The sequence below is a fragment of the Lepisosteus oculatus genome, chromosome 4 (assembly GCF_040954835.1).
Source record: "Lepisosteus oculatus isolate fLepOcu1 chromosome 4, fLepOcu1.hap2, whole genome shotgun sequence".
NCBI classification, from domain to species: Eukaryota; Metazoa; Chordata; class Actinopteri; order Semionotiformes; family Lepisosteidae; genus Lepisosteus; species Lepisosteus oculatus.
Genome location: NC_090699.1, coordinates 20,535,600 through 20,823,957, shown reverse-complemented (window position 1 = coordinate 20,823,957; position 288,358 = coordinate 20,535,600). Strand labels below are relative to the sequence as shown.

The window sequence follows — 288,358 nt, the reverse complement described above, 5'->3', positions numbered from 1 at the left end:
TTAATGCCTCGCTAGGGTTAGGGTTACAAGAACCATAGAATTTTGCCCTTAGTTACACTTTTAGCTGCACTTTAAATGACAAAATGAAAAGAGTTTACCTATTAGATCAGGTATTCTTCACACTTTTCAACTGGCTCAGTTTTGGATAAAATCAATGGATAGGGCAATATACAAAAAGGTGACCAAAACTGTGCGAAAACTAAAAGTGCAGATAGAAGGAAATTATCACTCATCCTAAAGATAACTGGGGGCCCGGAATGCAGCACTGACAGTAAAAAACTTCTACCTGGTGTGGGAATGCTAACCCTAACCCTAGCTAGGGTTTCAAATGTACACTCCAGAAGGGTGTCTCAGAAGCCCTCTAAACAACAAACTTGAATTTTTTCCTCAAAACAAAAAGAATCAGTCTCAATCTATCAAAACGGTTTTTAAAACTTCTAGGAAATGTACCTTCTTTAATAATCTGTCTTGTTTAGGCAAATTTTCATGAAGCTGAAAAATGCTGTTAAATGGTACAGTAGTTAAATCAGCATGCTTTTAATGCCTGGCTAGGGTTAGGGTTACAAGAACCATAGAATTTTGCCCGCAGTTACACTTTTAGCTGCACTTTAAATGACAAAATGAAGAGAGTTTACCCATTAGAACAGGTATTCTTCACACTTTTCATATTGCTCAGTTTTGGATAAAATCAATGGATAGGGCAATATACAAAAAGGTGACCAAAACTGTCAGAAAACTTAAAGTGCAGATAGAAGCAAATTATCACTCATCCTAAAGATAACTGGGGGCCCGGAATGCAGCACTGATAGTAAAAACTTCTACCTGGTGTAGGAATGCTAACCCTAACCCTAGCTAGGGTTTCAAATGTACACTCCAGCAGGGTGTCTCAGAAGCCCTCCAAACAACAAACTTGAATTTCTTCCTCAAAACAATAAGAATCAGTCTCAAACTATCAAAACGGTTTTTAAAACCTCTAGGAAATGTACCTTCTTTAATAATCTTTCTTGTTTAGGCAAATTTTCATACAGCTGAAAAATGCTGTTAAATGGTACAGTATAGTAGTTAAATCAGCATGCTTTTAATGCCTGGCTAGGGTTAGGGTTACAAGAACCATAGAATTTTGACCGGAGTTACACTTTTAGCTGCACTTTAAATGACAAAATGAAGAGAGTTTACCTATTAGAACAGGTATTCTTCACACTTTTCAACTGGCTCAGTTTTGGATAAAATCAATGGATAGGGCAATATACAAAAAGGTGACCAAAACTGTCAGAAAACTTAAAGTGCAGATAGAAGCAAATTATCACTCATCCTAAAGATAACTGGGGGCCCGGAATGCAGCACTGACAGTACAAAACTTCTACCTGGTGTGGGAATGCTAACCCTAACCCTAGCTAGGGTTTCAAATGTACATTCCGGCAGGGCGTCTCAGAAGCCCTCCAAACAACAAAATTGAATTTTTTCCTCAAAACAAAAAGAATCAGAATCAAACTATCAAAACAGTTTTTAAAACCTCTAGGAAATGTACCTTCTTTAATAATCTGTCTTGTTTAGGCATATTTTCATAAAGCTGAAAAATGCTGTTAAATGGTACAGTATAGTAGTTAAATCAGCATGCTTTTAATGCCTGGCTAGGGTTAGGGTTACAAGAACCATAGAATTCTGCCCTCAGTTACACTTTTAGCTGCACTTTAAATGACAAAATGAAGAGAGTTTACCTATTAGAACAGGTATTCTTCACACTTTTCAACTGGCTCAGTTTTGGATAAAATCAATGGATAGGGCAATATACAAAAAGGTGACCAAAACTGTGCGAAAACTAAAAGTGCAGATAGGAGCAAATTATCACTCATCCTAAAGATAACTGGGGGCCCGGAATGCAGCACTGACAGTAAAAAACTTCTACCTGGTGTGGGAATGCTAACCCTAACCCTAGCTAGGGTTTCAAATGTACACTCCAGCAGGGTGTCTCAGAAGCCCTCCAAACAACAAACTTGAATTTTTTCCTCAAAACAAAAAGAATCAGTCTCAAACTATCAAAACGGTTTTTAAAACCTCTAGGAAATGTACCTTCTTTAATAATCTGTCTTGTTTAGGCAAATTTTCATAAAGCTGAAAAATGCTGTTAAATGGTACAGTATAGTAGTTAAATCCGCATGCTTTTAATGCCTCGCTAGGGTTAGGGTTACAAGAACCATAGAATTTTGCCCTCAGTTACACTTTTAGCTGCACTTTAAATGACAAAATGAAGAGAGTTTACCTATTAGAACAGGTATTCTTCACACTTTTCAACTGGCTCAGTATTGGATAAAATCAATGGATAGGGCAATATACAAAAAGGTGACCAAAACTGTGCGAAAACTAAAAGTGCAGATAGAAGGAAATTATCACTCATCCTAAAGATAACTGGGGGCCCGGAATGCAGCACTGACAGTAAAAAACTTCTACCTGGTGTGGGAATGCTAACCCTAACCCTAGCTAGGGTTTCAAATGTACACTCCAGAAGAGTGTCTCAGAAGCCCTCTAAACAACAAACTTGAATTTTTTCCTCAAAACAAAAAGAATCAGTCTCAATCTATCAAAACGGTTTTTAAAACTTCTAGGAAATGTACCTTCTTTAATAATCTGTCTTGTTTAGGCAAATTTTCATGAAGCTGAAAAATGCTGTTAAATGGTAGTTAAATCAGCATGCTTTTAAAGCCTGGCTAGGGTTAGGGTTACAAGAACCATAGAATTTCGCCCACAGTTACACTTTTAGCTGCACTTTAAATGACAAAATGAAGAGAGTTTACCCATTAGAACAGGTATTCTTTACACTTTTCAACTGGCTCAGTTTTGGATAAAATCAATGGATAGGGCAATATACAAAAAGGTGACCAAAACTGTCAGAAAACTAAAAGTGCAGATAGGAGCAAATTATCACCCATCCTAAAGATAACTGGGGGCCAGGAATGCAGCACTGACAGTAAAAAACTTCTACCTGGTGTGGGAATGCTAACCCTAACCCTAGCTAGGGTTTCAAATTTACATTCCGTCAGGGTGTCTCAGAAGCCCTCCAAACAACAAAATTGAATTTTTTCCTCAAAACAAAAAGAATCAGTCTCAAACTATCAAAACGGTTTTTAAAACCTCTAGGAAATGTACCTTCTTTAATAATCTGTCTTGTTAAGGCAAATTTTCATGAAGCTGAAAAATGCTGTTAAATGGTACAGTATAGTAGTTAAATCAGCATGCTTTTAATGCCTGGCTAGGGTTAGGGTTACAAGAACCATAGAATTTTGCCCTCAGTTACACTTTTAGCTGCACTTTAAATGACAAAATTAAGAGAGTGTACCCATTAGAACAGGTATTCTTTACACTTTTCAACTGGCTCAGTTTTGGATAAAATCAATGGATAGGGCAATATACAAAAAGGTGACCAAAACTGTGTGAAAACTAAAAGTGCAGATAGGAGCAAATTATCACTCATCCTAAAGATAACTGGGGGCCCGGAATGCAGCACTGACAGTAAAAAACTTTTCCTGGTGTGGGAATGCTAACCCTAACCCTTGCTAGGGTTTCAAATGTACACTCCGGCAGGGTGTCTCAGAAGCCCTCCAAACATCAAAGTTGAATTTTTTCCTCAAAACAAAAAGAATCAGTCTCAAACTATCAAAACGGTTTTTAAAACCTCTAGGAAATGTACCTTCTTTAATAATCTGTCTTGTTAAGGCAAATTTTCATGAAGCTGAAAAATGCTGTTAAATGGTACAGTATAGTAGTTAAATCAGCATGCTTTTAATGCCTGGCTAGGGTTAGGGTTACAAGAACCATAGAATTTTGCCCGGAGTTACACTTTTAGCTGCACTTTAAATGACAAAATGAAGAGAGTTTACCCATTAGAACAGGTATTCTTTACACTTTTTAACTGGCTCAGTTTTGGATAAAATCAATGGATAGGGCAATATACAAAAAGGTGACCAAAACTGTGTGAAAACTAAAAGTGCAGATAGGAGCAAATTATCACTCATCCTAAAGATAACTGGGGGCCTGGAATGCAGCACTGACAGTAAAAAACTTCTACCTGGTGTGGGAATGCTAACCCTAACCCTAGTTAGGGTTTCAAATGTACACTCCAGCGGGGTGTCTCAGAAGCCCTCCAAACAACAAACTTGAATTTTTTCCTCAAAACAATAAGAATCAGTCTCAAACTATCAAAACGGTTTTTAAAACCTCTAGGAAATTTATCTTCTGTAATAATCTGTCTTGTTTAGGCAAATTTTCATGAAGCTGAAAAATGCTGTTAAATGGTAGTTAAAAACGGCATGCTTTTAATGCCTGGCTAGGGTTAGGGTTACAAGAACCATAGAATTTTGCCCGCAGTTACACTTTTAGCTGCACTTTAAATGACAAAATGAAGAGAGTTTACCCATTAGAACAGGTATTCTTCACACTTTTCATCTGGCTCAGTTTTGGATAAAATCACTGCATAGGGCAATATACAAAAAGGTGACCAGAACTGTCCGAAAACTAAAAGTGCAGATAGGAGCAAATTATCACCCATCCTAAAGATAACTGGGGGCCCAGAATGCAGCACTGACAGTAAAAAACTTCTACCTGGTGTGGGAATGCTAACCCTAACCCTAGCTAGGGTTTCAAATGTACATTCTGGCAGGGTGTCTCAGAAGACCTCCAACATAGTTGAATTTTTTCCTCAAACCAAAAAAAATCAGTCTCAAACTATCAACACGGTTTTTAAAACCTCTAGGAAATGTATCTTCTTTAATAATCTGTCTTGTTTAGGCAAATTTTCATGAAGGTAGCTTTCATGTAGCTTGTACAGTATTTGACCTACGGTAAGTGTTGATTCAATTAGAACATATTTTAAATGTCATATCAAAACATTTGATCACACCTCAATGATTGCAAACTTTTTGCTTTTAAGAAAGACAGTCGAAATTTTACAGTATACAGTAATTGAAACCAAGGCATTTCAATGGACCACTCAATCACAGTCTTAAAAATGGCATCTTGTTACTGTTGTTTCATTTTAGACCAATATCCAGAGGAAGCATACAGTGCACATCTGTGGAATCATACTCAACTTGGCTATCAGATGATCAGAGCTAAAACTTCAGAGAAATGCTGGTGAAGTTTCAAACACATGATTTGTTTTTAAAAAGCTCTCCGTTGTAAAAGTCTTCTTTCAAGGTCTTTCACCAGGCAACAATAAATGACCTATTCAGAATGTAATACCTAACAGTGCAAGGAATGCAGGGACTAACACATTTAATAAAGTAAAGGTCAGACCAGAATTAAAGAAAATATTTTACAAATTTGCAAAGGTTTAGTGACGTTTAGTTAGTTCTAATATGAATGCGGCACGATTTAATAATATTTTCAGCATGCCGAAAGCAACCCTCTGTTTTTTTGAGTTACCATAAGGAAAGCATTCTTAATAATTAAGTTTCTGCCTCTAGCTGCTAATACTACATACTTTACTTCTAGCAATGCCATTCTTCTCAGGCCTGCTTGCATCTGAATTGGAAAAAACATTGCTTTTTATTTTCCCAATAGTTGTATTTAACTATATTTAACTACACACTCTTTGGAACTTCTCAGAAAATGTCACGCAGGGTTACATTGGCTGTTTCAAAGCACACAGAGGTGTGGGAGTCCCAGGAATACTCCTTCTAGTCCCAGATGGCAATGGGAGTGCACTTTGCAGTCTGATTTGAGAGCAGAGAATGTGATTAAATCAAAATTATATTGCCATGTAGATAATGGTGTGTTATGGCTTTTGATTATGTGCCTATCATTACGTACTTCAGATCAATATTTGTAAATGAGAAGAGGCAATTTGGCCAAACTATCTCATTTGGTTGTTAGTGGCTAATTGATTCAAGGATCTTATCCAGCCATTTCTTGAAAAGCATAGCTGGTTAGACTCCCACAATCCTTTTGTTAAAAAATGTCTCCTGTTGTCAGTTTGAAAGGCAGCACTGTGGCAAGCATTGCTGCTTCTGCTGACAGCATTAAGTCCCTGGGTTCAATTCTACACCTGTGGTGCTGTCTACATGGAGATTCTCATATTTATGTGGGTTTCCAGGTGGTGTGGTTTCTTTCCACAGTTCAAAAATGTACTGGTAGGTTAATGTGCTTCTGGACAAATTGGCCCTGGCCTGGCATGTGTATGTTCATGTCTGCGTGTGTGTGCCCTGTGATAGACTGGCAACAAATCCAGGGTGAGCCCTGCCTTGAGCCCATTGTTTGCTGGGATAGACTCTGGATGCCCTGCAACCCTGTAATGGGTATAGAGGTTTGAAAATGGTGGGATGGATGCTGTCAGTTTCAAATGCACTTCCTCATTTCTGTCCTCTGGTTTATGTTTCATTGTTGGTTCTGAAATACATGTTTTTGGCATCCATGATGCCATGTTTTTGAAGATTTTGAATACTTAAATCAGGTCGCCTTATATCCAATTCTCATTATTGATTGTGTAATAAGATGTTACTAACATTACAAGTTATAATTGTGGTTTAATTTACATTTGTCACTTTTTATTTTTTTTTAATTTGTGTGATTATTTCAGTCACGTAATACCTGAGTATACATTTAATAAAATGTAAAAATAAACCACTTCTGTAATAAATGTACAACCACATACAGTATATAGTGCGTCTATTCTTTTATATACCTGTTCATCCATTCTTTTTCCATAAACACTAAGTCCAAATCAGAGTCACAAGGAGCCAGGGCCTAACCCATTAACTGAAGAAAATATTCCTGCTTTATTCATTTCTTGGTGAGATCTATTTATAGCAAGCAAATTCAAATTAATGTGTCCCCCACAGGTGAGAAGCTCCACTCAATGGTAATGGCTTTTCTGATGTTTCTGAATGTTAGGTACTGTACTTCAATTTAAACACTTCAGAATGATCATTTATAAGAACTATCCTATTGTTTGTCTTTTCCTAATGACTTTTTTCAAAATTTTACATTACTTTTTGACAAAGTTATGCTATAATCTGAGGCAGTGAATTCTCATTTAGATTTTTAGGACTGATTAAGTGATGACATTGAATCCCACGGCACTCCTTTTATTTAATTGGACTTTTAATTTTTTTCGTTGAGGTTGCAAGGTTGAGTATTGACAATGCAAACCTCACCAAACTGGTAGTTTTTCTTCTTATGCCAAGAGATAACTGCTTTTGTGAAAAACATTTTAGACATTTCCTAATTGCACATGTCGTAAAAAACAAAAAGGCACAAAATGATGACGGTAGACTTAGCAGTAATTGTGCTCTGTAACAATGGAATGAAATCTGTACTGAAAACAAAATAATTTCTTTCTTATATCTCATAATAGCACGTACAGTGGAGCCCAGATTCCTGCGATTACATAATATTAAATATAATATTGGAAATAAAAAATTGCATAGAAACGTGAAAATCCATACTTCCAAAGCCCACCAATAAACACCAGCTGTCTTTAAGTGTTGTTTTAGACTGAATCTCATTCAGTACCCTGGAGAATGCCCTCACTACTTTGGTTCTTAAATATGTTCTTGTACACCTTAGCAAAAATCATGAAAGTGGGTCAGTTCTTTCAACCTACGGAAAGATATGTCTTAGGTGTAGAATGAAAGACGTAGAATTATACAGTATATTTGTTTGGATTTTGCAGTCAAGTTTGAAAAAACATGAAAAATTACAAACTTTTTTTAGTTTTACCTGAAAATACCTAAGGTTTGATTAAACAAAGTAGCTGAAATTATGTGCCTGTGCTTACTGTGTGTTTTAAAAAAATTAGCTTCTAAAAGAATGTGGTCATGTCTCATACCCCCAGAAAGGGCATCTTGCACCCCCAGGGGATGCATGCACCCCAGGTTAAGAACCACGGCTGTCGAAAGTCAGGGATTTTAAGCCAATTTCCTGCTTGGGAAAATAGCAAAATACCTTTCAGGGCAGATTGCTTAAAATCTTTGTATATTGTAGTCTGAACAAATAGGAAATACCTTCAATCACAAAAAAACAAAAGTTAATTGTAAAAGGTCTGTATTACGTGATTGCTACCAAATAGTTCAGTGACTCTGGGTGTGTTTTGTGGATGTGCAGAAAATCTTCCAGCTCCCTGTTTCCAGTGACATCTGTACAAAGGGGGTGAGTGTTAGGGAGCTTGATCACTACAGTAAGTTATTAAAAACGTTAGGTAATAATTTCTAAGATCCTTGTGAGATTTTATTTTTATTTTTAAATTGGCTCCCTCGTGTTTTTTTTTATTATTCATTAGTTTGAACCTCTTTTATGTACTGTAGCTTCTAGCCTTACAAACAAAATTGCTATTATTTTGGTTATTATCGGATTTGAACTGACCTGAGTTACATTTACAGATTTAGTTTGTAGAGGCTGCCCAATAGCCCCTGGCCATGACATGATGGTCTAGATCGAAAGATATTAAAGTCATCACAGCTAGAGCATCAGCCAAACCCGTTGCCCTGCAATCAGGCGATTTTGCAGTTGCGTAACGTCATATCACTTACAGGCACAGAAAAAATATACACATTGAGTATTACATCCCTGTGTGACTGAGCAGGATGCTGAGTCTGTGCCTTCCTAGACACATTCTTATTTTTACCTGTCTCTAATATTTATTACCCACTGACACTAACACTGTTTCTTTTCAAGGAATAATGGCTAGAGCTCGACATAACTGTGGTGAAAAATGTCTTTAAAAATCCAAAAGGAGAAGGTATCTACTTATTTACTACTTTATTTAATTACCCCTATTAATCCGTTTTCAGAATACAATATATCAAGAGTCCATAGGAGAAACAGACATACACAATATATTTTAATAATAGTAATTCTAAATAAGATCAATATGTAATTACACGTAATTGCATGTTTTTCTGTAATGTAATGTTGCTTATATTACCCAGAAGACCAATGTTGTATTTTTAGCAGTGTCGTGACCTTAGAGAGGCCTTTAACTGCAAGTTCACATTGCTAAAAGATTTAATGCTGCACCAAGGGGAGTCATGCAGAATTTCTGCATGGTGAGTGAGACTCTGAGGATTGCAGCCTGCTCCAGTACTAACATACAGTATGAACCTTACAGAAGCTGCAGAGTCACTCGGGTAAAAAGGGCAGCTCAGGCCCACAGGGCTTCAAATGTAGTACGTGTTTTTAAAAAACGAATTACACATTTCTTGTAAACCCCCAGGACTGCTTCCTTCAAACAGTTTACCTGGTGTGTATGTTGGGTGATCAAGGGGTCTAAGGATAAATTATATTCCAAAACCTTTTTTTATTGTTTACAGTGTCATTAACAGGTATAAATAAGCACTATGTAACACCAAAATGACAAAACTTACACTTTCTCTCTCCCTTGTGTCGCCTCAAAACTGTCCAGATTAACATGAAATGTTAAGCTTCATATCTGGGACAATATAAAATATAGGACTGTATATATAAAATATATACAGATAAAAAATAAGGTTACCTTTTTGCAACACAGTTGTTTAACTTAAGCCTACCTCTAGTCCTGGAGAGCCACAGTATCTGCAGGTTTTTGATCCACTCCTGCTCTTCATGAATTAATTGATCTGATCATTAGCTTAGTGGACTACACAACATCCCGAAATCAGTTAGGACTTAGGACAGTCGTGTTCAGAAACACAGCTGTTCATAGCTGTCTGTGTGCACATGTGTGCGGTACTGTATCTGTGTTGTGTTCTCAGGTTTGTGGCATCATAAGCTTGACAGGACTGTCAATTGGGCAGACATCAGCAATTTGACAACACACCATCCCCCTTGTGTGTCTCTGCCCTGCCACCGCTCAGCAGCTGCTACACAAACCCATCAGGGGTATTTCTATCCAGCTCTGAAAATAACAGAAATGGAGTTTTAAACAAATCCTCAGGAGGAGGTCAAACCCTAGTCTCGCCTAATTCCACCTGCTTACTTACTGTATAAACACCATGCTAACTCATTTGCACATTTCATTTTTGAAACCTCTCACCAGCCCGTTTTTGCCCATGCAGTTGTAAGCTTAGGTTCTGTTGGTGTTTTGTTCAGTTGTGCAGTTTGAAATATTTTTGAGTCTTGTGGAGTTCTCTGTTTCAATTGGTGGCTAGGTTTACAGTAACGTGACTCTATGTTTTCTGATAGGTTATGGGGGAGAACATGACTAGGAAAGGGGAGAGAATGAGCAGTCGGAAATGCGGCCGTTCAGTAACAAACTGCAAAAGAGAAAAAGAAGAATCTCTGCCTCCATCCAGTTACCATCTGTACCAGGAGCTCCTCCTCGCCCTCCCTCGCCCACCCTGCCGCCAAGCCGCCGCACCACCAGCCCAACTTCGTCACTCCCATGCAGGCCACGCTCACCAAGTCACCATCACCATCACCATCACACGAACCCTACTGTTACACAGTCGTTCCCTGGGCCATCTTTCATTAGAAACAAAGGTGTGTTACAACCACCCCATCCTTATAGAAAAGTTGTCATTTTCCTCAGCCAGGTGAGTTTGTCTAAAAAAGCTCACTATTCAAATCATTCCTCTTCTCCACCTTTATTAGTGTCACGGACGTCCAAAGGGACTAACCGTGGGGAGCAGGAGAGCGGAAAAATGACCCATATGCGTGGCGGCGAGACGGGAAAAAGGCCCGGGCTCATTAGTGCAAAGAGTTCAGGAATGCCGTATAGAAACCTATGCCCTCAGGGAGCGGACGTGGGGCGCCCTGGTGCTAGGCGGGTCTCACGACATCCGAACCTCAATGCTGAGCGAGGACAGAGGGCAAGACCCGGAAATATATAGCCCAAGGGAAAGAGAGGGACAGGAAGGACAGCAGACCGGAAACTAGGGACAGGACAGAGAAGGAGCGCCCCCTGGCTGCAGAGGGCGTGACAATTAGGGTTTGACCAAACTATTGAATAAAGCATTACAACAGCCATATATCATCTATATTTCAGAAATGTAAAGAACGAAGGTTCCTACCATTTTACAGGCAATTGCACTAGTTTAAGATTCATCTTTCAACAAACTCATGTTTCATGGGTAGGGTTCACACTGATGGACGACGACTGCTGGGTATTAAACCCATGACCATGTGTTAGCCCTCAAGTGAAATATCATGTTACGGTGGAGGGTTCTAACCTGGAGAAGGAATGAATGACCACCATGAGGTCATTAGAGCAGTTCAGGAAATCACATCTTGTGTATTTCAGGCTCATTCAATAATTAGCTGATCAGTGATCCTCTCAAATTATGATCAGAATTAACAGAAGAAAATAACATGTAATTTAAAATAAAAAGCAACTGGGAGACTGCTTTTGTACTTTCTGAAAATGGATTTAAAATCCAGAGTCTGCAAATGTATAGATACTGTATTTTGTTCAATTGTGATTTCTTCTTATTCAAGAATGTTTGATTTTTAGAAGCCTCCAAACAATTGAAATGTCAATTTAGCATTTTGTTCCTCCAAAAATATGGAAAATGGTTTCAGTATCTATCTCATATCACCAGACTGGTCATACTTTGTCACTTTTCAGGCTTAACCAGTAGTCAAGAATATATTTGAGTGTGAAACAGATTGTGAAAATAAATGTGATTTTCTGGTGCTGCGTCATGCAACACTCCCACATGTTGCAATACAGACAGGCAGGCCTCTCTTCCAGATTAACAGTCTTCTGCTAAATGCATCAAGGGCATTTCTAAATGAGAGCTTGCTCTCTCTCTTGCCAAGCAATATCTGTCATTCCACATTCATCAACAGCTCCAAGGTCATTCCAGTCTTAACAACTGTCTGAGCAGCACAGTCACATTGAATATATTTACAATGCTCACTGTGGCAGCAGCTGCAATGTTTGCCTACAAAAAGGGAGCTTATTTTGAATCGGTCAGTGAAAACGAAGGTATCATAAAAAATATTGTTTCCACCACAGCAATATAGCACAGATAGGAGAGTGAATCTGAAATCCTTTCTTGTCTGCTTGCTGAAAACTGTGCACCTGCACAGCAGTCAAAAAGATAGTGTGTGTGCATAGAAAGGCAATCTCAACTTCCCAAGACTCGATGAATGTAGAGATTTGCTGTGAACCAAGGAGGGAAGGTCAATGTTTAAATGCTAGTGTTCTGTTTACCCATCCAAAGTCCTTTACAAACCAGTATAATTGTTCTGCTACTGCCTTAAATAATGAAGGGGTGGCAATCCAGACTGGTGCTAACTTGTACTTCACCATATTCACTTCAGAAAAATATTGAGTGGGACCAAATTTGTGTCTGGTACTGTAATTGTATCTTGTTGAGATGTCAAGAGCATTGATACATGGGACTAATTTCTGTCAAAGGTCAGTAATTAAGGTTATATCATTACTTCTGTTATTCTGGTAAGACATTCTTTAGGCAATAGAAATTAGAAATCAAAGCGAAATAAGATATACATTATCTTTTTTTTTAAAAACACATCACCGTCATTTTGAAGTGCTCCTTATAGTGATCATATTTCTTTCTTAAAAAGAGATCCTGTAGACAAAAGCTGAACAGCTTGAGAACATGAATTCAAAGTTAGATGTTTTTACTGTCTCTAAAGTGAAATGGTGTCTAGTATTTTAAAAAGTGGTTTGTTTGGCCTTTCAGGATAAAGTGACCTGGTAATGATTTTTATTTATATGACAAATGAAAACAGAAAATTAAGGGTGATAAAACTAATCTGAAGCCCCCAAAATATCACTTAGGACACAACAGTTTTCATGAACATCTGTTACACAAAATCACCTTGAGCAATAATCTATTTAACTAGCGGGCAACCTATAAAAGGCCATTGTTCATTAGTACAATTACTGCTCTCACTACAGCTGAAAGGGAACTGTATAAAACGCCCCTGATTGCTGCCCTTAAAACATTTTGCCATTGAGTGCTGGTAAGATTCTGGGCACCTGCCAAATCTGCCCTTTGAAAAGTGTAATTGTCCTGGCCTGACATAACGGCCAAAGAGGGAAAAGTCTTACATTAAATTTTCATTTGTTTCATTGGATTGACGAAAATAGGTTTGTGCTGCTGCATAGAATTCAGGAGTATGGAAGCAGAGAGGCTATTTCACAGGCTATTAATGCCCTGCTGAGTTTGAAATTGTACTTTAGAATACAACATATATCAGCCTGGCCATTGTCAAGATGCACAAAGCTCAATCCTCCACGAAAAGGCCTCCATTTTTAACTTGTAACTCTAGAAAATTAGTATTTATATCTTAAATGAGCCTGTCTTTATTTCTCATACGATCAAAATAATTTTAACACAGGAACCAGTTTTCAGAAGAAACTTTAAGCAAGTATAATTTTCTGAACACTATTCAATTTTTATTCTTATTTCTTGCTGACTTCAGGAAGAAAAGTAAACATTCACCATTATAAAAGAGCTTGTTTGAAGCAATACAGCAACAGTGCCTGTTGGGTACGCATACAAGGCTTCTACTATTATATCCCTATCTTATTTTAATCCTACTGAGGCAAACGTTACAAATCACCAGATGTGACATTCAGGGAATTCATGGTTTTGTTGCAGTTTCACATGTTAAAGGAAGGAGATGAAGGGAAGCATAAAACAGATGTGCTCAGGAAAGGAATCAGCATGTTTCACCTAAGCTCCTAGCATTTACAAAGACGTTTGTGATCATCAGTGCATTTCTTTTGATAAAAAAATAATCTGGGCCTTGGGTAAATGTCTGTTGTGTATTATCTGATGATTTTATCATATGAAATGATTTGACCACATGTATATTGCAATAATATAAAAGATGTTTTGAAAGGGCACCTGTAGTCTTTGTGCCTCAAGCAACATTCAGAGCACTGTCAGGGTTAGTGAGGCAACGATATGAGGAAAATAATAAGGTGATGAGCTTTGAAGGACTGAATTCATTTTGAATTTACTATTAATTCTAGTAAAGCCCAATAGTTTAATTTCATTCAGTGACATTGAAACCACTCTTTTGTCCAGTGCTCCTATTGATCAGAAGGAATAAGACTTCATTTATTGTTCATTTGTAAGTTAATATATAGAAGCATGAACAAATCCTGTCAGTTTTTGATGCATGACTGGCCACCTGAGTTTAAACTGGAACTGCCAGTTACAAAATCATTTGTGTCCACACATCCACCCCTCCCAGCAAGTTGGTATGACATGTGGCTATGCTTACCTATAGCACAGTTCCTCATTCTTGTCAAGAAAATTCCACATACTCTGTGTGGAAAGATGCAGCTAAAAATTCAGATTCATAGAAAATATCAAAGTCACTCCAATCAGGTGAAAATCATAACAAGTAGCACATACAGTAAATGTAAGGGAATCACATTACTTGAAATATAATTTTGTAAGGGAAGACGTTTGCTTGTTTCTGACTTCTTGACTTCAAAGAAGCCAGAAGCTCTTGTTAATGTAAAAACTATCTGAATAATGAGAGAAGCTACTCAAATTATTTCTCCCTTTTCAGTCCTCTTAGTGTTACAAGGGCATCTGTGGAGTGTACTGGCAGCACTGCTTGAATCATCTCTGAATATACAGTATCACAGTCATGGTCCTGGAACAGTGGCTCTGTAATTCTGGGGGTTTACTGGGCTTGAACTGACTTTCTGCTGACATCCACTGGACCAAATCTGCCTGAAACCTGGAAGGAAATGTTGTTGTTCTGTGGTTGTGCAGAAAAAGTGGTCACCCCTCCATCAGTCCCTGCTCATAGTACAGCTATCAAACAGTCTTATTGGCTTTTTAAAATAGGATTAGAATTAAAATGGGAAAATAAAAATAAAAAAGATAATAATCTGTAATTAATAAATTCACAAAATTAATTAAATTACTGCTATAGTTCACTGCATAATATAATCGTTTTATTATTCTGAATTGAATGTTGAATTAAAAGGAACTTTGTAAGAAAGAGCTTGTTTTGAGAAAAAAAATGACAGATTTAGATTTTACAGGTTATGCACTGTACTGTATGTACTGTATTGAAGTTTGTTTGGCTTCTCTGTATTTAACACTCTTTCAAGGTTTTTTTCAGTGAAAAACACAACATCTGTACTTGATCCCAAACTGGGGGAAGTACGTCAGACCTCCATTATCTGTTGTGTTCCAGAGACCCTATCATTGGTAACAGCTAACGAGGTCACAGAATTAACGAGGCCCCACAGTGAGGTGACTATCCAACTAGCCTGCAACTGAATGAGGAAGACCTCTCACCATCTGCAAAGGTCAGAACACTGCTGCTCTTTAAAGCAATGAAAACACAAACATCAATGCTCAAACAGACACTGAGGAGGCTGCCTTGTCCACTGACCTGTACAGCATATGAATGTTTTCACTATTATTAGTTTTCAACAGAAATATATTTTTATTTTTTCCAGCACATTTTGTGTTTCTGCTGATTTCTTTGCTGTTATATGTGGTTCTTAATTTCAAGAATTCTTAAACAATTTTTTTTAAGTTTACTGTATTCAGTACAGTAACACTCACTACAGAAAGGATATCCTCTTTGAAGAGCTACGGGAAAACCTGGCATTTTGCAAGTCCATGTGGCAACATTGTAGCAGATAATCTGACCACACATCCATACGCAGAACAGTGAAAAAAGTGCTTTCTTCATTCCTGATGATGAGATTTTGGACGATTAAGTGTTTTGAATTTTGTTGCAACATTGCTTCTCAGATGACCAAAAATTACTTAAAAACAGAGACCGATAACAGAGGTCATCATAAATTTCCACTGTCTCTTATAAAGCCTCATATTTTACTCTTACATTTTTCATTACTTTCATGACATACTGAGTTTTTAAAGGCGGCAATAAAAACTATTAATTACTGAGCACAGACAGCGTCTGCCTCCATGTATTTGCGTTAACAAGCTCTTTGTTCATGTGTTTTCGGCAAAACCCGGATGAGTGCTTCTCATTGTTGCAGTAGAATACTTGCAAGACAATGACACAGAATTACCATGTACTGTATTTGGCAGATTGGGAGCTCGGGCTCTTCACCCAGTGATGCACCTTCCTGCTATGAGGACCATGTCTATAGCAGGTGCTGGTGTGCTGCACGGGTCTGTGTCTGTATGGAGCTTTCCTGTGTAAACATGATCATTGCTCCCACAAGTGGGGAACTGCATTAAAGAACTTTATTGTTAAATAAAGTGAAATGCAGCGAAAGTCAGTTTTGAAAGTGTTTTTTTTTCATGTTGCATGACATTGTTCTTTAAAATAAAAGGGGGCGGGGCAGTGGCACTGTTGCGAAGGATCTGCGCCTGTGGCTGGAAGGTTGCTGGTTCAAATCCTGCAGCCAGCAGAGGAATCCTACTCTGTTGGGCCCCTAAGCAAGGCCCTTAACCCCAGCTGCTCCAGGGGCGCTGTACAATGGCTGACCCTACACTCTGACCCCAAGCTTCTCTCCCTATCTGTGTGTCTCATGGAGAGTAAGTTGGGGTATGCAAAAAGACAAATTCCTAATACAAGAAATTGCATGTGGCTAATAAAGTGCTTATCTTATAAAGGCAATTGTTCCTTTAATTCACAGCTTCATCCCGTCCCAAAGCACCAAGCTTTCCAAAGCCTGAATTAAAAGAGTTTGCCACAAGTGCTGTGCAATTACATGTTTCGTATTCTTCTTGGAGCAGTTCAAGCTGAGCTGTGGCGTTTCAGTGCATTCCTTGCCTATTATAGTATTTCTTGTGGATTGCTGAAATAATGCTGTTGCTGGAAATGTAAGGTCAGCTCCTCGATTTAGCTGTAGGAGCTGCAGTGATGAATTTTAGTTCAGCTGCCGTGTCACTATGAACAGGGGAGGCTGAAGTTCATTTCTCTGTCAAGTTGTGGTTTGTGTATGTTATTCAAATGTGCCAGCACCAGGAGGAAAATCCCATACAAAACATGTACAGTATGTAGAAACGTTAGCGCATTATCCATGGTGCAGTTTAGAATTAAAAATGAGTTGATCACGTTTTGAAATTTACTTTAGACTATTATAGCATTACTCTGCACATTCCACGATTCTTCAGAAAACCCAAACATTGCACAGGGAACATAGACCTGGACTGTATTGCTCTTTAATTTTCTCAGAGTTTTGTAAGTTCCTCTGACACCACCAATACATCAAAACCCAAGCACTGAATCCACTGAACAGACTCTGTGAATCTGAGTTGCAGTTCTTTAGAGTTTCATAACCCTGTGGCAGGAGGAAGCTGGCCTAAGTGTTTTGCAGTTATTTTTTGCAAACAAAGGGCTCTGTTAGGCCTCCTGGCACTGATGTGTAAATGCCTGCAAACCACCCATCCAAACTAGTATTTCTCGTGTTGTCTTTTGTCTCCATTTTTGGCAGCAGCGCCTTTTTCCCACAAGGGCATGGTGCTTCAAGGGCTATCACGCTTCTATTCCCGTCTCTCCAGAGGTCCCGCCTTTCCATTAGGCAGCAGGATACTGGGGATCCGGCTCCCCATTGATCTCCTTTGTGCCTTTTTTAAAAATCCAAATTCTGCCAGATACAGTGAGGAGGATTTTACCCACAATGTATCCCGAGGAGCATCTTCAAATGTGAAACTCCTGACAGTACAGAATATATACAGAGGCTTCATAACATATCTCACAAACCAGTAGAACTGAAATTTGACAGTAAAATCACACGCATTCTGAGAGAATTCATTTAGATAATCTGGTACTGGAGCACCAGACTCTTCAGGTTACTTGGTTTAGGAGCTGTGGAAAACAGCCTGATTTTGTACATTTTGACACTTTAATTTTGCATGGGACATGGTTCAGAAAGGAGATGAGAGATGCCATGGACTGGTGCTATTGACAGAATCTGTTGTCTGTCCTGTAAAGTGTTCATTGACTGTAGCCGAACTATAATAGGGATGATTGGTTCTTTTCACAGTCTGATAGTGCAGGAGGCATGCAATAGAGTCTCAGGGAATATGCAATTTGTGTTTTAATTTGCTCAGTTGTGGTGGGTAAACTATACTGTATTTCATCTGATTCCAGTATATTAACCTTATTCCGACCCAGACCCCAATGCTAACCCTAAAATAACCATGGAGTTATTTGCAAGAGAATTGAGACTCATAGTAATAGTACAGTATATAATGACAGTATAGGAAATAATCTAAAAATAGCTTATATATTGTCCATAAATATATTTTCTGAAAGGTATGTGGTGTATTTATGCAATGTAATCCAGGCTATATCTGACTGCTTTCAAATAAAGCATGACCTCAATTTCATGTGACGCTTTGTGTGATGAGAGTTTTTGAATATATAACATTGCTTAGGATACATTAATTCTGGTGTTGTCTTAAGGAGAATAGTTAGGACTGTTTCTGAACAAACTCTGAATTGTACTTGTGTATCACTTATTTAGTTCACTTTTTACAAATGTGCTGGAATATAATACTGCAGTCAGTTTTCAATGAAAGCATAGTAATGACAGTTTGATGAAGTTTGATTTTGAAGTACTGTGAGGATGAGTTGACTAGAAAACTTAAAATAAATGTCTGGTTATTTAGGTATTTAAAACGATTGTTGACCACTCTAAAAGCAACCCACTCAAGTTCAAGTTCAAGTTCAAGTGAGTGCCTAAAATTGTATTGATGTGTAAAATTGATATAAACATGTTATAGTAAAAGTATTTCAGAATATAATGACATCTCACTTGATGAAACAGCTTTGTGCCATATGAGGGTGTTCTTGTTGGTAGCTGCTAGATCTATTCTGATAAAGGAATATTTGCCTTCCACCTGATTAAAGCTTTAATGTGTGTACATATTGACTTAAGGTATGTGTACTGTACAACCAAGCACAGTAATTTAAAGTGAAATTACAAATTTGAGATTTGTGTAGTGGAAAGACACCGAAAAAGCTTCATAAGCTACAGGAATTCCTCTTGGTCAGATGTTTTAATGGAAGACAACAAAGACCTGGATTGTAATAAAATAATCCCACTAGAATCAAACAGCATTGCTCCTTCTCCAGGTGGTAGTGTGAGTTAAACAGTATTAGGTTGTAAATGCCTTATTTCTAAAATAACTACTGTACATCTGACAAAGCCTGGCTGAGATGGACTGCTGCAATATACAGTACAATACTTTATATACGGTTTACACATACTCTGAAGGACATCATTGAAATATACTAGACAAACACATGAATCTGTAACTATTCCTCTGACCCTGAACAAATTGGTGAAAACATTGTTTTTCTTAGGTGTGTTAATGAATTGAGCTAAGTTGGCACTTGGAATTTTAATGTTGATTCGCAAAACAAGATAAATTAATTTCAGATAGCACACCAGATTGACCTTTCTCTGTAATTGACTATCACATTTCTTTTGGTATAATTACCCTCAGCCACCCATTCTCACCTCCACACTCTTCTGTTTGCCAAACCAAACTTGTTTCTCTTACTGTGTATTTCTCTCCCCCTCCTCCTGTCTCTTGTACACACCTGACACCACATTGTGGTGTTGTCTTCTTTGTGTACTGTGTTTCTTTTTTCAGCACGCAAATAACCTCTGCTTGTTCTTTTACAGCTGGAACGGGGATGTCGCTGGCTGCCTCCTCTAACATGTACACAGCATATATCTTGAGAGGGATTAAAAACCACAAGTTTAAAAATGCACAATAATGGAACCAATGGCATTCGTTTTCTGATGCTTCTCAGTATATATTCAAAAGGCAGTGCCTGTTTTAGGTACTTGAAAACAAATTCTGTTGATAAAGTGACGCAGATATCATTTGATTGTCAGGACATTTTGCCAGGCAGGAGGGGGTGGATGTGATGACATAGCATAGTACAGGTGGCTGTATTTTTCCTGCTGTGAAGCATGGCATGTCAGTGACTTGTCAAATGATTAATGAGCTTGGAAGCATTTTTCTCACGACAAGCAGAAAGTCTTACTCTTATATCACAGAAGCCGTGCAGCACCCCAAGAGACTGTGTGACTCAAGTCTTCTGCTATTATCAACTCCTCTGCAAGAAATTGCAGGGTTGGCCACCCCACAGGTTGATAATCCTGGAGTTAAAATCTATTAGATAAAAGGCGTGCCATTCTAGCTGAATAAAATTACTAATCACACAAAAAATAACTTGTATACATTGTAAGAATTCCATGTGTGAAAACCCGTGTCTATTCTATATTTCAGTAATTTGGTCAAACCCTTATTAAAAGAGAGTAGAGGTGTGACTTGAATAAGTTCCTGTTCTCAAAAACCTGTCTGTGAGCATGATGCTATTGAAACGCCCCCCCCCCTACACCCTGTTATAATGGATGAGCCAGGGAGCTCTTGCAGGAGTGAAGAGAGGGTTGTGAAACAAAATATGATCCTGATATTTATATACAGTACAGTATGGGTAGGCAATGGAAGGCAAGGTTAGGATCTGACCTTTTCACAGACATTCATTTAGAACTTTGTGAAACAAAATGCCATGAGTAAGTTTTTAATTTCTTGAGTTTTGCTCCAGCCAGCGTTGTAGTACTGGATAGAATTATATTAATGTGAACATACTGTATTCCAAATTCTTCAAGTGAAACAGACAAGTGTAATACTAACTATTTAATTTATTATTAATTTAATTTGTGGATACAGTACTGTATCTGTTTCTAAATAGCAAGGCATTCATCGAAATACAGAAAACAATGTGTGTCCAGTCCAGCGTTTGCAAAATAAGGTTCTTGCTTCACAAATGAAGAGAACTTCAGAGTTGTAGACTCTGCTAAAACATATATCTAATTCTTCAGTACTGCACTTTGCATAGATCCGTGATCTAAAAGGAAAGACATTGGGTATCAACCATAAAGTTAATATCTGTTTACGCCAGAATACTCGGGCATTTTAAAAAAATAATAATTCCAGTTTGTGCCAAGTACTTGAATGGAAACAAAACACATGATTGTTGGAATTTTAATTGTAGGATTGTTGGCCAATATGTCATGTTTCATTAGAAGAGTACATTTTTATTCCTTTCACAGACTATTGACAAATTAATATTAATAATAGAAAATAAATATGAATAAATGATCTGTGTATTAATTATAAATGTCTGAATATTTCACTAGGGATTTTTTGGGGGGTGATAAGAAAAAGTGTGGGAAATAGTTACCTATTTTATTTTATAGATCTTGATCTCTATTATTTGTCTCTCTAGGTAAATTGTTGACTATAATATTACTTAACGCATAACAATTAAAGATGAAAGGGATAGGACAGGAACCATGAATTTAACTTGCAATATTAACCATCAGAAAAATACTTTTCTGTATCTGTGTTGGTGTAGGTACAGCACTGTAACCCTTGTCCCTGTGTGTGTACCTTTCCCCGGTTCTGGTTAATAAATGTGTTGTTCAACCCCTTTTGCTGAGTCCTATGCCTGCTCCGTTCCATAACGAACCCCGCGGTGATTACATTACTCAGTAATGGTTTGGAAGGTATGGAATGGGAGATTAAGCAGAGAAACTCAACCAAACTGCCCGCAGAAGGGTTCCTGTGGGCAGAGATCACAAAAGTCCTGACAAAAAAATGGGCTCCATGGACAGAACATAAATTTAGTGCCTCACTGGGTCTTTCAATAAAGCTGTAATTCAGGGTTCTTTAACAGAACACAGTCTCAATGAGCAAGCTGAGAAAAGTGAAAAGAAAAGGCTGTAAATCATTAATTTTATTATTACAAAATGTTTTGCCTGCGTTTCCCTGCAGTTTACGACTTTATTTGTTTTTGACAGAGGTGTTAGTTTCCAGACTAACAAAAGAATCTTTCCCAGCTTTTGAAACCCAAACAAACCTGGTTATTTAATCACACGCAAACCATGGGCTTTTCTACGTACAGTAGTGATTGTTCAGATGAGATTAACGTCTCTGAAAAGGTGAATGTCAGGTTAAAAAGAATGAGGGTCGAGATTAATATGGAAAAATGTGCTTCCAATAATAAAGTGTATAAAATATTGCGATACATCTTCACCACATCAAATTTATTCTGGATGCTGCCTTTTAGAAAATTTGAAAATAATTGCAACGCAAGGCTTGAAAGAGACTGTCTACAGTATGTGGCTCTGTGCCTGTCTTGCTTTTCTCTCCCTTTGCATTAAAAGAGGAACGGATGATACAATAAGCTCCTGTGATATTAGTACAGTAGTTCAGTTTAACACAATAGATTTAAAGGTTCATGAACACCGATCTCTTATCAGTTCTTGTTTTCCACCACATTCACCTTCACTCAGTCCTTTGGAAATCAATTCAATAGCCTCTATGAAGCACTTTCTTCATAAGTTTCTAAGGCTTTATAAAAGATATAGAAGGGTAAATGAAGATTTGCTACACAGTATTAAAAGAGAATACTTCTCATTTCCACAGCCCACTTGAGAGGCTGGTTGACTGCTGAGTGAAACTACAGTGTTCCGAAAGAGCTGTGGTACATGACCAGGTGAAATTCCCCATTTCTTATTGTATCATGAGGCTCTTGAACAAGTTCATACCAAATTAAACTTACTAACATGAGATGTTCTGTGATTCTGCAGTACGTCTTACCCAAATACACTTTAAACCATATTGCTCGGGCAACAGTGAACACCTCTAACAGAAGCTAATAAAGAATATTTTCTGAAGGTGAAAGAACTGACTGAGCAGGTTTCAGTGCCACGTTGTGCAGAAGGTGCTCTTTATGACATTTAATGGTCCCTGTTGAAGGTCTGTGGAGAACTGGGTGCAATTCAGAAGTATACACAATGCTCTTCTTTAAAAAATTATTTATATGGATGGCACAGCACCATACTTCTGGTGGAAATTCAAAAAAAGTCTAAAAAACATGTTGTAAAAGTTAAAGGTTACATTATTTTATCATATATTAGTGCCTGGGAAGTTTAACTAGTAGCAGCTGTGCCTGAGGAAATTTTCACTTTAAAATAGTGCAGGTTGTTTAAATGGAAAAGGCAAGATAAAAGAGTTTAGAATCATACAGAACACTGTTAATAGCTGCTATATCAGCTGCTTGATCATGTGAGTGTATTAAAAAGACTTGAAATTCCCCTGGTCCTCCCTCCTTTGTATCCAGTCATAAATTAACAACATGTAGGTGTTTCCCTTTCCACAGAGACAAAAAAGCTCAGAGATGTAAAGAACTAGGCAAAACAACAACAAATATTCTATCAGGATTTTTCCTTTCCTAATACAGGAAAGAGCTACCGTACCTTGAGGACACAACTTTACTGTGCAACTTAATCTGCAAAAAGCATCACATCTATTTAAACTCCTACTCATCACAACCTGTGGGAATTAGCATCTACAGTACGTTTTCTGTGACAGTGTCTCAGAATGACATATTTTCACATTAACTGTCCTCCACTCACATTACATACAACTACTCCATTCCGAATGGAAATGTGTGAAGCCTTTATACCAGCAAAGCAAACATTCTGTGTTTCAAGAACAAGAAGCCCATGGTGCAACCATACCTGTCAGCTCATCTTTTCTCAGTCACAATCTCCCAGCACTGCTGCAGACCATCAATCTTTCACTGCCAATCCAGAGACAGCCCAATCAGTCACATTCAAGCACCATAAACAGAAAATGGAACTGTAATTCTTCCAAATTATTTTGCAGCGGAGACTAAATAAAATGTTAGTCAGTAGGTTGGGCAATAGATTCTCCAGAATTCCACTGGCTTTTTTATTTACAGGCACTTGGCATTGACTAACTGGCCACTGTTTGCAATAAACCTTAATTTTAAATTATTTTCTCTAAAATGTGGAGTATTACCTGCAAGTAGGACCTTTACCTGAGAATAGTACCTTTAAAATTACACACTGTTTTCTATTGTTACCTTTGTATCCTTCCGAGACAAAATCTTTGCAGTCTAGCTGGTTTGTTAGTGAAGGCTGTTAGCACAGGCATTCCTTGTGCACTGTTGTTAGTAGTCAATAAATGTTTGATAGATTCATTCTGGACACGTGCTACTCCTGTCACGTTTCGTTATATAAAATGGGTCCAGTTATTTGAGCCTACATCAACAAGTTCAAACCTAAAACAAGACTATTTTTGCAATGACTCTATATGTTATCTGAATTGTATTCCTAAAACATAAGCTAAACTGCTCTGCCGATATGCAGTGCTCCCTAGAACCCTTTGCAAAGCACATGAAAACATTTGTGAAGGAAGATACCCAGAGAACGAGACGTTCTTCAACAGTCACAAGACTAGTCCAGAGAAACAAGAAACTGACTTTAAGAGAGAGCCTTCATAAGTCACTTTAAATCTCCAGTTTCTAAAGTGCGGAAAAAGGCTTCAAGTTGTCCACTTAATAATTTATAGACTACAGTGGCTACAGCAAGAAAACAAGGAAGAATTGGTGAATCAGCGTCAGCAGTGTCAGCAGAATGACTGCAGATCGCTACGTTAAAATGTTTGGAGGTTATGCTGATGTCTGAGAAAAGAAATAGCAGCCTTCTGTGGACCAGAGAGTGTGCAAAAGAGGAATTATTATTATTGGGGAGGGATCTCTTCTTTAACACAAGAACTCCCTTGGTGCAGGCTAAGTGTGACTTTATTGCTCAGTGACATACTGACAAAGCCCATGAGGCAATGGATTTACAATTCCTGCAGACCAACACGAAAAGACAATGTTGGATCACACAGTGCTCAGAATTGAGACCGGATTATCACATATTCAAGAAACCAACGTTGAGGTCTTTCCCTATCCACTGTTTTCTTACTAATCTGAGTCCAACTGAACAGTGTTTCTCAATGTTTCTTTTGTACCAAGGACCAATTTCCTGAGGCCCTCCTCCTATGAGAATTTAGGCTAAAATGCAGTCCATAGCAAAAATACTGTTGAATCCGTAATGTTACTTAAGGTTATAGTACACAACACTGAGAAATATTGCAATAGAGCATCTGTGGGACCAGTTCTACAAAGACATCAACAGGACATAATTCCAACTAACCAACCTTCCCACAGCACTGTCCAGAGGCTGATGTGGTCTGTGCATCAGCTCTGCCAGGATTGTATTAATGCTCAGGGAGGTCGTACCCCATAATAACTTAAAAGTGTTTATTTTGACATTGTAACACATTTCATTCGGAAAACGCATGATGGTTCTCTGAACTATTTTTGTTCATGGCGTGTTATTTTATTAATAATGTTTAAAAAGTTTGACTGCATCCATATATTTTGCATGTTGCATTCCATCGTTGGTATATTATAATACTGGGGGTAAGCAATAGTTTTCAAAGTGATGTTGTATTAATGTTTTAAGAACTGTTATTGTGCATTACGTGATTTGTAGTTTAATATCTATTGCAATCCTAACAACACAGTTACTGAAAATGTGTGATACCAATAATGTACCTTATATCTCCGTATAATTTCGAGGTGAAAAGGGCAGATACTGTAAGCATCTAATACTCTATAATTCCATTGTTGCTTACCAGCAAAAGCCAATTAATGATTTCAGTTTACACACCACATACCTGGCATCTCATGTCCGAATCCTATTTAAAGGACTTAGAAGGCAAGCCATTCTCTCTCTCACATTACGTAAATGCAACGCAGTCAAAATCTCTAAAAAAAAAACCAATGATACACTTCAAATAACCATGCACATTTAGTCTGTAAACAGCGACTGACTTGTTCAAAACACTGCCAATAAAAGCATTCTAGCAACGTCCTCGGCTTGTGTCTATTTCTAACTCTAATGTAAGTTAGAATGGATATCAATGGGCAGTGAGCAGTAACTCAGTATTACAGTGCACTTCTCAATACTACAGTACCATATTTCTCCAGTGCAACTTTAGTTAGTAAGACCACTGGTAAGTGTAATATCCTTTACTCTTTTACGATTTATTTTAAGATGATGTAGTGACTGCATGGGAGACAAGCACAACCTCCTGGAAATAACACTATTTCTTTATTTTTCATGGCTGCCTATTTGGGTTAAATAGGTGATTAATTAGGCAGGGTTCCTCTTGACTGCACAAAGCTTATAGCCTTGATTTAACATCATGGGTCTCTTGCGAATATCTAATTCACATGTTCCCCAAGTACAAGGCATTTAATAAGAAGATGCAGAGATGAATGCCACCCTCTAGACCCCCTGTCCTGTTATTCCTCTGAAATTTCTAAAGGGATAAGGAGCTGGTTGGATTATTTCACTCAGCTTTCTTATTTTATCTTTCTGTGAAAGTTATAGCTTTCACATCATACAGTAGCGTCATTATAGCTTTCACAGTTTCCAAAAAGAACCAGGCTTTTATCTTTTAATAGCTTGCTTTTTGATCTACAGCAGTGTGCTGCAGTGCTTCTATAAACTGGAAAGACTGATGTGCAAGTTTTGTTTCAATTGTTATGCTTTTAACTATTTCAATGTAGGGATAAAAACCTGACTGTCACTCTAAGAATAGTCAGAAATCATAGATCGTGTCCCGGGTGTAATCCTTCCAAGGGGATAGATTTTCAGCGATAGATGATTGAATTACCACCTGGACTTTTTTTAGGTCAAACTAATTTTCTCAAATATAATACACCAAAATATCCTAAATAATGCATTTATTTTTTCAACAAGCTTTCTAATTACAGTACAGCCTTTTCCTTTTTTGTTAAAACAATTGCTTTAGACATTTACCTTTCCAGATATCCAAGAACTGTTTTGGAAAGAAAACTCCCTTTTTTACATGATGGAAAATGTAGGGTTCACTTTTCTCATGATTCTGCTCATTCTAACAGTTAATGACAGTTTAAATGGAAACACAACAGCATATCCAAGATCCTTACATAATATAAAAATTTATTTCTAAAAGGAACATAGGAGATAGAACAGCTCTGTCACATCAATATTTTACAGTAGAAAAATATTTGGGTGTCAGACACATACAATCGATGCTTCACCCCTCAACACTCACCTCGACATTGCACTTCTGGAAAACAAAAACAGTAGCTCAGACAGCACAAACGTTCTGAAAACAAATCAGGCACCTACACCTCTGTCAACAACAATGACCTGTATTTCTTAAAACGGAAGAAATAAAACAAAAACACAAATAAAGGCAACACAGGTCCATTATCACACACTTCCCTTCAGGCCTTTTCATCCACAAACTCTTTCCCAAATTCTTTACTTACTCAGACACCTCATAAATAACATCCCACCTCAGTTCTAATATCACCCCTCCATGTCACACAGGAGAATATGCTATAAATCATACAGCACGGACTTCATGAAGGCAGCACAGAGAAAAGCAGCACATATAACGAACATAGCAGCAAAAATATTATATAGACAAGAAACTCACTAGGTGTATTACTTGCTTATGCAGTATAATCTTTCAAAAAAGTTATACAAAATACAGGCGACATGTACAATATGTGCAAGAAAGGAAGACATGTTACTCATATCTAGCCTAATTGTTTACTGGGTAGTCACCATCTCTTTTCTGAAAGTAGTTAGTTGGAAGGTACCGTGACATTAAACACCTTCAATATGAAGGACTTCATCTTTGTACCAGTTAAAACACTCTCACATTAACAGATTTCAAAGGCTTCTTCTTTCAGTCAGTGCAAACTGTTCAACACTGAATTTAGAACAGCATGACATTCAGGTGGTGAATAAAACATAAAACAAGTGGTGGCAATTACTATAATAATTATTAATAAAACTAATTAAGAAGTGCATTTTTAGGCTTAGTTCAAATGGATGCATTGATCGTAGATCTGTCAAGACACAGCATTTTGGAATCCAACAGCAGCAAAAGGCACTTCCCTACACAAAAATCTGAAGTGTAAAAAAAAATCACACCTTTTTCATTTTCTCAAAGACTGTTTCTTCTGTCTTTGCTAGTGATATCTGAAGTATCAACATAGTCTATACAATTCAAGTCTTAATAGACTAGTGTTGTGATCTAGTAATATTACTTTATGATTTCTGGAGTTGCAAAAGTGCATTTCAATTTGAATATCAGGGATCAAACATCTTAAATTTGAATCTGAAAATAAATTTCAGGACATCTGAAAAAAAACTTAAGCAAGTATTTAAGTACACTAAAATATTCACAATGGACAAATAAACTGCATCCTTCAATGTAAAAGTCACTATTTTGGTAGGGCTAGTAACATTTCAGTACTTCATTTTATCTCCTCCATGCCTCTATGAGGCAATAAACAGTAAATTTAAATCTCAAAGCTCATATTCCAACCAATGAAAAGTGACCAGAAGGAAGAGACTTAAACATTAAATGTCAAAAAGTGTTACTTACTTTAATCATATCTTTTCTACACTGTCCAAGCAGTGTTTCTGAGCCCTACACAAATCATCAGTACCACAGCCAGATGCTTTTTAGTGTTCAACGTGTAGTTCTGATTACTGATTTCTGATTCTGATTTCATAAATGTCATCTACAAAACATGAAGGCTTGTCCACACTTCTTAATTGTAATGATTATGTCTGTTGCCCAAAGTGATTTGGGATGTAACCACATTAGAAAAGCATGACTACAGAAATTCTAAGAGCGCAATGCTGAGGCACTGTATTTAATAATAAGTTGAGTCAGTAGCATTACCCTCATCCCAAAATGCACACAGATAATATACACATGTACACTCCCATTTGGACCTCTCCATTTTTGGATTAGCAAAAGTGTTTAACCAGGATTTACATCCTAAAGCTCACAATGCTGAAGACAGTCTTTGCCAAATCTAAGGAAGAAGCAAAAGACTAGGATGGTCCCTCTGTTCTACTGTAGCAGATCCTTTTAAAAAAGCAGTGCTTCCAACTTTTGACTCTGGGCCCATGTAGAGTATAAATGATTAGTCTCCAAGCTTTCTAAAGACATTTCTTCCCCCACAGCTCTAGCACTGCTTAAGGAAATCAGAGCTCCTGTGCATTTTTCTAAGTGAGTCTGGAAGTCACCAATAGGGGGCGGTGTTCTCGATTTGGCCCCAGCTCTGCCACTCAGGGAAGAGTCCACTCGATGTTCGAGGACTGCCGAACTGATCAAACTCCATCTCCTGCAGACTGCCATGGCTTTTATAATCCGAAGTTTTATTCCGGTTAGAAGGAGGGGCCTGAACACCATCACATTTCCACTCGGTGAAGACCAGCCTATAGTTCTTTCCATCATTATTGTCCCAGTAAGTCTGGTCTCGGCTTGTGAAAGAGACGCAGAATTCAACTCGCTCATGAGGGGGCACGTAGTCGGGCAGATCAATGACAAAGGAAAAGGTATCGGTGTCCGAGCAGCCGTAAACATTGTTCAGAAAGGTACACTCGACGTCCGTGTAGCCTTTCCACGTGTCAAAGGTAATGCGTATGTGGACAGATTTCTCGTAACTTACGTTTCTCACCTTCACGGTGCCCGCCAGCGACCTCTCCTGGAGAGTGCAATTTTCGAGACACACAAAATTCTTCTTCAGCCGGTTCCGGAAATCCAGGTAGTCAGCGGAGGGCTGCAGGAAATCCAGAGCCAAGCTGCTCTCCTTGCCCAGCTTCAGACCCGCCGCGGCATCTTCCAGGTCGGCCAGATCGAACTGCAGCTCCTGCATGGCGTCCTCTTCGAACTCCGAGAACACGTGCACCGCGGTGAGCGCCAGGCCTTTCGAGTCCGCGAACACCACGCGCTTTTTGGCCTTGGCCTTGGGACTCTTCCACTCCAGGCTGGCTGCCTGTGGCTCTTGCTTCGAGCTGATACAGGGTCTCAGCGGTTTGTATCTGCTCCCCAAGCTTCTCCCTCTGCAGTCGTCGTAAGAGCCCAGGAAGCCCCTCAGCGGAGGGGAATGTGCCAGGCAGATCCTCATGGCTACGTCTACTGGCATGATCGGGCCCGGGAGCGGTCTGGGGTTCAGGATGTGAAGGACCCTAAACAGACAAGAAATGGAAAAAAAAGTATCAGATGAAGCACAGTCTGCAACAGAAATACAAAACAAGTTCCAGCTTGGTGCAGCCATTTCAAAATTATCTGGGACCTAGAATTGGCAGCTTTAAATGCATTCAACATGAGATCTACAGTATAATAAAGTATAACTAAAATATTTTTTTTTTTTAATTTAGAGCACAGGGACATAGCTGAGGGCATGCAGGAAAGTAAAAAAAAAGTAAAAGGTAAAAAAATGTCGGGTTCTAAAATGTAGGAAATATTACAGAGCAAATAAAAAAATACATTTCAGATTGTTTTTTTTATTGTTGGCAGGAGAGACTCCTCTGGTAGAATTCTTGAGGAAAGTTCTTCATTTTATCAGATTACTTAATTTTCATCATTACATTCTGTATTCCCTGATTACACATACGGAAGACCTCACTCGTCTTTTTAGGCATAAAATGTACTTACCTAGATATTAAAAGACGTTTTTTAAGCATAAATGTAAACCCTTTCACAAACAGGATACAAAGAAATAACTGGAACTGTTAGAAGCATTGTAAATAGCTTAGAAAATAACTTTCAATGCGATGTTAAAATATCAGCGACAAGGTCAGGAAGAAAAATCGTTTACTGCCGAGATCTGAATATTACAAGAGAAAGATAAAGGCAATCGTAAATGACACCGCCTGTGCTATTTTAATAGTAAGCACTGTAAACTTCTACTCACTAAGCACCCGAGAGCGAGTGCAGCTACGTTACCGTTGATTTCGTCGTCTCACCTGCATAAATAATATTTTGCACGGTTTAAACTAATCTTTTTTAGACGCAAACTGCATTGCTTAACACAAACTAGACCATTTAAGGAGACTTCTGAGGTTTACTGGTACATCCCTGCACACCAGAAGTTACCGGAAAAGAAAGTGTTAAGTGCATTGCCACGTAATATTCTATAAAGCTACAGTTGAAAGGACGTTCGAGAAGTGTAAACATTAAGCAATTTCGTCTTTTTTCTCTGTGTATCATAGAAACATACAACATCTGCACCTACCGTTAGTCGGCTATCTCCATGTCAAAAACGTAAGGCGGTGTCGCAGTTAACTTTCCTACCTGGTGCAATTCATCGGAAGGTGTTACAACAGCCTAAACTCCAATGCATGAAGTGGTTGCAGCTACGAAATCGGATGCCTTTATTTAACAGTTATATTTTCTTCTTTAAAAAAAAAAAGAAAAAGACCAGCGTGGAAAGTAACATGGATCAACACGCCCCCCTCTCCGTCGCACAGCTCAACCCCACTGGCACTCAGCTCGGCGAGACCCAACAGCATATCAGAGCCTCGCTGCTCCTCTCTTCACGTGCAGCCCGCAAATAGCCAATGGGAGCGCAGCGCTGCGACAGCTCCTCCAATCGGGGCGCAGCTCGGCTGCGCTGACGTGACGCACGAAAACAAGAGAGGGGCTTCACGGTCTCCACTCTCCCTGCCAGAGAAAGGGAGGCTGATAGCGGTTCTGTCTTGATGACTTCTTCTGGAAGGGCTCCTGCCGGTCGTGACCGCGTCTTTCCCTTAAAATAGACCTGTCATTCCCTAGATAAACCATTGCGCACGTAGATCTCAATATTCTCCACGTATTTCCGTTGTTTTATGGAATTTATGTAAGGTCCTGCGGTGGCGAGGCTGAACAACAGTAGGGAAATGTTTTTCACTTTTAGTTATTTAATTTAATTACTCTTCGCGTTTTGTGGTTGGAGCGAAATTCCAAATCTGAATGTGAATCTAGTTTTGTAATAAAGCTTAGATTTGTTTTGATTAAAGGGAAATCCGTTTACATATAAATAAAATAATGGTTACGTTATATTTGCTCTTTATTAAAGACTTGCACCTTATTATTTTTTTGTGATGCATAATAGCTGGCATTCGGTTGAGGAACATTTCAGTTTATAAAACAATTTATAACTAATGTTATAGTACTGAAAACCAAAATGATAGTGATTGGTTACAGTATCTCAAAAGGAAGCGCTTCGATGTGAATTCTCAAGTTTTTTTATCAAGTTTTGCTATACAGTATTTCCTGCAAATATTATGAATTTATGAGGTAATATTAAGAGATCATATTTCTGTCCGTGGTTTATATTTTATACCTAGGATTTACAGTAAAAAACATTGGCCTTGAATAACACATTTTGGGGTTATTTTAAAAGGGATTTCAGACATCTGTTTAAAAGTAGGTAAACATACAGTACTGTATATAACTGTCTATGAATAAATGAAGTTTTGTGTTGCTGGAATTTCTATTTGTTTATATAGACAAAGCTTCTGTATCAAACACGCTAACTGTACAATGCCTGGAGCAAGGTCAGGTTAAACACTTTCACTGTCCTGTGCAGCCGAACAGATATGAACTCATGAAACATCGTAGCTATGTTACTGTAGCTTAACTACTATTTCATTAAATTTGATTTGGTTTATTTTTGTCTGAGAACAGAACTCTCTCTCTCTCCATGTAGTTCAGAGGTTACCCATATGTAAATATACCAGTGATTTTTTTAAAATAAAAGGACCGCTCCGTTCTGAATCTGCTGCATTCTTCCCTGAATACTGTCATTGCACATGTCAAAACAAAGGAAAAATGTAATATTTTAAAAGTTACATCGTCAAGCATCTCAATTGCATGATGTGTATGTGTGGAAGTAGTGTACAGTATCTGGTGAGCAGACTCTGCGAACTGTAACAGAGTCGTTCTGGCTAAATACCCTGTCTGGGTAGTAACTGCTAATCTGTTGCGATCTTTAAGACACATTCCAAATAAGAAGGTTTTATCCACGGTGATGTACAATAAATAATGTGTGCTGTATAAAGTGTTTACTTTTTAGTTGCTAAGTGATCCAAGGAGCTCATGCAGCTATTGCTTGAAAGAAACAATGACAGCTGCTTCAACAAACCTTTGTGTAGAGAAGTGCCACCTGTAATCAGTCGAAAACGCTCTCCCTCTCAGTTTCTACTGGTGCCCTCTGGCTTGTGGTTCACTGATAAACCCTGATTTAGAACTTTGTGAAGATGTCCGGTTTAGACAAGCTACAGCACAATGTCATGTCTTTTTCTGCCCCCAAAATCTTAAATGTTAAAACTAAATAAAATACTAAATGACTAAAAACGTCATACAGACCATTGCATAGATACATACACAGTTATTTTCTTTATATACAGTATATAATAATTGGTCGTGTTGTGAAGGAGAAACACATACAGTATTTTGGATCAAATAAAGTTGTGTGGTTCATGATTGTTCTTCTCTCACTGCAATGATACTTGACTCTTTTCTGTATATTTCTATTTACAAAAAATAAAGGGGAAAAAAAGACCATCAGCATTTTGAAGGTTGTTTAGTTCCCTGACACTGACAGGAGAATATTACCTACCTAAGTCTCTTCAGAGGTTTTGATTTTATAGTACAAAAACAGATTTAAAATACAAGCTACATTAACACCGCTAGAAATGTCTGTACCATGAATGGTTCATGTCTGTCTTTGAACTCAGTGCTTATTGTGACAGTCTGGGATTTACGCAAATGCGGTATTCACACCTGTCAGAGGATGTGAGTCATATTTAGGTTGGGAATTGACTAATATATTTATTGCATATTATTGCAATCTGTCTGAATGATTGAAACTCTTTCTGTGACAGGTCAGCAAAGTTCACTCATATACAGTAGCATATATAGGTTAAATGAATGTTGTATGGATAGTGTCTGCAGACTGTAAAGATAGTCTGAATGTGTAAAGATAGAGACAGATAGATAGATAAAACTGAGCTTACTATAAATGAGCAAAAAAATACAGCATTAAATATGAGTCACATCAAATTCCTTCTGATCATCAATGACAAAACAACAGGGCGTAACCCCACTGAAAGGTTAGAAGCAGAATTCAGCAAAGTGAGAATGATGCCTTTTCAAACTTCACGTTTTATATTTTTCTTCTTATATTTTTTTTGTATTGTTCTTTTCAGGCATATTGTGAGCTTGAGAACCTAACTGTGACTCAGAAGATGACTGGGTCTTTTTAGCATGAGACTAATTTATAAGATGCATTGATTGAGGATTGTATGTATGTAATAGGAGGTCATTAGCTATATTCCTCTTAATTTTAGTTTTAATTATTGCTTCTAACTCTAAAGGTTTAAGAAGTTCTTGAATTTCTGCACATAGCTTTACCCCTCCCTGCCAATATTAACTACCTACAGTATCTGCAAAGCTATACATTTTGTGCATATACTGTACTAAAGTCATTAGTATATGCACAAAATGTTAATAGGAATTTCCGTATTTATCATGGAAGGTTCTGGTAGGTAGGCATGTTTAGGGTGTTGCTGAATCATGCATGAAACTGGCAGGGATGGTGAAAGGTGAAATCTTTGCGTGCTCTTGCGGTAACAGATTAATCAAGCCCTCTGAAGAAGATTTTGCCCTGAGATTGTCCGGTTTAAACCTGTTCTTCAATAACCACTGTGAAGGAGAAGATGACACAGCGACTGGTGTCCTGTCCAGGATATTGTTCCACTGTGTTCCCTATCTTTCCAGGCTAGGCTCTGGGCTGCCCCAGCCCCTGCCAGGGATAAGCAGCTATCTGATAATGGATGGATAGATGTTACAGATTTCAGCATTCTTATTAATTTTAACAAAAGGGGTGGAAAATAATTTATCAAACACAAATCAAGATGTATATCGGCATGCCTCAGTCTGTATGTGAAAATCACGACTGTCCATAATGTTTATTATCATGTCTTCTTTTTATTGTCAGTATTTCTGTATAATGTGTAAGGCCATTTGATAGTGTAGTATGCTGCTCCGGTAGCGGTACTGTATCTCAAGGAGCCTCTTAACCTTGACCTCTTTCCCCCTTTGGCAAGCTCCCTTCCCCTCTCCCTCCCTCTATAAAAGGGGGACTCTTTCCCCTTTACCACTCTCTTTTCATGCCACCCCAATCTGTGATGCAGTACCCATTACTTCTCTCTACGCCCTCCTTCCTCAGCCTCCTCTCAGTGACTAGAACACCCATGCCGCAGTTGCAGTCTCCTGCCTCTCTTCCTACATCACAATCACTGTGTTAGGAAGAAGGGCTAAATACCCTCCATTCAGCGGTTTGCTATATTATATCCTAAAGCAGAAAATGCCCATCTACCTTAAAAGGAAAGTGAGCTGAATGAATTTTCTTGCCAACGTAAAACCTGGACTCTGAATACAAAAAATATACAGAAATAATTGTAATTGCAGAAAATACCAAGGAGCGTAGAATTATAGGTGATCGGAAAAAATAAGAAATAAGGCAGAAATGAAAGGGAAACCTTTATCAGAGGGAAGAGGCTGACACACAGCAAAAAGAATCAGTTATAACTGGTCTGAAGAAATAATGTCATAGGCCCCAAGAGACTAAAAGAAGCAGACTTTGTATAAGAAGCTAAAATAAATGTCGGAGCAAGTGGTGTGAGAATAGCCGAAGATCCAGCTATGGATCAATAAAGTCTGAAGAATTCATGCATAATATGCATGCAGATTACAATAATTCTCTCATAATACACCTCTGTGTTTACTTGATTCCCAGCCAGGGAACAAACAATAAGGGTCTGCCATTTAAATGCACAATGGACTGGAACCTATAAATAATAGTAGTAATTTAGCTTTATTGCTCTGAGGACAATAAAGAGGAAATCAACACATATTTCCTCTCTTCCCACTGGCAAATGTGTCTGCTGCAGATCACAGATTCCTCACAAAGCCAGAGCACTACTACCCTCAGCCACTGTGACTAGAGTTCAATGTGGCTCCACTGGGTGAAAGTGTAACTTCTTGCCTTAAGAGGAACAGACTGTAAATTGCAGTAACAAGGAAATGAAATTCAGTAATACCAGGTCTGAGAAATGTCATTAAATTTAGGGAGAGTTACAAATAAACTTTTAGTTTTATGCAAGAAAAAATAATCTTTACCATCAAATGATCTTTAAAGCTATTTTCCTTAAACCTTTGGCTGCAAAGAACAGTAGTGACTTACAAATGAAGATCGGAAACAATGTAATCAGTAGTGTATACCTTATCATTCCAAGGCTGAGCAGTTCGCTATTCAAATAAAGGCTTTAATTTTGATAACTACAGCCTTCAGATGACCATAAAAATCTGTTGTGGGTTATTAGAACATAACCATATTTGGTATATAATAACTGTTTTGTTAGACAGTGTTTTGTTTTTCACAGAGCTTCCAATATAGTTACACACATTATATGGCCACACCTTGCACACTGTATGTACAATCTTCAAACATAATCAAAAAATAAAAAAAAGACACGAGAGCTCTGAATACAGAATACAGCCTGTTTCATGAAACAAACCCATTTTAAAACACTGGTGGTATCAAATGTGTCATAAAGAATGCAAACAGAAAGGAGGTACATTATCTCTTAAAAGCATTCAAGAGTAAATAGTAAGCACAAATCTGGACAGCATTAGGATTCCTGGAAGATAAGAGGCTGTGTGTCACAAGTCTAGATGAGAGGAGTCTGGGGACCGGCCCCTGCTGAACATGTGAGATGTTTGAAACAGCCCTTTCTTCATACTTAGAAGGACACCAGCAGAGCGGAATGCAGTTGTTGCCATCTCGCTCAGTTCACGTCAGATATTCTTATTCTTGATGGCCTATCAGATGCTTGAACTAGTGATGAAACTTTGAACCTGACCTGAAACCTGAAGGTCTTTTATGTGTTAAATAAACAGATGTGTACAGTATCTTTTGCACAGTATATGAAAGACAACACAAACGTCTCCTACAGGTGTTTTCAGGCTGGATATTTATTGCTCGTGCTGGCCATGATGTTCACAAACCTGCATTTTCTGTCCTTATTGTAACATAATTTAACATCTGGTTTTCCACCACTTTTTAATTTCAGTTATGCAAATCTCGTACAACCAACCTCTTTAACATTAATTTTGGTCCATTTTTATGGAAAGTCCTTTTTAAAATGAGGAGGGGTCAATTTCACATTCACAAAGAGCAAGGGGTATTTTGTTTCCCTCTCAGTGGAGAGTGAGAGCCCTAAAAACTGGGACGAACCGACACCTGTATAGCTTCTTTCCCCAGGCTATAACTCTCATAAACAAGGACACTTCTTAATTTCCTTCTCTGTGAAAAGTTGTACATTTTTATTTAATGGCACATGCCACTGATATTTTTTGTAAATATATGCGATACGCATTGTACATTTTATTATTGAACTGTATATATATAAAAAATTTTAAATGGCACATATCACTGAGATTTGTTTTGATCTGTAGGTTTTTTCTTTTATTTTATTGGAATTTATGTTGACACCTTCACCAGAAAAATTCCTTGTATATTTTGTACTTGGTGAATAAAGGTTTCTGGTTCTGATTCTGTATTGAAAACTTTTTAATGGTCTTTCAATCTCCTACCATTTGTAAAGCAGCAAAGAATGGGTAGTCCACAAACAGACTTACAGAAATCTTTAGTTGCACTCTGAACACACCAGGTGTGCGTGTTATCATTTAGAAAGTAATGTGTTAATAATGTGTTGGCAAGATTTTGAATGCAACATGACTGGTGTTGACAGGAGCTGGCAAGATTCGTAACAAGCAGGATCATAGAGAGAAAAATTCCAGTATTAGTTTAATTAATTTAGTATTAGCTCCAAGTGAGTAAAAAATGCTCCTGGAAAAAAACTGTGATTTAATTGGTTGTTGTTATATTATTAAAATAGGATTATCAGGGTAGAGTGCAGTAAGTAAATATCAATCAGTGTTTAGTAACAAAATCAAGACTCAGAAATCCCCCCTGTACCACAACTTCAGACATAGTTCACTTGTCTGAACATAGCTGTTTGCCATTTTACATTTCAGTGTTGATTCCAGGATAATAATACAATTTAGTTACGGATTTGTCTTGTATTCAGAAGCTGCACTTTAATTACAATACCTTATAATAATAGTAATATTATTATAAGATATTGACACCTGAAGAAGGCTCCACTGCCGAAACGTTGTGTTCTCTTTCTTCTTTTTTTCAGCATGGAATAAACCTATTACTTGTTCCTTTGCAGCCTACGCATGCTGACTCAGCTACCCACCTGTAATAATAATATGCTGTGCTTCTCCATCCGCCAAACTTACCAGTATTCTTAATGTGTATTATATTTATATTTAAATTCATATCTGACACACAAGACAGCTGGTTTGAGAGTTTGATAATATTGTATCTTATCCTTTGTTAACCATTCTTCTGCTATTTTGTGACTACTAGAACTAATCCGGAACAGCACCCTACAAGCTTGTAAAATACAACTGGAACACATTGGAGAAACCACAGATTTACATTTGCTACACAGGTTATTATTAAGCCTTCTCATTTGATCAGATTCTGACGATCTTCTGCAACAACTGTTTGCACCTTCCTCTGCACCAAGAAAAATAATCTTTATATGATTAAGGCAGCAAGCAAATCCAAAACGTACTATATTTAGAGTAGCTCATTAATATCAAGGTTAGTTATATCTAGACTTAGTTTTCCTATCACAAGCTGACACATAAATTATGCCCAGTACATCCTGCATATTGCTTTTTGTGCTGTTAACCAAACAATAAAGAGTGGTGTGTCTTTAAATTTCTTCATTCCCAAATGATTTACAGTCTCCATTCTTTTAACAGCCATTTGACTTTCTTCCAGGCACGTACACACATAGTTGTCTAATGCACTAAAGGCTAGAGGATCTTCAGAATTCAGGAGGAAAGAACCCAGGCGCTGATTGGGCCAGCTTTCACACACTTGCAAAACAGGAAGTGTTTTGAGAAATCTCCTTTCTGCTGATAGAAACAATTTGCCGAAGTACTGCAAAAAAACATTCCTCCATGCAGCATTAAAGCACACACTCAGAATACTATGGACGTCTTCAGAATTAACTGTGAAATCCAAACGAGAGAACAGAATAAAGATTCAAAAGAGAACAGAAGGCATTTATTTATGCTTCTATAGGGTTGTGGGTTGTCTGGAACATGCACTCAGACATGTTTCTGAAGCTGAATGCCCTAGTTTCTTTCAATTAAACACCTGAATAAGATCTTTGGATCAATAAAAACCAAGCAGGTTAGATGGGCCGAATGGCTTCCTCTCATTTATGGTTTTTTAATGGCCTTTATGAGGACTTGAAGAGCTACTGGAATTAAATTTAAAAACTATTTGTTATTTCAGTGTCCAGTTTCAGTGATTATAATGTCAACTAAAATTGATCTTAGAAGTTGTTATGTTATCCTAAGAGAACAATTTTTCAGTAAAATGTGTAGATACATGTAGGGTGCCCCGGATTCCCTAAACTACATGACCAGGTCGACCTGGTTCAGCTCCCTCAACCTCCACTGTGGCCATTGGCCAAGGCCTCTGGCAGTTCACTGTCATGCCGTTGGTTCTGTGCAACGCCCCGGCTACTGCGTCAGTGCGTTGTCTACCTGGACGACCTGCTGGTCCACGCCCCTGCCTTCGATCAGGCACAGGCGAACCAGGTGCTGGCGTGCATCGCCATGCTGGCCTGAGGCAGAGCCCCCGGAAATGCGAGCTCCTGCGACGGGAGGTGACCTTCCTGGGACATGTCGTCAGGCTGCGAGGGGTGGCTACAGACCCAGGTAAGGTTGCCGCCGTGAGGGACTGGCTGAGGCCTCGCACCGTCGCGGAGCTGCGCAGCTTCCTGGGGCTGGCCTTGTATTACTGGAGGTTCGTCCGGGACTTTGCCAGCATCGCCTCACCAAGAAGGGCCGTCAGTTCAAATAGGACTCGGGCTGTGATGCGGCCTTCCGTCGGCTGCGCGAAGCTCTGGTGCTGGCCTAGCCCGATCCGCAGGTGCCGTATGTGTTAGACACTGCTGCGAGCGGCTCAGGTGTGGGTGCGGTGCTAGCTTCCCCTAGAGCTCTGGACATACCAGACCGGGGTCCAAGATGCTGGGGAGGGAAATACACACCCCAGTGGACCTGGCCTTCGGCTCTCTGCCCAGGGATGAGTGGGACCTGCGGCAGCGGATGCGTCGGGTACACAGCTATGCCCAGACCCACCTGACCCAGGCAGGAGTCCAGCAGAAGCAGTACTATGACCTGTGCTGCAGGGGGTCTGCCTATTGGCCTGGGGACCTGGTCTGTGTCTACAGCCCATGCCACCGCAAGGGCCTCAGGGCTAAGCTGGTGCCGTCATGGGAGGGGCCCAGCGAGGTCCAGGGAGCGGTGAGCAAATCCTGCTACCAGGCTCAAGGAGAGGCACCCAGCTGGGAGGTGCAGTGGGCAGTCACGCAGGGTTCCCCAACAGCTCGGGTAGTATGAGTACAGCTTAAGGGGTTTGTTTGGCGTCGGCGGGACACCGGAAGCCTTAGGTGGGGACAGTAGTGCATGTGCCACAAGGCAGGCTGGGAGTTATTGCCAGGGGATGGGGTGTGAGAGTGCAGAGTGACCGCTAGGTCACTGAATTTTTGTAATATAAAATAATTGTCTGAATTGTTGTAATAATATTACATGTTCACAGAAAATGTTAACATATGAACTGTTAATTTTGCCACTTTCAATAGATAATTTTGTTTAGTTACAATGTTACAGTATACTCAAAGGTGTGCACCAAATACAGCTACTGTATATGCTTAATGGTCATCTTGGTGAAAAAAATTGTAGCAAAATTGTTCAGTTTATTACATTGAAAATGAAGGGGATTCTTTCAAACATTATTAGTATATCTGATAAAATTGCATTTGCATGCAGTATCACCTATGTCAGTGCATATGTGCACTTCCAGTTTAATTGAATTGCAAATGTGGTGTCCTTAAAGACACCAAAAATTAACTTTGTAACTGTGTGTTAAGCTCAGATATATTTACTGTAGTTATAAGGTTAATTATGCAAAAACATTATTTAATCTGACAGAAAATATATTCCTTTGGTACAGTTCAAATAAACACGGTTCCACTTCGTAACAGAAAGGCAGTGTTTATGAACTGCAAATAACTTGCTTTTTCAAGGTCATGAATTAATTTGCTTCTCCCAGATGTTTTCTTCTGACCTTCAGTGGGACTTGCCAGCTTCGATCAGCAGTGCTCTGTTATTTGAAAATAGGAAAATGGCAATCATGATTTCCTGAGAATTTACTGGACACGCCAGAGTGGGGAGAAGTTACATGGCCTTTTCTGGCTCCTGTTCAGACCTACTGAAACTACTACTGTATTTGGAAGTGCTCAGATGGCGTTTTGTAACGAATAAGGTCAAATAGAGCCTTTTTTTGGTCATATGTTGTTGTTTCTTAAATTATTAAACTACTTGTATATGATGTGTAATTAGAAGAAATTGTGAATGTGGAGGTAGCAATATGAAATCACTAGCTGTGTCTTAAAACTGAATAAGTAAAGCACATTTCACAAGTTTATAAAATAATATAATATGATATATTATAAGAGTTCTTGTTGAGCAGAAAAGAAAAGGCAGAGGTACAGCACACTTTTCTTATAAAATCCTTTCTTTTTTCAAGCTGGAGGGTAGAGATGAGGTTTTACAGTCACTTTATTTGTATTGCATATTGAACATTTTGTATTATTTCAAAGATTCGGAAATGGGGCGACAAAGCCTTTAGACAACAAGATTTAATTTGCAGATGCACTGTTCGTGAAACATTCCTTTGAGGAATGTATCCATTGTGAAGTGTATGAGCAGCTTGTTTGTATTTACAGGTCTTTTTTCATGAGCAGACAAAAATATGTGTTTTGAAATATGCAGCATAACACAGAATGGGACCATGTATGCAGTGCAGATTCCAAAGTCTTGGGACTCTAGGGTAATTGAGTTCTACTATGTTCAAGTACAAAAAAGAGATTCAGTAGTGGCACTAGTTTACTAGTTCAGAAATGTGTTTATATTGCAGACTCTGGTGAGCTCTGATGCACTGGCTTACTGAGTAACAAATATAGATTAGAAAAGGAGGTCAAACCCCTAGGTTCGTGGCCAATTCCTCATGTCTTTTCACAGCTACTAGTATTCTATGTTATGCAGACCTAAAATAGTTCAGCACGATTATCCACAGGATGGGATTTGTACTCCAGTTTGTAACTTGCTCCTCCTTCTATGCAAGTTGGTTTTGATGTTTAAACTGGTAAATCTCAATAGAAACCAGGCAGGCACAGAATAAGTAGAAAAACATGTTTTATTGACACATACCATTTCAAATTCACCTGAAGTTTATATGCAGTTTAAAAAAATGAGAGCAGATATTACTCTGGAATAAAAATGAGGGACACTTAGTTTGGAAACAGAAGATAGAAGCATTGAAGTTTGCTCTAATCAATTCTATTTCCAGGACCTGGTTGTTAGATACATGCTCATTTCAGCACAGTACCAGGTATTTATGTTAGATTTATCACTTTATATTCAGGATTTTTTTTTTAAAAACATATCATAGTGACTCCTAACAGTGTATGACAATAGCACTGCAGCTTTAACAAATTCAGATTAACGCTATGACATTCAGTCTTTCTGTTATCACTGTCAGGAAAGGAATGTGGCCTAAGTGACCCTGCAACTTTATCTAGATATTTCCACAATATTCTGTTTTATTTTTACTTAAACCTATGGTTTAATTCTTCTTCCAATCTTAGGTGCAGTATTCATTAGTTGTAATAAAGGACAAAATTTTGTTTACAAACAAGCACAGAACCAAGGGAAAATTCTTACTTACTGAGTTTAACTGGATAAACATTCTGAGAGGATTATTGCAGCAGCTTTTCAACGTTTATTATTGTGGACCTATAAAATTTAGTAAAATAAAATGAATACTAATGTAACGCAGTTTTATATTTAGTTGTCTACATAACAGTTTACATCAGGTTTAAAAACCACTTTTGATTTTGAACTCTACTCCATTTTGACAGTCTTACATAATACAATAACTGAAATTTAGTGATCAATAATTTGTCATCTTCTGAAAGTTAATGAATAATGTCGTGGTCTTGCATCCAAATGGATTGTGGTTTAGCTTACATGCCTAATAATAATAATAATAATAATAATAATAATAATAATAAAACAAATAATACATAATATTATCTGTTCTTATTTGATTTTCATACGAATAATGTAAGCATGGATTAGTTTTATTTTTAGTGGTAGGTTAACTAGGCTTTGTACAGTTGTTTATTTTAATGTTAAGCTTTCTGAACATAAACAGACTTAAAAATTTCAGAAAATGAGATTGTAAGTAAATACTATCTGACTGCATTTTTTGTTTGTAGATTTGATGTTGGAATACTCATCTTTGTAAGAGAACATCAACTGAATTTTTAATGACATTTCCATAAATGTGGCTCTCTGTACTCTCTGTACTATGAGACCCCAGAGGCCAATAGATGACTACAGCCATTAGTTCTAGAAATATCTCTCCATGGCTGACCATGGCTGTTTGTTGAAATCATAAGCTTTGTTTGCAATCTTTCATCAGTTTAGACAAACACACACTGCACTGGACAGCTGTGTGCCACTTATGCTCTTCTAAGAAACAAAAAGATGTAACGAAGATGAAGAGTTATTTTATAGTTATTATTAAAGGTGCTTTTCAATATTTTTCTTATTTGTTATCAAAACCAACCACACCAGCTAAACACACAACACAGATAGTTGAAGTGATTTTTTGTCAAATTCAAATTGGTTATTACTGTAATAAAAACAAATTTGCCAAAAAACACACATAAATTAAAAAAGATATTATATCAGGTACGATATCATGATATCGAGGTATGATATCAAGATATGAAATCAGGATATTATATCAGGTAATCGGGTACACGTCATTACCTGATTTCTTTTGGGTTTATTTGTTTAAAGTGCTTTGGGACCTTTTAAATGAAAGGTGCTATACAAAACCCAAGGCCTTTTACATCAACACCTATATGTTACAGTAGTGCGAAAATATTATAAGCTTTAGTAAATGATTTAGATCAGCAATCATCTGCAGGCACATTAAAACATAGGCAAAACAAATATAGGATCAACAGTATTATTTTAATTTTATTTATTTTGATCTTCTTATTTTACAGTTTTAAATGAGAGGTATGGACTTGCAATTATCAAACAAAAAACAACTAAAATATCCCCTACAAGTACAGTCAAGTTTACAAGTTGAAGATATAACATAGAGTTTGTTTCCAAAATGTATTCTAATGAATGACACTAAATACTGTACACAACAGTCAATTTTTCTGCTGTAGTTTTAGCACTTATGTACCCATCACTTTCCATGAAGCACAGCTTTGAGATGTTAAACTAACTGGAAGTTTTACTTTTTAGGAAGATATCGTAGTACAGTGACTTTCAGCTCTTTCACAAGGTGGCTCTCTCACATTTTATATATTGTAATGGAAAATCAGCCTCCATAGCTGGTGGTATAGATACTCAAACTATTTTTATTTATGGCCTGGGAACTATGCAACAGTAATACAGCACTCAGAGTGCCAACAACTAGTCCAATGGAACTCAGCCTGTTGTATCTGACATTCCGGATACATCTACCTCATGCCCCACTTATGCATATAGATACTGGAAGTAGCAGAATTAAGTTACACTAAACAGCTACCACCACATTCAAGGACTAACTCAGGCCAGTTTAGCTTCCATAACACGTGCACACCTGGAAAAGGCCAAAGGCCAACGGCTGATCATTTCCCATCTATGTGGAGATCTGCCATGATTTCACAATTTGACAAAATCATTGTGGCATGATGGGCAGCCATCTGAAAATTAACCTGATATCTCCCCAAACTAGACACCCAGCCAATGTAGGGTGACCTGCCAGCATCTGCACTGTTTCCTTGATCTGTAAAAATAGCCATAGTTGTGCAATTCAGTGGGAGTGTGCAGAGAACCAGTAACAACAAGTTTTATTTGCAAAGCAGTAGTTACAAGTATATCACTCTATAACCATGTACTGTGTTTTAACACTTTCTTTGCTTTCTTTGCTGGTTGCATATTGCTGTTGTGCGTCTGTCTTTGTCAGTAGATTTTCATTTGCACACATGACTTGCCTGATCAAGCACTTTTTTACAACAGAATTAAGAGGTACAAAAACACAAAGATGTTTGCGCAGGAAAAATAGGCAGAATGCCAAATAACAAGAAAAAACGCAACATAATCTGGCAGGTGTTAAATATGATTTTTGTTACTAACATTGCATCTCATGTTTGCTGTACAGAAATAAGAAATCAATATGTTAACTCCTTCCGCTTGTTAATATTTGATCTCATTCGCTTGTTTACAAACATTGTTTAGTTCAATGTGGATGTTCTGGTCATTAAGATGATACTGCAAATCATGTAACATAAGAGGCACATTAAATGTCACCCGAGATTGGATTGTATAAATTCATGCTGTGGAATTATTTCAAAATTTAAGATGTGGATTTTGAAAACCACAGTAGTTAATTTTAGTTTGTAATTTTACATGTTTTTCACCTTAAAACATTTCAGAACTAACCCATTATTATTGTCATCAACACACAATCTATTGGTGGGTGCGGTGGAGTGTCTAGCGAAACACTGACAGAATCACAAGAGTCTGTGGGAAATTTCTGCAATTTCCCTCACGGATCAATAAAGTATCAATCTATCTGAAAACTTGCTACCTTTTCCCTGGGCTTTACATCCATATGGCATAATAAATACTCAGAGGGAACAGAAATAGTGAGTCAGGGTGAAGTGTGACACGCCAACACACACCAAAAAGTGAAATAGCGTTTTTTTTTAAATCAGAAGATGAACTGTAGCTCCTGGCTAATGCTCTAAAAAATCCCCTTGTTTTACTAATCAAACTTGTATAGTAAGAATTGCATAAGCCTTCAAGACCAGATGATGACAATACCTTTGAAAATAACATTTTTTTTTTATTTCTCTGTGGTTTGAACAGGAAATTAAACAGCTGGAGCTGTAGAATCCTGTTTTATTCTTCCTCCCTCAATAACTTCACTGTTTTCCACATGATCTGCATGGAAGAAACCGGAATCTATCCCTGCAACCATTAAAACAGGGTACTCTTAAAACACACTTTCGCCTGTTTGCAAATTGTGATTTGTTGTGTGAGTTGTTCACAATACCTCATCCAATACTGAGGGAAACACAAAAAGGTGAATACTTCCACGTGTATTCCAGAACATGCATTTGCTTTCATTCAAGTACTTAATACAGCAATCATTTGTGAGCCATCGAGATATTAAGAAGTACGGGTGTAACAGAAAGGACATCGAAGTACATCTATCAACAGACTAGTGCTTGGAATGGAACACTGGAAGACCTTGTACTACAGCAACATACAGTCTAACATCTGGAGCAAAACAGGGTTAAAGCATGTAAATACCACTACATTAAAAACTTTACCTTAGGACTCTGAGACTGGCTTACTTACGGCAGTCGAATATGAAAAGTAACAACAAAAGGTTAAAAAGTAGAAATAAAACAACGTTCCAGTTGTTGACCCGCTTTCGGGTCTTTTGCAGCCAAAGCTCCCTGTCAAAGTTTAAACATGTAAATTGCACATGAAACTATGTGTATAAAGTAAGCAAATACGTTTTAGCTTTTATTTACTAATTTTACTTCTTAATTTCAGAGTTTCTTTATTTGAAGACGACTAATCTTTACACGTAAGAATTGTCTTATGTTTTAGCTTTATTTTACAATTATTTTACTCATAAGTTTTTGTTTCAATTTTAAGAAACAAAAACAGGAAAGTGAAGGTTAAACAGAAAGATTTTAATCACTTCATGAGAGCTTCAGAAAAAACTATACGGAAGGATTGGTACTGGGAAACGTTTAACTGCAGTCGGATTAAATGACTGAAATTTTCGTATCTGTTGTTCCATACAGGGTAAAACCATACAACAAAATTAACAGCATTAATTTAAACTGACTTTATAATGCTAGATTTCCATAATCGTTCACCATTTCTTCAACCTGCGTTTCCTATCTTAATGTTTGTACGTATTATTGTATTTAATACTAGTTATTCCTGGCATTCAAAAAGCTTTTTTTCCCACCAGGCTCATCTAGTGTTGACATTTAAAAGCACTTCTGAAATACTTTCCCTCAATTATGACATAGTAACTACAACAACATCGAATTGCTAGGCTTGAATCGAAACATACTGTAAATCACGGAAACAATCGCTTCGTTTTCACTCTTGTGCAATACTTCACTGCCCTCTGGTGTTTAAAATGTTTCAAACCCATTTGAAATGTTTTATCTAACCCCCAATTTTAATTTCGAAATTTATATTTTTAAAAGCAAATAGGACACATTAAAGCAATATTTTGTCACACACCATTATTTGTATTTCAACTGATGCCAGAATCCTCACGACTTTTTGGTTGTTCCCGGTGTATTGGGAAACAGTGAGTATTTCCCTTTTATTCTTTTCTTGCTGTTCCAGGCAGTCATCTTTCTGCGTATATTTGTGTCCTGTGTAGGTTCCGTGTTATTCCATTTAGTGTCCAGGTATACAGGATAAAGGATAGAGACAGAAAGGACACACGTTCCTTCAAACGCAAAGGCCCGTTCTCCTTTCGAAATACTATGTAATCTGCCAAAACCACTCGGTCCATTTAGATTTCTCGTTTTTATTTCCGAGTTTTTATTTTCCGACACAGCATTAATTGGACAAATATATTTCAACTCTTCAACCTTTAATGTTATTTATCTTAAATTCCTTTAAGGCGCCCAAAATAGATTTCGTGAATTCGGAGTTAAACGTGTTCTTAAAAAAACTGCAAAATGGCAGTTCAGAGTCACTGGAAACTGGAGTTAGTTGACCTCCCCCACTACAGGGCGCTAGCTCTGTGACATGAACGTGGAGGTTAGCTCACAGCTCAGGGGTCCCGGGTTCGATTCTGGCCTGGTGCGCCTTCAGTGTGGAGCCTGCCTGTCACCCAAACAGCCCTGCTCCCTGTGACCAAAGAGTATTGTTTGCATTGTAGCCTGCCTGTAGTTACCCTTATGAATACATCGCAGCAATTTAGGGGATAGGTAATTAATGAAGCGTTCTTTGCTTACTTTCGTGCGTTGAATTATTGCTATAGGTACACCATTATTCACAATTTCTTTTATTTTCTTTGAACAAACGGCTTTTCATATTTCGTTCCTTGTCACCTTCAGCCGCGAGTGCAGCAAGGCATTGCAAACAAAACTCCTCATAACATACACGGTACGTCTAAATCCACTGCGTCTGCACTCTGATACGCCGTATGTGTACGCGTTGTTGCGGTGCACATGTACAGTATAGGTATGTTTTCGACGCCAGGGAGAAAAGTGAAGACATCGGAATTCGGGGACTCCTGTAAGAGCAGCCACGGCCGCCGGCTGGCCAATCCGCGCCGCCAGCTGCGCGTACAGCGGTGCGGCAGCGAATCACGTGCCGCGCCCGGGCCTTCACGGAGCGCACAGGTAGGGACCGGCCCGGCTGTGTACGTATCCCAGGCGCAGCTGTCAGGTCACAGTACGGATAAAATGAGCAGCCGAGGGGGGAAGACATGTCCTGAAATAACATCAAAGTGCGGGTAGAAAAACGACTCGCTCAGACTTGGGGAGTGCACAGAGTGATGGGGGATCATTGTATGTTTTTCTGGTTTATCAGAAAGTGATATCAGTATTGTTTCGATTCGGGGAGCGAATTTCCTGGCTGTCGCCGGTCGGAGGCACCCCGCTTTTACAGATGATTTGGTTGCCCAGACGTCTCTCCTCGCCATGATTTCTCGAGGTGGGTGATTAGTCGGGACCTGTTTACTCTTGAGCGGCCTCGGTGCTTCGGCTCTGGCACCCCCAGCAGTCCTTTTCGGTGCTATCGGCACGGGCAGCCCGCCGATGTCGGCCCGGCGGTGCTCGGGGACCTCCGGGCTGGGCGGCGGCTCGGCTCCGGCGGGGACCGAGGTGCCTGGGGGCGGGGAGCCGACCAGGGAGCTCTTCGAGGCCTGCAGGAATGGGGACGTGGAGCGGGTGAGGAAGCTGGTGACCCCGGAGAACGTGAATAGCAGGGACACGGCTGGCAGGAAATCGACACCGCTGCATTTCGCCGCAGGTAAGAGCATCCAGGCCTGTAGCCCAGCTAATTACTAACCGCAAATGCTCGGATAGCTGGACAAGGTGTGTCCGTTGATTTACTTGGTGAAATGTGTCAAAAGTGTGCTTTGAAAATAGTCGCGTTAGTGTGGTGGAAATAGAAGGGTGCTCAACGAATTTCATACATGGCTCAGATGGGTGGGCTTATCCTTGTAAACAAACACGAGAATAGACTGGCTTAGTTCTGGACGAAGAGCTCCCAAAAACGCCTTTTCTTGGATTCAGATGGGAAAGATGAATACAGGAGCTTTTCCATTTACGGAGCGGTAGGGAGCACGTAACTGGTTGCTAACCGTGTTTTATCATTTGTCAAGGAACGTTTTACTTTAGCGTTCCGCGAAAAATACGCTGAAATGATCGGAAATCTTTGATTTAACGGGATTTGAATGACTCCTGGCTTTATTGTTCTTTGCTGTCAATCTGATCCTTTGATCTCTCCAATGTTCTCATTTTTTGAAAATAAGACTGACTTATTTTCCAAAGTGAAAAAATTAAATGATTGATTTGGGGAACATTTCCTTATTGCTCTTAGTAGCCAATTTCATTAAAATGCTGGACGGGTGCCACAAACGAGGATTAGCAATATAGCTTGTCTCGTTTACCTCAAATAACGTTAGGCGCTGCAATATATGCTCTAATGATCGTTTGGCTGCACATTCTACTAATTATTAAATACAAAAATTATACAGTTGTTAAAATACACTTTTCATGCTGATGGATACAGTATTATTCTTTTCATTATTACTGCTACTAATACATTTTATTTATAATGTACATTTAGTTAATCAGTCTAAAAGTACAGTACAAATTAATTACTTATATGCAATCCAAATTAATAGAATATAATACAGAAAAAAAAATCAAACAACATCATGTCCAAAACAATACAACAGATAAAATCAGAAGCTTTCTTGTAAAGGTATGTTTTCACTTTTAATATTAAAAGTTGCCAAGGCCCGGGCTGCCCTGATATCATATAGTTAGTTATCCAATAAATTGTATTGCAGGGGACTTGCATCCTCCGCCCCTGAAGTCTGGTGCCCATTGTGTGCCAACAGCCTCAGTGCACAGCAGAGCGGGTGGAGAACAGAAGTAGCTTCGCTGATGGAATTACGGAGAAACTATAGGCTGGGTTGTGTCGGTTTAGAGTAGAGGTCCTAATGGCTTAGAGTGGAAAAATAAAAAATCTTGTTCTGCTTGTGAACAAAGACCCCATCCTCTTTTGCACTGATAGGCCTCCCGAATCTAAGCAGTGTCTTCTTGGCTGCATATTTAGGAAAACGTTGGCAAACAACAGGATTGTCCAGAAAGGGTAATGGACTGAGCAAAAGCACAATTCCCTTTTTGGGATTTTGTGCAGTTCTTGGCAGTGAGTCACTAGAACGTAAGAGGAAGTCATTTAGTCCTAAAGTGTCCCCTGTTCTCGGTTTTAAGTGCTCTGCCACCTAGTTTCCACCAGTGCCCTCTGGTTTATGTTACGTGCTCTGGGTTGGCTTTCTCAGTTCCTTTGAAGATTTTAAATACTCAAGCTGGAGCTCGAGTGAGCTCATGGAACCCACGGCGTACTCCAAGAGTGTGGCCCCCTTGGATAACCTCCCTGCTGTACCATCCCAGGGTTTGGCCGGAGGGATGTTGTGGACTTCCTCCTGCTGAGCGGGGCCAACGTGCACGCCCGCGACGACGGGGGCTTGATCTCCCTTCACAACGCCTGCTCCTTCGGCCACGCTGAGGTTGTCAGCCTGCTGTTGCGGCACGGGGCCGACGCGAACTCGAGAGACAACTGGAACTACACTCCGCTCCACGAGGCGGCCATCAAGGGCAAGATTGACGTCTGTATAGGTGAAGTGCAATGTTTCAGTAAAGGCACCAGCTTAGACATCTGCGTCTGAAGTCGGAAACATAAACCACAGCTGCTCTGTCTCTTTCTCTTGATTTAACAGCTTTGCATTTTAGAATTTCTCCAGGTAAAGGAGATCTTCAATTCGGCTAAAGGGGAACTGCAGGCACAGTTTTGTCAGATCAGTAACTAAATAAATTAATTGACAGTGTTGCAACATTTTGCAAATTCCGGTTTAAACACAAAATTGTGAACTTTCAGAAAGTGCTGCATAGTTGCGACATTGTTGCAAGCCCCTGGTCTCATCACATTCGGGGGCATTGGATGTGAAGCTGCCCTTCCTGCTCACTAGTCACTGTAATGGCTAATGTAATGTGATGTACAAGCGAATAAGACTGGGATGTGCAGCAGGCATTTCACTGCAGAAATGTTCCAATATGATCTGCAGGCACAGTTAACTACTAAGTTGTTTTTGTTGGCAAAACCATCTCTAAGTCAAGGACAATATTTCTATTGGAATTAAAGAGATGTTTTCACAAGCCTGCTTGTTTACAATGTAATGGGGCCTTTTTATGTCACTGGAAGGTTTGTTGCCTCATTCTGAATCGCAGAATATGGCGCTGCACATACCCGGAAATTTTATCTGTTTCGTGGTGTAAATTGGAGGTTTTACACATTATTGTTTACTTTTTACTTGCATCGTGGTTTGAAATGCACTCATTAATGCTGATTCTTTCTAACCCTGAAATGTAAAAATAGCGTTGCAGTTCCCCTGAAATTGGGAGAAAAAAGGGTTAGTGTAACGGCAAGCTGGCCTTCACCTGAGTTGTTCGATTGTCCGCTGTACACATTTCCTTACATTTGGCATTGCTGAGGCCAGTACTCGGAGGCTGGATTGACCTGGGGTGTTCCAATTTCCTCTCCAGTCTTGCTGCAGCACGGCGCAGATCCGTTGATTCGCAACACGGATGGAAGGACAGCGTTGGATCTAGCCGAGCCATCCACTAAGGCCGTGCTAACAGGTGAGATCAATGCAGAGTCGTAAAAAAAAAAAAATAAGGAACAACATTCCCAGAGTCGGCACTTCTCTGGGAGGTGTTCCTTAGAAGTGGTTTGTTTTGTGTTTCTGGCTTGTCAGAAATAATGCGCTGCTCAAGTGCCCTGTTGCTTCCCATCAGAAATGCACAGATTGTCTCCTTTTGTCCATCCTGTGTCTTCCAACCCATTGTGATCCATTTCTTTTTAGACCTGATGGACACTTTCTTTTAAAAGGAAGCTTTTCCCATCCCTGTTTTCCTAATGTAATATAGATTTTATAATATGTAGTCAATTTTCCTAGGCATTAACCTGCTATGGATATATAAAGGCTTGTAAATTACAAAGACCAGTGTTGCTTAATGTTTCTAATTTTAAACATTTGTCCACACTTGAAGCTATCCAAATCTTTTTAGCTTTTTAGGTTATTTACATAACCCCCTTGTTAACATGTACACCCTATTATGTACCAGTATGCATGTGACGCGACCTATGACAATATTAAGGCTCATAAAATGTTTCTACACTAACTTATACATTTGACTATGTAAAACATTTTGTTGTTGATATTTACCTTTGGTGTTTATGCAGCAAATTTGAAAGTGCCGTGAAATTATATTGTTTGTATCAAATGCGTGACTCTAATTTCATTCTATAGTGACTGTTGTAAGTCTGTACTTTGAGGTTTATTTCTCAAACACTATAATGCTATCTTAATTAATTGTATGTATTAATTCTAATTTCTTAACTAGGTGAATACAAGAAAGATGAGTTACTTGAGAGTGCAAGGTACAGTAGGTTTTCTTTTCTCCAAATATTATGTTTATGAGGTTTTTAAGACACCCCTTGAAGAGGCATTTGAAAGTAAAGACCACATTAAATTCAAATTTAATACATTAAGATATAAAGACGTTAAAACTGAAATAAAGTAAAATCTTTAAGGGTGGCCTTAATGGAAGCCTCAATATCTGTTTGTTCAAAAACAAAGATAAGACTGTTATATGTATAATCCCTTCAGTAGGTTAAAAGCTATGTTTTTGGTTTTTGTATTCAATTAAAACATAAGAGAACATTGTAGCCTACTTAACTGCAAGTATAACATTGCATTTATGCAGTGTGCAAAGTTCAGCATAATCCTCTATAAGTTCGGAGTGGTTTCACAGTAAACTGGTATTTTTTATTTGCACTTATGTTTCAGAAGTGGAAATGAAGAGAAAATGATGGCACTTCTTACACCACTAAATGTAAACTGTCATGCCAGTGATGGCAGGAAGGTAACTTTTGCCTTTTATTAGGTACTCTAATCACTGTAATGATTAATGGATTGATTTCTGTGTATATTCACAGATGTCTTTTGTGGGTGATTGACTTGGCTAAATTCAGTCATGATTCCACCAGAAGGCAGCTTTTTGCCCAGTGTCTGAACCTGCCATTAGTCTTGTACTGAGCAGGATGAGGCTGTTATTGCACATCCAGTGGGGTTCTGTTTCATTGCAATAGGTAGGCCCACGTCGAAAGACCAGACAGCAACATCTCTATGAACTCTTGGTCAACATAAGCTTGATATTCCTGTTAACTTTTCTGACGCCTCCTGCTTAAAACTTCTGAATTTCTGAAATGATAAGCCCGGGCTGTTGTTTAAAGGAAGAGTAAACTCTTGGCTAGATCCTCAGGTCTTGCACATGAGAGTCTAGAGGCACTCCACCTCCAGTGAATTCTGTAATTCCTTTATTGAGGTTTTAAAAATTCTAAAAGAGTATAAATAAATTATTTCATTGGTATTATTCTGAGATCCTCGTTAAAATGTATAGCTTTGGACAAATTACGTACTGGTACCTGCCTTTGTACGTTCAGTGAAACGTGTTTTTTTTACATTTCAGTCAACCCCTCTCCATCTGGCCGCAGGATACAACAGAGTTAAGGTTGTCCAGCTGTTACTGCAGCATGGAGCAGATGTGCATGCCAAAGATAAGGGGTAGGTTAACTGTCTTTTTAAACGTGAGTATATATACATTTAAATACAAAGTTCTCTTTTTTTTTTTTTTAAACTACTCCTACAATTTATTTTTCAGTGATCTGGTGCCACTTCACAATGCCTGTTCCTATGGCCATTATGAAGTTACTGAATTACTCGTGAAGGTCAGTGGTTTTACTTTTTATGGTATTTTTTACTTTTTGTAATACAAAAACTTTTTGTATTGGAGCTCTTAAATTCCAAATACATTATAAACATGACAGCATGTCCAGTTAAAGAGTCTTCATTTTTTACTTTTGACATTCTTCTATTGCGATGGAAAATAAATTAGATGGGCAAACTGGCAACACTTTATCCACAGGAAAAAGTGAGCCTTGGGGATTTAAATTTTGGAACAAAAATTTAAGGACCATGGAAAAGCTTTAGAAATACAGTACATAAAGTCTGATTTATGTTTTTCTTACTTTTCCAGCACGGTGCCTGTGTAAATGCAATGGATCTGTGGCAGTTCACACCCTTACATGAGGCTGCCTCGAAGAACCGCGTGGAGGTCTGCTCCCTGTTGCTAAGCTATGGTGCTGATCCCACTCTGCTAAACTGCCACAATAAGAGTGCCATTGACTTGGCACCCACGGCCCAGTTAAAGGAACGGTTGGCTTGTGAGTCGTTTTGGAAAATTTCCCAATGACATGAGATTAATAGTGGTGTCTGAAGTAAGGAAGTAAAATTCCAGGGCCACGCTGAACGTCTTTCTGCTTCCTTTCAGATGAGTTCAAAGGTCACACGATACTGCAGGCTGCAAGGGAAGCAGATGTCGCCCGTATCAAGAAACACCTTTCATTAGAGACCATAACCTTCAAGCATCCTCAGACACATGAGACGGCATTGGTGAGACCTCACTGTGGGGCGGGACCTTTCTTGATTGGAATTTTGTTTTTTTTAAGAAATCATTTGAAGCCTGCCCTTAAAGTTAGGTATATGGCCCAGTAAAGCATAAAATTGTATAGCACACGGTGCTCAGTGATCATATTCTTTTCAGATGGTTGGTTCCTGTAGGAAATGATGAGAAGTGTAACGAATTTTTGTGTTCTTGTCAGCACTGTGCAGCTGCTTCTCCCTATCCCAAGAGAAAACAAGTGTGTGAATTACTTCTCAGGAAAGGAGCCAACGTGAATGAAAAGACTAAAGAGTAAGTACTACAGAATGGAGTAATTACAGGATTAGGAGGGAAAATTACATAAGCTCATACGGTGTCAGTTATAAACAGATACACGTTAAGTTAGGATTTCAATTTCTTTGCTTGCCTGTTATCTTAGTTATGACTGGCTGTTCCCATTATGTCAGATCTTAGTCATTTCTATTTTTCCGATTGTTTTATCGTGCCAGTTCTGCAGTGACAAGCAGAGTGAACTGTAGTATAGTTCAAAACATTGTCATGTTTCTGCAGCAGTGAGATGGCGGCATGAGTATATTGTAATTTTTCACTTTTCATATTTGACTATTTTTATTGCCTTTATTACAGCTTTCTAACTCCTCTCCATTTGGCTTCTGAAAAATCGCACAACGATGTTATAGAAGTACTTGTGAGGCATGAAGCAAAGGTAAGCTATCACTTTTTTCAGTTTTAGATTCACACAACATTAGTTTCTGATCGTCTCCTCTGGTTTGGTTCATTGTTGATTTTGAAGAAGTCTGTGGGGTTTAATTTTGTCGATGCCTTTGAGCATTTTCATTATGAGGGGACGTAGTTTAAAAAGTCATATGTTCAAGAGTATAAGATGTTTTTAGTTCATCAGAGTGGAACATTCCTTTACACCTGGAAATGTGCGTGGTGGCTCTTCTGCGGCCAGATTCCAGAGCAGCAATATTATAGTGGCCATATTTAATCTCTAGTTTATATCTAGTTTAACCATAATTAGTTTGATTAGTTCATTTGTGTACTTGACTAATTTTCTGAATGTATCTGGATCTAATTTACTTTGGTAGAATTTAGGAAGAGCGGCATTCTTATTACAAATCACTGGGTATGCCACTTATTACTTTACTCAAAACCACCTAGAATTGGAACCCACAACCTTTTAGTTGTTAAGGTCTTGGCCTGCAACTACTCCACACTGCTACCCATGATGTTATGAAAAACCCCATACTAAAATGAAAGAAATCCTTTAATCTTCCTGTGGTGCTGATGGATAAGTTCATTTACAGTTGAAGTCAAGTGAAGGCACGCATTTGCTTACAGTTTGTGCACCCGACTTTGTGCAGGTCAATGCCTTGGATAACCTTGGACAGACTCCGCTTCACAGGGCTGCTCACTGTGGCCATCTCCAGACCTGCCGTTTACTGCTGAGTTCTGGCTGTGACCCGTTAATAATGTCATTGCAAGGCTTTTCGCCATCCCAGATGGGCAACGAAAGTGTGCAGCAAATCCTCCAGGGTAGGAAGATGGAATTCAGAGGATGAAATATGATGGGGATTGTACTTGGCTTGAGGCACAGAGTGGGGTGGCTGTCTTTGAAATATAGGTTTTGTTTCAAGCATTACTTAAACTGTTTAGATGCAAATGAAGGCTAATTGGTAGACTTCTTACTATTAGATTGAAGGATAGGTAAAGATTAAAATCAAATGTTGGATCAGTTGCAACAGATGTTTTCATAGTAATTGAAAAGTACAAGATCAGTTCAGATCTGCTCTGTTTTGAGATTTATCTATGCGACTGGAGATTTTTGTTTGTGCTTTTACTGACCTGCCTATTCTGATGGCAAGCATTTTCACTTCTGTGCCCACCAGAGGGAGTTCTCATTGGAAATTCAGATGCTGATCGGCAGCTGCTGGAAGCAGCAAAGTCTGGAGACTTAGAGATTGTGAAGGTAAGCTGTTAAAAAAAACTCCTTCAGTTTATGTGCCTTTTTAAATCGGCTTTTTTGGTGCTAAATGGGACAGTGGGCTAGTCTTTTTTTTGTAGATATTGACTTGCTATAACAAGATCTGTAATCTCTTGCATTAGTATAGCTTTGTATACCAAAGAACCCCAAATCGTTTTATACATAGGCGAGGACCCGCTTCATGCACTACTGAGATGAGTAGCTACCATTATGTGTCAGCAGCCTCACTACACTGTATTTTTTCCTGTGATGTAAATGAAGATGCATTACAGTCCAGGGGAGCTGACCACAGACCTGTGTGCCCTAGAGGAATGAGCCTGCTCTGTTCTTATTCCAGAAGCTCTGTACTCTCCAGAATGTGAACTGCAGGGATGTGGAGGGACGCCAGTCCACGCCTCTCCACTTTGCTGCGGGATACAACCGTGTGGCTGTGGTAGAGTTTTTACTGCAGCACGGCGCTGATGTTCATGCAAAAGATAAGGGGTGAGGATATATGCTGGGCTTTCCTTTCTTTCCATTTAGTGAGGCACTGAGGTTTTAAATGAAAGAGCACCTCATTGATTCATTCTTTAAGCTTGTGATTCACGCTCTTTTAAGTTTTCAAACCTTATTTATGTAAATGGGGGTCTGAGAGCCAAGACTCACCCTTGACCGTGACATTCTATCAAATGCCTCTTTCCATCATTTTGTTTCCCTCTCTTCTTCCCAGCAGCTACTTTGTTTATTTCAGCTGGTGTTGACTATTCGGGCTTGCACATACAGACAAGTCAGGTTACTCGCACAATAAAGAGCTAAGTGCTGTAGGATTAGTCCAAAACTATTGTATGACAAACACAATTGTATGGAAAGCCCTTCCCTTACCCAGCAATTTGTCTCCATGCATAATTCCAGTTTCTGAAACTGCCTTAGTTGTGATGGTGATGTAAGTAACTCACTGTCTGCTCTCTGCAGTGGTTTGGTTCCTTTGCATAATGCCTGCTCTTATGGACACTATGAGGTGGCAGAGCTGCTGGTCACACATGGTGCTGTAGTCAACGTTGCTGACTTGTGGAAGTTCACCCCTTTGCACGAGGCTGCAGCCAAAGGAAAATATGAGATCTGCAAACTTCTGCTGCAGGTAAGACAGTATTTCCCATTGCTGCAGGGGAGGGTGCTTTAGCAGATAAACTATAGCGATCTGACATTTCCTTGTAAACACCATTTCATTATTCAGCACTGCTCTAGTCTGTGTCTTAATTTGAGTTCACTACTTATTAATGCTAAAATATTTATAAATATTTGCAAAACAGAATATCTGATAATAAATGAGAAATATTAATAGACAGAGAAATGAATTTTAATATTCAGTTTTTATTGGGTTGAGGGGGAAAGGGTCTCTTTCAATATTTGATATCTATTTGGTGGCGTTAAGACACTTAATGTCAATTATGTTGAAAACGGATTAAGCCCTTAAGTGACATCCAACAGCTAGTTCCTGTAAAGGTAGGTTTTTAGATTTCGATGGGCATGGTTTATGTTTACAGCATGGTGCTGACCCCACCAAGAAGAACCGTGACGGAAACACGCCTCTGGATCTGGTAAAGGACGGGGACACGGATATCCAGGATCTCCTCCGAGGAGATGCAGCTCTTCTAGATGCAGCCAAGAAAGGCTGTTTGGCCAGGGTGAAGAAGCTCTGCAGTCCTGAAAATGTCAACTGCAGAGATACGCAGGGCAGGCACTCGACGCCTCTGCATTTAGCGGGTCAGTGTCCAGAGACATCAAAGGAGTAATTCAGTAAATTGAGTTCTTCAAACAGCCGTCTCCGACATAACAGTTGTGACAACTTAATCACTGCTTTGTTTAGTCCTGAAAGGCCACAGATCCTTTTCGCTCAGCAGATTCACTGAATAGCAAAGTGGCGGTGTTTAAGGACTTTCTTATTCAGTTAACGAAACTAACAGCAAAAACTGGTCATAATGCCAACTTCAGCAGTAATGCTGTACAGCTTTACATGTAAAGGTAGCAGTCCATTCTAATGTACTCCTGTTGTAAACAGTAGATGAACAGTGAGAGAGTCATTCTCAGATTGTACACTCCCCATACCGTCCTTCAGAATATTTAATGTCTGTGCCTTTTCTGTGCTAGCTGGATATAATAATCTGGAGGTTGCAGAATACCTGCTGCAGCACGGTGCTGAGGTCAACTCGCAAGACAAAGGAGGCCTCATCCCGCTGCACAACGCAGCTTCATACGGGGTGAGTCTCAGGCCAGGCCCTTTCGGTTCTGTACACCTCTGTCGGCCAGCTGTTTAAAGCAGGCAGTTGTCTTTTGCTGTAAATATTTTCTTTGATATATCAACTTGGCTAAAATATTTTTCTTTTAATTAGAAAAATAACCTCTAAATCACCTTTTGAGCTATGTTCTCTGTTCAGTGACTGTCATATTACTTGAAATACATTGCAGATAATCATGCCATCACATAATGTGCAATATTCAAGGACCTTTCTTCTCTTTTCCATGTGCCCATAATTCTGCTGGTTCTAGTTTGCCATGTTGTTTTTCTTACTGAAAGGTCCTTGAATACTAATTGGTTCTTTTAATCCAGAGCAGTTTAACCCTTTCCCTCTTCAGAGATCTTCACTGATACTGCACATCATGAGGACACAGCAGTGTCAAAGTGTAGTTTTTGGTTGGTGTTCTTTTGAAGTACACTATGTGGAAAATTCTGCCTCATTCAACAGCATCCAAGGAAATGGTTCTCGGTGAATGCGTTACATGCAGTGCCCACCATGTCGGGTTTAATCGACAGCGTTCATGTCACAGGACAGTGACGGAAGGGAAAGGGTTAATTGGCTGGAAGAAAGCATTCAGATTTTCACCGGTTGAAAATGCGAGAGCGATTGCATTCATGTGTTTCATTTGCAGCATGTGGATGTGGCAGCTTTGCTCATCAAGTACCACGCATGTGTGAATGCCACAGATAAGTGGGCCTTCACCCCCTTGCACGAGGCAGCGCAGAAAGGGAGGACGCAGCTCTGTGCTTTGCTGCTAGCGCACGGGGCCGACCCGACTCTGAAAAACCAGGAAGGGCAATCTCCGCTGGACCTTGTGACGGTATTAGTGACCTCTTAGTGTTGTCATCCCATTTCGGGACAGTGCAGGGCGAGGCTGGGTTTCTCTCGCCACCAGCATTCACTCTCCGCTTTCAATCTATTGGAAAACGAGCCATTCAGCAGTTGCTGCTGCTTCTCTGTTGTAATTTCCAAGATAGTTGTACAAATCCTGTTGGACGTAAAAGACCCATGGTAAATACATGGCCACCAAACCTACGTGCCTAGGATGCATAATCCGAGTAGAATTCCAGCTATTTATACCAGAATGATAGATTTCAGCCGACATTGAAACCATTCTTTATACTGAAATGACTGCCTATTGAAAAGCGCCTCTTCAGAGCCTTTTTGTTTGTCATCTTTACAGTGGAATATTTTGTTTCCAAAGCCAATTGATAAATCTGTGAACATCTTCAGAGCAAGCTTAGACCTCCTCACCTTTATCCCAGTGGCGAAAAGGTCTCCAAAGCTTGCTTATAGATCTTTGAGCACAAACCTACCTCATTAGATTTAGGTTAAGTATCCTATGTTGCGGGTTTAGATGATACGGCTATGTTTAACACTCATTTCATGCTTGTTCTTTGTGCTTTATTTTGAAGAGTCGTTAGTTTTTCAGTTATTGATGATTTTAATGGTGTCATGATCCAGGTAATGGTGTCCATCATGTATGACTTCTGATGACTGTAGTAAGTAAAGGTATTTCAGTGTATATCCCTTTTCATCATAGTGGGTTCACTAGAACTGACTGTTTGGCAGGTGTATTTGCTGTGCTGTTGGAATTGACACTATGTTGCTGTTCTGGTGCTTACTGTTGGAGATGAAGACTCAGGCTTTCTCTGGGTTTGCTCAAGTCGCCCTGTGACGGCCCCTTGGTTGCTCTTCCCGCTTGTTGCTGCAGGCCGATGATGTGCGAGCCTTGCTCACAGCAGCCATGCCTCCCTCGGCCCTGCCTTCCTGCTACAAGCCCCAGGTCATCAGCGTGTCTGCCGCCGCCGCCGGGGGCCCTGCCCCGGCCAGCCTGTCCTCAGCCAGCAGCCTGGAGAACCTGTCCGTGGCTTTCCCAGAGATGCCAGGGCTTCTGGGAACCAGTGGAGCGGAGGGCCCCGTGGACAGGAAGGAAGAGGGTAAATGCAGTTTGAAGGGTTCATTGTTTCACGTGTGCGGTTTATGACTGTGCTTCACATGCTTGAGTGTTAATCCTGCTCCTTATCAGTTTTAGGGGTCGACGTCAGCATCAATCAATTTTTAAAGAACCTTGGCCTTGAGCACCTATTAGACATCTTTGAGAGAGAGCAGGTAGGTTTACCTTTTCATAGTCGGTAGACAAATCTTATTTTAACCACTCTTCAGTACTTATCCTTGAGAGCCTTATCGTGCCATTTCTGGTTCTGTACATTTTCAGGAACTATAATACATGTGTGTGTGTTCCCTTCTGAAAACTTAGAGAAGTAATTTTTGGTATCTTGTGATGAAGTATTGACTGATTGTGATTTATGTGACTGAAGTCTTCTTTTCTTTACATGGGTTTCTTATTAAGATCACTTTGGACGTGTTGGTGGAGATGGGCCATAAAGAACTGAAAGAAATTGGAATCAATGCTTATGGGCACCGACATAAAGTTATCAAAGGAGTAGAAAGACTGATTGCTGGTCAGCAAAGTATGTCGCATTCTCTTTTTGCATTAATCTTGTGTTTTAATAGTGCATCATACTTTAGACGCAGTCTGCTTTGAAATTATTTGCCTAACTCTTGGTAATGATTTTAATGTGGAAACTGAACATGTCTCCCTGTACACACCAGTGTATTACTATGCAGTACATTTATCGTTCTTTAAAAATGTCTTTCTTTTAGGTTTGAATCCCTATCTTTCTTTGAACGCTACTAACAGTGGAACAATCCTTGTTGACTTGGCAATTGAAGATAAGGAGTTCCAGTCCGTAGAAGAAGAGGTACTGATTTTATTTGTTTACGGATATAACCAGATTTTTTAACTTTTCATTATGATTGACTGAAATTATTTTTCAGGAAGTATGTAATGCAGATTTTTGGAACTGGATATTGACATTGAAATCCTAAAGTTTCTGTGATGTTCTTTCAAACAGATGCAGAGCACAATCAGGGAGCACCGAGATGGGGGTCACGCAGGGGGAGTTTTCAATAGATACAACATTGTAAAGGTGTGTACGGTGATGGCACCCATTGTCGTTGTCGCTGGAAGGGTGATGAAGTGAGATGAACTTGACTGCTGTAGAACATTTTACATGTATAAAGGGCATACATTTTACGTGTATGTGAAAGAACAGCTCAGAAGAGTAAACATTTTTAGAAGTATTACATTTAAAGTTGCCCGGAACTTTCTTCTTGTCCATAAAGACAATTACTGGCATTGTATTTGCTTCAAAATCACAAAGAAGAGGGTTTCTCCCTGTAATTTCAGATACAAAAAGTCTGTAACAAAAGGCTGTGGGAGAGGTATACTCATCGCAGAAAGGAAGTGTCAGAAGAAAATCACAATCACTCTAATGAAAGGATGCTGTTCCATGGTAAGTGTAAGTGAAGTGTAAAGCCTAATACTGTCAATTTTTATTGCCTGTAGATACCAGAAGAGCAACCGTTCTCTCAAAATGGTCCTTATGGGCAAAAATTTTACAAGTCCATAGTTCTTTCAAAATAGTCTTTCAAACTTTAAATATGCTTTGAAAGAGACTTTCCATCCATCGAGTGGTCCAGTAATATTAAATAACTTTGCGAAACTTGTTCAGAACTTGCTTACTAATTTTAAAAGATCGTTACTCCTTTCATAGTACAGTACCATGTTTGTACAAAGTGTACATATGTGCATAAAAGGTGCAGTGGCATGGAGGTTGCTTTGCAGGTAGATGTTTTACACTTTGTACTTGGTTTGAAACCATCCATTAATTTTCTTATTTAATATGTTTGTCCCTGCAGGTTCTCCATTTGTTAATGCAATTATTCACAAAGGTTTTGATGAAAGGCATGCCTACATTGGAGGCATGTTTGGAGCTGGAATTTATTTTGCTGAGAACTCATCCAAGAGCAATCAGTACGTCTATGGAATTGGAGGTGGGACAGGGTGTCCTGTCCACAAAGACAGGTCTTGCTACATATGCCAAAGGTAACTTTTACATTCATCTGAATATTAACAACTGGTATGGATGAGGAGTTTTAAGGGTGTTTGAATGGTGAGATGGTGTTCTGATGATTGCATGGGTTCAAGAGTAAATGTACAGTACTGCCTTACTAAAGCAGTTAATGTTACCATGGAAGGAATATGTGAAATATATCACCAAGCATAAAGCAAGGCCATATATAAACACAGCAGTGTGGTACCATGGTCTTGTATTTCTTGCAGGGGCTAAAGCAAAAGGTAGCTGACGGTCAGCATGACGTTTGGACCTAATGTGACGTTTGTAAATCTCAGACTTTATGAATGAATTGCATTTCTATACTTGATGCATTTTTTTTTGTTTAGGCACTTGTTGTTCTGTCGTGTAACCCTGGGAAAGTCCTTCCTGCAGTTCAGTGCCATGAAGATGGCTCACTCTCCGCCTGGTCACCACTCGGTTACAGGCAGGCCAAGTGTGAATGGCCTAGCACTGGCAGAATATGTTATCTACCGTGGAGAGCAGGTACATGTTTTTAACAATTTTGTAAAACCAGTTTTCTGAAACTTGTTTAAATCTACAAGATATTGCCTATAGGGTGGAATTGATTTTTTTTTCTAAATCCGATGCATTTTTTCTTGAATTTCTAGGCTTATCCAGAATATTTAATAACATATAAGATTGTGAAACCTGAGATGACTGCTGAAGGATAAGAGTGGAAAAACATGCACATGTTCAGTACAGTGGCTACAAAGTCCAAGGAACTGTACAACAGACATCTGCATTCCTTGAAGGATGGTTGTGGAGGAGGGTGGCTCTATATCTTGCATGAAACAACTTTATACGGTGTATAAAATAACGTTTCTTACTTTTCAATTGCTTGTTTTTCATTTTCAGCACTTTAACTTATCATTCCATGAGCAGAGAGGAATTGGCCTATTTTCTGTAATGCATATATAAAAGGGGCTTTGTACAGGGTCAACACTTCTGTTGTGTGAGAACCATCTACAGTTTAACACTACATAACAAAAAGCAGCTCTTCAAATTCAAGCGTTGCACAAAGCACAGCATCAAAGTGAACTATTTATTTTATGACGCTTTTGTAAATAAGATTTTTGTACTAGCATGTTAATTTATTTACATTTGTAATATAAAAATGTTCTGTCATGAATTAAAACTGAATATGGGGGGGAAAGTTCTTCTGAACCAGCATTACATAACCAAAATAGCCTTTTTCAGCCTGTTGTTGACCACACATGTTGGTTCTGTTTTGATAAATGTGAGTGGTTAGTTCAGAACTAGCATGAAGCTCCTTGTGAGCTTTGTGTGGCACGTTTGTTTAGTCTTTGTAGCTGCAACTATGGAAACAATTAACATTTTGATAAGTTATGGGGACTTCAAGTGGTGTTATGTTTGATATGTTCTCTTAGTTTGGCAAACTATAGATACTTAGGCTGCTTTCTCAACTGCATTTCTTTGAAATCCAGCATCATGAACAAGATCCGTTCGAGCTAGTGAGAAGACCTCAGAACAGGTGTGATTCAAAACTCCACATGTTAAAGGTGTTCATTTCTTCCAGGATTTACTGCACCGAGCACCCTTACTTCTTTTCCCATCAGGCCCTGACAAGTGTATATTTTTTTAAGTTGAAAGAAGAGTCCTGTAGAAGAGTAATGTAAAAAAACAAGTTTGTTTTTACCAGTATACCCCTAAAAAAATAACTGAATTATTTATTATTTCTTTAAAAGGAACTTTAATCTTTTATTTTATTGGGAGAAAAGGAAACTAACTGAACTGTATAAAATGTGTATTGTTGGACTACGTTTCCTGGCAGATACTCTGTTGGATGCATTGCACTTTTACTTGTCATTAAAGAAATGCAAGCTTGACATTCTGTTAAATAATGCTATCATTGTGTAACTTTTCTACAGCACTCATTCATTGTGCATGGTATTTCCATCAGGATTCTTTTCTACATGGTTGTCAGATTTGTGATGTATTGTATTGACCATATTTGTATTAGGCTGCTGCATTTGTTTCCTTGGGTAAAAAGAGGAAGAGTTCCCATAAACCAGCAGTAGACAAATAAAATAATTGTATTGTTTGTGACTTTGTTTTGTTCATTTGTGGTTATATTTGAGAAAATGTTTTTTCTTATTTAACATCTGTCCTTTTTAAAATGTGAGATATCTATAGGAAGGCAGATTAATGTGCTTCAAACCAAACATGTTGAGGAGTATGGTAGTAGCATGTTTTTGAGTTAAAAGAGAAAATGGGTAGGAATGTTTACAGTAGCGGAAGGTGAACTTGAATCCTGGGTTAAAAGAAACGTGGGTTGGGTCTCATTGGGAAACGTTTCCTGCTACGGGATCTTTGTAATGAAAAATATTTTTTGTGTTCAATGAGGATATCGGGGTGCAAAGGTGTCAACTAGGATCGCTAGCTTTGTGTGTCTAATGTTGAGTTGGATGTGTTAATACTTTCTCTTGTACTTATTTCTGAAGTGAAGAAGATTGTTTAGTTAAATACATTTAGACAAGCCTTTAAGAACCATGTTTTCTACTACAATAGACAATGTCTAATCATTCAGTTATAATTCTCCATTTAAAAAAGCAATTGGCTGGAAATTTGTTTCGTATATTCTTGTGTTACAGCAGGTGGAGCTGTTGTAACAATTTGTACTATGTTGGTGAATGTGGATGGAAACCATAACACGCAGTTTTGCTGTATCAAGTGTCGATTAGTGTGATTAAATACCTTAATGGCTGCTCTTTATGGAATGAAAGTAGTTTGGGTTTTTGGAAATGCAGGAATTTGCAAACTGTTCAATTAGCGTGCCTAATCAGGTTCTGTGTTGGGGGGGTTTCAGTTGTTTAACCATTAAAAAATTCCAGTGACACAGCTACCATCTTAATCTTATCACCAGGTTCTTATTGCAAAAAAAAAAGATTTAAAAGGTTATAATGTGAGGCATGTTAGCCACCAAAAGCACACTGAAGATAGTTAAAATGGTTACATTTCTAAAAGATGGGCGGAGTGGTGGCACTGTGGCTAAGGATCTGTGCCTGTAGCTGGAAGGTTGCAGGTTCAAATCCCGTGGCTGGTAGAGGAGTCCTACTCCGTTGGGCCCCTGAGCAAGGCCCTTAACCCCAACTGCTCCAGGGGTGCTGTACAATGGCAGACCCTGCGCTCTGACCCCAAGCTTCTCTCCCTGTCTGTGTGTCTGTGTCTCAGAGAGAGCAAGCTGGGGTATGCAAAAAGACAAATTCTTAATGCAAGACATTGTATAGGGCTAATAAAGTGATCTTCTCTTATCCTTTAAATGTTTTCTTAAAGTAAAACCCTTCTTCCTGAAAGAGCCAGAAACAGAATTTACAGCTTAAAGGATTAGATATCTTGTGTGGTTCATATTGTTTTTACTGGATACCTCAACAGTTTCATTGTGTTAGGTTGCCATTAAAGTGACAGACTAAAAGCACTGATTTTTTTTTTTAGTCTTGAACAGAGAGAAATGTGGCGTTTTTACTCATGTCGTCATATCCCTCAGAAGCACGGACAAAAGTAATGTGGTGTGGCTCTTGTATATCGGGCATGAAACCTGAACAACAGGTCACAAGAGAAGACTAAGGAGAAGCGCATAAAGACTGAGAACGGGAGGTATTTCTTTACACAAAAAGTTGTGGGAGTGAGGAACAAGCTGCCCACACATGCTGCTGATACCCTGGCTTCTTTCAAGAAGCTACTAGATGAGCTACTCGCATCAAATAGAGTCTAGCTATCCAACAGGTTAGAGAGGATAACTGGACTCTTGTTTGTAGTCTTCCTTACCTTACATTGACTTCTCTTTATATTACAATTTGCATTTCTCATCAATTGCTACATTCCACCAGACTTTCAATGGCAACTGCAAAGGACAGGAGAGTAAACTGATCCTCTTCAATACTTAATCTCTGAAACTAGGCTGTCCACCTATGCATATACCTAGGAATGATTTCCGGTCTTTTCACTTCAAAGGTTTTCTTATTTTATTAACATGTTAATATTTGAATATAAACCAAATCAAGGAAACCGGAAGAGGATTAAGCTAAACGGACAATGATAAAAAAACAAGGGATTAGAAATACCATTTTAAGGTTTGGCAGAGCTAAACTCGCTGCATGTTTTTCATTTCAAACAGGAGAATTTAATTTGCCGTTACTTCCCTTTGTATAAGTATTTAGATTTCCAATGTGCACACTAATTCCCTGCAGGTGGTGAAATCGCAGAACAACAAAACATACAAGTGAGGGGATGAATACTTATGCAATCTACTGTACATATTTTAGCCTTGGCATTTTCCTTGCAGTTTTAACTTCTTTAACCCATTAAAGCCTTCAGTTTGAACATTCAAGTTTTTATTTCAAATAATTTATATTTTAATTTGCATTTCAGCAAAATGGGAAATCACTGGAAGTAGGAAAATACTTTTGCAAAACACTGTATAGTAATATACAGTAGTTCAAGTACACTAAGTACTGTAGCTGTGTCGGCATGCGTAGGCTGCAGAGGAACAGGTAAAGGTTTACTCCATGCTGAAAAGAGACACAAAGTGGAGCCTACGTCTTCTTTGGGTGTATACAGAATAATACAGTATTATATATTAGAATTATTACAATATAATACACAATATATAATCAGAAGAACCGTCAGTTCGTGTCTGTATGATTTGAGGAAAAAAACATCTGGATATTGGGTTTGGTTTTAATGTTATTTCGATTAATTGATCATTAATTATTGACCATTAAACCTTGGAATGCCAGGAGTAAAGCCCAGCCTTTTTCACCCATCATTCAAGGTTTTATGTAGACTGGCTAAAATAGGGCCAGTAGGTTTGGCACAGATGTGAAGAAAGACGAATGTGAGTACAACAGAGAGCCCCACTGCAGCACTGTGCTGCACTCAACAAACCCTTGGACTTCAACTGCTGGGCTCATCCTGAAATGCTGTCATTACTCCAACCGCTGTTCACGTAACAACGGTTTTCTTACGAGTTGCGAATGAGACTGTTCTACCGCAGATGCCCCACCTTCACCAGAGTTGAGTGTCATTAAGCATTGCTGGGCTATCTGGGGCTCAGAGGACAGTAAACAGGTTTTGGGAGCCCAGGTAATGTGGGAAAAAGTTGAGTTAAATGCCCATGTTTGGTTTTTATTTGTTTTTGTTAAGAGGTTTTCAGAATGATTTTAAACAAGTTGAATTTGGATATAGTGCAGCTGAGTATATCAGACAAAAACACAATATAACAGTCTAGTAGGGATCTAACAAATGTGTGTATCATTTTCTGTCTACTGTGTTGGAAAGAAAATCACTTTATCCTGCTACTCTAGGTGTTTTTACATGAGAATCAAACAGGACCTCTAGATCAAACCATACATCCAAATTACATATTGAAGCTTCGGGCTGAGCCATTAGCCATCTTTATTTTAAATCAGACAGTCCAAAATACTTCATTCCTTATAGTAAAAGCTCTGTTTTAGCATTAAAAAGCTACTCATCATACAGTTTTTGATGTCAGCAAGGAAGGAAGATTATTTGTGCGTGAGGAGTCATGGGGTTTCATAAACACAGTGGTGTGTCATCAGTATAACAGTGAAAACTGAAATTGTTTTCACCGCTAGCGGGAGCATAGACTGTATACAGTAGCACAGTCAGTGCAGGACCAAGCCCAGAGCATTGCGGGACTCCGCATGTAACTTCTGCTTAATACGAACATGCATCATACCTTTGAACGTACTGGAATACGTGGCTTGAACCAACTGAGGATACAGCTAAAGAAGCACGCGTGGGTTTCTGAATGATTAATTAGTATTTGATGGTCGACGATGTCAAAAGCTGTGTCGAGGAAGTGTCCGAAGACAGGAGAACATCATTCACTATTCTAACCAAAGCTGTTTGGTGCTATGAGCAGGGTGAAAAGCAGACCTGAATTTCTTTAATTTTTCAGTTGACGTAAAGAAATATTGTTTATTTGCAACCATTTTCTCTGAGATTTTAGAGCAGCACAGGAGATAAGAAATAGATCTATATTATCTTAGAGAATTAGGGACCCAATCTAGTTTCCTGAGGAGTGCCTGTCACCCAACAAACATTACTTCAACTGAAAAAGTGCCTGAGAGCAGAAAAATGTTGATCATATTTAATACAAGATGATGTGAGACTTTTGCTGCACTAGTTGTTTTGGGACCTAAGACATGTTGTCACTTTGGCCTTGGGAAATAGTCCGGTTATTTCCCAGTTACTGTCTGTGTGGTACTGTAGGATTCAAGGATAGGCTGATTGCTGACTGGCAGTAGGAACAAGGTAACATTTCTCAAGCTGCACACAGCACTTTCTGTTGCTTCCTAAAACTGGTGGGTTTTCATTGGAGTAGTCCTTAACTGCAATACAAATAAAACTTAAAGGGACAGGTAACAGTGAACCCTGCAGTTTGTTAGATCAGCTATATTATTGAATAGCAACAAAATATTGTTTTATTTAAAGTCTATTAAGTTTGCTTGTAGGTTGAGTGAGCTGGAAATAAGTCCCATTTGTACTTGATGATGCTGTCACTCCCAACACATTTTAAAACCATCTAAGTCGTTTTGTCTCCATTTCCTTTTCAATCTACAACACTTTCATTTGAGAGAGAGTCTCATGTTGTTAAACCATGGAGAGAATTTTTTGGATTTTCATGTTTTTCATGATGCTACTGAACTCAAATGTTACTCAGTGTAAGAAAGGTGTATGTGTCCAGGAGCTGATTTCTTGAAACTGATTTGATACATTCAAATTGTGCAATTGTATGTGGTTATCTCATTCATGGTTAAAAAAAGAAACATTTATTATCTTCATATTTTTATTTTAGTTATGAGTACTCCTGTGGGGCTTTGTTTTGCTTTAGTGGATAAACCCTTTTAAGACTATCATTTAATACACAATGATATTGTCCGTTTGAATAAAACATCTCATTATCCATTTGTAGTTATGAAATTAAATTCCTAGGTTGTTTGGGGTTTGTTTTGCCACATTTTTGTTATTTTGTCCCTTTTCTGAAGCATGCTTTTTTATATATACGATTGCCCGGAGCCAAGACACATCTTGTCATTGTTTTAGAGAGCACTAATCCTTCTGGACTGAATGAGGTATTAATCCTTCAAAATCAAAGCATTATCTTCCTTTTGCTAATTAGAATGAAGTTGGAGTGTTTGCACTGTGTGTGCCAGTGGGAGAGCAGGGAGGGACCACAGGTTCGAAGGAAGCCCAAGACATTCCTCTGCAGCTCCCTTCTTGTCTTTTGTAACAAAATGTGGGAAGCTGCTCCACAGCTCTTAAAAACAAAGCCTTTTATTGGATTTTTTTTCTCTGACTGAGGCAGGATCCAGAAGGCCTTGCTGCAGATTGGAGTCTGAAAGAGGATGCCTGAAGGCATCTGGCTGCTGTGCTATAAAGAACGTTAGATTTATGAGCGTGGAGCGATGGCCAAATTAACATCCTAGAAATTCTTTATGGGATTAAAGCTGAGGAGACGTGCCGTGATTTGCATATGGTTACTCACTCTTCCCATGCAGGACGGACTTTGTTTTCTATTCTGTCATATTTTTGCTAGGTGGAATATTTAGAGTGTACTCTTCAAGGGCTTCCCCTCTGACTTCAAATGATGAAGTCCTGGTCTTCAGCATTGCTGGCCTGTTCCTTGCTTTCCCTTCCATGTACTTTCATATATACATTGTTAGTGGACATAGTAAAGTACTTTAGCTTCAACATCAAAATAGACTTGTCAATCCTTCAGCCAGACATGAAAGAGTTTACAAGGGATTGATTATACTATTATATATTGTTGATATTTCTGTTGCCACGCTATTTATATAGTACACCATGCAAAAAGTTACGAGACGACTTCTGTTTCAAGGTTAGGAAAGTGTTTCTTTTAGTTGTTTAATTTATTTTTGTGTGTGGTTATGGGAATTATTTTGCACTGAATCATCTGAACCCTTGAAGTATTTGACCAACACAATGTATGATGCTGAATACATGAAGGTTTTCTTTATTAGTAAGCTACATCTAGTTGGCAAAAAATGCAGAAAGCAGTCCATTGTAGATAATGGTGCCCTGATTCAACACAACCGAGGTAGCTTAGGAATGTCTGCCTTGTTCTGTAGTCAAGAGGTTGCTACAGTACATGGAGTGATAATTACACTGTAGCTGACAAAATGGATGTGATTCAATGGTGTCTCGGTAACAGTAAACATACCCAGCTCCTTTAAATTACAGTGCTGCAGTACAAGTTGTATGTGTTACTCTGAAACAGGTTTTACATTTTTGCTTTGGCATTTTTAAACTGGATAGACTAAGCAGTTCTCAGGCAATGATTGTTATAGTTAAGAATTCGTACCTTGTACAATAATTCTGATAAATCTCCTTAGCAACATACGTTACCATTATTCTCCATTTTGTAACTTTCTCTCTATTTCAAATGACATTAATTCAATAATGATAGCCTCTGGGAGAGAACAGAATGGAGATCAGCTGATCTTCAATAACTGTTAGCACTGCAGGTATTTTTTTTATATAATTCAACTTCCATTCAGAGAAGCAAAAAGATTAGAGAAAATAAAAGCCGAACTGAGGTCATGAAAATGTGCAATTAGGCTTTTCTCAGATGTGTAAAAACCAATGATAGAGAGAATGATTTGTTGTACAGTGATTCTTTGATTGTGCCGGGAATCTGCCGTGATGTCAGTGAGGACCACATCAGTCGTCCAGTGGAGAAGAACATAAGTGAGGTTACAATTTAGAGGATGTCATTAGGCCCATCCTGTCCATTTCCTAGTTAGTAGTTTATTGATGCTATGATCTCATTAAACTCTGCTATATAATAATAATTGGTTACACTTATACTGTATAGCGCTTTTCTGGATACTCCACTCAAAGAGCTTTACAAGTAATGGGGACTCCCCTCCACCACCACCAATGTGCATCTTCCACCTACTGATATAAACTACTAGCTTCAATCACATGGCTGGTTAACTTGTTCACTACTCTCACAAGCGTTTTGAAACATGAACCAGAGGACAGAAATAGAAACGACAGTTCTTGGAAGTGGTAGATACTGTGGAGTTTACTGCAGATACTGTATATTTCTACATCTACATCTCTGCATGTGAGGTCCTTAGAGGACACTCAACACCTCCAGTCTCATCAAGAAGGCACAACAGCGGCTCAGTACTTCCTGAGAAGGCTGAAGAAAATACACCTGCATCCACAGATCCTCACCAACTTCTTCAGATGTACGGAGGAGAGCATACTGACCAGCTGCATCACAGTCTGGTATGGCAACTGCACCACATCCGACTGTAAGGCACTGCAGCAGGTGATCAAAACTGCCCAACACATCATCGGCAGTGCCTTACCATCCATCCAGGAAATCTACAACACCAGAAGTCACCCCACTCACCCCAGTCATAACTTGTTTGTCCTTCTACCATCTGGCAGAAGGTTCCGGACACTCAAGTCGCACACAACTAGACTCCAAATGAGGTTCTTCCCCAGAGCCATCAAGCTGGTGATGCGCCCACTCCCTCCCATCATACTATGATCTCTCCTAACTTCTTCCTGTACCCACAATGACTGTACTCCAACACCACTACATACTGTACACAACAACTGAATGTAATCTGACATTGTACTTAAAACTGTATTAGTTGTAATATTTATTAATCACATACTATTTTTGCACTGTTCCCCAAATTACTTTTGCACTGTTTTTGTCCTGCTTTATTCTTTTCTCTGTTTGCGTATTTGCACAGTTTTGATTACGATGTTATTGGTTATTGTGTTACTGTCTATTGTCTTATCTTCTGTTCTATTTATATACTGCACATGAGTGACTAATGAGAAACACTTTTCACTATACTATGCACCTGTGTAAGTATAATGACAAATAAACTTGAATTGAATTGAATAATTCACCATGTGAAGATTGGTATGGTACACCTCAAAAGAAAGTGCAATTGCAAAGCAATTAGGTTCAAGGGACCAGAGATTATTTGTGTAGATTAACAACCATTCATTCCTTTTTAGGGGGTGTAAAAGACAAAAATGATCTGCACTTCTACCTTTTTGGAAATACAAAACATTACATTTTACAGACGCAAATGTCACTCACAGCAGTAAATGTTTAACATCAAATGTCATAAAAGTGGGCATTTTGTGTCACATTTACAGAAGGAGTAAAGCAAATTTGAGATTTTGAGATGAGAATTAGTACCTGTTGGCAGGGTTTTCTCTTATTACCTTAAGGTAAGCTGTGCAGTAATTCTCGTTGTTTTCTCAAGATTATGAGGAAAGCATGTTGGGCAGTACTTTTTTCCATTTGAAGGAGGGAAAAGCTAGGAAACTTGTACTTTTACTGTCCGTCACACATTTCACCGTAAAATATATTATAAATATTTCTCGATGATGTAGAAATGTAAAATACAGCTTTCTGTCAAGTTACAAGTGAAATTTCTTTCTAAACTTTACCCTTGCAGCATAGTTCCTAACCTTGAATGCATACATCAGCGTTCAGTGCCTAGTTGTAGTTTAATGGGGCATTCCTGATTCAATTTTTTTTTTATTAGTTAATCATTTTTAATAAGCATTCAAAGCAAAATAATTTAAAAGGACTTATCACTGATGTAACAAAACTGGAACACATTTTGTTTCAGAGATACTATATGAGTGCTAAATGAGATACAAGTGGCCATTATGTACCAGAGCATTCGTAATCGTCACTCCTGTTTCAAGCAAGTTATGATATCTGTGGTCACAATGTTAATGATTAGGACTGAACATTTCAATTAAAGGCATTGAAAGTGCTGAGCCACACATAAACAGGACAGGTGCCATTTGTCTTTACATCCTACATCAGGGTGTATAACTTCGTGGATCAGCAACAATCATCTGCAGGTTGCAAATGAAACTTGTACTTTTGCTAGCAGATGCACATCCTCTTGTTCCTTCCCTGTGCTGGTGCCCCTCTATGGGTGGCATCACATCATGGCCCAGATTCAATGTGCTCCCCAACGAGTCTGAATGTCTGCTGATTATGTTGAAGAATAGCACCAAAGAGCTTGCTCACACCATGTGGCCTGAGGCACAACAGCTACAGAGCTGCCTTGACGAGACAGAGAAAGGGTTTTTCTTCTTACGATGTGGAGAGGTGATGAATTGTTAAGAAACCATTTCATGCCAAGGTGCTAGGCTGGTGGAGCCAGGACTAGTGGAATCCCTGGTGCTGTTAACCCTCAATGACTGAGCGGAGGGGGCGTCTTCGCTGTCAGGACTGAAGCATGCATATAAATCTGTCACTGTTTGTCAGGAGCCAAAAACAAAGGAGAAGCCCTGAATCCTCTCATCTTGTTAACGCTGGCGAGCAGTGATCTTCCACTGTGTGGCCCTCATTGATATTCCCCCCAAGCCTCCGACAATGATAATGATAAATTTGTTGCTGATTTAAATGAAAGGCTGGCTGTGAATGGCAGGAGGTCAGTTAAGCGTGGTCTACAAATTCAGCAGCTCATTTGCAAAAGTTTGAGCTGAGAGCAGATTACTGCACTCTGCTTATACTCTGTAATTTATATTGGTATTATCATGCTCTTTGCTTTGCAATTGAGACCTGCTTGTCTGCCTTTTGAGAGGCTTGCAAAAAGGCTTTCCAATCTGCAGAAATCTTGGTTCCTGATTGAAAGCCTCACATAACATCACCTCATAATATTTATTTTCTTTCAGTCTAAGGCCAAACAAAACTGGCTTGTGATTGTTTCATCTTTACTGAAAAATTGGAGTCTTAATGAAGAAAAGACTGCATGATTGGGGCTCTGTTTGTGGGAACTCTCTGAGTTCACTGCTGTGAGAGAGTCTGTAACTGTGAAGGCTGGGGAGATTTATTCTGGGGCTTCCTCTTTATTTTTCTGCAAGAACTTCAGAAAGGTGACAAACAAGAGGAGGCCAAGCTTGAGGTTGTTTGGTTGTTAGTCGCTAGCTAACTGAGGTTCTCATTCAGCCGTTTCTTGAAAGAAGCCATGATATTAGCTACAGCAACATCATGGCTCAGGGCTTGTTTCAGACTCCAACAATACTTTGTGTAAAGACATTCCTCCAGTTCTTATTTTTTAATGCCCTTCTATGATGTTTCCACTTGTGTCTTAGCATCTGACTGATCTTGGTTTAAAATGCACTTCCCAAAACCTATTAGCACAACAGTATAACTACTGTAGGTCCCTTTCTATTTACTGTACATGTCATTTAGGGCAAAAAGTGTAAACTAGTGTGGAATTTATATACAACAACAGGACACTTGGGAAAGTTTACATCTGTTTACATCAGTTTGAAGAGTTAACCTGAGATTCAGAAGCCAAAGGTGATTTTAGAGATTCATGAAGAACCCCATAACTATACATGAAGAGCATACAGAACAACATATTTATACTACCTCAGTTTGATTCTTTACACAGAAATGCCGACAAGAATCAAAGAAACAAAAATGCATTTAATAAACTTTCTTTTCAATGGTTTCATCCAAACAGGATGTTCTGTTTCCTTTTCTGACATAAAACATGTGCAGTTCACTAGTTCTGGAATATAATAAAAAATTGAGACTTTATCATGTGTACATGTAGTAACATTGTGTTAAAAAAAGCATTTTTTGACAACGTACATAAAATGAAATGGTGATCCTATCACTTTATTTTTTTACTCTTTAAATGTCTAAAATACATTACCAGGAGTAGGTCTGGAGCTCTCTCAGTGGTCTCATTAACATAAAGCAATGTCCAGTTTGTGGCAGGAGGGGGGGAGGAGGGGCCGAGGAGGGGCGGAGCCTGGCGTGTAAAATCACACCATGGGGATCAGGCGATTCTCGCTATTCACCCGCTCTCAAGTGGGCAGAGTTGGGATTCCTTTCTGGCCCCCCACACTCAAACAAACATATGCATCATTAAACATTCAAATCTGCCAAGGAAGAAGTGGGGGGAGATGTGTCAACAGGACAAAGCAAAAGGAAAAGCTTTAAATTAAACATTGCATTGTGTTCAGTCATACTTATTACCTTTGAAAACAACCAAAGAACTTTTAAAAACTTTTGGTTGAAAATCTAAGGCATCTAACATTTAGTATTTAAGATTGTTTATAACATTTAGTATTTAAGATTATTTATAACATGGCATAGAGGGCTTTTGTGGTGGTCGAGCTCAGTAATGTCCAAACGATTTGCTTTTTGCTCTAATTTTGGCACGAGTAATTAAAAAAAAAACATCAATAAAAACACTGGATGGACTCCAAGCTTTGTGTAAATTCTACCCAGCTGGCTAAGAAAACTTTTTTTTTAACCAATCTCTGCACTGGTGCTGTTATGGCAGATACTTAATAATGTAGTCATGGTTTTGCTTGACTGGGTTAGTTTTTCTCAATAAATTAAAAATCAGTCTTTTGAAGTGCACAGATTTATCTGCTGCAAGGCTGATGGACTATCTGGTCTATGGCACAGATAAAGCACTGCCATCTGCAAACTGTTTGGGAACTAAACACAATGAAGCTTTTGTTATATAAGCCCTGCATTCTGTAGGCAGACATCTAAAGCGCCACAGCTCACATTAATTGGACCTTCATTTCAGACCTAATTTACAGGAATTATGGTGTAACCTGCAACACTGAGAAATGGTCAGACTGCCCTTACATACAATCAGATCTGATTGGCTACCAGTGAAAATAATAACATCCTAATTAATTTTTATCAATGGTATGTCCCAAAAGACTTAATTAATTCTAGATTTATTACTAGTTTAAAATAAAGGGTTATTCACAATTTCCAAAACGATCAGATAGTAACCTTTGTTTGTTTGAGAGACTTTTTCCTTGTTTGTGGGATTTAATTACATTCTGATTGGTTTTTTAATTAGAAATCTTAGCATCTCTATCTTATGCTAAAACAAGACAACAGTTTTGAATTAAGAACATTACCCAGTTGATCTAAGTAGTTGCTTAGCAGCAAATGTGTTTCTGATTTTGAAATAATCAGTGACCAATAATTGCAGTGGAATGCTTTATGTCAGGATGTAACTATATTGTCCGGAGTGTTCTACCAGTGGTTGATGGGTACTTACAGTATGTAACCTCAAGGAAGAGAAAGATGACATTATTTGTTTTCCTGGTGGTGTGGTGAACTCTAAGATAACGTGGTGAAATGAGTAATCCACTGCCTCAAGTCTGAGAGCTGCTGTGTTATTATGACTTACAGTACAAAGTCAGTGGGCATTTTACTATATACTGTATCTACTTCATACTGTATTTAAATTAAGCTACTGATATATGAACTGTTTTTTTTGACAGCTTTGAAGATAAGCAGACTCAAACTTAAATATTTAAATAACATCAAGATGTAAGATTACATAACATTCCTACTACATGTTACATTACATTACATTACATCTCTTTATCTCATCTATTCAAATGCTGAATTTTCTCCACTTTTGTTGCCAGTGGAGGTTATGCAATTTGTACAGACAGGACCTCTTTTTGCACCAGTGTGAAGATGGGGCATTGTTTATTTCATTTTCCGTCTTTACAGAATGGAAAAGGGTACAGAGCTGCAAATTTCCAGAGTTCTCATTAAACATGAAGATATGGAAGTGTAGTAGATAGCTTCCAGGGCTAGATCTGCAATGGGGAAAATGGCAGGCCCTGCTTTGAACTTGGTTTGGTCAACAGAAGATGAAGAAATGAGCCAGAAAGTCCAAAAATCAATAATCAGTAGATCACAGTAGGCTGCATTAGAGCCCTTGTTGAGAGATCACTGAGTACACTTGGAGGACGCCAGGAAGTAAATGTAGGAGGTGAATGAATAGAAGCATGACAAAGAACTAAAGATGAACATATGGGAGTCTGGTAGTTGTTCCAGTATTGACCTAGTTTGCCACTAAGGTTCCTTTGAATGTGAAGTGTTTATGTATGCCTCATTAAATCATTGCAGTTAAACTGGCCCCAGGCAATTTTTTTAAACCATTTAGTTTTTTTACACACTGCAGTGGCAGTGCAGATGTGTGTGTGTGGGGGGGTGTCTAATGTAAAAAGGTATATTTTAGATGGCATGAATACAAAATTAATAAACTATTAACTATAATATTTTTTACATGACAAATCATCTCAAGACATTTGAATGAATATGTGACATTTCCTGCTGCAAACTAAACTTGACTTTGAAGAAAAATAAAGGTTATCCTTGAGTGACAACAAACCGCAGCTTCTAATCACACTTGGTACTTTTCTCTTATCTCTTTTGTGGAGTTTAAGAGATATTTAACAGGAGGCTGATTCGCTCTTCATAATGTCATGTGCTGAGAATGTAGATTCTGTCACTCTCTTATAGAGACAGAGGACAAATCACTGTCCTTCACTCTGCACAAATAAAATTTCTCTTTTGTACAACCTGAGGGGGAACAATTCAGTTCCAGCTGAAACCAGTTCAGTCTCTGGCAGTGCTTTCAAGATTGTGAATGGAGCAGAGGCAAACATTTTTTTAAAGATGTGAACATATGAGGACAAAATACAAATAATCACTAAGATCTTCATATTGTGGTCCTGCTTTGCACTGTATTCTCCAATGCCCTTTTGTAATGAGTAATGTCAGAAGGAAAAAGTGTGAGTCTTTAAAAAAAAAAACTGAACAAAGAATAATTTGTCATTTTTGTTAGAAGGAAAGTTTTACTCCCTGAACTAATCTCACTGTGATCACAATCACAAAAGTGTGACAAATTAGTGTCTTAAAACCCAGACAGAAAGTTTGATATAGACAGTCTATATCCTTTAATTTGTCACTGACAGGTAAGCAGGGATCAGATGTCTGCAGGAGTCTCAGCAATGTGTTTCTGTAATTTACTGCACTTTAATCAAATTATGAGCACAGACATAACACTAAAGTATGTAGGCGCATGTCTAAATTCAGCAAATTTGTTCTTAGAATGGGGGGAGCTACCAAAGTTTATAGACCTCTGTTTTCTTCTTGACATTTACACCTCATTTCCCAGTGGGAAAACTTCATTTTTTTATTCCAGTCTTATGCTTTTAATTCTTGCATTTGTTATGATTATGGTTACACAATTCATTTTTACTGATCTAAATGATATTTGCTACAGGGGAAATATTTAACATCACAATTGTCACAGTAACTTCCATTGATCATAAACTGGCACAAGTGACATGAACATTTTTTTAATACCAGGAATGAGTAGGAGCTTGCAGCATTGTGTCCAAAGGCTCATGACTGGTGATTTTGCAATGTGGGAAAAACATTCTGGCTGAGATATCTTTTTTTTTCCTTGAACCATTTTAGGTTATGTAGCTTTCTGGGGGAAGAGTAATATCACATTATTACATCAAATAGAGTACATGTAGTAAAAGTACTCTTTTGCCATTAATGTGCTAAATTCTATTTGAATCAAATATTTTATGTTTGTGTTTATAACATTTAGAGAGCTCATTGGATTTTTAGTGATCCATTACTGATTTTTAAACAAATGCATTTTAGTCTAACTAAATGTTTATGCTAATAATGTACAACCGTACCTTATAGTTAATTGTAGACAAAATAAAATCACTGTTTTGGTCCCATTTGCTTTTAAAAAATATCAAGTTTTTAATATAGTACCTACTGTAATTAACATCATTGTATGGGATTTTACTGCTGTACTTGTGTGCGAAGGGTCTAATGTGTTTCTGAGTTTCATTAAGTAGTTTAATTTGATGCATGCTTGAGTATGCAGGGAAAAAATTAAAACCTCATTTCTATAACCCTCATGCACACGTGTATCTCTCTTGTGTATGTTATTGTATTGCAAATGCAGGCTCACTAATGGGTATCTGAGTTGACGTCTCACTGGTTTGTCTCTTTTTAACTTCATCATCCATTTAGCAAAATCCCTTGATATGATGCAGGACTTACAAACGAGAGGAGATGTTCTGTTCAACAACATTAAGCTGTAATTTAAGAGATCCAACTTGCCATTCCACAGCTTCCTAGCTTTTCCTGTGAGTAACAAGTCTTAGAGTAAAACAATGATATGCTGGCAAACCTGCCTGTAATTTCAGCACCACTGTTCTTTAGCTTTTGTAAGCATTTTATAACTTAAAATACTAATGCTATCAGTCAAGGAAGGAGATATTTATGTTCCTCATAATTGTCATGCTATTTATGGGAAGGAGGGGGTCTACAAACTTTGTAGCCACAGAACGACAGAGATATCAAATTTGCTTGCTTTTCAAAAATATTTGACCAGCAAATTCTGTGGATTCAAGGGCATTTCCTAGAAATAAACGCGTGTTAATAAAAGGGGCAGCAACAGCACTCCTTCAAACAGACAAGGAGTCCATTTAAAAATTATCAGTATCAGTGTTAGCAGATACAGTATGTCATCTCTTGAAACTGTTTCCATTTACTTCACATGCTTTTGTTTATGTGGTATTCTTGAAATATGAATCTAGGCAATGATACCTGACACATTAAAAAGTACCCCACATATTGGAACTAATGACTCTACAGTACAGCCTTGCATTACAGCATTACTCTCCCCTCAAACCTCTCACTACTAAACACTGCACTGTATCAGGAACATCACTGGTATATTACCACTGTGGTCCTGCTATGCAGGGGCCCCACAATCAACAAGATCTAGATGGCTTGTGTTGAAAACCCATCCCATCTGACTGAACAGGAGACTCTGAGATTTGCATGTACTGCAGAATCAGGCAGCAGGGTGCTTCATTGTGTGGTTTTGATGCTGTTGAGGGCTGCATTGGCCTTGTTTAGAGGTCATTTACCTATTTGGAGCATTCTGAAAAAACATGCTACATTTTAAAAGTCAGTCTTAATAATGTAATAGTTTTTCTATCACAATTTTCCTCCTCTGCTAGTGACTTGCCTCCAGATATCATTAGTATTTCCAAACTGCTTCTGCAGTGAAGAATACAGTTCAAAGAGAACCGAAGATTGAAATGTTTTTTTAACTTTCTCTACTCCAGGGTTTGAGTTTCTTTTAATACTAAGATAGCACACTACTTGCTTATTAATAATATTACCTACTCCATTGAAAGCCAAAATAATATTTTTTGCTCACTTTTTGTCCAGATAGTCCATAGGAAACCTGTCCTCCAAACTCTGTTCAAGTCACCTGACATTTAATTCAAATTCAGATCATATGTGAGTAATGATATTGTTTTCAACAATCTTAATAAGAAACTCCACAAATACTAGAAGGTGTGGCATTTCATGATATGCTACACCTCTCCAGAAGAATAATTTTAAGATTGTAACTTATTTCCAAAACTTTAAAGATGTTTAGTTTAAGTTCTTGCATATGAAAGGTATTTTTTTCACTTTGTTTTTGTATTGAATTTGATCCACCATTTTATTATGATTTAAAACATACTTTGTTAATAATCACTATAAGATATTAGAAGGGATGGTGCAATCTTGTGGTATTATAGTGTTATTGTTTACCTTTATTAATGAGTCCAAACACTTTCTGTACAACAGTAAATGTGTTTATTGATACATATAACAAACCTGATTAACAGTCATTTACAAACAAGTACGGTTAGGTTCTTTCCTAAAAACTATTTAAAAACTCAAGTAAATATTTAGAATAAAAAATACCAGCTTAATAAGAAAGAAAAGTCCACAAAAATTAGAGTGCTCTATTTCTGTCCCGGATTCTTCTGTAATATTAGGCTGCATGCTTTTGTTGTTGTCCTTGTTGGTGGCTTGATTTCAGGAGGCGTTAAAGAAACACGTACAGGCAGGGCAGAAGAGTGGACACCTCCACAATAACATGTTCATCATAGTTGCTTTAACCATCAAATAACTTAACGAAGAAATTGCAAAGTGAATGCCAGCCGTCGGCGCAGTAGTTTTCAACAGGTTCCATTTCGGACTCTGCGTTTTCGTCGTTCACCTCACCAAAATCCTCCTTCTCTGCCACCGGGGGCTTCTTCTCCTTCTTCCTGTCAGCCACCTCTGGGGCTGCCTCTTTCTTCCTGCCTCCTCCCTTGCCCTTTGCGCTGTCCTCCGCCCTCGCGTCAGCGCTGCTCTTCTCCGACAGCTTCATGTGGGACTCGACAGGAGACTTTTTACAGAGGCGGGTTTTCAGGATCTTGTCCCCCTCGCAGGGGTTCTTCTTCTTCTTCAGCTTGCTCACGACCTGTTTCCAGTACTGGCTGGACTTGGAGTTGTACGCGGGGCAGAGGGTGGGTTTCCCTAAGTACTGACACCAGTACGTCTGGTCTTGGTGGTTACAGTTGATGAGGAGGGTGACCTCCCCCTCACCAGAAGCCTCCCAGGTGCACCTGTGGCTATCCTTGGTGATGAGCTCCCCTGAGCTGGGAACAGACTTACTTCTTCCCTTCTTGGCCAGCTGCGTGCTGTTCCTACTGTCCCTTTTGCCCTCCGTCCCTGGAAGGCCATAAAGGCAAAGAACAAAAGCCAACACACAAAGTAGCCTCATCTCATAGAGCTGCGTATTCTTACGGACGTGATATTCAAGTGCTGCCAAGCATCAGTAACTGGTCCACGCAGGAGTGATAAAAAGACAGACACTCCGGATTGAAAAGACCTAGAGAAGAGGGAGAAGACACCCACCCCCCCTAGAAATTAATGTCATTGTTCAAACCTGACATCTTGACGTGAACAGTATATCAGTTTTTTTCCCATTTAATGGGTAGTCAAACTTCATTGTAAATATTGTCTGGTAAATGGATGTATATAGTGGTGCATTACATTTGGAAAGTTATGTTTAATTTGGAATCCAAAAGTCCCAATTGGAAAGTATAGAAAACACACTTCTCATGTAAACTGTAAACAATAACTTGGATCAGTGAAAAGGTTAAGGAGAACTTTGATTCTTTAAAAACAAGCCTCGCTGCCAGATAATTCACTTTAACTTGTGCACTTTCCGCTTCTCAACATAATTGGCTATGGATTTAAATACTAATCTGTTTACAAATTAATTCATGTTTTGACACCTTTGATTATTATGCACCCTTATGGTTTAGAACAATTCCATGTGCTCTTGATATTTTTATGGGGTTTCTATAAATCAAGAAAAATGTCAATATTTAAATCATTTAAATATCCATGTGTCAATGATCAGAATTGAAGACTATAAAAGTAACTTTCCTTAAAGAAAGAAGCATGCTGTGAGAACAAATACTTTTTAATAAGAATTTCTTTAAAATTTCAATTTTCCTTTCAATCCTTATCACTTTTCACAGCCTTCAGAAATTGTCACTTACCACGAGGAGTGCCGTACCTCAGGAATGTCGTGCGAGAGCCCTGGCTGGAGACAGCTGTCTGAAGACGGGAGCAGTGAAGGAGAAGAACAGATTCAATGGGGATGCCGAGACCTCCCCAGACCTCCCCAAACCCACGCCCCTCCCCAATTCATGGCAGGCTGGAACAGCATAATCTCAAAGACCAAGCAGACTCGCCTACTTTTCCCTGAGACTCTCCCAGGACACTTCAAACGGTAAATCAGTTCCTAACTACTGCAGAATTTAAATTCCACTAATACACACATACTGTATAAGTTTAAGACTGCAGTCAGAATAGTGTTATAACAATATTGTGAATTGCCTTAATTAATTAATGTTATATTTATTAAGCTTTAATCACAATATAATGAAGACATAATTTGAAGATCCAGGGGTTGTTTCAAAGACCCTCATCAGTTGCTCTCCTCCCCACTGAGAGCTGATGTGTGGTGAGTGTTCTGGCACACTATGGCTGCCGTCACCTCATCCAGGTGGAAGCTCGATGTATAATTATGATCATACTTACAAATTTGAATATATAAATTGCCATGAGACAGCCCAGAATTGGCCACAATCAGTCTGTGAAAACACTAGCTGATGTTTAGAAACACACTATACAGTTTCCCAGGTCATGCTAAACTGAAAAAGAGGTTTGCACCTGTCTTTTTACTAATAAAACAATTGAGTTTTTTATTTATGTGTGAAGGAATTCATCTGCTATATTTCACTGTTCTGTACATTGGAGTGAATAAGGAGTTTTGTAAAATGAGCCACCATTTCATTCCAGAATCTTTATCTTGAGCTACGGGCTATCACTTAACAATGTGAAAATGCATCAGTAATAATTCACAGAAACAGTAGCTTCATCCTCTGAGGGTGATCTGCACTTACTAGTCCATCACGCAAAAAGGCCAGATACACCGCTTTTCTCAACAGAATACAGTGTCTGATGCCATCATTGGTGATCTTCAGTTAACATGATATTTTTTCAGATAAACTATTAGTGAAACAGTTCCATCAAAAAATGCATTTGTGGGAAGTAACAAGTCTCAGTCTTCACAGGACTCCATTCATGAATAAATAAGAGCCCCATTTCAGCTTCACTAGGAGTAACAACACCCAAGAATAAAGTGTCCTGAAAGAATTATGGGGAGTTTAGTGAAAATTTGGCTTAACCCACTTGGCTGAGGGGTAACCTCCTGGCCACAGGACAGGGAGGCTGGGACCCCCAAGCAGAGTGAGGGGTGACCAAGGGGCAGCTGCAGAGGTAGGGTGGAGGTGGGATGGAAAAGATGCATGTGAGGGAAAGAAGGGGATCACGTACAGTATTTATAGTGTTTTAGGAGAGGAAATGATGTGAGGAATGATTGCAAATTACTGACAGCTGAGTCGGATTGAATTTGGTTGTTGTCATCCCTCCTGAACTTCCATTATAAAACTCCATTTAGTACTATAGTGAGAAATCCATATCAGTGACCCTGACCGCAGGCGTATTTCCTGACAGTTAGCTGACAAGACTTTGGAGCTCTTTTCCAGCTGATCTGCCATCCTCTTTGTCACAGGACTGCAGCAAGTACAAGCAAGTTCCACTCGATTGCTTCCTTGAGGGTCTGTGCCAGCTGTGCTCTTTTTGGAAAACAGGAAAATTGTCCTTATTGGCACAGTCAGAACAAAGGTATTGTTTAGCTAACCTTTTCTGCACTGCAGAGAAATAGTTTTTTGCTGTTCTAAGCCTGCTGTGCTTAATTCATTTTTACATTCTCCACCTGTCTCTTTGGATGTATATTCGAAATGTTTATTATTTTATTATTTTATCATCTTTACAGAATGATTAATGACCATGTATGCTTTTGTTGGGAGGCAGCACCAGTCCTCTTAACAATGTGATTTTACCTTTGATTACTTAATTGGTCAAACATTTTGATAAAAGGCCTCCTGTTTTCTTTTTACCCTTAATCAGTTGCTAATTGCCTATAAAATCACGTTTGCATTCTCCACATCCCTAGTTCCTTTCTTATCAGGCAACAGTCTTGAATGAGGGGAGGACTGAAACTCCCTGCAGGGTTCATACCAATTACAAATTCCATTTCATTTTTCAAAACCTGAAAATACGTTTAGAAAAATTTCCCCGAACAGAAAATTAAAATTAATTAGCCTGTGATGAGGACCTTCGCTGGAACAAAAAACAGAAGACACAGCAGTCCCCTAGAAACAGGGTTGAGAACGGTTGCTATAAAGCACCAGAAGAGTTGGGATAAGGTATTTAACTGGCTCAATTAAGACAATAATAGGATACCCTTGGCATGTGTGCTCCAATCGTTCGTATCTGTCTGTCCACAAACGTCATTGTGTTAATGGATGCTGAAATAAATGATTAAGGTTAAATACTTGCTTGTGCTTGTGTGGTGTACTGTATAATGTGTTTATGTGAAACAGAATACTTCATGTAAGAATGTATTTCCGTGTGTAAGTGTACCAGAATCTTGGGTGAACAAAGCATTTCCTGTATTCATGTAATTTGCAAAATGCCGCAGTCAGTCAAAGAAGTTCATTTATTTTGTTAATGGTAGATTTTTTATATTTATTCTTGGAGGCAACATTTCATGACATTTGGCAGCCACAAATGAAGCACATCATCACCATCTACTGGTTGAACTCTGCAAAACTGGCAGCAGCTTGGAAAAGGGTTATAAAGTCTAAGACCTTTAATCTTAAATTTTTTAAATAGATATCTGTACTGTATAAAACAAAAAGCAGGTTCCCACCCAAAAAAAAATCCTACTAAATACTGCAGAATTACTCACATAATGCACAGGAATTTTGGGGGTCACCAATAACATTTTCATAGTCAGCAAAGTAGGAACTTCATAGAGTCATATCTTCATAGACCATGAAAGGGATTTCTACAACACTGTTCTATTTTAAATTTGATACACAGAGTATAGCAAAGAGGATCACCAATCAGCATAATTGAAAATTAATTGTAACTAAAATACCAAATGAACACATGGGCTATTGCTAATTAGTAATTTATTTGTTTGATGCTTGTAGCGAAAGCAACTTGAATTTGTACTCATACAGACTGTATATCTAGATTCTTTGGTAATTATTTTGGGTGAAATACCTTGCTCAAGGTATGATGGGCTGTTCTACTTAAGATTTGAACCCACAGTCTTCTAACAGGAACCAATACAAAGTGCTCCACCCTGTGAAGCAATGTTAGAGTCCATCTAGTTATAATGATTTTAATGATTGCTCAGCCCAATACAGAGTCACAGACAGCCAGGTACTAACCTGGCACATTGGGCACAATGCAGGATACACCCCAGGCAGAATGCCAGTCCATTGCAGGGCACACACACTGGGACAATATAGAGCATGAGTTTGGACTGTGGGAGGAAAACATGAAAACATGCAAACTCCACACAGACGATTCCCAAGGCTGAATTTAACACCCACCATGTCACCAGTGGTACTCCATAACTTTCTAAATGTTACCATTCTTCTGAAACACAGACATTGTTCGGCTCATCTTCTGTGTTTTTGGATGTATACTGTGATGAGAAATATGACATGATGTCTATAATATCTGCAGTTTCATTAGGAAAATGTTTTTTCCTTAAGCCATTTACTTCCTTATTTGTTAGTATTCCTTATTGTCAGAGGAAAACTCATACTATGCAGAACAGACCTCCCAAAATCAGTTTCTGGATCACAAATAATACAACCACTGAAACACCAGGAGAAAAACTTCAGCGTTCAGCTGAATTGCCTATTTTAAAACACGCGTCACCCCTTGCTGTGTTTGTTTGGAAATTCATTAATTTCCAACAGATACCCGCCTGCCATTAATTTAATTTACTGTACTGGTATGTATGTCCCTGTGGGGCTCCCAGGCATTATTTCGTATCTAAAGACATAACAGCACATCAAAAACAACACAGTGTTTCTTTAAGTCAAAGAATATTTTCTTGCAGTCTGCCAGCTCTCGCACACTGTGGTTGCTCTTATTGAACAATCAGCTATTAGCATCATGCTTTTAGTACAGGACTGTGTACTGTAACTGCTTCAGTCATGTCCAAGATATCTGTTCTGTCATATTGTGCAACCTAGTTTTGTCCGTGAAGAGAAAACAAACTGAAACTGATTTGAAGATCATGTGGTTTATATTTTTGTACTGTATATCAAAGCGTTTTTCCCATAGCATTTTAATAGTTTTCCTTTTGTATTTTTAAAACATCTATGCTTTGTTTAATTTTTCTGTAATACTTAACTTTTTACAAATGCCATTTGATTGTGATTGCATGAAGTTATCTGAAATATTTATGAAATAGGGCTATTTAAAATTCTTACATTTTAAAACTATTTCATTTAATTATATACAATATGAATTCCCTGCCAATGAGTGTGTGCTCAAAATCCTCAGCACACTAATCTTGTGATTTTAAGTTACCAGCACATTTTAAGATTATTCCTTATTCAATTAAATTGTTGTGTAGAGGAACTGGTCAGTAACTGGATGGGAGACCTCCTGGGAAAAACTAAGGTTGCTGCTGGAAGAGGTGTTAGTGGGGCCCCCAGTATAGTAATGAGGACACTATACTGTAAACAGGCACCGTCCTTCGGATGAGACGTAAAACCGAGGTCCTGACTCTCTGTGGTCATTAAAAATCCCAGGGCGTTTCTCGAAAAGAGTAGGGGTTTAACCATGGTGTCCTGGCCAAATTTCCCATTAGCCCTTACCAATCATGGCCTCCTAATAATCCCCATCTATAAATTGGCTACATTACTCTGCTCTCCTCCCCACTGATAGCTGATGTGTGGTGAGCGTTCTGGCGCACTATGGCTGCCGTCGCATCATCCAGGTGGATGCTGCACACTGGTTGTGGTGGAGGGGAGTCCCTATTACCTGTAAAGCGCTTTGAGTGGAGGATCCAGAAAAGCGCTATATAAGTGTAAGCAATTATTATTATTATTATTATTATTATTATTATTATTATTATTATTAACATATGACAAGGTGGCCTTAACCCCATAGATTCCTCAGTGGGATCTTTCACATATCCACCTACTCAGCTCTAATCCAGAATATACCCTGGGTACATTATAAATGTTTTTAAACTTCAAGCTCACTTTTTAAATATTTGTGCAGTATTGGTAAGAAAACAATTGCAGTGATCCAGTATGTGCTGTGCAAAATAATCCGATCACAAAAAAAGCTTAAAAAGGCACTTCAGCTGCAACACTAATAGCACCACTTTCTGCAGTAATAGAGAAAATCATGGTTTTCAAAACTCTTAGTTTGAACATGCAGTTCTGGTGTCTGTCACTTAAAGTCCTTGGTTACATTTCTTTTTTTATCATCAGGCCTTTCAATTTCATTGAAAGGAAACAGTTAACATCAGTTAAAACTGATATACTGTACAGTATACAGTATGTACTGTATGTAGCTTAGACCATCATATTTGTAACTATTGTCTGTATGTTTGATCAGAAGACTCTACCTGAAGAGCCATTTGTTCTGGCCATGCTAAAAGTACAGTCATACTACCAACAACACCCCAGAAAATCCTTCCAGCTCATAAATCATGTTCTTTGATTAAATGTACTTGCAGGTACCAAATGTAAAAGCAGTAAATGAGAGTAATGTACTGTAGCTAATTTTTATCCAGATAGAAATGGTGAAGATGTGTGGATTCATCCTCTGTGCATACCTAACTTATTACTTGGAGCAGAACTGTCACATGCTTTGTTAATCAAATGCCCTGAGTCATTAATCTTCAGGAAATGCATCTCATGAATAATTTAGTTAAGGGTCTTTCTGACACCCAGGGGAGTTTTTTTTAAAAATAAGCAGCCCCCTTTTCAATTTTAATTGCTGCTGGCAAAAAGTATAATGTGCAAAGGGTTATGGATGAACCTGTAAAAGACAGAGATGGATGTTGCAACAGGCTTCTTTGCATACATTATCTCCACAGTTATTGATACAAGTGAGAACCCTTTCAGCTCTCTCGTTAATACTGTTTGTGTTTTCATATTTTTGTCAAAAGAAGTCCACATTAGATCCTGCGTCTCCAAAGACAGGAGTGCTACTCAGAGATAGTGATATTTATCTGACTGCAGATGATCCGCTCGAAATATCCCTGTTCAGTTTGTTCTCTGGATCAGGGAACTACTCAATCCCTATTTACCTAATCCGTAACTGAACAAAACATGACATTTAACGATTTGAAAATTGTCCTTCAGAAAAGTTATTTTTAGGCTAATTCCTTTACTTTTAAGATATGAAATGGCTGTGCCAATGGCTAAATATAGCATTTGCACTGGGATACAATTTTTCAAAGACGTGTTTATTAAAAACTGATTATTTTTCTCCACTGGATTGACACATACTTTGCCTTTAATTTTAAAAAAATGCAGGTATTTTCCGTTTTAACAAAATGTAATATATATAATAAGTTATGTTCTTAGATTATATTGTATTAGAACTCATTCTATGGATATAAGAATTGTTAGATCATCTGTCCTAGGCTGAAAGTATTTTGAAAGAGTTTTACAGGTCCCTGCTACGCGCAGTGAGGACGATGACGTCACCGTATCCGAACTAGCTCCGCTACAATGGCTTGCTGGGGTCGGAGTTGAACGAAGCAGTTAGAAAATGGATGGATGGACATGTACAGTACATGACCATGTGTTCTCATCATGGTTAAGGTCAGAGAACTCTTCAGAGTCTACAGGCATCTACATAAATCTACATAAAGATGAATTACCACATTCCACTTTGGTGCTCATTATTAAGAAAGTTAAGGCTACTGATACAGCGGTAACTGTGCCATAAATGTATCAAGACGCAGAGGTTTGTGAAATAAACAGTTCAACTATAAGGCACTAGGCAACATTTGAAGATCTCCAATACACACACTGGCATCTTCAGAATACGAAGTGTCTCAAAACATACAAAATTACATTTCTGTATTGTCTGAATATTGCATTAATGCCAGGTTGTGAGGAAGAAGCCTCTTCTGAAGGCAAACCACAAAAAGAGGTGACTTGAATTTGCCAGACTACAAGTACATGAATGCCAGCTGAGATATCTGAACTTGAGAAAACATTTATGCCTGCTGTGAAATATGGTTGTGGGTCAGTTATGCTCCAGAGGTGTTTTACTTTATCATAGATTTATGAATAAATACATACCTTACTTTGAGTACCTATCACCTGTAATTTTAGAATTATTTTTTTGTTGGGAACTATGAGAAATTTCATCTGAAAACCTACATATACAGTACATGCTACATACTCTGCTTGTGTTCTTTACGGCTGTTATTTGTCCAAAGAATGTAAGCAACTTATCTTTATCTTTTCTAAATCCATGCTGATTATCCTCTAGAAATTGCCATACAGATGACCCTGTAATTTAGTTGTAATTATCTGGAAGAACAGATGAGTAGTTCAGACATTTATAGATCCAGAAACAAACATCCTCTCTTGGAATATTTGTCCACTTTCGAAATCATTGTAATGGAAAACAAAAAATTAGAAAAATGCATATTGAATTTATAACATTCAGTATTTCATCTTAGCAGGTTTTTCAATAAAGAAAGAATAAATATCAGTACATACTGTGAAATATTTTAAACATACCTTTAACCTATGAATGTTGTTGTAGGAATTGTGTTTTAAGACATAGTGGTTGAATTTCTGGCTTATTATTGCACTCATTAAACAATAGTTCAAATACAAATTAATTTGTTCAGTTTTAACACTTAATTCACAAGATTTACAAGCACAGTAGTGGTTTACAAAAACCACGAAATCTTTCTTAGTTGGATTCATAGTAACTAAAGGGAGCTGTATTGCAGCAGTGAGGTCTTTTGCAAATAGAAGGGTTTGAAAGATAGATCGCAGTTAAATTGCTGTCAAGATTTCTCAATCAGGGCCTGTTGTTCCTCACTTCCATCAGACACTGTTGACTGTGATTAGGCTGTGATTGAGCTCTGAAAGCCCAGACTCCCATCTCTCACTAGAGCATAATAACAGTGTAAATTTGATGGAAAAGCAAGGGGGGAAATGTGCTCAGAAAAGTATCAACATAAATACAATGAATATCTGCTTCAAAATTGGTTTCCATAGCTACTCCCTGTAATCTTTCCAAACCTAATGAAGTCAATGATTCAGTCGATTTTATGAGGCAGACACATTGTGACTGATGTATACATTTACTTGCCTGTTATCAAAATGAAAGTGAAATAAATATGTTGTAAACAGCCTTTTCTACTTTTCCCTAATGCTTAAAAGGCCTGCTTTTATGTAGCTGTGTTGTGTTTTACTTTCTCAAGGTCAGTTCAATCATATCCAGTATTTACAGCCAGACAGATCATCTTCTTGTGTTTTTAGTTGCTAAAGAAGTTTAGGAGAGAAATGTTGCCTAATAAGCTTGCTAAATTTGCTCAAATTTAAAACCATGTTTCTGAAGAATTGTTATAATATACAGTATTTTTGTGTAAAAGGTTTCTTTCAAATAAGTTTTTCAGTACTACAGCCTCTCTTTGGTACATTAAGGGGCTCCTGTGTCAAGAGAGTTGTCCCAATGTCTTTGGAAGATAAGCAATCTGCTGTTGGTGTACTGCAGGACATGACACCTTGGTGACAACCTATCGAGTTTTGAAATCCCATGTAGCTGTTTATATTTCCAAAAACACATAATCTATAGTTACAAACCTGGAGAACAATTTGCCAAATGTTCTTGATTGGCTATGGAAAACACAAATGATATGCCAGGAGACATTATTTTAAAACCTTATCAGAAGATTCTGAGCCTAGTGTTTGTGAGAATGTATGATCCTGTTTTCCCAGTGGAATATTGTAGAGGCATGATCATGTGACAACAGTTCTATCCATGCTGTTCAAGACTGTTGTTTCTGTTTTCTTCTTTGATATATAATTTTGTTCAAAGCTCTATTCCCTGTAGTCGGTATCTAGTTTTCCCATGTTGCTGTGAGTGTATGAACAAACATATTATTTCCACCTCAATTATATATTCAAATCAGTTACCAAAAGGCTTTTATCTGGTTTAAAAGCACTCACAGAAATATTTGGATAGTATATTTTTTCCCCCATAGATAATTTCATCATGGAAGTACAAACTACGTCCCTCTGTTCTTCTGCCTGCTGTTGCTAGTTTCTGCAATATTAGAACAGCAGGCTTGTCTCTGTGGCAGTTACAGTCTGTTGGCTCAGTTTCATGTCTATCTGTAAGACCAGCTCAAAGTGCTGATTATTAAAGTGATGTTATGGACTGCCTGCTGTTTGGCAAGCTTTTTGTTGCCTATTTCAATTGTACATTTTGCAATTACCAGATTATACTGTCCTGAGGAACTGGGTGGCTGACAGCTGCAGTGTCATCTAATTCTAAACTTCAAATCATTCTTATTTTATTAATTTGTACAATTAAATGTAAAAAGAAATGGTCTTTTCACATCCATTCTAAAGCATGGATTCTAAAACCATCAATTTACAGTATCTACATGGGAACTCTTTTGATTACTGCTTCATTATGATATGTACTCCACCAGCGGGTGACTTACAGTACTTGTTTATACTGTAACACGACACAAAAGGAACAATTAATGCTCCATGGAGAGTTCAGAAATACACATTTCTGAACTTTTCCCAGTTTTCCACTTTGCCCAATAGACATCGATGGAAAAGCTTTTCAAAATCACTGCCTTGATACTGATGGTTGATCTTGCAGTGATAACCTCGGAGTGCAGGATTCTGTTCTTATTTCCGATCTTATCCTTCCATTGTTCAGCTGTTAACTATAAAACTATAAAAATACAGCATTAAACATTCTTCTTTCCTCAGTCATTCCAGTGGTTCTTGTCATTATCTAGCACTTAAGGAATTGTTTTTACAATGAAACGTCATTGCCCTATGGGCCCTATGGCTTTTATCTGAGAAGTAAATGGCTTTGGACTGCAGACTGGTGACCCTTGTACATTCTGAGCTGAAGAATATTGGACTTAGAGAATATTATATAGAAAACACGTATTTGACATAAATATAAAAGGCAAGAAAGAGAAAAGAGAAATACGACTTAATCCAATCATAAACATAATTTTGAAATGTTTACATTTAATATACTTTTTCTAAATCTTCCTCCAGGTCTACATATTTCAAATGATGAGAAAGAATTGTGATAAAATAGCTTTTCTTACACTAAAAAATATTTAATAAAATCATTTGAGTGTTTTACATGCCCATTTTTTTAACTCTAGGATTTAGAGTTACAATATTTAGATGAAAACCATTTTCTTTTGTTCGACCTTTCATTTGAATTCTCAAATACAATAGTTTCCATAGTAACCAAGGGCTACCTGGGTCTGCCCAAAGAGTTTTCATTTTGATAGTTATTCAATTGAATTGGTAACCGTATCCTGAAATATTATCAGCTGCCTACAGTCTTCTCCTACTTGACATTTTGCTGTTTTAATAAGAAGGAATCATTTGTATCTTGTGTCAGTGTCTTTCACAGGGAATTAGCAGCTGTCACAAAGCTTAACATACAAATGCTTATTCTGCCCTATATCTTTTAAAAGTATTCCTTTAAGAGTAGATTCTCCACCAAATCCTCAGAGTAAGACCTGTGTTTTGTGTCTGTATACAGTAGTTGGTTATATTATTTATACGTTTTGCCCGAAGAAAACATCCATTGCAAACAGATATTAGACATTTTAGTCTCTTATAACTGACTCATAATTGGTAAATATTTCCCAACATTTTAATGTATTTTGATTCGTTAAACTAAAAATGAACCACAGCTTTTACAAATTATTTCCCGCTTTCTGCTCAATGATTAATTTAATTTTATGTTTATTAACATTTCAAGGGCCTTCAGCTTTTTGTGATTTTTTTTTTTGCAGAATTGCAGATATCTGCTGGATAATATTCCAGGTAACATCTAATCCAAAACGCACTTCGACATCAACGTTACCGAAAATAGTGAACTGACTGCATTTATTAATGTTCCAATCTTAGGTCAACGAGAGCATTGCATCCGCTTGTACCTGCCAGTTTTATTGCAATCTAAGATCCATAACGATTGTGACCTTGTCAGACTGACAAGGCAGTGCAGTAGTTGTACTCTCCGAACCCAAGCCTACTGTAGCTCTTAGCGGATAAATTGAAGAGATCTTCCGATGCTGAGGGCGCTATGATCAGAGACAGCCTCAATCGGTGATCGAAGAGCTGATAAATGAAATCTCTGTTATCATTTACTGCTTCCTCTCTGACCCTCCACGTACTCAAGTGGGCAGAAGACACAAAGGAAGGGAAAGCTGAGCCTAGATCACAACAAGAACTTAAGATGCTACGTTTATGTTAATACATTTGCCGTGCCTTTTTGACTGTTGCCTTAAGGACGTTTTCTGTTTAATTTTAATTTCCCCCATTCAATTTACAAGGGAAACTTTTCATAGGGTAAAGACAGTTCATTCCTAAAACTCAAGTACAATAATTAAAAATGCTTAAAATCAAAATACATATGTATTCGTAAGGATTCATTTTAAACAGCGCAGCGTCTCTGCTCAGTATTTCAAAAGTGTCCCTATGATACTGTAACGCTTACGGCCGACAGGCACTGTGTAAGAGCCGGCGTACCAGAGCAGGTGACGTCACCGCCCTTCCCTGTGATAGCAGGACTACAGCTACTGGGCTGTAGAGAGATCTCTCTTTAGCTCACGGGGCTGGGTCACTGCAGAGAGACGCGGAAGTCCCGGGTTCGAGCCTCCAGTCGGGATGGGGCCGACCAGATGCGGCAAGGGCGCCCGCCTGAACCCCCGTTGCGTTACATTACACTATACAGCACATTACAAATAATGCACTTGTCCAAACTTTAATGAGTTGCTGTATCAATAGCATACAGTCTCTGAAGAGATCGAAGATTATCTTGGATCTAGCACAAAGGAGGATACAGAGACCGACTAAAAACACCAGAGCAGAATTTTAAAAATCCATTCAGCAGTGCAATGGAGAAGCATCTAAAGCAAACACGGAGTTAAAGCACTGACTCGAGGACAAGCTGTATTTTCTATGTGAACCACCAGAGGGAGCTCTTTTTGTGCGCTTCATTTTGTTCTAGTAGCAAATTGAACACAAAATTCCCTTTTATATGTGAGCTTTCAACATCTCTAAATGTATTCGATTTTAAAGCGAACTTAAGCAGCACTGCTAATGTGTGCTACAGTTACATTGATATTCATTGGAAATGCAGTTGCGACCTTCGTTATAATTAGAATTACTGTACAATATACTCTAACTTTAAAAAGTATTCTCACACCAAAGCCTTAACCTTTATAATTTCTGCCCAAACCATAACAAAGCATAAACTTGTTTTAAAATAAAGTGTTTCAACTCGTTATCTTTAATACAAACTCCGTCCCTGTCCTAAACTAGCATCCTTAACTACTCCTTAACTCCATCATTAACTACATCCCACCTTGATTCAAACTCCATTAAAATCCAATGATAAGTTCTTGTTCTATTTGTTATTATAATTTCAACAGCAATTCTAATTCTAATACTATGCCTACTCTTGACCCAACCACACCAGATATTGCCTTAACACTAACACTGCAGATCCTTAATTAATAAATGAAAAGAATACACAAACATATGAAACCATTACAACAATAAATCCTTATTTCAGGCACTCAGAACATTGTTAAAGTTTTCTTCTGGATTGATTGGCGAAGCTGAAATCAGATAAATAGCTTAGTTTTCCAAGAAGTTCAAATAGGTAGCTGCATCAGCATGCGTAGGCTACAAAGGAACAAATAAAAGGTTTATTCCATGCTCATTCTTTGGAACAATTAAGGTTTATTCTCAGCTGAAAAAAATGTGTCTCTTTTCTTTTCAGCATGGAATAAATCTTTACTGGTTCCTTAGCTTTTCGAGACTCCTCTCACTGAAACCCGAATACCAACTCTATTTCTAAGCCCAGCCTGAACTCCAGAACTCCAAATTTAGACTAGATTTAAACTGAGCCCTAGGCATTATCTGTAAGTAAAAAACTAACCCTGAGCCTGTCTTTAATTTTTGTTTTTAATTCCAAACCTAACTATCTCTAAGCGTGATTGATAGGCTCCAGGAAATTGTGATTACAGTCTCTTCCTGAACCGGCAATTCATCCATGTCAAACAATAAACCTAAAACAAATCATTCCAGATTTATTTATGGAAATATAGTGGAAGGCGGACCTGGAGCTCTGGCTAGCTTGATGGATAGAGAAGTAAATTAAAATGGGAATGAATGTGAGAGGCAGAGAATAATGTGGTTTGTCCAATTAGTAATAAGTAGAGTCTGTCTTAGTGAAGCACGGTGAAAAATCCAATACACCTTGATTAGTCGAATGAAGCCTCCCTTTAAGTACTGACTTGGCTTTCACATATCTTTTTCATTTGGAAGCAATATTGGTGTAAAGAAGGTGGAAGGGCATAACTATTTTTAAGATAGTGGCCTCCAGGGGTTGACATACTGTACAGGAAGCACAATACGTTATTAGCTCCCCTGTCTGTCTGTGCCATTATTAACTCACCAGATTTACAAGCACAATCTTTCAGAAAAACAGGCCTCTTGGAGTGAAATTGAGGGGTGTTTTTTTAAAAAAAAAACTTTTCTAACTGTTTTTCTATTACAGTATTGTAAAAGTTGTAATGTCCTCCTTTCTTCAATGGGATTTCTTTTGGAAATCATTTAAATATGTTTATTGAAATTGTCTTGAAAGAACAATTATAAAAACACCTGTATGCATTGAATGAAAGCCACTTTGCTCATCCTCGTGCACCTACAGCAAATTGGTCTGGTATTTTACAGAATGGCAAACAAGACTCATCTACTCTATAATCTTTCACAGACGTGCATGGAGTGCACTAAGAGGATCACACTGTCATCTCACCATCTCAAAACCCCATTTCACCCCGCAGTGCCAACACTGGGGGTTGGCGAATGACGTCTTCAGATGTGGCTCACCCTGTCTGACTTGTCCCACTTTCAAGCTGGAGATCCTGAGTCATTATCAGTGGACTCCTAGCCTCCTCACTGGCGTTGTTGGTTGATAGTCAGGAAATTCAGAACCATTCAGGTTTCCACCCTACTGTATGCCTGCAATAAAGCCCTGATGCTGAGCTCATTTTTGAATGTGATGTGAGGGGCTGGGTTGATTAACTTCTCCTCCTAATGAAACACGTCATGACCTCAGGCAGAAACATTCAAGAATTACACTGCTGTTTCTTCTCATAAAGCCCTACACTCCATGGTCTTATTTCTTCCTGTCACTTTTCATTATACTGTATGCGTCTCACTCTTAAACCGAGGAGAATCGAATCTGAAAGGAATCCTACAACTCTTATCTGGAGGTAGAAAATCAATGTTACAAATTAGGAATTAGCAAGTCCATACACTCGTAAAATGGATGTTAATTAGACAGAACAGATGTTCCTCCCCCAAGACCTTAGACAAAGGACCTGATGAAATGTAATACTGTCACACTTGGATTTCAAGACACAGCAGGGCTTGCACAAAATGTTGGCCAGAAAGCCTTTCATAGTATCTTTTGCTTAAGAAAGAAGGGCTAAATGCTAGAATTGTGCAAAAATGATTATGTAACTGTCACAAGAGAGTTGGTCTTACCATTATCTGCAACTGAACTGACAGACTCAATGGGTGACAGGAAAAATGTAAGTAATGAGAAAGAGTTTGATGTGGAGGCCAGCTCACAGCAGCACGTTTTGTGAATATGTTACATGTGTCAGTAGAATGTACATGGAAAATGATTCAAGGGCATCACTTTTCCTGATTACAGCACTTTATAGTAAAAATCTCAGAACGACGTCTATCAGAGTGACCTCTTTTGTCTGCAAGAAAAGAATAATCAGCAACAGAATTATTATTTCAAGAGGCATTATCTCCCATTTAATGTCAAGTCTGTGACACAGAGTAATGTAAGGCTGTGCTCAATTGGCGTAACTCATCCAAGGCTCTGCGTTTCACAGATATCACACATTTATAAATGTCCTTTTTATTTCTGCACGTCATTATCGTTGAGACTGACCATATACAGTCATGTGCAGTGTTCTGCAGGACAAAAAAAAAACAATCACATACAGTAGGAGGTAAAAAAATAAAATGGAAAGGGTACATCTTTCTTAAACAGGAACTGTGACTCAAGATTTAAGAATCCAGAGGCATACTGATGTACAGTTACATGCAAAGTTTTTAGACAGTTATACTGATGTGGTTTCTCAAGAGTAAATTTAGTTTTTCAACTTGTGTCTGTTTCTGACACGTATACGGGCTTATCTTTAGCCTGGATTCTGTTATAATCATTCGTCTTTTTCGATATCAACGTACCTTTTAAATTCATCTACGAGAGGACCTGATACCAGTATTCAGAATTCTCAATCCTCAAGTACACTGACAAAGTCAATCTACTGTAGACAGCTTCTTTAGAATTAGCAACGAAACACAATCCAGAGTACACAGGTGGAAAATACAAGAAAGCGCAATTAAAACTGAGAACACGAGGCACTTTTCAATGTAGCGCATTGGCAGAATAAGCAGCCCAGCTATGTAGTTGAAAGCAACACCCTGGCTTCCTTCAGAGAAACAATCTGAGAATTAAAGCAATAGCGGCCATACTGTAGCTGTGTTGAATTAATTGTAAATTTCCTTGATATACTGTAGAAAATATCCAATAAAATAGAAGGCAGTCAAAAGGCACTTACAGAGACACTGATTACGCTATGTTTTTCACTTTCCACATGTCTTTTACATCTTTTATTAATTTATAATCATCCTCAGTGATCAGCTGTTTGAGGGTCCTGATGCTTGTCAGACTAAGAAGAACTTAGTGCAAAGCAGGGCTCTTGACTCCTACTTAGCAGACAATAAAAGGCAACTGTAAAGAAAGGTCAAACAATTCAAAGATTTCTTTTCATTTCTGAATTTTCTAAGTCTAATATCACAATGACCCATAACTGACAAAACGGGTATTAAGCAAAAATCTAACATGCAGTTCATTCTAATACCAGAGACGTATTTATTTTTTTCTAATACCTCCTGAATTTATGGGAATATTATGAAATAAAGAGTTGTTCTGTGATCATGAGCGTGTTACATGTGCAATATGCAACAGGATGAAGTGCTAATTTTTCAATATGATTAATTATTCAAATATTTGTAATGTTTTATTCACTAGCCACTGAGATTTTATAGGTGATTATTTTACTGGATAGTTTACAAATGCATACTGATTGCAGTCATGTCACATACTAAGAATCATTAGCAGCAATAATAACATCCTTTTCCTTGAGGAATCAACTTTGAAGTACTGATTTTATCTTAAAGAAGACCATACACTCATATAAGGTCTTTTGAGGAAGGATATAAATGTAAAATGTAAGGATGTAAGATGTAAAAGTTTGTACCTTGGGCTGTGTGCACACTATGATTGACAGACTGCTCTCTGGCATACATAGGAGAGAAATAATATCCAGGGAATTTAAAAGCAGGCATAACTAGTTTTTACTTGTAAATTCACATTCGTTTCTTCTCCTATCAAAGACCAAATAGACCAAATAGACAGTAGCTGTATAGATACAATGGTTCAGTTAAAGTCATCTGATGAGTCTTCTGAAGACAGGTGGCATTTTGTTATTGTACTTATTTTCCATTAAAGAGGAATGTCTACCAATAGAAATTGGGCTCATTCAGACAGATGGCCTTATAAAGCAGTGACCCCCACTGCCACACAGGTCTGCCTAATGAGGAAAATAAAAATATTGCACATCAAATGTGATTTCCGAGCTGCAAAACTTTTCAATTAACAGGAACCAAAATGGAGGAGTCAGTTCTTTTTTACTATCACCATCAAGAGAGCATGGAATAGTCTGTTCTCTGTTTCATCTTGTGCTTCAAAGTCAAAACGTAGATATTTTATTGATTGTTTTGCAAAGGCATCTTCAGAAAGCACTTGAATCAGTGAAGTTTTATCCTAGGGAACAAGGCCACGTTTAATCAATGTAAAGAAAAAGTGAATCAAACAACATATTATAAATTTGGACCATTTTCTATTGCACATACTGTACTTAATACATTAATGCTTCAAAGCATAAATACACGATTCTAAGAATTTCATCCATTTTTGCAATAATAAAAAAAAAGAGTTGGGTTATCGATTTCTTTTTCTTGTTTGTTTTCAGAGATTCGCGCACTATGATTGCAATATCTCCTCTTTCCAATTACCACCCCAAGCCTCACACGCTCCATTACTGCTCTTTCTAAATGTTAATAAGGCATTTAGATCCTGTGGTACTGTAGCTGTATGGAATGTGAAAACTGTGCAGGTGATACTGAGACTTTAATGTCGCAGTATACAGATTAATACAACAATTGAATTGTTTTCTGGGCCTCCTAATGGTATGGTAATTAATTCAAGAATGAATTTCAGGGTGAATAATATTAATACAAAGAGGGATTTTAAAAATATTAGTAGGTTTCTAAAACTCCAACCAAACGCACTGACTCTGTTTCTCTGTAATGACTAATGTCCTTAAAAACAATGTCTCCGAAAGGACAATGAAATACTTTGATCTTTTAAAAAAAGTGTTTTGAGAAATTCTCTATTGGGAAGACTTCAGCAGGCAATTGTATTTTATCTCAAAGGGAATGTAAGAGCTTCTCCAAAATTCTACAAACTGCTTGGTGGTGGAGCACCAAATTATTATGCTAATGAAACTCACACTTTGCATTTCAGTGCTACAATCCAGAACAGAACAAGTGACCTGTTCCATCGCTTTGGTGAGGGTAATTGATAATCCTATAAATTCCTTTTTAAGGGAAATACCCTTTTATGCATTTTGATGTCTAAAATGAGGAAGAATTTTAGCATTTACCTTTTTTAAAGTGTACTGTATAAGATAAGTGACTAGTTGGCTTTGAAAAATGCTTTTTACCCAGCAACAATATGAAAGAACAATTGTAAGCATATTATTTGACTTTTTGATATTAATGGTACAATTGCAGAATGTCTAGCTCATTTCACACCTTTTATTTATATACTTCCTTTTGTCTATATGCAAGGTAGAACTGCTTCTTAAGAAGAACGTGGTCAATTACAAAGAAATGTTTGAAGAGAGAAAAACAACTCCTAATATGGAAACTTAGAATGAGCTTTCCTGTGTGAATGTGCTGTATAAAACTCATTGCATTTATCATCTTGGTGGAGAGGTTACTCACAGATCTGTATGAGAGGTTGCTCTCAGGTCTGCATGATTATATCCTCCCCATGCGCATGTATAAAGGGACTCTGCTTGACCACACCTAACCTGAGTGAAGACTTTTCTTTGACAAAAAACACCTAATTTCTAAAGAAAAGGGTTTCTTATGTCTAGAACCTTCTAAACCCTTCCTCTGATAAGATAATCCTCCCAACATATTTTTGAAACTTCTACACAGGAATACAGTTTGTTTGCTATGTTTAGGTAAAGTGAAAAAATACCAATGCTAGTCAACAAAAATTAAGTTTATTCTGACCTGGAGAACAAACACACACTCCAGCCATCCAGGAGAAGGACTGGGGGGCCCTGGTTAAGTTGGAGTTTAATCAGGCTGGTGCATTCTCAGGGTGCTGGCCACATTATCTGTTAAACAGGTTTTCCAGAACCACAGAATACTCTTAAGGAACACACTTCCTTATTTGAATTCATTATACCATTGTGCAGACTACACAACATGAAAAACTGCTACGCTGATTCCAGCACCCATGCCAAACCTGTAACCATGCCAAAAAGAAAGAAGAAGATACCAAAATCAGGCCTTGGTCACATTTTCAGATGGAGGTATCCAGATATGCCAAAGCAAAGTAGCAAGGCAGTGATGGATCATGTATCAATCAGCTGAGGTTAAAGGTTTCTGTAGTGTATTCCTGCTATGCGTTTTAGGTCAGTATGATGAATATGAAGCTAGGGCTATCCATATATATTTCATTGATCATTTTGCTGAGGCTGATCTTATCTGTGTAGCAATCAATAGGAATCATTACAGATGTGAAAGGGTCAACTCAAAACTTCAAAATGTTTTTTTTCTAATGTTTGCTGGAGCTTTATTCCAGGACACAAGTTTTAAATAGTTATTGGGATGAATATACAGGGAATGACGAGTGAAACGCCAAAAAAGGAATGCAAATGGAAACTACAGGGAAGTGTGTTTAAAACGAAGAACAGGAGGCACATTATTACACAAAACGATGTGTGAGTGTGGAACAATCCATTCAGCCATTAAGTTGGGTTATGTCAAGAAATTGGGTCTTTGGATCAATTAGCTACTATAAACCAAGTGGGCTGGATGGGCCTTATGACCTTCTCTGATTTATAAACTTTGTTACCCTTAATGAATTCAAAGTAATAATGCTGTCTAAATAAAATACATTTTTTGGTTTCCAATCTATTGAATCTTTTGAATTCCTAATAAATGCGATCTGGCCCCAAGTAACTCAGGCAACCTGCATTGTGCAGATTAGGCATTTAAACTGATGGGTTTTTTTTTAATCTGCTTGCCTCATTTTTCATTTTTCCAGTATTTAAACGGATCCTGTTTCAAAGCCACTAAAGGACAGATTAATAAAATTGCTTAGCTTTCCACCTGGAAAAATAGGAGCATTTCTCAAATGCCTTTGACTGAACCTGTCAACAGTGAAATGCAATTTGTGGATGACAGAGAACACTTCAACGTCTCCTGCATCTGAACATAAAAACACTTTCATGTACGGTAACTGCCACACGCAGAAAAGCAAAGGTAAAATATAAAAGATTCAGAACATCCAAGGGGAAAAACAGTTATGCCCTATATTTATGGCTTTTCTGCATTGTTTAATTGACTATAAAGGCTGGAATTTGCTTCATTAGTATGTTTTATACACAATAATTTACAGATAAATTTAAACTTAAGTGCATATATATTGTTCAGTAAGGTAGGTGCACAAATGCAGTTGAAATATAATTCTAAGTCGCTGACCTTAAAATCCTTGAATGGGTTATTTTTTTAAAAAGGGCTTCTGAGCTAGTGGTAAATTCCAGTGGATATTTACAGTCATACCATGTGCTTTGGCTGAAGCCAATTGTCTAGAGAGTCATTGTCCTACCTATCAAGTAGCCGAAAAATGGGTTTATGAAAAACGCTGTTTTATTCCCCTTACTAAGTGTAAGATTGTCTGTATTGTCATGTGTGTTACTCAACACATTAAACCATTCACCTGCTTGACAAAAAACATTTCTATTATCACCTAGAAAGGCACTTATTCTTCTATTATCACCTAGCAAGACACTTCTTGAAAAAGATTATGATGAAATTGCCTTTGGACTAAAACCAATACATATAAGCATAGCAAAGAAAATAAATTCATTATTGATAATCTAGTTTATGTGTGTTATAGAATTTGTAAATGATTTGTGATGTGATCAGCAACATTTGGAATGACAAAGGGTTTTATTTATAAAATAAATATAAATAAAAATATATATAAAAGATCATATTTAAAAATATTCTGTATGTAACTTTACAAGGTCAGAAAATGAGGCGAGAGGGGTCTTGAGATTTTTAAAAGTAAACAAATTGACCAGTCTGTCTTAGTTCTACACAGGTAGTGCTCCAGGCAGGGAATGTAGCTGCTTTTGGTCTATTTTCTTTACATAGTGCCTCTGTGCTCTACTGTATTCTACCATTCTACTCATAATTTTATTCTAAACCCTAAAATAGAATAAGTACTATACAGTACTTATTCTATTATACATACTTTGTGGATCCCATTGTCTGTTTTTTTCTATCACTACTTCTGATTAGCATTGCCATTTCAGTGAAATTTAATCACCTCCAATCCATCCACTTGGATCCCAAGTAATACTACAGTATAGCACCAGTCTAAAATGTTTAACGATCAATACTTTCACATTTGATAAGTATCGTGCTCTATCTGCCTCCTGAATGACAGCATCTCAAGTTGTTTTTTAGGATAGGGAGCAAGAAGGATCTCTGTTTTCTATCCACTTTATCCAGTACAGGGATCTGGAACCTATCTCAGCAAGCAAAGGGCATAAGGCGGGATACACCTTGAACGAGACACCAGTCCACCACAGGGCGCGCACACACGCACCAGGGCCAATTTTCCCCAAAGTCAATTAACCTACCAGTACATCTATGGACAGTGGAAGGAAACCAGAGCACCTGGAGGACACCCATGAGAACATGGGAAGAACATGCAAACTCCACACAATTGGCACCTCAGAAATTGAACCCAAGGCTGCAGAGCTACAAGGCAGCAGTGCTGCATTACTGTTCCACCATCTTTTACTTCACAGCTTGAATGTACTTCAGTAATCTACTTCATTAGCCACAGTTTCAAATTCAGATATTAAATCTACAGAATCAGTAAGCAAACTATAGCCAAACTATAGACTGTTAATAATAATAAACTTTATTTTATATAGCGCCTTTAAAGGTGGCTTCCCAAAGCACTTTACAGAACAACAACAACAATAAAAAATACACAAGATATGCACAATGAAAATACACAATGAGAAGAGACAGTAGATGGGGGTACTGAATACAGTTGGAGCACAGGTAAATAACAAAATCAGTTAAGTAAAGACTCTCTGATATCCTTAGAGAGAGAGTTCCAGAGCTTTGGGGCATAACAGGAGAAGGCCCTGTCACCTATACAATGTAGACGGGCTTGGGGGACAGATAGGAGACCAGAATTGAAGAGTGAAGGTTGTGAGGTGGGGAGTAGGATGACAGTAACTCAAACGGGTACTCAGGTGCCAGGCCATACAGAACCTTAAAGGTGAGAATAAGGATTTTGAGCATAAGTCGACACAAAACCTGACAGGAAGCCAGTGCAAGGACTCCAGGACAGGAGTAATGTGATCACCTGCACTAGATCTGGTCAGGATTCTGGCTGCTGAATTTTGGACATACTGGAGTTTGTTCATTAAGATGTGGATTTAGAAACCCCAGTGAGCAGAGTGTCACAATAGTCAATTCAGGAGAAGACAAATGTATTGATCAGCTTTACAGCAACAGTTAGTGATAACATAATTATTAACATTGTCTGGCGATATTTCTGAGGTGAAAGAATAATGTTTTGCAATATGTTACACATGTTGTTCAAATGTCAAGCCTGAATCAAATATCACCCTGAAGTTTTTCAATATAGACAGAAACTCAAGTACAGTACCATTCACAGATAGGGTTACAGCATTTGCTTTACAAACTTGTACCGATAAGCATGACTTCAGTCTTGTCACAGTTTAGATGAAGGAAATTTTGAGTCATCCATATTTTTATGTCGGAGATGCAATTAGGGAGAATATCATCAGCATAGAAGTGATAGTTGAGGCAATGTGGAAGCATGTACTGAACATGCTGGAAAGTAAGGGGCCCAGTATTGAGCCCTGTGGGACACCAGGTTTAACAAGTCCAATTTCAAACCTAAATCCACAAAGTCACAGCACTCAGTGAGGTAAGACTTGAACCATGTTGGAGCAGTGTCAGAAACTCCAAACACAGTAAGATATCATGGTTAACAGTGCTTAATGTGATACACATACAGTACATTTGTATAAACCATAAATAAATAAATCCAGCTCCTGAATATTGTTATAAATATATGGAAATACAGACTAACTGTAAAGCATTAATAAATTGAAGTGACATTTTTATTTATATAAATAAATATTTATTAATCTGTATTGATAAATTATATATGTTTTTAAAGTCAATTAAACACTGATTGGTCCTTACAAGTATTAAAGTATGAAAGTTAATTCTTTGAGTTTCTATATTCTTTTTTTACTGTGTAAAATTAATTTATGTGTGTAAGAATGCCTGTTAAAGAAAAATATAGTTCCCAAAAGAATTATTAGTATAAACACTGAAGAGCATTTTATTTTTTAATATCCTCTTTTTTCCAGTAATGAATGCCTTATTTGTTTAATTAATTGGATTATTTTATCCATAGACTGATAGAAGACTGTAGAACACAGCACGAATAGGGAATAGGAGATGATAATAATAACATGTCATTATGAGTGTCTTTCCCCTCCTTATTTTGGCTGGGTTGCTATTGTAGGTAAAGCACTAAAAATAAATGATTTCAATCACACGTACGTCTCTCGCCCATGGCTTCTCAGAGGGTACGAAAGAGCGAACGTATTCTTTTCATTTTCCCCAAAACAAAGCAGTGTGCTGTGTGTCTGGGTTCAGCACTGGTCATCTGTGTCCTCTGCACACCTGTGGCAGTGGTGCTTGCAATTCACATCAACCACACTCTGCTTTCGTATCAGATCTTACAGAACTCAAGAAAAGCTTTTTGAAAGGCACATCACACTTTCAAGTGGTCCACTGGATCGTGTATTTTAAATCACCATTCTTTGAAGATGAAAAGACAGGAGTTGCAATTTTAGGGTCAAAACTTTAAAGCTTAGAATGTGTTTGTACTAAGACACAGAAGTGGGTTTATTTTCAACCCTGTGTGATAATTAATATTTTACTCCAACTATAAACATACAGCTGTCCATCTTAAGAGGTTTATAACATGATGAAAGCACTACCGAACAGTCTAGTACTAGCACCAGACCAAACTTTAACAAGAACACTGTTTTTAAGCTACATACTCACTAGACTTGATATTTGTTTTTTTCGTTGTTTTCAAGGGAAAGTATGAAGACATTGTGGATGTTATTTATTGTATTGTTAGATAAAAATCAACGTCTGTTTGATAGAACATTCTAAATGATTTAATGGAAAAACCTTCTTCTTTAAATGCTAACAATTCAGTTTTATAAAAACCTCAAAAACTGTGGGCCCAGTGTGCATCACCTCACAGCTGGTCTTTGCAGTACTCTTCCAAAGTCTGTTGCGAGGAACAGAAAAAACGGAGGAGATTATATGCTTAAGTGATGAGGCATAAAGAAGTGAGCCTGATGAACTACAGGGCTTTTAACACAGCATTAAACTTTCAATAAATATGAAAAGGGGCTGAAATGATTATGTATAAGTGACTTAACCAGTGGAGTAACTCTAGAGATCATGTAATAATCACATTTCTGTAAGTATAAAAAGTTCACAGTCACAGAACACAATCCTAAATTGAGAGTTTAAAGGAATATTCATAAAGGATCCTTTTTAGAACATAAGAAAGTTGCAAATGAGTCCATAATTCTTGTTCATTTGGTTGCTTATAACTAATTGTCTATGGATACCATTCATCTTTAGTTTGAATGTAGCCCGAGTATTAATACTGTAGCTAGGTCACTTGTTCCAAACTCCCACAGCCCTTTATGTAAAGAAAAGCTCTTACGTATGAGGTGCCTACAGGTATCTCCTATTCTCCTATTCTTCTATACTCCTATTCTCTTTCAATGCACGTCCCCCTTAGTTTCTACTCATGTCCACTGGTTTGTGTTTCACTGTTGATTCTGAAATCCCTCTGGCCTGACTTTGTCGATGCCTTTGAGGATTTAGAATACTCAGGTCCCTGATTCCTCATTCTTTTAGTTATTCGTCTTCTTTTTATTTCTAGTGCTGCAATGTTTCCCTTGTGTTGGTGTTTCGTACCTGCATTTCACACATTCTCTGGAGGATAGCTTTCAAAGCTCTCTCATAAAATTGAAGTGATTATTTTAAATGGAGATCACACCACACTTGAAAACAACTGCAGGAACTTAGTCCCCAGTCCACACATTCTGCTGGTGTGGCTGGTGTGCCGGTGCCAAGTCTAAATTTATTTCATGAATAACAGTGCGACCATTTAGTATTTCTACAGCATTCTATATTCCACGCCAAGGATGTTGCTTTGTTTCCTTTCCAGACTGACAGTCACACTGTCTACAGAGCACGCAAGACGTGAAACTGCACGGATGTGATTTCTTGCAGCTTCTTCAACTGAAGAGCGTCTGAAGAGAAGAAATAAAATCAGAATCACTCAGCTATAACTGCAGGGTAGGGTTTATAAATTTAAAACAGTTCTTTTGTTCCCAGTTCTGCTGTATCATAAAAAGTCATGAATTTATTATCCCATGTTTCTAAATCCATTTTTTTCATGCTGAAGCTCCAGCACAAAAGGCTATGTGCTCATTGGCCATGCTGAAATCAAAAGTAGTGTGTATCTTTGTACTTTCTGAATAGGTTCACTGGAGTCTGTCTAATATTTTATGTCAACATCCAGGCAGGTTGTTTTCTTTATTTCCATTAAACTTTTAGAGTTGTGATAAGCAGACACCTGCAATTAAATGCAGTGACTGGCGTGCCCTACATACAGTATGGTAATTATCAGTATGGTATACTATCAGTAGCATAGATTAAACAAACATCAGAACCATAACCCATGTCCTTACCCACATTTCGTTCCTATTACTTTATGCAGTTGACACTTTTATCCTGAATTACTCGGATTTGTCCCTGTTTATACAGCAGGACATTTTACTAAAGTAGTAGGACCGAATTATCTTGCTGACAAGCAGAGCAGGTCCCACTCAGGATCTGAATACTCAACCTGCCAATTAACCGAGCAGACCCTAACCAGTACTCCTCACTGCTGTTGTGTTAACTGGGACAAACGGGCCATACCGAGCCCAACAGAACACAACAGAAGTTGCACGTAAGCCGTCATACAGTAGACTCAATCTGTGGACACATGCCACGGCCCATGTGTGTCTGCACCCATTTCGTTTCTCTGAAATGCACCGTTTTCACCATACAGCTGTATACCGTAAATAGACTGCTTAACCACAAAATGTAACATAATATGTAAATGGACTTTCACAAGAAAATGCCTTGTTTATATGTTAGGGTCCTTGAGAGTTATCTTGGATTTTTATCATTGACCAAAAATAATGTACGCCTTAATGTTCTCAATCCCATGTCTGCTTCACTCTCATTTATATGAAAATTAACTTTATTGTCTTTTGTATTTTTTTTTCAGATGATTCTCCGATGATGTGCAGTTTTTAACATACGTTTAGGAGGGATGACAACTGCCCGGTTCAATCAGATTTAGCCATCAGTAAATCCTATTCACTCCCGAAGTCATTTCCTCTCCTAAGACACTATAAATACTATATGTGACCCCTGCTCTCCCTTACATACGTCTTTCACATCCCACCTCCTCCCCATCTTCACCTCTGCAGCTGCCCCTTGGTCACTCCTCACTCTGCTTGGGGGTCCCAGCCTCCCCGTCCTGTGGCCAGGAGGTTACCCCTCAGCCAAGGGGGTCAAACTGGACCTTAATGTGACTAAAATACTCCACAAACATTTTAGTATGGTTAATTTGTGGGTGTTGTTATTCTAAGTAAAATTATTTTGGCTAATGTTTGAAACTTTAAATAGAGAACAGGAGCTTCTTGTTAAGAAAAGTAAAAATTTCTCATGTAAACATTGAGTCAAGCAAAGTGAGGTGTTCCTGTTGACCTTGATGCAATGAATTATTGTTTTGTTAGAACATTTGTTAACAGCATTTAACAATGACATTTTTGTTTTTTTAAAAGAGATTATATATTCTGTATGAAACATAACTTAAATGGTCTTCACTCTGCTTTGACAAATATGTACCCCATCCATCAAAAGAGTCACCTTGATATCTGCATATTATTTCTTTCTCAAGAATATTAGGTAAGAATTCTGCTTTCTGTTATAGAAAAAATATATCTAAAAAATGTAAATAATTCTGTTCTCCTGCTGTACACCTCCTTTCTGCACTGTCTCATACATAATACTTTATGTTTTCATAGTAAAAATGAATGCTTTCTTTCATAGGTCACCTTGAAATAGCTCTTCCGCTTCTTCTGTGTTCTGTTCTTTTCAAATATTGGCAGTGAGATAGGTATCCATACAATTTTAATGTGGATTACCATCCTCATCAAAAACCTATCAGCACGGCATTAGAGTAAATCTTTTCATCTTCTTCAAACACAAGGAATTAACAGAAGAAACCAGTGACAGAGGAAACAAAGCTCAAGTTTGACCCAGTGTTGATGAGACTGAATGCTTAAAGAAAGGAGCCAGGTGAAGTCGACATCACGCTTTCACCTTTTCACACCCCAGGGAAGAAGGGGATCATTTCAGCGAGGAACAGAAATCCCAGCTGCCCTGAAACCATAACTGCTGTGTTAAAGAAAAATAATGATAACGAACAGCTGTTGACAGCCATATCCCGGCTGTTTCACCCAAGAAAAAAATTTCATAGATATTCTGTACTGTATATATATTAATCAGACACCAGCAGAGCTTAGAATTTAAAGCTATTTCGGTAGCGGTGCACCCAATAGGATAGGTTTAGCAAAAGATGCACAAACATAACATGTTCTTCTTTATTTATACATAAACTACTATATTAAAATATAATAGATATTATATTATCCACCCATTTTCTAACTGCTTCTTCCAGTTCAGGGCAGCAGGGGCAGCAGGGCAGCCACAGCCTCTCCTGGAAAACAGCTGGTGCAAGGCAGGATACACCAGTTCATCACAGGCTCAAACACAGACACACACACCAGGGCCAATTTTCCCAGGAGCCAGTGAACCTGCTAGTGTGTTCTTGGACAATGGGAGGAAACCAGATCATCCAGAGGAACCCCACATGTGAAAACATACAGACTCCCCATAGATAGCAGTCCAGCTCCAGATTTGAACCCAGCACCCCAGCACTGCATCATATCGTATCATAGTAAACTGCTGAATGAATCTGAAGGGGACAGTGGTCCAGTTTGGAAGAAGGATCCTTATATGTAAAGAATAGCCTCCTCCTAAGAAGGGTGTTATGTGGCAGCCAAAATTGGACACAATATTCTGAATGTGGTCTGTCTAGCACATTATGCAATTTTAACATAACTTCCCTTAATTTGAATTTCACATTTTTGACAATACAGTCTAACATTTTGTTTGCCTTTTTTATTTTGCATTGTATGGAAGATGTTAGCAATGTGTTAAATTAAACTCCCAGGTCTTTTTCATAACTAGCCTCTTCTAGCTCAATGTCTCTTATTTTGTATTTAAAGTTTATACATGCATAACCTTATTCTTGTGTTATCTGCCATGTGTTTGCCCGGTCTTGAATTTTATCTAAATAGTTTTGGATTTCATTAGCTGCTTCTACAGTGTTAGCTAATCCTTCTAATTTGATAGCTTCTGAATCTTCTAGTTTACATGTAAAATATGATGATCTGAGCCATGCAACTCCTGTATTTTCTGATAATACTGTGGTGCATCAATCAGGCTAATGTCTCCTAACCCAATCCAATCAAAATAAGTAGAATAAGATTAATTGTGTTCCGTATTAAGTCACATACTGTACAGTACACTTTGTAACAATGTTGCTATTTAATTTGCAAATACTAATTTCAACTGAATTTGTAGGTGCTTTTTTCCAAAACCAAAGACCACCCATTCATATGATAAACTTAGAAGAATGCTATTTTGCATGTCCATTTAAAAACACTTCAATCATTCGGCAGAACAGATGTTTTACAGCTTGATCTTTTGGAAAACAATTGGGATTGCTAATGTACTGCATGTTGTGTGATTTGAAACAGTATGTTTTAAGGCTTTTGAAAATTAATAACTTAGAAAGCATCAAGACAAAGATTTGCTTTGAGTACTCTCTTAATTTGCTTCAGAATAAGAAGAGTTTATTTTTCAAGTGGGGTAATAACCTGGGCTTTTAAATGAGGATTATTGTTGATACCAAGTGCTTCTCCACTTATTCCATTGTATTCATGTGCAGAGTAATGTGCGTAGCGATAAACAAGGCAGCTTTTAAGTATGTTCAGTGGAGAGTTTATTTTTACGAAGCAGATGCTTATTTGTAGTGTTAATCTTATTGTGTTTTTTCAGTCCCTATGATTTCTGCCCTTTCTGATTCCTAATTTTCCAACATCTTTTAACTGATTGCTTCTTATAGTAGTAAGAAAAAGATGCAGGTTTTTATTACAAAGGTTGCATTCAGAAACAGGACAACTTGTGTTCTTTGGTAAATGTGTTAGATAGAACAGCAAAAAGAACACTAAGAAGAGGTAAAAGTGTCTAAAGAGCATGTTTCATGCTGTGTGGTCAGAAAGAATTTTATATGTAGTGAATGAGACACATATTGGAATCAAACAGGCATGAGAAGTGCTACGATATACAATAAATGTGTATTCAACAAAATGCTACAATGCTAATAAACCGGAATACTGTAAGAAGTCTTCGAGTGTGGGGCCTCTGAATGCTCCTGTCAGAGAGCTTGACTCTGATCCTCTCTGAGATTTGAAAACCTGATTGATAATAGAATATGGTGATGTAAGGATTAGGAAGCATTTTTATTTCTCAACTGAAAGGATTACTGATATAATGATTAAATTGCATACGCTATACCTGCTTCCAGGCAGAAGGCTTTCTTCTCACAGATGTCAGATTACAACTGGGATTTTGTGAAGCAGTACAAGAAAAGCTTTCTGGGTGTAACGCTAAACTTGTTGTATTAAGAACTTTTGTGTGTGTGTGGTGGGATGTCTTCATCCAACCTACATGTGTTTTACTATAGCCTAGTCTATGTTTTTGTTTCAATACACACAGTAAGCTTTTCAAAGCACCACGGTTCCCAGCACCTGAATTCCTGCGTGTTCTGAGAAGTGCCATCATTTAATTGTGGATGCAATTATAAAAGATGCAATTATCTTTAATTGTACTATTTCTGTTCACCATCTCAGTACATGAAAGGCTCTGAATGAATCCAGTTTGTTGTGTGCTAGTTGTTTATTTTCTTGAGGCATTATGGAGTTCTAATTAACTATTAATGCTGACATATAGCCGGATTAATTTAACAACTTAATCTAAAAATGAAAATTTGAATAATATCTCCACTGTTGTTTAGGACATAAAATGAGTCAGAGCATCTCCACTTCTCTTTGTCTTCTCTCAAAAAGACTGGCTTTTTAGCTTGGACAAAAGATTAATAAAAAACTTCACAAAACATTTCCTGCAAGGCCTCCTGCATTACATTGTTCTTTCCTAAGCCTGAAGAGACACTCAGCATGTGGTTTGGTTGACAACACACTGGCATACAATAACAGTGCATTATGACAAGATTTACCAAGATATTGAAAGCACTTCAGTTACAGTCTAGCTCACCATGTGCCTTTGACTACATTATAAATGTGGGTATTTTTACAAATCCACTTGAATCTTCATTATGTTCAAAGAATTCAATGAGCATTTTCGTCTGTTCACCCATTATCAGAGAGTTGCCTATTCCCAGTGAGAATCACAGCAACATGGTGCCTATTCCAAAGGCAAAAGGCAGGTTAAGTCCTAGATGCTATACCAGTCTAGCACAAGACATACACACACAAAACAATGCATTGCCAATTAAGACACTAATTAACCTAGCCAGCAAAAAGAAGGTACCTCAGTCTGGAACTATAAACAGGATGTTCTTGCTGCTCTCAGCTGGTGTCTCTGTTGCATAATGGTACTGATATTTTATTTATGCTCCATGTAATGAAAAATATCAATAACAGATGAGACCATTTCTGGTGGAGAACCACTTCTCACAATGTGTCTTCTCCTTGGGGGAGATTAAGATTGTGGTGCCATTCTGGTACATTCTGGATGTCCTGCTGCTTTGTTGATTGGACCTGGGAGGGAAAGCATCTGAAAGACCAAAGTTGATCCTGAGTCCACAGGTGACTGGACCTGGGAGGGAAAGCATCTGAAAGACCAAAGTTGATCCTGAGTCCACAGGTGACTCTCAGGCTTGAACTAAATAAGGGAGCAAATACACCCCTTGCTGATTGCTTATATTCAGGAACACGGTGGTGTTATCTGTCCATAACAGAAAGCAGGGATCTTCATAAGACACGGAGAAACTGCTGGGGCACCTCAAAAACTGACCATAGCTTTTTATCCATGATAGAGACCAGAGTCCCCAAATCCCATGTCCATTCCACAGAATAACCAAGGAGGGGATCATTGTCAGAATTCAGGCACAAAGGCATGGACAAAGAGACAAGCTTTCCTAAAGTTTCCTTGAGCACCACATCATCAAGGTCTGGAGACTGGTGGCCAACAGAAGTTAAGATCTTAAGCCATTCTCCGCCAGGCCCGGCCCCGTCACCAGGAACCACTGCAGAGAGGTGATCAGGCAGACTAAAGACACAGGTTAGCTCCTGTGATGCCACTGCCAGTGGCCCCAAGAGCTGGAAGAAGGTCTGCAGGGACAGCGCCACCCCAGTCCTCTGAAAGCACTGCTGCCCTCTGAACAGATCCTGACAAACCCCCAGAAAGACTCGGGTCTGAGCAGGTGACAGCTGCCTGCTCCAGCACCTCAGAGCGATTGTCCGGCGGCGGCATTTGGACAGGGATGAAGAACTGCCTTCCAAAGAAGCAACCTCAAACTCCTGAGAGGACATCTCTCTAGGCAGCACACATTCTCCACTAGCGGTTTGAAGGGGGTCTGAAGAAGGGGGTGGGCAATTGCACATAAATCTGCCACCTGAGCCATCTACAATACAATAAAACAATGGGCCACTTAGTATTCTGCTGCTCAATACATTCCAGATGCATCACTTTTTATCCAAGCTTTGCAAAGGGAAATTGACATTACTCTTTGAAAATTCTGAACGATATCCAAGGTTTATATACAAAATATAATATGCAAATATAATAAGATATACAAAATCTTATCTTTAGTTAAGATTTAGAATTATATCTCTTCCTGCTTGAGATGCACAGCAATGCTTGGCTGAATAGAATACAGTGGTTTAAAAGCTGTAAAGTGCACCAGATAATACAAATGCAGAATTCATATATACACAGAGCACCCACAAACAAACCTTGCAATAAAAAATGAGTTAAAATCTTCTGTTATCTCTCTGAGACTTCTGCAGCAACCTACATCACTGCAAAAAGAAACACATCTTGTTCAGATAGCTCTCAATTTTCTGAAGGCAGTTAGAATATACAACCTGTTACAACAAGTGTGCAGTGTGGATCTGAAATCTCTCCTGGGAGATTCTCGGCCAGGGTTTGATGTCGATTGTAAATCAGATATGGACAAATGCCTGAAAATATGCCAGAAGGAAATGACAGTGGAATGACTAGAAATTAATTTTTGATCAAAGCAGAAGCAGAAGGATTATGCAGAATTTGACACAAAAAAATAAATTTGTAACTTATTACCAGTTCCATGGATGTGGAAAGGAGGGGTCTATCATTTGATCACATGTTCAGGGAAAGGGGAAAATGCTTTTAAACTTTACTTTCAAGCAACCTGTGCTGTTTGTGAACAATTTTTCATTATGATTTCTCTCTGCGTTATATATGCGGTACATACAGTACAGCCTAAAAATGTCCCATGCATCCATTATCTACTCCTGCTTCATCCTTAGGAGGGCCATGATTGGAGCCTAGGCTAGCAGACATAGGAAGCAAGGCTGGACTACACCCTGAAGATGTGAAACAGAGGGTAACTCAGACAGCATTAGAACCAAGGACTGTGGAAGGTGGGAAGAAACTAACGCACACAGAGAGGCCCAGTGCAAACAGAAAAACCATTTAAACTCCATACAGAAGGTATCCCAGGCTGGTATCAAACCCCAGACCCAAGAGCTGTGAGGCGATAGTGCTGAACATCTGTTGTATTAATGACTTTACATTTTACTGCATTGGTATGTACTTTGTATAAATTGTTAAGGGATCAGTTGTGCAAAGAAAATTAATGTCAATAATTTATTGGCACATTGTTAAAAGCATTACAGATTATAGTAATACGAAAGTATTACTAACGCGTGGAATTACTACGTTAGTAATCATCATGCTAATGTGTGAACAACTGAAGTAATGGCGTGACTGACTGAGATGATTAAAGTAGTGCATCACTTAAATAGTTAGTAATTGCTTCATTTCTTGTCCAAGGTACCAAGGTACCAAGGTAAGAACTGTCAATATAAGGGTTTGGACATTTTTATTTTTTAAATGAAAAAAAATCTAAACTGCTTTTGATTTATCCAGCAAAGACTTGGAAAAATATATATTTTAAAGAGCCTCTGACTGTGAGAAAAGGCCTGACGCAGAGATTGTCCTGCTGTGCAGAAATTGCTTTTTACAATGGTGTGTCAGCTGAGCCCACAACTTCATCTGCGTTTTAAACAGATTGTGGTTACGTTTGGAATTCTGTTCACCTAAGGGAACTCTCTTACTGTTTTTCACAAAGCTGAAATCTTAATTACAGCTGATAAACAGCAATTGTAATTAAAGGTATGGAACCAGAGTGAAGCAATGCTGAGAAATAGTGAAACATACTGAAGCGCGGTGAAATAGTCATTTTGTCAATAGTCCATAGTGGAGGAATGTCTTTTCACCTTGTTTAGCTGTGGGCCAGTCAAGGCAAGGGGCTTGGGCAGAAGATTCTGTTTCTCTGTGTCTTGTATCTTGTGTTTTTTGTCATTATACTCCTAACAGAAGTTTCCATATTGCCCCTAGTTCCCAATCTAATTATGCAGAACAAAGATCATACAGTATGTAGATGAAACTGTTTTAGCTTAGACAGTCTTTGAACTCCTCTCATAAAAGCCTCAAATAAGTAGATAAAGAAGGTAAAAGAAATGGATTCCTAAGGATTATTAATTAATTAAGTGCTTTGAAGTCAAACTATTCCACACATTTCACACCAACACTAAGATATTTTAATGTTGTAAGGACGGACATATAGCATGTGGTAGACATACATTTTATCACATCTAAATCTTTCATTTCCATGTCTTTTATCATGTTATCTTTTATTCATTATTTTCATATGTGCTTGATTTGTGGTGTTGAATACATGTGAATATGACAAAGGTAGACACTGGATGTGAAGGAAGTCTGAAACACCGTGGCTGATATTTAGGTACTGTACCTGTTTATAATAATTTGATTTCCCCATGACAGCAGATTCTCAGATATATTCAGAATATTGGTATATAAAATGCTAAAATTCATGTGTTGAGGCTTTAAAAATTTTAAAACAATTACAGGAACACAATACAGGAAGTTTAAATATTGTACTTTTTTTTCCACACCGACAAAACACAGATAATACATCATGTTAATACTTAAATGACTTGAATAGAAACAGCCTAGGCAACAGCTGTCATTAGTGAAGACGTTGTTGTTGGATTTGTTAACTGCACTTGGTTTCACACATACAGAGCCAAGTCATTATAAACCACCTGGTATGTCATCCTCTCCTTGGAGGCTCTGATTAAAGTGTCTCCTGCTGCTCTTGAATGGTGAATGATTAATGACTGGAGGAAAACAGGAGACAAATATTTTGAGCCCAGTCAAGGCCCCTGTCTCCAGAATCCAGCTGGATTGCAAAAAAAAAGAAAACATCAGCTGTTTCGTAGTGACATCATGCTAATAACGTGGATCATCTTTGAATTGCCATTTTGAAAGTGAACTCTAAGCCTTTCAAAATCAAAGCAGAAAATCTGTGGAACCTAGAACAGGCAGGTGGATCTACAGTGACAAAAGTAGGTACATTACATCGATGGGTTTTTCTGGAGCAATAAAATGAAAAAAGTAAAGAATGCAAAAATGGGACATCCATGTCTTAATTGATGGTTTGTATAAGTGATGATAATTCTGCTCATATACTTGAGCTCAGCTGCCCCTGTTTTACAGAATGCATGCCTGAAGAAAGGTGCACACAGCTGCCCTGCCCACACCAGGCATTGCTCACTGACACCTGGTCTTCCATCCCAGACACAGCCTGAGCATTAGCTTGCTCTGGCCGTTCAGACCATGCCAGCGGAGTTAGCTGGGAAAGCTACAGCTTAGAGAGATGGAGATTCATGCTGGCTAGTTCATTCCTTAAACCTCACGTTCAGCTTTCACGTTGATCCACCAGGTTCTTTGTCGTCAAACGTTAGACAGTTAACTTGTACAGGTAAAACAAAGCAGAGATCCAAGCCGGGGTATCCAATGCTGTCCCCGTATTCAGTGAACTGAAATGTTGCTACTGGTACTCAAACTGATTGTTGGGAAGTACATAGCTGTCCAAGTACATGCCATTGAAATAAATTTCAGCTCCGCATGGACCGTTTAGGGCACTGCAGTCCACAGATTGCAAGGTCCGATTCATTAGCCTCAGGTGAGATGGAAATTGGTGGGTACCGAGACACATTTTCTGTGTGGAACATCGCTGCCAAGAAGGATGGACTACTGAAAGGAAGGTCAGTTTATGACACAGTCTACAGTGTTGTGCTGTGTGAAGATCTAAAGCCCATGAACATGAGGTATCTTCTTTCATCTGGGCGGAGACTGACAGTACACCTTTGGGACAATTCCACCAGTGTTAATTAGGACCACCACAGCCCACACTGCCAGCAGCTGCAGCAAAAAAGAAGGAGATTTATGTTGCTTGTAGCATTCAGAGCAAGAGCAACAGACTTTTTAATCTTTCAGTGCTTGAATATATTATCTTGATCTACAGCTATTATGCATTCTTCCAAATTATCTAAATATGATTTCTTGCTTCTAGCATACTACTCAAGTTTTGTTCTTGGTAAATACAGCTGTTTTATTATATACAGTATACTGTATAAACATTATTATAAACATTATTACAATTTGCTAGACTGACTTTAATGCTCAGACTTGTAGGTATTTTACAGTATACTTTTCTTTCCAGAAAATTCTTGGGTGTTACTTTAGCTGCTCTTGCCAATAACATTAATACATATGAGAAAATGAGGAAATGCAACACTTGCTAAGACCTTTGAAGATATTTGGAACTCCACACAATGTCCAGGAAAGCTCGGAACAGGGCAAACGATATTGATGTTTTGGTTTGCTTTGTTTCTCTTGTATGGATGTAATACATTAAAAAGATGTTTGAATACATCTTGAAAAGATAATACAACAGTGGTTGATTGGATTACACCGTCTGTGTCTTTCTGGTCTCTTTAACAAGAAAATGTCGAAGCAACAGGCACTGAAAATTCCGGTAATAACCCAACATTATTCATTCTCTGCATCAACACAGGGACATGACCTAATGGGTTTACAGCTCTCCACATTTAATGCGGAATAGACGATAACAACCGTTCCTACCACATTTTATTTTAAGAAATAAATTCCTATCCTCAATGAGTATTCACTCCACCTATTTTTAACTATTTTACGGAATATACAAATAACTCTCAGTACACTTTAATTTGCGTTCTCCACTTGTGAGTCAAAACCTACAAAGGCTCCTTGAAACACAATAGATGTTCCAGTTCAAAAAGATGCAAAAATAACCAGAATTATACAATTAAAAAATAAAATAAAGGCTTCAAACGTGAAATGAAAAGCACTAATCTGTTTTCAGTAGTGGCTTCAGCCTAAGAAGGCTGTGGTGAGGTGGAACCTGGCAGGCACAGGGCACAAGCTGTTGCCAGATGGGACCAGTCCGTTGCAGGCCTCACAAAAATTAATTCACTTACACACACTTGGGGGGAGGTTGGAGGGGATTAAAGGCACCAATTGATCTGTATACCATGCCCTTGGAACTGTGAGAACGAAACCAGGGCACCCGGAGAAAACCAGGGTGCCCCTGGCTGGAATCAAACCGCGGACTCAAGAGTTACAGTATGAGACAACTGCGACCGCCACTCCCGACAATAAAAAATATATTACAGCAAATAAACGATAGAATGCTTTGTGCAAACATTACTCTAAATCAACGAAAGACTAAACACTTTCTACTTCATAAAAATATCACATCTAAATATTTTCCACGTATTTTATTTTCCGTGTTTATTATTTTAAATGTTTCCTCTTCTGACTGCTCTTAGCAATTAAAATTCCAGTATACATTTATTGACGAATAATGTCTTACCCTGATTAGCGTTTTTAGTTTACAATTTCGTGTTAATGCCTATATTAAACGAAAATGAATAAAATGAAATGACATCCTAACAGTGGCATCTCATGATCATGTCTTATCACAAATCAACTCTTATTTTAATTATTATATTCTTGTCTAACTTAACATATCCTCATTCGTCATGCACAGTCAATCAATCTCTAAAATTATATCTGCAGGTCTAATTTAATGAGGATTGCCAAACCTTCATGAATTATAAATGATGAAATGAAACGGTAAGTAAAAATCATTATTTTTAAAAAACCCGTGAGAGAGAAAATCGCTTATAAAATCAGCACGTACAGATATTTTCATTTCTGATGGGGGTGTACCTGAAGGTTAACAGTGAGCTCTTGTATCGAAATAGTTTCCTTTGTCTGAGGGGCAAAACAACTGTAAGAGGAATGTTATCTCCCATCCAGCTAACAAAGAGCTTCCCCCTCCTTTTCTTCAGTATTCCTGATTTAATCAAGTTTATCTGGTACCTTTTGCTGATGGAAAATATTTCACTGCCACACTTGTGCATTTTTGTATGATGTGAATACCCACAGATAAAGCCATGTAAAGGGAATACAATGTAAAAAAGAAATACTGCACTTAGATCGACGTGTCATATAAATCCCTAACGTCTGACGCGGGACGACAGACTACGGTGTTTGTACCCCTCGGGCAATACATACGTTTATTATTCCCGGATTTGTCCGGGAATTGCATCACATTCGTTAGGTCCCGCCGAAGTGAACGGGGTTATGGTATCCAGTGAAATTTCGGCTTCACACTCAAACTGGACAGCCGCAGGTAAGAGCAGGTTCTTGTGGCTGCGGGAAGTATCTGACAGGACGGAGACCTTGTCAAACGGTATGCTCACTTCTTCGCCCGACTGGGCGACGGCGTGCGGGAGCTGACCAGCGGTAAAGACAATTGGAGCGTCTTTCTGAAAGGTGGTGTCGTGGTGATAGGAGACCAGTTCATTACTGAAATTCACTGCCTCCACGGTGGTGCTGGAGCAAAACCTGTTGCAGCCTAGTATGGTCGAAAAGGCCTTTCTAAAATCTGCGTTGAAAGCGTATATCACTGGGTTTAAGGACGAATTGGCCCACCCAAACCACACAAAAATATTGAAAGTGGTGTCGCTCACGCAAGGGAGTTCCCCGAGTTCGTACGTGTTGATGTCACAGAAGGGCACCATGCAGTTTAGTACGAAAAAGGGAAGCCAGCAAAAAACAAACACCCCCATTATAATGGAAAGTGTCTTTAAAACTTTGGTTTCTTTTTTGAACGACGTTTTCAGGGAATGCTCGTGAGGGCAGTCGTTGGGATGGTGGTGACAGTTCTGTGCGTGTTCCACGGCTCTTTCCAGGGAAGATATCCTTCTAATCTGGGTTTGAGCGATCCGGTAAATCCTAGTGTATGTGCCAATCATGATGGCCACAGGGATGTAAAAACTGATCAAGGAGGAAGATATGGCATATGTCCTATTCAGACTCGCGTCGCAGTTTTCAGTGTGGTTGCTGAAATTTGCGGGGGCATCTTCTACAGTAGCTTTGTGCCAGTTTAGCTGCACGGGTATGAATGAAATCAGAATCGACAGAGTCCATGCAACCCCGATCATGATAAAAGCAACTCTCTGGGTCATTTTGCGTTCATATCTGAAGGGGCTTGCAATTGCCCAATACCTGTCCACGCTTATAATGCAGAGATTAAGAATAGAAGCAGTGGAGCACATGATATCAAAGGCAATCCAGGTATCGCAAAAGCTACCAAAAAGCCAGTACCCGGCCACTTCAGTGACCGCTTTCCAGGGCATTACAAGGACCGCAACGAAGAGGTCCGACACCGCCAGAGAGATGACAAAAAAGTTGGTCACTTTGGACCTCAGGTGTCTAAATTTAATGACAGCGGCACACACGAGCGTGTTCCCTAACAGGGTGGACACGATGAGGAGAAACAAAAGACATCCAGTTAGTGCTCGGACACTGAGGCCAGTGCTGTCAGTATCGGTGCCTTCTGACAAAACCTCCGTATCATTTGTGAAGTTTTCCATGAAGAGTTGTTTCTTTCGCAACGTGATCCTCAAAGTCAGCCTTTACATTCCTCGAGGTAACGGGCACTTTCTTTCATGTTGCGGTCTCCGACAGGCTGCTGTAGGTAAGGTTTGCTTTTATCGGGACTCTGGAAAAAAGTGCAAACTCGTTTATTTTTTTAAATCTGTTTCATAGGAAATCTTATCTTTTTGTCCGATTTCCAGCTCGCGTCCTCAGGTGCAGGTCCAATGCTACCGTAGAGCAGCAAGAAACTGATTTCATTATTACACTTTTCTGCTACGCGGCAGATGCGACTGCGCTTTTAAAAGCCACTTAAAACAACAACAACAACAACGTTTTATTCAGGTTCCGGTGTTCTGTTTTTTATGCGTGGAATTGAGTGACGGGCTTCAGCGATTTGAACAAGGTATATATGAATCGTGCCATTTCTCCCGTTTTATAAAGGCAGTTCGGCATGTGATTGGTTTGCACTGTCAGCTATTCTAGATTTAATCCAATAGCGTCCCCTCGCGTCTGGTTTTATCAATGATTTTTTTTATTTACGGCTTTTCTCCAGTCTTCTATACAAAATGTAACGCTCACGACAACAAGAATGCCTGCTTTGAAAAGTGAGGAGATTTTTCATCATGCAAACAATTCCCTGTACGGTATATGTTTTCTTCGGCTGTACTGTCCGTACTACAGCTATGTTGTACCTGTGATGCGCATACAGAATTCACAGATTGTAGCCTTGTCATTCACACTGCTTCTGTTTTACACATACTGTACCTATTTGCTTTGTGGTTTGTTTTAATTATCATTTGAAGGCGATTACTTAAGCTGCATTATTCAAGTGTTGGCTTTTGTCATCACCAGTGAGCTCGAGTTCTGTAAATCGTGGAGAGTTACTAAAACAAATAATTTAAAAAGAGAGTGTTCATGGATTTTAAAAGTGCAAAATCCGCAGACCAAGGACATTCAGGTTGAGTGTCAGATTTTAAAGTGCAGTTTTGTTTGTTTTTTTATCACTATATTCTGAGATATTTCAAGATATGTTTAAATTCTGCCGCTTCACAGAGCTAGTTTTAGGAAATTGACTTAGCAGTACTATTTCTATTGACAAGTAATGAACGGATACCAGTAAAAATAATTTTTATCCCATATTCGTCTTCACCTTTTGTTCGATTTCCATTCACTCCCGTTAGCCCCGTGGGAGAAGGGGTAGCTTGAAGTTGCTGTTGTGTTTGTAGTTTTCAGTTTTTGCACTGTGTTGATCAGTTTACCAAGCCGTTATCTGGCAATCCCTTCAAGGTATTTTTATGGTAATAATTCTCATGGAAAAGCAGATGATGGGAGTGATTTTTAAAAAAAATGGTAAACGAGTGATGAGCACATGTGATGAAAACATTCCTTTATTAGTGCTTCAGAAATATCTGCAGAAATTAGATCCATGTTAGTTAATAACGCCATCATCTGAAGAATGCAAGACAATCAGCCCGAGGCACTTTCCACTAGTTTTCCTGGAATATACTCGCATTGTGTAAGTGGCTCTTGTAAAGAGAGGTGAATATGTTCAGGCTTGGTGCAATTTCATTGAGTTTAATGATAATAAAGACTGTCGTTCTAATTGCCTGTAATTTGTTGGTGAATAACTTGCACAATCTGCTATCCTCTTCTCGTTGTTTTACAAATTCTAGCAAAAACAGGCAGCAATGGGTAAGTGCTTTCAGAAGAGAAATCTGTCGCATCAGACCTGAACTGTTGAATGATCGGTGCTTATCCAACTTAACATACCACGGGGAATCGCGCTCCGCTTTCAGCTGAAGTGGATGGAGTGCATTATTATATTGTATTATACAGTAGATTATACTCATCTGGCAAACAGGCGTAAGATGATAAGACTACAGTCATTTATTTTTAATTATTAAAATCCAAGGTAAAATCGCTCAGATTATCTAAAATTACTGCAGGTTTTGTACTCTGGTGCGCAACTAAATTGATTTTTAAAACATGTCCTCATTTTCACAGTTTCGAGAGCGTGAATCATCCCGCTAAAAATTCAAGGTAATAATTTAAATGATAATTTCTTGAATGCATATATTGTATAAATGAATACATTTATAACAGCGGGGTTTCAGCCTTCATATGATTCCTCTTGTACTTAAACACCCTCTACTGGACAAACTAGACTCTAATGCTATCAAGTGCAGGACTTGTGGAATAGGTAAAGGTTTATTCCATGCTGAAAAGAAAAAAAGACTGTGGAACCTTCTTCAGGTTTGAGGGTGAGAGTTGGCATCAATAAGTAATTCCCATCCATCTAACCCTTTTCTGCTTTATCCAATACATGGTCACAGGTTAGCCGGAACTTATCCCAGCAAACAACATGCTCAAGGCAGGGCACACCCTGGACGAGATTCCAGTACATCGGAAGGCATAAATCATTTTCAGATATCTTAAAATGTTTAAATATATCTTAAAATGATTTAGAAATATCTCAACATTAATTAAAGAGATCTCCATATGAGATATTGATATTTTCAAGTAGTGTGATTTAAATGCCATCTCTAAATTATTTAAAGATTTCTCTAAAATGACTTCATATACATATCTCTAAATCATTTTAGGATGTCTTCAAGTGTATTTAGCGATATCTCAAAATTATAAATTGTATTACCATAGGAAAGCACTATACAAATGCTAGACATTAGTTTATGTAAATAAGAGGACATTTCAAAGATAAACATCATTCGCCCATGTATTCACTCACATATCCTCAAAAATGATCTGTCAAACAACAGGTCCACACAAGACTGGGGACACTCCAGGGAACTGCATTGCTGGCCATGTTTGCTAGTTGCATTTTTGGCTAGGCTGCTGTAATATATGTCTGTTACAAAACTCAATCAAGTACAGATTTCATCTGTGCCTTGTGTGGAAACTATCCAAAGTGCTGTAAAATGAAAAGACAAACAAAATGCTGTAGTAAATAAACTGTTGTAAAATGCTTTTTTTAAAGCGGAGATGTATATCATTGAGTGACTGAGGCAGTTATTGTTAGAACTCTGTAAGTAAAAGCTCTGCACTCTTACTGTCTTCAATCAGTATATTGGCAGCAGTTCAAAGAAATTGGGCAGCTGTGTTTTTACAAGCCAGGAGAGCTCAGCACGATGGAAACATGCCATGAAAAAGCCCTATGTCATCATTGAGGACAGGAAGGTTCAGTACTCACTGTGGCTCACAGCAAAAAGCTTATTCCACAATATTTTTCAAAATTTCTGAATATCAATGTTAAACTACATTTTAGGTTCAAATTGAACAGTGTGAGTAAAATATTCTTTAAATTGTTGTCACAACTGTAACCCTGTCATAAATATGAATTGGCTTACTATGACAAGAAGAGGACAGATATAAATTCTTAATGCAAATATAAATTTGCATTAGCAAAAATGCACGTAAACATTAATTAAAAAATGTGGACCTAGACTGGTCCCTGGGAATACTACTTGAAGAATTTATTAGGGACTTTCAAAAGTGCAGTTTGTTTTTGGACTTGTGATAATTGATAAGCTCATTATTGTTATGTATTCCTGGTCTTTAATTTAGTTCTAATTGCAGTGAGTTTTTATTTGTGAGGAGCAGTGCTCATTGAGAAACATGTGGCAAGGATTTTTCATACTGTATGATTAAAGTCAAGCTTTGCAAAATAAATGATCGTGATATTCATTGCATTATCTTGTTCCACAAGTATGCTGTTGTGTTTATCAGAAATTGATTTAAGACATTAATTGTGTTAAGTCATAATGAGTATGGTAATCTAGTCTGCCCATTACTATGTGTGGGTATGTGGGTTATTGTCACACCTTGTGGTGAAACTACGGCTTGTCCTTGCTAGTGGGCTAACTGGTCTAAGAAGGCAATATTTTACTGCTGCTGGAGGTCAGACTAGCTACAATACGTAATGCAGATGAAAACAGAATAAGGCAGGTGTGCCCAAGGTCTCTTTAAATCTAGTTTTGTAAGAACAAGGAAAGGTTTGTACTTGTACCTTGTACTAGGATGAGTTTAATTAGGTAATTAAGGACTCAGGTGGAAGGAAAACCAGACTTCTGGCCCTTTGGGAGTGGAGTTGTGCACCCTTGGAATAAGGGTATCGGGGCTCTGCTGTCTTCACGAAAACCCCTGGAAACGGAGACCACAAGCATGTGCATATTATTCTTCCCAAATGCTTGCCATCACATGGAACCCATCTCCTAGGTGACAAAAATATGAATTTTGGCCCAGCAGTGAGCAAATGATTAGACTATGATTGCTAATCTGAATGGCTTTACAACACCTATACTTGACAGTCAGTTTCATCAAGTGAAATCTCTGTATACTTTTTTAGTTTTTTGGGGGAGATGAAACATTCTCCCATACTTGACTTAAGGTCCATGCAGGGTCTACAGGCTGGACTCTTTTGTCTCATGTGGTGTCCATAGTTGTTCTTTCAAATTATACATTTTCCCCCATTTTATAGCACAAGAAACCTCACAACAGGGTATGTTGCCCATTTCATTTTCTTCGGGAAATCTCTCTGGCTTCTTCTGGTTCTGTTCAGCTGTCTAGGTGAATATTGTGCACACAAACTACGTCCTGCGTGTTACATAATGAGGGACAGGTCTGGCAGGTTCACATTGTGTTTTTTAGCACTAGCTGTCCTGAAGGTGTGTTCTAGCTTTGGTGAAATTCAAGTGTACCTATTTATGATGTACAGTTAAAAACATAGTTTTAAAATCAAGGGCTCTAATGATAAAACGGTACAATGCACTGGTAATACATTATTTGGAATATTGTATACAATTGTGTGACTTTTGTTATAAAAAAGGATATTGCTGGTCTGGAGTCACTCCAGAGAAGAGCAAACAAAGGGTTTAAAACAATATCCCATACTTACAGACTAAAATAAATTAATCTTTTTAGTGTAGAACAACAAAAAACAAGGGGCTTGATTCAACTATTAAATGTCTTCAGAGGCAAAGTAAACTGACTGGACTTCAGAATTAACAGTGAAAGCCAAGCCAGAGGACACAAGTGGAAACTATGGGGAAATTAATTTAAAACTTTTGTCAAGAAACGTTTAAATAAGATGTCCTGATCTATTGGCTAATAAAAATCAAATGAGCCTCTTGAACAAAACATTCTTTTCTCATCTCTGTCTTGTGTTCTTATGTTCTAAGCAGGTTTTTTCCAGCACTAGTATTATTTTTATTCTTATTATGATCCTAGTGATTACAATGGGATTACTTGTTAATCTGTGAGACCTTGGCAAATAATGACACTTTAATTGAGTGCTTTGAGAAACGCCTGTTTGTAGATTCATTGCTCCTTACTCCAGTAGTGAAACCTATTGCCTCCTCTCAAGGGATCAAGCTCTCCTCCTGGAATCTCGTTATTCTTCCCTTTTCGTTAACCTGCTAGTCCACTGTAAATACTCAGTTGGAGACATGCGTGGTGGATAATTTAGACGTCAATTAACCTACAATAACCTGTCTTTGAATCGTGAAGATAAACGAGCGCACCCAGAAGAAGCCCACAGGAACAAGGGGAGGACATGAGAACTCCATACTGCAGGCTCTCCAGACTGGTATTGCACCCAAAACCCAGGAAGAGTAAGGCAGCAGCCCTAACCTCCACGCTTCCGTGCTTCCCAGGAAAAATTTTAAAGCTTCGGTCACTACAGAGACTCTATGTCAACAGCAGATGTCGCTGCGATTCCCAGTTTCCCCTTTCCCGTTTTGTGAGGTGCCTGGATGAAGGCACAACGTCATACGGGCATTTCAAAATGGCTCCCTTCATTGGCAGGAGGAGGGGAGACAGCTGCCGGTTGTTACACTAACAACAACATCACCTCTCTGGATGGGGATGGGGTGTTTCTGGAGTGTATGTGTCCGTGTCTTCTGCCGCTAATAATGACCGCAGTCCGGCCGTTTTTCGTCCCGTTTTAAAGAATCGTAAATGCTCTAAAATGTTAACGACTCTCCCGAACCAGGGGCGAGCACAACCCCAGCGATCCGAGGCGGCACAGCTGCACCGTTTTTGTTGTGGAGCTGTGCGAGCACTGTGAATGAAATGGAAAAAGAGGAAAATGGAGCTTCCGTGCTGCCTTTGTCTGTCGATGTCAACGAAAACGAGCAGAAGACCAAACCGCCGGGCTGCCGCTCGGGAACCGCCTCTCTTGCGGTGAAAGACAACAGGAATAAAGTCTCCTCCGAAGACACGAAGTCTGTTCCTCCGGGGAGAGGGTCTGTTCATTCCGCCGGTGACAGGAATGTGAGCGCAGACGAGATCGGCCTGCCATCGCAGCCCCTTCCTGCTGGAGGTAAAAAAATGCTTGATTTTGTCAGCGACTGCGTCCCCGGCAGGATTAAAGACAGTTGCGTCTTGGCCGAGCAGCGTAGCGATGGCACCCTAAACGGATTTATTGAGTCATCGGAGCCGCTCATGGTTGGATCAGGAATCGGAGGGGGAGGTGGCCGGGGAATCCCGTCCCGCTCATCTGCGGCTGCCACCAAGCAGGGAGAAAGAAACGGGATGCTTATAGGTAGCACCTCGGAGGGGATACGAGAGTGCGGGGCGAAAGCGGAAGGCTGCGTTGCTGGGAAACCGGATAGAGGTCGTTTTCTTCGCGACCCTGGGTCAGATTTACTCTTTTCGCCGTCATGTGACGGCCGGCAACAGCAGAACTGCACTTGCACGGCCTCGCCGGCCACAGACATGAAACTTACCAACGGGGATGTGGACTGTATACCGCGGGCGGGGGACACGTACTCTGAGTGCTGCGAGCGCCCTACCCTGAGCCGCCCGGCTGCGCCGTGCAAAGGCGGCGGCGCCGCGGAGAGGGAAGCGAAACTGGCCAACGGTGGGGTGTTGATGGTAAACGAGAGCGAGTCGCTGGACGCCTCAGCAGATTTCCACGGCCGCCCGGATGAAAGCCCAGGTGACACGGAGCCTCCTGCGCCACTTGGAAGATGCGGTCAGGGGTCCAGTGACGGAGTTGCGCCCGGGGATGCGCTGGAGACCCAAGCGGGAGGGGCGTCTGTGTGTCCGGCTTCTGAGCGCGGTGCCGCGTCCCCAGAACCCAGCACATCACCCGCTGAACGCGGTGAGCACCCCACGAAAGCAGAGGAGATAAGCGAGAGTTCATCTCTTCGACCTTTAACACTCAGGACTAACAAAAACACTACAGCCTGCCTCAGTTGCGACGCCACCCCGGTCAGCCCGGACGGTGGACAGGTGTGCTCCGGGTCCGAGGAAGAGCACGACCCGAGGTTTATGGACGTCGCTGTAGCTTCCAGGAACACCTTCGAGGTCAGCCGGCGTCAAAGCGCCCCAGACAACCTGCCCGATGGCTTGTCCCTACCAGCGGACTCCTCCGCAGAGCAGGGCTCAAAACCCAAGAAGCTTGGGATCTCTGATTTTTTCAGCAGGTAAAAACCTACACTTAACATTATCTACAGCCCTGTTCCCACTTGGCCTTTCACAGACGTGGTGATCACAGAGAGTAATCTGAGGTCACACTGCGGTCTGTGTGCACTAATGCGTTCTGAAACATCAGACTCTGCCTCAAGTGGTGGTTAGACTGGCTTAAAGACATGGTTCAACAAGCAGTAACTTATGAGTGTATTTTCAAAGACCGCACAGGGTTCCTTCTGGGCACAAGCTATAGACCTTTAAATCTTTTCTTGAGTGATTTACACTGCCTCTTGGGGAATACAAATGGTAGACACTTTATTTTAGGAGTCACCATGTGAGCCATGTGGTATTTATGAGTGGCTTTCCAGTGGTTAATAACAGGCAAATCTTGTATGAAGACTAGCTAGACAAGCTAGGTACTTGTTCTCTTTCATCACTAGTTAAATATGTCTGGTTTGTAGTTACTGATCATGCATACTTAAGACAGGCCTTGGTTACTGACAGTCAACTGGCTGTGTCGGTAATGAAGTAGTACATGGCCTGCAGGTGACCCCTAAAATGAAGTGTTCACATATTTTGGTGAAGCACTGAAGTTCAAGTCTTCAGCTTGGGCAGTCTCATGCATTCTGACACTAACAGTCTGTCAGCAGCACTTTGAGACGTGATGCTTTTCCTTGTTGACACTTGAACATAGCGTAGTCTGATAAGAACACATTGATTTTCCCAAGTGCGTCTGCCTGTGTTTCCACAGTTGTTTCTGCAGGAGCAGGTTGAGGGATTTTACTGGGAGTCCAGAGCTCCCTGTTTCCATTTGCCTGTGGTGTGGAAACTGCTGGGTCATTGTCCCCTCTTCCAATCCATACCTGCTTAATTTACACACTCCCCGTCTTGTCACAGGGGGTCTCTTTGCCTTTTTATAGGACACAGCAGAAGTGGGGAAAATGTTGGGACATTAACATCCAAACAAATTATCATAATTCCTAACTTTTTTTTTTCCCTTTAAAACGTTATATGTGCTATTAAGTGGTGTGAAGTGTCATACAGCAGTGCTTTTAGCTGCTTTCTGATACAGGAAACCCTTTCCTTCTCCGCATTGAGCTTTTGTCTCAGTCTACACTAGTGGCAGGTGCATGAGGCCATCGCAGTTCCATATGCGAAATGTAGCTGAAGAGAGTACAGCTGCCACTGCACTCATTTGTCACACTGTTGCTGGGTTGTCTCTGTGCATTCACAGATCAGTTCTCATTTTTCACACTTCCTTGATAGATACAGCACCTTGTCAAGGTATTCACCTCCCTCCCATGATGTCATAGCTTGAGGGAAATTCGCTACCTGCCTGAGGGACTTGGCAGAATAAACTGTGTTTATTCTGAGATCTCGTGAGCAACTGTTATTGCCACAGAGGCCATTCGACTCACCTTGTGAGTTGTCAAGTAACTTTCTGTTCTTTTAACTAATTTAGGTTTCCTGCATCCAAGGGGGTGAATACTTACATGATCAACATATATTCGCTTGATTTTATTTGTGGTTTTTTTTTACTGATGTAGGACTTCTTTCACCCGTGAAGGTTTTAACTCTAAGCATTTAAGTTATAATTAAAAATGTACTCTTAAAAGTATGATTATCTCATTTCTAATTAAACAACGTAGGATATCATTGGAAGTAGAATATCGTTGGAAGGGGGTGAATACTTTTATGAGGCCCTGTAAACTCTGACCTGTATGTTGCTGTTTATAATATGTCAGTGCAATTTTATCATTCAACAGAGCGAAAGAGGTAATTTATTTTGGTGTTTTCTGGGCCCTTGCCCAGGCCACTTCTCTCTTATAATAAATAATCTGCTGTCTTTTGGTGTGCTACATTAAGCTGCCTTCAAGTTACTTCATTATCATGTCCCTCAGTGGAGACTGAGTGGAGTTTGTAAGCTTATGTCTCTTTTTTGGAAAAGAGATCTGCAGTTGTCCCTTTCAAGTCTCTGGTCTCTTCGAATAGTAAATCACAGTAAGAAAAAAAGTAGAAGTAGGGTACTGCTATATACAGTACGGTATATACAGTATAACCCAGTTGCCCTGGATAATTCACCAAGGTGGGTGTTGTACCTAAAGTGCTCCCCATTCTGTAAAAATAATCCTAAATTTTGAGTTTTGGATTGTAGAACAAACTCCCCAGCCATGTTGTTGAAACCAGTACCCTGGCTTCTTTCAAGTAATGGCTGGGTGAGATATGGGGGTCAATTCATTACTTACTGAACAGGCCAAATGAGCTGAATGGCTTGTCATTTGTAACCCTTCTTATGTTCTATGTATGTAGTACTTGGGGACAAGCGCTTGTAAGTGCAATTCTAGAAAAAACAATACTGTAGGTGTGTTTTGTGGAGGTTTGCTTCGTGTGAGTCCTCGTTTACCCATGCCATATCTCAAGGGCTTGATTAGAGTGTAATGTGGTTCTTGTGATATAATAATTAGCTGACTCTCTTTCAGAGCTTGCAAAGAAGATATGATTGTTTAATTGTGCATGAGCTGCACAGCAGTTAGATATGGCCTGAATCTTTTCAAGCTTTGTATTGTTAGTCTTGGCATCTGTGGTTTTCACAGCACAACACAACAACACAACAGATTCTTCCTTTTCTAATTTGAGCTGCAATGCAAATAAAGTTCAGCATCCGGGACGCTAATGCATGTTTGTACACAAGGGTACCGGCGCTGTCAGAGATTTTCACACTTACTTATAAGCACTAAAATATTTAACCCAGAAGAAAGTTTGTGGAAATGGTTGTTAACACTTGGCCAAGTGTAAAATGCGACCAGACAGTATGTTAAAGGGAAAGTGCTTCAAGGAGAAGTGAAATAAAGCCTGTAATCTGAAAAAAATGTCACAGTCAGCAAGACCACGCTGAAAGAAACACCACTCGCTTGTGTTTTAGCCAATAGTTTTTTTTTATGTGGAACATTCTGTCGTAGCAAAGTAAAGCACTCTTATTATTTTAGCATTTTGATGTGGTAATGCAGCTGTATATTATGCCTTTATTGTTATTTCTTTTTTAACTTGTTTCAAAACTAGTGGTTTGTAAAAGAGAAAGTTGTGTTTTCCGAACCTTTTCAGTCAGGGAATCATGGTACGTCTGTGCATAGTGGTTTGCTTCAGTTCTGTCGCGAAGAGAAAGGTGCATTCTCTGTATTGGAATGGATGAGACATGCACTGTGTTGAGGGCGTCTGGCTCTTGATATGATATGAGCATGTCAGCTGATTGTGTGGGACTCGAAATGAGAGCAGGACTTCTTTTAGTATTCGCATCAGGAAGACTTCTCCCTTCCTTCTCGCAAACAGACATCCATTGAGTGAAAAGAAGGAACTTTTGTTATCCTGGTTTATTATTCAGGCTCCCATTCTCTGAAATTATTTCTTATGAAAACCACGCTGGAATGTTTTCATTGGACTTGGAACAGTCTGCAGGCAGGCAGCTGCCCAAGGCGAGATCTGTTTACATGAGAAAGGAAAGACCCTGCCAGGGACTGGACTCTTACTATAAATCATTAAAGAGCACAGCTCAGGTGGGTCCATCTGCACTTTCCTATAGTGTCATAGAAACAAGAAGTTATTTTAAACAGGAAACCTGATGTCTTGAGCAAAGGCCACTCACTAAACAGGGTTTGTGAATTTGTAACTAGTAAAGATGTTACTGTCATCCCGGGAGACAATATTGCTTCCATTAAAGTTTCCCTAAGGAAAATAATTTTTTTCCCCACACATCAGAGTGGATAAGAAGTTGTTCAATTTTACAGTAATATGTGAAATGAAAAACAAAAGTAACCAAATAGAGATAAGTATAGTTTTAACCAACAGTCAAAACCTTTTTTTATATTTTAACTGTTCATATAGTTGTTGTCACAGCATCTTGACCAAAAATAATCGAATGTGCTTTGAGAGCAGTGGAAACTGTAGGGTGTAGAACATGACGTTGTATATTACAGTCATAATGGGTTAAGCTTCCCTTTTGGCAGGTTAAAATACTTATGTTATGCCCATAGAATAAAACCAAGTATTTTTACTACTGTCTCATTGTATTCTTAATTTTCCTGATGATCCATACTAACCTTTCGAGTGTCTTAATATGTTTGTGTTAGACTGTGGGTTTTATTATGCATGTGTGTATCTTAGGTGTTTAATATTTTAAGCTACTGTAACATAGTAAGATGGTGTTTTCAGTGTGGTCTAGAAAACAATGAGTGTGAACAATTAACGTCTGCTTAGCAGCTTTAGATGATTAAAATTGTCAGAGTGGTGTAGTAAATAATATTAGTAAATATGTGTTGCTGCAAGTATGTCCTACTCAGTTGTGCTCACTTAAAAAAAAAAAAGAAAAATTGTTTGGTTCAGGAAAGTGTTCTTTAGTTTTGTTTGCTGCCTTGAGATAGTTTGGTCCAGTGCCTCTCTGTTTAAAGTCGGGGAGTGTTTCTAGACGTTTATTGTAAATATTAGTGTTCACCGCAGGACATTGTCTCATTGCTTTGACTAAAAGAAATACCCACACTGCTCATATTAGGGCATTGTCATGGGTTCCATCTTGTTTTTCCAAGCTAGCAGTGTTTAATGACGAGTAATTTCCAATCCATTTGTACTTGTCTAATAAGTGTCCTGCAGATCTTCCTCAACTGTATTAAACAAAAAGCAAAAACAATGTGCAGTCTTACGTTGGTTCTGAACATGTAGTTAATCGGAAATATTACAGCTACCAGCTGTGTCGTCTCTTTTGACATGGGGACCAGAGCAGGTGAAACTGCTTTTTGTCACTATTTGCTGGTTAAGGTTAAGGTGAAAATTGAAGCAAATATGAATTCCTAACAGCGCTTGTTATTTATTGTCACCTTTGTTACACCTTGTCATACACTTAGTGAAACATGTTAGTGAAACATTGCCGTTTCAGCAATTTTATCTTTACACATTAGTTATGTGGTATATTACAAATTATTATAATACAGGCTATGTGTTGTATTTCTATGAAAAATTGCACTGTATCAGCTACTGAGAAGGGAGACCTGTCATTTGATTTCAGCAGCTATGATTAGTTGAGGTTTGTCAGTTATTAACTGTGACTCTGTTGTACATGGCCTCTAATTATGATCATTATTGAAATCACTCAGAAACTGGCACTCTGTAAAGGATTAATGCACAAAATCCCTGTGCTATTTTGACTAGGATGACTGAAATAATAGGATTAGAGAGCACCATGGATTGAAATCTTATCCCAGATTCATCTAAATTTATCAAGTTTCATTTGTTTTTACAGCTCTAAACATACCTTTTTTTCTATGATAAGAAAATATGCAACTTAGTGTTCTATGTTGTGACCAAGATAAAGTCATATCTTTATACAAGACAGTCACACTGTTTTGACATAGCTCAGCGATCTTGTTTTAAACTCTGTCTGACCAGTGTTCTAATAATGCTTTGCTTGTAGTTTCTGTTCTTCAGATCTGTTTCATACAAAACATGTTGATTTGGTCTCCAAGTGTTGAATATGAGTTTGTTCCACGTACAGTAATGCATAGTGATCAGTGTGTGTGAGTTGGGAGGAAGATATTTTATTTATCAGTGTATACACAGAACGTTGTTCTCAAGAACTGAAGTTTCCACAACACCAGTCTTCTCCAGTGTGTATGGACATACAGTTTTTTGTTGTTTATATATCTTTTTACAGTGCATTAAATACAAAAAAGGTTCAATAAAGAGCTTTTTTTCTTTTCTAGAAAGTAACTCCTGAAGAAGTAAACCTGAATGTGCTATACAAATGTTATACTTAAAAGCATATTTAACTCACTTTGTTTTTCATTGGCTTTGACTTTTTTCTTTTAATTTTGTAAGGCTGTTAAGAAAGTGGTGAACCTGGAAAGAGAGAGGATAGTGGAAGGAATATTACCATTTATACTTTTTATTTTAATATTTTTAAGATTTTATGTTAATCTTTCACATACAGTTTTGCACAGTGAAGTGAAACCAAGCCTTTGGTGACAAAAAAATCACAAAGAAATAAATTGATGGCACTATTACACAACCTTGTCTTCAAACAAAGGTTTTTTAATGTCTGTGCCAGAAATGACGATGGTAATTTAATTGTACATCAACATCTAAATGTCTAAATAGCATTTTTGTATCCAGAAAATCAATACAAGTGAGGCAAGAATCGAAGATCACATTGCATGTACATGTGATCTGCAGTTGCTGTCACCGACGTTTTGGAAGGCAGTGTCCTCATTGGTACAAAAAGTGAGTATTCAGAGTATCACATCTGTATTACAACGAAGATTCTGCTGTAAATTAGGCCGTACAGATGAAATCTGTTTTGTAGTGAAATTATTCCGTGGTTAACAGGATTATCTCTGATGAGTAAAACAGCTGGAATGACCAGCATAGATCTAATGGTAAAAAAAAGTAAAAGCACCAGCTCTGCTGTATCAGTTTTACTCTATGTAGTAAAACTGATAGTAAAACTAAACACTTATGCAGTACTGGATGTCCTTTTGAATACTACAACACAGAGATAATTTAACCGAGGTCTAGTATATAACCCAGATTATTCAGGCTTCAGAGTCTTCGCATTACTCATTTGCACACTGACTTAATGGAGCTAATTTTCTAGAGCAGCTTTTAAAACTGAAGAACAGCTGCAAGCAGATGTGCCAGACACATTGTGTTTTCTTTCACTCAGAATTGTGGCTGTTTCTGTGAGTGTGTTTGAACACTACATGGTTTTTCTTTCATTCCTAGATGTTTTTATGCCTTTTTGTGCTTGTGTTTTATAATTGTATTGTGGGGAAACACAATCATAAATGTACTTGCATTATTGTTGAAGTAATAAGCTACTGTATGTGTGTAGTAGTTCAGGTGGGTAGCTGCGTCAGCATGCATAGACTGCAAAGGGACAAGTATCGTGTGTGTGTTTCACAGTATTCATAATGTGTGTGGGCATTTCAGATGTTCATTATGTTATGAGAATTCTTTGCTCTGGTGTACAGAGTATTACTGTAAGAACCTGTCACACAGTCATTGTAGATCCTTTCGTTTTGCATGTAATTTTACTGTCCATGTAATCTTAACACATATGCTGGAACAATTGTTTCCAATAGACCTGATTTCAGCTAAAAATGTCTTTAAAATATTTTGCTTCTGTTCATATTATTCACAGGCAAATTTGTAATGGTTTAATCTTTAAATGCTCTTAAAAATTGTGGGGTTGCACACAGGAAAAACAAACTACACCACTGTTAATGCATGTTGTGGTGGATAGCATCGTTTGTAGATTTTAAGTTTTCATTCTAATGTAGACATTCCAGAAAATTCGCTAAAGTGATGTATAGTACTTTAGTCCATAAGTATTGTAAGAAATTAAAGATAATCATAGTATTAAGGTATTGATGTTTAATGAGGTTAAAGGATATGTTAATTATAATAATACTATTTTATTAATAATAATAATTATTTTATACAATGCCTTTAAAAGTGGCTTTTAAAAGTGTTTTCCAGTTAGAAAAACAAGCACACAAATTGTTCAGGGCTTGGTTCCAATTCATTGGTGGTGTTGATAACGAACTGAAGTTGAGCAAACTTTCAGAGCTTTTCACTGGTACTGAACAATACCAATGTTTGCACATAACTTGCCTAATTTTTTTCTGTTAACCATTCTTCAACCATTAGATTTGAAGAGTAGTTTGGCTCAATTTTTATTGGGTGCTTAATGCAATGAGCATAAGGACTGCTGAGCAGAACCTCAATATCCATATCATGGCTGTTGGGATTGATGCAGTGAGTGTGATGACAAACTGGCCCCTGTTCTGATCACGTGTAGCTGGACAGCTGGAAGTTCCCTGGCGTCGAATCCAAAAGCAACAGCGATTTTAGAGGGATGCTATAATTTCAGATGAAGATAGGATGGCCTATCCATGTTTCATGAGTTCACACCATAACAAATTTAAAATCACTTGGGAACTTTGCAAAATACCGGCCTGACATAGCTATGTACCCTCCACATAAGACACACAGCAGACCAATTTTAGATATGATCTATCGCTTTGCTGAAACATCTTGACTGCAGAAACGTTAAGCTACCTGAGCAAACCCTCTGTCAGGAAATTCTGATCCTCTGGGTTATTGGAAAGGAAAGGTGAGTCTCCCATTTAGCCCTCCTGGATTCCAGGCTCCTAGCTACATCAGCTCTACACCTTTCCACGTTTCCACAAAAATGTTTGTCGTCACAGCTTTCAAGCTTGAGTGGTACAATCTAAGTGATGCAAAGTTAAAAGAGTGTATGATGATCAGGTTTAACAGTGATTTTTATATGGCAGTATTCATGACTGGATTTCTTTTTGAACTTCTAAAATTCAGTCTGGCATGCTTTATGGTTTAGTGTCTTATACATTTCTTGGATGTGCACATGTACATTGCATTGTAGTAATGTAAAATATCGGTATTACTGTTGAAAATGACAATAAAAACGAAATGGAAAAATAGGTATTATTCCATTCCAATATTATTTAATGCAAATTATAACATTTCAAGAACTAGAGGTTGGGTTGTTTTTAAATGACAAATTTGTCAGTGGATTGCCTGAATTGATATTAATAATTAGATTTTAATCTACAACTTAATGGTCAAATTTTTGGATGGGATTTATTTCTCCTCCCGAACATATGAATAATATGATTCGTGCCAGAGGCTTGTATGGAAAACTGTTTAAATCCTGTACGAGTCCGAGAGAAATGGTTCTTTCTTAGGTTGTTTTAAGCCATCCCCGGTGTCATATGCCTAATGTCTTGTGCTGTACTAACATTTGTTGTTCTCAGGCTGATCTTCTGGCTTGTTTAGAGCAGTTTATGACCCAAGGCTGTGTGGTTAATCAACTTCCATCCCTGGCTGTTCATTCTTTAGAATTGGTTTTGTGCAGAATGTTATATGGTATATCCACATGCAAATCAATGTTCATTTGTGACAAATATGCCTTTTTGGTCTGTTAAAGACGCTATTAATTACAGTTATTAACTTTTATTAAATCTTCTTTTCCATTCTATGTCATTGTTTTGGGTAAAGCTGTAAACTGTAAAACTAAACTCTTGACTGTGTGAAGTGCAGCTCTTGTTGTTCTGCAGCATAGCCAAATGTATTTAAGGGGCGCAGATGTAAACGCTGAATTTCAAAGCGTAGTTTTATCAGAACAACATTTGCTCAAATGTCTAAAGGTGCAAATCTAACAGCAGACAATAAAAGTCAAAAAGAGAACGTCCCGTTTTAAATGTTTGGGAATTGTGCTTTAAGTTGGAGGCAGGTGAAGCAGAACAAATTATGCAGGGAAGCTAGAACCTTTGAAATCTGTCCTTGGTTATGTTTTAGTCATGGGCAACAATTTTATCTGAAGGTTTTTGACTGAAGAACAATATGTTCACTTGTTTGGATAACCTGTGTATTATTTTTAGCTCTTTTAAGTCAGGCATTCACTGCAGGCTTCATGAATTTCATCTGGTAACTACAGTGAGAAAATAGTTAACCAAACACAGTTATTAAATGCTGTAATGGAAAGAGCTGAAGGATACAGAAAATTCCTGTCAGATGTTTAATAATGGCACTGAACCATGTGGTTTTTGTTTCAAGGTTAATCAATTATGTGTTTTTTTTGTTTTTGTAACTTGCATATTCGTTGAAGCTTTGAAGATACGATATCAGATGCCTTTTATTTCTGTGGTTTTGTAAATGTAAAATACGTAGCCTACAGTCATGTACAGTATGAACCACAGAGTATCACAGGGCTCGTTGCATGTTTGGGGACCTTGAATCTGGAAATGTTTTTTCTTTCATCAGTCAAAACAGTGCTGTAAGTACTGTAAATAATAAAATATTAATAACATTTATATCAACATTAAAGTACATTTGCTTTTTGGAGTCTCTTGAAAATACAGTACATTTAAGAGGATATACTTTAGCATTACAAGTATAGCGGTATTTTGTCTATTCTAATAAATGATAATTAATATGCCTACATTGTAATCATATCTACATTGGGCCTTAATAAACTTATGGATGATGGCACAGACTTGCATTAGGATTTTGAGATTTAGAAACAGTATATGCTTTCAGGACCTGTTCTTTTCTTGAGTATACGCGCTGACTATTTGGAGCAGTTACTGTATGATGAAGATCTGTTATAGAATAGAATAACAGGCACCTGTTCATCTAAAATGCCGCGATATGACACCTAGTGAGGATGTGTTGCTTTTAACAGGTGGCAGAGATTTCCCAAAGACTGTGAAATCCACAACTGTTTTTTCATTTATGTTCTAAATGTAGTTTTAGAAGTGTCAGTTACAGAATAAAAATGGGGTCATTCATTGTACTTTAATTTTCAAAGGATAGTTTTGTTCTTGTCCGCCCTAGTCCGGAAGAGCTGTGGAAAATTGCCCCAGACAGTGTTGTCTATATTTCAATTTCTGCTCAAGAAAGTGTTTCCGCAGTTCCTTCCTAACCACAGAACCTGTTGTGTGACAGGAGTTCAACTCCAGTTATGGTACCACTGCAGCATACTGAATAATTCAATATTAATAGTTTTTGGTTATCTACTTACTTGATTTGACATGCACCCTGAAGCTAGCATGGTAAGCACAATTCTTCTACCCCTCAGTGCTGCTGCTGTTTGTGGCCACTAGCTTTGGTTATCATGGTGCTCGCTGCTGTGCTTTCCCTATTAGACATGTCGGAGCCCTGTGTAGGCTGCAGAGGTGATGGTAATGAATGGCCTCTGTCTCTGACAGCGCTGTTCTGCTGGAGAGGTGCCTACTCTAGACATAGAAAAGATAAGGAGATTCTGCTTGTTGAACACTATTAAGTCAGAGCCTTATAATTTGCACTACATGAACTATATCTGGAGTAATATAATGGAAACTGGATGTTCTAGTGTTGAAGTAAATACACCCCCATGGTATTAGAGCCCTGCTTTTGATAACATTCAGAAAGAAAAGTGGTTAACAAGTACTGTTACAGGGTGGTTGAATCATTCCTGCTTTCTTTTTAAAACGTGTCCATTTTGTTTTCTCAGCCGGATTCCTGGAGGGATAGGATTTCTATTTTCTTGTTAGGATCTAAAACTGCTATTCTTAACCTGTCATCTGCATTGGTGAAGATCTGTCACAGGCTAGAGAGAAATTAGTGTAACACAGGTTCAGCTTGTTTAAAATACCTTTGAACACAACTATTTTTCTCTGCACGTTTCCTTTTATAAATGTGTGTAAGCTTACTCCATGATAACTTAATGCGGACAATGTAACATTAGTTTCCTGTTGGCATTCCAAAGTTTACCAGTGGAGATGCATTTAATTAGAGAGCTTTGAAAGTCACTGTTCAGTAAAACATGTTTGTCTGTCTTCCTACGGTTTTATGGAGTAGTGGTTTATCTCATGGAAATTCTTTTGAGATCCTTTACATTTTTATCCTTTCTAATAATGACAGCGTCAGCCTGTGAACTCTAAAATCCACCCTTGGGTTCTGTTTTCCCCTGCCTGTTCCCACACTCATCCTCGCAATAACTCATCTCATTTACTCTTCTGTTTCTTAGGAGCTTGTTCTCCAGGAAAGGTAAAGAGCCTAAAACTCCATCCCAGAGTGTTCCTGGATGGAAGTTGTTTGGAAAAGTTCCACTAAGAGAGAACACTCAGAAGGATTCCAAAACTATCCAGCAGGTTGGTTTGTATACTTCTCATACAGTTTATATTTGCTGTGAAGACAATTTTAAGACTGCTTGTTGTCTCTTTTATCTTTAGATAACCCCCATTTTCTGGCTACTGCTTCAGTTTGTTTCCTGTGTTTGATTAAAAGTTCATGGTTAATTTTATTCTGAACATTTTTCTAAACTGCCTTTAAATTGCAAACAGCAGGAGTCTGACTGGTGTTACATTCTAAGTCCACACAGAGCTGAAGTACTAGGCAGTATGTGCTTCAGTCTTTGCAAAATAAATCCTTTTCTGCAACTTATAGAGAAAATATTTGTAAAAAAACACCAGCAATTAAAATAATATATTTTTTTAAAATTATAATTTTATGGTTGTGATAGAGTTGTTGTTTGATGTTTGTGTCAACAAGTTTGTATTTGCATTTTTTGCAGTAAAAGACTAGACTGAAGTCCAATAACTGTTGCTTATTAAAATTAATCATTTAAAAGTGCTTTTCCTGATCTTAGATACCTAAGTATTCAATGATCTCAAAGAACCTTTATTATAATTAATGTGTTTCACCAAAACATTTTACAGTATTTTGACAAATTGTGACATTTTTTAAAATGGCAGCCATTAGTTACTAATACCATTCCTAGAAACCTTTTTCCACAGCCATGTGGTATGTGCAATATATAGGTCAGAAAACATCCAGGAACAGCTGAATGCTTCTAAATAATTGAACCACAAGCTAAAGCTTAGATTTTCGCTCCCCACATGTAACTTTAAGTTGGATTCCATTCCAGCCATTAAGAGTTTTCTTAAGGTGAATGTTAGGAGCTTCTGGGATAAAGATAAAACCCACCTGAATACACTTCCATCACCTAACAGGCCCTTATTGACTAGATTCCGATTGGATCGTTTCTGGGTCCGGGCTTCCAGGCGCTGCAGCTGAAGAAGTTTCCATTTGTTGCTTCTTCAGCTGCAGTGACAGCCCCACGTTTCTGGCAGCCCCTCCTCGCTGTGTGGAATGAAAGGCCCAGGGTCAGCAGGTTTGAAAGCCTGTTGGCAGGCTACTCTCCAGCTGCAGCTGCTGGCTGTGCTTTCGCCCCAGCAGGAAGTGACCGTGGCTGCTGCACGCTGGCCAGCCCATATCCCACCAGCAGGGCTTCCTTCCTCCACAGGGATCGTTTTATTCTTATTTCCTGCCCTTCTTTTGAACAGTCTGCAGCATCAAGTATTACTCCATGTGTACTGAACAGATACTATCAACAGATGTTTTTTGTCCACGTGTACCTTTACATCTTAAAAAGCAGAATACTTAAAAAGCGAGACGCGGAGGCCCGTGTGAGGCTTCCTGAGCAAACAGTCATCAGCAGTGTGCGCTGCATGAGGTGGGCTCAAACCAGTTCCCGCTGCTGAAATGCAGTGAGCCACCTGATTTCCTCTCCAGGTGACACCCTTCCCCATGCTTGCCAGTTGCTGTGCAACAGGTTTAAGAAGGACTTTAACTGGTCAGTAGGATCCTGTTCTCAAGTAGAGTTTTAATTGAAAACCGGTTTATGCCGTAGTTACTGCTGTGTCATGGATGTAGTTCTTATCAATAAATACCCACCCAGCTTTTTATACTTGTTGCCATTTCTTCCCAGGCTACAACAGGATCACATATTACAGTGTAGCATGATTATAATTCTCTTTTCTTTGTTTTCCTTATTTGTAAATGTAACAGTTACGTAGTTCTGGCAGGTTTACTTAGTAGAGCGCGTTTAAAGATAGCACTGTAGATGATTATTAAAGTGAAGTATCGGACTGGCCTTTTGGCCCTGTAAAGGTAAAATTATAGGAGTTAAGAAAACGGTCTGCTCGCCCAATGTAGCTCGTACCTCCTAGGATGGTTTATACCAGTTTATTTTGATAGGGACCAAGAAAATCACCTTCAAAATAATGTCATGTTTTTAGGGCATGTCTGCAGCATTGTTTGTCGATGTTTTTGTTTTCCGTTCAAAGGAAAGTTAAACTTAGAGTTCTTTTTCTTTTTGTTTTTTTGTTCTTTTCTCAATGCTTTACTGACTGAGTACAAACTGTGTTTTTTTCCATCAGGACAGTAACCCAGGCAATCTAACGTCTGTATCTACACCAAATCTGTTAAGCACAGGGGTATGGAATTTTATTGTCTTTTTTTACAGTCATCTTTCAACCTGCTGTATGCATGGTACCGCTAAGCGATCATTTTCATAGCCCACCTACTGATTGTCTGCACTTCGCATTTTCATACTAGCATGAGAAAATGTCATGGCACTAACATGAAAAGTATAACATTGTTCAAAGGAAAAACTGCCACCTAATAACAGAAAATCAGCAAGGCTTGCTCTTTTCATTGCATATATTGAACTTATGTTACCCTCAATTCTCTGACCACATTCAGCACAAGGTCTCATTCTTTGCCCCCATTCTGTCTGTGCTTGTTCTTGTTTTTTTTTTCTTCATTGGCCAAAATACGGCCTGACGTCACTGTCAAGGTAAGCGTTTTTAATTGGTAGGCCTTACACAGAAAAAACTAAGAAAGTGTTGCAAAGAAAGACAGGTGTTTTAAATTTAACATGTACAGAAAATGGCCGCTAAAGTTGCCTTTCTGTACATGACATTTCTGTGCTGTAGAAAGTGCAGAGAGTGACAAAAGATGCAGAGGAAATTGTATCCATGCTAGAATCCTGCACTCTAGTATTTAATCCTCTGGGCTGGAGCACATGCAGGGTTGGAAGGTCAGGAAAATGAAATAGTCCCAGGCATGCAATAAATGCAAACATAGGCTAGGGAATCTAAGAACACTTATACGTGCTCTTTAAGCAGTGGCACTTTTAAACAAGATATTGGTCTTGCTCACTAATTTCTTAACTGATTCAGCAGCAACTGCAAATGCCATTGTTTTTCATCCTTTCCAGACCTGGACTGATAAAAGCGTGCAGAATTGTTTCACGGATAGGTGTTACTTCACTTACAATTGAGACCTGTTGACTTATCTGACTCTTATTTTTCTGTACAGTAAGTTTTAACATTTATGTAGGAAGCCACCAGGGACCCTAAATCCTTGCATTAGATCTTTTTGCATAGAATGGACTAAAGTACTTAGATTTAACTAATAAAATTACAGCAAAGTTAAACAACTTTGTTTTAAAAAATTCAATATTTCCATCATTAGAACCTTAATTACATATCATAAAAGATGGCGTTTTCTGTGTTTTAGAAAACAACATAATTTTTTGTACTTGGATTCATTCACGTGACAACAGAATAAAATATAAATATACAAATAGCGATATTAAAATAAATACTACATTTAGGAAAATGGATGACATGATGTATAATGTTGTTTGAACAGTGATTTGGCCTTGTGTGTAAATAGGAAACAGTATATTAATAAGATTGTCTGAAAAAAGTTCTGAAATGCACAGTAGAAATTGGTGAAATTGCTTTTATGACTAATGGTTTACTTTCAGTAAATCTGATTTCAGTGATTAACAGCAGCAGAAGGCCACAAGTAGAAATGTTGTAGTTTCAGGTGCTCTCAATTATTACATCTGTTGCTGAAGGAGAATCTCTCCAACCAGATACCCAGAGGCAAAGCTTGTTTTAGCTTGAAACATTTAAATCTGATCTTACTGGGAGTCGAATTTGAAGCTGTTACTTGTAATCACTTATTTTATGATTACCTTTTCAATACCCCCAAAAAGTTTTATTCTTAAAACAAAAAATACATTTACTTGGCTTTCCTCATATTTCACATACCACAAAGCTCTTTAACAGTAAGATGTGTCCAGAATGTAATGCACAATAAATTGATCTGCTGTCTTGAAAGCAGGCTCAGTTTAGGTGGCTACAAATTGAATCCCTCCATTCATGTGGGCAAAGGCTGTGACCTAGACTAAAACTACATTCCTTTATACAAATGGGAATTTATCAAATGTTTCTTAAGTTCTTCCCTTGCAGATTTCACAATCTAATACTTTAGGGTGTCCAATAAACTGCATTGGGTAATATCCTATCGTGTGTTTCATCCACACAGTGCTACTATTGAGTGGTAACTGCAAAATGCTTAGTATTTTGCCTTGTGAAAGGCTGCTATTCTATTTGAATGGTGAACTGAGTGATAAATGGTTTCCATGTATTCAGAGCAGTAACTGGCACAAATAAAACCAATACTGTATTGTTTAAATACAGAGCTACATGTTTGCAGTAGCAGAGCTCCCTGCCGTTTGAATAGAAATGCTGTACTGATGCAATGAACAGCCTGTTTAAATCTTGAGGGTTCTGTGGTAGTTAATTAGTATGTCATCTTTGCTGAAAGCTCTTGTTCCCTTTTGGCAACATTGGTAGCCTTTGTGTGCAATTCTATAGCAATGACAGGAATTTTAGGAACTAATAAAATGTCTCTCTAGAGGAAGTGAGATGTAGGCTAACTTGTATTGATACAGATCTAGCTCTGTCGTCATTGCCAGTTTTGACTCTAGCATTTCTTTGGGAATGTTCCAAGGCTGGATATATGTCTTGTAATTGAAGCTTACAATATGTACCTGATATGAAGCACAGTGTGAAAACTTAGAAATAAAATAGTTTTTAGGTGAAATCTTTCAAATGGAACTGACTCCATTTCACTTCAGAAGACCCAAGTTTGTACCAACAATTTAATGAATATTAACACAACTGCAGAATAACATTGCAGATAAGACAGAATTGCGCAGGGATGGCTGGCCACAGTAACAGAATTTAGCCTTGCCCGTGTCTCTTCTCACTTTACCCCTGGTAAATGTTATTCTGGAGGACACTGTGCAGTTTGCAACAGGAATGCCAGTTCAACGTGTTCTCTGTAGATTTCAAAGAAGTTTCAGTCTGTGCAGACTGTTGCACAAGAACACTAAAAGAATGTCTGTTTAAATCTAAGAATGATGTGACGCGTTTATTATGAATTTTATTATTATTAGTCATTGTGGCCTGATTTATTTTGCAGTTCCTGTCTGATTTTTCCAAGAATTATTTTTATTTATACATTCTACTCTTTTGAAAAGATGTAAAACAATCTTATACTGTAGTCTCTCCTTTGTCAACTTACATTATGAAATAAAATAAAGAATAAATAGACTGTAATCTTAAAATTAAAATAGAGTGTCAGCTAAGCAATGTCTTTTTCTCTTCCAAGTTTCCTTTAAGCTTTCCCAAGTTTTCCCAGTGGACATCTGCTGTAAAAGAAAACTTGATTGAAATGTTCAAAGTATTATTTATCTGTAATTTATCTTAAGAAATTACCTTCCTGTCACTGTGCTTTATCTGGCGTGAGCTGAAACCTTGCAGCTTCATACATTTGACTTGTAAATGTCAACATCCAACATTTGCAAAAATGTAGGCAGCAAATACGGGGGGCAAATGTGTTGCAGGTCGTGTGTGTTTTTTTGTGCTGAAACTTTGCTAAGTTTTTGCCGTTTATTCAGGAATATGAAGCGCGGACCGGAAAGGCATCCAATCCCCCTCCTCAGCCAGGAAGGCGCAAAAACCTGGAGTTTGAACCACTTTCAACTACAGCACTTATTCTGGAAGACCGCCCTGCGTGAGTTGGCCTGAAATTGTATATTCTCACTGTCGCCTATCGCTGAATATTAACAGGGAATCTAGGATTTCTCCTAGAACAAAGGTACACGGTATTCAACAGTAACTCTTGGCTACTGATTCGGCTGACTCAGATTAACAGAGACTGTAACTGTTGGTGATGACAGAGGAACAGCCATCAAAAAAGAGTGCTGCTACAAAATATATGACAAAAGCAGGGTAGTTTTATTTCTTACGGTCCACTTCAAAACAGTGGGTCATCTGTTTCATTTGTTGGCAGGCTTCAGAGTTCATAAAGAATTTATTAGTCTGAAATAGAATCCCGTTTCTATTCCTGTAGTCTATATGTTTCACCAGAGAAGCATTAAAATCACCTGACCGTATGTTTCCGTGCTTCTTTATTTGACTTTCTTTTGTTTATGAAGCTGTTCAAACCAATTTTTTGGAAGGCGGCTTAAAGGCACCAGAGTAGAAATGTACTGTATATACCCTATAGCTGCTCTGCTGAAACAGGATAGAAATTGCAGAGCTATTGGTGGCTGCTGCATTTTGTGTCCTTTATCGTTAATTCAGATTGACCGACCCCTCGTGAAGAATAGCTGTCTTTCTTACAGAAACCTGCCTGCAAAGTCAGCTGTAGAAGCACAGCGCCATCGACAGGAGTACGATGAGATGGTGGCTGAGGCCAAGAAGAGAGGTATGTCGTTGTTTTTGTTCGTTCTGTGGTCTCTGAGAACTTTTTAGTTGGTCTGTAGCCTGTCGGTATTTTTTTTTTGTTTCTGCCACAGAGATGAAAGAGGCACAGAAGAAGAAGAAAATAATGAAAGAGAGGTATAAGCAGGAGGAAATCATTGCGAACGCTATGGTGATTTGGAACACTGAGATCCTCCCAAACTGGGAAACCATGTGAGTGTGTATCTGGTCACAGGTCTGTGGATGAAGCTGCAGCCCTTTGTACAGTTTTCTTTAACAGCTCTGTGTGTTCGTTGGCAGGCGCAATACAAGAAAAGTCAGAGAGCTCTGGTGGCAAGGACTGCCCCCTAGTGTCCGTGGCAAAGTCTGGAGTCTGGCCATTGGAAATGAACTAAATATTACACACGGTAAGGATTTTTTAATGAGGTATTGGTTTCTGAGAGAAAAATCAATATAAAAATTTGAAACCAGAAGGGAAATATAATCTACCAGTTGGAATACAATTTCTTCTTCATACTAACACAAAGCCTTTTTGTGGTGAAGTGCTGTTTTTAAAATATTTCCAAAAGATGTGCAATTGTGGGTAGCCAAATTTAGTACCTAAAAGCATTTGATTAAATTGATAGGCCTTTGCAGTGGTGCATAACTTCATCCGATTGAGAGGTATCAGTGTCAGTGGTCCATCAAGGCCAAATTAGAGGAGCTACTTGACTATCGGGCCATCATTTCCCATTTATCTAGTTAAAGAACACAGCATTCTTTTTAATTTGCATCAAAGATTTTAGCACAATGTGTTCAGAAGAGAAAGAAAAAATAGATCCTTGTGTTTGCTAATCACAGCTATTTAGTACTATTATAAATATTTAAATATGCTTTATACCTTTGTGATAAAATGACACATATTCTTGTGTAGTGGTGTTTGGTAAATTATGATCTCGATAACAGAGCAGTATTAGCTCATTGTAGTCCGATGTGATCTGCTCTCAGAAGCTCAGTAAGACTGGGCCTGGTCAGTACTGGGATGGGAGACCTATCTGTCGTAATATTTATTAATTAACCATACTATTTTTGCACTGTTCCAAGAATTACCTTGCACTGTTTTTGTCCTGTTATATTTTCTCTGCAGAATTTTGCACAGTTTTGATTACTTGATTACATGTTATTTATGTTATGTTATTACATGTTACTGTTATTGCTATTGTGTTACTGTCTATTGTCTTATCTTCTGTCTTATTTATATACTGCACCTGAGTGACTAATGAGAAACACTTTTCATTTTACTATGCACCTGTGTAAGTATAATGACAATAAAGTTTAATTGAATTCAATTGAATATATGACAAAGAGTGGGAGAATATCCTATGGCACAGTTTAGAAGTGTAGGGGTATTACCCTGGTCTTGTGGTTAAATTACATTCTGAGCTTACTCAGTCTGGCCTTCCTAAATTTCTCCCTTAATTCAGGTGCAGGAAATTCTTGCGTCTCCATTGTTGTAGGTGGTGTTACACTTTGGTTTCATTGGTGAATGAAATGGCTCCCCTCCCATGTGTGAAACGATGAAAAGTGCTGTACGAAAACAGGCGATTATTATAAGTAATCTTAAATAATCTTAGAAAGCAATGAATTTTCTGCATGGTTGAGTGCAGGTTGAGAACAAAGTTTCCTCCGCCTATGAGCTTGGGCTGTGTCACGGGAATTGCTTAAGCTGTGGTGTGGAGCTAGCTGGGGCAGTGAGGGCCCTGAGGCTTGCAGTGTGTCAGAGAGAGGTGCACTGAAGGAGAGCTCTCCTGTAAACCACTGCCAAGGTTGCAGAGCACAACAGACAGCGTTTGGAACAAGCACTGTTCTCCTTGCCCACTAGCTGGTACAAGGGTTGTAGCATTCATATAAGTTTATTCAGCAATTGTCATTTTCAAATCAGTGGAGTTTGCAAAAAAAGTGCTGATGCATTTTTTGAGAGAAGAAGGTAGAACTATTTCCTGATATCACAAAATAAAGCCTCAAAAGAAGTGTTTTTGATACTGATTCGCTGCTGTACATACTCAGATCTAATAATGGTGAAAATTGTTTACAAAACCTAGTATGATAATGGGTTTTATATGCTCACACCTTTCTTTTTTTGTGTGTGCTTCCCTCAGAGCTGTATGAAATTTTTCTGTCCAGAGCTAAGGAACGATGGAAGAGTTTCAGTGAAACAGGATCAGAAAATGAAGCAGAGGGTAAGGGGTCATTTTTTTTACTCTAAAATGGGACATGAATTAGGTTTTGATGAAGAACAGCATTACGATTTGTCTTTAGGTAACCTTATAAAAGAATTTCTTCTCAAATAAAGTTTGTCAGCATTGTTGCTTCTGTGGTTTTCTGTCTCAGACTTTATACTGCACTAGTTATATTTAACTCGTTGGAAAATTTGTTTAGACAGTTTATCCTGGTCAATATTTACACTGGGCATCTTCTATCCAGTCTTCTGCTTGCAGTCTGGCATTTTAATCTGTTTCATGCATCAGCATAAACCATGTATTTGAAAACCATGTATTTAAAAAAGAAAGTCAAATAGTGTTCTTGCCAGTAATTACTCATTCCTTCCTTTTTTTTAAACATCTGCAGTTCATCTGAGACAGATTGTTTTTGCCAGTTAGAATCCCTCAAAATATGAGCCATGGTGTTTCATACACGTCATGAAACAAAGATAGACTTGATGGCTGCTTCTGAGCTGGATAATATTTGAGTAGGCACAATTTAAAGAAAAGCCATTGCACCAAATTGTAAAAACAACAGCGTGCGCAGAAACATCTAACAATCATTTGACTTGGACTTGGATTTGACGGTACTGGAGTCTTGGAACTCGAAAGCTTGCATTGACAGGGTTTGTTCAGAGATGGGCCTTGCGTTGGTACCTAGCTTTGTGTCTGTAGCCTCCAGGAATAGTCCAGCTTGCATCAAAAGCAAAGTTCTTTCGAAAAGCCTAAAATGAAAGCAGCTGAGAGAGAGCTTTTTGTATATTATTCAATTTTAGATTCAGGAGTGTCGCTTGCGGACAGAGAATCAAGTCTGGAGTTGATAAAGTTGGATATATCCCGAACCTTTCCCTCTCTTTTCATATTTCAGAAGGTAAGAAAACGTGCATGTCTGTAGCTTTATTCTTGTTGTTCCTCCATTAGTTGCTAATTAAAACTAATGTTAACTCATTCTTTGTTATAGGGTGGTCCATACCATGATCTTTTGCATAGTGTACTAGGGGCCTATACCTGTTACAGGCCTGATGTTGGATATGTAAGTATATTGTGAAAAAATATACATATGTCTGACAGTGTAAAGAAAAATTAAATAAAAAGAAAAGTACAAAAAACTACAGCAAAGTACATAGAACATCAGACATAAGTAGAGTGCTCTTTGTAGGTTCAACATTTGCATGTATTTTACTAAGCTTTGTGTGCAGCGTTCTGATGCTTTTGATCTTTACTGGGAGTTGTGTGGAAACTATCAGTCTGTCAATAATGCTTTTAATGCGGAAAAAAACATTTTGTACAAACGAGACAAAATATTTTATCAAAGCAATTAGATTCAGGTCACAGTCCAGCTTGCACTAAATGTCTGTTGTCTGTTTTAATAATGTGTTGAAAGAAACTTCTCTTGCTCATTCATTTCAGGTACAAGGGATGTCCTTCATTGCTGCTGTGCTAATCCTTAACCTGGAAGAAGCCGATGCATTTATTGCCTTTGCCAACCTTCTCAACAAGCCCTGTCAAATGGCTTTTTTCAGAGTTGATCATGACTTGGTAATTTATAATGAAGTATTTCATTTAATAAAGATGCCATTGTTACAGACCATTCTTTGTGTATTGTTCTCCCGTCAGCTAGTATCCCTTTGTTCATTTAAAAAAAAATAAGGCTTTACTATCAGTTTTCTTTTGAGGTATTAGATATAATACAAGATTTTAAAAAATATGTACTGTATATATTTTATTTACATTTGTATATATTTAGTATATATTATTGTATGTATATAAAAGAATAGCCCAGCTATCTATTAATGACTAAAAGTGTATAATTTCTAATTATCATTACATTTTAAAATGTTGTGTTGCAACTCAACCAGTTATTCAGCATTCTTTGGAGATGGTAAAAGACATTCTGATCAGGATATACCACTTGTGCAAATTTGTACTTTAGGCAAGCACCTGTTGCTAATCATCTACGATGATATATCTTTAGCAGTCCATTTGACTTTTAAAATATTTCAAGTAGAACTGTTCAATAATCATTGGAAAGCAATATTACCTTGTCAAAAATCATGTAATGTAAGTGGGACAAAGATGACACACAATGTATCGAATATTGCATTTTAAAATAAAAAAAAAATTAAATGTGCTATCCACTCTTAATTTTGCAGATGCTGAAATACTTTGCTGCATTTGAAGTGTTCTTTGATGAAAATCTTCCCAGGTTATTTGCTCACTTTCAGAGTTACAACCTTACCCCTGACCTCTATCTTATTGACTGGTAAGTACAGTGTCAAAGGATGGTGAAATACCAATGATACAATAACGTAGTACGTCAGGTAGCTGTCATTTGAAAATCAGTGACACTTGTCACTTGTCTGAGGCCTTTGCTAGTAATGGTGAACTAGCATTCACATCTTGGAGCCTGATCTTGTGAGAGCTCAGAAGCTAATCTGATTTCCACTTTCTTCTTCAATTGTTCTGCTGTGTACTGGGTCTATAGGTACATTATGTCTATCACAAGTCACCCAAGAAGGTACTGCACCTCAGTAATAGATACAGTGGACCTTATCCTGTCTATAAAGCACTTGGGAATACTTGTGGATGAATAGTGCAATATTAATGCAAGGAATTAATTGAAGGAATGTGATTAGGCCTTTATCAGTTTTTAGTAATCCTTCTGTTGTCTGTTGTGTTTTTTTTCTGTCTATTTTCAAGGATTTTTACACTATACAGCAAATCCTTGCCTCTGGATTTAGCCTGTCGAGTCTGGGATGTCTTTTGCCGGGATGGAGAGGAGTTTCTGTTTCGAACAGGTCTGGGAATTCTCAAGTTGTACGAAGACATCCTCCTTCAGATGGATTTCATACACATAGCTCAGTTCTTGACCAGACTTCCTGAGGAAACGACTTCTGAAAAGCTCTTCAGCTGCATTGCAGCTGTCCAGATGTTAAGCAGTAATAAAAAATGGATTCAAGTAAGTTACAGCTGCTCCCAGTACTGTATATCATAAACACAAGCTTCTTTCTTTTTCTGTTTGGCTTAAAAATATGAAACACTATTGCTAATTCATTGCATAAACAGTAATATTAGTAAGACTTTTCTGTGCATATGACGATTATCTAAGTGTTAGAAATCAGTACAATTTACACTTAGTATTCAACACAGTAAATAAACTTAATACTTTAATACTAACAATTGGGATTCAATTTTATTTAAACTGTACTTTTTGCTACATTATGTATGCATGAAGTCCTAAGGCAATTTGAAAAGTATATAGTTATAGGAGATTAACGTCTGGCTTTACAAACTGTGATTAATCATAGGCCTAGATCAGTGTACCAAAATTAACATTGGGTAGTTCAAAATTAGTGCTACTCAAATAGAATGAAACGTGCCATAAATGCTTAACCACTCACCTTAGAAAGGATCAAGAGCAACACCTAGAGGACGTCTTTAACAGCTACAATAAAAAAAATTCTACTGAATACAAACACAATTGCATATGAAGAAAAATGGTTTCCCAATCATCAACTAAATGTGGGAATGTAACTTTAAATTTGTTTTTTTCACTAGAAAAAAAGTACTGGAAACAAACCTCAAAACGTTTTTTTAAATCATCCTTATCTTTATTAGGTTTTTACTGCATTGATGAAGGACAGCAAGGAACTGGACAAGAACAACAGCCCAGCACAAAAAAGTTAAAAAGGTTATGTTGTGGTACACATGAAACAATTAAAAAAATGCATACTCCTCTAAAATTTCCTTTACAACAACTGTGACAGAAGACTAGAACGGAGTTGACAATGAAAACTTACTTAGTCAATTTCACCAAAAGGTTGTGAAGCAATACTTGAGGAAAACCTCTAACACCATAGCCAGTATTAATGTCTGCTGGGGGTTAGTTTCTTACTGACTCAGTGGAAGATAAAAACTGGGAGGACACATTCTTTGGAAATTACAATGCTAAGCAGGCCTACAGTAAATGCAAGAACAGTTCCCAGCTGTCAAAAGTGTGCTTTACAGATAAACTGAATTTCAAGTTGTGCAGGCAACAGATATAATTCCTGTGGGTTTGTTTATGGGAAAAAAAACTGAAAATCACTTCACAAAGTGTAATATACTCCAGCAATCCACAAACCAGCAAAAAAAAAAAAATCAAGATTTATGGACCAAATCAATTAAATCTTCACTACAAAATCTATCTTTTTTAACTTGTTAAAATAATTGTATAGAAACGAATTAATAATCTATAAGACCTAGGCAAGAGAAGCGTAAAAAAATGTCTTTTTACTTGCATTGCACTTATAACCACAGTACCAGTTATTTCAGGGACATTCCTGATGATAAACACTATTTATGGTGAGCAAGGAAATGAAATGGCAAGTTTCTGACACTGCTTGTGCTGAGCTTCCCAGGTACTTGAAGGTGCTATCCATTTTACATTCATGTTCTTAGGAGTGTGAATCTAGATAAGACTAAGAAAGACAGTACTGATTACCGGTGAATCCTTGGAATGTGATTTCATGAATATATATTCTCCCCTGGTGTGAGCTGTGCACGTGAAATTGTTCTACAGAAACTGTGTATCTTTATGAAGTGCAATAGTGAACTCGAACGGGCACATGGAATCTCGGTGATTTACAGGGTGCGGGTTTCTGCATCACTTTTCACTGAGTTTGGAACAGAAGTTCAAGTTGCTTTGGTTGCCATCTCCAAATAGAATGGTTACAACAGTACAGCTTTGATGGTAAATGTAAAAAACTATAAACTCTTTTTGCATTAACACCCTGAGTTCTTTTTACACGCTCAGTGTGGTAAATTTTAAAAACAGGTTACATTTTGATTTTGAAATATTGTCATATTTAAAAAAAGCAACATAACACTTAGCCGAAGCATGACCTGTTTTTATATAGTCATCTGTTTATTCATGTTATTGTATCTTCATTTAACTTGACCACACATAAGGATTTTATGTTGGGATTTTATGTTGCTGTTTTCTTTTATTTAAAGCTTTATCTAACTTTGCATCCCTCCTTTTTATTTTTATTTTAATTTATATAGCCGTACATTAAGTCTGCATTTTTTCTTTTTCTACTCCTGCTTTCTAATGTACAGTTTTTCATACTTACCACAGGTACTGTATATAAAATTGATTGTAAATAGATGGGTTTTTGCCTTGTTATAAAACCACTAGTTACACTTCCCATGTGTAAATAAATCTCTGAAGCAAAATGTGTTGCAGTGTTTTCTTTTTCCTACTAAACAAACATATCAGCTCTCTTTATCAAACTCGTGTACGTGATTTCAGGATGTTTCTCCACATCTAAGTAATTGATTACATCTGAGGGATTGTTTATGCAGCTGCGATGAACGTCCTATTCACTTTTAGCACAAACACGCACAGAAAAACATGAAACAGTACTTAATTTCTTAAGCCTTTGGAGTCCAGATTTAAATGTAATTTCCGGCGTTGGAAGTTAAAGGTTGTTTTAGTTTTTCCCTAATAGAACATTAACGCTTCCCAACAGAAAATAAGAATTGGATGTTTGATCCACTCTTACAAACTCCTCTGAATATAATGTAACGCATACGGCCATCAGGGTGGGTAAGAGCCGGCTTACCCTGTGATAGCAAGACTACAGCTACTGGGCTGTAGAGAGATCTCTCTTTAGCTCACCGGGCTGGGTCCCTGTTGAATGACGCGGGAGTCCAGGGCTCGAGCCTCCGACGGTGGGGGTCCGACCCAGGGGCCCCCACCTGAACCCCGTTGCGTTACAATATTGAATCTCTGTTTCAGTTGCAAAAAAATATGGTTTCCTGCTTCAGAACTTACTGCTTCTGTTTGTGAAAAATCAATTTATCAACTAAATAATTTGCAATACTTGTGAGTTTAAGGTAATCGCTGTTAAATTTTACCACGGATCAATCACACGCAGATTTCTGTTACATGGATGGGAATGTATTAGTGCATGTACATATTCATAAACCTCAAAGAAATATTTCGTCTTTCTCAATTCCAATACATCTATCGCCTCGTAAATAAAGTCATCCTTACCGGTTGATGGCGCTGTGAAAAACCATAAAGAAAGGAGGCGTACTTTTCTTTCTGTGGTTTGACGACATCATTACTTCCTGTAGAGTTAGGAAACGCACGTGTGGTTTTCCTCATTTAAAATGAGAAAAAAAACAATTTCTTTAAATCTGTTTTAGTTTTCAGATTATGGTTTCTATTAAATAGAATGTATTGTGAGGTATTATTTTATAAACTAGTGATAAGAGGATCTGTTAAATTAATATAGTCTTTTTTTAGATATCTGAAAGTTGTTCAACACAATATTTGGTTCGGACTTTTAAAGCAAGATGGGACCGGTAAGTTACTTTCTTTGTAATTTGTAGTTTGTAATTGTTTGTAGTTTAAGTTTAAACTTGATAAAATATTCTAAATAAAGCAATATAACTCCCAACATCGCATTTTTGGCTTTATAATTTTTAACGCGACATGTTCATGAACACAATTTTGTTCAGAATATGCTCGTCCCTGACTGCCTGCTACCAAATTGTTGACGTCTTGAATTATTTATTTTTTTTGCTAGAGTTTCCAAGTGCTTTTGTTCGCAACAACACGTCATTTCTCTGTTTTTAAACTTGTCCTGACGGATGGCTTCATTCTTGTTAATGCTAAAATTAATAGACTGTAAGTGAGCTGTTAAAAACATTTAGGACACTGGTTCTTTGATCTAACTTGATTGACTTTCCACCTGTCCACGGCAGAGGAGGAGTAAGAAGAGAACCCCAAGTTTTCGCAAATTGCTGAAAACCAGCAACCTCAAGATTGAAAACAAGCTGAAGAACCGACAGTTCAAGCAGCAGAGCAGCGCGAAGAAGTACCGCAAGGAGCAGAAGAAGCTCCGACAGTCCCTGAAAGATGCGTCCAGCCGAATCCCCGCCCCACTGGAACGGTACAAGAAAAGACCAGGTGTGGGACGTTTCTTACTGTTGTTCGACCGGGTGGGCTTATTTCAGCCACGAGTGGCCCATTCCCTTGACCCGGATAGCTCTGCTCCGTCAGTGGCTTTCCGATTCTCAGGTTTACTTGCGCGCTAATAATAATAATAACAACAACAACAGGGCACAGTGATAGAATCAGAGCAGAGTAGACCCGCTTGTCACACGTGTATGTCAGATGAGACTTGGCAGAACCTGAAAAGGATGGAGATACAGTTCTCTCCCCGTTGCTTGACTTCAAAACACTTTATGCACTGGGGAGTTAGTGCACCAGTAATTGTTTCTCACTTTATTTGGCAAAACCATGACCCTCTCTTTAAACATGGTATTACAGTATAAGGTGGGACAAAAGAGAAGGGTCATCTGGCTAAACAACATACTGTAATGGCATTGCCAGGACTGCAAGAATGAATTGAATTGATTTATGTGATGTATTTGCCCACACTTCACCTTAGCCTGGTGGCGTTTTGCAAATGTCCCGTGAGGTGTCCTGAAAGAAACCAATGCTGGCTCTCTTAAACAGAGGAAGAGGAAGATGAGGAGTTTGAGGAAACCCTCCCGGTGGACATGATGGAGGAAGACGACCTGGAGCAGATGAAGGCCTTGGCCCGGAAAGCCTCCTTCCTCACAAGAGACCTCTCCTCCTGGTAAGAGTGCTTGAGTCCTGTCTGAGTTACATGACAAAGCAAAACCATGAACACCTGCACCATTGCAGCCTTTGGCTCAATTTAGATTTCCCTGGAGGTATTTCAGCACTGTCCTGTAAGGAAGTATTTGAGCCAGGGGTTTGTCATCTTTTGTGTTTCAGTTTATAAGATGATAATTTGTTATCATAAGAAGTCAGTGTATTTATGGGTTTTCAACCTGAAGTGTTCTGGAGTGCTTTTCAGATTGCAGGGGACCTCTCTATCAACCAATGAAGTGCAGCATCCACCTTTCTGTCACTTTGCATCCTACTTCACAGCAGACTAGCTGGAGGAGTTAGGAATCGCTACACGAAGTGAATTAAGGGGGATCTTTAAGGAGGTCAGACTTCCAAAGCTAGAGTGGAATTTTGCCTACTCGTAACAACGGTGTCAGGGGATCTTTAAAGACCATGTCGATGGAACCTCGGTTTGACATCACTTCTGAAGGCCAGCACATCCTACAGCTCAGGCCCCCCCCTGTCGCCTTACAGAGGCTTGATTGGGAAGGACGGCCCCTACTGGCTTATCAAGACCTTGTGCTGCAGGCTGCCAAGTTCTAATGCTGCTGCCTTTTATCTGTTCCTTATGATACAACCGAGACAAAGGTAACAGTGGCCAGAATAGGTGCACTGTTAATTTTTTGCATTTCAATTCAGTACGTTACAGTCTTTTTATTTAAATTGTTTTAGTTGCCTGGCTTTTTGGTAACAGTAAAAACCAATAATAACAAGAAGAGAGGAGAACTGTGTTCTATCAGCAGTACTGATATTGTTTATTGTTTAGCAGTATTGTTTATCAATGCATAAACAGAGCCGCTTTCCTTAGCCAAGAACGTGGAGCAGACGTCCCAGTCATTCTTTTTTGTTTCCCTGAACGTGAATCTGCAGCGCACCCGTTCATGGCAAGAAACGCAAACTGGACAATGTGGTCGAGAACTATGAGAAGATGCCAAGAAAGATGCAGAAACGGGAGGAAAAGGAAGTTATTCATCTCCTGCCAATCAAAGACAAAACGGGTGTTATCCCCCAGAGCATGGAGAAACCAGGTGTGGTGCCAGCTTTATCGCCTCCCATGTATTCAGCCCAGTGATCAGCTGGAACAGTAAACCTGATTGCTTTTCGGGGTCACTGAGACCGACCGCCCTTCAGCTTTGAATGTTTTCGGTACCACAATCGGACAAGTTTAGAGAAATAATGGTTTTTTTTTACATAAAATTCAGCTCATGCAGATCAAAAATGTGATTCAGATTGTGATGTGAAATCACGTTTTGGTTTTCTTCAGTGTTGGAGAAAGTGGTAGAGGAGGCAGAAGAGGAAGACACTAATGCTGAAGAAGGTAATTGTAAAAATGCAGAAGGGCGTCGAGCACCTTGTCACCCAGCACTTCACTCTCTCACCTGTTTTCTGGCTTTATTTACTGTACATTCCTTTGTTTTATCAAGTAAGTCACTTGCGAACGGATATCCACTGGCACTGATGATCCAAAAGGTCCTTTCTACAACAAAGGCCAGTTTACTGGAGCTGTCTGACTTGACTACATGCTCGGGGTTTGAACTTGTGACTCTTCAGTCCAGAACCTCAACCACTGCTGCTCACAGACAGCTGTTAGAAACTGGTTTTGTCATCATGCCTTTTCTAATAGACATCACATTTATTTTCAGTGTGCTCGGCCTGTTCATCCCCTGATCACCTAATGTCCCTTTCGGTTTTCCCAGTTTCAGTTTCATATATCCCTGTCACAGTTTTCTGAGAACGACCTACAGTAATTGTCCCGTGCCTGTTAATGCATGTTTCCTCTAAGTGAGTGTCCCGGAGCCGCTGCCCGTCCTGAGCAGACAGGAGATGCTGTCCCAGCGCAGGCAGAGGCTGGAGGAGCGGAAGGCACACATCGCCGAGCTGGGCTCTGCCATCCTGTCAGAGCCTGTTAATAATGTGAGTTTGCTCACAGCAAAGAAGAGAAGTTGGTTTCCATCCTGTGAGGGAGCAGACTGATTGTCTTATTTCAGTTTTCCACCTGCGTTGCAAGCTCTGGAAGATATTTCCATGTTCCCTCTGTGTCTCAGTGAGAAAATAATGGTTACATTCATTCCAGAAATCTAAATGAAATGCTGGTCCTTTGTATTGTGTTTTCTGCTTGAGGTTATTAGCTGGTCTAATTAGTGTATAGCTTACAACCAGCCTCTCCTCACGGGTACATGTGTAAGCCACTGTATATTAATTCTTTAATCATTGATTGGGTTTATATTGCCGGATGCCTTGCAAATATATCGCTCTGTTGATCAAGTTATAAGGCAGCATTCTGTGCATAAGCTTGGAATTACTTTAAATAGCATTGTAAGCACAGCGATTTGCCTTATTTTAATTAAATTGTATATTAAATATGTGTTTAACTATACTGTATTAATGCTAATTTTGTAGAGGATTGAAACAAAAGTGTAATTCATTATTTTAAGAGCGATGCATTTCATTTAAATACTGTGCGTGAATCGGCAATGGAAAGCATCGACGGAAACCTCCTTCCAAAACAGTAAAAGTAGTTGTTGAGCCCCAATTCAAAAACATTACACCACTTTGCACTTTTCTAGAATGCATCCCCAGTGTATTCTAGTACACTGATGTAAGTCATATAGTTTGGTTACTGGAAGGAAATTGTTCCAAAGATTTTTGACTGCCACAATCCCTGTTCCCCTTAGTTTTCACTTCTGTCCTCAGGTTCTTTTGTCACTGTTGTTGCTGAAGGAGTCCACTATATTCCAAATTTTCAGTATCTTTAAAAAATTTGTAGTCCTCTCTGTTCAGCAAAGCACATTACTTTTAAGCCGGAGTTCCTTTTCTGTGGACTGATACCAGAGAAGACCTATCCCTTTTGCAACATGCTGGTCAAGCCTGTTATTGTTTTAATGTACATATTATAACATGTTTATCCTCTCTACCTGTGCAGATTAAAAAGGTGAAAGAGCTTCGCTCAATGCTGATGGAAGTAGACCCTTTTGTTGCTGTGACTGTGCGAAAGCTTGTGATGGTCTCTCTGATGGAAGTGTTTAAGGACATTGTTCCGTCCTACAGAATCCGTCCTCTGACAGAAGCAGAAAAGGCGACCAAGGTAATAACCTGTTGATTTAATCAATCTTACCTTTATCCAGCCATAGAAAATGCTCGTTGTAGATACTGATTCCAATAAGGAAATGTTATCTTTCCGTGTAATTAATGTTTGAAAATGTAAGGCTTCTGCAAACCTTTTGTCTGTAAATGTTTGAAAATCATTGAGCTAAAAACATGAATGTGCTGTCTTATCTGTCATTTTTATTTTCCTTAATCAGGTCAAAAAGGAAACCCAGCAGCTGCGAGAGTTTGAACAGGGCTTAGTCAGTCAGTACAAATTCTACCTTGAGAATTTGGAACAGACTGTAAAAGGTACTTAAACTCCATCATTTATATTCAGTATTAATTTTCTGTTGTTCATTTAGAAGATTGAACGTTAAAATTAAACCAATGCAATCATTTTTGTGTATATGAATTGTTCATTGATGTATGATTCCTGTGCTTTGGTGAAATTCTTACAATCATTCAGGTTTATTGAACAGATTTTATGAAATGATATAAATGATGTCAGAGCAGACACTCTGGAATGTTGATTTTTTTTACAGGATATGTTATGATTGCATTTAATGAAAGAGCTTTTGGTTTTATAGATATTGGTTTCTTGAATCTGTTTAAATAAGTATGCTGTTTGGCTGAAGTTACTTTTTCCAGGCAACTTTTAGGAATTGCTGGCAAAGCAAGAGTGTGGAATTGATGTTGCAATTTCTCTGCAGACTGGAAACAGATGAAGAAGAAAAAAAGCGATGCTGTTTCCCTGAAGGCCTACCGTGGTCTGGCAGAAGTAGCACTGAAATGTCTGTGTGAGCTCCTGACTGCTTTTCCTCATTTCAACTTCCACAACAATATTATTGTGATGATCGTACCGCTCATGAATGACCCTTCTAGAAAGGTGAATGTGCTAAAACTCAAGACACTATAAGCTGTATACATCATCTTAAAGATGATTTTGGGGAATAAACAAGTGTGGAGATACAAATTTGATTGGAAAAAAAGGTTTGCTGTAACAAATCCCAAAAAGAACTTAGAACCAATTTTCCTGATATTTTTTCTGCACCACGCCTTCACCAGACTTGATTCAGGGATGCGCAAGAATAGGCCATTTATCCTCTTTTGTATGAGATGTATATATTTCAAATTTTATAATCATAGATTCTGTTAAAGTTTTGTAATAGGATATTAAATAATTATTACCATTATATTAGTCCCAATAATATCTACCATTGGAACTAAGTCAGGTCTAGGCTTATGGGTCACTGCTTAATTATGCTGCAGATGTCATTGACCGAACACCATCTTTGTGCCATTTGAAAGTGTTATAAATGGGTTTTGGAGACATATTTTTCAGTTCCAGGATTCAAGGATCTTTCAGTGCTGTTTGATAAAATATATTTTTCTGTTTCTCTTTCTCCGGAGGAGAAAGGGAAGATCTTTCTCCCATTTGGAATAATCCTTGAAATTATTTTTCCTTCTACAGGTGTCAGATATGTGCTGTGAAGCAGTGAAAAAGATGTTAAAACAAGACAAAGTAGGACAGGCCTCCCTAGGGATGGTTAAAGTTATCTCTGGCCTTGTTAAAAGTAGAAACTATGATGTCAAACCTGAGGTAAGTTTGTCTTTTATCCTTTATTATTTAGCGTTTTTATCTTAAGTGTCACTTAAAAATTATAGTTTACAAAATGTTCAGCAATAGAATTAGCATACAAGAACAGTTTTGTGTTTACCTAGTGTGCCAAGCTGTGATCGTTGATCAATATTCATTTTTTGTACTAAATATGTATTTTATGTACTAAAAATGGTAAAATACGTTTTTGTATGTTAAAAGGTTGCAGTCTCAGTCTAAACACTTGCTAAAGAAGGCTTAGGAATAGGTGCAGGGTATTGTCAAATACTGTTAATATCTGTCAATGTATTTTCAATAGCAGAAATTTTTAAAAATACAGTAAATAATCAGAGTGCTATCGGAGTTCAGCATCCCCCCTGTCCTGGTCCATTGACTATGATGCAGTCTCCCGGCTCACAGTTAATGCTATAGTTTATTTTTTAGAGGGCATTAACCAAACCATGTGTGCTGTATTATATAATTCTGTATATAATGTAGATGCCACAGACTGTTTGTTAAATTAGGACAGTGCATTACCTTCTCCCATTAAAACCCTATGCTGTTTATTTGTGAAAAAAGCATTGCATTTAGATACTGTGCCCTGTTTCTTTGATCTTCAGATTAAATGTGGCTTTTAAAGACACTTGGTGGTTTTTTTGTCATTTTGTGAAAAGGGAAAAGTTTTTTTTTATTGGTCTTGCAACGACAGGTGCTGAAGACTCTTCTTTGCCTGAGAATAAAGGAGATGGAGGTCATGAAGGATGCTGAAGACGTCGCTCCCAAGAAAAAGTTTATGACTTTCAAAGAGAAGAGGAAAAACCTGTCCAGAATGCAGAGGAAGGTCAGTGTTGTCCCTGCAGCAGGTCGTACATTGTGTGCTTTGGTGTTGCCCGAGTCTGACTTTGCCTGCTGTGCTCTTCTTCTTGCAGTGGAAGAAGGCTGAGGAGAAACTAGAAAGGGAGCTTCTGGAAGCAGAGGCGTCGGAAAGCAAAGAGAAAAAGATGAAACTGGTGGGTTCTTGATGATCCCAGGTAGTGTTGTGTTCATTGTGAGCGCAAATGCTTGTTCCAAACAGATTCGAGAAAACAAAAAACAGTAAGACTTAGTTTGCTGTAGCTCTATAATGATTTGTGACTAACTTTGAACACTTTTTTTCTTTTTTATTGAGGGTTTAGGGTTTAAACCCTCTTAACTGTCCTCCTGCATCCTTTGTGGTTTTGAGAACATGTATGAATAAGTGTCTTCTAATATGAGTGGTTTGGTACATGAGCACTTGCGGTATGGTATTCGTGCCAGTGGGACAGTGTTTGAGTACTTAACATGTTCTACATCCACAAACCATAAAAAGTTTTAAATCTATGAACACTGTCCTATAAATTGTATTGTCACTGTCAAACAGATCACAGGCCAATCACAGATCTCATCCGTCTGAATAAGGCAGTACCAGATGTTGTATTTTTACATATTTCTTTCTCTCTCCACCAGCACACGGAGACTCTGAACATTGTGTTCCTGATTTACTTCAGAATACTGAAAAAAGCCCAGAAGTCTGTTCTGCTTCCTACAGTTTTGGAAGGTCTTGCAAAGTAAGGCGTAACTTTGAGAAGCACTTTTTGTTTTATAACTGTCTTATTGTGCTACAGTGTAATCGCCTTGTTCTTTTGGAGCTTTGAGCCTCTAGATGCTGCTAAGGGTTTCAGTTTGAATCATATTTACCATTACCAGTTCTAAACATTAATAATGTTTTGCCTTAATGCAGTTAATTTTGTCTTTAGTCTACTTTAACTTTACAATCATAATATCTCAGTTTTGATGCCTTTGATGCTTTTTGCCATGTGTCTGAGAAGGCAATCAAACTACATTAGGTATAATAAATTATATATGTAATTAATACATCACTGATGTTTTTCTCCTAGAATAATCTTTTTTTTTTAATTAACAGGTTTGCTCATCTAATAAATGTGGAATTTTTTGATGATTTATTGATGGTGCTACACAACCTTATAGAATCAGGGGTGAGTGAACTATTGCAGTGTTGCTGAACTGATTGGTGAGATGGTATTACAGTTTTAATGTACCAATAAGACTGTCCCTAATCCCTCAACCTTCCCGTTTTTTTGTTTTGATGTCAAGGTTCTTAGCTACCGAGAGAGCCTCCATTGTGTTCAGACCGCCTTTCACGTCCTTTCTGGTCAAGGTACTGCATTAAATCATTGTCTTCTCTTCTGAAAATTTAAAATGTTTCTTAGCAATAATTGCAGTTTTTTTCCATGTGTTTAAACAGGTGATGTGCTGAATATTGACCCATTGAAATTCTACACACACCTGTACAAAACAGTCCTTAAGCTGCATGCAGGTAGGGTTCTTCATGTCGCAAACTGTTCTTCAAGCTGTTGCGAATCTCGTTGCACCTCAGCCGTTTGGTTGTTGTGAAACCAAAATCAAGAAGTGTTTAATTTGAGGATGAAGTGAAGTTTAAATTTCGTTTGCTTGGGAGAAAACGTCAACATAGTTTCTTAATTGTATTATTTCTAAAACATGCCCTGATGATGTTCTTGTCATCCAGATCCAAGCCCCACTGTGGTGGCTACACTGTGCAGTAGATGTCGTTCTTGACCTTGAGGTCGAGGTCCTAGCTAGTGGTTCCTTAAAATCCTGTGGCACAGGACTGTGTAAGAGTAGGAGTGCTAACGCCAGTGTCCTGGTTGAAGCCCCCTTTGGGCTTGAGGGAAACTCCATCCTCCCTAAAGTTCCCCCCGTAATTCTTAGTATTTCCTCACTTCTCGTACCTGCTGTGTTGTGGGGGTGTGGGTGCAAATCATCTGCTGTTTGTCATCCAGTGGGAAGAAGCGCTTCAGCAATAGATGAAGTGGGTTTCCTTCTATATATGAATAGCTTTGCAATTGTTTGGCTGGAAATGCACTGTACAAATGTAATAAATCATAAATTGAAGTCAGAAGCTGCTGAAGAGCATAGTTGTGCTTTATGTGTTGCTCAGCATCTTTTAGATAAGTTTCTGTATTGTCCAAACAGAATCTGCTCAGTCATCTGTTCTGTCTAGATGTACTATGTGATATTTTAATAAATGTCCCTACCATCCCGCAGGTGTGTCAAATGATGACATGGTTATAGTCCTCCAGTGCCTGGACATCATGCTGACTAAACGCAGGAAGCAAGTTACACTTCAGAGAGCACTGGCTTTCATTAAGCGGCTTACCACTCTCTCTCTGCATGTGCTTCCCAATTCCACCATTGGGATTTTGGCATCTGATCGGGTTCTGATGCATGTAAGTCGTACACTAATTTCAGGAATTTCCTTTCTGAAGATGCTTGATTACAGTACAATTTTTACATTAGTAACTTTACTTCCTTTCATTAATCATCATTCTGAGGCTGTCGTCCGAGTGTGCAGATGCTGTTCGATTGTAATATTCGATTGTATTCATTAGCTCCTGCAAATTGAGTAATGCAATTGTAAACAAATGAGAAAATTCTGTTAAATTGCATCAGTGGATATTATTGCCCGTATGAAGGAAATATGCCAGACTGGAACTGGAAATGTGGATTTGATTGCCGTTTCTTTTCCTTTTCTTTCTTTAGACATTCCCCAAGACGGATATTCTTCTGGATAATGAGTCGCAGGGCAGTGGGATATACCTGCCGGAGCTGGATGAGCCCGAGTACTGTAACCCGCAGAACACAGCTCTGTGGGAGCTGCAAACACTTCAGGTAGGCATTAATAAAGCACTGTGAAATGGAAACTCATTGATCAGTTAACTGCATTTATATAGAAATTCTAATTCCAGAGAATCTCTGAGTATTTTTCCATATACTGTAGGTAGGGACCTGTTTCACCCTCTACTGAAGTGCAGCCTCCACTCGGGTGACACCTTTCATGCTATTCAGTAAAAATGTAATACTGAGGGAAACAAAGGATGGATGTATCTTTTGCTAATAACAATTTGAATGTGATGCTTCAGTACTCTTTTGCCCTCAATTTGCCCTTTTCCTTAGAATTAAGCGTCTCTTCATTGGTGTCGAAACCATGCAGGATTACTCTTGTTTTAAGAGTGCCCAGTATGATGTCCCAGCGGAGAGGAAAGAGGAGAACTAGATAAACAGTAGTTCTTTCTCAAGAGGGGAGATTTATTTCAGAAATACAGTATACTCAGTGAACCACTCCTCCCACAGGAACTGAAAACTGGAAAAAAAAACATCAAAGGCTTCTCTACTTTCTTTCAAAAAATAATCCATAAGAATATTATTTTGGGGAGATTGGGAGAAAGAAGATCTAGACTACACATACACATATAGAGCACTTTTACACAAAAAAGTTTAAAAGTTTAAAAGCATGTACTAGGTACATGAGCCTATCATTTGTTCTGTTTCATTTCTCTCATAGAGGAGTAGGGGAAATGGGTGCTGTAACTCTTTCGCGTTCGTAAGCGCTCCCATCGGCCTAGCCCTTCCTGGTAGGAGGACCCATGTGGAGCAGCGAGGCAGCTTGTGTCCCGTTGCCTCACTGCTTTCTCCTGTGTTTTCCAGAGACACTATCATCCCATTGTGCGCAAGTTTGCTGCGCACCTCGCTGCTGGAGCTCCAGTGGAAGGATCCCGGGCTCTGGACTTGGAGCTGAGCCGAAGGTGAGACTTTTATCTACATTTCCCATTCCTGTTCTCACTGTGGGCTCTGTATCGCCTCAGTGTTGTGCTGACCTTGTTAAATCCTCTCTGTGTTATTTTATTTCAGCCTTTTGACATTTTGTTTTCCAGTGCTGGTGTTAAACGAGAATGCAGTGACATTTCTGTCTGCCTACAGATGTAGCAGAATGTATTCAGAATGGGCGTTAAAACCCCATAACACGTTACAGGGGCCCCGTCTTGGGTCACTGTACCGCGGCGTACTTCGTCGTTGTGATTCAAGGCCAAAGATGATCGATAGGTGACACTTGTGGTGCGTTGGTGTGAAAATGTAGGAATAAGTTGATGGTTCAACTTATAATTCACTGAGCTGTAACCACATTCTAATTATTTATACATGAATGGGTTTTTTGATTGAAAAGAATGTATATACAGTAGTTGAGTAATGTCTTTGTTCATGCTTTGTCTAGGTCAGCTGTTGATCTTTTTGAGAATTACAGTGTGAAAGGAATGACATTTAATCCTCCTGTGGCAGAACCGTCTTCAAAGAAGAAGGTTAGTTTTCATCTGACATCTGTTATCGTTAAGCATCTTTTTCTCCTTTTAAGCAGTTCTGGCAGCCATAATGCGTGAGTGATGTTAGTATTTGATTTCTTAAAAATCTGCCCCGTTGGGCTGCTTTCTTCTTTTTTGGGGTTTTCAGGATCGATTCACGATTGGAGAGGCCGTACTGAATGCCGAGTTGAATAAACAGATTGACGCAGTTCTCGGAGCTCCGTCTGCCTCCACAGTCATGGACTTCGCAGCACATGTAAGAAGACCTGATGGACCCCGTGAAATGAACAGCTAGCGGGAGGCTGGCAGAGCATAAGATACAATCCTGTCTGTGAAGCTTCCCTGGCTGGTGAAGAGGTGAGAGTGTTGCCCGAGAAATAGTTTTCAGTGGCACATCAGTCTCCACTTAAGGCATGAAAAATGTACATTTTTCTCTGTTTCATGTTAATAAATTCCATTATATATGCTGTGCCGTCTTAAACATCTGTATTATTCTTTTATTATGCAAATTTAAGACCTGGTAAATGTGGCATAGGTAAATTTAAATGAGGTGAACCATGAATTTTACTGAAACCATTTTACTGTTGAACTCAGGCTCACTTTAACCCCAGTCTTCTTTATCTTCGTTGTGATTCCAAAATCTGCTTAATTATTACATCAAGTACCTGTAACATGTCATTGATGTAAAACAAAAAAGACCTAAGAGTCGTATACTAGCTAGTCTTCTGTGTTCACATGTACAGTATATAGCATTCCTGGCCATTTATACATGTGTTACACAGGAGCATTGAATTGGGCAACGCAATGGACAAAGACTTGGATGAAGTAATACTATAAATAGTGACCACTTGAACTTTGTGAAACGTCAGATTCCCAGATTCATATTTTAGCTACACTGTATCCAAATTTGTATTAAAAGAACTATGTATTTGGAACTGATAATGTAGGATGTTTGTTTGCATGTTGTTTGTACGCTAGAATAGCATGTGCCTATTCAGGTTGGGCTTTAAATTGCTGGTGTTTCCCAGTCATATTCCAAGCAATCTTCACAGGGTTACTAATGTTCGGGGTAGAAAGACATACAGAATCAATGCACATATTGCAGCAGCACAAAACATCTCACGGCAAGGGAGATCATGAAGTCTTTTATTACTTATTCTAATACACGTATGCACTTTTCAATTTGGCAGAGATATAGCAGTGTCTAAAACAATTTTCACTTACATACACTATGCAACATGTTTGTGGTACATGAAGACTGGTATGGTCAGGTGAAGAAAAAAATGTAACAATTTCTGTAGTTGTACCAAATTACAAACAAAATGCTTTTTATCAATTTTTATAGGATTAACAAAAACTAAAAAGTTTCTTGCAATTTGTCAAAAGATTGTTCTTGTGTTATATTTTACTAACAAGAATGTTTTAGGAAGTTTAGATGTTTGCCTTTGTAAAAAGTAAAAGACATGATTAAAAGGCATCAAAAGAAAAACTCGCTGAAGACTCTAAAAGATAACTAAAAATGTTATGTAACACTATAGTGCTCATACTGCAGACAAATGTTTAAATAATGTAGGCATTAGTTAATATAGTTCAGAAATACAAGTTTACACTTAAAGATGTTAAAGAAATGTATGATGGTGAGTATGCAAAACATCACCTTATGGATTATACACTCATTTGACTGAAAGACAATCTTCCACAATCTAGTAGCGTTCAGCTTTACGTAAATGCACTTAATTGTCAATAACATCTGAAGAAAAGAAAAGTGTAAAGATTTTTGTGCCAAATAAATTAGTCAGTTCTTTTAAATAAGGTTCATTTCTATAGTAACACCAAAACCCAACTTTTAAAAAATAAGTACTTATGCTATGTACACAGCTCACAATATATATACAGCCAACCAGGGCTGTAACATGAAATAAGTTAAATCTATATTTAAATACACAAAACACTGAACTTGTGATTAGGCTGAAGGGTAAAAACATTGGGTTGTTGCTGAGGTCAAAGTTCTGTAGTTTTATGGAAGATGCTTGTACAATCTACCACTTAAGGCTTATGAGTATGTAATGGTGCATCTTTTGTGACACAATTCTTAGTTGGCTTCTATAATAGTACAAATATCTTAAGGTAATGACCTGTTAAGGGTACTGTACTTACTGTACTTATTAAAAAATAATCTCACTTCAAGTTAAACAAGACATTTGGAAAACCCTTAAACAAACTTTAAAATATATTTTGGACTGTATTATGGTCCATTAAAGAGTAACAAACAAAATATTTTATCTTCCACAATGAAGGTTATTGCAAAAGAGTGTAACAATGCCCTTGTGAGAACATTAATCTAAGTTTCTATCCTATGTTGTCAGTTATATAACCAAATAAACCAACAGCAGAATGGTGGTTGTGTAAAAGCAAAACTTCTCTGACAGACAAAAACTTAAACCTATTAAAAGATTAAATATTTCACTTTGCATGATAAGGTCAAAGAAAATAATCTCATGACAAAAACCAGCCCAGGACTAGTGCAGTTTTTCTGTTCAATACTTGAGCCCTACTACAAGCAGCTACAATAGTAAAATTATCAATAGATTTTTTTGTGTTTGGCTAGGATCTGAGTAAGATACCACCAATAAAAAAATAAAAGGTTTTAAAATGGTATAAATAATTCACATAATAATCATAGAATACATTCACAGATTTCCACACATATACAATATTTAACATGACATGTACATATTGACATTTTCGTACATCATACATTTTGTTCTTCATACAATTTTTAAATGTATTAAGACACACATTCTTTTACTGTAGCAATTCATATCCAAATGGCCATCTAAAAAAATCTTAAAACTTCAGAAAAAACATTAAAAACAACAGAACTTATCTGGTGATAACTAGGAAATATTGGATCCTTCAATAAGGAATTTAGGATTTTTAAATCAAGAAGCTAGCTAGCAAAATTAGGATAACAAAAATAGCCTCTTCATGATTGTTACTGAAGCTCTTAAAAGATCAGTTACTATTTATTGAACATATTCTGTCACTCTGAATCTAAACAAAAGAAAGAGTTTTAAATGAAGTCACCACAAAGAGAACAATTCAGATTGTGTTAGTTACACAGCAGAATTTGTATCTACATCATCATTTACAACATTTAGGCAACAACGGATGATGCAGTTGGGTAATGCAGTACCACAGCATTATTTCATCACAAATTACCTTGAAAAGAAGAAAAAAGTGCAAAATATAATTGAACTGGTTCACAAACCACAAGCTATCTCTAAAACACATGTAATACATGTATATTACAGTACTTGATAAAAGAAGTTCATTGGAAGTGATCCTAACAAGCCAGCTTGTTAGTCACCTCTTCAGTGGAACGAAGAGCAGACCTCTCCCACTTCACAAATACACCAGCATGTCTGCCCTGAAAAAAAACTTTTACCTTTTACTTCAACACATAAACGTCTCTGCGAATGAATATAGATATATATCCATATATAACCATGAAGTATTTTTTATCAATACTTAGCAGACTGCTGTTGACTTAAATACTTCTCCCCTTCCCCGGGGGGGGGGAATGAACAGCTGGATTTACTTAAAATATTGTAGTGACCACCTGGATGGCCTCTCGCCCAACGATAACTGACACATTGTTCACCACCACTTCAAAAGTCTTCACCTCACCTTAAGAGTGAACGGTCCTAAGAAAACCAGGAGGCCTGAGCTTTGTGTAGCAGACGTTCAGCTCACGAAAGTTACCTGCCAGACAATCAAGCCCAAGATATTTGTGTGTGTAGCGAGGGAGAGGGGCTCCACCAACACCTTCCTCTCTTGAATTTCCACATGTACCTGCTTGGTACCGGACTCATTTGTGCAACTTCCAGTTTCTGAGTAGAGGGAAAGCCCAGGTAGGAGAAGAGGGAGTTTGGCCCTGCAGGGTCAGCCTCTCTGTGCCACTGGCTTGGAGTCTTTCTGCCTGTGATCTGCTGTCCACAACCAGAGCTTTGAGTCCTTCGGAAAAGCTTCCTGTAAGCACAGGGCAAAAATAACTTGCATCAACTTTTATAGATATCGAAGAACGAATGCATGGCTTTATCTGATGGCTGCTTATCTAATTACATACAATCAAAATTTCAATGTTCCTAATGAGGCAAATAAATTCCACTGCACTCAAGGACACGAATGAATGCCAGCGTGGTGAGGCCAGTCATCTGTTGCTTACTTTTCTTTCGAGATCTGCAGGCTGTTTCTATTGACATGCAGTTACGTTGTACACCCATGCTGTTAATCTCACACCTAACACTCCAGTAACCCTTGAGGGGTAATCATCCTGGGTTCATGATCATCCATTATGTCCTTGTAAGCCATCTAAATTTAGTCATTATCTTTGCCAAAAAAGAAGAAATGTTGCTGCAGTGAAAGTTTCAAATTCATAAAAAAAATGGTATGACAAAACTGATCCTACTGAAAAACTGGGCTGTGAAATGAATCGCTTTTGTCAATATCACGATGTACTGTTACATATCTTTGCATAAAAGTGGACACCAATTTAAAAAGCGGTCTGACTGCAAGCCATACCTTATCAATATTTAGTGCAAACACTTCAGCGATGTCACTCAGAGGTTTCACTCAAGTGCAAACTCCATGCAGCTTTGTCATCCTTACTCTGCACACTTTCGGGGGTTACAGCCTGAGCCGTTCCCAACGCACTTTTACTGGGCTTCCCAGACTTGGTTAATTTCTTCAACTCATTGGCAAAGGAAATCCCTTTCCGCTTGTCATCGCGAGCAGTCTGAGAACAAAGACATCTCAATCAGCCAGGCCCTAGTAGAGCAGTGTAGGACTGCTCTACAACAGTCAATCCCTGTCACATGTAACCTGCTCTTCCAGAACCAGACCACCTGCCTTTAACACGTCATCTTTCACTTTTGATTCTGCTAAATGCATTCTTGATTATTAATCACATTAAAACTAAGAAGAGTAAAAATATTAGTTTTGATGACTCCTTTACAACTCACATTTAGGACAATTTTTGAAATGGTAATCACAAACACGTGCAGGGGAACGCCTGTGGAAATGTGGTATTGGCGCCGCACATCAGAAGTACAAAATGGATAACTTGAATGCACAGTTTTATCTGTCACCCAGAACAAATTATCCTTGAGAAGACAAAAAAAATGCAAAGTAGAATTTAACCCGGTTGTATGCCTCATGTGGCTATATGGTTCATTACACACCTGCACCTGTTCTTTGAGCTTGAGGATGAACTTCCCCGCCCCTTTCCACTTGCTCTGGGCCTGGTAAACGCACTCCTGATCAAACAGGATGCGCTGTAAAGGCTTGGAAGTTGAGGCTTTTTTGTTTGTAGGTTCCTTGAAGACTTCTTCCATGAGCACATAATCACCAGGGTTGGGATTGCTGAGGATACTGCAGGAGTACTTAGCCTTGCAGAGTGTCTACAAGCAGCAGAGAGGAAACAGCTTTAAAAATGAATGTTAATCCATTCAAACATGACAGCATTCGGCCTCGACCACGGATTCAAAATGTGAGATTTTGCTAAGAGCATGCTTCAGACATTTGCAGGCTCAGAAATGAGACTTGAAACATATCCACAATAAATCCTGGTGAAAATGTTTGTAATCTGCAAATAAAGCAAATGCCTCGTTTTTAGCTGAATGGATGGGTTTGTGTGTGCGGAATCACCTGCTGGATGACGTCCTGGGCAGTGCTGAGACGGGGCGCTTTGATGACAGTGCGGGGCTGCTCAGGAGAGACGTCGTGCACCTGGACGAAGAAAGTGTCCTCGTCTGTGCCGCTGCTCGCTTCCTCCACACCCTCCATTGGGGGGGTGCCCTCATTCGGACTCTGTAAGGACAGGGGAGCTCTTAGCCACGCAGTGGCACTTTTACAGTGAAAGCCAAAACAGCACGAATTTCCATTTCTTTGTATTTAAAAAAATGACTTTTCTAATAATGGTTATATGCACACAGACTCACACACATACAGATAGGAGTGTGTAAAAATAAACATTGTGAACCACTCTGTTAAAATTAGGGTGATGCTTTATTTTCTTTTCAAAAGCCTCATGAATAAACAACTATAAGCACATTTTGTTGGCTTTTCAGCTAGTAATGCCAATCAGTGTTAAGGATGAAGATACCCAGAGGAATTAAACTGGGCATCAGGTAGAGCTACAGGTTGTACTCTGAATGTGCCTTTAAATAGCACCACAAGCTAATAATAATCAAACATAAATTCAGGAATAATCTATGAACTGCTGATTTAGCTGGGATAAATGCAGTACACAAATTACCCAGCAGAGGGCATGTGACATCAAAAGTTTGGTCAGAATATTTTTATGAGGAAAGCCAATACAAATACATTGGTATGGATAAAACAGCATTTAAGATGAAAAATTATTTCAAATGAACTTGAGAAAAAACTAATATTATTTTGGGAACTATTAGCATTGTTAAAGGGAAACTGCAATACAATTTTTATATTTCAGGGTTAGGAAGAATCAACAATGATGAGTGCATTTCAAACCACAATGAAAGTAAAATATACACAGTAATGTGTAAAAGCTCCAATGTACATCATAAAATAGATTAAACTTCCAGGTATGTGCAGAGCCATGTTCTGCAATTCAGAACAAAGCAACAAAACTTCCAGTGATGTGATAAGGTCCTATTACATTGTAAGCAAACAGGCTTGAGAATACATCTCTTAATCCAATAGAAATATTGCTCTCAATTTCAAGATGGTTTTGTCCACAAATACTACTTAACTCTGCATGCAGATCACACTGGAACACTTCTGTTGTGAAATGTCTGCTGCACTTGTACGTATTCGCTCGTACATCACATTACATTAGTCATTACAGTGACTAGTGAGCAGGAAGGGCCGCATCACATCACAATTTGTGGGAAATCTCGCTCTCACCCGTGGCACGATCAGGGTTTTGCAACAACACACCGACTTACGGTACTTTCACAAAGTTCACAATTTTGTGCTTAATTTGAATTTACTGTCAAATATCTTGCTCAAGAGTTACAACTACACTATTTACAGTAGCATAAGACTTACGTCTTCCTTGGTTTTCAGGCAGATTCTTCCCACATAACCCTCCTCTGGGAACCAGCTGCGCAGCACTTTGAGAATCTCCTCCTCAGGTCCAATGGCTCGCTGAAGCGTCTGTTTCCGGGCTTCACTCCTCTCCTTCGACAAGGGCACCTTCTCCTCCGATAGGAAGTAGTCTGACGTGGAGCCCTGAGTCGAGGCAAGTGCCTGAGGCAGCCATGAACAGCACTCGTCAGGAGCACAAGAGTGGCTGCCAAGCCTCAACGCAACAGTCCTCGCAAACCATGACCGAGAACGGGCTCAATCATCCAGCTCTTGGACCTTTTCGCCCGCTCGGGCCTTTTTCCTTCCTCGAATTCCAGAAAATTACATTTCTGCTATGCAAGGTCAATGGGTGGGCAAAGCCACACTCGTGCACCAAGCTCATACAAAAACATGCAACTGCTGTACGCTAAGGCACTGGGGTAACAGTAAACTGTGACAAATGCCAAGAGCCAAGCACCAGTAAGTGAAAAAGTAAAAGAAAAAAACTTAACAAATGAGGAAACTGAGGCAGTAAGTTCGCGCTCTACTGGAGACTAGCCATAAGTCATTGATAAGAACAAGTAACCCAGACAGTCAAAGTCCCAACCCATCTGTACGAGTGTTTCGAGATTTCTCTAAACAAAATATTAAAACGGCATCAAAGCAGTCATGTTTAGTGCAAAATACGACTTGGTCATTTTCCAAGCTGAAACGGTAGTGATAAATGATGTGCATTTCCGTTTGACAACACCTCTTCTCACTTAATAATCAGAATAAGCTTTTCCGGAGCTTAGTAAAACTCAAGGCAGTCATATTTAATCCGAAGCTGACATTAACCCTGCTGACATGGCATACTGTAAAAAAAGGGCAAAACCAGTTGAAATTGGTTTTGTTGCACAGAATTGAACCTATGAAATCTAAAAAAACAAAATAAAAAATAATAATTGTTCTGAAATGTATCAGCCTTGAGCTCATTTACCTCTGAAAAAGGCTGCATTCCTCAAGAGAAAAAAGTGGCTCTTCCTGGCAGTTAACAAGACAAATCTGGACGCTGAAGCTGTTCTTCCCCAACATGATTTTTTTTTTTAAAACAATATATCTAATAATAATAACATCAGTCAAGGACACGAAGAGGAATCTGACAAAAATTCCATGATGCTCTTTTCCCACACTAGGTAGGGCTGGGCTGCTCTTTCCCTTGCCCTTCCCTGAACTGTGTGGTTGTGGGTGGAGACTCACCCTGTGGAGGAGCTGTCTGGCGCTGGTCTTTTCACTCACTGACAGTACAGTGAAGGGCTCTGGGCCCGGGACCCCATGGACAGTCACTTTGAACTGGACAGCTGCTCGACGCTCCTCCGTGCTGAATAGCTGGATATGAACAAAAATAATAACATCTCAGAGAGATTGCTGTGTTTGCGCTGTGTTATTTGAGGTCTAATGACTCCTTCAGAAACAGTAACCCAAGTTCTACACTTCCTGGCAAAGTGACACTTTGTGGCAGATTAAATATTTATCATTCAGATTGTTCCACAGAGTAGCCTGAAGCATCGGCTTCCTGTGGTCACTGCAGGAATGGAAACTTCAACAGAGACAAAAACACAAAAGCCCAGACAAAATCTGCAAGTTCCTCCAACAAAAAAGTAATTACTAGTAAGCAATTAACATTAAGCTACTAATACTCTGGGACAAAACCGAGTGCTGAACTCAATATGATGAAAGAGAAAAATGAAGCCAAAATACAGGAAAGTTTTAGGACAATGAAACCCGTTAAATGAGTGTCATATACTGTATATTGTAATGCATATGGCCTCCATTGGTTGTGAGAGCCGGCTTGCCAGAGCGGTGATGTCACCGCCCTTCCCTGTGGATAGCAGGGACCACAGCCGCCAGGCTGACGGGAGATCTCCCTTTGGCTCAAGAGGCTGGGTCCCTGTTGAGTGATGCCGGAGGCCTGGGTTTGAGTCCCTGATGGTGGGGGGCCGGCCTGATGCGGCAGCGGCGAGGGAGCCCACGTGAACCCCGAAACATTACAATATGAATATAAACCTGGTAAAGAATTAGTTTCCTTACTGTTGATGCAGGTACAATATTGCCACTGGGGTTCTCCTCCGTTCTCCGACTGTATATAAAGAGGCTGGAAACTTCCAGTGGTTCATTGTGCAGATTCCTCAGCTGTAAATGTCTGTACCCTGAAACAACCATAGCATTCCATGAGAAAAAGATGATTTGCAGCACCTAAGAGTGCAGGGATAAGAACACAAACCGAAAACAAACAAAAGCAAACTGTCTCTCTACTGTCTTTCAAATTCTGTGCAAACACAAGCTCTTGCATTCAAGGGCAGAGATTTCTCTCATTACTCATCTGTCCAGCAGAGCTCTGCTGAATGTCTTTGCACCAGACCTGTCTGCCAGCTCACCATGTGACTGTGAGCAGCAATGCAGCAGAATCTAGAGTCACAATAAAGTATGGCAACAGGAAATGGTGTCTGGAGAAACATTTGGTAAGAAGTTCACTCAACAACAGAAAAAGTGAATCCACTGCATCCCTTAGTCACTTGGTAAATATGTCACGAATTTCCTTCATTTCTTTCTAAACAGCTGAAGAAGTTGATTTTTATCCGAAACATCCTGAAACAATTGCTCCTTTCATTGCTTAAACCCTGTGCTCAATGTAAAAACTTTCTTTTCTTCTTCGAGCATAATTTGTTCACTGTAATTCGACCTAATTTAAAAACAGTATCTAGTGTAGGAATATACCATTATATAAATCGTTCTTTGAACCCGGATCATTCGAAAGCACCCCCTCAGAAAAGCCACCTTAAAAAAGTACGGCGTGTACTTTCTGGCAACCTGAAGCTCGAGGCTCCTACCTTGCTCCAGGGCCTTCAGGGGCACTATCCTCTGGGCCGTGACCTGCGAGCTGTTGTTCTCCACCACGGTGAAGCGGACGAACACCATGTCCTCGAAGTAGAGGTGGAAGAGGAGCTGCTCGTTCCACATGGGGTTCAGGGTGTTCCGGTGGATGGGCTTGGTGCGGAAGTGGCAGCTGTCTATGGGCATGCCCAGGACGTCAATTTCAACGCACGGGCTTCCTGCTGTGTTGCCAGGACAGACGTTCTGGCCTGAAATGATCTGCAAAAGGGATAAAAAACAACGCAGTCACAGGGTAATCTGCATGCCTTTTTGCCCCACTCTGGAATCTGCTATTTATTCAATAGTGATAAGCTGCAGATAGCATTTTTTGCAAGTGAACTAACAGGAAATAACTAGCACTTGAACTGAACTAAAGAAGTCCTCATGACTTTCCAGTTTGCTTGCCAAAAATGTAGACAAACAGTTGATGAATATTTACCTTTTATGACATTTACAAATAATCTCCCTGTTCAATTTGAGATAAGCTTTAAACTCTCACCCAATGAGTAGCAACTAGTTCTTGCAAATTACTGTATTGGGGCATATTCCATCCAGCTGCCAAAATTAATGTGAAGTGACAAGAAAGACAAGAAAGGCTCCAAATGAGATGAGGCCATTCAGCACATCGCAAATTGTGGTGCTATGCTTACTGATCTTTATTCCCCGTGACCACCTACTGAAATCGAGAAATCACATTCTTGGTTTTCCCTTTTTGGAACTGTGCTGAAGAATGACCCGAACATATCAGGCTTGTTTGTTTTGCGTGTTTATTCAGGAGGGAAAAAAAGGTTTGGTACTTACTGTGAGGGAATACACAGTGGGGCCCATGCTTTCCACGTCTCTTTCCAGAGGGTAAAAGTTCTGGTACATGGGGCAGTTCCTGTCCCACAGCACGGGCGGCTTCAGCACATAACCACAGCCCCCGTTGGCCTCAAACATCGCAGCGTTCAAGTGCATGGGGAGGTCTGTCAAACAGGCAAAAGCCGCGTGTTACTGAGGTCTGCTGGGAGCCGCGGCAGAATGCAGCTCCTCCAGCTTGTTCCTTGATTGAAATCCGATTTGGGAAGGACAAATTAAAAAGAAAACAGAACGGCCAACATCCGGCATCCTGACATTTCTCATCACCGACTGTTCCGTTGTTACTCAGCTGGGCTTTATACAGCAGTCCTGTCTGAGCCAGTCACTGCTTTCCAGACTGCAGGCTCCACAGGGGGCTTGCAGGCAGCCAGCAGAGAGGAGCTCTGCAGGATCCAGGGTACTGGGGACACCCTGTCAGTCTGAAGCGCACCCCACTCCAGCGGCTCTCAGCTCCCAGGCGGTCATGTAATGAATCCCTGTCACTGCTGACGAGGGGCAGCCCAGACTGCCACTGCTGCAGTCTCCAGTTTAGAAACCTCAGCCTGCACTGGGTTAGTCATTCCTGAGCCCCCCAAATCACACTGTACTTCCCATTCAAGGTTGGCAACGACACACTCAGCACATACAGAACCCCCGATTCGGGGCAGCACGGTAATTCAAACTGTTGAGGTGCAAAAATTATTTTTCTTTCATAAAGATTAGCAAAGTTTTTTTAATGTACAGTACATCCATCCCCCCACACTCCTACAGTCCATTTAAAAAGTGAGCCTGACTGATAAGTATTACTATACTATTACAGTAATATATTTTTTCCTACTGATTCAACAGATGGTTTGTTCATAATAGTGCATTGAAATATGAGTTGCATGTAACTGATCCCTTAAACACCAAGAGACAAGGGAATAAAACACTGCTTCATTATAATAAGCATATTAGTAAAATAATTGGGGAAATATAATACTTCTCTGGTCCTTTGAAAAGATCTTTCTCCAATATACTGTATCACTGTCACCTTTAATTGTCAGGGGTGGTCAGGCCTGGACCTGGAGAGATCCAAGCCACAACAGGTCCTATAGGCTACCCTTCATCAATATATTAACACACAAGCATTCAATTTAATAGGTTAACTGGTTCAATTAAGGCAACAACAGCCAACTGTTGTCCTAGAGGGTTACAGGGTTTTGTGATTTTCTTTTCAAATGATCACTGAACAGTTAAATTAAACAAATCATCTGCTTAAGAGAAACAGGTGATTGAAGGGTGACACATAAAAAACGATTAATTTTTTGATGAGTGCATCCTTTTTATCTACCAAATGTTCCATTGTGGTTGGGAATGCTATATTAGCAATAACAAATGGGAAAATAATAATGTTTGACATTCCCAGTATCACAGTTTTGTACATTTGTGATGGAAAAAGAAAAAAAAGAAATAAGCTGAATAGTCATGTGCTTCACCCAGTACCTAGTTGTTAGAGAGAGGTACAGTAGGAAACCTGCTGTCCACAGTGAGAGTGAAAACAGGTTGGGGTAGTAAAGATAAAACTAAAGTCTGTTCAGCTTCTTTTTGAAGACCTAAATTTCCCTTTCATCCACAGGGAAATGGATCCTCCTGGCTCTTTCCCTGCAGAAAAGGCCTTTATCCTTCGCATATTTGGATGACTGGATTAAAGAAAAGCTAGTGACTCATTTAACCTTTTAGATAAAGACATACCTGTTAAAGTTCATGTCTTGAGATATAAAATACTTAATTTTCTATGGAAGAACAGAAAAAAACAAACCCAGCAAGCAGAGTGATTCCCTACCGTCTGTCTGGTAATTGAGGGCCACGAGCTGGATGCCATGCAGCCAGAATATCAGGGGGTTGGGGTTGGCAGAGTCGATGCGGGTGGCAGCAGGGTACGTCCTCAGGAGCTGGCAGGTGGTGTGCTGAATCAGCTTCTGCGAATACCTCCGGCAGAGGCGCTTGGCCGCGTTCTCGTTCACCGAGGAGATGTGGTAGCACTTTGGCGTCCGAATGATGGCGCTCAGAGAGGTGTTGGGGTTCACCAGGGGCCCAGGGGACTCCTCCCAGCTGAGTCGCGACCCGTCAAACGTACCTGTACAGCACGAACAAACATGGCAAGTAAATATACCCTGTTGTATCTTAGTAACTACTGATAGCCAGTGAAGATCAAGGAGAAGCACGAAAGACAAGATGCCAAACAATTACAGAATATCACTATGAATCCAAAAGACTTTCACAGACTGCTCAGCTCATTAGTTTTTTAAATAGTGTATTTAAAATAGCCACCCACCTCATGTCTATACGTGAACTAGAGCTGAAGTAACAGGGGTCTATCAAAAGAAACTATAAACCAGAATGGAATTTGCTAAAATCTAAGAAATCCTGAACTAGGAGTCCTGGCGTCACTTAATCTTCATTCCTGCAAGTTCTGTATTAACATGTCCTAACACACTCAGTTATTTTTTTATACAATACATTACTAAGCTAATCAAGACAGGAATTTGAACTCTGAAACATGACATAACGTGTTGTAATAAGAATAAATTTGTCAACTAGATCATTTCGTTTATTCCCACCACAAGACAGCTCTGTGTGTGTTCCTTAGACTTCATTCTGATATGCAATACATCAGGCTGACGAAACGGCTTTACCTTTTCCAGATGCTCTGACCAATGTCATAGACTCCCCTGGGCTGGTTTTACCAGGATTAGTTCCAAAGATGGACTTCTTAGACTTTCTCTCTTTTCCTCTGCCAGATGTCGATGGATCTAGAGTTGAAAGGCCTGTTTCCCACACACAATTAGATAGAGACGTGAACAGGAGGCGAGGGTCAGGGAGGCCACTACTTTTTTCCAATGTTTTTCTTTTAAGGTTGTTGTTCTTTCCTTGGGAATTCTACACAATTCAGCTGGGTACCTGACGTTGAACAATTTCTTGCTTAAACCATTTCCAGAAGCTGCTTGACGATGTAGTCTATCGGTATTTAAGTTAATTCTCTACTGCAGCTTCAGTGTAGTCTGTGCAGTGGCCTTGCATTTCATGAATCTGTGCTCATGAGGCAACTGAAAAGCACATGCGGTTGATGGCTGTGACATCCACAGAACCACATCAGCTCACTCGTGTAATTGTAAACTAATTTCTACTGTGCTGCCAGAAGTGCTCAAAGAAATGATAAGTCTTGTTTTTAATTAGTTCCTAGGAGACAAATCTACAAAAGTAAACCACCTACTCTCATCTGGCTCTGGAAAGCAAAAAAAAACACTAAGCTCCTGGCAGCACATACTTAAATATTTGATTAAACTGAGTGACATTTTTTGTGAGGAAAGACACGTTACAGACCTGGGAATTTGACCGCCTGGCAGTATATAATCAAATCCGAAAGTTCCTGTGCAATTTGTCTGCTCTCCTTCTTGTTCTGTGGAAGATAAAACTCTTCGCCTAGCTCCATATCAAAAACCTGAGTGAAAGAAAAGGGGATAGATACCGTGAACATTACACTTTATTACTCATAACAGACCTGTGTATGAATTCAAGACCTTACAAGTTGTATGTGATGGGAATACAACTGAGCATTTTTCTTTCCAATACTGTATATTCTCAAAAACATTTAAGTAATGGAAATGCAGAATTATTTCCAGAGAATACATGCAAATAGTTTTTGTAATGTAATCCTTGTAGTTCTTATTTATTATTTCAATTGCAAAACAAATGATTTTTATTTAACAGCCAAAAGTCACATCCTGGAGGAAAGTTCTGTGGCGTGAGAATTACCTTTCCTTTGCTTTGCATTGTACTGTCTGCCTTTTTAATTCTCTTTGGAGTTTCATCACTGTATTCAAACTGAAATTTATCACTTAATGACTTCCCCTCAGGTCGATCGTCAAGTATGTTATCTGTTCAAAAGAGAAAAATTCAGAGAAGAGAGTGAGCTGTTTGCTACTTCTATTAAATGATGACAAATGATGATAAAAGGTGATGCTGGAAAATGACTGAATACTAATTTGCGTGATGCACTTACATAATCAGTAATACTCAGAAACTTTGGGAATTAGTACAAATGTTGTAGGGCTAGACCTGAACATTTTAACTTGTAACTATTCCATGATCACTGGTAATTCCCAAAGTATGAAAGCATTACTGCAATTATATGTCAATGAAAACAAAGAAAAGTGCTTTTTCATCTTAATACATTCATTCTATTCCTCTGCGGACCAATGCACACTCTGATATTGCTGGAAATAATGTGTTAGTGCAGTAATAGTCTTTAGCCACTCGATTTGCAGCTTTCTTCATCATTGACACATAACTGTAATGAAATAGCAAAGACAAACTCATTTCAGTCCAAGTGCGTGCTGGGGACTATACCCAAAAGCATCCCATCAGAATGAAATGCGTTCCATCTCCTCACTAAGGTGCATTCAGAAGCAACACAGTGATCACAGAAGGACAAAAATGTCTGGTTCTCAGGCAATAGTGAAACAAATCAACCGCAGCTGTACTCCACTAAAAACAGGCCAGAGGGGGAGGCTAATTCACAAAATGTATAATAAAATGTATTGCATATAATAAAATGTATTGCATTTATGCTATATGAAACTGAACAATTACCACAATTCATGTTTTACTCTCATATTTGCCAATGAATGTAGTAAAGTATTTTATCCAATGTTTTATCAAATATCTCACACTCTATCTCCAGTCACATGCCAAATAAGAACTGTTTTGCATTTTCTTTTCACTGACACTATACTGAACATTTGAAATCTTTAATAATTGTCATTGGGGTATATCTGTATGATGTTTCCAGCTACATTACTAAAACTAAAGAGTATGTTACAATATTTTTTTCACTAAAATATTTACACATGGATATACAGTATCCTGTACTTTTGTTCATATCCTAGATTAACTAACAAAAAGCTGATAACATTAAAAGAAATGCAAGTTTGCAACAAGATATTTAAACATTTCTAAATTTAAATGTGATCAAATGAAATAAAAATAAAAAGGAATATTGAAGTTGAACAGCATAATTGTAAAACATAATTACATATACTGTACAGCACCTTGCAACAGTATTCACCCCTTTCCTGGTAATTATGTTAAATTACACAATATACTTGCATTTTCTAAAGAAAATTATTTTAATCAAATCTCAAATTATTTTACTTTTGGTCTTTTCTGTGTAGGTTTTGTGGACATTTAAGTTCTTTCACCACTGAAAGCACTGTTTGAGCATTTAATTGTTGTTTAATATATTCACTTTAAAAATGTGTATACATTATTTTTAATTCAGGAAAATGGGACATTACTGGAAGGGGGTGAATATTTTCAAGACGCTGCATTTCTCAATTCAATATGTTCCACCCCGAGTAGCTGGCCAGTAAAGGAAAGGACTGCAGTTTCAGCTGACCTGCCACAAGAGGCCACAAATGTCCTATAACTACTGTAAATAGACACAGTGAGTGGTAATTTGTTAATTTATTAGTAGCGATACTGTGAAGATGCACACAGGTTTAATTTGAATAGTGTTTTATATACAAAGGGAGTGCATGATGTTATAGGTGATTGTTTTTTCAGCCCATAAAAGCCTATAAGTAAAGCCTCTTAGATTTTACTTAACTGGTTATTGTGTGTTTTGTGTGTGCAGTGGGACCACTGGGACTGCTCTGGCTGTCACAAATTAAAAAGCTAAAACCTGGGAACACACTGGTGGAGAAAATCTAGTTAACTTAGATGTTGTTTTCTGAAAATTGCATGATGGCCTTCTACTGGCATTCTGGAGAACTGAATGTGGAAGATCTGAGCTCTCTACATGACCCTGAGAAGCTTTGGGGAAGAAAAGAGAGTCATGGAGGTTATGGGACACAACCCTTGGGCACAAACAGGATGGCAGTGTGCCGGGGGTACTGGCATTGCCTCCCACTATTGACTTGACTTCAGCCCCTCACACTTGGGGATGGTGGAAATGGTGGGGAGTGGGATCACCAATCACCAATCTGGGTGGGTGCCTCTAAAAGGACTTAGATTGGGGTGGCAACTGTGAGGGGTTTATGCATGACCAGCACTACTGTCCCAGTCAGCTAAACCTCCTCAGTGACATACTGGGGGCAGCGCTTTACAGGGCCTTTTTAGGAATGGCTGAGGTGCTGCTTAAGGTCCCTTGCCCAGGGAAGGTAAAAGCTTATCAACCTTAACATCACAATAGTGGCAGCTATAAGAAAACTCATAAGACTTCCCAATCTCAACTCTGGTGTCCTTTATCAAAATGTTGTAATGAATGTTTTATTCAGGAAAAAATGGTTTGGGAGGCAAAAACCAAGAACCTTCCAAAATCTCTGGTATTATCAAGTGGTAGTCTATGACCACCATGCAATGGTGGATGTCACGAATCAGAGTCCTGTGGATTCAATCCATTGAATGGAAAAATGGAAAAGACATGAAGAAGGAGCCTGGCATAGATTTTTGGAAAAGTTTATGCTAATACAAGAATCACAACTGTAATATGAATAGGAGAACTGGAAGCCTTCTGTTTTAGGGTTGATTTGCATCTTCTGATCTTGATATTCGATTTAGAACTGTTACAGAGGTTTACAAGGAAACTATAACTAAAAACTGGTGTCTTCTGTGGAAAAGGTCAAGCTTGGTTGCCTTTACAATTGGGTAACAATTCAAAGACTTGCATCAAGCTCATAGACCAAATGCTTGAGAGAGCAAACAAATCAGCATTCTTAACCCCTGGTCATTATAATCTTGAGTACTGTGGCTCCCAATTCCTGTCTACAGGGTGTGAAATGCAGCAGGTGTTTTATTTGTCTGTAAATTATCAACAGCTTAAGGTTGCAGAGAAGGAATCAATGGCTTCAGTGTGTGAAAAACTGATTACAGAAAGTTACAGAGCTAGAAAGCCCTGCTCCTATAAAACGTTTATGGTCTGAACTGAAAAGGCAGCTCACAAAACCAGAGTGCACAACCTGGAACAGCTAGAGAGGTGCTACACGTTTCACTCATGAGACACTTTATCTCTTAAAAAGCTAGTGCTTCCTTGAGGTTAACAATACCAAAACAAAAACCAGCAGCCATATCACCCTGCAACTCACAACTGGCAGCCCACTGAAGCTAAGCAGGTGTGAGCCTGGTCAGTACCTGGATGGGAGACCTCCTGGGGAAAAAACTAAGGTTATTGCTGGAAGAGGTGTTAGTGGGGCCAGTAAGGGGCGCTCACCCTGCAGTCCATGTGGGTCCTAATGCCCCAGTATAGTGACGGGGACACTATACTGTAAACAGGCACCGTCCTTCGGATAAGACGTAAAACCGAGGTCCTGACTCTCTGTGGTCATTAAAAATTCCAGGGATTCTGGGTTTATCCCTGGTGTAACCCCGGCATCCTGGCCCTTACCAATCATGGCCTCCTTATAATCCCCCTCTACAAATTGGCTACATTACTCTGCTCTCCTCCCCACTGATAGCTGATGTGTGGTGAGCGTTCTGGCGCGCTATGGCTGCCCTCATAGTAGCCATCCAGGTGGATGCTGTACATTGCTGGTGGTGGAGGGGATCCCCATTACCTGTAAAGCACTTTGAGTGGAGTGTCCAGAAAAGCGCTATATAAGTGTAAGCAATTATTATTATTATTATTATTATTATTAAAAACAGCAAATAAATGTAAGGCTTTGGCATGCACATGGAAATAAATGCAACTACTTGTGATTGATGTTAGGTTTACACAAACATTACTAAATGTCAAACAAATGTCTTTTAATTTGTATCAGGAAACACTGCATCTTCAGGTCCAATCAACTATAAGTTACAGTTCATCTAGTTTAGGGATAAATTTGGAGAAAAACGTATTTCAACTTTGTATCTCTTTCTACCAGCACATCAGTGACCAAGTATTTGTGCAAAAGTAAAACCTAAGGTAAGAAACAAGTACTAAATGTACAGTACAGCACTTTCACTCAAAGGCTTTTGACAAGCTACAATTGTCACATTTAGAAACATGTGTTAAGCTATGCTTTTTTATGTTTTGATAACTAAAAAGCAACACATCACATACTGTACAGTATATGTATTCCCCCAGAGAGCAGTGAAATGCACTTGCAGTTTAAGTGAGTGAGTGCAGGGCCTGAGAAACCAGATGTCTTTGTTCTGATGAGCAATCGGCACGAACAAGGTCACAACATTTCAAAACACATCACTGATGAGGGTGCCTTGTACACATCATAATGCCCTGCATGCATTTAAAGCACAGAATAGGAGACTAAGACAAATATTACCATATGGAATTTTGTAAGTTTATGAATAACTCCTAATACATTGGGTCTTATGACCCAGTCCTGTTTGAAGCACAGTTTCACCCAGATTATTCAGCACCATATTTTATGGATTTTTCCATTTTCCAATTAAAAATGACTGGGGGTGAAGAAGGTCTACTGAGAAATATAAAGCCCTTTTCACAAATTGTAGATCAGATTTATAAGCTTGTACATGGGGTTCTTATGTGAACCACTGATCTCTAAAGAAAAGACTCTCTGTATTAGGGATTGTACCAGAATTGTGCTTTTTATACAGAGACACCAATGTGTGGAATGGATTACTGGAACATGCCATGGAGGTGGAGACTGTGGTCTTTTAGGTCCAGTCTTGACTCAAGGATACTTTCAGGCACAATGGATAAAATGGCAAGGTCTTGCTGTCAGTTTTCAAGTGTTCGTAAAATCTGAACATTTAGAGGTTTCCAACTCTGCTTGTTTTTCTATTTTCACAATAACTTTAATTTTGGCAATACCATCATGCGGAGTTGTTCATACTCTGTGGACCACAGGGGGTGTCATCTTCTGCCCTTCCCAGAAACACAAACCAGTGTAGCAGTACTGCTGTTGCATTAGGTACAAAACTGTTGACATTACCTTTAAAACAACCTCTTCATTGGAATCATGTATGAATCACCCTGACTAGCTTCCAAAATATATTAAACATCAATATTCTTTACAAAGGGCATCCAAACATTTGTCCACAATAAACCTACAGTGCAAAGTGCACATTAATCATAAGAAATGAACCCCTTTAAATCCCCATCATTTGCATAGCACCCTGTCCATAGTAAAGACTTTAATGTAATTCTGTAAGCCATTTTGTTTTAATTAGCCAAGGAGTAGAGATAAAAACGGCTGAAAATTCAGACAGGGCTATCATCCCACACAAGATGATATAAACTTGCTGTTCAACAAAGAGTCTGTTGTAATGTCTCTGGCTGTTTGGCACTACATAATACACCATGCAATGCATATTAATGGAGTTCAGCACAAAGGAAAAACAGGAGTTTTGCTGCACAGGTTATTCATTGATGAAGGCCATGCACTGGAGCTGGCTAACATTTAGGGGACTTTTTTTACCTTCCTGGCCATTAGAAGCAGGAGAAGCAGTAAGGACATCAGCTACAGGAAAACAGACAGGGAGTAAGAGAACTGAAGACAAACAGATACAGTGAACCCTGAAGTAAAGAGCAATGTTTTATAATGTACAATGAAGATGGCAAGATGAAGGATTAATACTGCATTAGACTCTCTGTGTTAAACTGTTTTCAGTGCTCTACTGCACTTGTGATAGTTAACAAGAAGGTATGGAAAATGAATGATATTGAGTCAGATTGATAAAATGTATAGTATTAATTACAAGTCAGGTTTTAGTATCAAATAATTAATAAAATACAGAGCTACATGTGCAGAAATCCTTGATGAAGCATAATTATAATTTAATTAACTGTTTTACAGTCCCAATACAAAATACATTGTGAACTTCTAATGAAAAGGGTAGATAATTAAAGTGCAGTCTGTAAGTATTTGGGCAGTGACACAATTCTGTGTTGTTTTGGCTCTGTTCTCCAGCACATTGGATTTGGAATGAAACAATGACTATGAGGCTACAGTGCAGAATGTCAGCTTTAATGGAGAAAAAATGGAACTGCTTCACTTGTCTTCACTGATGATGTGACTCCAGACGGCAGCAGCAGGATGAGTTCTGAAGTGTACAGAAGCATCTTATCTGCTCAGATCCAACCAAATGCCTCAAAACTCATTGGACGGCACTTCAACTTGTAGCAGGACAATGATCCCAAACATACTGCTAAAGCAACTATGAAGTTTTTCAGGGCCAAAAAGTGGAATGTTTTTGACTGGCCAAGTTAATCACCTGACCTGAATCCCAATGATAATGCATTTTATTTACTGAAGACAAGACTGAAAGCAAAACCCCCCTGAAACAAGCAAGAACTGAAAATGGCTGAATTACAGACCTGGCAGAGCATCACCAGGAAAGATACCCAACGTCTGGTGATGTCTATGGGTCGCAGACCTCAGGCAGTCATCAATTGCAAAGGATTTGCAAACATGCCAAATTTTATTAAAGATTATGTTAATGTGTCCATTTACTTTTGGTTCCATGAAATGGGAGAAATATGCATAAAAGGGGCTATGATTCCTATATGGTTCAACCAATATAGACATAAATACCCTCAAATTAAAGCTGACATTCTGCACTTTAACCTCATAGTCATTGTTTAATTTCAAATCCAATGTTCTGAAGTACAGAGCCAAAACAGAAAAAAATGTGTCACTGTCCAAATACCTTCACTGTATATTGGCCACATTTTACTTGTTCACCTCATTAGTGTGGAAGAACTTTCTTGCACGTTGCACAAGACAACTCATAATTTCACTCACACTGGACTCTTCACACTTGTGCAATAGCTAGATGTTCCACACTGATGCGTTCTGCATCAGCGCATGAGAAGTACATACGCTTAGTTTTTCTCCTTACCATCGGACAGAGATTCGTAGTCGTAGTCATACTCATCTTCCTCCTCCTCCTCATCTTCGTTGTTGCTGGGGGTGTTGCCCTGGGGCGTGCCGGTGCTTGCCTGTGCCTGCATGTGCGCCAGCTGATGAGCCTGAACCAGGAGCCCAAAGAGTCAGCCACCAAATTTACAGAAACCTCCGAAGTCTTGCACATGTCAATGAAGGCGGCTTTCACAACTGAGTCATCTCACGTTGTATTAGTTTACTTATTTTACTGAATCCATTATTTAAAGGAGAACTGCAACCCTATTTTTATATTTTGGGGGTTACAATGAATCAGCATATAAACCACAATAAATGTAAAATGTACACACTAATTTGTAAAACCTCTAATTTACATCACAAAATAGACAAAATGTGTAGAGCCATATTCTGCGATTCAGAACGAGTCAACAAAACTTTCAGTGATGTGTGCAGCCCTATCATACTGTAAACAAGTTGACTTATGAATACATAATTTTTTATCCAATAGAAACATTGCTCTTGATTTCAAGATGTTTTTGCTGACAAATACTGCTTACTTGTTAACCCTGCATGCAGATCATGTGGAACATGCAGTGAAACAACGGTAGCACAACCTGTACTTATTAGCCTGTACATTGCATTACACTAGTCATTACAGTGACTAGCGAGCAGGAAGGGCTGCATCACGTCACAATTTGTGGGAACTCCGCCTCTCGCCTGTGGCAAGACCAAGGGTTTGCGACAACGTAGTGGCTTACAGTACTTACAGTACTTTCACGAAGTTCACAATTTTGTTCTTAATTGGGAATTTGTAAAACTGTCTATGACGTCAATGAATTGATTTTGTTACTGAGATACCAATCTGAAAAATTGGGACTGCACATCCCCTTTAACCCTGTAAGACATATAAGAACAAGTTATCACCTACAGTGGCCTGGTACCCTGAGTACCTTTTTATAAAACAGGGGAGCTGTATTTACTGTCAAATATATTGCTTGAGAGCTGCAACACCAGCACCCTAAGCAAGATATGAACCTTGGGTCTCTCAGAAGTGCAGAGCCCAAATCATCACTCCACCCTGCTGCTCAACTCATGTAGACCACTACATTAACTTAGCGATGAATCAAAAACAATCTATGTATTACTAACATCACAAGGCGAACCAATAACATTTCTGCAGTTTTGTTTTGTCATTTTCCTAAGATGTGCATATAACTTTTTATTATGTCTATGTCTTGCCTTTTGCTTAAGGATATCCACTGGCGCTTGATGTGCTTTAAGCTTTTTGTTTTTTAGAAGAATCCTTCCTTTCAGTTGCAAAGGAGAAGGCAGCAGTGGGTCATCAGAGAAATCGCTTTCAAACAGGAACTTTGTCACCAGTTTGTCTCCGAAAACACTCTTGAAAGAAAAAAAGATAAATTGCTCATAGTTGAATTACTTCTATCTTTATGAAAACAGAACAAAAACTGAATTCTTTACATGATGTGTTACACTCATCGCATTGCAACAAAGGGTTAACCCTAACCCTAACTAACAAAGGTGAAAATTACAAAACAGAGTCTTTACTCATCTTAAATGGACAAATTACCTTAAAGATTTCTGCCATTTTGCGTTGCTGAGGCAAGGAACAGTGATTTTCTATTGACAGGATAACAGGCATCTCCGAGTTCACAAAAGCAGTGCGATTTATAGCTTCCACAACATCCTAAAGGAATATTTGAGAAAATAATATTTGTAAAGAAAACCATAAAAATGTTTAACATTCAAAACCTTTCGTAACAAAGGAGATACATGCATAGAACGTGTTTTCTCTAGCTTAAGAAGACAAACTGTCTGTATTTCTTAGACAGTGAAGTGTTTGTAATTGTCTGTAACAGGCATCAGTATATCCGCTGGCATTAAACAATAAGCTACTATTGTGAGACATTACCTTGAAGGGGATTTTGGTAGTGAGAGTGTGGCCGTGATAGATAATAGGCATGCCATCATCCCCATCCCAGCAATCCAGCTCCACACTCCTGCAGCCTTGTAAGAGCACCTGATAAGTCAATGGGAATGTCAGACCCAATATCTAACCAATACCCAATCAGATATTCTAAACATATGTTTACAGAATCAAAGAGCATGCAAACAAAAACTTAAATCAACAAAGAAGGGAGGTTTCAGTGTGAAAAGTGAACTTTAAAACTAAAAACCTAGCAGTGTGTTGTCAGAGCAAATAACACTTCTGATTTAGCTGTTGGTGTGATGTTCTGCTTTTGATACCGTATAATTAAAAGTAGCTTTATTTATATGGACTATATATTTGCATGGGGTCAGTGTAGCACAGTGGGTGAGTTTTTGGACTGGAATTACCTGTCTATAAATGTCAATGTAATGTTACTCTGAAAATGTTTTTTTTTTACTGGAAAGGGGGTTTGCAAAAAAGCAACGACTGAGAATCCTGCAGTCAGCCAGGAAATACTCTCATACGTAAAAGGCTGAGCTCACCTGACTGTAGAGCTCCACTGAGGACTCCCCTTTCAGCTGGTGGCCCGTGAGGTAGGTGTTGTGTGAAGACTCGATGTAATAATAGGACAGTGGATACTGGAGGTCCTCCGTGTTCACTTGGGACTCCTCATTTTTAGAAGCAAAGTTATCTTTGTCCATCAAAAACCTAGAGACATAGCAGACAGCTTCTTACAAATAAAGGGCCTAATGTCCAAATGTTAATGTATCCATTCCTTCAGCATTCTGACCTTTTCATCTGACACAGAAAAACATACATACTGCTCCTGATTAAGATTCAGCCTCCTTTCCACAAAAATAGAACTAAGAATGGACAACACTTCCAGCCAAGAAATACATAAGGTATGCATGTGAGCAATGATATTTCTTTTACAATTATTACTTTTGGTAATTACACAGAACTTCATTCAACGAGGACATTATAATATAATCCGTATATTTCTAGCATGACAGTTATACCCAGTATGATATCTTCTGGAGATGCAGATTATAGGATAGCACAGGATAGCACACCAAAGTCTGCTTAACACACAGTGTCATTTCAAAAGTCATGCCCACCTTGCAAACCCCTCAAATGACATCCAGCCCATTTGGCGCATACTCGCAGAGGGTTCAAATTTCTGAAAGAAACAATAAAACAAATTGTACACACAGAACTACTTTCTGTCCCCACCTTGGCTGTGACAATCCATGTTCTATACAAACGCTCACATCTGTCTTTCAAGGTAAGAACGATTAGGCTGTAGTTATCAAAGATTGACTGGCATTGGGAAATACGTGACAGTCTATACCACGGTCGCTTACTGATGAGATCCTCTGAAGAAACAGCTCCATGAGCTTTAAGGAAGGATATAAAAATACAGAAGCAAAGCAATCAGCAATACAAGAAGAACGGCCTCCTCTCTTGTATGTATAGCTCAGTATTTTTAGTGCTGAGGCCTTCGCTCGAGTGTGTACAGACCTGAATGATGCTGAGGATTTCGTCGTAGGTGTGATGCTCTCCCTGACAGTTTACCAGGAAGTCGTTGAGCTGCAAGATGGCCATTCCAAGCACACCCAGAGAGGCGCTCTCCACACCTGTGCCATTGGTGACAATACTGGCTGCTGCAATGGCGTCCGAAATCTGCTTCTGGTTATCAGACATCTGCTGCCTGGTTCGTATGAAGAGGCCGAGATCAGACCCATTCCGGGTCAATAAGTCTGAAAATGAGAATCTACAGTTAAACATAATTATTTTCTCCGAATGTGTACCAGTATGCAGTGTTTGCCCTGTCATTATAGACAGGGGTGTACAGAAAGATTAGATTCAAATTTAGACAGGTTGTTTTAATTCACTTTAACATATAAATTCTGGAATAGTTAACAAACTGGTTGTGTTTGTATATGAGGCCAAATTAGGAGGATTAGCAAACACTGGAGAAGGTACACATGAAATTTCAACTGAGATAAAAACCTGTAAGATGGGGATTGGTGCAGATGAGTGCAGAGTTTTGCATGCAGATAGTAAAAACAGAAATTATACATACAAAATAGGAAATGCTAAGGTAGAAGAAGAAACTTGGGTGTTCATATTTGCTGACATGTAATTTATATTTTCCAAACATTGTGTGGAAGCAATTAAAAAGGCAGACACAATGCAAATATAGTTAACAATTTAAAAAAAGGATTGTGGCCAAACATCAATAGTGTTATATAAGTTTTAGATTACCTGCCACTAGCGGCCCTTCGGACGTCTATCACTTGTAAATGCAGTAGATTCCCATGGGGTAAATGAGGTATTTAATTTATAAATGGTGAATAGCGAGAGTCACAATCTCACATGGATGTAAGTTAGCCTAGGTCTGGTATATAAAGGGATTCATGGGGACACCTATTGCTGGGTTGTCAGAACAGGTTTTTCCCTCTCTAAAGTGAGGCACTTTACAACAGTAAGTCTCAGTGCACAGAATTCTCCTCTCCATCATGGCCTCACAAGACCCGTGAAAAGAGGTAGGCCTGTCACTGGGCCGTTATCTTAAAATTATAAAATGCACCAGTAAAGACTCATTTAGAATATTGTGTACAATTTAGGTCACCATGTTATAGAAAATATATTACTGGCCTGGAATTCTGAAGGCCAACCAGATATAGTGCTGTCTGTATTTGGACAGTGACACAATCTCTGCTGTTTTGGCTCTGTTCTCCAGCACATTGGATTTGAAATAAAACAATGACTATGAGGTTAAAGTGCAGAATGTAAGATTTAATTCGAGGGTATTTATGTCTATATTGCGTAACCCATATAGGAATCACAGCCCCTTTTTATACATAGTCTCCTCATTTCATGGGACCAAAAGTAATTGGACACATTAACATTTGGTATTTGGTAAAATTTGGTATTTTTGTAAATCCTTTGCAATTGATGACTGCCTGAGGTCTGCGATCCATAGACATCGCCAGGCATTGGGTATCTTTCCTGGTGATCCTCTGCCAGGCCTGTAATTCAGATGTTTTCAGTTCCTGCTTGTTTCTGGGGGGGGTTATTTTCAGTCTTGTCTTCAGTAAGTGAAATGCATGCTCAATGGGATTCAGGACGGGTGATTGACTTGGCCAGTCAAAAACATTCCACTTTTTGGCCCTGAAAAACTCCATAGTTGCTTTAGCAGTATATGTGGGGTCATTGTCCTGCTTAATGGTGAAGCACCGTCCAATGAGTTTTGAAGGATTTTGTTGGATCTGAGCAGATAAGATGCTTTTGTACACTTCAGAATTCATCCTGCTGCTGCCGTCTGGAGTCACATCATCAGTAAAGACAAGTGAGCCAGTTCCACTGGCAGCCATACATGCCCAAACCATGACACTACCTTCACCATGTTTCACAGATGAGGTGGTATGCTTCGGATCACGAGCAGTTCCATTTTTTCTCCGTACTTTTCTCTTTCCATCACTCTGGTACAGGTTAATCTTCATCTCATCTGTAAGGCTTTGTCCCAGAACTAGAGGCTTTTTTATGTACTTTGGAGCAAACTGTGACCTGGCCTTTCTGTGGCCTTTCTTACCAGTGGTTTGCATCTTGTGGTGAACCCTCTGAGATTATTCTGGTGTATCCTTCTCTTTACGGTAGTCTTTGACACATCTATGCCTACATCCTGGAGAGCATTCCTGATCTGTTCAACAGTCGAAAAGGGTTTTTTCTTCACAATAGTATTCTTCGGTCATCCACTACTGTGGTCTTCTGTGGTCTACCAGGTCGTTTGCTATTGCTAAGCTTACCAGTGCATTCGTGCTTCTTAACAATGTACCAAACAGTTGATTTTTGCCTAATGTTTTGGCTATGTCTCTGATAGATTTATTCTGATTTTTCAGCCTCCTGATGGCCCACTTTAATGGCATTAACACTTCTTTAGTCCTCATGTTGAGAGACAACAGCAACAGACTCCAGATGGAAATGCCACATCTAGAATCAACTCTAGACCTTTTGTTAGCTCTCTTGTGCATGAACTATCGATGCAACAACACACAGCGTGCCAAGAAACAACTCAGCAGCCAATTGTCCAATTACTTTTGGTCTCCTAAACTGGGAGGACTATGTATAAAAAGGGCTGCGATTCCTATATGGTCCTATTACGGACTGCAATGTATATTTAGGACTTAAGGAACTGTCCTAAACAACAGAGTAAAGAAACTGAACCTTTTTAGCCTTGAAAAAGGAAGAGTAAGAAGGATCTCCTGAGTATTAAAAATCCTCAAAGGAGCTGGCAAAGTCAACCCAGCAGATTTCTTTAAAATGAACAGTAGAACATGAATCAGAAGTAGAAATGATGTGAAAGTCTATTTAAAACAAAGAATAGGAGGAACTTCTTTATCCCAAGGGTTTGTGGGAGTACACAAGAAGCTGCCCAGCCTTACTGCTGAAGCCAATTCCCTGGTTTCTTTCACAAAATGGCTGGACGAAGCCCTTTAATTAACTACTAACTGCCAAACAGGCTAGATGGGCCGACATCTACAAATGAAAGGAGGCCATTTAATGTTTAAAGGAACATTAAAAGGAACAAACCAAGGTCTGGTTGTAGGCCAGTGATGTTGTCATCAATTTTCAGGCTGGTATACAGCGGAGCTGTATCAGTGCTTGAGCGACTACATGGCACAGCGTAGATATCAAAAAGCTCCTTCAGGTCCTTCCGACTTCGAATGCTAAAAAAAAGTAAATGTAGAATTTAGAAAATCACATTACGTCCCTTCTTTGCTTTAATGACTGTAATCCACATTCACTATCAATACAACTTATTATTATTATCTGAATGCCATCCAGTGACGAAGAACCCAGTTCTGAAGCTTGGTTTTTCCTCCAGATTCTATTTTCCTTAAACTGCCTGCATTATGTTCCCAAACCTTACTTTTGAAAAGGTTATATATACAGTAATTTCTAAATGTTGTTATTGTGAATGAACACATATAGTTCTGAATACACTGAAATTACGAAACAAGCAGTGTTCTCTTTAATCTATACAGAAATACTTCAGACACCAGCCTTCACAGACCCTGCCATTCAACTGCTCTTCCCTGGTGTTTTAAAGGAAAAACACAATAAAAATCCTTCACACAGTACATTGTAGAAAAAAACATGGAAAAGGTTTAGCGGGAACAGAATTTTGAAATGTCATTGAGGGGAAGCAAAAACCAAAATGGCAGTATTCGGTAGATTACCTGAAAGACTTAAAAAGCTCCACAAATTCTGTGAAGCTCATGATACTGTCTGAGATCATGAAGTTCTGGAAGCCCTTCAAGCTGCCCTTGGCAGGGCCGTGCCAGCTGCGACTGCTCCAGGTGCTGGACGGGCAGGAGAGAAGGAGAGAGAAGCCGGTCAGAGCCGACACCGCCAACCGCTCGGGGGTCTGAAGGAAGCAAAGTTATCTTTGTCCGTCAGAAACCTAGTGAGACAGCATGCACAGCACCTTGCAAATAAAGGTCCTAACGCCCAAATCTTGATGTACCTATTCCTCCCCAGTTCCACCTTTTCCACCTGAAGTAGCAAAACATGCATGCTGCTCCTGAGTGAGATGAGGCCCATTTGGACAAAAATAGAAATATGAATGGGAGGCTTTGCGAAAAGTGGTTTCCTTCCACTTCCAAAAAAGAAATGTGTAAGGTGTTCATCCTCCTAGGGAAGCAATGAGACACACTGGTGAGCTTCTCAATCAATCAAACAGCTGGCGTGAGGGGAAAACAATAAGACACGAAGGACTATATATAGGATTATATAGCCATGCTGGTAACAGTTTCTAAAATATTCAAATAAGAGGAGCCATCAAAGTTGCTGGAAATGGACAAGCAGATCTGAAGGGCCTGTGGGGTGTGTGACTCACCCTGTCTGGCCCTTACTGGCAGAGGATAACACGGGAGAGGAGTGCGGCCGGGCAGGGGGGGAGGTCACTGTGCCGGGGGGGCTGGCAGCAGAGAGGAAGAGAGTTTTATTGGAAGACAGAGCCTGGGGTCCGGAGATTCCCAGGGCACCGCTCTCCTCTGAAGGATACAAACAAAGCAAAAAACAGCCAATGTCATTGCTCCGTGTCAAAGGAATTATAACAGAAACATAAAATATATATTCTCCTCTTGCTTGTATATAATTTTATAGTAAACTAAACATCAAAAACGTTTTGGATTGTAAAACATTAAAATGTTGCTCGAGACTGTTGGGCAATTTATGCTTATTTCTGCATATTATAAATACTGATAACCAGGAAATGACAACTAAGTATTAGTATTTCAGTAATGTAAATTTGCATCATGAATTTGTCAGCTTCTTTTCAATTTAACAAAAGAGAGGAAAAAAGTGCTTTTTCAAAGACTGAATCAAAATACAGCTTCACTTTCCTAGAAGTGCACTAAATTTCATTGGCTGAACCTTTCATGCAAGGCATGTGCACTTGCACCCACTTATACAGCTGTTTGTTCTACGAGAGCAAGCTGGATAAAGACTATAACCTAGCTCAAGAATACAACCGCTGTGGCCCACATGGGATTTGAACCCACAGCCTCGCACAAATGCAAAAAGACAGTCAGGTCTAAGAGGTTTTCATACCTGGTTCGTCTGGCTCTCCAGTGTCTGGTGGGTCAGAGCCACTCCTGCCGCGTGATTCCTTACAGCTCCTTGTTTTACGAGATGCCATTTCATCATCAGTGGCATCCCCACTGTCCCCCTGAAACACGCCACACCAAATATTAATTTACCCACATCCAGAGACGCCCAGTACCAACATCCCAAAAACATACAGATTCACAATTCACAATACACCTTTACCGACTTATTCTCACAGGAAGAGAGGGTTAAAAGTAGTTAAATTATAATAATTAATAAATAACATTGGTTATCATTGGCCTGAGTCAGTCAGTAAGGCTGATCTGCCACTGGGACCTAGAAATACAAGTTACTTAGTTTGAAGGCGACAGACTGGGAAACTCCACATAGCAGTCCTCTCCTGGGCCCAGATCCTGCAGACCGTCAGGGCTCTCTGAGTGAAACATCAACTACTGCAACTTCCCAGACATCTACAGGTTTACCGTGGTATCAGAGAGAAATAAACCATTATTCTATTCTGTGCTATTCCTCATTCTCCCAGTCTAGTGCTGTAGTCATCGTTGTGAGCCAAGATACATTAGTTATGTTTTATTTCATACTGGGTACAAAAAGAAAAGGTAAAAAAAACTATCATCAATAATGCGATAACTTATGTGATATTTTAAGGGAGCACTGCTCTTACCCTCATCAAGGATTTTTTCTTCTTCTTGGTGGTATTGATGGCCAGCGCGCTGTTTTTCTGGGTGCTGGGCTTCTCGGTGGTCCTGCTCAGGGTGCCAGTGCTCGTGCTTCCCACGTTCCACCGTCGGCCTCCAAACAGCTCTATGGCCTGGGCCAGGGTGGGACCCTCGTACTTGCCATCTTCCTGCAAAACACAGCCTCAGCAAAATGAGCCTCTGAACAGATCTGCATGAGGCAAAATGATTAGAACCCCTGGGGCTGAGGAATGGAATTCACAAACTTTGTTTGCATCCTCCAATATGACTGACCATTAGAATTGAGAATGGTCAACCAATCGTATAGGAAGTTCTAGTTCTACAAAATGGAACTATAAAGCACAGAGCTTCCATGCCACTACTGTACTTATTGGGTCCAAGTAGAAAAAAAAAGATGTTGAGTACTTCAGAACAAAGCCCTTTGCAGTGCATACAAACATCACTCCCATCAACACTAGCATACACTTCACTCAATACATGTGTACATGAGGTATATAAGCAATGATGACCCTACTGGAGAGGAGTGAACGAACAGAGACACACAAAGCCGAGGGCACAAGTGGAAACTACACAGAAGTGATATTTTAATGATTTTATGCATTTAAAACTGAAAACAGGAGGCACTTCTTAACCCAAAGGGTTGTGGGGGTATTGAACAAAGTACCCATGTTGTTGAAGCCAATACCATACCCTGGTGTTCGTCGACAAACAGCAGGATAAGATCCTTAGATAAATTATCTACTAACTACCAAACAGGCAAAATAGGCTGAATGGCTTCCTCTGCCTTTCCACATGATGTCAGCGCATTACCATACCTGATAGAGGCTGATATACTGCTTCCTCAGCCACTGCAGTCGCTGGTCCGGAAACTTCTTCATTTTCCTCACTGCACTGACCAGCGCCTGCAGTCCGTCGTACAGCATCCTGGCAGTATATTTCGGGGCCACAAAGTGCAAGAGCTTGTTATCAGTAGTGTGTAGTCCGTACAGCAGGGTCACTCCATTCTCTTCCAGGGTCATGCCACACAGCTTGTTCTGCACACAGACAGCGTGGGTGTCGATTCCAGGGTGGCCCATGAAAACAGCCTTGGCCATTGACAAGTCCAGGAACCCGTCGGCTAGTCCGTTCAGCACTATCTGTCCAAAATACTGAGGTCTGCAGTAAGAAAACTCAGTGGTTTTGCCATTCGACGGGCAGCAGCTCTGGGGCTTTGACCAGGTTAAGAAACAGTTGTCAGGCTGCAGTTTCAGGAAGCAGCGGGCAGAGAGGTGGGCTTCCTGGTCGTAATGAATAACGGTGGCCCCTTGGAGCAGAAACTGATGAACATCAGCCCTGATGGATAGGACGTACCATGGGATGAGCTCCGTGCCATGGCCGAAGGCCCTCTGCTGCTCTTCAGCTCCCTGCGTATCCACATCCCTGGGGGACTCCAACAGGTCTCCCTCGGAGTCTGACAGGTCTCCCACGATGAATCTGGGCAACAGGCGGAGGATAAAAATTAATCACCAAAGTCACAGGAACAGAAGCAAGAAAGCTAAAATCTCACAATACTTTTCCCTTCTTCACTTAGTGACCTGTGTCCCATGCATGAATTCTACCAACGCTGTTTAATTTTTCCCCTTTAAACACCGTAGCATACTTTTTTCTGCTATAAACCCGCTACAGGGAGTATTCATAAAATGTCAACTGCTGAGACCTAGGCAGTAAAGGATGTTTGATTTGCACTGATCGAGCTTTTTCCAAGACTCTTAAACAGGGTCTACTGATAATAGCTGCGTTGTCGCGACAGAAGGAAACTTTTCAACGAAACCCTTTTGCACACACTGAAAATGATTCCTGAAGTAAATCTGATGAGAGTGAATGGCTTTAATTGGCAGAGAAATTACCAAATGCTCAGCTACTGGTAGCAACAGTGCAGTTTGGTCACTTGGAAAAGATTAATATTGTCTTATTCCATTTCTGAATGATTCATGTGTGTGTGACATGAAGATTTTATCAATGTCGATTTAATCAATTGTGTTTGTGGTAGCATATTATAGTAATAAACACGGGGAGAATTTTTTTTCTGACAGTAGTGTACTGTGGGTACAATCAACGTGACCAAGACAGTTAAGGTTGTTATCAGGAGAGAGAAGACTGATCAAGTCTTCCAACTGGATTTTGTCGGCTTGGATTGTTAAACAACAAATGCTCACTTCTCTTTGCTCCTCCTGTCATGGCACAAGAAGAAGGTTCAGCTCCACTGACAAACCACTTGAAATTTTTGTTAGGAGCCAGACAGGGCAACAAAGAGCAAAGCCCTGTGGGACTGTGCTTTTCCCGTGCTTGCAGAATTGCTGCTGTATAATTACAGACATCTGGAAGTTAACCGTCTTGAAATAAGTTTAATGACAAATATATGTTAGAATTTACATTTCTATTGCTTTAAGAGTCTATTCTGCTATTATTAATCTGCTACATTGTCCCTTATTTGATCTTACTAATTAGTTTCGTAATATTGCATGAGACGGTTGCCTGTATCTTTTGTAGCAAGTTTGAGTGTTCGGAGTTTCAAAAGCACACTGATTATCTTAAGCAAAGCATGACAGGTGCCTTCTTGTCTACTTCATACTGTACTTCATACTATATTTTCCATTTTATTTACAGAACCGTTTATCTTTGCAAACAAAATGGGCGTTCGGATGTGGCTCTTATATGGTGTTCAAAGGAATACTGATATGATAAGTCTGTGCATCTTTTTTACACAGGGTAGTAAGTGTCTAGAACAAGCATGCTGCCGATCGTGGTATTCCCCCAGATTTCAAGAAATGGCTAAATCAGAATAATGGTTTCCTCTTGCTTGCTCAGGATCAACTTCTTTTGGTTGCAGTGACACTTTCTGGTAATTTTTATCACTTGTAATGTGTTTGTACGACATGACCTTTAAATTATTTATCCTGACCTTGGTTTGAGAAATAAAGAATAATAAATAAAGGTCATGCTATTTTCTATTGTTATCAATGGGAATACAGAAATGTTTTATTAATGTTTCCTTCACTGTCTTAATGAAGGAAGAGCCTGTAGTTTCAACTGAATGAAAAAAAAAACTCAAAATGTTTGTACAGATGAAATAAAAAGACATTTGAAGACCCATTGCTACATTACACACATGAGGTATTTAATGTTAATGCACTGTGTTATCTATAATATATATTATATATTACATGAGTTGATGTTAAAATTAAGATGTAGAATTTAAGACAATATAGTATGTGGAATATTGCATTTTCCATTTGGATTAAATACTGTATGCAAATTTACAGACGCCTAGAAAAAATAGCTCTTTATATTGATTTCTCATACTTATGAATATCTGGAGAAAATCCCAAAGACCTTTTCAGAAAACACAAGGAATTTGAATCTGTGGTTCGGAAATACATTGATTCAGTTTGGAAATGGATTATATTAATATATATATAAAGTATATGTATGCTTATTATTGCTAATTTTACTTACATAGGTAGCAGTGAGGAAGAAATTCTATGTAGGTTTAATTTCAACCTGGGCACTCACAAGCTGTTCAAATTAACCTTCAGAAAGCAGTACACCTTCCAATGCACACACTTATATACATTGTTTGATTACACATAAAAATATCCTAGTGGAGCTGATCAGCATGCAAAGACCTTTCAAATGTTAAATAAAAATTGTTCTCTAATTAAATCCTAACCACGAAGTTAGGGGAAAGAGACAAAGAAGCCGAGAAACTTACAAGACACGGTTCGAATCAGACGTTTTCCTGACAGGGGCTGAGCTAAGATGAAGGAACGGAAAGGAAAAGGATGGAAATCAATAGGAGAAAATATGGAAAGAAAAACTGAGGAAAAGGAAGACAAAACATGAACATGACGTGGGGCAGAAAGATTTAAGGCTTTCTGCATGATGCTGAGGAGGTATGTTTTCTCCAAAGCATTTAGTCAAAAACACATTAGACTCGTGCAACATACAGTAGAACAGTGATCTGGAAATGCTGAGAGAATACAGAACACACATGATAGGCATCATTATCAAATACCAACACGTTTCTCTGAGTGTGTATCTCACCATTGAGGATAAACAGATCCTCAGCCTACAAGAAAGCAGATTCTTCTGAGGGAAACAAATTTATGCTTAACATCATGGTGATATTACCAAACAACAGAAGATCAGTTTCTGAATGTGAACATAAAAAAGTCAACCAGGTATGAGACCTATACTAATTTGTGTAAAAATGTTCTTTCCTGTCAGCTCTGCAATAGATATGTCAGTAATTGTATTTACACATTATGTAAGAATATAGGCAACAGGATACAACACAAAGCAGAGGCTATAATCTCATCAAGCACACTACAGTGTTTGATAGTGTAGAGTGCCATAGCTATGAGTGACTCATATGAACACTCTTAATAATTTTCTCATTCATTTCACCATTTTCAAATCAACCACAACATGATGCACAATTCATCATTTCGCTTTTCCGTAAAATACAGTTTCTTAAGTATTTTTTTTTATTTTAATTTGCGACGCTCAATAAGACATGTCACCGTGCAACAAGAGAAAGTGTCCCAGAAAGCACTAACCAAGATACTGTTGAAACCATACACTGAGGTGGTCCAGATTAAAACAGGCCTTCGTATTTTGAGATACACACCCACATTTATATAATGACCTTAAACCCGGTTTAAGGTGAATTGTGCTTGAGTGCAATGTCTCTCAGGAAAGTGCAGTTTCTACAGGTGGCAGTAAGTCAAGTTCTTTATGAGGGTTTGAGGCATGGATCCATTTGTTAGGTTAAATTGCCATTCCAAAGAGCAAGGTAGTGACTTCCCAAGGTCAACCCATGAGATGGAAAGTGAAGTTCGACATGAGAAAATAATCTTGCTGCAATAAACTATGTAATGGTCATCATAGCACCCTATAATAATAAAATAATACAATTATATTTATTCAAGAAATTGAAATGCAAAGCATTGTACAACAGACAACACACAATATACCGCAGAAGCAAAAATAAGTGAAGCAAACAAAAGTGCTGTAAACTGACTTAGTGAAACTAAGATTTACAGAAAACAGAATGACACAAAATTTAAACTTTTAGTAAGAAGGTAGGCTTTCAAGATGACATTAAAACATTAATTCTCCAGATTATGATCTGAATTATATTCATGCAGTAAACACTTAATCTGGAATTAGACCATTCAGTACTTTATATGTGTGCATATCTAAAGTAGCGCCTTAGATGAAATACAAGGGTGTATCAATATTGCCTCTAATAAGCAATTTAGGGCCTCTTACAGGGCGTGGAATATGTGGAATATGGCAATTGATAACCAAATACTAGTTCAGTTTAAAAGAAGCATATTCTACACATTACTTATATTTTTATATTTTTTGTAGGAGAGTGTTCATGATCGCAAATGATCATACACATACCCTTATGGTATGACTAAATTTAAAGATGCTACCGTACAATCCAAACACAAATGATAGATTTAATCAATAAATATATAAAAATATAATTAAATATATAAATATATTGGAAAAAAGCAAAGTCTTCTTAACCAAAATACGGTTTAACTAGATTTGTCACCTTGGACTGCCTTTGTGCACACGAACATAAAGCAGTATGGATTGGGTATGGACTTCCTGTTCTATCTCGAGCTGTAGGTGACCTACTGGTATTTGTTCCGGTCCTTGAAGGAGTTCTGCCGTGAGGCCGTGCCCTCGGTGATGCCATCTTCGCTCTCCTCGGACTCCAGGCTACGGTTGCAGGAGCGAATGGTTTGCAAGATGTTGCTGACGGTGGCCTCTTTTTCTGAGTTGTTCAGGCCCTCCTTCCCGGCCCGCAGCAGGAAGTGGTCCTGCCCGTTGTAATCTGCGACAAACTGCGGACACAAGCACTTTGCTCAGCTCAGGCAGTTACGGGGAAAGGAAAGATGTCCGCCCACAAGAGGAAACGCACGATTCGGGACTTTCGTACCTCAATGGACTCCTCTTGCGAGCTGAAGCGAGGGCGGAAGTGGATGAGGCTGGAGGCTCCGTCCAGAGCATCGCAGAGCTCCTTCAGAAAGACGCCGCAGAAGGGCACTACTTTGCAGCCAGGAATGTTGAGGGCTCGGGTGACGACCTTCCTGTACTCGGAGGAGGACTCGTGCTGTGCCATGGCGTCCTTCAGACTTCGCATGGTCTCGATGTCGGACTGGTCCATGAACTGCCACATCTTCAGCACCTTCCGAGACCTTGCAGGGAATTGTAGGAAACAACACTCACATCCTATGGTCTCAAAGCCAGCACTCAGACCTGTAGTGTAGGAGACTAAACTATTTTGCAGCTCTGAATACAGCAGAAGAGCAATAAATTGACATTATATTATGTTACGTGCAAAACGATAAGGGTGAACCAAAATATCATACACATACCAGGCCAAACTTTAAGCTGCTTTCTTTTACTGCTACCCAAATAACACCCAAGTAGCATAAATAAAGTGAGGGTTACACTTTTGAAACAGTTGTGTGAATCAATTCGAAAGCAGGATTTGCTGTACTGTTGGAAACATGAAAGGGGTTTATAGTTTCCTTTAACCTCACCTCCCCTGCATAACTACCACAGATCCACAAGTCAAGCTGTTGTGACTTCCATAAGATATTCCATTAAGCCTTGACTGTACACGTGCCAAGAGCTGCAGTGGATCAAAGAAGCCCACTATTAATATAGGATGTTGCAATTGAATCTGTTCCGGAACCTACTGTTCTGTGTAAAATTAAGGAAAGGAATGCAGCATACCTCAGGCCTGCCAGGAATTCCATCACCGCATTGTAATTGCCCATGTTCCAGCAGCACTTGGCCACGTGGACGAGATAGGAGAAGACCTCCCGTTTCTCCTCCATGGAACCTGCAGTCAGGATCAGCCAGGTTACCCATGAACTCACCTGTAAGCAAAACAGCACATCGGGGTTTAGCACAGTGGGGTGACCTTAAAGAGCCCTGCAAAATCCTACAATCCCCCCAAGCCAGCTAAGATATAGCTTTCAGCACAGTTGGTCTGAGACAGTCCCATTTCCATCTACAAAGTATATCTCAAAGCGGTTAATTCCTCATCAAATCCTGGAATGAAACTTTGCAAAGTATCAAAATCAATTTATTACAGTGCATTTCTTTCAGCGTACAATGATTTTTATGCATTAATACATCTTACACCCCAGCCATGTAAATGATCTAACAAATAATGTAGGATGCTGTCCAGAAAACTGCTCAATAAAGATTTCACAGATGTGCACTATTATTTCTAAATGTACTGTGAAGTAACTTTGTAAGAAAAACTCCATTCATATTTGATTAGCCCAAATGGCACTGCCTTAAGAAATGGTGAGGTGAAACTAGTTTTTTAATTTCCTTTTAATAACTTTGCTTTCCCAAGCTTTTTGATAACAAAAGGCTGCATTTCTCATAGAAACCTAATATATAACAAATGTTACATTTTACATGGACATTTCTGCAGGCTATGTTTTAGAATTTAGAAATTAAGTAAACACATTTTTTTTTCAAAAATGAAAAGAAATTAAAGCAGAATCAAATGGAAAGACGTTGTATCTGGTCCAGCACAAGTGCAGAGGTCAGAGGGTCAGTGCCCTTTGCTGTTTTCTCATGTGAGAGCTCTGACCATCATGAGCCTCTCAGACATCTTTCGGAAGTGAGGAGCAATGCCAATTGCTAGATTTGATAAAGAAAACATTTTCCTAAACTAGAATTCATCTTCCACGTCACAGAACCTTAACAAATATTACAAAGATTATTTACTAAAAGCAAATACAGCATCAAAATCCCAATTTAATACAGTACATCTACATCTAAGGCCTGATTATTCTAATATATTTAGTCAAATCTTGTACGACCAGAACAAACGTCTTTTTCAGTTTCCTTAATATAAACTTTTATGCCTTATCATCAGAACCCCGAGGAGTGCAAAAATCTGACTACTTCCTTGATGGAAAATCTGTTATATACTGTAATAGCCCAGTTCTGAGTAGGATAACATCTAGAAAAACATTTTATAAATTTTGGAACAATTGAAAAAAATGTAGTTATTTCTGTCTACCAACTGAGCAGACACTCTGTTTTCTGTTCATTACCCTTAATCAGTAATAATGGAATTTAATGTCAGAGGACAGACAACTGTATACACCATTTCTGGTGCTTTATAATAAACAATAAAGAATCAACTAGTCATCTTCAGAAGTTCTTCAGTGTTTCACTCTAGCAAAACACGCAGAATTAATGTGGTTATAGAAACAGTTACTGTACACTGAATACCCAGGGAGAGTAGTGAAGTGAGATTCATGGCAAATCTCTGGCATCCTTTCAGCTTTGCCCGCCAGTGTAGGGTTACAAGCAGAGGCAAATGTCAGCAGGACTCTTCCCCGAAAAAAAAATACTTCCCAGATATCAACTTACAGGGTTATGCAAGAGGACAAACGTTACCCTAGAGGAAGCTTGGAAAGTCTAAAAAAAGCAAAAAAAAATCAGACATATTTATAATATTTCTTATTTCTGCATGAGAACATGTAAAAGACAACCGAAAATGCAAGGAATTCATGCAGAGGTGCTCAGAACTCAGTGTTTCTCAAGGCAAAACACACAGCAAAGACAATTTGGCCCCACTTCTTTTATATTATTTATAAAAGGAATATATTTTAGATATTCCCAGCTATTTAATATTACATGACATTTTGATACACTGACTACAGTCTAAAGCAGATGTATATCCAGGAATAAAATTCAAAGCACACAATGCAGAGACAGAGGACTGTAAAAACAAGACTACGTAATCTTCCAGAATTTCTGCCTTATACTGTAGTTACAGCACGGACCCATGCAAGCAATTTACACTACAAAAGGTTTCTCATGTTCTATTCTCATTTGAAGCAAAGGAAAAGCCACATCTACAAATAACTACTTTATGTTAAAATTATGCCTTTCTAAAACTATGATACTGCTTCAAAAAATTACAATTTTGTTAACCCAAAATGGCATATTCAAATGCCATCCCTGCTGTTCATACAATGCTTATATAATGGTTTATTCATTTTAGCCTTTGAAATATAAGTAGTATTTCATTATTTGTGTTTCAGCTTGAATATCACAAAACAGATGTAAGACACACAATATAAAAGCACTACATTGTAGTAAAATGTATAATTGGGGCTTTGTGTCAATCCAGCCAGTTACTGCCTTAACTTGGATCATTTCAGATTTTGACAGCATGGAAACATCTGTGCCATTAACACTCAACAAGGTTCATTCCCTGCTACCCCTGCCCGCTCACACGTTGTAATTCAATTATATACAATAATTAACTAATAAGATCTGGCAGTCAAAGGTCTCTATTCCTTCTCATCAGAAGACACATGACGAAACCTGGAAAGCTACACCTTCCTCCAACACTTGCAACTTATTAAATTCAGTGGGGTGGGTTTCTGTTATCATAGAATAATCCAAAGTTTCCTTCAGAGAGATTGTGACTCAGAACTCACATCTGTATCTCACAAACTCAACCTTAAAAATAAGGAAAAGATAAGAGTTGGATGATAAGTAATGGGTTGTATTCACAACCCAATGATTGAAAAGGCTTCATTTTTTAACATCTGCTTTTTAAGTGAATGCCCACTTAGGCAAAAAACAGAAACCAAACTATACGAACAGCCAATGCAACCAGTTTGCGTACATATAAGTCCTAGAGTTGTGAGCAGAGCTCATATTAATCAACAAATAGTAGGACAGCCAGCATGGGAAAAGCCTGTTCCTCCTACAAAAGCCAAAAGTATTAATAGGAACAAGAGAAGTGTAGGTCATGTGGTCCTGCAGGGTACAACGTGTGCTGTTTGATGCTTTGATATAATAATGCAATAAGGCTTCCATATCCTGGCACAAGCTTCCCAGGAGCTCTTCAGAACTGATCACGTTTACTCTGGACTGTACAATACTGATACAAAGATTTACAAAGCATTCAAGGCCACTGCCCACTGAAGGGTTGAAGAATGTCAGCATTAGTATAGATAGATATATAATAAAAAATAATAGGATTTTTATAGCTCTTTAAATTTTAATCACTTTTCAAAGCAGATGAAGTAACAAAGGCCAAAATTACCAGCAACCAAAATGCATTCATCCTCATAATTTTGTGTCTGTACACAGTACAGAAAAAAGAGCAGAACAGCAGCCTGTCAGCTTTTCAAACAGTAAGCTGAATGAACTACTGAACACAGTTCCTCCATATTAGAGGTCAACCATCGCCTTATATATATATTATAACAATAATGACAATAATAATTATGGCAGCAATATCGAGTTTGAGATTGTTTCTCTGTATAGTTGATGTTCTTGTCAAGCACTGCCAAGTGGAACTGAATCAACTCAGCAGTCAGCAGCACAAGTTTCTAAAAAATAACCAGGGTATTTATCCTTTTAGAAAGATCGCATACCAGGCATCATTTGAGTTTTTCTGTCTGTAGGCATACATTAGCAGTTAGATAAACACTTTATATTATATTATTTCACTATGCTTTTTACATAGCAGGTTTCTTTTTACATAGCAGGTTGATAATAATGTTTTGAAGAAAAAAGATGACAAAAACATAATCAATGCAGTTATTTTTAGTAGTAGAGTTGTTGTAGTGCTGTATGAGAGGTTTAATCCTCATGATCTCATAACATAAATAAATGCTATGTGCTGTACAGTACAAAGTCAAAGTGCTGTAGAGAGTCCAGATCCTGTGCCCTTATACTGTAGCTTTTCCCTCTGTATCACTTTCTTGGAAGTGATCAAATGGCTCTTCCTGACATCTGACAACATTTTTGTTTTGGAAGGGATTACATTGTTAATTTTGAAAGCTGCTAATGAAAACATGTGAGAACGTATAATCAGATTTTGAGTAACCACAACCTAGGACAAAAAAAGACCATTTAATATTATCCATCCACTTACAAACGACTGGAATTAAACCCAGAGCCACAATGTGTGAGGCAGCAATGCTAACCAGTGCGCCGTCGTTCTACCCCTAAATATTACTGTCCAAAAAAGTATACTTCTAAGTGCATTCCCTTCAAGGCATCAGACAAAAAGAGGTCTTCACAGTCAAGACTTTTCACAGACCAGATCTTATTCAGGCACAGGTAGGCGATTTGCTAACCAACCCCATTTAGATAAGGTCTCGCCATTAATTTATTCTCTCCCCAAAGTCATCTATTTTGGCACAATGATTTGTGCGCTAAAGAACAAGGTTAATTCCAGCCAACACATTCAGCTCACATGAACATCTACAATGGTTTTTAAGATGACAGATTATCATCACTGCCACTAGGTCACAGTCAAAGTTCTGAATGACTTGCAGTACTTTTTACCAACAAGTAAGCAGCATTTTTTCATGTCCAGAACTTGAGTGGACAAGTGCATTTTCAGTAACCCTGACTGAATAGCAGGCTGCATTTCAGTCAGATTCTTTTCTGAGGGGTTTCATTTATGCCTCAATTCAAACGCACATCAAAGGCCAGATCCACTGCAGACAGCTGCTACCCTCACTTTGAAGAACCAGATGCCCAGTGGAAAAGAAAACACAAAAACCAGGAGGCACAATGACACAAACAAGGTTAGGAAATATCACACTAACAGCCGAGGTAGTGAATCCCTGCAGCGTTGGAAATTCTTAATGCCAAAACACAGCTTGACTTTGATCAGCTCAATTGAAATCTTCAGGAGACTCAATGATGGTGTGACTTAAGAGTTTTCACATGTCCAGCATGATCGCAGTAGGCAGGTATAACAGAAATAAAGAAGCGTTAAACTGGATGTGCATTTCACTCACCAGACATCACTACAATACTTATGGTTAGCAGTTCTGGTGTAGGTCCTAGTGCATGGAGCACAGCCTACTTTACTGTGACTATTTACTGTCTAGCCCAGCATGAGAACAGTCATTGTGCATTCTTTTGCTGCTATGAATGCTACCCAGAGAAAATAAATGCCTTAGCTGTATTTAATACCGTAACTCTCTTTGAATGGCCAGTCTCCCAGACTTTCCAGTTTAAGCAAAGTGGACTTTCATGAACCAATGCAATCTGTGTTATTGAAATTCTATTGCTAGAGGCACCTGTTTCCGTTTTAGCTATGAAACAGATCAAAAATCTATGACCTCCAAGAAGATTTTTCTAGACATTTTAGGTGTTTCCTGGTCCAGTACTGCTTTTGGGAAGTCAGCTGTCTGACCTGATTTTCTGCATTGCCAAATAAGGTGAAGTTGCTAATTTTTTTCTGCAGAATATCAGCCAACTTGTTTAACAGCATAAAATCAAAATACCAGAATACAGTACCATTAGCAAAACAGTTTTCCAACGGAGTCCTGGGCATATCTTATGTTTAGTCATCTTAAAAAAATGAAGTTTCTTCAACCTGAAGCCGGTAGTTTTTTCAGTGTGCTTTTCATGTGTTTTTTTCTGGGGTTCTGGCTTAGACAGTAAGATTACTCATCACATGATTTTGACACATTATGAAAGACTGTGTAAAAGCAGCCAGAGGATCAACATGAGGCCATGTAAGTCTGATGAAAGTATGATTTTAACAATATAGTGGCTGAAGATAAGGAAGAAAACCTGCTGTTTAATCCTTGGGTGTATTAGCAAGGGATAATCCCACAAAACCTTCAATAATGTGAAGTTCTGTGAGAAGTCAGAACATCAGTACTGTCAGACAGTTCACTCTGGATAATTAACAAGCCCCCACTATCAACAGTAGTTCATATACTGTATTACCCTCCCTGAATTACACTGGGAAGGGAAGTGTTGAAACACCATTGCAGTGCGTGGGAGCTGCTGATAATAGCATTGCAATAAAAATTTCCTTATGGTAAAAGGTCATTTCAATCAGTTTCATTGAAAACAAGTGCCGTCGTCTCTGAGAGCTCAAAGTCATAAAGACTTGATTAGTAAATTGTGTTGATGTGATTCTCAGCAGAATTGCAGAACACAAAGAGATGGTTGGGACAGGCTGCAATCAAAAGAAATGCTAATTAAGATGAAGGGATGGGCCTCAAGATGCTGTGAAATGCAGCAGCTTGGGTTTGAGAAGGGCACAATCTAGCATTTAATAACAGGGCCTTTGTGATTTCTCTGCCTGATTGCAATTTCCAGAATAACGTCTTGTAACAGTTCTGATCTTATTAAAGGCATGTATTAGTAGACAGGGTACCAGACAGGACAGGGTTTGCAACACAAATGAATAATAATATAACAGCTCTCACAAAACAGACATCTAGGATCCTCACAATATGTTTTGTGCTTTAATCAATCTATATAACCCAATAAACTGCAATCAGTTGCAAACCACCACCAATACAATATAAATGAAAATTAACTCAGTTTTTGAGAAACCTTCATTTTCAAGTGGTTGGCGTATATATACTGGTAGTTTCAAGTGTCAGCTTGTCATTCACTAAGAAATATGCAGGTTAATCAGTTTTTATTTTGAAAACTGACTGGAGAATTTGAAAGGGAGCAAACTTCACGAACAGATGACTGCTGAACATAACTTCGACTCATGAGCAGAAGATGCTATTGTGAACAGATCCCCCTGCCTCAACTTAATCTCCCACTCACAGCTAAACACAGCAAAAAATGCCACCTATAATTCAGAAATATAAGGTCAATCTCCATGAGTCAAGTTCCTAATAGAGAACAATGGAGAGAAAACCTTTCATTCAATGTTTCCATGTTCAATATCCTTTAACAGAGGACTGCTGTAGGAGTTTCAGTCTAGACTAAACATTTTGTTTCTAAGGTTATCTCCCTGAGATATGGAGCAACTAAAGCTTTTGGGAATCTTTATATTTTACGTAGAATGGCAGGGTTTTTAGTTTGTACTTCCTTTTAAATGAATTTGCTCATTGAACAAAAAAACATTTCAGAAACAAACAACACCACTGATGCATCAGACAATTATAAATAACACATTGTTTTTCAAAGGTTAATCAGAGCATTATATGTGACACAGTATACCGTACAGGAAATCAGGGATTTGTGAGCATTAGTTTTATCATTTACTTAGTGGACTTTCATCTCTTATTTTTTCGCCTCATTTTCTGAAACCACTCAAGAGTAAGTTCACTCAGATTCATTTACAGCATGAACAGTCCTTGCTGTTGTAAAAGGACATACGTAAGAGAAGGAGATTAACTGATCTTAATGGCTTCACCACTGCAGCTTGATCGGAAATACAGTTTTCAATCTGACCCAGTTTGCATATGGCTGCCGAGTGACCAAGAGAAAGCTCTCTGAAGCCCTCACTGCAGAAAAGCCCTAAACCGAGGAGAGGGCAGGAAGCTCGGTGTGGGTGCGCAGTCAGGGGTCTCACCTCGTTGAAGCGCGTGACAAGGTCCTCCACGGTGTTGCGATCCCCACTCTTCGTGGACATGGCCGGGGCAGAGAGGGAGGCTTTGAGGTGGGGGTGGCGTTTCTGGCATTCGGGGCTGCCCAAGTCTCTGGTCAGGAAGCAGAGGTAATCGAGGGGAAAGACTCTGCGATACAGCTGCTGCTCCTGCTCTGTCAGAATGCTGGCGATCTCCTCGGGGAACTGGATGAGGTGCCGCAGGTCAGCCAGCTCTTTATTGATTCCCGTCATGTTCGAAGGCAAAGTGCTCGACCCCGCCATGGTCCCACACACCTGGCGTTCTGAAAGGAGAAAGGCTGTCATCATACCCATGTCCATTTTCTCCCAGCCTCCTTTCCTGATTTCAGAAGCAGCCTCCTAAGCGTGCTGCTGTATAACCATCCTTGCAATTTTCCCCTGCAATCATACCTCCGTTTACCAGTTATAAAAAAATAAAGCTTTGAGAGATACAGTGATAAGTCACTGTAGGAAGGAAGCTGTACCGTGACATCAGTTAAATGGATGATGGATGGTTGACAGGTAACTCATAGAAAAACAAAGCAAGATAGATTTGTGTCAGGACATTATCAGAAAACAAAGCACACACCACACTACCAGGATCTGCAGTCCTCTAATCGACTGAAGTGGGATTGGACCCTAACCTGCACCAGGAATAAAGAAAGGCAGAACTGCCAGGCCTGTCTGGGCTTCAGTCTGTGCCTCCTCTACCAAGAAAGATGATGTGTGAGTGGGGATTATTACAACACACATCTCATATAGACATACTGGGAGCACATCCTCTTAAAAACTACTGTTAATGAGATCCTAGGGGAGGGGATTAGGCTGAAGTTGTCTGAGTTAACCTCAGGAGTCATCAACAACAAAGGCTCTGAGCCCCTCTGTGAGATACAGTTTGTACAATCTGAAAGAGTTTAAGTCAGAAAGAGCACAATCTCCACTTTCAAACAGTAGCAAATGAACCTCCCATAACCCATGCAGGGGAAGCTAAAGTAAAGAATATTTTTTACTTTAATGAAAACAAACATTTAAACAAAACCATGATTGTGTGTCTTGAATAAAAAAAAAGGTTTTATCTTGGGAGAATCTTTTTAAAGGTACAGGGTAGTTGCACAGTACTTATCCCATGTCCAAATACAATGTACAGATGGCTCTCCCATTTCATACTATTACAGGACTTTCCAATTAATTGGTGAATTGATCCTTAATTGCTTAATGGACCCAGGTGCTGAAGACACATATTAGAATATTAGGTTGATAATTAAGGTGGAACAAAAGCAGAAGAAGCCTACCCTTATACTAAGAAAAATATGAGCTGTAAGATAAACATACTGTATTATGAGCATAAATAATTAACTTAATTTGATAAAATAATTGAAGTAACTTTGAAACTATTATTGTTAATGAACATTTTGCAAAAAAATGATCTTCAGAACATTTTGTTTGCCTGAATGTGCCAGTCACTTCTTTTTAGTAGACAGCAAACATTTGTACAGAAACAAGGAATTAGATTTCAGGCTCTCCAGCTAAAAGGTAACTGAATCGTTTCTTTGAAAACTCAAAAGTTCAAACATTCCATTATTAAATATCCTGGCAAAAGCTTCTGTGCTACAGCCAATATCAGCAGCCCTTAAATCAGGACAACATGAAGCTCTTCTTTAGGTCAGTTCTGCCCTCCCAGAAAATAAATCAATAATAGAAAGATTATTAAAAACAGTAAGAAAATTAAAAAATATTATAGTTTAAAAAATATCACTCTCGGTAATAAGAAACCACACACAAGCATTAAAGCGGTTTATTAGGAATAAAATACAATCTTTTCTAGTCTTTTTATGTTTTTCACATGATGACTTCAACCATAACAGATCAGCTTTGTAAGCGCTCAGCTTCAGAAAAGCTAAAGCCAGAGTTAATGTTAAGTCACTGTTAAGTCTCAGAAATTCAGGAGGAGTTTACTTAATTTGTTCCAGGCAATGGGGTTTACAAGCTAGCTCAATCTGAGAAGTGACAGGGATGAAAAGCACACTGTTAAAATCAATCCTGGCGCTTATGTACCCTGATATGAAGCAGCACCAGTTTGGCTTAACACTGAGTGGAAGAGCTCACTGGTGGCTCTCTCTTACTTTCACAGGGAAATCAACAGAAGTGGTATGCATTAAATATTTTAAATGTCAACACCACCTAAATATTTGTTCAGATGGAGGAAGAACCTCACATGCACACACTGGACAATCTTACAGATTAATCACAAATTCTGCACTACTCCTGTGCTAGCCTTACTTTCTATGTTCACTGCCAAAACTGTTAACATGCTGTGGAGGTCTGCATAATTCTTTGAATCAGCACAACCAACTGCATTAAAATGACAATCTTCTGCTCATGCCACAACACCACATGGGTTAAAGACCGTACAAGCAACCCTGGGATAAAACAGGGTATCTACAATATTCCTCTCACTGGCTTCTGGTTCTGATCCCTCAATTGACTGTTTGATTATCACCATACAGTCTACATATGATTGTGCTCAGTATGAAACCTACCACGAAAACTCCACCAAGGTTCACCTCTCTGCTCCCCAGAGAACAACTGTAAGGAAACCTCCTGTTTATTCCCTTCCAGCCAAATTACATGTTGCCCTGCAAGGGCCCCCATTTACAGTAACAGAACGGCCAAATCTGAACATTTCCCTAAAAGCCCCTATCTGTAAATGTGGCAACAACTGATGTCAAGTGGTGGGGATAGATGCAATCTCGCATCAAGAGAACTAATTACTCCATCATTCCAGGCCGAGCACCACCCTCCTTTGAAGTGCTTTAAAAAATGGGGCAGCAAAGCAAAAAGCCACTTTATGAGGCACTATCAAATTTTAGGGCTAATTAGATTTCTATCTGAATTGCACTATAAATCCAAAGTTTAGATTTCCTCAAAGAAAAAACAAAGATCCGAAGTGGACTTCTTATACAAATATGGAACGGCTACGTTTAAACTATGATTTCAGTATCTGGTTAAAAAAAATTGCACGTCACCCTTTTAATTTAATGATGTTTTGAATTGCAAAAAAGAACTAGATTATTTATTATGGGAAGTGTGATGCAGTAATACATTTGTCTTTTCAAGACACGGCAGAGGGTGCCACTGATGCTTATTTCTGTATCAACAGGTGAGGAATGGCAGAAAGCAGATACAATGTTTACTTTTGGGAAACATTCAGGAATTTTCAGATTTTTCTACATAAAGTGTTCCACCCCCACTAATAATATTAATGGTATAATAAGCATTTACAGTAATTGCACTTTTGCATATGACAATAAACTGAACTGAACTGATAATACGCTTCCTTCCTGGCCAACCGAATGTGTAACTCATCAGTCTGTTAGCAGGGGTCTTCTTTTCTGTCTTACAGAACACTCATGCTTAATACCATGGGGCTTTTTCAGATGTGTGTCGTTTGAGGAGAAAAGCGGGTGTCGAGTAATGCATTTTTTGTTAAAGCTGCTAACCTTGGGGGAGTCAGTGTCCTGGCTTGATGACATATTGGCACCCATTGTGTTTGTCAACAAAGCCACCTCATCAGATGAAAACAGCCATTAAAGGCTGGCTGAGACCGCCATGGAAACCAGTCTCGCTTTCTCTTTGCGGCTACCGGAACAATGAAAGCTGAAGGCAGCACTACAATCTGGACAAAGGTAGTGCAATCCAATGGGACTGCACTTCATTCACACCGGGATAAGGAGCATTTGTTCTAAAGAAAACTCTTTAGTTGGCGATGTGGACATTGATGCTTTTAAGTTCTCCCAGAAGAAATTCTCTCTTGGACACTGAGAAAACCAGTGTGCTGTTACACATGATTTTTCAGTGAAATCACATCTCTTTCATTTCGTAACCTCCGTGATAGTATTCTCTTTGATATCTATTATTCTCATATTAAACTCTTTCAGGATCTGCACTCTTCTGAAACTGTATGGTCAGACACTTCTTATTAAATATTCATAGAGCTTAAGGGCACCCTGAAAATACATACAATATAGCACATATTTTAATTATAAATAAACCAGTATCGAGGAGATTCTAGCTGTCACATTATTTTTGTTCTTTTATTAGAACAGCCAGTACATTAAAACAAAAAATGGGCTTTTAATTACCACTTATCTATTATCGTTTACAAATAAAAAATATTTTTTGAACAGGTTCCACGTTATTACATTAAGAGCAGTGGGGCATTGGATTCATCACTGGAAGGTTGTTGTTTTCAATACCAGGTGAGCCACTGCTTTTAAGGTACAGCACCTCACCAGAATTTTTCCAGTAAAATATGTATGTGAATAGGTAAAAAGCTATGTCACTTTGCATAAAGGCTTCAGTCCAGAAATATGTACAGTACATATATCATGAAACCTTTGCATTCAAATTAGAAATCAATCATTATTTACCACAATACATTCTATTCTGAGAAATTCACACTCTTTTCACAACAGATCTATAGCTACTAAAATACAGAGACAAACATATACATGATGAAACTACAAATACAAAAGTAATAGGACAAATACTTAACATGAGTTTACATCTCAGGGTGGAAAAAAGCAAAGTCTTAGTGAACAAACTAGCAGATACTGTACATAAAGAAATTAACTGCACCGTTTCACTCAAATTCCCTCCAACAAAGCCAGCTAAAAACCCTTGAACACACACAGAGCCTCTCTGAGAAAACTGTCAACACTATTGTTTATGAGATTTGAAAGAAACATGCAACTATTTCATTTCCTCAACCTTGTTTTGGATTGTATATCATCCTTATCGGATACATTTCCAATAAAGCAAGAGTCTTTAGACACGACAAACCTTTCCAGTCACAGTCCGGCAACACTGGCTAAAAGGATAAACATGCCACTGGTGTCCCTGAACCTGGGCACCTGAGAGCGGAAAAGCCACTCTCAGGGCTCCCTCTGCTCCCTGCGGAGCTGCACACTTACTGATCAATGGGGAATCCATCCTGGGTGAAGGGCTGAGTGGGAGAACAGAGGAACAGGTATCTGAGCCTCAGGGAAACAGCGGCGAGTTGCACTTGTCCACATGTAACTGTCAGGCAGCAGCTGCTGAAGACTGCATGGTTCTGACGGAGTGCATATCTGACATACTGTGCATGATCAGGGGAGGCAGCCATTCCCGGCGCTTCCAGAAGGTTGGGTTACCCATAGATAAATACCTAGATAGTGCAACTCCAAAGAGAGGAAACCAAGCTTCTCAACACTAGCTTGTGTCCAACTAAGGGCCAAAGAAAGCCCACTGGATTAAGATCAAAAGGGGGAAGGTAATTTTACTCATTCTTTCGCAGGACTATACACTTGTTTTCAAACGTCAAGTGTAATTAAAATGTTTAAGCAAGAAAGAATCTCATATAGCTGTACTTTTCCTGCGTTTCCATGAAGTATAAAGTTAATTGTAAATGTAAGGAAAACTGTGTGATTTTGTAAGCTTTCGGCTATGGAATCTGATATCCCCCAATGAATAAATGCTATTTGCAATAGCATTTACTACATTATGCAATAAACGTTACTGCGGTACACAAAGAACTGCAGCCAAAAGGATTAACGAGAGCTCAGCACAGCTCAGTCACTCTGGCGAGACATCATCATCTGCAGAATATGTACTGATGAGATAACTATGTTTGTACTGTATACACATATATATTTTAAGGATTTTACACATTCTATTTATTAGGGACAGCATGTACAATTATGTTACACAGATTACATGTCAAGAAACATTTTGTACCCCAGGGCCAGATGCTTATTTCTATAATTGGATATGTACAAGAAAGCACAAAAACAGAAATATAGTAGTGGAATAGACTCATTACAGCTGAATGTACATCTCACAGCTTATGTGTGAAAAGCCCATGTCTCTTTCCTAAATGAAAACCTGCCACTTCCTCTGAGCTCCTGAAGACATGCTGGTCAGGTTAATTGGTATCTCTTAACAGTCCCTGTGTGTGCATGTGTGTGTGCTCCTATTGCACTGCAGGAATCCAGGACGTGCTCCGGGTTTCCTCTACATTTACCAGGAATAAGCAGTTTTCTGATAATCGATGGGTGGAAACTTATCAGTACTTCACTACCATCCTGCAAAACTGGCACCAAATAATAGGAGGTGATACAGTACACTGCAATAGCATTGTTCTTTTTATTGACAAAAAATGGCAAATAACTGGGAGCTTTTTACGTGTTTTTAATTACTGGTATGAACCTTGTTTTTTTCATGGTAACCGTGTACCAGGATGGTTTTTCAGCTTATTTATGAGAAAACAAAATGAGGAAAGACGTTCCTCAAAGGAGATGTTAAGAGTGAACCAAAATCTGAACTTGACACACATGAATATGAAATTGGTTAGATTTGTTCTTTAAATAAACGTACTGTAAACCACTAGTCTCAAACATTAAAAGTCAATGAAACCCTGTTTCTGTACACACATTTATAAGATACTGTACATGTGTTCCTACAGTTTATGTGAGCATTGTGAACTAGTATATTCATTGTCCAATACACCAGCCTTTCAATAGTGGAAAAGCACAGTGCGGCTCACAGTGTAACCCTATTATGACAGACACTGTAGGCTGTGCTCCAGGATGAGCCCAGATAAGCTTGCCTTATTATGTTTACCACTGGACGAATAACCCTTATTAGGAGATAACACAATCACTGACAAGACTAAATAAACAAAAGGATTTATTCCTTTCCGGCTCACAAAAAAACAGTTATAATGAGACTTAATAGCGTGACTAAGCAAAAAAAAAAGTTTGGGATACATAGACCTGCTTTTTCTCAAGAGGAACCACAGGCTGTCTGACATTATTTTAGGAGTAATACAATCAAAAGCCAAACAAGAATATACATAAACATTCATTCCAGATAATGTCTGTGTAATATTGAGGAAATCTCTAAGGATCATTTCAAACTGTTCAAAACACTAAAAGAAAACAAACCCATGAACACATAAAATTTCTGACTGGTGAGCTCTGTCCCAGCATGCTATATGTAGCATGCAAACTTCTCCATGGCCCTGCTATACAGTATGTGTGAACTCCGTTAAATCTGCTAATATCAAATTGTTCTTCATCTGTGTGTACAGTACCAAATTGAGCAAAGAATACTGTACATCTAAACCCTATATTTTATCTATAAGAATCCCCAAGTAAATAACCAAATGCCCAAACCATGATTCTGGTGCAAAAATGCCATACTAGGTTAGTTCTATAAACACAACCCATCACCCAACCAACAAGATGTATTTAAAATATCTCATATTTTTCTAATTTAGAGTACTATGAATGAGAACATTCAGTAAAAAATTAGAACATTTTGAGAACTTTTTTTCCAATGTAAAGTAAATGCCACATCTGTTTAATCATAGCTAGGGAGATAGCTAGGATTGAAATCAACAAGCAGCTGTTAATGGATTCGAACTGACCATGGCTTTCTAAGATGACAACCATTAATATCTTGAATTAAATGCTTCCATTTAAGGTGCATGAGCAAGAAAACCTTATGAAAAATGTCCAGTCTAAACAGGAAAACATCACAGCGAAGGAAAAGGAAACACACCTTGGTTATACAAAAATGAGAATAAACATTTTCTCCCAAGGATATTCAGAACACTTTATGACAGGGACAATGTGGTGACTCAGGAACCTTAACTCAAGTCCCACTGCAGGTTAGATTTTGCTTTCAGGATGATACTTAAAATCTCCAACAAATCTCTGTTGCAGTATCACATGTCAAAATACATGTCTAAATGTGCTCAACCTACTGTACAGTACCTCTTCATCTCTCAGTGCTGTGACTTTTGAACAGAGACCACATGGTTTCCCACACCTTCCTAATGAAGGAACACGACTCACTGCTGAGCAGCATTAACATACACACTCAGGGGCTTAGAGCGCCAGTGACTCATGTCGTCAGCTTGTGCTCCAGATGCCACACAACCTTGTCTTGGTGTCGATTACGTTTACAAAAGACAGGACCCACCTTATACAGGCTTAATTGCCTCATAAAACAGCACCAAGGGCACAACAAGTTAAAATCCTAGAGGTCCGGAATTAAAACACAGGAAGAAAATGACAAGTAGGAAAAACGACTGCTCTGTTCTGTGCATGTTAATTCCATAAATTACACTGCAAGTTACACTAACATAACATTTTTAGCCCCTAAACCTTGAGAACAGTGATAAATATTTTACTTCACTTTATTACTTTGTGTTGTTCTTCCTGCTGCTACATATTCTGTCCTTAATGATAAAATAGGTCACCAGGTAAATAAGAGTTAGAGTAAGAATAATATAAGCATTATTTTACTAGTCAATAATTTCCAGAAGTATGATTGGATGCTTTATGAGAACACATGCTTACTTCCATCCACTTATCCATTTCCTAACTTTTTTATCTAATACAGGATTTCAAGGGAGCTGCAGCTTATCCCAGCAAGTAACAGGCACGAGGCAGGATACACCCTGGATGGGATGCCCCTCCATCTCATGGGACACACAAACACGCACACACTCACACCAGGGCCAGTTTTCCCAGAAACGTATTGACCCACCAGTATGTGGGAGGAAACCCACGCAAACACGGCAAGATCATACAAACAGATAGCCAGACAGATAGCACCTCAGGAATTGAACCCAGGGCCCCAAGGCTGTGAGGCAGCAATGCTAAGCACAGCACCATCATGCCACCTTCACATGGTTACTTTTTAGTTTCAAAATACTTATCATTGCCTGAAGACAGAGAGTTGTCAGTTTTTCACCTTTCAGAAGTTGCACAGCCAAGTGAGAATTTGAAGGACTACGTGTTGCTTGTGATTTGTAAATAAACAACTATTTCCCCTCTCTTTCAATGCCAAGAAGAATGTCTAGACAATTACACTGCTTATTCATATTTGAAAACAGACATGAGGCAGCTCCTAATGTTTCCTGTATTTTCAAAGAAGTTTTGCAGATCTACCCTACCTGAATTATCCATTTCACATTTGGCACATCCTCAATGCTAGCTGGGTCCTTCTTACGCACAAGCTCAGTGACACAAGACTAGTGAAATATGAGGGGACATTTAACAAAAAACGCACGAGGCACAACTTAATACTTCTATCAAGAATATCTTCTCAAATTTTTGGAATTGGTACTGTGTTTAGACAAGTGAACTATGAACTAAATGAAAACTTGTTAGAAGCTTTTAATAAAGCCCAAAACGAAAACTGTTACGCAATTCTCATAAGTATTACTTGCTGTTGTCACAGCCAAAGGGTCACAAAGTTATCTTTGTAAAATATTTGCTGTAACATAGACCAACAGACAAAGAAATGTAAATAATGGCATGGCTGTTTAGGCCCAATGTTAAATAAAAGAAAACAGAAATCACCGAAAGGTAATTTTATTATGTTTTTACAGTTTACTTGCAATAATTTGGGCATCTTTGTCCTTAGCAATGAATGACAAAATGGCAACACGAGCTCAGTCAGGGAATGGCTACGCTGCACAGATCAGGAGTCAAACCAGCCTGTGGACGCTGCATACTGTACTTTCCGTAGTGGGTTATTTATGAGGCTCCTGCAAAAGTGAAATCAATTACCTTTTCCAATTTCAAAGTTTATATACAGTGCCCCAGTGATCCCAAACCACCTTGACAGAGCTGGAGAAAGTCTGCAAAGAAGAAAGGGTGGACATTGCACTATCTCGTTGTGCAGAGTTGGTCGAGACTTATCCAAAAACACTCACAGCTGTGATCGCCGCCAAAGGAATTTGACAATTCCACTAGGAATTGACTTGGGAGTGGGGGGGGGGGGGGTTTGAATACTTATACAATCAGCATATTTTAGTTTAAGATTTTTCTGGGTACTTTTTACTGACATTTAACCAATAAAAGTCCCCAGTTTGATCATTTATACTTGATTAAAAAATATTCATTTATAAATATGCACCATTTGTAAGTAAACAAAATTGCAAGGGGGTGAATACTTTTACAAGGAACTCTATATATACATGTGGTAGGTGTAGTTCCATAGCTACAGTAACTGTGGTCTTAAACCAATAACATTATTTTTGGCCCCATGCTTTGATGGACAGAAATTACCATTACATGTACATGTGTACATGTACATGTGTTGCTGTACATGTGTTGCAGGGATGCAAGCTAAAAGGCACCTGAGATGAGGAAAAAAATTACCTTGTCAATTATGTTACCAAAATACAAGCGGCTATGTAAAGTGGTCTTACACCAATTATACAGACCACCTGAAGTTTCCCTGTTATAACTCGTGTTCTCATTTAGGAAGAGTGTCAAGTGCAGTAACACGTGCCTTTTCTTTCAATAACCTGTAACTGCATTATACATTAGCTCCACTTGAAACAATGAAAGACGTCTTGATCCCCCTCCTGGGACCCAGCACCAGCATAAAGTGACCACTGACTAATAATCTTACTGACATGAAAACACATTACCACTCAGAAGCACCTTCCAAACTTATACTGCACACAAAATCCACAACAAAACTGAATGACACAATTATTCCAATAAGCCTTGAAATGCCTCACAAACGAACTCATTACAAGATGAATTCAGCCATGCTAGTTGCTACACAAATGAAGAGATGCTAAGAATAATCCGCAAAAGCTCATTATAAGCTGCTGAAGTGTCGCACAGTGTGTCTGTGGCAGAGGGTGTCTATGAGAACGAGACCTGCACCGTAGAAACCATCTGCAGCTAAGCCCTTCTTTAACGGCGGCACGCAGCCTACCTTTCAGCATGGTTCTGCCGGTGGAGCCGGTGATGACGCCTGGCAGTCCACTGCGTGCTCCTACGGAAGTCGTGGCCTCCAGCAGGGCCCCGGTAATGTGTCCGGAGACGGCTGTTCTTTGCAGAGTGGCGCGGTAGTTAGGCAGCACGCTACAGGCACATGGCTGGATTTCGTAGCAACCTCCAGCGCGGCAGCCGGCAACTGCTGAGGCCAGGAGCTTTCTGGAAGGATGGAGCAGGTTTCCGCAGCCCCCTTCCCCCTCTCCACCCCTCAGCGCATCGTGGATCTGTGTGCAGAGAAACCATCCCCGGGCGTTAACGACCACTTCAATCAAAAAGCACCACCTTACCTGGCGAGAGAAACTCAGCTGAAGATCTACTGCTTCACAAGGAGTGAGAGGGGACAGAAGAGCCTGATAAAGAGAGAAAACTCCTAAAAATGGCACAGAGCCGTTCCATGCTTTAATTAGACTGACCTTCAGTGATGTGAAAAGCACATCCTCATTACTAGCTACTGCAGGTACCGTTTGTCCCCAATTAGATTGTAAAATATTTAATGAGTTAATGAGCCACTAGGTGGCCTTCAATCAAAGAACATACTGGAAAAAATGTCTTCAGTGAAACTGCACTGTAAATCTAACTATAACAGTATATGTTATCCCATAATAACATAAGAAGCAAATTCAGTGGGATAAAGTGCTTTAAATGCTGGATAAATTAGATTTAAGCTTATTTTAGTGCAGTATCAACAATCAAATGGACTCAAACCTGGCCTTCAAGGATAGTTCTCCAAGTAGTAGTCCTTACTCAGCATTTGTAGCGCACAAGTGGAAAAGTGCTGGATAATTTATGGAGGTTACAGTCCACGGCTCGTTAAAGCTTATTCATACATGAGATCATTAAAAGGGGCAGCAATATTGTCTGAGGTCGTTCTTGGCGGTCAGCTGAGGAATGGTTATTACATTTTCAATCCAACATTTTCCACCAGAACTGAAAAGATCACAAATATAATTTCTGCACTGAACTACACGGAGTATGTCAATACATTGAAGTTTAACAAGTAGTTTTATTTTCTGTGCCATATCATCTGCTTTCAAAATGTATTAAATGTATGAAAATCTGTATCTGGATGGTTAAATAGTTAAACAGTTAAGAATAACAGTTAGTTATTCTTAAAAATTCAGGTCTGAATAAGAGGGAAAAGAATACCAGTTATTTTGAATTAGTAGTCCAAAAACACACATCAGTCTGGCCTATATTGCTGTTAACGCGTGTTAAGACAAAATATTCTGCTATGCCATTCTTCTAACCCTTAGGAACATTGTCTCAATGCCTATTTTCCATTGCTTTTCACAGAGCGGGTTTTTTTTTCAGACTGAAGAACTTTTCAGTTCTTTACTTTGAAAAGATCTATAACCTGTTTTTATCACTGTCACAAACATTATAAAACCAGATGCATCCAAGTCTAGTTTTCCCTTTCACACTGCTCTGCTTGAATACATTTTTCCAATATCCTTTTCCAAAACATTTGTAAAGTCATTTCACATTTAGTTCCTTAGCAACTAATTCACCACTGTTTACTGTACAGCCTTGGAAAAATTACTAATGGACATAATAACTAACAGCCAGCACCTCGCTGAATCTAACATAAAAGGCAACTCATTCTAGATATTCGTCCTAAGCACTTCCAGGTGGAGGGACATTCCTGGGCTTAGATCATTCATCAGCCAATACTGGAAAAGACCCAATCTGCGGTACAGTACTGTATCACATGAACACTGCCAAGACACAATGAAGAATAAGATCACTGAAAAAGCTGAAAAATGAAGCTTCCAAATCAAGCTTCCTCTACTACTTGCTCAAATACCACTGCTGGTGTTTTGTCCACTTTCCCTCTGTGGGATAGTCACTAAAGCATAAAGTGCACTATGGCCTCGAGTGCCCAAGGCCCCATCAAAAGTAAAGGTTTTGGGGGAAAATGTTTACATACAGTAGCATAACTACTTCCTGAAGTCCCAATCACTTAAACAGTATGTGCAAATTTTAGCCATATCAACTACTACAACATCAGTCTACAAATAATGTTAAGATACACATCATTTTTCTCTCGCGAGGCAGGGTATCTTTCTAAAATACAAGATAGGAAAATTCTGTCTGCAGCCAAGAGACTGTGGTGAGAGATTAATGAAAACCCAAGGAGACACTTTGGAAGGGTTGTAATGTAAACTAAAATTGAGACCTGTCTCAATCATTTTTTTGTATTCAATGTGAGAGAATGTGCTTGATGAACTCTAAAACCGAGAACACTTTCTTTTTGCTTATGGAGTGTGGATTCAGTGTGTTCTGCACGCAGATACTATTTACTAACAAACATACATTCATCAGGGCTGTAAGCCCTATGCCAGTAGCTATTAAATGAAGTTACATATTGTATAATCTAAAAAACAGGATGTTTTGCATGATTCTCCAACGATGATGTATGAGACAATATCTTTCATGTTTCAACGGGGTCTTTTTTTGCCAAGAGCACCTAAGTAGCGTCTCCCAAACAGGCAAACTCTTGGGAAACTGGGAAAAATAAGGATGTAACAGAAAGAGTGATTGTACTGTATTTCTCCATTATTTTAAGATAAAAGTCACCAAATTCTACCTTATGTATAAACTTCTGCCTAGCATTATTCGAAAGTTCTTTCAAGTCTAGATGGATCTCAGCGGGAATCAAAAACCTATCTGTTGTATAGGTCAACCTATCCTGACACTTGGATCTCCAATTTTCTTTTATTTATTCTCTCCAACAGCTTCAGCTTACAGAAGCCGGTTAGGTGTGAAGAGGTTATTATTTTTACATTACTCACCCAGAGAATAATTTGCAGAAGTACTCATTTAATACTAGTCCAATCAGTGCAAATCTTCGGAGCAGTCTGACCCAGCTCGTAGGCCCACACTGTGTCAGTCATCATGGAAAAATACCATCCAGCTGGATAGACAGCCTTCTTCATTCAGCTTCAACTTCCTAAACTTTGTGGACAATCAAAATGTTCAGGGCAATAGATTCCTGAATGACTCAAGGAGTAAACGTGCTGAGTTAGAGCACAGGATTGTCACGATCGTTACTCCTCGTCTTAAGGGCGCTCCAGCCCTTCCTCGTTCTGTCCCATTCCCCACACCTGTTCCTTATTCCAGCCCCTCTTTAGTTCCACCTTTAAAGCCAGACGCAGGCGATTGCTCGGGGCTTCTCATTGATTTCCGTGTCGTGAGAGCCCGGGGTCCTGCCGCGTCTGGCTCCGTTATGGTTTTAGTTTCCTGTTCCTGATTCCCTGCCCCGCCGGTCCCGGCCCGGTTCTGGTTTTAACTACGGATGGATCCCCTGGTCTTGGACTAAACCTCCCGTCTTGGATTCCCCCTCTGGATTTACCCTTGGATTGTTCGCCCTGGATTCACGCCCCCCGGACACTAGCACTGCATGGACACGCCCCCCTGTCTCCTGACCGACTCCTGCATGATATTTTTCCCTATTGTTTCTTCACCTTTTGGATCGTGTCGCCCGCATAGGGCCCGGAAAGAACTGTTCCTGACAAGGATGAGGTCTATAGTCCAGAGTATAATGGTTTGAGTCTAGGGCCTAGGCCATGTCATCATACCAGCATTCCCTAAGCTGTGGTACACAGCTGGAGTTGCAAGAGCTATACTGGGTTCCAGCAAGCTTCAGCGACATTAGTGAGAGATAATGTCACCTTAAATTGGTGCTAAACCCTATTTAGCTACTGTAAAGCTTACAGAGAGTCAAACACTGAATGTTTTCACAGCGCTTTCGGGGTTACTAAAGCCAGATGCTACAAACATTACTTGGGGAATGCAGACAATTCAGCAGATGCTAATCAAAGAATTCCCAATTTTGGCTAATCTAAGCCAAGGTATCAGAGAACGAGAGAGAGCTCAGCAGGTCAGATGGGCATGTTGATTACTCAACAAATGTGTGTCTCTGCTATTGTAAAACACAAATCATGACATAATTCCTGTACAACTATTATATTTTGCCCTTGTATAGGGCTTTTCATCCAAAAGGATCTCAAAGTTACAGTTACAATAGGAACTCACCTGAATCACCACATTAGTGCAGACTCCTGCTAGCATGATGTGTGCCTGCAATTCTGTATCAGCTCACAACACAAAGGTGACACTTAATTTTACTATGGCAACTTTCCTTGTGAGTATCAGATTAAAGACATTAAAATCCAAGTATTTAAGGATTTTAAAGGGGAGCTACAGTACATTTAAAAGGAACCCCGTTAACTAGCAGCACTGCCAAACAAAAAAGGCAAAACACTAGTAAAAAAGTCTACTTCCTTACAAGTAAAAAGAGTAACATTTACAGTCCACATTTCAAACATCAAGCAGAGTTCATGCCGACTAAGAAACAGAGTGCTGGCAGTCCCAAGGACCACAAGCAGCAGTCAAGAACACGCCGTTCTGAGCATGAAGTGGCAAGAGAGAAAGTTCAGAGTTTAGATTGCACTTGAAGTACCCTACTGTATACAGCAAGTCCATATTTGAATGAAACTTGGCCCATGGCTAAACCATCTGTGATGGCTATAAAGGTACAGTGCAGGGGTGTCTGAGGTTCCCTGAGTTCTTTACAGAGAGCGACGTACAAATTCTCACAAAATGGTTCCATTTTCTTTTGGAAAAGAAAACAACTAATAATACTGGACCAGTAATGCCAAATGTAAAAACACAAAGTGACGACAGGATGATGGGGGGTTTTAAATGGCATCATTTTCACCAATGTTTTTTTAAGAAAAAAATAAAATGTCTCAACTGCCTTCTGGGTTCTCGGTCCAGTTCTCAGCTGCAAGGGAAGCATCTGTTAACATTAAGCACATAAAAAGGATTCACGCTCGAAAAGATTCAGATCCATGGTTTTACTTCCCCCAGTTTAATCTTCTTAATAAAATCTACTTTTAATCTGCTAAAATTTTAGATAACTGTATATTGGTTTCTAAAATCTGAACAACATAAAAGGTTACCTGACCTCCCTCAATAACAAAATCTACAGTAACAATGAAAACCTCGGAATTGTAGCCAGAGTCGGCCTTGAAGTGGCACATACGTCATGATACCATTTTTATTTCAAGGAAAATTGACTAAGAAATCTCTTCTTGGATGTCGGCTGTGGTCTGTGCACTTGAAAACCTGACTTAAGTGGATTATTTCCACAGCAACACGGGATAAAATGGCTTTTAATAGCTTTTGGTTACTTCAGCCTCTCTCTCATTTTATTTCTGGTGAAAGCTATAACTTTTTTGACATACTGGCAAAAAAGGACCATTTTATAGCCAAAAAAAGATTTCCAAGGAAATGCAATTATCCATGCACTGAGCTGTGTATCAAAAAAGTCTGCAGTGCAGCCAAGAATTAATCAATAATCATTTAAAAAATTAGATTTTTCAAGAATTTCGTATATTTTCTATAGATATTGTAGATTTTAGATTTTTTTTTGTTATAAGTACAACCATACTAATAGGTCTAAAACCAAATGTACAAATATGCTGAATATATAATCACTCAGGCCTTATCCCTCCCACAACCTAAATTGTAACTGTAGATCTCAACTTAACACTAATTCTAGACTTAACCGGAAACTTTATATTGATACTAAGCCTAGACTAAATATTAAATATAAAACCAATCCTAGACTTTTCTCTAGTAACGGAAATGCTAGCATGCTAAAACTAGTCCCAATAATAGTGAGGATTTTCCCCAAAATGTTCATAGAACTTTTTTGGCTTATTAATATTTTAAATTCTTATCTTAAAAAAAACAAAAAAATATTTTAGTCTCTGAAGTAACACAATATATCTGAGAAGAAGCTGTTTCTGAATTATTTTGAAGTTAGATGCCTGTTTAATCCACAGTCCATTTTGATGAACAGAAAAAACCCTGAGAGTTGTTTAGGTTTGCTTATTAAAATATGGTGTTCTGCTAGGATTCATTTAGTAATCAAAAACTGAATAAAAAAACAAAAAAACAATTCTCAGTTGATAAAGCAGTGTGGACAAAATACTCATATAGAAGGAAGACATTTCAGACAGGAAGGATATATTATTCTGATGATTTCATACAGCAAAAATGAATCTGAAAAGAAGACAAGTGAGCTGCTTTCTTCAGAGAAAAAGCATTCCGAACATCACAGGAAAAATAATTGTCTGAGTAAGACTAGTCTTTGCGTTTTATCCCACCTTGATTTAGAAACCTTTCTGTTCACCGAGTTATCATCAACCTAGAAGGTTTCCAAACTGAGATTTCATTTTTGTCTGCCATCTGGACACCTCATTTTCTTCATGGTGCCAAGCTTGTTCAACTACTCTGAAAGTGAAGTGGTCTCATCTTTAGTCTCCAAACAATACAAGAGAGTCAGGCCTAAATTTGCTCCAGAGGTCCACCAGAGCTTAAGGCAGGTCAAGACTGCTTGGAATGCTTCACTGAAATTGCCTGGCTGCTCTTCTAAAGCAATCTATTATTTCAAGTCCCAAAATGCTTTATCCTTTTCAGAAATGCCAGCAGATTTTTCCTGCCTTTACCTGTCAAGGCACTATTTACCAAATAAACTTGCCTTTTTGCCCATTATATTTCTCACAGAAAACATTTTCCTTCTGTGAAAACAGATAGACATTGCTTTGCAAATCCTTTAAAATCCATCAAATCATGCAAATTAGAATAAAACTAATCACTTTAATAAAGTTATTATGCATTTCACACATCTGAAATAAAAGACATGCATATCAGATAAGCTCCTAAGTAATTTTTCATTAAGAATACAAATTGATCTTTAAGAATTGGTAGACTGTATCAAAATGGTATCTGATGTTGAACTCTCTTAAAGTTATTGAATAACCTAAAAAGAAAGGAGGCAAATATTATTTTGTTCATCTAGTGCCTCTTAAATACTAAATCTGTTGCTGTTAAAGTCATGCATGTACAGCAGGATAGATTTCTGCATTTCAGAAGGCAGTTCATGTAATTAAGAAGGAGTTGAAATTACATTTCAATGCTACCAGCCACAGAAATAATTATGACTAATTAATAATCAGCTAATCATCTTCTCATAGACTAATATTGTTAAGCTACACAGCTCACAGGAAACTGCATTTCAAAACTGAGGAAATTTATATAAAGTACTCTCTCAATACAGGTGTGCTTTGAATATACAAGTGCTCAAACTCCACAAAAGCATACAAGATCAAGGAGTGGCGGTGTCAACAAATCATCTTAAATTTAGTTAAGTAATGACTGACATTATTTCTAGAAGACCGTTCCTTAAAATCAATACTCAACAAGTAAGCAGATTACACTGGAAATGCTAGCAGCTTGTGCCATTGAGCTTTGCCTTTAAATTCCACTCAGAGATTTTAATCACGTTTGCTCTTTGACTCATTGCCCTTTTCTTTACTATGAAGAAAACGTAATGCAAGTGTTCTTACATTTAAGCCTCTCCCCTCAACTCGGTTTACATTGAAAAACAACTCCATAGCAAAGTACAAAGAAAAAATTCCCCTTTGTGCAATGTGCTTGTAGAGCCAGATAATTGCTTCTTTCAAGGGATTGGTTTCCCAGTCTAATGATTATAAAAATGTTGTTTTCTTGTGCATTTTTAAGTGGCACCATATATATAATGTACAACAAGTGAAAGAACACTCTGCAGGTGGTTAAACTGATGTCTTTCTGACATTAATCCAAGCTTTTTGTGAGCTGCTTCCTCTAGTGTAAGTTTTTTTCTTGCATGTACCAGACTGTTAGCTTTTATTGATTTTATTTAAGTAAAGCTTTCATAAAAAAATATAATCCCACTGAGATGTAACAGGGCCATCCTGGAGACAGATAACAAAACTAGTGTAAACAGACACTAATTTCATTGGGCCAAACATTCGTACAGCAAGGAAGAAGACAAGAATCTTGAGCTGTTAATAAAATCAAGGGCAGGCCCCATTTACCACGTCTGGAACTGGGGTTTTCCATGTTCCTGGACTTTCAGAGGATTCAGGGACTGGAAGGTCCTTTCGATCAAGATTAAAGAGAAAGAAATGCAAAAACCACCATATATGGTTCATTTCCTATCCCATTTCACTTTATAGAATTTTCTTGACCTTACAAATGGAGCTGTGAGTAAGCTAGAAAAGTACATTTGGTTACTACCAGGGTTTTTAAGGAACCTATGACTTCACCTCCCATTGAGCAATGCAAGCTTCTGCACAGACCTTGAACTATTTATTGTTCATGTTCTTTAAAGATGTGCAGTCTACTGGACGTCAGGAAGAGACTGCTTTTACGAGACAAGAATGCTAGGCTGACCTGAAAAATATCTCTTGGCTATTTGCAAACTGAATTATAGTTAAAAAATAACATTTGCGATGCATCAGTTCATTTGACAATAAGTAAAAAAAGCAATACACAACCCTCATTATAGATGTAATACTAGTTAATTAAATGAAAATGAGACCTACACAGGTACAGTAGGACCTTTGGTCACCCACAGTATTAAAAACTCCAGTCATTAGAAGAGCAGCTCAGTCGTTAAAACTTATTGACCTTACAGTGTGTGGTTTCACAATTGTGCTGCTCTTTCAATGGCGCGACAAGGCTCAGCGCTGCAGACACATAGTAGTGACGAGAATGTCATGTGTTTGACAAACACCAAACAGCTGTTTACAGAAGACATGCAAGGCAGCTTTTCTGTGCACGCCATCATTTAGGAAACCAAAAATGGGGCAACACAGGAATTTTATTTAATTTTTGTGTGTCTTGAGATAGACTTTTTAATGATTTCTGTTTTTCTGCTCTGGTTGTCCAATCCTCCTGAAATAATTTGCAGTTCCAGCTACCTCAGGGGAGTGGAAATAGATTGTTCACACACAAAACACCCTTCCCATGACCCCCCATGAGTGCTTATTTACAGTTTCAACCTATCCCTTCATGTGTGTACTCACACACTCTGATTCTGATGTCAGCATTTGGTTACCAACAATATCAAATTTTGATCTGGTTTCGCAAGTGTACACAAAAACACTTCAGAAACTCACACAATGTTTCTATGGAAATTAAACTTTTAATGCAAAGACAAAATTTGTAGGAAAAATGTAAATAACAGGATAAACTTCCAGATCAAACTTTATCAAGATTTTTTAGTTTAGAAAGTAATACAAATTATCAGCTATTATGGGGCTTTTCAGCACATTTAAAAATCTTAAAATTATGTTATAGAAAGCTATATAAATAAAAAAATAATATTTAGATGTACAGTACTTTACTTTAAGATAGACAGTATTGAGGTGTTCAATTTTAATTTAATATTCTGCTGGATTTGTTTTTTTTTATTTTCCTCACAAGATGACAACCTCAATGATTATGAAAATGCTAGAACAATTTGTACTACAGGGTCTATAATTTCTTTTCCCAAAGAAATAATGATGGGGTGAAAATATTACTTAAATGTAACAGCATGCCTTTTAGTGAATTTTACTTTTATTGAAGCTCCTTCCAGAAGTGGAACATGACAAGGTCAGTGAAAGCAGTTATCAGAATAAGAGTGATTTGCTTCAGCATAAGTCCCCAGTGTGCCGTCTGCTGTGGAGGAGGAATGCTATAGCAACAGCAGATTGGCCATTAAGATTAAACAGACTATTTGGTAACTATCATCAAACTATTGCTAGAGCAATACCAAACTTGCTATGACAGGGAAAAGTAAGATTTCACAAAAATTTTAAAAGTCCTTGAAAATAAACTGAATTAACTGATTTGAAAAAAATATATAGTATACCTATAGATACAGTACATCAAAATCCGTTTGGCTAGAAAATACACTATACTTATATAGTAATATAATGATAATATACTACTGTACAGTATATATAACATACTAATACATTAACCCATTTGATTAATTGACCATTTAAAACTGACAATGATGCATTCTAGTGGGTTTGCTGTAAAAGCACTAAGTAGCCTTATTAGTAAGAGCGTTGACCGGGCACAGGCAATGAGGCAGTTTAACCTGTTGAATACCATGCTTGGCGTAAAGAAACACAGAAAGTAGCGCCGATACGACTCGATTACGTAGAGAGCAACGCCCTTGCGACATCAGCATGTTAGAGGCTGGACTACTGTAAGTCAGCACATCATGGCTCACCGCCTGGGGTCTTCACAACCAGCACTTCCTAAACTGGCAAGACGCTACAGTCAGACGCGCACCGTCAATGACGGACCACGATCTGGAAGACTATGAACCACGACCTCACGGAGATCGCATCCTCTTCATCCTCCGTCTTTGTGATTGTTTTCAAGCGGCCAGATCCCCTGCACCGGACACGCCAGGTAGCAAGATCCCACGCACCACCTGCGAGGAGGCTCAGCAGTCACAGAGTGCAGGCTAGAGATGACAGCACAGGGGCCCAAGGCTCACCGATGTTTGTCAACATCAATGCACCCTGATGGGCACCCGCAAAAGTGTGTCCCAGATGTAAGAAACACTACGCTCACTCTTGTGAGCCAACAGGAAGGTCCGAATGCGATGGGCTGGGCAGGAGTGTCTAGTCTCCGTTCTCTTCTTGTAGGAACTGATAGCAACCTGACTCTCCAGTGCTATACTGACCAAACTTTAAGCTCTTCCTGATCTGTGCCTCTCTACCACTTAATTCCTGACGTGATTCGAAAGTTTCTTGGTTTTCATGGTCGATCTGTTAATTGAGCTTTGAAATTTTGAATATGTATCTGAGGTAACTTAATGAGACACATACTTTTACTCTGAAGTCAAAGATAAACCACTTCAATTACACACATTGATTATTACATTAATTTTGTAATCTTTCAAACTATTCTGGCTTTAGAAAAAGGGGTTGGGTAGTTTTCTCATTTTCTTCAAATATCACATTTCTTTGCACGTTTTAACCCTTTTTTAGACTGAAATAAGTTGTGAAGGTTCGAAACATGAAGTGTCACGACTGCAAGTTCAGACAGTAAATGATAGTGAAAAAATTGCAGTGGGGTGAAAACTTTTGCAAAGCACTATATGTCAAGTATGTATAATTGCAGTGCGCCTGCGGGAAAAAAAAAACACATTTTGCTTGATAAGAAAATATATATTGTGTTTTACTGAGTTAGGGGAAAAAAAATATTGACAACCTTTGTCATTCTGATGGCAATTTTATTAAACATTTGCAGATATGACCTGTAAGAGTCTTCGATGATAAGTATATACTGAAGTAATTATTTTTACACCACACATCTATAATAATGTACATTTTTTAAACTTATTTAAGTTTTAAATCTATATACACATAGAGTCTCTACTCATATGCAGCACAAATCTATTCATCTTGCAAATGTACTGTATAGGGGACATTTGGTCATCTTCCCATGGCTACTAGCAATTCTATAGCAGGGAACTAGAGACCAAGGTAGAGTACAGTACAGTATGTGCTAAAGACCTTACTCAGAACATTTAAAGATTCCAACTGAAATACATAATGAGTATTGCAGGCTTTTCAACACTACAGCTAAAAAGAGCTGTTTTTAGGCAGCTCAATAAACAATTTAAATTAAATATATGTGACTTCCAGTTTCTTACACCACACTGACAAGTGAAATTGACCAGTTATTGGCAAGCATCCTTCAAGAAATAATCAGCAATTTCATTCAAATGGAAAACGTTAAAACAGATGTGCAATTTATTTCCATCCGCCCAATACTTTTTTTCTGGAACTTCCTAAAATGTCAAGCTTCTAACAAACAAATCACAATGATAAGGGTATTAATGTCATGTTTAGATAAGATAATGAAGCTCATCTGAGAAAGCACATTTTGTCTAATTAAGCTGTTTTTTTCCTAAATATGAATCTTAATAAACCTGTTACCCAAGCTCATTGATTTTAAAATATATAAAATCAAACTTTATTTTGAATTCTGGACATTTCTCCTTAATGTATGTGTCTCAATCTTACTTGGCAATATCTCAACAATTCCTAATTCATTCAATTTATATAATCACATTAAAAACTCAAGACTGAGATGTAACCCAGTAGGATATACCGTACTTTGCTATGTATTTCCTAAGCAAATGAATTATAAGCCAGTTTGGGGGTTTCAGGTTATGGTTACTAATTAGTTGTGAATAGTCTCCAACATTTCAGACAGAAGGCATTTTAAACATGCACCCTTCTCAGATATTGCATACTTATCTGCCCAGGAGCCAGCAGGCTCAACATCAGTAAACAATGTACAAATGTTGCAAGGAAAAAAAAACACCGTGATCTACTACCTCACAGTCAGACAATGAAAATTTCAACAATTCATTCCTGGCACTGTTAACAAGAGCAGTGCTTCACAGACTCAGCTCGGCTGAAGTGAGTTTTTTTTTGTTGTCGTCTGCGCCGACCTCCAGTTCAGCCCGGGTCACATGACCCAAACACCCTGCAGCTGTCACGAAACCGCAGTTCTGAACAAACCCAGAGCGCCTGGCATGTGAGACTGGGAATGTTTGTACTGGGAGGTGGCGCAAGCATGGTGGTCCACTATTAAACAAACAGGTCTGACAGGGGAAAGGACTGTGATTTGACACGATAGTAGTTTTATACTGAAATGTACATTGGGTCAATGTGATTCGCTGAAAAAACGCGGAATTAGAGACATTGTAAGGATGAAATAACCACGCCTTGTATTTTGTATCTGTCATAATGACCAGTGTTGACTCTTTAAAAACATTAAGCTATTTTCCTTTGGAAAATACATAACAGTGGTTTCATTATACAGTTGCAGACAGGGCACCTCCAACTCACACCTCCAATCTCATCTCATTGATTGGAACACCTGACTCAAATTAGCTGTTGGAGAAGTCATTAGCCTAGAGGTTCACATACGTTTTTCCAGCCGGACTGTAAATGTTAAAATGATGTGTTCAATATTGAAATAAAGAAGCACAAATGTTTGTTACTAGTTTAAGCAGATTGTGTTTGTCTATTATTGTGACTTATTTTAAGATCAGACTACATTTTTATGAGTAATGCAGGTAATTCCAAAGGGTTCACAAACTTTTCCTGGCAACTGTATATACCTATTAATAATCATCAACATACCAGTATATAAATGGTTTTGAAAACTGTAATCTTCACTTTGACTCGTATTTTCTCACACATCTCCTTTGAGCTTTCTGAGGTGATACAGTATTGGTTTTGACACTCAAATGCATTGAAAATAACAGAAATGTGAAAGTAGTTGAAGAAGACTATTGCGGTACCCCTGCATAAAATCATCCTTCATGTGAGTTTATGTTACGCATTATTACATTCTTACTGCTGTGGTTTTAGCGTGCTCTTGATGGCGCAATCACAAACATGTTGCAGAACGGCGGCTTTTCACGGTTTTATCCAAAGTTAATACCGCTGTTTTTCAAAGCCATGAGATGACAAGAGAAGACCCCTTCAAGGGAGCTTCTTTATTTGAACAGAATTTAATTTTTGGTCTTTTTAATGACTTTGTGTGACCCAGAGTCGTGCTTCGAGCTGCAACCAATTCCTCGGGGCCTAGTGTTCTTGTTGGCCTAATTTTTTCCCAATTAACTACATTACTGTAATATTTCTAACTAGGCTATAAAGTGTTTTATAAGTAACTTTACTTATAATTATATCAATTATTAGACCTTCAATATATACCAAAGAAGTTAGGGTAATTGTGTAATTGACTATTTAGTAAAAAAAAGAAATTATGAGTTTGAGAACCCTATATTGGATGGCATACATGTAAACCACATGTAAAATACATGTATTTTTTCGGTTTCTGTCCCTCAATGATAACAATCACTGTTGTGTCAGTGATGTCAATAAATATTTTATTCTATATATATTTCCATATATTTCTTATATATACATATATTTCATAATATATTACATTTTTAAAATATTGTTTCTGAGAACATACTGTACTGTATATAATTTACTTGTCTTAGTAGAAGATTGTTCAAATGCTTTATTATACAGTGAAAAACATTTAATATACAACAGCTAATAAACACAACAAACTACATTTAGGACACTCATTTAACCAGCACACATGTTAGTTTAGTTTAAGAAGTGCCTGTGTATCACCACAATTTGTTCCCTTTAAGCAACAGTGGAACATGATTCATGTGGTTTTCACATGACCCTACAATCAAAATAACAATAATATACAAGCCAAGAATATTTATAGATTGTTTATGGAAACTCTTTGATGTATACGTTATACATTCCTGAATGACAAACTGTTCAAATCTTACATGAGAGACAAGAAAATGTCAGAAATACAGCTTATTTCAGAAAAGTTATAGAGATTATTTTGGGTTAACATGGAGTCAGCTCTCACAAACGTCCATGACTGGAGTGCAAAGCTCTCAGAACTTGTGGGACAGAAGATATAGTGGTTTTTCTTCAATTTATGATGTGTGTCAGTTTTATATAATAAATTCCCACAGTCCTATTTATATTAAGTCACAAGCTAAATTTCAACAGTCTGTACTGCATTGAATACACCTGTCTGACTCTGATACACGTTGACACACATGGATTACAACAAAATAATTATATCCCTAAAGTCACTAATCTATCCCTAATAGCACTGTACGACAACAGCCCTTTTAGTATAAAGGCTAAAAGAGCAATCCACAGATCAAATCATTTTCATATTTTCTATAACATTACATAATACTAATAAAACCAGCTCTGAAAAAGCTTTTCTTGAAGGTGCAATGCACACAATGAACATGAATCTGGATCTTTCTAAAAATAAATACTGTAAAAACAAACCCTTTCTCTTTTTCCACACATCTGGGTTGGAATTGTTTCTAGTCTTATACACAATATGACATTTTTTGCTTCACAAAAAAAACAAAACAATGGGTTGCCATTAGGGACCAGTCCTAATAAGGTGTTTTAAAATTTGATTTAGATTTAAATAATATACTGATATTTTTTTTTAATGTAACGCAGATTGCCAGTGGCTATATCACCTTGCAGCTCACATCTGGCAATTCCCTGAAGCCAAGCAGGTGTGAACTGGTCAGTGCCTGGATGGGAGACCTTCTGGGAAAAACTAAGGCTGCTGCTGGAAGAGGTGTTAGTGGGGCCAGCAGGGGATACCTACCCTGCGGTCTGTGTGGGTCCTAATGCCCCAGTATTGTGATGGGTACACTATACTGTCAAAAGGTGCCAGATGAGATGTAAAACAGAGGTCCTGACTACTAATAATAACCCCCATCTATGAATTAGCTTAATCACTCTCCTCCCCACTGATACTAGCTGGTGTGTGGTGAGAATAACTGGGGCAGTATGACTGACGTCGCATCATCTAGGTGGGGCTACACATTGGTGGTAGCTGGGGGGAGTCAGCCCATTACCTATAAAGCGCTTTGAGTGGAGTGTCCATACAAGGGCTATATACAGTAAGTGTAAGGATTATTACAGAGACTGGGAGGGGCCATCAGAAGAAAAAAAAAGTTATATAAAGGGAATTTACAATTCGTGCCCACGAGATAATGAATTAGTTCCTACGATTTACAGTTCATGCACACAAAATAACTAAATTGTTCCCTCATTTTCTTTAATTCGTGCGCACAATTCGTTCCTTCGTTTTCTTTGGGTCACGGTAGTCGCACACACATAAAGTTTCTAAAACGCAAGCGTTATCCCCGGATCTGAGCAAACGCTATCAAATGCTAGTTAACACGTTACTGCATCTTGATATACATATATAGCCTATAAAGATGTGACAACGTGTTAACTAGCGTTTGATAAAATTAAGATACTGTACTTGGTTTCAGGACAGTTATGTCTAGGTCTCTGAGCCGAAGATAACGCTGGCGTTTTATGTGCACACGACTACCGCGACACAAAGAAAACGAGGGAAAGAGTTAGAAAACGTTATTTAGTGCGCACAAATTAAAACGAGGGAACGATTCAGTTATTTCGTGCACACGAACCGTAAATCATAGGAATCAATTCATTATCTCATGGGCACGAATTGTAAATCATTCCCTCATTTTTTTTTCCTACTGATGACCCCTCCCGGGCTCTGTAGATTATTATTATTTTGATTTAAAGATATTTCATATAGTATTGTAAGACCGCGGGTTTCAGTACGGAATGGAGCAGACATGGGACTCAGGGAAAGAGACTGAACAACACATTTATTAATTTGAACCGGGTAGATGTTCACACACCGGGACAGGGGTTACAGTGCTGTACCTTCATGAACACACAGACACGAAGGGAAGAGACTGTCTCCCAGCCTCCGCCCCACTATATACAGTCCCGTTGTCCCGCCCCCAGGCGCTGTGCTCAGCCAGCCTTGCGTGCGCATGGCGCTACAGTATGATGGAGTCGCAACACACAGCTTTACAAAGGCATCCTCGGATCTGAAATCCTAATCCTCCCCATTAAAGAGTAATCTCATTTGTTAACATATATTATTTTCATTAAATGTGCAAGAATAGAATGCTTAAATATTGTAGCGCTCTCGGGTTCACAACGGTATGCGCCCTCGCCGCTGTCGCCTCAGGTCGGACCCCCACCGCGGGGGACTCAAACCTAGGCCTCCGGCATCACTCAACAGGGACCCAGCCTGTTGAGCTAAAGGACAATCTCCCCTCAGCCCGGCGGCTGCGGTCCCTGCTCTTCACAGAGAAGGGCGATGACGTCACCGTGCAGGTAAACCGGCTCTCACAACCTCGAATGCCGGCCGAATGCGTTACAATATTTATAACTATAGTTTATTACTACTATTTTAAATGTCTTCCATAACTACAAATACGATGGAAACGTGCTACATGGATAATGTTTATAACTATTGCGACCGCCCTGAGAGATGAGTGGTGTTCAGCTTTCTTTCACAGCATAATTTGTTATTCACCGAATGAGCAGGATAAGGGTCAAAGGTCACCGAGCCGTATCTGTAACTCTTGCATGAAAATGAAATCCATAATATCATAAAAAGAATCACCACAAAGTAGTGCATGGTAGCTAAAATCATTTTAAAAACAAATAAAGAAGAGATAATATAATCAAGCCTACAGTGACTGTTCAAATGAACACATTCAGGATTTTGCTTATGTTGATACATTTGGTACAATAAACTGCAGGGTATACACTGTATCCAAGTTCATAATCTGCTGACAAAGTAAAGTAAGAGCTAATTTCAAATTATATATTATAAACTGGAATTAAACATACTTTTTTAAGGAAACACAGCTTACAATAATTATAATCGGGACTTTTTTTAGCTGCTACACATCAAAACTTTAGGACTAAAACTATATGCAGCACAGTGGCAGGTACCCAGCTAGCAAGGAATGTCAGTTTTTTTTTTTCATTTCCATCACCAGCAGTTTGAAATCAATAAATGTTCATCCAAATCAGCTTTACTGACACAACAATGCCTGGAGGGATCAGCTTTCCTTTTTTATGCTCGTATTCCTACAGTGCCTGTGTCACGATCAGAATCCCTCCTCTTAAGGGTGCTCCGACCCTTTCGTATTTTAGTTGATAATATGCACCTGCCCTCTGTTTGTCCCTCCTTATTTAAGCCTGGCGCTCTCGCTACTCTGGGCTCGGAGCGCCTGGCCTCGTCGTTCCGTTTTTAATCTCCTTGTTCCATGTCCCTGTCCCTGTTTTTAATCGTCTTGTTTTGGATGGATTTCCTGGTTTGGGACTTTGGACTGCGCCCCGGATTCCCCCTTTTGGACTGTCTGTTTGCCATCAGGCATCAGGACCTGTTTGCTATCGGCATGCCCCCCGGGCTCCGGATCACCATAGTCAACCCATCCTGATCCTCTTTGTCTCCTCCCCTGATGTCCTTCTCCACGTACAGTACTTCTGGATTATACCGTCTGCAAAGGGTTCTGAACTATGCCGATCCGGGCTCCCGTTACAGCCTGTAGTTGGCATCAGCTGGCTGACTGCAGCGTCTCTCGCTGAAAATACTGCAATCTTGCAGGATCTTGGCAAATCCTTGGGACTGCAGATGCAAGATGAAACGAGGGCACCCTTGACTGACTCAAGTGAAGATAGCACAGCAGGTACCCAGCCAGATGTACATTCTGTATCCTAGTCACAGTCGACCAAGGACATCACCCGGGCTCAAGCCAAGAACATCTGAACTACATTAGAATATAGGGAAGGTTACAAACAAGGGGAGGTACCCATTTGGTAGTTAATAGTTATTTGATTAAAAAGCCTCATCCACTCATTTCTTGAAAGAGACCAGGGTATCAGCTTCAACAAGGCAGGGTAGCTCATTTCATACTCTCACACAGGGGCTGCCTTGAGCTGGTTTAGATGCAGTACAAATCTCAAAACGGGGACCCTGACCACACTGTCTAAAAATATATATATACAGTAAAACTACAGCACTGAATACTACAAAGAAACAAAGCCAAAAGCATACAAAAACAAATAATGTTTTGAAAAATCTGACTAAAGACTCTGACATTTTCTCTCACTTTGAAAGTTTCACCTTCAATTGAACTTCACTTTTCAATTTCTTAACCCAATTGTCAGCATCTTACTAAAGCTTTAAACCAATCACACGGAGGTCCTGGGGTAGCATGGTGGTGCAGTGATCAGTGTTGCTGCTTGCAGCATTGGGGTCCTGGGTTCAATTCCTGTGTGGAGTTTGTATGTCCTGCCTGTGTTCACATGGGTGTCCTCCTGGAGCTCCAGTGATCTCTCACAGTCAAAGACATATTGGTAGGTAAACTGGCCCTGGTATGAGTGTGAGTCAGTGTTTGTGTCTGTGTGTGTGCCCTGCGATAGACTGGTATCCCACCCAGAATGTATCCTGCCTTTTACCTGTTATTTGCCAGGACAGTCTCTTGTCCCCTCCACGACTCTGAAGGGGATAAAGTGGCTAATTAGAAAATGGATGGATGGATAGAAGGTATGGCACACTGGCAAGACACAAGAAATATTTAGCTTCTTAAAAACCTGACTCGGTTTCCCTGATTTGAAAGATTCTGAAATGTGTTTCATTCTCATTCATTTCTTATTTCTGCAACGGTAACAGAAATATTACCGGGGGAATCGTACTGCATGTGCGAATTCTCAGGTCAGCTGCAAGTACTCTCATTCCCACTCGGCCAGGGCCAACAGCAAGCCAGGAAGCTCGGGGGTGGAGTTTTTATCTGACACAGCGTCAGGTCTGCCAGTGTGCTTGAACTACAGAAAATATGTGTCCTCAGGGGAGAAACATGTTTAGAACTTCAGTGTGGTTTGACTGTTCAGGTCCTTCAAAAGGTCATAAAGCTAATCATTTTAGTCACCCTCACTTTAAGCACAGCGATAATCCCCACACTAAAACACGTTTATAAAAAAACAGTCGACGTGATGGCAAAACGCAGTTTATTACACAATAAAGTACATAATCCTTGCATGTCAGTTACTTATTTTATTTTTGCCTGCAGAGTCTCCAGGTTTGACGAGCTGTGATATCCATTGTTTTCCTTTAAAATTTGAAGCGTCTGCCTCACAAGCTGCATCACATGTGAAGTGTGGAGAAAGCCTGATTAAAACGTTTTGGATTTTTAATAAAAGCATCAAAGGGCTAATAAGACAAAAATTAAATCCATAAGACAAATGACAACAACACGAGATTCATCAGTTTCTCTCATATTCTCCAGGTGTATCAAATGGAAACTGTTTTAATGGAAAATTTATCAAAATGTACTGTCAATTATAATGTTAAGCGCCTTGGGGCAACCTTGTTGTGAAAGGTGCTATATAAAAATAAACGGAATTGAAAATTTCAGAATAAAACCTCTGTTGTATTCAAGAATGTCAAGTATTTACAAACTGATACACTTTGTTCCTGCACACAACCTGTTTTACTAAACCTCTTCTAGTTGTTCTTGTCCAACTTTGGATGGCTGGAGTTTTTCAGGTTTGACTAAATATTTTGCTTCCTCACCATCTGCATCGTCTTATCCAGACAATGCTGGCTCTAGCTTATCGAATATCAATTAATATTGTTTGGACAGTTGGATACCTGAATATCTTTCCTGCTGCAACGCTTTCTAAAAACAAACCAAAGGCATGAGAGCGGTTTCAACAAAAATCAAGAGAATTTATTTTAAAGAATACCATACGCGAAGAAGAGCTGAAGGCTTTAATGTGCTGTGATCTCACATAACTAAAACAAATTGAAAATGCCAAAAAAACTATTATTAAAAAATCCTTTGTCTGCATAGAGTACAACATTTCACGGTGAAGATTAAACTGAACGAAAGTGTCAATTTTTCCATTTAAACTTTGTGACAACAATTAATTTAATTCATTACCTGAGTTAAAAATAAGCTTGTAAGGACAGAATCTCTGAACCATCCTTGACACACGAACATGGACAGACATACTCCAAAAAAACTAAAGTTAATAAGGTATTAAGTGTATGACAAAAGTTCTTAACATATATTTAGTAATCATATATCCTGTTTTTTTTCAAATAGATTTGCCAACTATTTTCTGTTACAAATCCACCCAATATGGAGTCACCTCATAAACATGTGATTGATAGAAATTTCATTTGCATTTTAAACAGTCTGCTAACGTGCCAACCTCACGCTCTGACTATTCCCAAGTTCTTTTCCTGAGAGGAAATAATATATAGTCAGAAACAATTTTGCTTTACAAAAAAGAAACCCACACCGCACATTTCAAAATCACGAGCCTACTTGTACATCCAGTATATTCTACAGTTCTACTGTTTACACCACCTGCTGAAAATGTGGCTTTAATTTAAGGTGAAAGTGCACTCAAATGGCTTCAATAAAGGAGCATGCTCATGCTGCTCTCCTCCTCCATCACTTGTGCATCTGAAACAGATTTTAGGCGACAGTATTTTTCAAATGCTGCCATAAGGTTAAATTGGCAAAGATTTCGCTCGCGTGCACCAATGTGAAAACTCAGGATGTAGCTTGCAGCACTGGATTTTTTTTCACAAAAATGTCAAGATTGGTCAAGTGCCTGGCAGCAATACCGTAAACGTAAAAATGTAGATCTTCAAGTGAGACTGATGTTCATCGGGCACCACAACTAGTGGTGAAACTAGTCAAGAAACTCAGTGCACTGGGTCTCAACACCACCCTCTGCAACTGGATTCGGGACTTTCTGACAGGCAGACCTCAGGCTGTCAGGCTTGGAAACCACACCTCCGGCACACTAACTCTGAACACTGGGGTCCCCCAGGGGTGTGTGCTTAGTCCATTGCTCTACTCCAACTATACCCACGACTGTTAGGCCAAACACAACACCAACTCCATCATCAAGTTTGCCGATGACACCACAGTTGTGGGTCTGATCACAGACAATGATGAGAGGGCCTACAGGGAGGAGGTCAATCTCCTTACAACGTGGTGTGATGACAACAACCTCACCCTCAACGTCAGCAAAACCAAGGAGCTGATCGTTGATTTCAGAAAACTGCAAACCAGACATGCCCCTATCCACATCAACGGGACTGAAATGGAAAGGGTCAGTAACTTTAAATTCCTTGGCATCCATATCACCGAGGACCTCACATGGTCTCTCAACACCACCTGCCTGATCAAGAAAGCGCAACAGCACCTGTACTTCCTAAGACGGTTGAAGAAGGCTAAGATATGTCCCCAGATCCTCACTAACTTTTACAGATGCACTACAGAAAGCACACTGACAGGCTGCATCACAGTGTGGTATGGCAACTGCAGTGCTGCTGACCGCAAAGCCCTACAGCGGGTGGTGAAAACTGTCCAGTCCATCACTGGGGTTGCCCTCCCATCTATGACAGACGGTGCTTGAGGAAAGCTCTAAGCATCATCAAAGACCCAACATACCCCAGCTACAGACTTTATGATCTGCTACCATCTGGAAAACGGTACCAGAGCATTCGGGCCCGGACTACCAGACTCAGAGACAGTTTTTACCCCCGCACTATCAAACTATTAAACTCCCAGCCTCTCTCACATTCACCTCACCTCTCACCTATGATCTGAACCTCACAGTGCCTTCTTTCTTTCTTACCAAAAACCCAAACACACATTGAAAATCTACCTCTACTATACATGTCAAAAGCTCACTCCCCATAATTTCTATCCCTTTATTTCATTCTGTTGATGCATATTTTTGCACATAACCTGTTACCTTTTTGTTGTTTTGCACATTGCCTGTTGCTGTTTTTGCACATCGTCTGTTGTTTTTTGCACACTGCCCGTTGTCTCTGTCTTTCTTTTGTTATACAATTGTATTGTTGTTGTTGTTTTTTTCTTGTACTACTTATGTCCGAGAGCTAGCTAAATAGCATTTCGTTATACCATATACCTGTATATGAGTATAATGACAATAAACCTGAACTTGAACTTGAACACAATTGTACACATTCCATACTTAAAAACCTAAAATAAAATACTTAAAGCTACAACATTAATGCAATAGCCAATATGTAATGCAATATCCTTCCTTTGTCATACAACAACAATGACACAACCCATATCCACAATTTTTCAAAAAAATAATAATAAACTTTATTTTATATAGTGCCTTTAAAGATGGTTTCGCAAAGCGCTTTACAGAATGACAACAATAAAAATACACAAGTTATACACAATGAAAATACACAATGAGAGGAGACAGTAGATGGGGGTACTGAATACAGTAGGAGCAGTGGGGTAAATAACAAAACCAGTTAAGTAAAGGCCCTCCTAAAGAAGAAGGTTGTGAGTCTAGATTTAAGGAAAGTGACACTCTTATATCCCTACACATAGAGTTCCAGAGTTTTGGGGCATAACAGGAGAAGGCCCTGTCACCCATAGAGTGTAGATGGGCTTGGGGGACAGATAGGAGAACGGAATTAGAAGAGCGAAGGTTGTGAGGTGGGGAGTAGGACAGCAGTAGCTCAGACAGATACTGAGATGTCAAGCCATGCAGAGCCTTATAGGTGAGCATGAGGATTTTGAAGTCGACATGAAACCTGAAAGGAAGTCATTGCAAGGACTCCAGGATAGGAATAATGTGATCACTTGCAATAGACCTGGTCAGATTTCTGGCTGCTAAATTATGGACATACTGGAGGTTATTTAATGTGGATTTAGAAACCCTAGCAAGTAGAGTGTTACAGTAGTCAATTCGGGAAAGGACGACTGTGTTGATCAGCTTTTCAGCAACAGTTAGCGATAACATGGGATGTAGTCTGGCGATATTTCTGAGGTGAAGGAATGATGTTTTGACAATATTTAGCATACGTGGGTTGAATGTCAAGCCTGAATCAAATATCGCCCAGAAGTTTTACAATTTAGACAGAAGCTCAAGTACAGTTCTATCCACAGATAGGGTTACAGCACTGGCTCATCAAAGTTGATGTGGGGTGCCAATAAGCATGAGTTCAGTCTTGTCACAGTTAATATGAAGGAAATTTTGAGTCATCCACGTTTTTATGTCAGAGAGACAAATAGAGAGAATAGAGACAGCCACATCAGTGACAGGTTTGGTATGGATGTAGATCAGAGTATTGTCAGCATAGAAGTGATAGTTGAGGCCATGCGATCTTAAAAGTTGACCAAGTGGAAACATGTAAATGCTGAAAAGTAAGGGGCCTAGCATCGAGCCCTGAGGTACACCAGACTTACGAAGTCCAATTTCAAGCCTAAATCCGCCAAGAGATACAAAGTGACAGCGATCAGTGAGGTAAGACTCGAACCATTTGAGAGCAGTGTCAGAAACTCCAAACAGTCTCAAGACGAGAAAGTAAGATGTCATGGTCAACAGAGTCAAAAGCAACACTGAGATCTAGAAGAATGAGAACTGAAAGAGAACCAGAACCAGAAGTTTGTTAGTATCTTTGACCAGGCAGTTTCCGTGCTGTGAAGTTGTCAGAAGCCACGTTGGAGGGGTTTGAAAAGGTTATTTGCAATGAGGTGGTTATTTAACTGAATTGTAACAGCACATTCCAGAATTTGTACAAGAAAGGCTTAGCTGGAGATGGGACAAAAATTGTTTAGATTGTCAAGAGCCATGTTTGGCATTTTTGGCGCGGGCACGGGAGTTAAGGCAGCAGTTATGAGGACCGCTGCTACAACATCAGTGCTCAAGGATTCATTTATTATATTGAGGACAATGGGGCAGAGAGAAGTAAAACGATTAGTAAAGATTGAAAGAAAGTAGTGGGAATGGGATCTAATAGTGAAACCAGTTTATTGAAAAAGTCAAAGGGAGAGAAGTTGGAGTAGGAAACCGGTAAAGTTAAGCAAGCAGGGAAGAGGAGAGGAAGTGGCATGCGTTATGGAGAGAATGTGATGCTGGATGTCGTCGTTCTTGGGGCTAAAGACATCTAAAAATGAGTTGCAAAGTTGCGATGAGGCAGGTCATGTGGTGGGGCAGTTTGGCATTAGTAGTCTGCTGATGTTAGAGATGTCTAGGGTTGTTATGGTTATTTTCAATAATGTGACACAAGTAGCTGGATCTAGCAAACTCTATCATAACCATTTTCTGACAAGCAATCTTGATGGCAAAAACAAGCAGAACAAAAATGGCAAATGGCAAACACAAGCAGGACAGTAGGTTACAGAGCACCCTGCGAACTCTGTGATGTTGTCACCACTCAGAGGAGTAGGGGAGAATCCAGCAGGAATTTCTGACAGCGCCTATACAGAACAGATGACAATACCATCACACCAAGGAGTGTTGTCATTCGTCTGGGCTTTGTGGACAACGAGGAGGAGGTTCTCCTTTAGCCTGCAGCAGAAGTGTGGAGACCTTTTCTCAGTGTCTTTACCTTAAGCTCTACCACTAGGCTAAAGGTCCTTGATCTTTGCTCACCGCCTTATTTTAATTTATTATTCCTCATTTTTGAGTGATGCTGGACAATTTTAATTTTCATGAAATATCAGAATTTATTTTGGGTTTATCTTGTTTCTTCAGGCAAATCTAATTGCATGTGGAAGGTCTTGATATTGAATCTCCAGTTTCAAAAGAGAAAATATAGCGCAACTGAAGAGAGCTGAAAGTTTCTGTGTATAATGTTTTTGTTTTCTATTTTGCAGAACCAGGGAGAGCTAGAGTTAGAGAATTTAGAATATTACAGAACAATATCAGATTAATATCAACAGGAAATGTTACTCAACATTTAAGTCCAACAGACTAAACCAATTTACTTCAAACTGTTTAATACTGACCTTCAGTGTCTTAAAGAGATAAGATAAGATCACTTTATTAGCCATATACAATTTCTTGCATTAGGAATTGTCTTTTCGCATACCCCAGCTTGCTCTCCATGAGACACAGACACACAGACAGGGAGAGAAGCTTTGGGTCAGAGCCCAGGGTCAGCCACTGTACAGCACCCCTGGAGCAGTTGGGGTTAAGGGTCCAACAGAGTAGGATTCCTCTGCCAGCTGTGGGATTTGAACCAGCAACCACAGGCACAGATCCTTAGCCACAGTGCCACAGTCTTTATCAAACTGCAGTATAGTTTATAAAAACTCTGTGCTTTTATGTCTCAAACCAGAAAACAGGCTGTTAGAGCTGCTATTTCTGGTAACATAAAAATATATGTAAAGTTTTAAGTAATAATTACCAACAGTCTAGAAAGTAAAACGATCAAAATGAAATCTTACAGACCTCAGCTTACACAAAAAAAACGACATTTATGATGTGTTACAGAAACTATGAATTTGGGGGTGAGGGAGTGAAATAAGATGATACTTAAGAGATTGTAGAACTGCAACATTTTTATTACACTCTCACGCATACATACTACCAGATTTTTCTTTAACTTTAATTTCTAAAAGAATATTTTATCATCAAATTTCAGTGCACGTTGGATTGTTGCCAATGTGCATTTTATGATGATAAATAAATAAATGTTATTGCTTAGGCAACAGATTACAGAGTATGTAGGAATCTGGTCTGATGCAATTACCTTGCATTCCTAACCTTATTGTTCTCTTGATTTTATTTACAGAATATAAAAATCTATCTTTTTCCCTGACAATGAAAAGTTATCTTGCAGTTAATGTATGTAAAATAAAAAATAGAAAATAACTTACAACAAATTAAAGCAATCCTTTTCACTGTGTTCTCTGTGTTTCACTGTGTACAGCAGTAATGTTCACTACTGACACGGGAAAAGTAGGTGATTTGTTTCCTGGAATGTGATTCATCTTTTCTACTGTGATGACAAGTTCTACAAGGCAGTCCTAGTCTCTTACAGAAGTGATTTTGATATTTAATAATGTAGTGCCAAGAGCAATGAATTTACTTTTCTGTACAGAGAACATGAACTTTGTATTGGTTTCTCATGCGAATCTCTTTATATGAATAATATGTACACTTTTCTAAGTAAACATTGCTTATCTTCTTAATTCATGTTTATCTTTGTAAGCATCTGGAAGAAAAGGAACTACTGGGCACTGCTGCTATGTGAACACAATCTTATAGACTTATTACTAAGAAAATGAACATCAAAATTGAAGCAAACATCTGGGAATCAGATCTGGGTTTATTCCCACAGAGACTCCAGCTTCAAATCTGCTAGGGAACAAATCCCACAGTACCACTCTTTTTACATACATTTGTCATGTCCTGAAAAAGACACACTTTAAGGAATCCTAATAACACAAATAACACAAAATACGTGTGCCATCAAACAAAGTACTGGAGCATCATTTCTGTACCTGGTACAGAGACACAAAACTTAAGTACAATTTGCTAGCTGAACAAATGGTCAATTTACACTGCGAAAAAAACAAACAAATGTCTTTGCCAATTCACAAACATAAATCCCAGAGATTATCAGAAAAAGAGAACAGCTCACTGTTCACAGTTCGCAAAGCAGCTATGGCGATAAGTAATAAGGGTTGTGTTTGAGTTGTGCATTTGCATCTTGAAATTAATCTTAAAGATAAATCTGTTTTACCCTACCTGTATTCGGCCAAAGTCTTTATATCCCGCTTATTTCCTTGAAACACCCCTGTGGCAAGGTTCCTGGCTGTGTCCTACTCAGCAAGATGCTGGTCTCCCCTCAGTCTCCCCCTGCTGAGACTCTGCCTAACAGGCTGCAGGGAACTGAACTCTGTGCCAGATCATAATCCCTTGCTGAATTTCACATGAGGCTGTTTTACTTCTCCTTAGAGCCATCTCTCCTTCAAATAACTGAGAGGCTGTTTGGCTCTTACAACAAGACTTAAGAAGTTTGTGCTGTGTGTGTTCTAGGGAAGAGAGGGCAGGGGAGGGAAATTTGAATGGTGGTGGGTGTTAATTTAGTTTATTAGCTTCGTGAAGCTGAAGAGAGGCCATGGGAAAAAATATTAAGGGAAGTGTAATACTGGAATCCTACAGACAGCATTTAATCACAGAAACTGAGAGCAACAAGCCTCAATGTAGACACCCGGGAAAACCTGGAACTCATTAAGGAGGAGACAGTGCTGGACAAATGAACATTCTACGCATGACAACGTTAATCTCATCAACACATTCAATGATGTAATGCATACCTAGACCTGTTTACAATTTCATGTTTTGCTTGATTTCATTTATATCTTTTCTAAAAGAAAAAAAAAATCACAATGAAGTTTTTTTTTAATTCTTTTAAATGGCACATACTGTATGAGAGAAGAAGGTATTTTAATCAAAAAGCCATGTTAACACATTGACCAGTATAAAACATCCAACCATTTATGGCAGTTCTTAATAGATCTTAGAACTCAGTAACAATTTCCTGTTTTAGTATCATTTAATAAATCAAATGTGTTCTGCAAGTAAAACACAGGGTTAAAAGAATATACCTCCCAAGAAAAGGATACACTTTATCAATATTTTGATAATAGAAAATTTTACACATTGAGTAGGAATAAAATATAAATTTGAGGGTAAGTCATAAATATTCATGAGCTTTTGGCCTGACATTAAATGTATTCTAGTGAAATATTTTTCTTTATAAAGTGTATATTTGAGTAAACTTTATCATCTTGAATAAAGTTGAGTTGGCTTTATGGGGAGATATTTTTTTACTCTTGAAGTTTCTGGGATGGATGTTTAACAAGACGTGCTTGGATCTGGGCTGTCAAACTCAGCTACTGTGGAAGGTCTGGTGTCTCCTGGTTTCAATGATCAATTTTGCCTTTGCATCAGTGTGTCAACAGAAGTGTCAGGTAGAGGTAAATGGTGGACCACAAAGGGCATATTAAAAAAACTGTACTATCCATTCAACCTATGCCATATACTGCATGTCTTCAAATCAGATTACGGACACATTTTAGAGTCACAGGGTACCATATTCTAAACTCAAAGGCATGAGCACAGGAAGGCCTTAATTGGCTTTCATCACTCATTGTCTAAATAATATCACATGGCTAGTTTTACACAAAAATGAAATAAGTGTCAGGCACCGCATAAGATGGGAACACTCGAGAACTAAGAACAGAACTTACTGATTACTGATGATGCCACTTACATGTAAAATGTACTGTTTCCCCACTGAGAAGAGGGCCACAAATGACAGCTGTTCCATGCAAACTTGATTAGATGGCTAATTAGCTTATCTAATCACTTGGCACATAAACTTGACAGGCCCTTCTGTCTGCTATCTATCCCCCTTCTTATTTTGTGAAGCCAATGAGCCTGCAGGCCAATCAGCCTGCATCGCCAGGGCTGATTCTGCATTCAATAACCTCATTATGGCAGTGACAAAGCTGCAATTGCAATTTTTCATTCTGGAAAGTGAGTGGTGGCTACTCATCAGCAAAACTTCTACGCCGGTTGCTATGGGAACCTCTTAAAAGAACAGCAGATAAAACAAGCATGCTTAATGTATTGTGAAAAATGGAACAGCCACATCAGCAGCATATTTTATTCTTCTTCAGCAGAAGAGATTGTACCAAACGCTTAAGTATAGTATGCTGTAAGTGATCCAAGACCACGTACTCAAGTTAGGCCAGAGGTCATGACTGCCGGTGCAGGTCTTGTAAAACTCTTCAGGCACTGAAGACTGAAGATTTTCATGTGCCTTATGTCTCTCTTAAAACTATTATCAAACAAAGCCTTGAAGGCTTTATCAAAGAAAGATTAGAGTAATATAAAAGGATCTAGTGAAAGAAATTCCAGTAAGTAGCATCTTTACTACGTGTCAACTCTATGAACAACTGTAGTGTTGGGGTCTATAATGCCTGAGTCCATGCTAGTCCCATGGACAGTTTCTCTTCATTTGGTGTGAGCAATCAACTGAAGCAGAGCTTATTTCCTAAGCCAAATTCAGCCTGCAAGGTCACCTGAGACCCAATACTGCAGCACAAAGCGTGGACATTTCATTTCATTGGACAGGCCAAACCATCAGCAGTTTAAGGGCTGACGTTGCTTGGCTAAATAGAAACAATCACTGTGCAAAAAACTGCATTTCCGTATCTGATAAACTGCAAAATCAGCACCCGTACACAACAGGTAACCATACAGACACCCTCAAAACGACCATCCGTCGTTTTAGAAAACAAATAGTCAAGAAAATTTTTACCAATGAATTTTCCAGAACTGTCAATTGAAACTCTTTAATAAAAAACAGAAAATAAAAAGATATAAGATCAGGAGTATCAGTGGTAGTACTACTAAAACGTAATGTCTCTGAATAGGCAGGTTTTCCTGGAAACAGCTGGAAATCCCACTAGTTTAGAAGAATTACTAAGAGCCTGAGTGTGAAATGTGTCGAGCCAGCTCCCTAATTATTTTTTGTTTTTAAGACTGGTACACATTTCATTAATATTTATAGTTTCTGGGCTAATAATTGTACAGCGGCTGCCATAGAGACAGTATTGATATTTGGAAGCCAGAACAATTTTCCAGTGCTTGGATTAGACTAACTGAAGGTCTCAAGTAGAGGGCAGAGTGTTCTGTGCCAACGAGTTTAGCAGAGCACTGTCAGCATTATTGCTGCTCCAGGGTCCTGCGTTTGATTCAGGCCTTAAACATCTGTCCGAGTGGCATCTACTTGCTCTCCCCATTCTTGTGCATCCCTCCTACCTCCCAAACACATGCAGACTAGGTGATTAGCTATTTTCAATTGTTCTTTCCCGTTGCCCTTTGAAATTCTATCATCCCAGCAGTCACGACTCAGATACACTTTTGAATGTTTTCACACATCTAAAATGCTGTGTAATTTTCAACACTACTGATATGATACACTGTGTATTTTTTTCATACTTACTCAGAAACTGCATTTGGTGCTATCAAATTGGTATTACTTTATTACTGGTGCAAATAATTGATATAAGATAATACAGTGATGAGTAGATCTGGTTTGTATTTTGATACATTGCTTGTTCAAAGATTTTATCAACTGGACAGGGGCAGAGGCACCTGTGCAGACGTCTAGTCTCACAAAGCTGTCGCTACATCAGCGAACAGGTCCAGGTCACAATAATCTCTCAGTGCTGATTCCTTGAATAGCACGGCAGAGCACAGCTCCAGTTACAGCCGGGCGTCACTGACCCAGCCCCACAAACACACTGTGTCACCACATGACATGCTGTCAAAATTCCCCAGATGCACCTGCTGCCTCTCAACAACACAAGCACAGGAACAATGAGAGCTTCGGGGCATTTTTTCCCCCAAAGCATCATCCAATACAAAAAACAATCAGTCAATAAAATTGATGCTGTTCTTTTAGACTAAAATTCAAATACAATTTAAATTGGTCAGTTTGAGACAGGAATTTGGACAAAGTCCGGGTGTTTCAGGCTCATTTATTCAAGTATTTCTGGATACTAGGACAGAAAACGAACTGCCTTTGACTCGAGTTGATTTCCCGCGGAGAGCTTCACAGCTCCATTCAACACTGCCACCTGGAGGCAATTCAGTGCCATGCTCAAGACAGAGGACAGTAATGTAATTAGAAGCATAAGGACATGAAAGAAGTAACAGACTGGATGGGGCCGTTTTGTCCATCTTGTGTGCTTGGGAAATAGGAGTTTTAACATTCTAAGAAATATATCCCTTTCCCATAGGAACCCATGGAATCAGCTTTAAGCATGTTCTGAAAGTCAGTTCCAGACTCACAGAATCCTTAGTGAAAGGATGATGTTTTAGCCTGTTTTAGGCTTTAACAGCCATTGATCCATCTGTTTCATTCACCCTATTTCTCCCACTGCTCTTTCAGGGTCAAGGTGAGCAGGAGCCTAACCTGGCAGACTACAGCCTTTACAGGACACCAGGGTCTAAAACAATTTCACCTTGATTCCCCGGGAAAAGAGGGCATATTTGGAAATATTTAATACAGCATTTTTGGATATAATGCATGTAGCACTAGGTTTCTCATTAACTGTGCAATCTACTGCATTGGGTTTATATATACTGTACAAACCTATATTTTAAATTTGTTAAACTGCTTATTTCACAATATGAAAACTTTTGCACTTTTATACAACATTTTGTGTAACACTACTGTTACTAAGTTGTAACTCGGAATGGAAAAGATGCCATACAGTAAAAATGTATAATATCTACTCTTCTAAATGAAGGAGCTACTGTACATGATTAAATGAAGGAGGGTCATCAATTCTACCATATGATTCTGAACTATTTTAAACGCTACACTCAGTAAATTACAGTGAAGTCCTTCTTACCGGTGTTACATTTAAAGTATGTTAAACTACTTGCCGATACTGAAAGTTTTTTTTGGATAAACAGCAATTTCACTAGGTGGCATCCAAGAGTAATAAAATGTGAACAACTGTGCTACCTTTTTTTATGGAAGTCCTATTAGCAAACACGAAAAATGTATTGAGTAACATTTAAAACAGATAAATCCACTTCAGAATGGAAGACGGAGTGTAGTCTTTCTTCAACATTGGTGCACAATAGGTATGCTTAGAAATACCCTAATATGACCCACTCCTACACATTTAAGAGAAGAAATGTGTTAATACTTGCTTTGCTCATCAATTCACAGATGATCAAAAAGTTGCTTATTCCTATTACAAGTCATGGCATCCTAAAACATTTCCTGGAAGCATAAGGCAGGACTAAACCATAGACAGGATGTCATACCCTTGGAATTCAAGTTTCATGACATGACAGCTTAGTTGAATTCTTGAAAAGCTATTTACTTCGGGATATTTTGTAACGCTTAATGCTAGACAAACGCAGGCAGTTATCATTATCAATCTCCAAAGAAATATCTGCTGGAATATCCTTATTCCCCCATAGAAATGAATCTTCTTTACTCCTTAAATCTCACTTCTAAATTACATGATGAGCAGTCACTTTAATAATTTTAGTAATGTTAATGCTCTTCTTACAGCACGTGTATATACAGAAACACATTATAAGTAGGTGAATCCTAGTTTCATGCTTAAAGTGAGCAAAGTTTCCCTTTCAGAGCCTCAATATTTCATGAATACATCCCAGTTTCTGGTGAACAATAGTAACACAAACACAGGAATGCAGAAATCTAAATGTATACAGAGGTGTCCATTAAATAAAATATCCCAAATAGCCTACTAATACTAAAGCCAGCTTTGCATGTTAGCTCGAAATTGGAGTTGTTCGGAAAAACATTTTTTTGCTTTGTTTCTATGATTTATCACCTGTTAATATTTTTTCCTAAACAATTCCAATTCTGAATCACCAAGAGTTTCTCAGCCACGAACCCCGTGTCCACACACAGAACGAGGAAGCCAGGCGAGGGAAGAAGTGTAGGCACGTTCCTCTGACCTGCCACTTTCAAGTCACTGCTCCTTCAATGGCTCCCCAGCAGCTCAGCCCTGTAAGGGAGGTCAGGTTCAGCACCTGCATCACTGAGAGCTGACTAATCCCACCCCACCTTCTTGGGAATCCTGCTCAGTCAGCTCAAACCTGTGACTATAGAGTCACTGACCGGTTAAGGCACTTAGGGACACTCTAAAACCATTTTTTTTTCACAGCACACAACAGTCACAGTAATGGCAGAGTTTTCTAAAACTATAATAAACAACTGAGTTATTTTTTAACTCTATATTGGCCATTTTATAGCATGTGAACCAATGCCACATGAATGTGCTTTCTTGAATTATTAATTCTGAGCCACATGAAGAGCAATATCCCCAGTATAGTGCCCATTTCAGAAAGGTATTCAGATTCTGCGCAGTTCAGAAAAAAACAGATCACTTTCTGAAATGGAACATAGATTTAGGAATACCATGTCTTTTTTCTATGAGCACAAACATCTGCTTAAACAGACTGCATTTATCCCGCACTCTTTGCATACTACCCATCTGGGAAGAACCAGCTTAATATGCACATTCCTAGCTGATGGCACAATTCTTTTGGAAGAGTGAGAGACTGTCCAGCCACCTGCCATCAGACCTACTGACCGAGACATTCATTTTGATTAGCCAAGATCTGCACATAGCAAGTTATCATATGAAAACCCTTTTTGTGAAAAATGGTGTTAACTGAATACAGGTTTTCTTTGTACTGTATGAGCTGTCTTTCACAAGTTCATAAGCAGATCATTATACATTTACCATGGTATATACAGGGTGTTTAGCAATGGACTGATCATTTTGTCTGTCTTGTCACACTTGTAAACCTGCCCTAACAAGTGTGAGGTTGTCATCACCGGAACAGGAAAGCTAGGAGCTTGGTTTACTTTGCCCACATCAACAGACACTTGAGAGCTCTGGGAATCGAGCAATTTCAAATAGATTTATAGGACATTGGTCACAGCTGGTCTTGGCAGATGAATTCTGCATACTGTGTAGGAATCTATGTAGCTATTTTGTGTGGGGAACCCTTATGAAGATGTACAGGAACAGCCATTGAATGACTGAAGATTTGGGCAGTGAAGCATCGAGAATCCCATCGAGAATATTGGAAACTACAAAACAAGGATAGCAAAAGTTGTCAGGTTCTCAAAGTAAACGATTTGGACAAGAAAAAAACAACAATTCAATTTAATTCAATTCAAAATACTTTATTCATCCCCATGGGTGGCAATTTAAATGTTAAAGAATATTAGTGAATAAACATGAACAGTGAAATGCAAATCGGAGTGCGCAAGTGGAAATTATGCGGAAATGTGTTTAATTCGAGACCTGGAAGCAATTCTTTACAATAGCCCAATTTTTTTAAAGGCTGGATGAGAACCTTGGATCAATTAACTACTAACTACCAAAAAAGCCAAGTAGGCTGAATGGTCTGTTCTCATTTTTAACCTTTTCATGTTCTTATTATTGCTAAGCTACTGCTAATTCTGAAGTCTGGACTTTGTAGCTCTGTACAATAAAGGCCTTTCACCCACGGAAGGTAAAAACATTGATACAACTGGCACCAGCATGTGAACGAAGTACTATTTTGATAACCACTACGGTTAATTGTACAGCAAATTCTGGTTTTCAGAAATATTTCTTGTTAGCCATATTAATGGTCGTTCCTTACAAAAACTGTACTTATATACCTGGTGTACACTAAACAGGCAAGTTCTTAATACTGATATTTACTCTCTCTTCAAGGTCCTCAAGCAAGCATGTGTTCCTAAGCAATCCCACATTATAATCCCACCTGCTTTTCTGTTGGCTGTTCCAGCTCTTCTCCCCCATCCTCCTCTGTCCTGGCCCTGATGTTGTACTTAACGGATTACCTTTCTGTGTCACAAAGTAAATTCACCCGAAAGACAGGTAGCTTACCTGGAAAACAATGATCTCTGGGTCATTTTCAAGGGCCATTTGTTTTCTACTTTGAGCGCTGCTGAAACACTCGCTGAAAAAGAGGCAGCTGCACAGAAAGTTTGGTTCCTATAAAACTTTAAAAACCTGATTGAATTACAGCTACTGCTGGGGGAAAACAATGAGTACAGTATCTATCAAAACCTCAGTTAAGACAAAACAGGCAGTGAATTATTCAGAGAAGCAGCACTACACCTCACCATCGAGTTTATTAAAATTTAATTACTTTGGCAGAAGATGAAGACGGAGTTTCTCAAAGTTTCTGATATCAGCAGCTTTCTGGTTAGGTACACCTTCCAAATTTGCAGCATAATTTAGTTTAGTCTTTATTAAAACTACTTGCCCAAGTTCTGATTACCACCAAAATAAGATGAAAAATAAAAACTAGAACTCTTGAGCAGATTGCTTTATTTTCCATTAAGAATATTTATTCTGTGACTATGGACTCCAAGGGTTTTAAACCCGCCCAGTAATAACCAGAGATTTATATTCTTTTAGAGTAAAAAATAATTAACCACATATAAGAAGACTCGTAGATATATACACCTTACATATATACAGAACAGAAGTACAGGACATAAACTATGCATACACTCTCATAAGCATGCGTTCTCGACAGCTAGTAAGCCTTGGATCTGTCATAGCTCACTGACACCTTGCATTCAGAAACAGACCGCTTTCCAACCCTAGGTAGTTAAATGTGTTCACACACAACAAATGGGTCTGAGAACCAAATAATCCAGGGAATACATCTTGAGATATCTGGTTTGTGTTTAGACTACAGAGTGTTTCATAGCAACCCTTTCTCCTGAACTGAATAATGACCCACAGTCCAGCACGGTCACCACAGTCAAGTAGGGACTGAAACTTGATACACTGGGCAGGTCCAGTGACCGTCCTCTAAAACATAAACTACTGGTCAGTGCTGCTGTTACAAAAAATCACAGTAACATTTCAGCCCATCAGTGTAGAAATATGTACAGTGACTGAGTCTGAGCACGACTGAATGCCAGGTCCCCATGGTGAAGCAATATGGAGAAGACTTCAGAGAATTCCTTTTGACAGCTGTGAGCTTAATTATGGTTTTCCATTTTCGTCAGCCAACAAGCTGGCTTTTCCACTACACCAGTATAAAATTCTTTTCTCATCTTTCCTTCTGTGTTCTCAGATGATCAGACCTTGTTTGATATAATTCATGATTTGAAGTAATTAAAAATCTGTTTATGATCATTAGCCAAATATCGGGATTGAGGGGGCAGAAAATGTCTTTGTGGTACTCTCCTCAATGATCATAACTCATAAGAGATGATCTATACTGCAGCACATTTTGCCTGTTCTTTATCTATGCCAAAGCACGTAGTTTTATTAACTGAAAAGAGAGCCAATATGATGTCTCTCAAGACTAAAACAACTTGCCAAATGGCAAAATAAGGCAATAACCCTGTAAACCTTTACACAAACATCCTTTGGAAGTTTGAAAGTCATTGTACTGACGGCAATTTTTTTCTGTAAAATGGAACAGAGCTGAAGTCATGGTCAGGTTATGGCTTGTTAACTCTCTTCCTTGTGCACCAAGAAGACAAAACAAAAGAAACCTGGAAGATAGAGTCCAGACAGCCTTAGAAACACAGAACCATACTTCCTCACACACACATTAGATTTCAAATTTGCAAATAAGGCATTTCAAGGGAAGGCTGGTACATGAATTCAGTCTTCTTCAGGCAGACAGAAAGTCCAAGTTTCTAAGTGCAAGTAGGTAGTTTGTGATGATTTGGATGCTCTCTGCTGAGCGGACAGCAAAGATACAGTAACCAACAGCAAGTGGTCATGAACAAGATCTTCAGAGATATTCATTTGGCATAATGCAGGTGGTGAAGACAAATTAGTTTGCCATCAGTCTCACATGGACGCAGAGTAAACTCCTTCATCTAGGCTTCTAGAGGTGTATGTACTGTAAGCAAGGACATAAATACACTTATGCAAATAGGAATATATAATTGACACCTCTGTCAATGTACAATTCACTTCTGAAGATATTAATGATCCTGGCTACAGTACAGTGCAATAATATTTCCACCGATGGGGGAAATACTGTTAGCTACGTAAGGGTCAACCACCTGTTAATGAAAGTAAGCTCTGTACAGATGAATCCCTTGGCCTAAGCAGAAAACTGCACACTACTACAAAAGCTTCTATAAATGTTTCCCCCAGTTTCATGGTATTCAAACTGCTATGCATGACTTCATTTTCAAGTGTTCCCTTAATAATTCTTCATTACAAATGAGTAAATATTCCATAAAACAAAAAAAAAAACTTCTCTCAAGTGCATTCCTGATTTTTACTCCTTGAATTAACCTGCAACGGAGGAGGAAGAGTGAATACAATAGGCACAAGCTGATCCAGGCTTCTCATTCAGGCTCAAGAATGTCACTCCATTCTGCACCATGGCAACAGCAAACATTCTCTCTGTTGAGTTATCTGCACTGCTTTTAACTTGCACTTTCTGTTGTTTTGTCCATCACCACGGTCTTACACTTTCTCCTAAAGATGAGACCTTGTGACATCCACTCTGGCCACATTTTCGTCTTTAGAGCTACCCTAAAGCAAAAAGCTTATTTTGTGTGAATCGATGTGTATGATTCGTGCAGACCTCATCTTAAATTTCAGATTAATTCAGCAATTACAGCCGAACTACCTCAGTGGTGATCTTTGGCTCATATTTTACCACACAAGTGGTATATTGCAACTAGACTAAAAGAGCAACAAAAACTAACTGCGGTAATTTTCATAATAAATTAATCAGCACTTAATTCCACACAGAAAGAAGATGATGATTAATGGCCTAGCTACAGTATTAATTCTATTATTTTTGCTCAGTCTTCCTCAGTTTTATTTTGTTTGAAATTACCCTTGTTCTATAAGTGTTACAGCCAATCTTTTTTCAGGTATTCAATTAAAGAGGCAAAACCACAATAATTTTTTTAAGGCATTTGCAATAGGTGGGGAAATCCATATCCACGCAGCATCTAGACATTCAATACATAAGTCTTTGTTTTAATCTGTTTTTCTTTCTTACTTCTCATTATCTTTTGTACTCTAGTCTGTTCTAACTCTTTAGTTATTTCCCTTGGCACGCCTGACGAGTCTGAGTCATCCTTTGCTCCCAACATTGTCGCAAGTTGCACTATCTGCAGTACCTCTCCAGCAAACCCCAAAGGATCCAGTTCGTTTTTCAGCGACCCTTGCAAGAATTCAGCTTCTTTTAGAAAATAATAACTGAATGTTGGCCAGAAATGTCCTTTCAGCTTTCCCAGTATACGCTCCGAGATGACAAGGTCACCTCAAGTTCACATTTCCTCTCATTCCACCGCTGGATCCTTGTAATCATGTTACAATGCACGTCTTAAGACATTTAATTTTTTTCTGCAGTGTCTTGTTCGTCCAGTTGCACTACTAAAGCACTGCCACAGAGAGGCTAGCAAGTTCATGGAACTCAGGTGTTTAGGCGATTTGTTTTTACTACGGCAGGTACCATCCATTATATTGACTACTATAGAAAGGGCCAGAAGAACCTGGGGTCGACACAAACCTCCCTCCTGTTCACTGGAAACACAGGAAATGATGTAAACTTTGTGAAACATAAGACAGAGTAACGAATGAGCTCCTGGAGAGGTAATTAAAGGCAGCGGAGTGGGCTAATTAGGACTCTTTTGAGACAAATGTCTGTATTTATGTTGGTTTCTGAAAGACCTACCATAAAGGCAGGTATCCATCTGACATTTCTGGGGGAGAACTAATTAGACATTAAAATTGAAAACATACATTGATAAAAGCTTCTTCCTGAGCAGCTGTCATCTGAAGGCTGGTCATCTTCACCAACTAACAATGTTGCCCTATTAATATGGTAATTAATGTGAATTAGGTCACTGTCATGAAAGAGTGACAATACAGCCTGCTTAATTAGTAATTACCACAAAGTTTCTTTTTCTTTCAAATTAGTCCAAGCAAGAATAAATGCAACACTTTGATTTTTTAATACTTATCAAGTTCCATTGTGAACTAAATTAGGTTATTTAATTGCAAACATTAAGGATAATCAACACATACAGTAAACCAGCCTCAACTAATAATACTGAAAAACTGAAATAATAGTTTTTAACTATTAACTAAACTTAAATAATAGTTTTCATTAAGAGATTATGTCACATGTTCATGACAAATGAGATGTACAATCAGGTTTCTATTAAATGTGTGGGCAAAGCTGAGACGGGTGTTCTGCACCAGCAGCCCCACTACCAAGCAGATGCGGTAGAGAAGATAGAAAGTACTCCACCAGCTGGATCAAGATGAATCACATACAGTAATGACCAGATTGTCAAACCAAAGGGAAAGTGAAGCCAGGAAAAGGTATACCATGGGATCTGTAAAGACAACATAATCAGTTCAACACCTCATCCAAAGGACAGCAGTACCTCCCACAGCACAATTTCCCCCGTCACCATACTGAGGCTTGGTTTGGAAATTCTTGACCAGAAGGAAGAGAGCCCCCTACAGGCCCACCACCACACCACCTGGGTTTTTCTCAGGGTTATCCCATCCTGGTAATGATCAGGCCCAACCTTCTTCAACAACCAGTGCCTACAGGTTGACTGACCAGTAGGTAATGTTGCCTACTGATCCACCACTTACAGCAGCAACCTGGTTTTCCTTAAGAGGTCCCCTGTGCCAGTTCTGATCAGAACCAGTCTCAAATCCCAACAGGATTTGGCAGCTTGTTTAATTCTGATTTTTTCAGGCTCAAAGGAATCACCGTGTTTCCACCCTTCATGCTACACACCCAGATCAGACTCACAAAATTAGTTCTATAGAACCAACCTCTATTCATCCTGCACTCATTAATGTTAACACGCTTGTTGATAAGCAAGTCAAAAGTACCCCCAGTAAAATGTAAACTGGAGTTTCCTACTGCAGCAAGAGTGATAGAAGTTAATACAGAGTTTTACTGCTAAGACCTGTTCTGTGATGGTGGTTTATTCCCTTGCTCTCCCAGTGCAGAGCAGTGTTTGTTTTGGCATAACACTCTAGCCGAGGAAATAAAAACTATACATTGGAGAATTTGGAATTCCTATTAGAAAATCAAGATGAACAGCATGGATAAAAAATCACCTTTAATGACTACAGTTTAGCAAAAAAAACACATCCTATTAAAAAAACACACAAAAGACTTACAGTACCCTTCTATAGCATGTGTTTGGTTTCTGTGGTAACAGAACAGGAACACTAAAGATTTTATTCTGACAGGAGTTCTGATTATTAATCTTTTCAATGGTCTTATTATTGCTCAAGAAATGAGCTTAAAGTTGATACAGGCCACATTTCTATACCACAAGAGCAAAAAAAAAAAAACAGCATTTGTTGCAATTGCACCAAGCGATACGACTAGCTAGTAACAGAGGTTTATTCTGTCAAAAAGTCCTGGCAAGCAGCGTGTGCTGTCTGCTTTGGTTAATTATATTTCAGAGCAGGGTTTCCTGGAGGTCACCTAAACAATTCCTCAAGTTTCTCACCCATAATTCATCTACAGCAGCAAGCTATGATTTGTCTGAACAGAAACCTTAATACTCCTCCTAAGGTGCCCATCAAGCAATGAATAACTCCTTTCTTATAGGCTCAAATTCATTATGTTCCTAAGCATTTCACACCACAAATCTCAGTGCTGTCTACAGATTACTGTCTCAGTGCTGCTACAGGTATTGCAATTGAGAACTGTCAGTCTGGAATAATTAATTCTAGAACCATTTTACACATTCACTTTATAATAACATCCTTTCAGACTGCATTCTATCCAGCATCATATCTTCATCTGACATTAAAGACACTTCACAACTTTTAAGTCATAATCTTTTCTGGGAAGCCCCACATGTACTATAACTAGCAAGAGGTAATAATACTTTTAATACTTTCTGTTTATTAGTTGAAAACCCATTCCTGCAGTGTCAATGCTTATACAATTTCAGAACAATAGAAAGTGAATATCCCAACTTGCATTTTGAACATAATAATATCAGAAAGGTCACAAATAAGATGAGGACATGTTTGTGCCTCTTTTTTTATCCCTAGTAGCTAATTGATGCAAGGATCTCATCCACTTCTTCAAAGAAGCCTGAAGTGTGAGCTTCTACAACATGGCTGAGTAGTTTGTCCTACAGTTCCTTTGCATACAAATATGCCTCCTGATCTTAGGGCTAAACACACTTCCCAGTAGTTTCTTGCATGCTCTGGTTCACATTACATTGGTTGCTCTGGGTTGACTTTGTCAATGCCTCTGAGGATTTCTGAATAGACATCCATTCTTGTGCCCTACAAATTAATCCATAATCTGCAGAATCTGCTGCCTCAGCTTTATACCCACGTGAAGTATAAATCTTTTCCAGCTACTCCATTATTTCTAGGGGAATAATCATAACATTTCTACTGCTCCACTGAAAGAACACAAAAAATTACACATATAATAATTAATAAAAATGCTAATTCAAACTAAATGCTATTCATAAAACATTAATTTAATGGCTACATGTTAGTCTTTCATTTTGATTTTGGAATGTGCAGTTTGCTTTTTCCAGTTTCTAACAAGGGGAGGCACACTTAACACTGCATAAAGGTTTTCGCAACATATCCCATAACCCAGATCTTGTCAATTCCGAGAGGCCCCATCTTGCAGCCTGATATACATTCAAACTTATTGTGAAAATGATTCCTGATGCAGGTATAAAACCTGGAGAAAGACACAACAATAGCATGGAAAGGTACTCCCACACGATCTGCCCTTGGAACGGCCTTGTCCTTCGTGGACATGCAGAAATAGCTCATCTTAATACTGTGTGTTTTCAAAAGGAAACTGAGCTGGATAAAATTAAGATTACGTAAGAGTGTTCTCTCTCCAGTCGGAGGTGACTATAAGGAGTTTTCTGTGTGAGACCATATATAAAGCATGCAGTCCGAACCCCCACACTGAATGCATGACATACCCTTTCAATTATACCCCTTGCACTCCAAAATTCTACAATAATGTGTCCTCCTGTAGCACAAAACCAGATGTTCACTTTCAAGTATCTGACTACCTTACTATTAGTTACAGAAATTCCTTCCAATTCACACAATATAGAAGGACAACAAGGCATTCAATGCCTCTAGTTGTGCCCAATTACCTTATTCTAACAGACTGGCAAATAGACTCAGCACTGCCACTGTCATATGAGATCTGTTCAGCTCCAAAGCTACTGTTTAAAATGAGACAAAACAACAATGTTTCAAAGATGTATTAAACTTTCTACATGGCAAGTTTGTTATCCCAAAATACAGTACTAGCCTAGGCAGCATTTTGGCATCTGATATCCTAAATAAGCTTTTAATTCTGTAACCCTCTCAAAGCTTAACCCCATCCCCCCTTGAGAATGTCAAAAGCGGCATTTAATCAGATTTGGTTATAATTTGGACATCTACTGTCTTTCAACAGAAACTCTAGCATTACACTGTTTGTCTCTTTGTTTATCAGGCAATACAAATCATTTGACACTGTCAAATCATCTGGGGTATTGTAGAGTTAGGCTACACATTGCAGTGAGCCATTTAGTGGTGATCAACCTACGAAGTACATTCTCTTTTCATTCTGTCTTGCATTGAAGGAATAAAGAAAACAGAAAACACACAGGTCAGTGATGCATAAAGTGTCCAAGATGAAAAAAATCACTCCACTTGGATCCGTTATTTAATAACCTGATTTTGCAACACCTGGGAACAACTGTGGCGCTTTAAATTGTGTATTGTTTGAAAACCTTAGAAAAGCAGGTTCTCAACCCAGATTGATTGATCAAGTTTGCATTCAATCAATCCAGTTTGCATTCCAGAATTCATTTATAGTTTTATTATTGTAATTAAAGAACAGTTCAGACTGAACTGTCCTGTCCCTTTTTTGTTTACACAGTGAAATGGCAAATATTTCTTTATGACACCTCACTTCATGTGGTGTTTTAAGCTCAACTTGAGTAGACTTGTAATATGAAGGGTTTGGGAGAACAAAAATCTCAGTGTTAAAATGAAAACTGGAAATCCTTGAAATGATTAATTGTAGGCTTGGTTATGTCAGAATAAGTAACCTTTTTTCCAGATATATGGCTACACTACGTAGGATGAAACTAGTCTATTACTCATGTCATTTGCAAATGGTTACAAGATGTTTTCCAGTGGAATCTATCCTCATTTGATAGTTTTAATGCCCATTTTCTAAATTGCACATACAGTTATCAATGGAACAGAACCAAGTGGATTAGCCACATCTTTCCCCACAAGAGAACACAGCCAGCGAAAGAAAAGCATAGTTTTAAAGTTGTACACATTCCGTACTGAGGTTTTCAACTCCTGCTGATAATCTTCTCCTTTTGCATTTCTTAATCATATCTCCTCTGTAGTAGTACACTGTTGAGGTATTACACGTGAAACTGGACTTGGTGCTCTCTAGCATGACAAAACAAAAACAAACAATTCTTTCTGAAAATCTGACCTGCAGTATGAATAAAACATCCAATATAACAACCATTCAGTAAAAGGGGCATGGGCTTACACGTGTATGTATTATGGTGCTAGTAACAGAAAATAAAGCAAGTCAACTTAGCATCCTGTAACACAGGATAGAAGGCTTGAGACATTTTTTAAAAGTTTTTCCTGATTACTCCAAACAGAAGCTCAGAGATGTGTGTGAAAGAAGCCATACTGCAAGCGGATACTCTAAATAATAAACTAGGGCAAAGTTTGTGTTTGTGAGAGAGATCAGCAACTTGAATAACTACTTCCTTTCCCATCCTCTATGTGCTTCTCAGCCTAGAACATTTTTCACTAAAATCACAAGGAGCAGTTAGAAAATAATATGTTCCAATACAACTGTATGTTGAATGGTTAACACAGTGTACCTGTAGTACAACAGTACAGGTCAGAGATAGATTTATCTCATTTAGCTGAAAAGCACATCTTTACAGGATTAACCCTTTTTAATAATTAGGCTGCCTATAACAGACATCACCGCTTCTATATCACATACAGTAATACATAAACCTTTATTGGCTTGTTGTGTGAAAAATAAATGATCTTACCTCACCGCTGTTGGCCCAAAGCAGGCAGTAGAGGATCCTGTGAGGCCGAGAATTGAACACCTCCAGCTCAGCAGTGCGTTCAGTCCAAGACCTGCTCAGTGTTTTACATACATGATACCTCTTTCTGGAAACCGCCGCCCATACTTTTTCTCCTATGTGTCCTGAGGGCAAAGTCCTGACGATGGCTCTCGTGCCAGTATACACTGATTTCTTCACCTCCTTGTTGTTTTTGTAATACCTCCTGACTAGAAGAGTGGAGCGTTCCTTCTTGTTGCGGACGAACTCGCCCGCTGGCCACTCTGCTGCGCCATCGTGCCCATTGCTCTGGGGGCTGCCGGTCTGCTTCAGGCCCGTTCCCACCGGAGGTGGGCTGCCACAGGGGCCGTCAGCGGGGCACTTGGGTTTGTTCTTCCTGTGGCGCCTTTCCAAGCTAGAGTGCCTATCCTCAACCCAGAGGTCACACGTCACGTTCAGGCAGGGCTTCACCACCCATGGTGGGCTACCTCCACAGGCGCTCCTCATGCCCGGAGCCCAGTCCGAGAACCGCGGTGGGCTGGTTCCTCTTGTCCCGAACTGACAGGACACAACTTCATGCCTGACACCTGAATCCAGGTGGCAAGTGTTTCCTACTAAGCAGCTCACCTCTGGGAAACCCCCCGCGAACAAAGAAGCATCAAAAGAGAAGCCCTTCACTTCCAACTGCAGCTCGTTTTGCTGAGGCAAGCTGCTGGACTCTTCGCTAGGAGAGGCCAGCTCCTGGCAAGCTCTGCGAGCTTCCTCGGGATCACATGTCTGACACAGCTGGTTGCAATCGAATCTGCTTGTGCTATCCCTCTGCGTGCAGCTGCAGTGGTCCAGCCTGTCAACGTGTCCGGCGGAATCCGACGCCACAGATTCTGTGTCCAAAAACTTGCGTGCGCTGCGGTCGCGGGCTGCCTCTGCCCTGGCAGGGTGTGGCGGAACAGTGGCCATGGGCTCAGGGCACAGGGAGGGGGCGCCGGCCACTGCCGAGCTGCAGTAAGGGAGACCTCCAGCCAAGTCGCCTGTGTGGTTCTGAAAGAAACTCCTGTCTGCCGTGCTCAAGTTATTTGTGGTCCCAGCTGACAAGGCAGATGCCATTCTCACTTGACCCAAGGCACCGAGCACAGAGACACCAGCGTCTTCAGAGGTCATGGCGACATGCAGGGCAGATATAGTCCTCTGGGTCTCCTCACTCACCTTCATGTCACAGACCATCTAGGGAAAGACTGCCTTGTTGGAAATCACCTTTCAGACCAAGCAGCGACTTTAAACAGCCTGCAGACCCTGCATGCTTGCAGCACATGTGCTGCTAACAAGCAATAAAACTGTTCCAGCTGTGAAACCCAGGCAAGGAAAACCTATCTTCTGAGATGGAAGAATTTCCTGAGTAAACGGCTGCTGAGTGTAGAGTTTGCATATCAATGTTATGTTTTCTGATATGACAGGCAAATTGTTCCTCTCGCGCACAGAGGAACACAGCGTCACCGCAGGCCCAGCTCAGCCCACTTCACTCCTTCTGCAGCGCCTTCCTCTGGGAGCCCTCTGGCACAAGGGAGCCGCTCGCTGAACAAAATGAAACACCAAGTTAGTTCAGCAACAAACCCTTATTTGATTATGTGAGCAACTTTTTTCCAATCAGAGTGACTAGTAAGAGTAAGGTATTGCAGATCTTAAGATTAATACAAATATGTGAAACAGCTGTTCAAAAACACAGAGTCTAGACTTGCACACAATTAGTTAGGTTACGCAGTCAAAACTCATAACATCATTGTCAAGCATGATCAGTTCTAAACAACGTGCTGCTATTTCTTGCATGTGAAGCACAAAAATCTTGCTTGCAATGTATACTTCCGTCTAACAGTGAGCAACTAATATCAATGACAGTTTTAGTACAACAAAATGCACACAAAATACTAACATTCTAAAGGCCGCTAATACTGGGGTGAATTCTTATAGCTACTTCCAAATACTAACAAACCACCTTCTTGACTTTTATCACTATTCCTAATTTATGTTCATGTCCTGCACTGCCAATACACCTACTGTATTATCCTCCTTTCAGCTCAATTACCACTATAAAATATGCAAAAAAGCCTGTTTCAACAAGTACTATTTACAGCATCTGGCAAGTCAAATATCCATTTGGCTTAATATTATGCAAATATTTTGGTATTCCTAAACCTATAAAAAACAACATTATTATGATACAAGCAATAATAATACTAATGGAGAACAAATTATTCCGATCACTTAAAGCTGTGTTGCTCCGACAGACAGCCTTGACAAGGGATGAGTTATGTGCAGGCTTCCCACATGCTCAGCCCTGTGTTCCAGTTCTGAACTGCACGTTCTGTGGGACTTCAGAACAACTGAAGAAACATGTTTACGGCTGTAACTGGACCAAACTGGTTTAGCCAGCTTTCCTGCGGTATATTGACAAAAAAAACTCTCTATACATGACTCTGTGTCCTGTTTTAATAAATACTATTTCCTCCAGCAATTCAATTCCATCAAGGCTATAAGGTACATGCTTCCATCTTAAATTGCACAAGCAATCCATTTCATACCCTCACTACACAAAATTATATTTTTTACTAGAAGAAAATAAATCTCCATGGTAATGCTATCAAATAACATTACTTAACCAACTGATGGTTTAGCAGGTTTTAACTGTACCTGTTAACATTACTGTCTTTTCAAATAAAGCAAAATACTGATCCTCACATAGACAAAATACAAAAGAATGAAGAGAAAAGTAGCTCCACAAAATGAAAACTACGAACCACATCACTGATTAAGAGTCACACACCTTCTGAACGAGTTTATCAAAGAAGCGAGTGTTGTTCATGTCAGACCTCACCAAAACTGGCATTACGGTGTCCCAGGAGTGTGGCTTCTCTTTGCTTTTCACAGAGCTCTGCAGACTATGGCCATCAAGAGAGGCAAGGTCTTCCACTCTGTGGCCCACCTTTGTTTGGCTAACTACTAAACATTAACCTGTCATGTCATAAAGGTGAACTGGCCATCTAGAGAGTTCAGCATAATTTCTTTTCTTGTTTCATGGAATACTGTGCGTGTCCGTAAAGCACAATTGAAAACTTCTAAATCTTTTACAGTTGTATAAATAAAAGCAGTACTTCTCCAGCCACTCACAATATCTCATCAGAAAATAGAAAAGGAACACCGTCAAACACATGACTGAACCCAAAGGTTCTGTCACTCATTCCAAAATGGGCTTTCAAGTGTTAAAATGTGACATAGAAATAAACAAAACCGGGTGGACTGGATTATCTCACTTGGTTCTCTTATTTGGGGTTTCTAACTGAAAGGCAGCCAGGGGGTTTTAATTGAATCCGATTTTAAAGTGTCTTGTTCTCATTTGAAATTGGGAACCCACTGCAGGATGACAACCATGGCTCGTTGTGGCTATGAATATTCCAACACAATCGCTTCCCAAGAAACCCTACAGCTGTCCCAGCAATCACACGTCAGACAGGACCAGAAAAAGATTTTTTTTAAATGCATGAGGGAACAAGAATGTTAGGCCTCTGCAGGGGAAGGCCTTACAGGAACATCACAGCCAAGAGGAAGAAAAAATTGCATTGATTTTCACACCAGTACATATCCCCTTCAAAAACCATGTTTACGCGGGTAACTGTCTTAAAATTAAAATTAAAATTTGCAATGAGTGTTTAGAAATATTCCCACTGGTTTGAACTTTCAGAGACATTTCACTGTCAAGACAACTAGTTTCAAAACTGAAAAATACTTCCTGCCATTAAACACGGCAAATAATTCCTGTGATTAAAAATGCTACAAAATATGAGACTCTTTGTTTATCTTAATACATTGTAATTTTAATTGGGTCAAACCAATTTTCAAAAATCCACCCCATTTCATTTTCGTGCATCAAACTCTTCTATGCACATCAGAATATTAGCTATAGTATCTACCAAGAGGTGACTGTCAAAAATTCTAAAACTCTTAAAGACTCTTATCTTTACAACATAAATTTTAATATGTAATCTAGTTGTGCCCTTATTTTTATTGGGCCAGTTGAATGAGCTCTTTGTTTCTCTTTCATTTTACTTCTGTGTTGTTAACAGCTCCCTGAGGTTTTTAAAAAATGTTTAGAAAACATTATGATCCCCAGGAGTGATCCCCAGGAGAAAAACAAACGTCATGTCACATCTGCAAGAGAAAATGTAAGAAAAGTTTACCAAAATTACAGAAAGAATATCAATTCAAAATAAATAGCAATTAAAACAGACCTACAGTATACAGGTTCCTAGAACATATTGAGAACAGTTGGAAGCAATGAAACACAACAAATTCAAAATATTACTGTACTTCCAGCATGACAAATGACCACCATATGTGTCCGAATTAAGTGAAAACTTGGCATCAAGGTCTTTCTGGAATTATCTGTAACATCATGTAATAGCAGCAGCAGTACCCTAATAATTTCAATAATATTCCAGACATTGCAGAACTTTAGATTTAGTTTTTACTTCAGAACTTTGAAAATGTTTTGCCTAAAAATAAAACACCATATTTTTCAAGCAAAAAAACCTCAAGGATAATGCACCCTTAAAAAGAGAGTAGGCTCAAGATTAAATGTTAAAATATATCACATTATCTGGTGAGACCACTAAATTCTAAATAAATGTTTCTCATTTTTTTTCCCACAAAAGCCACAACCATAAATTAAACCTGATACGCACCATACCCGTCCAATAAAATTATATGAAAACAAAACTGTACAGTACAGGATGACAGGAAATTCTGGATCCAGAAAAATCCAAAACCAGGTAAATAATTTATTTTCTATGCCACAATTAAGGACTGTAAGGGTTAACAGTATTTAGACATGATGCAACAACGTGATTCACCTGAACTGCTGGGAAAGTGATTACAATGATTTATACTTACTGTCTGTTTCTTCTTTTCTCATGACTGTTTTTCGCTTAGTGAATGAACAGACTTAACAGCAAAATAAATCTTTCTGGCTCTGCCAATATCAGCAGACCAGACCTGCTCGCGCTTTGTAAGCATGGGGACACAATCCCCACACACGCAGTCTCACTACACTGTCCAGCACTGCTGTGAAAGCAAAAACGATTATTTTCTTTTTTGCATAAGATCAAGGGATCTGGTTTAATGATTTACAGATCAAAGTTCTTGTTTTTTTTCTTAGGCAACAATGATCCAGATACACACAAATAAATAGGAGCAATTTTTATTGCCCCTCAATTTAGAAAAAAGATACAAGGAGAATGTACATTCAACTAGGCAAATTAAATAATAAAGTCCTAGCTGTGAATGCTATAATACTGTAATACCGTTATTAAGGAGTTCCCTACAGGATTTACCTGGATGCCAGCCATCTCTTAGAGTCAATTCATTCTAAGTCTCTACTAAAACTAAAAAGCTAAGTGCAACAAAACATGTTAGAGCCAAGTACTGTAAAAAAAGTTAACATTTACTACCTTTAGACCAAGGTGGAGAGAAGAAAAGAAGACTATTAAAGGGCTTGGCTCAGGCCTTCTTAAAGCAAGTGTCACATTCATTTTTATTGAGCCCAAACAGACCAACAAGAAGTGTAGCTTTTTTTGTACATCACTACTTTAGTACATCACCAGCACACAACTAATACAGCAGATACTGCAGAGACAATGTGCTGTTTTTCACTTTGGGCTTTTTCCCCAGGAAGGAATATTTAAAAATAACCTGAATTTAGAATCTGCTATCTTTTCTACAGTATGCAAATGATCCCTTTTATTTTATATATATTGTATAATGTACAGAATATCCAACTCTTTTCTGCAGCTGAAAATGACCGTGAAGAATGTTTTTATATAAAAACTCAACATTGCCACAAGCACACACGGAACAACTTACTGATTATAATGCATAGCCAATGCTGTGATCTTTGGACTTTTGTTCTTTTTCTACAAGTACTTATGCAAAGGCGTGGTCAATATTTGAAAACATTCTTCAATTCAGCCACTATGATGCAAGGTATCTTTTGTTTAACATCTTTCCTTATCTACCCAACTGCCATGTATCACATTGCTAGAATCTACTCTGGTGCACCTACCCACCAGCACTTGCAGAGCTGAGAGAAGTTGTTAAATTAGTCCAATTTATAATGAGCTGAGTTGGAATGAAAATCTGCAGACATACCAGTCCTCCAGGAACAGGACTGGACACCCCTGGTGTAGACAAACCCTAACGATTAATACTGGAACACATAATAACTCTAAGACAATAAGGCAGAGAAATGACCCCACTGCAAGGTTTTGAAGGTACCTGCGGTTTTGAATTGTGGTTTTGATGAAAAGATAATTTACTGTAGGTCAAAACAAAAAATGCAATGGACAGAAACTGAAACAGAGGTAACTTTTTCAATACATTATTAGAGACTTCATAACTGTAAAAGCATACTGTTTGATTCAGAAGTATAGTGTAAAGTTGAACTTGATGATGACTATTATGGTCAAAACAGCAAAATGTACATACTTATAAATACAAGTGTTGTTCAGAACACTACACCCGTAGTGGTAAAATAAAATAGACTGAAATGAATTAAACCAACCTTGGCCTTTAACACTAAATAACACACATTGCTCATTAGGGCCTTGTAGGCAGTTTGCATTGTACTGAAAGCTAGCTTGTAGAGCTTGCACCTTCAACAGAGTGCTAAAGAACCCTGCGTCTACAGCTGGCAAAAACTACGCTGTTTCACCTAAATTGCAAAGCACACAGAGGCTGGGGGGCTGGGGATCTCCAGAGGCTGGAGATGGAGATCAATACACACTGTGCTTTAATCTTACTTCTCTTCTAGGTTGAGCTCAGCTTTTCAGGAGTAAAAGCTTTACTGCATTTGCAAAAGGCTGTGAGACACAAAGGCAGATATGTATTATGAGAAAAAGCGCCGGGATGCTGTTTTTATTGTGAAGAATTGCTTTCGATCTCCAAGGTTCTTATTATCCTGACGTAGATTTTACCAGAGGGGGCTGTCTTTTTCTCCATTTACTGTCACTGCATTTCTCCGACACATTTTGAATACTTAAAATCTGTCCATAATTCAGGAGTATGTCATCAGTATCAGCAGTTTCTTTAATTAAAATGGAGAAGAAAGTACCATGCCTTCTGTGCTGCTCTGCTTTTATGTAGACACCTAGCAAATATTTTCCAGAACGCACATAAAAGTCTCCAATTTTGCCAGTTCAAAATATATTTGCAGCACTCAGTAATTGTATTTTTACAACATACTGTACAATAGCGAGTGAAACTTAATGCAAAATAATATTTCCACAATATGGTGTTAGGTGGGGCTACATAAAGACTTTTCAAATTAACTCTAAATTACAATGACTCATAGAGATATTCTGCGAATAAAAGGTTTTAGGTTTATGGAAAAACAGCACATTGAATGCTCTGGCCACCTGGAAAGAAGGTTGAATTCTGAAGCCCAGAAGAAACACACTGCTTAACTATGATTTTTTTTTCAAATTAGAATTTGAAATTATGCCAGAAATACATTGCTTAACCTGACTTACTTTATGAAGAGTGTGGCTGATACAGAGCTAAGAAATGAAGAAATTAATTTAATTTCTTCAATGTTCAGAAAAAAAATGCAAGGTTATTTAGAACCTACAGATTCATCATATAGCATTTGTTTGCAACACTGGAACAGCTAATAACATGTGAAATAACTGCAAATAATAACATGTGAAATATTGAATAATTATCCAGACAAAAACAGAAGCAATGTGCAGCAAAGGGTTAATTAACAAGACTAGAAATCACTGCTAATCAAGCCTCCTCACATAAAACTGGCTGCCAGGGGAAAGGGAAACGGCAATCTAATATTTAGAATTTGATAAAATACTGCAAAAAAAGGATATTTTTTGCACACTATGTAATTTAAAAAAGGACTATAAAAGCTGGATATTGAGAAAATCATGAAATTGAAAAGTGAAATAGTCATGAGGAGTCCGTTTCAAATAGAGGGTAATAAACATATGGAACCGATTACCATGCACAGCCACAGACGCCTTTGGAATTGTACAAATGGGTTCATGAATTAACAGAAGTGGTTTTGGGTCAGTGGGAGGGAGAGGACAGAAACGGAGGCAGGAGAATACATAGACAAAAAGCAAAGACAGTGCAAATGAATCTACTGTATATATCCTGTCCGTGTTGAGAATTATTCTCTTAATCTTGGTTTCCCCAGTTTCTGCCTCCTTCTTTTGTAGAGTACCAAGCTTTGCAAGGAATGACATGAACACCAAACACCTGCCTTCTGGTCTCTGTGAGAAGACACCTCTGCAATGAACACTGTGAAAGCCCTTGGGACTTCAGAGGATTATTTAGTCAGATCATAGTCTGAAACTTTCTTAACAATAAAAGTGAAACTGGATATCAAAGGATGATATGATTTATTGTAATTTACAAAATTCAGTACTGTATTCCTGATACTGCATATACAGATGCAGCCATTCAAAATGGGTGAGGTATTTCGCGGCATACCCCGGTGGGCGTGTCACAGTATCACGCGGTATCACGCATTTCACGTGTGTCACGTGACTAACTATCCGGCGTCGCCTTGTAAAACCGCCAGGGGGAGCTTAACCTCTCATGTACAGCATTTGAGCCTTTAATTTTGAACTGTGTATTACAGCATGTTAATCATCAGTCATTAAAATGTTGGTATATATTATGAAAGCAAGATTGCTCAGTTGGACAGAAGTACACAACCTACCTTAATCAGAAATATTTATGCATCAAAGCCTTTACTGAAGATATTACTAATAGTATTAATAATGGATGACTTTGGACAAGCTGTATACTCAAAGTATAATTTCTTTAGCACATTTGTACAAGCACTTGGAATCTGTCCAAGCCATACTTTGTCAGGCATTTTGTTTTACTTCAACGGGGCATAAAAACTTCCTTGCTTTTAACAGGGCGTTTCATAATTTCTAGCTACGAAAATGATTTAAAATGCGACACCTATCATTCAACTAGAGCTTAAAATATCACAAGGAAAAATACACACCGGTATTCCATTTCTCCCTAAACATTGTAAGCTTCGAAGTCTTTAACTAACGTGATACCGGAGTCAACAAGCATACTTTTAGAATTTGATTAAAAGGGAATATAATATGGAATCGCGTATCTAAAGAATTTAATAACGGTAACATGATCGATATTTGCGATATTTTGAATATATTTTGAATATATCTTCCCTTCTGACAGTGGTTCCTGCTTCTATTGTGTGTGTGTGTGCAACAGTAAATTGTTATAGAGAAATGGAGGCGGGACAGTATGCGTTACAATATAAACATTTATATTGATTTAAATCGTGTTCTGATTTAAATCGCAAACGCGTGTTTAATTATGTGTTTTTTAATCATGATCAGGCTAATGCATTTCTACATTTTCTGTATGAACCAGCTTAGAGGTTCATACAGAAAGACAGCTTGTGTTTAAATTGAGTGTAAGGTAATTTATGCTTCTAAAGTCATGGTCAGTATTGTTGTACTGTGCTGTACTGTGTCACATTATTTTATAGCGTTTTTATTGCGTTATTAAATCCGGTGGCGCTGTGTTAGTTTCCTGACTCACATTATTTAAACTGCGACACTGATCATTCATCTCTAAATAAACTTTATTTTATATAGCATTTTAAGCGAATAGGTAATTAGATTGCTCATAAACCTAATCACTTTTTCTTCATAAACACAGCGTGATTGCTCTTTGAAAATGCTTTTCCTTTATTTTTAAAGTAGGCTCAGATTTCAACTATAGATCGTATTATTATAAACTTTCTTGGAAAAATGTATTTTATGTAAACCATGTTTGCTATTAATTCATTTAGGGCTAAAATACGTTCATTGTCTTCTAATCGAGTCGAGTTGACATTGGAAGCCTGCCACACCCGGACCGTTAACGCATTAGCACGTCAAAGCCCATTGAGCCAGTATTGGCTTTAGTATCCCCCCCTTCTCCCCTCAATTCAATTCAATTCAAGGTGTTTTATTTACATGACAGATGGGTACAAGCAGTGTTGGGTACTGTATGTATATTGTAACGCTTACGGCAGACAGGCACTGTGTAGGAGCCGACGCACCAGAGCAGCGCCTGCAATTTTTATATTTATAACTTAGTTTTTAAAATTAGTCAAGCAATACGAAGCATCTCCTTTTACTTAGTGCCTGAGCATACTGCAACGCGTGTGAAGCCCATAAACGATATTAATTTTGGAACTTAAACATACAGTATATGGCTGGTCTCGGTACTTTAAAGAAAACATACACACCAGTATTCCATTTCTCCCTAAACATTTTAAGCATCGAAGTCTTTAACTAACGCGATACCGGAGTCAACAAGCATACTTTTAGAATTTGATTAAAAGGGAATATAATATGGAATCGCGTATCTACAGAATTTAAAGACCAGACAATCGCAAACTCGTTTTCAATAAAATTATTTTATTCATTCAGCAGTTTGTGAGAGGGACATCCAGCAGGGAGAGACACACACACCGGTTTTCATTGACAACATTGTTTTTTTTTCAATTCCTCTTGTCTAACAGGAATGTTTTGTTTGTGGACAGACTGTTAGACAAGAGGAAAAGACTGCCTCCTCCTACGAAGCATTTCGTTGATCCGATCACGAATTCTTTTCCAGTCGTACGCAGCAAGGGTTGAGAATCTCCGATTCACCATCGTACTAATGGTTTCCCGGAGATTGGGTTAAAAAAAAACAAAAAACATACTAACAACTGTGCCATCCTACTCCTTAGTTAATACATTTTATTATTCATAAACAGTTAACATTGTTAGCAAAATATTTTGAATTATATTTAACCCTATTTTTTCTTTAGTTTTGTATTTAACTTATTATATGATAGTCAGACTTAATGTATATTTGAACAATGAAAATATATTTTTACAAGATTTTACATTAAGCACTTAAAATTAATATGGTTAATAATAGTAAACTGTAACATGCTGTAACAAGATCGGTTACAAGAAGAAAATGCTTTCAGAGAAAATGTTTCAACCAAACTTATTCCCACACACCCCGCCCCCACTACCATTAGAATATACACAAACATTTTAGCGTTTCATTCTGAGCAGAAGACTCTCACACCTGAAGAGTGCTGGCTGTGACGAATTAAACCGGTTTTACAGGTTTCAATCACAGACCATGTGACATGGGACTCAGTAAACTACAGTAACACCGTATTTGATAACGCTTTAAAAACGCTATAAAATAATGTGACTTGGCACAGAACAAGTTTACAACACAGTACAAAGATAAATGCTGACCATGACTTTAGAAGCATAAATTGCCTTACACTCAATTTAAACACAAGCTGTCTTTAGCCCTCTAAGCTGGTTCATACAGAAATGTAGAGATCTAGGCTCAGAACACACAGCTTCATTAGCGAATACATATGCAGGACAACTGGAGAAGACGTTTTACAGAGGATGGATTTTTAGAAACATCCCATCAGACATCCCATCATATTCACAACGTGAAATCTAGAAAATAATATTACGTAACCAAAATCCGCAATATGGAAACAGAACCTGTGTAATTGTTGATAGATGATGTACTCGTAACATTTTTTCAAGACGAACTACAACATTTAAAAAATGACTTGTATGTACTTGATATCTCTAATCAATCCACAGGTCCCAGCACAAAACGAAAGTAAAACGCATACCGTTTCTCGCTTCTTATTGCTCAAAAGTAATTTGACCGTATGAAATGCATAATATAAACCTAGAAACATATACGTGAGCAGTACTTAAGCACTGTAGTATCGGTGTTAAGACATACCTCTCAAATACTGTAAATCAAGTTAAAAATATCTCAAGACCGATTCTGGTCGTAATGAAACCATGCAAGGGAGTTTTTATGTCCGTTGCAGTTCTTTTGCAACATGAATATAATTATATCGTTATTAATTTCTTGAGATACGCGATTCCATATTATATTCCCTTTTAATCAAATTCTAAAAGTATGCTTGTTGACTCCGGTATCACGTTAGTTAAAGACTTCGAAGCTTACAATGTTTAGGGAGAAATGGAATACTGGTGTGTATGTTTTCTTTAAAGTACCGAGACCAGCCATATACTGTATGTTTATGTTAAGATTTCCCTTCAGTGGTAAAATTAGATATGAATATTCAATACTTAAACGGGCACAGTTAAGACATTAAATATACATGTACATATTGTATACAGTACAGTTTGCATACGGTAATATGTTTATGTTACGCGATTAAAAAATAAATAAATAAAACTGGAAGGTCCAGCACCACCATTATGTTTATATGGTTGTTTTTGTTGGTTGGTTGTTATTATGGTTATTAATAATTCGATCTATAGTTGTAATCTGAGCCTAAATAAAAAGAAAAAGCAAGTGATTAGGTTTATGAGCAATCTAATTACTTATTCGTTTAAAACGCTATATAAAATAAAGTTTATTATTAATTTGCTGGACAGAGCGGTGAACATTATTATGCATAAGACAAAGATAACGATCCTGATCAGTTTAGAAATCTGTGTACGCTGTAAGGTTTTTACTTCTTAAACTTTTAAAATACACGTTTTGAATGGAAAGAATCCTCTTCCTGGTATAGCACGCCAGCACGTCTTTTTTCTCCAATCAGAGGGGTGTCAGATGGTGTCAGCCAATCACCATTCTGCGTTGGGTAGCAACGGGTGACTGTTCTCAGGCGGAAGATGTAAACAGCTTAATGTTCGTGTTAAATATTTTTTTTTAATTAAAATTCATTCTATACAGCAATCGCATATTTGGGTACCGTTTCATAAAACTTTCATGCTTAAAATGTTTAGGGAGAAATGGAAGACTGGTGTGTATTTTTTCTTTAAACTACCAAGACCAGCCATACACAGTACAGTTTACATACATACAGTAATGTTTTAAATTAATATCGTTTATGACCTTCAGATGCGTTATGCTCCTCTTCTTTTTATGCTCAGCTACTAAAATTTCCCTTTAGTGGTAAAATCCATATAAATATTCAAAACTAAGCGGATTAAAATGTGCACAGTAAAGACATTAAATGATTCAATCTTTGCACTACCAACCAATGCACCACGAGTGCCCCTGTCGGTCATTTTGGCCAGCCAATCACTTGCCCTGCGGTATGCTCCGGTGCCCCGCGGTGGCTTGTGGGTAGGTTACCGTACCGCGGGTTTTTACCGCGCATTTTGAATGGCTGCATCTGTAATACAGACAATATAATTACTTCTATATCAATATTTGCCCTTTATAATTTATATTTTTATTATTTTGGGGGCTCAGCCTAGTCTCTGAAATCGCTGTTGCTCTACATCCACACATATGGTGCACACTTATGTATTAAACTAAAGCAATGTACTTTCACCATGTACAGTATGGCTTATGATCTTACAGACTTTTCATTAGCTCCAACTTAAAAAATTAGAATAAACTCGCCTGCATCACAAAATATAATCACCTGTGAAACATTTGCCAATTTTATTATTGCAAGCATTTATTTTTAACCCCTTTCTTCTTTTCCACCAGCACATAATTCACATACATTATCAGTCTTTAAACCACAACAGCAGACAGACAACTGGAACAGACAATGACTTAAAGAGAATTTTTAAAACGGTTAAAGAGCCCAGACTACAACAGAAATTTCACTAGTGGGTATCAAATGTCAGCTGGAAAATCTGGAGAGCTGCACAGTAGTGGTGGATGGCTTCCCATGTGGCTGAGGATCTGCGCCTGTGGCTGGAAGGCTGCCGGTTCAAATCCCGCGGCCGGTAGAGGAATCCTACTCCGTTGGGCCCATGAGCAAGGCCCTTAACCCCAGCTGCTCCAGGGACACTATATACTGTAAATAACTGACCTTGTGCTCTGTCCCCAAGCTTCTTTCCCTGTCTGTGTGTCTCATGGAGAGCAAGCTGGGGTATGTGCAAAGACAAATTCCTAATGCAAGAAATTGTATATGGCCAATAAAGTGATCTTATCTTATTCAGGCGTCAGCCATAGTCAGGAAGCTGGGAGTCACACTTGATCCGCCCCACAGGAAAACTCTCAAGACATATCAAGGCAGTTTGTTAAAAAAATCTTTGATAATTTTTTTTCACATTAGAAATATTGCCCGCATTAGTCAATTTCTATTAATGTCCAATGCTGAGTGCTTGATTCATACATTTTCGACATCAAGGCTTGAATCCTGCAATTCTTCAATCTATGGGCTCCCTTACACTATTCTCAGTAAGCTGCAATATGACCAAAATTCTGCAGCTAGACTACTAACTCACACCAGACCCTGGCAGCATATCACTCCTACAGTTAAATCTCTACATTGGTTGCCTATAAAGTCACATATTCAATATAAGATCTTGTTACTGACTTTTAAGGTTCCAAGTAAGGCTCTGATAATCTGGCTCCATCACTCATCTATAACGTCCCACATGTTTGCACTCCCTCTGTAGGCTCTGTTCAGTTGACTGGTCCTCTACCCACTGTCCACACGGCGAAATCTCAGACTTTTTGTTACCATGCCTTTTCTGTCATAGCTCATTTGTTATGAAATGTCTTTCCTCCAACTCTTTGAGAGATTTTAAATGCTTTTCAAATAACCCATCTTTTTACTAGGGCCCATGCCTAATTGTTTTACAGTTTATCCTGTATTTTTTTTAACTTTTCTTTGTTTTTTTTCGTTCTTTAGCAATGTGGACACTTGTTTTTTTTTTAATTATTATCATCATCATTATCATTAATAATAATAATGAATCTCCATTTTAAAAATACACTTTTTCCTTCTACTCCGACAACTGTCCTGAAAAACAGCCCAGCAGACTATCTTGTTGCTACACAACAAGGGAAAAAGATGAGAAGGGTCAGAGGCTAGTTCGAAGAACATCTGAGTGAAACTCACTAGCCCATGTACTTATCCTGACCATGAGTCACCAGGCAATTACTCTGGTGCTTGGCAACAGAGAGGATCAGGGGGAATTCACAGACAGGTTTCAAAGGACTAGCGCTTCCGACATCTAAGACTCTTCTTAAGCAGCACCCACGGAATTCACCAGAAAACTCCAGTTACCCGGGAGACTTCACTTAACAACAAAGGCCAATGCTAAAAATGATTTATAAAAAAAGAAGGGGTGCTGATCTATACTAATCAGCCAGTAAAAGGCTAAGGAGAAACCTTACATCAATTTGGAATGACTGACATCTCCAAAGAATGGATTAACAGAGAACTCTGCATGGCATTGTCTTACTGAAACAGGAAGGATTTGTACACTCCAACTGGCAAAAATAGTCATGCTTTGATTTTTGTCATCTCACCTCACAAAAATGCCCAAAATTCTAGTTTCTCCTTAAAGATGCAAAGCCATTAAGGACCAAAGCTGTTAAAATCTTCTACATGGGAGACTGTTTCTGTACCATTATTTTCAAAATGGGGTAATTTCCTCAAGAGATATACAGGAAACCTTAAAAATTGCATTACCAATAAAAAATGGAAGAATCCAAAAATTATCTTCACAAAAGCCTTACCTTATACTTGGGTTGGAAAGCATGTATACAGAAAAGCTGATATTTGGATTTGTTTTTTTGGGGGAAAACTTGAGTGGGGTATTTACTTAGGCCACTATGATTTTTTTTTTCATTTTCTAATATCTGACTCCTACCCTTCAAAGGATCATATTTTAAGATAAGGGAATAGTTTTTCTTTTGCAAAAGCCACTTTCTGCAGGGCGTATTTTACTTAATAAGGTATACATATTGTATAGCATTAACATATTTAGGCCTGCACCTGTGAAGAACAATAAATTCACTAGTAAACAGTACTTAACCATAATATGCAAATAACCCACAATAACAAAACACTATGTTCATTTCCCAGCACAGTGAGCCCATCAACACAGACTCCAGGTTATATTCAAGACTGACATTTTTGCAGAAAGCAGCACTCCAGTTACATTGGATCTAACACAGATATGAGTGAAAATCCAAATGAACAGGCCTACCTTTAGTGTTACTATTGTTCACATCTCACAGCAATGCTCAATCAAAATAGTGTTCTTGATTTAACATACTTCAATATAAAACTCCCTGCCTAGCATCCCTAAATGTAGTCTTAATGCATAAACTGATATAGGCCATCCTTTACAACTTGCCTTATAAAACAATGTGACGAGGAAATTTAAATTATTTGCAATGCTCAATGCACAATGTTTCTTATTATGACATGAGAAGTCTTTAAGTCTTGTTTTTTCTTGATATGCATTCTTAAATAATTTAAGTGCTTATTTTCAGTTTTTATCTTTTGAAGTAATTGCCAATATCTAATAATTGCTCATTAAAACATGAGTAGGATTGCTAAGTACAAAAAGATGATGAAATAAAGCACTTCATTCAGTCTTTTTAGGGGAATTTCCTATGTGATAGAGAAGGCTATTCACTTCATCCTTCTCACGATCATGTAGTTCTGTTCTCTATCAATGCCAGTGAAGAAAGTGACTTTCCACTTTGCCTCAGATAATAAAATGAAATATTTTGAGAAAAGCAATCATAAACTGCTTTTCATATGTAGTGCTGTAAACTTTGCAGCACAAAACCCTGTTGCCCACTCCGGTAAAGCATTAGTAAAGGCAGTAAACATTTCACATTGTCGGAAACATGTCATCAATGAGCTGCTGATACTGCCCAGAAACTGATCCACACCTTTGTTGTTTTTAAAAAAAAATAAGTCCATCCCTCTTTTATCATCACAGAAAGCAGGACAGCAGCTCAGAGCTAATATGGTACGCAGACTGCAGTGAACGCATGTCACAATAAATCCCTTTGAGAGACGGCTTCATATCTGAAGAGGTATAGATCATCACTTGTCCCTTAAGGTACCTCACAGTTGAGGGGAAAAAACATCTGAATTTTAAAATAGGAAGACACAAAAAGCAGCTGCTAGAGTAAAGAATAAGATGTACTGTATTATTAACAAAGCTAAGTGCCCAAGAGATATCAATATTTCAGATGACTTTTGCCTGGGTGTATGATCTGATATTCACACTTGCTAACAAATGTAATATTGGAGCACAACAAAATGCTAAGAAGATTTGATATGAACAGATACTGTACTTCTGATTCTTATTATTTCTTCCATGTCTGAGTTTTTGTGAAGAACCTTAACCCTCCATACAAAATTCAGCTGTTACTGCATAAAAATGTGTGGCACCTGCACCGTAGTATAATTATACATCTTGCACATACTGTAAACAGATGAAAGAAATTAAAGCTCATCCATAAGTTTTCAAGAGCTGGGTATCATTTTCTACTGCATACAGACACAAGGAAACCACTGCTGGTCTTCAAAGCCTGTAACTGACCACCTTCCAAGATACATACAGCAGCTTATCAGCACTTCAATGCTAGGCAAAATATTGCAAGGAGAATTTAGTTTTGGGAGCTACTTTGCCACAGCTCCCAAAACTAGATAGACTGTTTTTAGATTTGCTTAACTAAATGTGACTAACAGTTTAATTCTCTTCCATGGGGAATGGAAACTGATTTTCTTGAGTGGCACACATACTGTATAGGAAACCTGGAAATTTACTTATTTATCTGGATTTTAGTAGATTACGTAATTGAGCTATCCAAATTTTGTTATCTTAAACTGACATCCTGTTCCACATCCCTTGTAAATATCATACAAAACATCTCTAGGTCTGTGGGGTTTAAAATTATCCAGTTTGTTTTAGTTTCTGGTCACCTTCAAAGGGAAAAGCTACTAACTGGTTCTCTGTCCACGTGTTAGTTTTATAAACTAATACATTTGTGAATTATTGGCATACGAAAAATTAAAAAGTATGACAATATAACTCATAAGTCTGCTGCCCATAACAATTGGCTAGACATAATGATAAACAGAGAGCTATCCTCTCTACCTACTGAACTTGCAGTGATTCATAGTCTAGTACTGCATGCCAGCTGTCAGAGCTACTGAATGACCAGTGTGGAAACAAAGGGTCAGAAATGCAATTTCCACTACAGCCCCATAGTCACCCTGTGCACCAATTAATGCAAACGTGGCTGCAGAAACCTAAAAAATGTCAATAGCAAACTCTGATGCAACACGCATTTGATTAAATCACTGTTTTAACTGTTTGAAACAGAAATAATCTAATTATATTGAATGTGGCAACACACACTTTCCAATTGCCAGTCCCAAGTGCAAATTTTAAAAGCTTGCATTTCAAATACTGGGACTAATGATGTGCGTTAGCTGCTTTACAATTAGCACATGCAATAGCTGACAAGGAGCCTTATTTTCACCACTGGGCCAACTCTGGACACACTGCCCATTCCATGCTCTTTTCTTTTTTTGAGTGGCCAGTCTGTCCACAAGTAAAATATCAGGCCAAGTGCAGATTTCCTCCAAATAAAAAAAACAGACCTCATCAAGATAAGGGAAAGGAAAGGCGAACTGCTAGCAAGGAAAAATAAATCATCTTACACTGCTCATAGTGCTATATTTTAGTTTTTTTGCTATAAGTCCTTACATGACGGACAAATCCTTACAAATTTGGGTCTTTTCAAATTAAATTGCAAGAGTGGCAGCCTGCTTAGAAGCATACTATAAGATGTCCAGAAAAGTTATAATTGTACAGTGTTCTTCTGAGAAGACGTAAGTTAGAAGATACTTCTGTGATGTTGTGGTTATATCTTGATTAGGCTGATAATCCCGAAGAGCAGAATCTTCCTGTGTGATGTGTCCCATGCATTCTGTGCCAACAGAGCAACTACACGGCATATCAGGTGGGGATGTGCAGCATTGCTCCACTAGCTATATTAAAGACAAGCTTTAGGACAGCCAGACTGTGCAAGCCAAAATGAAAGTGATTCTACTGTTGTGGTTAAACACCTCTACACCTTCCAATACCAGGGGTCCTTGAATGATTAAAGTAGTCATAGCTTCAGACTAACTCCTCTTCTGAAGGATGGCACCTCGTACAGCGCAGTTTTCGCAGTCACCATACTAGGGCACTGGGTTTACAAATTTGGGCACATGGGAAAGAGCATCACCTACTGGTCCACAAACATCACTTAGAACAGGAACTTGGTTTTCCTCGGAGGCCTCTCATCTTAGAACTAACCGGGTTCAGCCTGGCTGAGACGCTGAGATCTGTCAAGGTGGTAGTACTGTCAACAAAAGCTGATTTTTGTCAAAATTCTGATTTATTTATTTTTCTTTAAAATGCAAGTGTTTTTTTTTTCAAAATCTTATGATTACATCACAAAACGTAATCTCTTCACTATTGTGTTTCTAGAGAATGCCTCGTGTGTTGACATTTCTTCTTCCAAAGCTCTAAAAATTGGATGATTTCCATCAGGAAAAGAAAATCTCGTTTATCCCGTTCAATTAAACGTGCAGCTACACATTCAGTGTTTGGTTTCTAATATAAAGTACTCCCATGTTAACCGTAAAACAAAATCTGTACTTACACCACGAGGGGGGCAGAGGTTAATTACTCAACCGGGGACTTTTCACCAGTAATGCAAAGACTGTCTTAACATGCAGTACTTTAGTTTTCTGTTAAAACTGAAAAAGATCACAGTTGCCCGTGAAAATTATGCAATGGAAATGACAATGGAACAAATGCTTGCGTCTGAACACCTACAGTATCATGCAATCACCAAATGTGCGAATCCAGCAACACCTGACCTGCTATGAAAAAAGAAAAAAGTCAAACTAATAACCTACTGTATACAGTAGTTAATATTGAGGTAATGTGTTATTGGCGTAATCGTTCAACTTAATTTTTGGAAAGCCGCGTTTTACTAATATAAAAATACGCCCAAGACAATTGCAAGGACGTGTTATAATACGCTGACGGTAACTTACTAGTCAAAAAACGTGAAGATCTCTACAAAACGTATAAAAAACAAAAACTCTCTTTAATCTATACAGTCAGACATCTAGACAATCTAGACATCAGTGAACGATTACAAAGGAATACGATGTCTGCTATTATAGAATAAAGCATTCGGGATCAGTTAAAACTCAATTTCACTTACCATGTGAGTAGAATAACAACCAAAGATAGGGACCAGCCACAGTACGCCTGCCCATGTGCAGCCGCAGTAACTGTAGTTACAGTATTTGGAAATTGCGCGTTTCAGACGCGGTCGGCTCAGAGCTCCCCACCACCGCGGCAATGTTGCTAATGAGAGTCAAAGTTAAATGGGAGGTCCAGGCGACACGGCAATGTGTGAGCAACACAATAGCTGGACCCAGATAAGCAGAAAAAAAAGTGAAGTTTGCTGTGTGTTGTGTCACACCAATGGAATGTCTGAGCTACCCAATTGCCAAACGGCTGAATGCTGCTACCGGGGTTTGCTATAGCGGCTCTTTCCAGGATTTGCGTTGCGTCCCGAACATTTAAGTCTGCCGGCAGCTTCGTACAAGGTGCCTTTTTACACCCCGTTCCCCTTGCAAAATGCGAGCCGTATCTCGGCAAACAATGGTGCGATTCAGCTGCTTCCCTCAGAAGTTCAACGCACCAACCTCTGCTCTGCTCGCTGTTGCCAACAATCCTGCACGGACAGAAGCCCTTCAGTAGACGTCGCCCAGTAAAATGAAAAAGAAAATCCACT

The 288,358-nt window shown here is 38.7% G+C and overlaps 7 protein-coding genes across 14 annotated transcripts; 3 read left to right on the top strand and 4 right to left on the bottom strand.

Annotated features, from left to right (window-relative positions):
- Window positions 1–26,759: 26,759 nt before the first annotated feature.
- LOC102684645 (protein phosphatase 1 regulatory subunit 3C-B) lies at window positions 26,760–31,151 on the bottom strand. 2 transcript variants are annotated; one of them, XM_015346221.2, is made up of 2 exons: window positions 30,892–31,151; window positions 26,760–29,842 (listed from the first exon to the last, which is right to left on the bottom strand). In XM_015346221.2, exon 2 carries the CDS (start codon window positions 29,797–29,799, stop codon window positions 28,894–28,896), a length of 906 nt encoding a protein of 301 aa, XP_015201707.2. In that variant the 5' UTR covers window positions 29,800–29,842; window positions 30,892–31,151; the 3' UTR covers window positions 26,760–28,893. The 2 variants fall into 2 exon arrangements, with proteins under 2 accessions (XP_015201707.2, XP_006630357.2); XM_006630294.3 differs by having other exon boundaries at window positions 30,951–31,151.
- Window positions 31,152–47,237: 16,086 nt separating this feature from the next.
- Window positions 47,238–65,055, top strand: LOC102684454 (poly [ADP-ribose] polymerase tankyrase-2). Of its 2 annotated transcripts, XM_015346436.2 has the most exons (29): window positions 47,238–47,280; window positions 48,041–48,089; window positions 48,186–48,959; window positions 50,615–50,839; window positions 51,764–51,859; window positions 52,625–52,661; window positions 53,071–53,146; window positions 53,753–53,847; window positions 53,945–54,011; window positions 54,320–54,506; window positions 54,614–54,735; window positions 54,945–55,036; window positions 55,370–55,448; window positions 56,110–56,281; window positions 56,635–56,714; window positions 57,067–57,212; window positions 57,681–57,846; window positions 58,253–58,472; window positions 58,857–58,966; window positions 59,637–59,825; window positions 60,720–60,945; window positions 61,035–61,117; window positions 61,359–61,479; window positions 61,673–61,770; window positions 61,924–61,998; window positions 62,259–62,364; window positions 62,771–62,957; window positions 63,315–63,471; window positions 63,597–65,055. In XM_015346436.2, the coding sequence occupies exons 3-29, from the start codon at window positions 48,746–48,748 to the stop codon at window positions 63,657–63,659; spliced, it is 3,489 nt and encodes a 1,162-aa protein (XP_015201922.2). In that variant the 5' UTR covers window positions 47,238–47,280; window positions 48,041–48,089; window positions 48,186–48,745; the 3' UTR covers window positions 63,660–65,055. The 2 variants fall into 2 exon arrangements, with proteins under 2 accessions (XP_015201922.2, XP_015201923.2); XM_015346437.2 differs by lacking the exons at window positions 47,238–47,280; window positions 59,637–59,825 and having other exon boundaries at window positions 48,032–48,959.
- A 16,460-nt stretch (window positions 65,056–81,515) lies between these two features.
- Window positions 81,516–83,387, bottom strand: fgfbp3 (fibroblast growth factor binding protein 3). The gene is made up of 2 exons (XM_015346264.2): window positions 83,284–83,387; window positions 81,516–82,604 (listed from the first exon to the last, which is right to left on the bottom strand). The coding sequence occupies exon 2, from the start codon at window positions 82,494–82,496 to the stop codon at window positions 81,843–81,845; it is 654 nt and encodes a 217-aa protein (XP_015201750.2). The 5' UTR covers window positions 82,497–82,604; window positions 83,284–83,387; the 3' UTR covers window positions 81,516–81,842.
- Window positions 83,388–117,364: 33,977 nt separating this feature from the next.
- LOC102684260 (D(1C) dopamine receptor-like) lies at window positions 117,365–122,637 on the bottom strand. The gene is made up of 2 exons (XM_006630292.3): window positions 120,961–122,637; window positions 117,365–118,761 (listed from the first exon to the last, which is right to left on the bottom strand). The coding sequence occupies exon 1, from the start codon at window positions 122,322–122,324 to the stop codon at window positions 120,966–120,968; it is 1,359 nt and encodes a 452-aa protein (XP_006630355.2). The 5' UTR covers window positions 122,325–122,637; the 3' UTR covers window positions 117,365–118,761; window positions 120,961–120,965.
- A 5,288-nt stretch (window positions 122,638–127,925) lies between these two features.
- On the top strand, window positions 127,926–155,194 carry tbc1d12b (TBC1 domain family, member 12b). Of its 2 annotated transcripts, XM_006630364.3 has the most exons (14): window positions 127,926–129,773; window positions 141,353–141,476; window positions 143,547–143,603; window positions 146,930–147,045; window positions 147,659–147,741; window positions 147,833–147,950; window positions 148,038–148,144; window positions 149,876–149,956; window positions 150,754–150,848; window positions 150,939–151,010; window positions 151,388–151,516; window positions 152,131–152,240; window positions 152,678–152,936; window positions 153,596–155,194. In XM_006630364.3, exons 1-14 carry the CDS (start codon window positions 128,416–128,418, stop codon window positions 153,662–153,664), a joined length of 2,778 nt encoding a protein of 925 aa, XP_006630427.2. In that variant the 5' UTR covers window positions 127,926–128,415; the 3' UTR covers window positions 153,665–155,194. The 2 variants fall into 2 exon arrangements, with proteins under 2 accessions (XP_006630427.2, XP_015201920.2); XM_015346434.2 differs by lacking the exon at window positions 143,547–143,603.
- Window positions 155,195–156,085: 891 nt separating this feature from the next.
- Window positions 156,086–168,018, top strand: noc3l (NOC3-like DNA replication regulator). Its single transcript, XM_015346370.2, has 21 exons — window positions 156,086–156,331; window positions 156,734–156,938; window positions 157,491–157,614; window positions 158,541–158,698; window positions 158,935–158,988; window positions 159,454–159,584; window positions 160,594–160,755; window positions 160,973–161,066; window positions 161,468–161,643; window positions 162,229–162,357; window positions 163,064–163,195; window positions 163,284–163,364; window positions 163,840–163,940; window positions 164,297–164,369; window positions 164,488–164,551; window positions 164,639–164,710; window positions 165,460–165,641; window positions 165,955–166,083; window positions 166,900–166,997; window positions 167,465–167,549; window positions 167,698–168,018. The coding sequence occupies exons 1-21, from the start codon at window positions 156,323–156,325 to the stop codon at window positions 167,842–167,844; spliced, it is 2,406 nt and encodes an 801-aa protein (XP_015201856.2). The 5' UTR covers window positions 156,086–156,322; the 3' UTR covers window positions 167,845–168,018.
- Window positions 168,019–168,675: 657 nt separating this feature from the next.
- Window positions 168,676–288,156, bottom strand: plce1 (phospholipase C, epsilon 1). Of its 5 annotated transcripts, none has more exons than XM_015346361.2 (35): window positions 287,780–288,156; window positions 267,650–269,233; window positions 223,776–224,061; window positions 212,955–213,271; window positions 205,340–205,485; window positions 204,537–204,795; window positions 204,233–204,441; window positions 202,290–202,331; window positions 199,354–200,011; window positions 198,505–198,687; window positions 197,826–197,943; window positions 197,110–197,266; window positions 196,451–196,573; window positions 195,801–195,937; window positions 192,726–192,964; window positions 192,323–192,384; window positions 191,747–191,912; window positions 191,187–191,294; window positions 190,845–190,961; window positions 190,496–190,654; window positions 189,255–189,384; window positions 187,832–187,873; window positions 182,208–182,329; window positions 181,776–181,893; window positions 181,088–181,219; window positions 180,235–180,528; window positions 178,374–178,537; window positions 177,530–177,791; window positions 176,730–176,848; window positions 175,899–176,027; window positions 174,642–174,842; window positions 173,259–173,420; window positions 172,793–173,011; window positions 172,221–172,347; window positions 168,676–171,581 (listed from the first exon to the last, which is right to left on the bottom strand). In XM_015346361.2, the coding sequence occupies exons 2-35, from the start codon at window positions 268,883–268,885 to the stop codon at window positions 171,421–171,423; spliced, it is 7,104 nt and encodes a 2,367-aa protein (XP_015201847.2). In that variant the 5' UTR covers window positions 268,886–269,233; window positions 287,780–288,156; the 3' UTR covers window positions 168,676–171,420. The 5 variants fall into 5 exon arrangements, with proteins under 5 accessions (XP_015201847.2, XP_015201850.2, XP_015201851.2 ...); XM_015346367.2 differs by having other exon boundaries at window positions 171,494–171,581; window positions 172,134–172,347; XM_015346364.2 differs by lacking the exon at window positions 187,832–187,873.
- Window positions 288,157–288,358: the final 202 nt, after the last annotated feature.

Bases quoted from the DNA above. Each gene is read 5' to 3' on its own strand.
- LOC102684454 (XM_015346436.2), top strand. From the start codon at position 48,746: ATGTCGGCCCGGCGGTGCTCGGGGACCTCCGGGCTGGGCGGCGGCTCG. The intron at 51,860-52,624 runs GTGAGATCAATG...TTTCTTAACTAG, and splicing joins CACTAAGGCCGTGCTAACAG to GTGAATACAAGAAAGATGAG. The intron at 61,999-62,258 runs GTGTGTACGGTG...CTGTAATTTCAG, and splicing joins ATAGATACAACATTGTAAAG to ATACAAAAAGTCTGTAACAA.
- plce1 (XM_015346361.2), bottom strand. From the start codon at position 268,885: ATGGTCTGTGACATGAAGGTGAGTGAGGAGACCCAGAGGACTATATCT. The intron at 190,655-190,844 runs GTAATTTGTCCA...TTTTCTTTCAAG, and splicing joins AAATGGCAGAAATCTTTAAG to AGTGTTTTCGGAGACAAACT. The intron at 177,792-178,373 runs GTAAGTACCAAA...TCCCTTTTGCAG, and splicing joins CCACTGTGTATTCCCTCACA to ATCATTTCAGGCCAGAACGT.
- LOC102684260 (XM_006630292.3), bottom strand. From the start codon at position 122,324: ATGGAAAACTTCACAAATGATACGGAGGTTTTGTCAGAAGGCACCGAT.
- noc3l (XM_015346370.2), top strand. The intron at 164,711-165,459 runs GTAGGGTTCTTC...ACCATCCCGCAG, and splicing joins AGTCCTTAAGCTGCATGCAG to GTGTGTCAAATGATGACATG. The intron at 166,998-167,464 runs GTGAGACTTTTA...TGCTTTGTCTAG, and splicing joins GACTTGGAGCTGAGCCGAAG to GTCAGCTGTTGATCTTTTTG.
- fgfbp3 (XM_015346264.2), bottom strand. From the start codon at position 82,496: ATGAGGCTACTTTGTGTGTTGGCTTTTGTTCTTTGCCTTTATGGCCTT.
- tbc1d12b (XM_006630364.3), top strand. From the start codon at position 128,416: ATGGAAAAAGAGGAAAATGGAGCTTCCGTGCTGCCTTTGTCTGTCGAT. The intron at 129,774-141,352 runs GTAAAAACCTAC...TCTGTTTCTTAG, and splicing joins ATCTCTGATTTTTTCAGCAG to GAGCTTGTTCTCCAGGAAAG. The intron at 151,517-152,130 runs GTAATTTATAAT...TTAATTTTGCAG, and splicing joins TCAGAGTTGATCATGACTTG to ATGCTGAAATACTTTGCTGC.